Here is a 255,283-nt window from a genome sequence, read left to right as displayed (position 1 = left end):
GTTATACACCACGACCAAATGGGGTTTTCTCCAGAGATGCAAGACTGGTTCAACATTTGAAAATCATATAATGTAATTCACCGTATTAATAGGCTAAAGAAGAAAAATCATATGATCATAGATGCAATCGCATGTCAATAGGTGCAAAAATTTTTTGAAAATTTTAACATTTTTGATTTAAAAAAAAAACCTCTCAGAAAAACAGGACTAGTGGGGAATTTCCTCAACTTGATAAAGTGAATCTATAAAAATCCTAAACCTAACATCAAACTTAATGGTGAAAGACTGTACGCTTTCCCCCTAAAGCTGGGAACAAGGCAAGGATGTCAGCTCTCACCACTCTTATTTAGTATAGTTTTGTAAATTCTAGTCAGTGTAACAAAGCAAGAAAAGGAAATAAATGGCATACAGATTGGAAATGAAGAAATTTATCTGTCCTTATATGCAGATGACATAATTGTCTCTGTAGAAAATCCCAAGGAATCAACAAAAAGGAATCCCTCCCAAAAACAAATGAACAAATCTCAACTCCTAGAACAATTAAGTGAATCCAGCATAAAATTGAATTATTTTTCTGTATATGAGTAATGAACATGTGGACACTGAAATTAAAAGTACAATACCATTTACAATTGCTCAACTAAAAATTAGGTAGAAATCTAACAAAACATAAATAAAACTTGTATTCCACAGACTACAACATACTGAATAAAAAAGTCAGAGATCTAAATAAATAAAGATACATATCATGTTCATGGAAGACTCAGCATAGTAAAGATGTCAGTTCTCTCTGAATGAAATGTTTAATGCCATTCCTATTAAAATTCTAGCAAAAGTTTTATAGATATAGATACAATTATCCTAAAATTTATATGGAAAAGCAAGGGAACTATTTTGAAAGAGAGGAATAAAGTGGGAGGAATCATTACCCAGTATCAAGACTAATTATAAAACAATAGTAATCAAGATTGTTTGGTATTCATGGAGAGTTAGACACATAGATCAATGGAGTAGAATAGAGAACTCAATAAGAGACCTATACAAATACTTGCAACTGATTTTGACCCAAGTACAAAAGCAATTCAATACAGGAAGGGTAGGCTTTATAAAAAATGGTCCTGGAGCAATTGGACATCCAGAAACAACAAAATAAATCTTGCCTAAACCTCATAACTTATACAAAATTTAACTCAAAATTGATCACGGACTTAAATGTAAAATGCAAAATTATAAACCTCTTAGGAAAAACATAGGAGAAAAGTCAATTTGGGATCTAGGGCTAGGCAAAGAGTTCTTAAGGGGGACACCAAAGGCACAATTCATAAAAGGAAACTTGATAAATCAGACTGGATAAAAATTTTAAACTTTTGCTTTGTGGAAGATCTTGTTAAGAGGATAAAAGAAAAGCTACAGATTAGGAGAATATACTTGCAAACCACATATCTGACAAAGAACTAGTACCTAGAATATATTAAAAACTCTCAAAAGTCAACAGTAAAAGAACAAATAATCCAATCATTTAGTCAAAAGACATAAAGAGACATTTTAAAACCAAAGAGGATATACGTATGCAAATGAACACATGAAAAGATGTTCAACATCATTACCCATTAGGGAAATGCAAATTAAAAGTAGAATGAGATATATCACACCTGTAAGAACGGCTGGAAAAAATACGTAGGATAATACCGAATGCTGATGAGAACGCAAAGCAACTAGATCGCTGGTACATTGCTGCTAAGAATGTAAAATGGCACAGCCTCTCTGGAAAACAGTTTGGCAGTGTCTGTCCATGCAATTATTAAGTTATTTTTTATAACATCAATAGCTAGTGCCTATAAGAGCTTCCACAGCTGACTCATCCTTCTTTTGATTGACTTGTTCTTTTTAAAAATAGCAGTTACTTTCAATGAAGCTATGGTCAAATCCACAAGCCTGGGAGCCATCTTGTCTCCGATGCATTTGGGTATCTTTTACTCTTGTGCATTGATTTTAAGCCATGCTATTGCCCATTATTTCTAAGTTCTTGGATGAACATCATTACAACTTTGAAATTTTGACGACTTTTAAAAAATAGCTGTCACTGTTAACTTTTTCTCCAGGACATTGACTTTGAACCCATTTAGGACTCCTGTTGAGGTTTCCCATGACTTTCCCCGAGTAATACTGGGAAAAAGCCAAAGTTGCTTCTCCGTTTCTCACCTCTGCATCCTGTGCTCCAGCTGTGAAGCCAAAGGGAATGCATTGTTGGGCAAGAATGCACCTGTAACGTGAAGTATTTCTGGACCCCACTGTGTTCTCCGCCTCACACCCAGTGCACTGAACTTGCTCCATGTGATTAGACAAGTGGAGTGTGGCACGGAGAGAACTGAAGTTCCTCTGTGGTGTATTAGAGCGTCTGGGTCCAGAGGGTCCTTCAGGTTTTGCCTGGTCGGCAGACTCCAAATCCAGTAGCGGTTCCAGGGGTTTCTTTGTCCATTGAAGTGACGACGGAGTGACTTCCTCATGGAACCCACAGTGTCACCTTCATGGGGCAGACTTCCTTGGGATTTAACCAGATTGATCAAAACCAAGCCCATAGCATCCAAAGCCCCACATGAGGCTGCCCTGCCCATTAACAGTGCATTTCCAGCAGGAGGAAAGTGGTTTTGAGGCAAGGGAAGGTATTTAGTATGTGCTTTTGCTGCCTGACTGCTTTTCAGCCATGGCGGTCTGGGCTCTCGCTAATTTGTCTGACTGTCCTCATGTCTTAAGTTAGAGGAGTGAGAAGTACTGTGTTCTGGGTTGGAAAGGTCAGCCTTGCCAGAAAGAGGTCCTATCCTTGTTAACATCTTGGTTTCCTTAATCTCTGCTGTTTCTCTTTCTCTGCAATTTTTGTTCACTGGATCTTTGGTTCAGTAATTCTTTTGTTTACTGACATTTGGAAGGTAGAAACAGAAAAAGAGATTTTAAACTTTGAATTCCCACTGTTTGGGGTCCAGCACATGATTTTTTTCCCCCCTTCAGATTGGAAGTATTTGGATAAGACTAAATTTTATTTTTCTCTTTAGTAGGTTATCCTTGATATTTTATGTTATCATTATTCAAATCCACTATAAGTTTGTATGTATCAAGATTATTTTGTTTTACAGGATTCTTCAGGCACAAGTGGAGCTTACGTAGCCAATTGTATTCAGCGTTCACTATGCACACATACACAGTCCATCATTTTTGATGATAAAAGCTCCTTAGGATGTGGAGTGGCATAGCTGTTCATAACAGAAAGTTTCAATTGGTGGAGAATAAACTTCATTTTTGAGGCAATAAAACATCAATGACAAAACCACTAGCAATGCCACAATCCCTTGTAGGATTTATATTTGAACAATAATGAAAAGAAAAACAGAAATGAGAACTTGCCCCTCCCGAGAGCTTACTTGTTTTCTCTCTACATTCCCTGGCCGGAAGCCTCAATTTTTCAATGGTGAGTTTTTAGAAGAGCATCGTTCTGCATTTCCTGGACAATCTATCACACAGTGACTCACAGCTGGGGTGTGCAGGGCGGGCACATCGGGTTGCTCTGACTGAGAACAAGATGACATGATGTCATAGTCAGCTCCGTGTAATGTGTCATCCACACAAGATCACCAAGCAGCTCTTGCCTCGATTCTGAATCTCAGAAGATACTGCAAAATGCTGGAGGGAAAAATCTGTCTTATGGGATTGTCTGCCGCAGGCATAAAATAAAAATCAATTTGATCCTTTGGAGGTACCTCTACTCCCAAAGGATCCCAGTGTACCCAGCTCCTGCTCCAGGAGTATTAGTCACACATCTCTGAAACATCTCCTCTGTGCTAGAAAAGGCCGTTCCCTCGGAGGCAGCCCTCTCTGCAACAGGTTTTATTTTGAGTGGGATGTTAAATAGTACTTCTAATTAAAATGACAGGGGAAATTGTAGGGAGGCAAAATGTAATTTCCTATGTTGGAATCTGACCAAGACATAGTGGTTAATAATCCTTCTTTTTTAAAGGACTGTATGACTTAAGGGGAAAAGAACCCTCTTCATTGCAGAAGACACAGTGTGAGTTCACAGGGACTTGGATAGGGTGAAAGGGTCAGAGGAAACAGGTCAGAACAGCTGGAGGACGGGTGGACAGTGCCCAATAACTAGGAGATCAAATCAGCCAGTAGGTTTAAGTGGATGAGAAAGCTCTCTCAGGTCATCATCTGTATGAAAATACGTGTCTGGTGTTTTAGAAATGTTGTTAGAATTGAACTGGCCATCAAATGACAAGGTACGATTTCCTCCGGAAACTCTTGAGTGTCCAACATCTTGAAGAGGGAGAGTGCTTGAGATACCACCTGCTCCGTCTTCTGCATTCAGGTTGAATTGTTTAAAAGCATCTCAGAAAGTTGAGAAGCTACCCTACTTTTAAAAAAAATTCTGGGGAAGGAATATCAGAAAACCAAAGGTAACATATCTAAGCTAGAAACCTCAAGTTTCACCTAAAAGTGGGCTCTTCTTGTTCCTCCTTTAGAGGAAATGAAAAGTAGCTCTTCACTGTGTGAAAGCCATTCCCACACTTGAAAGACAGTGTTACAGAGCTCTTTTTGCTAAACTCAATAATCCTATTTCCTTAAAAGTTTTTCTAAGTTTTATTTCCCAATTCTGATTCTTTGATGGTTAGAGGGTCTGATACTGAATGGGAGAGCCCTCGAAACCTGCCAGAAGTTCACTTATTTAAAGCATTTTAACTATTATTATTTTATATTCATTCGGAAGAATCTACAGAGCCCTTCACTGAGCAGATGTAAGAGAGCTGACGAGCTGAGAGGAAAGGAGAGAGCCATGGAAATCTTTGAACTGTCTGTATAGCCCACGAACTGGTGACACGCTGTGAACTAATGATGGAAGCCAATGGTGTTGTAAAGCAACTTTGATTGAATTGAGCTTCCAGGTGGCGCCTGGCAGACGGGCCTCAGAGCAAGGCATGACGGGAGACTCGTGGGCGCCGTGATTGTCTCGTCGTCAGCGCCGTGATCGTCTCGTCGTCGGCTGGGAGGTTTCAATGCGCTGCTCCTGTTTTCCTTCCAGTCCTGGTACCAAATGGCTGACTCACAGGTACACTTCCTGGGAGTGGTTAGGGTCCAGTGCCTTCATTCCACTGATTTGGTTGACAAGGGTGGTGTTCCAGGGGCCATTTCCTCCTTTGCAGCCTGTCTGTGATCCACGTAAGTTGCACTAGGTGGATGGGGCTGTTTGGCTTCAGCTTCTTTCTCTTATGTGTGTGAACCACTGTGTTAAAGGTAACACCACATGTGAATTTGGCCAGTTCTTTTTTTTTTTTTTTTTTTTTTTTTTTTTTTTTGCGGTACGCGGGCCTCTCACTGTTGTGGCCCCTCCCGTTGCGGAGCGCAAGCTCCAGACGCGCAGGCGCAGCGGCCATGGCTCACGGGCCCAGTCGCTCCGCGGCACGTGGGATACTCCCGGACCGGGGCACGAACCCGTGTCCCCTGCATCGGCAGGCGGATTCTCAACCACTGCGCCACCAGGGAGTTCTTAAACTAATTAAAATAGTAAAGTTATTTGTCTAAATATCATAGAGTCATAGCAAATTAAAAGCCAAATACCACAATATGATAAAATATAATTTTCAGTAACCTTGAACCCACTTCAGTTTCTTCTTAGGCTAACCCTGATTCTAAGAAAATATTTTAAAAGCATTCATTCAACAAATACGCTTTGAGACACCCTTTAATACCAAGTACTGTGCTAGGCATCGGATTCGCAAAAATAAATAAGACAAAGTTGATTCCTTTCCACAGAGAGATGATAGTCTGCAGGAATACAATCTTCTAATGGATTAAAAACGTCTCCTGGAATTGCAGTTCTTTCAGGATATATAAGGTGCCTGGTGTCTGGCTCTAGTTCCTGAGAGTTTCAGAGCAGGAAATGTCAAAATTAAAAATGCACCAGGTGAAGGCAGGCTTTCAATGTACTGCTTCAAGTTCTCAGAAGAAAAGTGTCGTTTGATCCTTTGTTTGCCTGTGGTAGAGCAGAAGGGAGAAAGGAGAAATGCAGGGTCATGTCCACAACATAAGTCCCATGATTTTTTTCCCAGAGGGATTCCAGGAGCTCCTCAGTCTCTTCAGCTTTCTCTCATCTTCCATCAGATGAACAGCTTCTAACCTGCTTCAGTTTCCCCTCAATTTCCTTCAGATGCACAGGTTAGTTTCATATATTAATTCTCTTGCCTACATCTTCTGATTCCCTGTGATTTTTATAGTGCGGCGTCCGAGGCAGTTTACTTGTATTTTCAAATAAGTATTTATAATCAAATAGGTTCATTAAAAATTGTACATGCTCATTAAATTTGGAAAACATAGGTATGTGGAAAGAAAAAGTCTATAATCCCACCACCTAAACACATTCACCATTTATATTTTGGTGAACTGTCTCCCAGGCTATATTTTTTCTTTGTATAACTGTTATTTTAAAATGTGAAATCATAACATATGCACACTTTGTTCCCTTAGACTTCTGACTTAGCATTACATCCCAAGCATTTTCCACAGTATAACATTCCTTCAGAATCCTTGTTTATTTATGTCCTGATATTCCACTGAGTGGAGTCATCTTATTTTATTTAACTATGTGGTCTCCTACATAGACTTCTAGTTTTTCACAGTTATAAACAATGCTAAGATGAATTGCTGTGCAGATTATTTTCATCTAAAACTGGGAAGATATCAGTTTATATCAAAAGTAACTCATCAAAATCTCTTGAGTTAGACATGGGGCTGTAAAACAGAACTCTAAACTTTCCAAACACCCACTGTGAGGAGGGGAGTCTTGCTGCTCCTGTTGGTTTCCCCTTTCTCCTGTCAACCGTGTCATTTTCCCCATCCAACCTTGCTTGAATGGAGCCTTCATCAGTCAGGTTTACGAATGACTAGAGCGTCTTTCTGGAAATGGTTCAATCAGCCCTTGCGTTGCTGCTTCTAAGTAAAGCACAGACTTTGGCAACTGTCTGATAAATTTGCCTCAAGCTTTCTAGAAACAGTTTAGGTCTGAATGATGGAGTTTGGCTGGAGTCAGGGATGTTGTCACTTGCTGATAACTGGGTGTGTTTTTCAGGAGAAGGGGCCAGGCCCTCTCCTTAGCCGACGTATGGAGGAGTGGCGTGGGCCAGCTGCCAGGAGAGTGGGCATGGAAGCTCCAGAGATGTGGCTTGGAAGTGGGGTCACAGAGTCCAGCAGAAGATCAGTGAGGGATGGCCAGTAATGGCTCGTGTGAAGTCAGCTTGCGGCGTGGCCACCAGTGATGGATTTAGACACGCTCGTGGCTTGGTCAAATGTCTGGGTGAGCGTGTGAGTTGGAAAGGGAGTCTCATGCAGCACATTATTTCTATTTTGGTTGGTAATTCCTAAGATGGACAGTTGGAACATAAGGATTGTGTGGGCCAATTGCATGCTTTTGAGCTATATAATGCCACATAATTCATATGATACATGACATGGAAAGTAAGATATACGTGATTGCTTTAGCTAATTTTGCCATTTGATTACGATATTGTAAGTTTTGAGCTTGAGAGTTTAGGCAACACCCAAGACCATTAAGCAAGAGGACATGAAACATCACTGCCGTGCCGCCCGCTTGCGAGCGTCCAGGGCTTCTTTGTACGACAGCGCCACACGCGGGAGCTGCTCCAGGTCGGGGCGGCAAAGAGCAGGGTGTGTGTGCGTGTGTGTGTGTGTGGTGGCGTGTGCTACTCTGGGGTGAGCACCCGGCAGCAGGCCCTCCCGACAAATTCCTAGAACGAGTCACTGTTACTGCTCTGTGGGCCCAGCGTGCTGACGGGTGTGACTCTGCAGACCTGTGCACACCTGTCCCTGGAGCTGCCCTGGAGGTGTCTGGATTTGGTCAAGGGTGAGGGAGTATTGCTTGGCCCTGTGTAAACCATAACGTTACCAGTCAGGGCCTCCTAGGGGAGATGTCTTCTCTTGCCATCTGCATGATTCCTCTCACCCAGGAAGCAGTGGGCAGTGGGCAGCTGTCGGGCACCAGAGTAGCTGATTCTCAAATGCCAACCCATTTCAACTCTCTGATTTCTCGGGGATGGTGCTAGGGCCCTGGGAAGGGATGTGGGATTACACCGTGCCAGCCAGGCTGGGCTCCCCCCGGCAGCCTCTGCTGCAGGCAGGGGGGGTCACACCACTCACCTGCTCTCAGATCCTGTGGGAAGAAGCTCTCCCAGTCCTAATCGTTTTCCACATGCACAGCTGTCATGCCTCAGAGGGACCAAGAAATAAAAGGGCTTTGAAGAGAGGTGCAGGCAGCTACACATGTGGATAATTGACATTTTCTTTGCGGTACTTCTCCCCATAAGGGGTTAATTACTCACAGATAATTAAACCATATAGAGGTCTTGAGAGCCTTACAAGAGGAGACTAGATAACCCCCAGCAACACATCCACTGTCATTCCTGAGGCATCTTCCTATCCTGGCTCTGCACAGTGGGATAAATGGGTGATGTTGTTCTGTCCTGGCGCTGAAGGAATATAAAGAATCTGGGGTATTATTCACGGTGCAAAGTAAGTTCTTGTCTTAGAGAAGTGCCCAAAGCTGGAGTGTCCACTCAGTTCCATTTTAGTGGGGAACTGAGGCACCCTACCAGGTCAAAGGGAGAAGAGCCCTTTCTCCAAGCTGACTTTTCTAGTTTAGCTGCTGACATGAGCCAAACGCACCAGGATTGACTCAACCCCCCTCTTTATTTAGCATATTATCTAAACCATGTATGCTCGACCTGACATTTTAGTTCTCACTAGACCATTCCCAAATTCACCCTGAAATGCATTCTGTGAAACCCCGAGGAGAAATTTTTTTGTTTGTTTTTTTACATCTTTATTGGAGTATAATTGCTTTACAATGTTGTGTTAGTTTCTGCTGTATAACAAAGTGAATCAGTATGTCCCCATATCCCCTCCCTCTTGCGTTTCCCTCCCACCTTCCCTATCCCACCCCTCTAGGTGGTCACAAAGCACCGAGCTGATCTCCCTGTGCTATGCGGCCGCTTCCCACTAGCTATCTGTTCTACATTTGGTAGTGTATATATGTCCGTGCCACTCTCTCACCTTGTCCCAGATTCCCCTCCCCACCATGTCCTCAAGTCCATTCTCTGCGTCTGCGTCTTTATTCCTGTCCTGCCCTTAGGTTCATCAGAACCATTTTTTTTTTTTTAGATTCCATATATATGTGTTAGGATATGGTATTTGTTTTTCTCTTTCTGACTGACTTCACTCTGTATGACAGACTGTAGGTCCATCCACCTCACTACAAATAACTCAATTTCGTTTCTTTTTATGGCTGAGTAATATTCCATTGTATATATGTGCCACATCTTCTTTATCCATTCCTCTGTCAATGGGCACTTAGGTTGCTTCCATGTCCTGGCTATTGTAAATAGAGCTGCAGTGAACATTGTGGTACATGACTCTTTTTGAATTATGGTTTTCTCAGGGTATATGCCCAGTACTGGGATTGCTGGGTCATATGGTAGTTCTATTTTTAGTTTTTTAAGGAACCTCCATACTGTTCTCCATAGTGGCTGTGTCAGTCTACATTCCCACCAACAGTGCAAGAGGGTTCCCCTTTCTCCACACCCTCTCCAGCATTTATTGTTTGTAGATTTTTTTGATGATGGCCATTCTGACTGGTGTGAGGTGATACCTCATTGTGGTTTTGATTTGCATTTCTCTAATGACTAGTGATGTTTAGCATTCTTTCATGTGTTTGTTGGCAATCTGTATATCTTCTTTGGAGAAATGTCTGTTTAGGTCTTCTGCCCAGTTTTGGATTGGGTTGTTTGGGTTTTTTTGGTATTGAACTGCATGAGCTGCTTGTATATTATGGAGATTAATCCTTTGTCAGTTGCTTCGTTTGCAAATATTTTCTCCCATTCTGAGGGTTGTCTTTTTGTCTTGTTTGTAGTTTCCTTTGCTGTGCAAAAGGTTTTAAGTTTCATTAGGTCCCATTTGTTTATTTTTGTTTTTATTTCCATTACTCTAGGAGGTGGGTCAAAAAGGGTCTTGCTGTGATGTATGTCATAGAGTGTTCAGCCTATGTTTTCCTCTAAGAGTTTGATAGTATCTGGCCTTATGTTTAGGTCTTTAATCCATTTTGAGTTTATTTTTGTGTATGGTGTTAGGAAGTGTTCTAATTTCATCTTTTACATGTAGATGTCCAGTTTTCCCAGCACCAGTTATTGAAGAGGCTGTCTTTTCTCCACTGTATACTCTTGCCTCCTTTTTCAAAGATAAGGTGACCATATGTGCGTGGGTTTATCTCTGGGCTTTCTATTCTGTTCCATTGATCTATATTTCTGTTTTTGTGCCAGTACCATACTGTCTTGATTACTGTAGATTTGTAGTATACTCTGAAGTCAGGGAGCCTGATTCCTCCAGCTCCATTTTTCTTTTTCAAGATTGCTTTGGCTATTCGGAGTCTTTTGAGTTTCCATACAAATTGTAAAATTTTTTGTTCTAGTTCTGTGAAAAATGCCCTTGGTAGTTTGATAGGGATTGCATTGAACCTGTAGATTGCTTTTGGTAGTATAGTCATTTTCACAATGTTGATTCTTCGTGTCCAAGAACATGGTATATCTCTCCATCTGTTTGTATGATCTTTGATTTCCTTCATCAGTGTCTTATAGTTTTCTGCATACAGGTCTTCTGTCTTGAGAAATTATTGATGGATGGAGTCAGACTATGGGCTGATACGGGCCCATGTTAGGATGGGAGAACTTGCCTTGAGGAATGGGGTGAAAATGGGTAATGACTGTGATGTCACAAATCTCACAGAGGAGTAGTTGTTGTTGGTTTTTTACTTGTGCTTTTGGGTTTATAAAGGAGGAGGAGTGATGTCTATAAGCAGCAGTAGGGAGCAGGAAGAATACCCATGTGTCTTCGTGGTGTGTGGGAAGTGAGTGAATGAGCAACCTCCTCTGAGAGACCTTAAGGGAAGGTGATATCAACTTACTCAGTGCATATGTTTTGTACACATACGGTGCCGTCATGGTCTGGGGAGAGAGGCGTGATGCTGTACTGAGATCAGCTCCCTTCTGAGCCAGGTTTCAACCAAGTCAAGGAGGGTCAGTCAGGTAAAGGCAGAGCTCTGTGGGGTTTGAGGGTGTCCAGTCATCCACTTACAATGGACAGGGCTCCAGGGTTGGAGGGGAGAGTGTTGGAGGGAGGGAGCAGAAAGGGTCTAAATGAGAGACCCAGGAAACCACTCTCTTGTCTCTGTTTCTTCTGCAGCTGCTTCCTGCTCCTTTTCTCTATACTGGCTTTCTCTACTGCTTCGTCCACTTGGCAGGAAATGGCTGTATTCAAAGCCCCTGGGTCTTTATATCTCCTCTGTTTCAGGGGCCAGCCCAGACTGAAACTGGATGCTTTTAGCCCTGACTCCAAAGTTCCAACTCTGGCCCAACTTAGGCCACCTGTAGCCAGGAGGGTGAGTCACAGAGTACAGATATGCCTGGCATGCCTAGCTTGGCAAGGGGGCTTGTTGAGAACTGGGTGAACAGCCTACAGGGTGTCTTCCCCAGGGCACTTTTCAGGGGTCTGAGGGTTGGGGAGGATGTTGAGTGTGAGTCCTTCTGTCTGGAGTTTGTATGGGGGCAAATGCTGCCGTTGGTCTCCCCGGTACGTTGCTGCTATTCCCTGAACTCTCCTTCAGACAACTCCAAAGGCAGAAAAGTGCCAAAATATCCTCAGCCTCATTGGGTTAACCTTAATAATAAGCAGCTCTACACCCCTGCTCTAGTCTCGAAAGGAATCTACATTGGTTTTCCTTCTCCTGAGCAGGTCGACACTAATTGGCAGCATGTTTGTATTCATAAAGAAAATGCAGTATATCTTTGATCCAGATGAAAAATACATTTACACCTAAAATGACAAAGTAACATTTTATTAATTTCCCTCCAGCAGCTAAGCTTCATAGCTGCACAGTCCTCTTCTTACAGCAAAGGAGTCCCCTTTGCCTTTAGACACGCTCTTTGGTCCTCCAAAGGCAATGTCAGAGCTAGTACAGATGCTGGTGTCCCTGAGTTACTGGGCCTGCATCACTCTCCCCATTTCCTGGTGCTGACAGCGAGATCAGCCCTGTTATTGATGATGGCAGGTGTGGCCTTTGGAGTCTGATGAATGGAGCCTGGACCGAGGTTTATGGATTATATTTTTAATGGGATACAGTCAAAACTCAACGAACCCTCGGGTCCTTGGCTTGACACTCCCTGCTTGGACAGACTCTGTCAGCAAGAGGGGTCTATTTTTAGAGAAGATGGAAGAGGGCTCCCAGCGGCAGAGTATTAATCAAGCTTAATACCATGTATTTATTTACTCATTCATTTATAAGTTCAGGTTTTCAACATGATGTCATCCTCTTGATGCACAGTAATGATCCACTGAACCCTACCCTCAGGGAGCTTTCCATCGAGTAACGAGCAGTTTCCATTGGCACAAGTGCTTTGATGGGGAGTAGAGGCATTAGGAGAGAATTTAGGAAACGTACTGACCTGCACCTCTGGGGAGGTGAGATGTCTCCAGGAGGAGGTGGTGAGTAAGCAGTGATGTGAAGATGAGCAGGTGTCGGGGTATTGTTCTAGGCACGGGGCACAGCTTCTTTGGGGACAGGAGAGCAGGGTGTCTAAGAGGATCTCTGGAAGCCAGGAGCACAGGGGTGCAGGTGGGGGGGCTGGAGCAGGAGCCATGCTGTGCTGGCCAAGATGCCTGGACTTGCTCCCAAAGGGAATGGGAGCTGCTGGAAGGCTTTAAGCAGTGGAGGGGGATGAAGGCTCTTCTCCTGCCTTAGCACCTCCAGCTCCTCCTGCAGAGTCAACAATGCTTTAGTTAAATATCACAAGTCAACCTTTGTAAATATTCCCAGAACAACACTCATTTTAACGATAATCAATTAGAAGTGAATGAAAATGAAGAAAATTCACGTTTGGTCCTGTCTCCAGGGTCAGCCAAGGTCCTTTCTCAGCTTCCTCTCTTCCTTTACTCAGTTCCTGCAAACCCTTGTGACTCAAGCCCTGGACTCCTGTCCAGCAGGGCCTCTGGCCTTGGCACAGTGAATGGCCGCTGTAGGAGCCCATTACACGTTTTTGTCTCTGCTCGCCTGATGGAAGCTGAGTTACTTGCCCTGTGAGGCATGCCGGAACCTGTATCATTTCTGCACAGTCTGTAGAAAGTGTGGGGACAGGAATCCAAGGCACAGCTGTTACAGTGAGGCTGCGTGAGGGTGCCCATGGGAGCCAGTCTGCTGGAGCTTTACTGGGGTTCAGGGAGGTTATTTTCATCTCTTTGGTGCTGCTTCATTCTGTGCTTCCACTCAGGTTGCCTTCTTGCCTTGTCCCACTGTTTGTGTCAACTGGGGGGCAGCAGAGGGTGGGGGAGACAATTGAGGAAGATTCCAGTTATGTCAGTAAGATATGACATAAGTGTATGTGCTCTATGCTGGAAGTGCAAGAGGACAAAGTTAAGTTCCGTTCAATCAAAGTTTTATTTCTGGATTTCCCTGGTGGTGCAGTGGTTAAGAATCCACCTGCCGATGCAGGGGACACGAGGTTGATCCCTTGTCCGGGAAGATCCCACATGCTGCAGAGCAACTAAGCCCGTGTGCCACAACTGTTGAGCCTGAGCTCTAGGACCCATGTGCCGCAACTACTGAGCCTGCGTGCCACACCTACTGAAGCCCACGCATCTAGAGCCCCGTGCTCCACAGCAAGAGAAGCCACTGCAATGAGAAGCCCACGCACCACAATGAACAGTAGCCCCTGCTCGCGGCAACTAGAGAAAACCCATGCGCCTCAACGAAGACACAGTGCAGCCAAAAATAAATAATTAATTTTTTAAAAAGATATACAATGTGATGATTTGATGATTACTGCAATGAGATTGATTAACATATCCATCACCTCACATAATTACAATATGCTTATGTGAGGTGAGAACACTTAACATCTTAGCAACTTTCAAGTATGTAATAGTGTTATTAACTATAGTCACCATACTATATATGAGATACCTAGAGCTTATTCATCTTATAACTGGAAGTTATACCCTTGGATCAACATCTCCTCAATTCCCCCACACCCTAGCCCCTGGCAATGCCCATTCTAATCTCTGTTTCTATGAGTTTGGCTTTTTCTTAGATTCCACATATAAGTGATATTGTACAGTATTTGTCTTTCTCTGTCTGACTTATTTCACTTAGCATAATGCCTTCAAAGTCCATCCATTTTGTCACAAATGGCAGGATTTCCGTCTTTTTCATGGCTGAATAATATTCCATTGTGTATGTATGTGTGTATGTGCATAGATGTGTATATATATATATATATGTATATATATATCTTCTTTATCCATTCATGTGTTGGTGGACACTTAGGTTGTTTCCATGTCTTGGCTATTTTGAATAACGTTTTGAATAATGATGTAGCGAACATGGGAAGCGGGGAGCAGATATCCCTTAGAGATAATGATTTTATTTCCTTAGGATATATACCCAGAATTGGGATTGCTGAGTAATATGGTGGCTCTGTTATTAATTTTTTGAGGAACCTCCATATTATTTTCTATAGTAGCTGCACCAATTTATGTTCTCACGAACAGTGCACAAGGGTTCCCTTTCTTCCACATCCTCACCAACACTTGTTATCACTTGTCTTTTTGCTAATAACTATTCTAATACATGTGAGTTGATATGTCATAGAGGTTTTGATTTTTATTGCCCTGATGATTAGTGATGTTGAGCGTCTTTTCAAGTACCTATTGGACATTTGTATGTCTTCTTTGGAAAAATGTCTATTCAGGTTCTTTGCCCATTTCTTAATCAGATTATCTGGGGTTTTTTTGCTGTTGGGTTGTGTGAGTTCCTTATATATTTTGAATATTAACTCCTATGTCATATATGGTTTTCAGATATTTTCTCCCATTCTTAGGTTGTATCTTCATTTTGTCAATTGTTTGTTTGGCTGTGCAGAAGCTTTTTCGCTTCATGTAGTCCCACTTGTTTATTTTTGCTTTTGTTGCTTGTGCTTTTGGTATCATATCCAAAATATTATTGCCACTGCCGATGTAAAGGCAGTTTTCCCTTGTATTTTCTTCTAGGAGTTTTATAGTTTCAGGTCTTTTATTTAAATCTTTAATCCATTTCAAGTGAATTTTTGTGAGTGGTGTAAGATAGAGGTCTTGTTTCATTCTTTTGCAAATGTCCAGTTTTCCCAGCACTGTTCATTGAAAAGACTATCTTTTCCCCAGTGAGTATTCTTGGTTCTCATTTCAAATATCAGTTGACAGTATATGCATGGGTTTATTTCTGGGCTCTTAAATTAATTCTGTTCCATTGGTCTACATATATGTTTTTAATGCCAGTCATGTACTGTTTTGGTTACTATAGCTTTGTAATATAGTTTGAAACAGGAAGTGTAATGCCTCCAGCTTTGTTATTCTTTCTCAAGATTGCTTTGGCTATTCTGGGTCTTTTGTGTATCCATATGAATTTTAGGATTATTTTTTCTATTTTTGTGAAAGATGCCATTGGGCTTATCATAGGGATTGCATTGCATCTCTAGATGGCTTTGGGTAGTATGGACATTTTAACAATATTCTTCTTACCCACTAACATGGGATAGCTTTCCATTTATTTGTGTCTTCTTCAGTTTCTTTTATCAGTGTCATAGCTTTCAGTGAACAGATTTCTAATTCTCCAGGTTACATTTATTCCTACGTATTTTGTTGTTTTTGATGCTATTGTAAATGGAGTTGTTTATTTCTCTTTTAAATATTTCAGTGTCAATATATAGACATGCCACTGATTTTTGTGTGTTAATATTATATCCTGGAGTGTTACTGAATTTGCTTATTAGTTCTAAGAGATTTTCGGTGGAATCTTTCGGTTTCCTATATATAAAATTATATTATCGTCAAACAGAGACAATTTTAGTTCTTTTCCTAAGTAAATGCCTTTTCTTTCTTTTTTTCTTGCCTAAGTGCTCCAGCTAGGACTACTCTGAAGGCTTCATGGTATTTAGCAGGTGCTCAATAAATGATCACAATTATTATTAATGAAATGATACATAATAAAAAGCTAGCCATTATTATCAAAATGACCAGTGGTAGAAAGCAAAGGCTATAAGGATAGGGAAATCATACCCTCAAGAACGTTAAAGAATCTCTGCCGAATGGAAGTGGTGGGATTCTTCCTCAGTGGGCACCTTTCCACCTGTGCTGTGTTGTTCCTCTCAACCTGATTGTGTACTTTGCTTTCATCCTGAAGGACCTTAGCACATCGGAAGGAGGTGTATAAGGCAAATTGGGATTATGCTGCCACAAACGCACCAGAGCACACTGGGAACAAAAGAGTGAATCCACCGCAACATTCATTGACTGGACTCCCTTGGGTGAGCGGCTGCACAGAGATGCCAGCCCTGTTTCACGGTTCTTTAAGTTGGGGATGAAAAGGTCAACACAGGTGTGCCAGTTACTGAAGGACAGTTGTGGCCTTACTTCCAAATGAATCTTCAGCATTATTACCATTGCTGAGGTAGAAGATGGTGGTTTTATTTTAAAACTTGGTTTGAGAAGGCCAGGTGCTACAGACAGTAGCAAAGGGCCTGGCACCAAGCAGTGCTCCTGGCTGCTCCAGCCACAACAGCAGGGTGGAGGGGGCAGCGCCACGTGGCCTTTGACATGCAGGAAGCGCGAGCGTGAAGAAGCAGTGACAGCGCCAGCCTTGAGGCTTCCCACCCACTGGAAGAGAAGTGAGGCTGCTGGTGCTTTTCCACCTCAAGGATCTTCATCTAGAAGAACAGGGTCACAGGGCTCAGAGAAAGTCCAGTTAGGAAAACAACCAGAAAACGAATCCTTCTGCATGTTGGCAACCATTCATGCTCAGAGCTTGAAAGATGACATTCAGGGCAAAGGTTTGGGGGCCCTGAAATGTCACCCCGTGGTGAATTTCACCCCTGCCTTTGCGGAAGTTTCCAGCTGTTGGGACCAGGCTGGTGTGAGACAAATGGACTAAATCTGCCAGCTCACCTAGTTGTCCTTGATGCTAGAGTCTGGACAGAGGTCACTGAAGCCTGCTGACCATGTGTTCCCTGGTAATCCTGCAGTGAAGGCAGGTAATGGGGCCAGCAGCACAGCTTGCAAAATCCACGACCATCTGCGTTCGTTCATCAGCAAACATCTGATGCCCACGACGTTCCCAGCCCTGGGCTGAGAAGGCTCTGGGGCGGCTGTGGAGATGAAACTCTGGATTCCTTCTCTCAGAGTCATGGTCAGGTGGGGGACACAGATGAGTGGACTTGATAATGTGGCGTGACAAGGACACGGCAGGACACCGGAGAAGCGCAGAGGAAAGGGCACCCACCCAGCCCAGCTCAGCCAGGAGGTGACAATCCATTTGTGGCTTTAAGGAGTTGAATGACGTCCCCCCCCAAAAGATATGTGGGAGTCTCGACCTCCAGTACCTCAGAATGTGGCCTTATTTGCATTTAGAGTCTTTACAGAGATAAGTTTAAAATGAGGGTTATCAGTGTGGAGTGGGCCTAACCCAACAAGTGTCCTTATTAAAAGGGGAAGATTTAGGCAGAAAGGCAGACACCCACACAAGGATAACGCCATGAGAAGACTGGAGTTATGCTGCCACAAGCCAAGGAACTACCAAAAGCCCAGAGAGAGGCCTGGAGCGGGTCCTCCCCAGAACCTCCAGAGGGAACTTGGCCCTTCAGACACCTTGATTTTGGACTTCTGGGCTCCACAACTGTGAGACTGTAAACTTCCATTCTGTCGCTGCAGGAACTAGGAAACTAATACAAGGACTCAGGGGTTACACAGGTGCAGAAGGAGGGGAAGGGAGCCCCCAGCGCGGGAGAGTAGGTAGGGACACAGTGCGACGTTTCTTGATACAATCAGGGCACAAGAACAGGCAGGGCAGGGCTGTGGTGGGAGTTCAGAGGGGAGAGGGCTGCCCTGTGTTAGGTCGGGGGGTGGCTTTTGAGGACCCATCTTAGAGATCTGAGCTAGTTTGCCCGTCTGAGCCTAAAAACTCCCAAATCCGAATGCACATTGTTTTCCTGATCTTATTGATTTGTCTGTACTTCCTCACTGTCATTATGAGATGTCAGGGAGAAGGAACCCTGGGTTTCAGGCCTGGAGCCCTCACGTGGGGTCCGCCTTCGCCCCAGACGATCATGCTGTTGGCTTCCTTTTGTTTAGTACCCCCGTCCCTGCCTCGGTTTCCCCACCTCAGTCCCAGCAAATCAGATTGTGGAGGGTTCAGGTGAGACAGGAAAACGCTTTGACCTCTTGGAGGGAAAATACCTCGCAACTGTACATTTTATTATATTATCAGCATTGTTAATACGATCTTCCCTGCTGGAAAGGCCCCATGTTTCGACTCTGCTGGGAAGTCATGGTCGGTATTTGATTTCTCTCCATTCAAAGCTCACCTTTTCCCAGGATGGTTCTCCTTTAAGTCTCACTTTCAGGCCCAGGTTGCTTTAGGCCAGTTTTCCATTGGTGGTTTTCTGTCGCCTTCTTTTCAAGGGACCCTTGTAGCACTTGATATGCTTCCCCTGAAGACCACACTCACTTTCTTCCGCCTGAGCTGAGGCCTGGCCTCTCTCCCAACAGCTTCTGCCACACTCAGGAAGGATGCACTCATCTTCCCGTCTCCTGATGAGGTAAATTACACCATACTCAGCTCAAGACCTGTAAGCCAACCATTCCTAGTGAGAGAGCAGAACTGGATTCCTCGTTTGAAGATACTCAGAAGGGTAAAGGAAAAGGCTTTATTACTATTAATATCAACTAACATTCACCAGATGCCCAACAGGGCACAAGGTTCTGTACAGCACAGAGAGTGGCACAGCCTTGCCATTATCCAGAAATGTGGGGCCATTGACCGAACAAGAGAAAAAAATCACCATCCGGATTCCGATCATCAGGAAGCCTGAAGATTGGATATCATGACTCCCAAACCTGGCTCTGCCTCGGCTCCCCAACCTGGAAGCACAGTCTGCAAGGTGGGGTCCAGGAATCTGTATTTTTCAGAAGCTCCCTGGCTCTGGGGAGAGGACGGCTGTAATGCTCCAAGAGGTACCATCACGGACTGTGCTGTTAGGGATTGGAGGAGTTTGATCTCCCTCACGCATCTTCCCCCAGGCTCACTTTTATTCATTCGTTCATTCATTCATTCATTCAACAAGTCTTTTGTCGAGGGCTGGCTCTGGGCCAGATGCTGTGCCACGTGACCTGGCCGACACACCGCTGCGCAGGAAGGACACAGTCTGCCCTCCCAGGAACCAAGGATTCTGGGCTGGATGAGCGAAGGCCTGAGTTCTGCAGAAGCGAGGTCAGAGGCCTCGTGGCCGGGAACGTGGGGGACCGTGGAAATGGGGGAAGAGCATGCAACTCCTCCCTTTCTCGCTTCCCGCCTTTCTGCCACATGTATTTACGGAGGAGACACTTCAGGATGTGGGGGCAGCTTGCCCTGCGTCGTCCACATGTCGTACACGGGCAGTAAGATGCTGGGCCAGGTCCTTCCGTGACATGGAGCCTCCTATTGTGGAGAGCGTGGCAAGGGGGCCTGGATGTGCGGTGTGAAGTCAACGTCTGGACACGGTGACAGCTTGATGAGGCAATGGGGCAAGGCGCCCTGTCTCACAGAGCTCTCATTCTGGTGGGAGGAGGAAATATAAACAAATAAACAGTGAGGACAATATAAGTTCAGATGGTAATACTGCCATGAGAAAAGAAAATCTGGCAGTGAGATGGTCAGTGACCCCTTGTGGGTTTGGGGTGTTGGGGTGACTCCACTGAGGAGGTGCTGGAGGGCTCAGCTGAGACCTGACAGCCACCTTGCAGAGATCTCGAGTGAGGGGCATCCCAGGCGGAGAGAACAGTGGGGCGCGCTCAGCCCTTTAGGTCATGGGGAGCTCTGTGTGCAGTGAGCAAGGGGAGAGGGTGGGAGGTCAGCTCAAGAGGCAGGCGGGGACCCGTCCCCTGTCGGGCCCGGTGAGGACTTGGGATTTTATTTTAACCGAGATGGGAAACGATGAGAGGGCTTTAGGCAAGGGAGATACGTGATTTAGTTTACGTAGTAAAAATATGCCCCTCCCCTTGTGCAATTTACATGTCGCCAGCACCCACCCAAACCCGAAGTTGGGCTGGTTTCAGACACAATTTGAGGTTTGGCCTGAAACTGGTGACACTGGACCTTGAAAAGCCAGCGAGACTGGAGGTAGACTCTTCCTCCTCATCACTCTGAAACACTGCCTAAGTCTCAGCCCCTGCCATTTCCTGGGGCAGGGCACCGGGTACGACTCCCCTTTCCTGCCCCTCCCTGCCGTGAGGGTTACCTGTGGCTGTCGGGTCACTGATTCTCTCTTCCTGCCCAAGCTGTGCTGTGTCACAAGGTTAGGTCTCTAAGCCCCAGTTTCTTCCCCCACCTGTGTGCAGGACGGCCGGAGCTCATTCACAACTCTGGGACTCGGTGAGGCAGTTTGGTGCCGTGTGGCCGTGGAGGTGCGGAGCTTTCCTGCGTGACTCACCTGGCCCTCCGCCTGGGTCGGGCTGGTATGCTGGGCTTCTGGCAGATGCTGCAGCGCTTCTATCGGGAAAGGAAGGGAAGGGAGCTTTCTCCTCGGTGTTTTCTTGATTTTCCTGGAACATTCAAGCAAAACCCTGAGAAGGAGGCTTGCTGGTTTATCGATGGTACGCCTACCTTATTCCAAACATGCTTTAAGATCTCTAACAGACATACGTAAGATATAGATTAGAGAGAATTAAGAAAGAAAGAGGCAAAACGAGAGTGGAGACACCACAGAGTAGAAATGAGGCCAGTTCAAAATGTAGACTGTAATATCTTTACACTTGCTTGTGGGTGGATGACAATTTTGCTTCTCTCACAAGCCACATAAAGGACAGCCCTGCCCCTTGTGCCATTGGGGCTAACGTCAGTGTCCACGGCTGACGGATTCATGAGGGGCAGAGGTGTGGCAGGGCCCAGCACGTCCCCAGGGGCGATGCAGACAGGCAGGCAGGCAGGTGTTCGTGGGGCCAGCCTTTCGGAAGGGCCAGGACTGAAGCAGAGAAAAGATCCTGTGCTTTGGGGTGAGGTGCATCTCAGTTTTAATCCCAGTGCTCTGCTAGCTAATGCTGTGTGATGTCAAGCAAGTTTCTTAACCTTTCTGAACCTCGGTTTGGTTTCTGCATCATAAAGTGGGGCCAGTAACGCTTTCCTTGTGAGGACAAAATGATCTATGGAAACTCATAGAATGTAGTCTGTGAGTAAAGCCATTAGCACTGTCACTACCAAGATGAGCATGTTGATTGACAATCGGCAAATATTTATTGAAAGCCCACCATGTGAATATCTATGCTGCCTTATTTATACCCACCGTATCCCTGGAAGGAAGGCATTATTGCTCATTATTACTCTTATTTTAAGGTAAGGAAATATAGATGCAGAGAAGACAAGGAATTTGCCTAGGATGCCCAGTACCCATCTACTTGCCTTTTTTTTTTTTTTTTTTTTTTTTTTTTGCGGTATGCGGGCCTCTCACTGTTGTGGCCTCTCCCGTTGTGGAGCACAGGCTCCGGACGCGCAGGCCTAGCGGCCATGGCTCACGGGCTTAGTTGCTCCGCGGCATGTGGGATCTTCCCGGACCAGGGCACGAACCCGTGTCTCCTGCATCGGCAGGCGGATTCTCAACCACTGCGCCACCAGGGAAGCCCCTACTTGCCTTTAAGAGGTTACAAACAGTACTTCAAGAGAACTATAGTAATATTAATTATCAAAATAATAGGTAACGCGTATTGACACCTTTTTGGGTTAGGCGCCGTGCTTATACATTTTACATGAGTTATCTGAGTTAATCTTGAAAACAGTTCTCTGGGGTAGGTATTGTCGCTATGCTTGTTTTATCCGTGAAGACACTGAAGCTTATAGAATTTCCTTAGCAAGGCGGGAATCCAGAACTCCCGAGACAAGCAAGGAGGCTGTTCATCTATTTGTCCTACAAGCGGTCGTCAAATAGCTGCCGTCTCCTCGACACTGTGCTAGGCCCTGAGGGTTCCATGGGGCACAGGACAGACATGATCACTGCCCTCACGGAGCCTGGGAGTCTCACAGGGGAGACAGACAGTCACACGCAGCAGGGCGCAGCTTGGATCTTGGTCTCTTGTCTCTGTTATGGGGTTTCTTCTCCTGCACTGCATTGAACGGGAGCTCCAGGTTACCTCCCGGCCTGCTAGGTCAGTCTTAGGCCATTCTTATTTTTATAAAAGCCAGATGGAATTTCATCAGAGCAACGGCCGCATTTTCTGGACTGGAGTTGTTGTTTGCTTTAATTTTTTTTTTTAAGCTATAGACCTCTTCCTTTAAACAGAATCTTCTGTACGAGCCCAACTTTGAAACAGAACAAAGCTGAGTACTTTCTGGTTGAAGGTCGGGGGTGGGTATCACCTCTCATCTCCGATGCCACTGGGAGGCCACCTCCCCAGGCTGAGGAGAACTTGCTTTGAAACTACTGGTCCAGATCATCGTACTTGACGCTTAGGAGGGGAAAACAGGCATCCAGGCATTTTCACTCAAGGAGAGGTCCAGTTGTGGGAAGATTTTGTTCTTTCGATTCTCTTTCTCCCTTTGGTCTCACTTTCTTTCACATTATTCTTGCTCGCTAGCCTCTTTACCTGAAGGCTGACAGGGAAGGCCAATGTCCTTAGTTGACAGCTGGAACAAGGCTTATTTGGGAGGAAGCTGGAAATGGGAATAAGACACGGAGATTTTCCATAGGTTCGGTTTGTCTGAGCTCTGACAGTGCAGTGACCACAGAGAACCAGGGGCTCTTGCAAAGTTCAGGGCGTTTTTTCCCTCTTCAGTCGTTTGTTGTTCTGTTGCTTTTCCCTATTTGTTTTTTAGTGTTTTTAGTATAAAATCCCCTCACCCCGAGGTCCAGCCACCTGAAAATCACAAAGCTAATAGGAGAATTTTTCCTCCCCTTGCTCTGCAGACATGTGCAATGGTCCATGTGATTATGTGTACATAGTCCCATAAATAGAGATGCACAAATGCAGATGTGTGTGTGTGTAGGTGAGGAAAAACTGTTCCTCTACCCTCTTAGGTTCAGTGTTTTCGGGACTGGAATTAAACTGACAAAAGACAGATGAGCGAGAGAAAAGACAGATTTTTATTCATGTATAGATGTGGGAGTTCACAGAAAAATGTGACTCAAGGGGCTGGTTGGAGCTTGGGGCTTTGTTTACCATCTTAATCAGGGCAGGTAAGAGGGAGAAGGGCACTTACAGAAAAATAAATGACTTCTTAATAGGGAAGGGCCGAGCAACAGGGCACTTAAAAAAACAAATGACCTCAAACAAACAAACAAACACAAACGACTTTTTGGAAAGATAAATGGACCCTTAGGAGAATAGATAAGAGATATGATAGGGTGTTGTTTGGGTTTTTGGTGGTTTTTTTAAAATGATATCTGTTTGGATGTGGTGATAAGAGTCAAGTCTTTCTTGGTTGCCTCTGGAGAGGGGATTTATGACTTGAGTTGTGAGTTCTTTCGGAAGGCTCTGCTTTTAGGCAGATTAAGGATTTCAGGAACTCAAATGCCTTCAGCTCAAAATAATTTTTATGCCACAGTGGCTTATTCTGGGCCCTTTCATGGACTATATGCTCCCATGATCCATGCCTGTGTCCCATTAGGCACGGAGACCACAGCTGAGGAGAGGGCAGCTGCAAATGACGGTGTCATTTCCAGGTTTCTTTTCTTGGTCGGAGATTTGGGCCCCCTCTGAGCAGAGGTCGTCATCTCGGTAAGCGTGGGATTCCCGTGCTTCCAGGGACCTGGGTAAGCTGGAAAATCTGCACTTGTCGCATTTACGTCTATCGCCTTCTGTTCATTCCACGAAGACTTCTTGATTGCTTGCCAGATGCCAGGCATGGTTCTAGCAGCTGGGAATATAAGAATGAAAAAAAAAATAAACAAAAACTCCCCACTTTTAAGGAGCTCACAGCCTAGTGGGGAGACAGTCATGAAACTCATAATTAAATACTGTGGCTAAATATTAGGATAAAGAAGGGCCCACGATGCTTTGGGGAGTAGCGGAGAGAATCCTCAGCTCTGCCGGGGGTGGAGAAGAGCAGTGAGAGATGACTTCACAGGGGAAATGGCATGTGAACTGAGTTCGGAAGACTAGGTGGGAGATCCCCAGGGGAACAAGAACACAGCAGGCAGAGAGGACGTGTGCAAAGGCAAGGGGCACGCAACTCTGTGGCGTGTCCGGGAACTGCTCGCGCTGCCATGATTAGAGCGTAGGACAGTTACCGGGGTTGGGTGTTGAGGGGAGCGCAGATCGTGAACCTAGAGGGCTGTCTGGGGCAGGCGGGGAAGGGCCCCAGAGCACGCTAGGGAGACAGTGGAGAGTAGGTGGGAGCCCGGGGCACTGTGGGCGAGGAGCCCGGCAGCAGAAGCGGAAGTAGAGTTGTGAGAGCAGATTAAGGTGAATCCTGCAAACAGGCGTATCTGCAGAGGCCCCTTCACTACCCACCTGGCTGGGCCACGGCGAGGCTGAAAGTTGAATGGCCTCTGCTGGCAGGTTGGAAGCGGAGCATGCTCTGGAATATCTTCTTGGATAATTGTGACAGCACATGCGTAGCCAGGAAGGAATTATACATATGTATTTCCCAGTGGCTACTGCTAAGCCAAAGGGAAAAGGACATTTGCATCTTTTAAAGAATTGATTGAGATTCTAAAGCTACCCTGCAAAGTTAATAGTAAAAATGCACAGCTTGAAAGACTTGGCTTTTTGGCATGAGAGTGCAGACCAGATTGACTTTAACTGAGACACAGTTTTTAATTAAGTGTTTATAATGAGACATTTATAGCCACTCAAGAGGCCTTTTTGGTCCTTTGGGGAGGAGAGATGAAGGAGGAGACGTCTGTGATTCTAGCAGAAATTAATATATAAACAGACCTCAGTGTGTGTTTGGAAAGAATCAAATAGGAGGAAGCACTTTGTGAGGTGAAACTTGTCACACAAATTAAAACTGAATACGGTGGGGGAAAACTTAGGAAAAATACGTAGATGAGTGTTTTTCACTCCAAAGCATTTGCTACTGGAAACCAGCATTAATACCGATGAGGAAATTAGGTAACACTCTCAAGTTAATTAATTTACATTGGTTTTGATTTAACAAGCATCATGTGAAGTAAATACCAAATGGTTCCTCAAATCAATACAACTGGATATTAACTGCCATGAAATAGATGAATCCCTAGTTCATATGGAAACATTAAGCTCAATCGGTGCCTTGATACTGAGTCCACAATACCAGGCCAGGCCAGTGAGGCAGGGATTTGACTAAAGCTAGCCTCAGTGATGTTATTAATAGCAGGGGTGAACTGTCAAATGATAGCTGAATTTGCTCCTTCTTGCTTCCTGCCTCTAAGCACAGGGTTTCAAGCTCCAAGACTGCTGGGACTTCTGGATATGTCTCTCTGAGAGGAGGCCTTGGCGTCTAATATTTGTGCTTTCTTTTGTATTTGGCGTTAATATCTAACTGTTTAGGAATCCATAGAGTAATTCGGTGTGGGCTCTGTTCTTCCCAACTCGTATTTGGCTGCCTTTATGAAGACCTGACTAATAGTCCTACTTCAGACATAATAGGAATTCTACTGCGTAATTCTGGAATTTCTACTAATACTGCAGAACTGAGCTCAGACATTTATGGAACCTTCCCTGACTTCCCAAAGCAACAGCTGGAGTCTCCCTTTCTCTATGTCCCCCTCATAGTTCTTCACATGTCCCTGCTTTACAGCAGTAATCATATTGCCTTGTAATTATTTATCTCTGTCTCTCCCACTAGACTGTGTTCCTGAGAGACTGTGCCTTTCTCATCTTTGCGTTCCCAGAACTGTGCTTAATGCCCCCCAAATGCCCTTTGATGAATATATGAAGAATGGAAGTCAGTGTTTACCAGGCAAAAATATTTCCACCTTTCAGTTTGTGTTGGAATTGCGTTCCTTCCGTTTCTGATGACACCCACGTGTGCACGCCCACCTCTACCCGTGGCGATATTTCCTTTCCTGCCCACCTCTCTTTTCTTTACATTGGTGCCTGCACTGCAAATTCCTGGATTTCTTGGAAGAAAGGGTTCTGTGTAGAAAAAAAGTGTAGATTTCTTATAGGTGGGAACGAGGGGAAGGGCCCAAATTTGCTGTCTCCCTGAAATAAGAGATATTTATCCAAAATTCAATTTGCTTTATTTTTCATTGTTATGGGATGTCACGTGATATTTACGTTTACTTTAAAATGAACTCCACTGAAGAATGTCCTCCAGAATTAGGATAGGATACACATTGTATTTGGATTCTAAGTGACTGGGTAGCTTATAAAGGTAGAACTCTTCACTGATGAACCTACATTTTCTTTTTTTTTTCCCTCTGGTATTCACTACCAAGGTAGTAGTAATGATCTGAGGAGAGTTCTGGGTGAATTTTTCAGGCAATTTTGCATGAGAATACTTTTTCTTATCAAATGATGTATTTTTACTTTTGTCTCTATACCTTGAAGAATTGAGAACGTATTTTCTTAAAGATTTCAGATGCAGTGACTTCCTTTTCTAGTTTAAACTCTCCCTTTACCTCCTCTGGAGAAGAGCCTGGTCTTTTCTTATGGAAATTTTATATTAAGTCATTTCTTTCCCCAGATTTAAAGAATAGCCTTGAGAGAAAGAGTTTAGGAAAGTCAAATTCACCAGATTTTTTTCCCAGCTAGAACAATTGTGTGATTTGCATCCTGTGTTTCCTTATAGCATTCATTGACCATGCAGCAATTCTGATAAGATAAAGAACTAAACTGAACTCTACATTATTTTATTTTATTTTTATTTTTTTTTAATTTTTATTTTTTTTTGCGGTACACGGGCCTCTCACTGTTGTGGCCTCTCCCATTGCGGAGCACAGGCTCCGGACGCGCAGGCTCAGCGGCCCAGCCGCTCTGCGGCATGTGGGATCCTCCCGGACCGGGGCACGAACCCGCCTCCCCTGCATCGGCAGGCGGACTCTCAACCACTGCGCCACCAGGGAAGCCCCTACATTATTTTAAATAAAAATGTCTGCCATACTCGTGGCAGACAAATTTGGTGACTTATGCAAAATTTAATTATTTATTACATTGGTAATCTGACTGTAAGATTGATGTACTAATAGTTAAATACAAATTTAAAATAAAATACAAAGATATAACAGATATAAATAGATCACGATAGTGTCATTGCTTAATAACCCTGTCTCTATCTTGCCATTCCACCTTGTCATTATAATGATTTGTGATTTTTGTCTTTTCACCTCTACCTAAATTGCATATTATTTGAGAGAGCAACTTTTTAATTCTTTAAAAAATTAGTTCGGTCTAAACACCCAGAGCATTGTGCTAAAAATTATATGTATTATATATATATGTATATGTATATGTATATATACATATATAGTGTTTTTATAGATATACTATATATTTTTATTTTTCTCTACTCTCTTTTATAATGAGTCCTTACATTAAAGAGCTGATGAAAGAATGATGATTTTCTTTTCCTTCCTTCCTTCCTTGCTTCCTTCCATCCTTTCGTCCTTCCCTTCCTCCTTTTGTTCTTCCTTTTTTAAATTATGGGATTGTGTTAGAAAAGAAGCAGTTTATTAAAGGATATGATAAAGGATACAGATGAACAGCCAGATGAAAAGATATGTCAGGCGAGGTCTGGGAGGATCCTTCGCGCAGGCACTTCCTTCTCTGTGGAGTTGGGATGCATCACCTTCCCAATATGTGAACGTGTTCACCGACCTGGAAGCTCTTCTAACCCCACACTATTGGGATTTTTATGCAGGCTTCTTCCCATAGGCGTGCTCAGTTATTAGCTCTATTTCCAGACCCTCTTCCCTATCTGGAGAATGGGGGAGTAGGGCTGAAATTTTCTAGTTTCTAATCACGGCTTAGTCTTTCAGTGACCAGCCCTCATCCAGGAGCTCACTCAGAGTCACCTCATTAGAACAAAAGATACTCCTATCGCCCAGGAAATTACGAGGTTTTCAGGAGCTCTGCGTCAGGAACTGGGGTCAAAGCCCAAATATTAGAACGAAAGATGCTCCTAGTACGCTTATCACTTAGGAATTAACAAGGGTTTAAGAACCCTGCATCAGGGGACTTCCCTGGTGGTCCGATGGTAAAGGATCCGCCTTACAATGCAGGGGACGGGGGTTCGATGCCTGGTCAGGGAATTAAGATCCCACATGCCACGGGGCAACTAAGCCCGCCCGCCGCAACTACTGAGCTCGTGCCCCTCAACTAGAGCCCGTGTGCCGCAAGCTACAGAGCCCACGTGCTCTGGAACTCGTGCGCCACAACTGCAGAGCCCATGTACCCTGGAGTCTGTGCGCCACAACTAGAGAACAGAAAACCCACACAACACAGCTAGCGAGAAGCCTGCACACCACAACGAAGAGCCCGCATGCCAGAGCAAAAGATCCCACATGTCTCAGGGAAGATCCCGCGTGCCATAACTAAGCCCTAACGCAGCGCAAAGTAAAATAAATAAAATAATAAATAAATCTTAAAAAAAAAAAAGAACTCTGCGTCAGGAATGAGGATGAAGACCAAATATATATATTTCTTTTATAAATCATAATATCACAGGTGTATAGTTCACATCATGGTACTTTTGTTTAGTTCAACAAATCTTGTTAACTGTCATTGACTTGGGTGCTATATTTTCAGGCTTTCAGTTTTCATTTTGCTAATTTTTATGTTCTATTATCTTTCACTTAATAATGCAATTGTATTAGCTCAAATAAAATATATGTTCTCTTTATTATTTATAAAAAAGGAGGAGCTAGAATGTGCCATAGCATTTATTATAAGCATTTCCCCAATTAATATTTAGTGACTATTTTATTGAAGTTACAGTGAGATAAACACTCCCATTTTATGACAGTTCTTGTATAAAGATTATTTTGTATTTCCCAAAGTAAGATAAATTTATATTCTTATAAAAAAGAATAATTACTATGAAATCAAAACTTGGATAGGTTTTAAACATGAATTCCTTGTTCGCCTCCCCAAGTCACTACTTTCATCACATTCTCTCCAACTTGAGAATTTACAGTCAGGGTAGAACTCAGTTTTGAAGGGTGTAAAGCTTACAGAATTTTAATATTTCTCATTAAGAAAAAGAATGCAAAATTAAAAATACAAAATTAAGTATAGAATTAGTTGTACCAAGAAATCACAACAAACTACAGATTTTATAAGAGCTGATGAGAACAAATATCACAAAATTAAATGCCTGACACATTGCCGTAGAAGTGTTCCCCTACATTTCTGGCTGTAAGACAACAATTTTGCGATATTTTCTGTAGCGAGAATGGAAAGACAACTCAGTCTTCTCTTTATAGCAGCCGGTTACAACGTGCTATTATTATTACTGATAGTTCAGAAAAGTTTCTTTCAGCTTCGCAACTTAGTGTCATATCCTGTCAATTTTTAGAACTGTTGACAAATAGGACGCCTTTATCAGTTTTCTGTGAGCTGTCACAGATGCGCTTGCTCTTTGTAATACATCTTTCTGCTCTGCACCATAAACTTAGGGGTTTCACGTGCTGTTTTAAGGAAGTTGGATATACATGAGATAGGGGAACTGTTCAAAGCATGGGTGTGGAGTTGGTGACTGTGTTTGAATCCAGCACTACCAGTTTCTGGGTGTTCGCAATGCTTGGTTAGTCAGCTGTTCAGATAAAGATTAGACTGCTCAAGATCTCTCAAGCCGGTTTTTAAACATTTAAATAAACTTTTAATCTTAGAATTGTTTGATTTACAGTCTCAAGACACTTTTCACATGTGTTATCTCATTTAGTTCTCTTAATTTTGCGGGATGAGCATTTTGAGATTTAAAGGGATATGAGGATCTTACCTAAAGTGACAGAACGTGTCTCTTTTGGGCTCCATGCTGAAGACATAACATCTGTGTTAACAGCTTTTATACAACAACATTTACTAGGGGGCAGTAGCAATAGTTATAAGATCATTATGTAATTAACCAAAAGCAAGTATCTTAAAAAAAAATCCTTTTTCTTTTCATCAATCCATTATAGTTGCGTCAACTTCTCTTTATGAGTTTAGTGAGTTTCCTTGGCAATTGACTTCTCTGTCTAGACTATAAAGTGTTTATTAAAGTCCTCATAGGACAACTCATAGGAGAGCCCCAGTTCTCCTAGAATGACTCTCTTTGGGCACAGCAGAGCGTTGAGGGGCTACGTTGACCTCTTGAAGACTGGTTCCATTAAGTGACCACTAAGGACAAGAAGGTACCTTTGCAACTGACCATGGGTTTGATCAACTACTAATGCAATACCTTTCTCCTGATAGACCTACAGTAACTAATTGGTGAAGGCACATTCGTTTGAATGGAGAGAAATATCTTATTAGAATAAATCATCACATACAGAGAATGGCAAATGTCTGTCCTCTCTGTTACCTAAAATGATATTAATACTCTTAGAATAAAGAGTGAGAGGGGAGAGAAGTTAGCAGAACCATTTGTTCTGGTTTTTAAAAATTTCTATCATTAAAAAAAAAAAATCACTGTACTAAGATGTCTTTGCCTTCAGCAGTACAACACATGGAATGAGTAAAGACTTTGGATTAAGATAGAACTTGATTCAAATGCTGGTTCCATTGCAACTCAGTTAGGATATTGGGCGAAGTATTACAACTGTTAGAAACCTCAGTGTTCTCACCAGTGAAGTAGTGAATAGCTGCAAGCTCTCAGGATTGCTGTTATTGTGGAGAATGTGTGCAAAGCACCTCGTATACTACCTGGTACCTTGCACTCATGTGACAAAATTAGCTATTATTATTCACGGTAAGTTGGAGGGCTTCTTCCTTGTTAAAAATAAATAAAAGGGACCTATCAGTGCCTCAATGTAGTTTCAATAGACAGGCAAAATAAAGCAATCTACTGGTTTTTCTGGTGAAATAAGAGGCATATGGGGCGAGAATGCAAAGATATAATAAAAACTGTATTGAGCGAGTGTTTACCTATAACATAGTATGACAGTTAACTTGATGTATCAACTTGGCTAGGCCACAGTACCCAGATACTTGGTCAAACACCAGTCAGGCTATTACTGTGAAAGTATTTTTTTTGAGGAGATTAACATTCAGATCAGTAGACTTTGAATAAAGCAGTTACTTCTATAATGTAGGGAGGCCTCATCTAGTCAGTTGACGGCCTTAAGAGAAAAAGACTGAGGTCCCCAAAGGATGGGGAAATTCTGCCTCCAGACTGAGGTTGGACTCAAGCTGCAATATCAACCTTGGGTCTCCTACTCGATACCAGCCTACCCTGCAGATTTGGACTTACCTTCCTCCACTGCAGATATGGGACTTACCAACCTCCACAACTGCATGAACCAATTCCTTAAAATAAATCTTTCTTCATCTTTCTCACTCATTTTCATTCATCCTCCCCCCCCTCTCTCCACACCCACCGTCTCTCTCTCTTTATCTATTATTGGTTCTGTTTCTCTCTAGAATCCTGACTAATATGCTCAAATGAAATATTGATTTGATTTGTGGTGACATTATGGGTGACAAATTCGGTTGGAGCCCTGCCTCTCTTTGGCTTATTTCTCTTCTCCTTTTTACCCTCAATTTGATTTTCAGGTTTTTAGGGGACAGGTACCTATATAGCTTTGCGCAATAATTGCTCTCTATGTTATGGATGGTCAATAAAAGTCAGAAAATAGCAAGTGTTGGGTAATTTATAACCATTTACAAAGTATATTTGTACACATTGAATACTTACACCAACTCTGTGGTATAAGTAAAAGTATCCCTGTTTTAGAGATGGAAGAATAACAATTAAAACAGTACTGAGTATTTATCAAGTTCTTCTGGGCTAAGCATGTCGCAGATATAATCTCAGGTACACCTCCTGGTGAGCCATGGCATGGGTGCCCTTACTACCCCTAATTTACAGGTGAGCACACTGGCTAGAACTTGAACTCTGATCGGTTGATTCAAAAGGAGCCTGTATTTTTTTTCCCCCATGGAAATGTGCATTTTCAACCTCCCCTATTCCCAGGCACACAAGACACTCTCAGAGCCCTTTCATGGCATGGGTCTCTGTGCTAGTGCCGTATTTCTGGAACTCAGCTAGAAGTCTGGTATTCATTTGACAGAGATCAAATGACAAGGCTGCAGAAACACTGCCTTTCCTCTCCTGAGTTAAAGATTCTCATTTACAGCTATTAATATTGAAAAGGATGAGACATATCTTTAAATCAGTCATCAATTTCCCCTTGTCTTCACAGTGGAACTGCAAGACAATTCTGGGGACAGGTCAAGGCACCTGAGGAAGTAAGAGGAAGCAGAGGACTAGAGGACTTAGGAGCTGTGAGACCCTTAGCTTCTTATCCTTCTCCCTCGTTTGATAGATGAGGAAGCTGAGGGGAGTCACCTGCTCAGGGTACATGAGACTGGAGCAGCTAAAACTTGATGCGTACATGAAATCACTTGGAATCTTTTAAAGTGCAGGTTCTGATTCTGTAAGACTGGGTTGGCGCTGATGCTTCTGGTCCAGGGGCTGTGCCATGAGTCGGAAGGGAGAAGGACGCACTATGATGGCGAGGCGAGTGGAAGTGGAAGGAGGAAACGAGGCTTAATAGGTCCCGTGCCCCGGTCCGGGAAGATCCCACGTGCCGCGGAGCGGCTGGGCCCGTGAGCCGTGGCCGCTGAGCCTGCGCGTCCGGAGCCTGTGCTCCGCAACGGGAGAGGCCACAACAGTGAGAGGCCCGCGTACCGCAAAAAAAAAAAAAAAAAAAAGAGAGAACTACCTTAGGAAGCAGTGAGTTCCCTGTCACTGGAGGTGTGCAAGCCAAGGACAATGAATCTCTCGGGAATTTGGGATGAGAACCTTGCACAGAGGTTTGCTGCCAGACGGGAGGTTGACGTACAACGAACATGATTTATAGCGTCCCTTCCAATTTTAAGAGTCCGGGCAGGCTAGCATCACCACTGTCTTTCCCTGGTTATTAAAAATGCAGGTGGAAAAATTGCTTCATTCAATTGTAATACTATTCACCTCTCAACCCAAGATAGGGAGGCGGAAATGGGCTTTATTTTGAGCATTTCATTTCCTACTCGCAGGCTGAATCATCTTCCTTTGAGTTCTAAAATGGTATTATTTCATTTTTGAGGCTATCAGGGCATATGTACCATACAGAAAAGCTTCCTATGTAGTATGATTTGAGGAGAGCAAAGGAAGACCCAATTGCACCAAATTATTCTTCCCTTGGCCCTGCTGCATATCTTAAAATTACTCTGTTATTGTCATTCCCTCATATAGAGCTATCAAAATGTGAATGTTATCTAGAGTGACTAATGCCTCAAGCCATTATCAGTCATTAACATCTCGGCCAGACTAGCTTGGTCCTTAGTGTGTTACCGTGTGCTCCCGAAAATGCACCATTCAGCTCTGCTGGAGGGAGCGGTGTTGACTGGCAGCGCCAGCCGCCAGCCCCCTCCACCGCGTTTGCACCAGGCCACGACTCGGGGTCTGACCGCAGTGAGGTTAGTAACGCAGGTCTGTTCCTGAGAGATGGCAGGTCTCCTCCAACCAGTGACTTTGACTCCAGCGCTCCCCAGTCAGCCCGGCTGAACTTTTTAGGAACTGTGCTGCAGCCCCGGGCTCTTCCTACCCAATCCCCTCCCTGCCCCTCTCGTTCACAGGCAGCAAACGCAAGTGGTGCTGGGAATGGTCTGAGAAAGCTGGGGGTAAGATGGGGGTGTAAAGCGGGCTTACTCACAGCCTGGAAGGCAAAGAGGGCACCGTCCTGCGTGATATTTGGGGCGTGGGTGATCCCCGGCACAGGGTGGAGGCCCAGGTGCTAAACTTCAGCAGGGGCGACGTGGGAAAACCCCCGGTGAGGGGAACCCCCTTGTGGGGGCGGTGATTTTGCATTTGAGGGAGTTGTCTACAAAGGCAGGGGCGTCAAAAGGTTACTATTTAGTTGTCCCAATGCCCCGCTGAGAATGAGGGGGGAACCACTCGGTGAGAAACTGAGGTCCTCTGACAAGCAGTTAAAGGCTGAGTGAGGGAGCCAGAGGCTCTCTCTGAAAGCTGAAAAAGAGACCCAGCCGGGCCGTGCCTTTAGAGAGACTTGTGCAGAGCTCAGAGAGTTCGAATGATCAGCTGAGGCAGGTCTGTCAGGCTAGGGTCAGGGCCTTGCTTGAGAAAACCTGGGACCCTGAAACATGGCAGGGAGACATCTGGACGAATGTCTCAGAAGACTTCCCTGAACCCTCCAAGTTTCCCTAGTACGAGCTAGCACTTCCCCTGTGCTGGGAGGTGCTGTGCAGAGGTCTCCTCTCCGCAGGACAATAGGAACTGCTCTCCCTTCCTCATCTGGCTGCCAGGTCTCACCGCTGTCTTCTTCTTCCCCGCTACCTAACCTTACCTACCTTCCTGCTTCCTCCTTGAAGTCCTTCTGTCTTGGTCCAGATCACACTAGCACATTCTTTGCTTAATGCCGTTAGAACTTGCATCTCTACCCTCACTGGGCACAGACAGGATTTTGCCTTGGATCCTGCTCTGGGCACATAACTTACCTCACTTGAGGAGAAATGTAAGGCAGTGGAGGTGGTAGGTGTGGCGTGATATGAGGGACCAGGATGACTGGGATTCCATTATTTACTAGCTATATGAGCAAGTGACTTCGTTTTCCTAAGCCCCATTTTGCTTATCTAGAAAACGGGAATCTACAGTTTACCCCATACATTTGTCATGAAGATTTAGAGGTGAATATGCAAAGCACCAGGTACATAGGAAAAAAAAATAGTTTACAATGTATTTATTATCTTATTTATCTTTTTATCTCTCAGAGAACCTAGCAGGAAGGACACAATATTTACTTCATAAATATTTGAAATAAAATTGAATTGTGTATTTGCAATCATTTTTTAAGATAAAGATTGTAATGAAACCGGTGCTTCTCATACTTTCCTGGGCACATGCATCCCTTGGAAAATCTAATTTGGTAGATCTGAAGTAGCGAATTTTAACATGTCCTCAGGGCATTCTGATATTCATACCACTTGGGAAAATTGCTGTAATCTCAAAGGATGTTATAAACCCTCAACTATTATGTCAGGGTATCTGTTTCATAAAAAGAAAGGACTTTTACCAGCCTCTTAATAACTGATTCATATTGCTGCCCAATTGATTTGGGCAAAGTGACCACCATTAACAGGTGGGTAGATGTGGTTAAGTAACATTGCCATTTAGCTACCACTGGGTCAGAGCCATTAGCTGCCCTGAGTGGGTACTGTGTCTCTAAGTGGGCTCCAGATGTATTTTCTTAATTGAATACAATCCAAACTTTCAATTAATTTCAAACTGCATAATGTGGTAATTAGAAGCCTAGTTGCTTCTAATGTAATGGAGACCTGAATGGAGATCCCTGGGTTGTCTCTCAACAGTCCAGGGGCCTGAGCAGATAATTACAAGCACTTCACTGTGATAATTGCCAACCCCAGAGAGCTCCACGGAGAGAGTATCTGTGGAACCAAAGGCTTTGAAAAGCTAAAGCACTGCTCCAACTCAGGCATTGTTATCCATAAGGAGATTTTGTCTTTTATGAAGCTGGGGTTGTTAGAAAAGAGGTTCTTTTACATGGCATTGCTTTCATTTCATTCATCAGTCCACAATGAAATGGTTTTAATGAGGCATAGTCTGGGCTGAGATGAAGATGGAAATAGAGCAAGGGCCAACCGGGAAGAGAAAAGAACATTCTTCCATTGTGCAAGGACAATTTGAAGATTTCCTAGTGGAAGGATTTGCAGTTTTAATAGCAGACTTAAAATTTAAGCTCAATCTATTTCCAGGCAGCAAAGGAAGTATCTTTAGAGATAATGTATCTTAATATTCTGATAGGTTCAAAACGAATAGACAATAACACCTGGAATATTTCCCAGGGTGTAACCCAGGCAAAGTAATTCCAGAAAAGCAAGTAGTACTCTATCTGCTCAAGTCTCAAAATCAAGTCCAGAAATCCAAGAGGTTGGTTTTTGAACCTCCTTGGAATAGGAACTGAAAGATCAGCCCACAAAGCAAGGATATATGTGTATGAGTTGCACACACTAACTCATAGCAGACACTGTTTGACATCACTCCTTACCAAAACCCTTCCTTCATTTCTCAGTCTTAAAGTAAAGGGTGTTGTCTCCAATAGACACTATATTATACTACCTGAAAAAAGGGAGGGCCTCTCCCAAACCATTGAATAAATGTTGGAGAACAAAAACCCCCAGAAATGTCACTGTCTTACTTTATAGAAAGTGCTTTGAAACATTGATGATATTGATGTCACACTCTTCAGATGGTTGTACGTTTGAGATTTGTTGGTACTCAGGTGTCTTGTTTATAATGAGGACAGCCATACAAGTGTGAGTGGAGGTGGCCTGCAAGTTGAGATATTACATCATGAGGACTCAAGTTGGGAGCTAGTTCTGTGATGTGTCACTTTTCCAGACTGACATGTGAGGTCAAGACACTTAGGCAGTGAGTTCACCTAGCCGCCTACCCAGACCGCCACATCTCATGGTGTGTTCGTGAAATAAAAGAATTAGATTTTTCTGTGTTTTTTTTAAAAAAAGATTTGAAAATAAGGGTAACCCAGTGTTGCTGATAGAAGTAAAGAGAAAGTTGAGGTTGAAGACAGTTATAGTTCCTAACTAGAAAACAGAAGTTTGGGGTAAATCAGGCAGTGGAATGTGAAATTCAGCAGTGACCCGGTTCTATGAATATAAGCAATTCACCATATATTCTCCACAAAAAGAAGAAAAAAGTACTTTGTGAAACAGTTTCAGCTGGTGTCTCAGCTAGTACAAAAATTGCTCATCAAGTGAGAGATAAAATTTTAGTGGAAATTGAAAAGACAATTTGTGGTATAATGATATGCACAAGAAGCCTATGTCTAGAGGAAACTGATTTGGGTGAAATCTAGAAATTTCCATAATTAAGATCTTGAGGACTTGTGAAAAACTAAATGGTTATCTTTCAAATGGATTAGGTGTCTGAAGAAATTTACATCTGTCTCTCTATCTAATCTATCTAGCATATCACCCATGTATCCTTGCAATCATTCTCTTCTAAAAACAAGGAGTGCTGTGTGTCAGGCATTGTGCTAGGAGGGTGGTTATAACCTTTAAGGGATACGGACTCCTGAAGGCGGAAGTCTAAGACATCACCATGGAAGAACACTTATTTATGGATTTAGGGCCCACCTGGCATAGGATTAGAAAGATGTAACCCTTACGGTTCACCTCTTCTTATCCATTCTCCACTCACTCTACTTTTCTACATCAAGCAATTTGATGGGTAGGTGAATCCACTCAACCTTATCAGTCTCTAATAATCCTTGATTTTTTTTTTTTTTTGCGGTACGTGGGCCTCTCCCGTTGCAGAGCACAGGCTCCGGATGCACAGGCTCAGCAGCCATGGCTTACGGGCCTAGCAGCTCCCGCGGCATGTGGGATCTTCCCGGACCGGGGCACGAACCCGTGTCCCCTGCATTGGCAGGCGGACTCTCAACCACTGCGCCACCAGGGAAGTCCAATAATCCTTGATTAGTTGGCCCTACAAAGTGTATCTCTTGGTCATCTTGCCAACAAAATGCACAGTACCTGTACAGGTATGAAAGCAAGAGTTCTCCCCTGGGTCTTCTGTGACTTCCCACGGTTTACGGTGATTTGAGAACAAGTATTAAGGGCTGTTTCTTGTTGCTGAATGTGCTTCCCACACGGATGGGAGAACCACCACGGGCACTGACAGTTAAGGTGGTTTCTGAAGGAGGACCCAGGATCTGGCTCTAGCTTTCTCTCTTTCAGGCTCTCAATTGCCTCACTTTATTCCACTCTTTTGTTCCCTTTTCTGCATGAATACAATAATAGCAAACCCATTTTGGCACGGTTATTAAAGGGGCCTTTCCTGTATTAACTCATTTACTGGTTACAACCGCCCAAGGAGGTAGATGCTATTATTATCTCCATCTTACAGATGAGGAAAAGGGACCCAGAGAGATTCAGTAACTGTTCTAAATTGCACAGCTGCTAAACTGCAGCTTGCAGATTCAAACCCACAAGGTCTGGCCCCGAAGACTCTAGACATACTACCTCTCACACCAAAGCTAACTCGATGTGGGAAATATCCCTCATCTATCATATCCTCACTCACTGTTGCCTGTGACAAGAGAGTCAAAGAGGTCTTCCTTCCAGTGGACCATCTGTCAACTGTCCTTCTCCATCTCATTTGATTAGTTCATGTGCAGAAAGGGCAAAAATCAGTAAGTGCTTTAGAGCATATCTAGTGGGAGCTGGGAAAAATTCTAAAACCACTTCCAAGTGTGTTCTGGTTATGGCCCTGGCTTCACATCAGTTGGACGCAATAAAGATAATCGAGATAATAAAAGGTCCTCAAAAGCAGACACTAAGCGTTCTGTTAGAAATATGACTGCCCTCACTCTGCAACCAGTAGGTTACAAGCTGCATCTGGTGAACAGAAGCAGGGAAAGTTTTGGCTTTTTTTAGGGGTCCCAGTTTCCCCATTCCTCCCAGACACCTACTGGGAGGGAGGGAGGGAGGATGCGATGGAGGGTCTGCGGAAATCCTGGGCTTGTGCCAGGCCGCTCCTCCGCTGACCAAACATCCCCAGGTGCCTTTCACGCTCTCCCTTTAAAGCAGTAATAAAATATATCAGAAATAAAAATCAAAGTTCTCATCTTAGCTCGCAAGATGGGTGAGCCAGCACCGTGTAACCTTGACCTTTTTTCTGTGAAACATTTCTTGAAACTGTTTTAGATTGTTGAAGGAGCATTCCACCTGAAGCAAAGGTTAAAACAGTCGTGGCTGGGATGAGGGGACAGCAATCCGTGAGACCGAGCTCAGGTTGCAGGGGCGCCATCGACCTACTTCTGCCGGGTTTGCAAAATAGGGCCGCACCCCTCACCCTTGGAGGGGTTGGATGGCGGTCAGGGCCACCCATGTCGGGCATTCTCCCTGAGTCTGGACTTCGTTTCCCTGCCCATCGGCCCAGGTGACCACTATGAGGGAGCATGGTGGCCAGGCTGCCCTGAGCAGCGTGAGTGCAGAAGGCCTCCTCCCCCCGAACACATTATTTCGGCCTTTCCCCGTTCCTTTGGAACCTCACAGGGTTCATTTGGATTGAGGGGGAAATACAGTCCCAAGGTGGACTCATGTGGATGGGCTCATGACCGGTTCTGTCCCAACTGTGCTGGATCTGATCTCATCACATGCCTTGGGCCGCTGAGAGCATATGGTGCGTAGCATAGATTTGTAGAACCAGGTCACAGCTGAATCTCACATTCCCAAGCTTGATTGATCCCAAACTTCTGTTTTCTAGTTAAGAACTTTTAACTTCCTTTGACTTCAGTGCTCTCTCTGCTTCTGTCAGCAAGGAAAGCCCATTGTTCCCTTTTTCTTGTTTGCTTTATTTTTTCTTATTTTCCCAATTACAACAGTTTCTTTTGAAATAATTCAACTTCGGACTGAGCTAAAAAGAAAAGATATCTACTTCCACGTCTGCATCCTCCATTAGACGGTGCTTTCCCTAATCGACGCAGCGACACGTGGCAGAACCCCAGAAATGTCCGTTAAGTAAGCGAATGAACACTCAGGCCACCGTCCTGCACTGGCAGCTGGTTGCAGTCACCCCCGTTTTTTCCAAGGACGGTAGTAAACTCGATTCTTGGTGCCATCTCCCTAAGTGTGAAGCCTGTGCTTTACCGTGAACTAACTACGTGACTCAGGGCAGGTTGCCTCTGTGCCCTCATTTTTTAACAGGACCCACTTCACTGGGCTGTTGGAAAGATTAAATGAGACCAGAGCCACGTGAAATTTACCAGCATTGCCGGCTTACAGTACCTGTTACTTCGGGTTCAGTACCCGTGCTTCCCATGGGACCACTCCCTGAGTTCGTCTTCTCTGTTGACGGACACTCTGAAGCTCAGCGCGCTTGCAGAGCAGAAATGACTGGCCTGTCCTTTATGTAATGTACGCTGAGGCCTCGGGCTGCCACGTCTAACTGATGACTCCTGCTCCACTTACTATTCGTATGTGACAAAATACTCCAAACCAAATTTTTTTTTTTTTTTTTTTTTTTTTTTGCGGTACGCGGGCCTCTCACTGTTGTGGCCCCTCCCGTTGCGGAGCGCAGGCTCCGGACGCGCAGGCGCAGCGGCCACGGCTCACGGGCCCAGCCGCTCCGCGGCACGTGGGATCCTCCCGGACCGGGGCACGAACCCGTGTCCCCTGCATCGGCAGGCGGACTCTCAACCGCTGCGCCACCAGAGAAGCCCCAAATACTCCAAATTTAGTAGCATAAAATAGCGACCACTTAATTACGGTCACGTATTCTATGGGGCAGGAATTCAGAGTACAGTGGGATGGCTTGTCTATTCTACAACCCCGGGGCCCCAGCTGGGAAGACTCGATTGGCTGGGGGCTGGCACCACCAAAGGCTTTGTCACTCACACGTCTGGTGCCTGAGCTGGTGTGTTAGTTTCCGAGGGTTGCTGTAACAAAGTACTACAAATGGGGTGGTTTAAAATGACAGAAATGTGTTCTCTCACAGTTCTGGAGTCTAGAAGTCTAAAATCAAGGTGTCGGTAGGGCCGTCCTCCCTCTAAAGCCTCCAGGGTAGGATCCTTCTCTGTATCTCTCAGCTTCTGGTAGCCGTTGGCTTGTGGCAGCATAACTCAGTCCCTGCCTCCGTCTGCTGTCTTCCTTGTGTGTCTGTGTCTTTTGCATGGTGTTCTCATCTCTGATAAGGACATGTTAAGGGCCCATCCTACTCCAATAGGACTTCATGTTAACTAATTACATCTGCAATGACTCTTTTCCAAATAAGGTCACATTCTGGGGTACTAGGGGTTAGACTCCAACATATCTTTAGGGGAGACATGGTTCAGCCCCATAGCAGCTGGGATGACGCAAAGGCTGGGCTCCCTGGCACTTGTTGACTAAAGCACCTACTACGTGCCCTCTCCACTTGGCTTGGGCATCTCACAGCATGGTGGCTAGATTCTGAAAGTGGGCATTGCAAGAGCACCAGCTGGGAACCGCATGGCCACTCACAAGAGCCTGTCAGGTGTGAACAGCAAGATCCCGCAGCAGGAAGAATCAAGGCCGTGGTATAAGCTGAATTGTTGCTGCTTGATTTTAGAGAGAACAAAATGCCAAACTGTTGTGGAGAGATGATGTGAATGTCAAATCATGCTTTTTTTTTTCTAGTAGATTCCTAAGTACACCCAGCATATACTTTCTTATTGAGCTTTCTCGCATGGGGCCTGGAAAGATGTAAAAATACATGACCACCTGCTGTGAGGCAAGGTATTACTAAAAACTATGACTTGCTACCTATGTTTCCCACAAACATGTATCAGGATGTTCAGAGAAGCGCTATTGGAAATAGCCACCAACTGGAAGCCAGCAAAATGCCCATCAGCTGCAGAATGGATCCGGTGTGGTGTATTCACAGTGGGTGCTCTCTAGTGATGAGAATGATCTACAGCTACACCCAACAGTGTGGAGGAATCTCCCAAACAGTGGTGAGGGAAATAATACAGATATAAAAAAGAACATACTACCGGGCTTCCCTGGTGGCGCAGTGGTTGAGAATCCGCCTGCCGATGCAGGGACGTGGGTTCGTGCCCCGGTCCGGGAAGATCCCACATGCCGCGGAGCGGCTGGGCCCGTGAGCCATGGCCGCTAAGCCTGCGCGTCCAGAGCCTGCGCCCCGCAATGGGAGAGGCCACAACAGTGAGAGGCCCGCGTACCACAAAAAAAAAAAAAAAAAAAAAAAAAAAAAAAAAGAACATACTGTATGATCTCAGTTGTATAGAGTACAAACCCAGCAAAACTAACCTGTGCTGTCGTAAGGCCAGGTAACAGTTACTCTTGGGAGAAGAGTGACGGGATGCATGAGGCAAAGGGCTTCTGACAGTGAGTCTGTTTCTTGATCTGGGGGCTGGTTGCATCGTGCATTCGTTTTTTGTGAGGGTCTGTGCTTCCGATAAGTGCGCTTTTTTGGATGTACATTTTGTTGCAGTAAAAAATTTAAAATGAAGTGCTGACACTTAAATAATTACCAAGCTATGACAGAAGAGTGAGGAGTGTTTTTAAAATTTTTATTTTATTGTGAGAAGAACATGTAACATAAGATCTACCCTCGATAAATTTTTAAGTGTACAATACAGCATTTTTTTATTGAAGTACAGTTGATTTACAATATTAGTTTCAGGTGAACAGCAGAGTGGTTCAGTATTTCTACAGATTATTCTCCATTAAAAGTTATTACAAGATAATGGCTATATTTCCCTGTGCGATATAATATATCCTTATTGCTTATTTATGTTATACATAGTCGTTTATATCTCTTAATCCCAAACCCCTATCTTGCCCGTCCCCATTTGCCTCTCCCCACTGGTACTAGTTTGTTTTCTGTATCCGTGCATCTCTCTTTTTCTATATACATTCGTTTTATTTTTTTAGATTCTACATATAAGTGATATCACACAGTATTTGTCTTTCCCTGTCTGACTTATTTCACTCAGCATAATATTCTCTAGGCCCATCCATATTGCTGCAAATGGCCATATTTCATTCTTTGTATGGCTGAGTAATATTCCATTGTGTGTGTACATATATATACATCTTCTTTATCCATTTGTCTGTTGATGGACTCTTGGGTTGCTTCCCTATCTGGCCTGTGGTAAATACTGCTGCTATGAGCATTGGGGTTGGATGTATCTTTTCTAATTTTCTTTCTTTTTTTTTCTGGATATGTATACCCAGGAGTGGAATTGCTAGATCATATGGTAGTTCTATTGTTAGTTTTTTAAGGAACTTCTCATACTGTTTTCCATAGTGGCTACACCAATTTACATTCCCATCAACAACAGTGTGCAAGGGTTCCCTTTCCTCCACATCCCTGCCAATATTTGTTATTTGTAGACTTTTTGATGATAGTCATTCTGACAGGTGTGAGGTGATACCTCACTGTTGTTTTGATTTGCATCTTTTCATATGCCTGTTAGCCATATATGTGTCTTCTTTGAGAAAATGTCTGTTCAGGTCTTCTGCCCATTTTTCAGATTAGGTTTTTTTTTTTTTAAATTGAGTTGTATGAGCTGTTTAAATATTTTAGATCTTAACCCCTTGTCAGTTGCATCATTTGCAAATATTTTCTCCCATGCCTTAGGTTGTCTTTTTATTTTTGTCGATGGTTTCCTTTGCTGTGCGAAAGCTTTCAAGTTTAATTAGGTCCAGTTTGTTTTGTTTTTGCTTTAATTTCTTTTGTCTTGGGAGACACGGACCCAAAGAAATATTGCTACAATTTATGTCAAAGAGTATTCTGCCTGTATTCTCTTCTAGGACTTTTATGGTTTCAGGTCTTGCATTTAGGACTTTAACCCATTTTGAGTTTTATTTTTGTATGTGGTTTGAGTATTATTAGAGAAGAGTGAGTATTATCAGAGTATTATTAGGGAACACACAAGAACTCACATTGAGACTTACAGTGGTCATATTTCAAATGCTGACTTTCTTGACCTTTCTGATGACGTTTAAATTCAGCAGTATATTTTCATTTTCATTTCAGTAAAACAGGTACTGTTGCTTAAATCTCCAGAAAGGTTGCTTAACTCTGGTCCTTGTGTAAAGGCACAATCAAGCAATATAAGGTCCATTGGAGGCAGACAATTGCTTACTCGTTCCTTTGAAGGGACCAAAGACCACAGAACAGGAGAACCATTGGCTGCGTCAGGTGGGGAGGGAGGGACTAAGGAGGATGACAGAAATGCCCAGATGAAATACGGGCTTTGCTTGAGCCCCCGTCCACTCCCTTGCCCTTCAGAGCCAGGGCTCTCTCTGACCAGGATCCTCCAGGATTCCAGTTTTCATTCCACCTTCTATCCTTCACTTGATTACCCATGTCCCATGTCTCCAGGATATCCATATGGGATTCTGTGAAAACTTTCTCCTTTGGTTGTCTTTCTTGCTTTGCCTCCTCTGCTGGGACTAATGGCCACCTGTCTGGAGTTCTTGGTCTTCTGTGACAAACCACCCTCAGCTGGTTTCCTTGAGGCTCATTTGCTCAAGGGCTTTCGAGTCTTTTGGGGATGCAGACCAGGCTTCCAGACTCTCTTATCCTGCATACTAGTCGTACGTTTAGGATGCTTTTGGTACACGGTGTGTTTCCCATGCAGGGGCAGGGAAGGAATGGGGTTCTTTGGTTGTTTTGTCAAGTTGGCGGCTGCTCCCTTGGAGAAGACTCTGTCACTTGTGCTGATTAAAAAGAGGAGGGGGAAAGCCTAATGGAGGGGGAAAGCAGTCATGGACCAAGACCTGAGCTGGGCAATTCCATGATGCAGGCTTGGAAGATGCTCTCCAGGGCACCACGTGCACGTCACCAATCAGGAAAGTTTCCCTTTGGTTTAAGAGGTACTCCTCTTCCCTGGTCTTGATGAGGTGAGCAGCACATTTAATTTCAGCTGCTGGGGACTTCTGCAAGCCATCGCAGCTCTACTATTCCTCAGCTGTGTTTGCTCTTCTGCTGTCGGAGAGCAGCATTTTCACTGGGTATAAACCGTGAGACACCGTCTGAGCAAGCAGGTTGGTTACTAAGGAAACTGATGCGGACAGCTTGTGAGTCTCTGATGAGAGAAAAGAGATGTCTTCGCATCAGAACAGTTTAACTCTCAATGTAGCATATCCACTGGTTGGAATTCAGAGAGAAAGAGAGACATTTAATTGTCAGGCGGTGGTGCATAGTGTCAAAGTTACTTAGATTATGAGAAATATGTCTTTTCAACAGTTTAAAGGCCACAGCGCTCATCCTTTCTTTTTCTTTTATGAGAAGCCCAGGCAGGATCCAGAAACCCCAGCCTATAACTCATAGTTCTGTCAAACACTCAGCAGAGAAACAAAAAGTATTTGACTGTAATATTAGCTCTGGGCTGTTCCCTGTGAGTCACATGATTCTGTTAGCTCAGCTCATTCCTGTCAAGGTAATAGATGTATCAGATATTTAGAATTAGAAGGGTGCAGAGAGATAACCCAGTCCCACGTTCTCATTTTTAAAAAGTAAAACTTTTTTTTGTTTAAGGCTGCACTGCGTGGCATGTGAGATCTTAGTTCCCTGACCAGGGATCGAACTTGTGCCCCTGCAGTGGAAGCGTGGCGTCCTAACCACTGGACCGCCAGGGAATTCCAAAACAAAAATTTTAAAATTACAAACAAACAAAGAATCCTAGGCCCAGAGAAATTAAGCAACTTGTCTGAAGTATTCTGTCAGCGACAGAGCTGGGACTGCAATTCAATCCTGCAGCTCCCAGCTTACTAAGGACCCTATTCACTGTACCACTCCGAAGACTCACTTCCTATAGAAATCTTTCAAAGTCAGAATGGCTTCTTGCCTGAGGGGTACATGTCTCTAGGATAAGGGCCATCTGGGAGACAATCAAGGAAAAAGGTGAATCAAATCTCTTTTGCCCCATGCCTTCCTTTCTTCACAAATGTATGAATGTTGAGTCATTTTCAGCCTCCTTTGGGGGACTGAGACTGAACACGGAGAATCACTAAGGAGCCTGCTCCAATCTGTAATAGCCCTGGGGCTGTGTGCTGAGCCTTCCTGGCTTAAGGGTCCCTAGTGGGGTATTAGGGAGATATGTTGATGGAAGCTATTGTGATTTAACCCCGGGCATTCAATTCTTTGTGGGACCCCCAGTTTAACCCCACATCTGTACCATGATTCCGAAATACCCAGGAGAGTAAAAATGCTTCCCTTAAGTCCTTCTGATGTTGGAAGACCTACTACAGAGACGAGGCTTTCAGAGGCTTTCTCCTGAGGTTTAAATTTATGTCTAGCACACTTTGGACATGAGGAAACTGTCGTGTTCACCCAGATAAACTGCCTTCCCCATGGCAGTGTTTATCCTTGGAAGACATTCATGGTAAGTCGCAGAGGAAATTCTGCTGTCTTCTGCTCAGAGTTTTGCCAGGCAAGGTCCGCAGCAAGAGTGGTGGAGGAGAAGGAAGTCATAGGCAACACGATGCAGATCATGGCACAGTTAAATGAGCTGACAGTTCCGAGTTTCTGAGCTGATGTCCATGACTGGTGCAGCTGTCAGAACTAGAGGCGCCGCCATCTCTGGGCATCCTGGGGACGCTTTAAAAAGATGTGAGATCTCAGACATCCAGTCTCTTCTCTTTGCTTATACATATTCCCAGCGTCTATCCCCCATTCATATTCAATAAGTATTTCTACCACGCTTGCTGAAACAGGCTGATGAATAAGCGTTTATTAAGCCCCTGCTCTGTGTCAAGCACTTGCACATACATTGTCTCAGCTGCACTCAAAATACTGTTGTGTGTTAGGTTCTCTTGCTCACAGAGCCTGAAATTGTGGTTCACATAAGTCAGGTGGACTGTTCAAACTACACAGAGACACAGAGCTGCAACTCAACCCTGGGGTTTCTGGTTTGGGATCTGGGTAGTTTCTACTATATCTGCCCATTCTAACAGTGTGCCCTCAGCCACTGAAACTGTTGACAGGAAACCATGTGTGGCTGTTTTACCAAAAAGAACTCACCAAAGTCGGAATCTTTGGTTTGGTCAACATTCTAATTTAACTATCCTCAGCGTGTCAACAATAGCGACTTGACATAATGGATGATAAATGCAGTGCACTGATAATCTACCTAGAAATAGCTCACACATCTTTTTGATAACAGGTTTACCTTCCTTGTTTGGTCCATTTGAAAATTATTTTTTTGTTTACTGGCCTCATATCAGTTTAAAAGAGAAGTCATCTAGATAGCAGATCCAAGCCAGCCTGGACCACCGAGGGTCATAACCCTGAGGGCCCGAATGCAGGCAGCAGTAAGCAAGCACAACAACATCTATGACAAAAGCTGCCGGTGGAATAAAAGCAGAAAGCGCGCACAAGCCACGCTGCAGAAACAAGCACGTTCCTTAAGAGTCATACAGTCCTAAATCTGGGAGCCATCGCAGCTGAGCGGATGAGCTTTGGAATCTGAAAAAGCTGGTTCAAAACTAGGCTATGCCTGTCATGTACAAGCTACCAGCAATTGAGAAATGCGTGAAAGCCGAACTAAATCTCAGGTCCCTTCTCTGCAAAGTGGTGTGTGTGTGTGGAGCACAGTGGAGTGTGATAATTTCTCCCTCAGAGGATCATTGTGGGGCGCAAATGCCCCTTAGCACAAGCGGGGCACATGGGAAGTACACTGTAGGTGGCAGCCATCGTTATTAAATGTGATGCATGGTGATAAGCAGAACAACATAGCTTTCTGCTTTTTCACTCAGTAAATTAAATTTCTATCAGGCAAGCAATGGAGTTTCCTGGATTAAACCTCTGACAAGAGCTTAGCTAACGTTGACCTTTATAGTTCATTCCAAGCCCGAGGGTCTTGATTTTATAAGGCCTTTTAAGGGGGGTTGCATGCTAATTCTAAGCAAGGTCTGGTGTCATGTTATTTTCAACTAGGTGGAATATTAATGAATAGATAAATAAAATATAACTGAGAAAGAAACCCACAGATTGAACACTTGCACTCATCTCCACTCCTGTGTAAAACCTCATAGTAAAGGAATTTAAAATGCATGAACCTATATAGAAGAACAAGAGAAGGGGAAGGGTGATGAGAGAGAAAACATTTTGGCAACTAAAAAGCAAATAGAAGGGCAGTAACGTGCTTAGTGGATTAGGGACAGCTGAAAGCTTCGTGTCTGCGGAGGGGAAAAGCCAACAGAGAGAAAAACCAGTTTTGAAATGGAACCTTGGAAAGGCTTAGAAGAGGAAACTCCTGGAACCACTGAAGGCAGGGATATTGAGAAGAGCTGAAAGCAGGAGGCTTGATTGAAAGTTTGCAGAAGAACTGGGACCCCGGGTCTCCCCCTTGCCATTCAGCCAGGCGGCTACCCGAGTCTCACCCCCCTCCCAGCTTCTCCATGATCACCTCTGGCCATCTCCTAAGAATTTCTCTGAACTTGCTACAGCTTTAAGTTCACTTTACCCCAAAGCATGGAACCTTCTCTTCATTCTCCCGTGCTTATTAACACAACAACATGAGGTAATGATGTTCAACAAGTATTACTACAGAGAAAAGAAGAACCTAAAACAAGATACCATATATGTCTCTTGTTGATTCTGTCGTCATGTCTCTTTGAACATGGTAGACAGTCCCCCACTGGCTCTCTCGCTCCTTTGGCCCTAGCTTCCTGCCACTGAAACAAGACCTACTCTTCTCCATGCTTGGAAGTCTCCTTGATCTTGTCTTCCTACAGTCAAAGTGAAGGAAAATCTGTTGACAACGTAATAAACAATATCATAGTTGACAATACAATTGATGCATCTTTGCCCAACCTGAGTATAGAGTTTGTCATTGTTAGAGGAATGAACATCCTTCATGTGAAGCATCTGTGGTTGGAGCACTCCTTCTGTTCAGGGCTTCTGCAAGACCAACGAGTAGGTACTTCTCTCTAAGCGTGACTAAAGACTCACAAAAATGAACTGCCAAGAACAAATGGAGGAGGACCTGCCCACAAGAATATATTCTAAATTCTACCCAAAAAGCAGAGGCTGCTAACAGCTCTCAAGAGCCGGTTTTTTTTTTTTTTTTTTTTTTCTTCAACCCCAGATACGTCAAGATTGAGACACATCTCTAATCAAAAAGAGATTGCTAGGATTGATCTCTCTCTAAAGTATCATTTGGTTTCCCATTACGTTTCCTTTCTGATTTCCCTCAACAGTATTTGCTGCTCCCTTATAGGTGTTCTCGTTCTTGTATGTTTATACAAATAAATAGCAATGAGATTTATAGCTCTACCACAGCTTACAATTGTTATTTGTTAGTGGGACTGTCTATCCTGGTAAGCTGTGAGCTATTTGAGGGCAAAGACCATTTGATCCATCTTTATATTCCTGGCACATAGTAGGCACTCGGTAATGCTGCTGCTGAATTGAATTGGCTATGGTGAAAGAACAAAATGCTTCTCCTCAGTCAGCATTTGTTTTCTAGGATCCTTTCCAATACACTTCCAACTCAAACATGTGATTTAAGAGATAGGCAGAAAGTGAATTGAACTGAATGTTTTGCAAAAAACCTTGCCTTTAAAGGTGGAAAAAAAAAAAAATCAGCCACCTTCCCAAGATAGCTATTGTGTCCCACATCTTGAAAGCAGTGAAGTGATGAGTGCTGTGAAGAGAGAGGACCCTCAGAAAATAAATAAAAATCCAACTCTAGTAATGCAGCCATAAGCTAGGAGGGAAATGACGAAGGATGTCATTATCACCTTGATATTTTTAGAAGTTCTCTGGTGACAGGTCAGATTTTTGAGAATCAGAAAATGGTAAAAATAATCTCGTTATTCCACAAAGGAGGCTCTATATATACCAGGCCAATTTTGAGCACTGCTCGAGAATGTTGAGAAAATATTTTTAAGTGTTAGTGAAATGATAGGCTTTGGGGGCAGACCCAGCCTTGCTTTATAAAACATTTATTTTGGAGGGGAGTTGAGAGATTTTCATGATGTTGCCATCATAAAATAACCAGCAGTGGATGCAGGTTTTTTTTTTAATTGGGGTATAGTATAGTTGCTTTACAGTTTTTGATTGGGTTATTTGTTTTTTTGATATTGAGCTCTTTACATATTTTGGAGATTAATCCCTTGTCAGTTGCTTCGTTTGCAAATATTTTCTTCCATTCTGAGGGTTGTCTTTTTATCTCATTTATGGTTTTCTTTGCTGTGCAAAAACTTTTAAGTTTCATTAGGTCCCATTTGTTTATTTTTGATTTTATTTTCATTACTCTAGGGGGTGGGTCAAAAAAGATCTTGCTGTGATTTATGTCAGAGAGTGTTCTTCCTATGTTTTCCTCTAAGAGTTTTCTACTCTCCAGTCTTACATTTTGGTCTTTAATCCATTTTGAGTTTATTTTTGTTTATGGTGTTAGGAAGTGTTCTAATTTCATTCTTTTTTTTTTTTTAATCTTTGAATTTTATTTTATTTATTTTTTATACAGCAGGTTCTTATTAGTCATCCACTTTATACATATTAGTATATGTATGTCAATCCCAATCTCCCAATTCATCACCCCCCCCCAATTTCATTATTTTACATGTTTTTATTTTCCAAATTTTCAGGAGGAGGATCCACATGGCAGAATTTCATGAGATACATAGAAAACTGAAAGTAGCTTTTGAAGTTATTAGGTGCCTGGAGAATCCTCCTGGGCTCCGCCAGATGACCTTGCCACCCACATCTTAAGGCACCTTCATTTTTCCTTACGTTGAGGCTCAGGATTCTGGAGGATTCCTTTTGCAGTTTCCATTTGCAGCTATTCCTGAGTTGCCCCATAACCATGTATGTACAAGGGCGCAGGGCTCTGGATTTCAGCAGAAATTACCCGCCGTTTATCTGGGATGTTTGCTTCTTTAAATACTCAGCCATCTGACTCTCTAATTGTTTAGGATTCGTCATAATTAGGACAGAGAAGATGTTATAAATAGTTTATTGCATATCCATTCAAGAAATTTAGGCTAAGTTTACATATCCCAGCCACTAAAAGAGAGAGCCTATGTGTTTATTTAAAACATGTTCCTGTTTCATTTGGAATATACGAGTCTAATGTGACAAACAATTCTTTAAGACTTATGGTGTAAGTTGCTCTTTACCTCATACTTATCTCACTACCTTCTTGTTTCTTGTTTTTCTTAAGTCTTGAATTTGAGCTTTGAATGTATTCCCTTTATGTCTTTTTTGAATGTTTGGAAAAACGAATTAAAAACGTAAGTCCACATATCAAGGGAACTTTTTACACTCATTTCTTTGGAGTGAAGAGGTGATCACTATCAACACTCTGAGTTTATTTTACTGAATCGTGTAATTTCGGTAAATCGGGTCTTACTATGACCAAGGAGACCTGAGTACAAAACTGAAATAATATTAAAAGGTAACACCAAGAAATATGTAGGGGCCAAGAGAGAGACATTCTAATATTACTACAGTAAAGCACCATTGACGATAGGTCTTTTAAGTGGCTGATGTCATTCATAGTGAGCCCAGGACAGCTCTGGCACCGTGCGTGGGCCACATCAGGGGTCACTGCTTTGGGGTGATTTGAGGAGTTCTGAGTTATTCGCTTCCAAGTGACAAGCTCATTCGTATACTTGCCACATGTTCTCCATCTGTCAAGCACTTAGACTTAGGCACCGAAGGCCTCCTGGAGGATGCAGACATGCTATTGGGAGGGAAAGTGCATCAATACATAGCCTCCCGTGTCATTGTTATCAGGTTAACTCGCCCATCTCCTAAGTGTGGCTCGGAGCGAAAGGGTCGAAGGAGGAGGGGCTCTGGAGAGGCAGCGTTGTTTTGGCCCAAATGGAGGGAGCCCTGTGGAGCCTGTCTCTGGGCAGCCAGTGTTGGGGGAGGGGAAAGGAGAGCACCTGGAAAGGAAAGGAGGAGGGGTCAGGTGAGAACCACAGGGACCATAATGAGGTTACAAAGGTGCTGTGAGGCTGCAGTTTCCAGTTTGGCAGAGCCACTTAGGTTAAGTCATATTCTCAGTGGAAACCTGCATCTGCTCCTCCAGTTTCCCGTGGTGTTTCCGTGGGTCAAGGACTCTGTTGTTATATTAACGTGAAATGTACCCTCTTTAGAAGTTCTGCAGCCTTGTGGCACTAAGAAAGAGCCTGACGCAGGTAAATGAGGGGCCCAGCACTCCCTGGGGGTCGGGTGTTGGGAGGTTCTCTGTGGCAAGCCTGAGCAGCGCCCCGGCCAGAATCTTCCTGGAGTTCCCCACTCCTGACAGACACTTGTCCTGGAAGCAGTCTCTTCACTGCAGCATCGGAAGGAAATGCAGGAGGGTCTCACCATGACTTGGGACTTGCAAACAATGTCAAGAGCGAGCGTGGGTCAACCATCAGGAAAAATGCTGCCGTTGGGAGTCCAGAGGATCCTAGCTGGTGCCCTTTGGAGGCTATGTACTGTGTTGGTGGCAATCCCTTAGGGTAGGGGTTTCCAGGTCCTTTGATGAGCCTTGGTGAAGTGTGCTCACAGATCACCTATGTTCACGAGCCCAAATAAAGAAGGAGGCTATAATTTTGGCAGCTTCCTCCTTCAGATTCCCAGAGGAGCTAACCTGTAATCACAGGGCTGTGCATTTATATATAAACAGCTCACTGGAGGATTGGCTCTTGGGCAGAGGAGTTTTCTTACTCTTCTCTTTCTGCACAGTGAGAGGCATACTATGATGGGGAAGAAAAGAACTTGGGGTGACGAGGCCACGCATCCAGTAGCTTTCTACCACTTTAAAGCTCATGTCACTCAGGACAATTAATTTCATCTCATTGAATCTCACGTCCAAAATGCAGATGATTTTACTAATTGCTTCCTAGAGCTGTCAAGCAGATAAAATAAGGTCAGGAGTGAAAATTTGACATTTATCAAAATAATGTTTGTGAGATTCCCAGTGGCGTGGACTGGCTCCTGATCAGATAGTCAGCCTTTCTGTAGGGAAAACTCCCCAGGGCTCCTTCTGAGTAGACTAAGCTTTGGGAGTTTATTCCCTTGGATTTTAGATATAAAAAGAAGCTTAGGAATCATCTTGTTCAGTCATTATACTTTATTTTGTATTTATTATCAGAGAAATGCCTGCCTATAATTTTACAATAAAATATTTACAATGAAAAACAAGTTTCCTACCCCCACGGTGCCTCAGATCCCACTCACTAGAAGATAATATCTTTCCGCGCCATGCGGCATGTGGGATCTTAGTTCCCCTAACCAGGAACCATTTTTTAGGGGGCGGGGGTTTAGATTCCATGTATACGTGTTAGCATACGGTATTTGTTTTTCTCTTTCTGACTTACTTCGCTCTGTATGACAGACTCTAGGTCCATCCACCTCACTACAAATAACTCAATTTCATTTCTTTTTATGGCCAAATAATATTCCACTGTATATATGTACCACATCTTCTTTATCCATTCATCTGTTTATGGACACCTAGGTTGCTGCCATGGCCTGGCTATTGTAAATAGAGCTGCAATGAACATTGTGGTACATGACTTTTTGAATGATGGTTTCCTCAGGGTATACGCCCCATAGTGGGACTGCTGGGTTGTATGGTAGTTCTGTTTGTAGTTTTTTAAGGAACCTCCATACTGTTCTCAAGACTGTTACTACTCACAATGCCTCACAATGCCAAGATCTTGAGAACCTATTTGTATTGAAACAATATAGAGCTATATTTATGCATTAATGTAATACCATTTATTGAATGCTGGTTATATCGCTACTTATGATGCTGTATCATCCACCATGCCACTCATGAATATTGGCTTCCAATGTCTCCCTCAAAGGTTGTTGCTGTATTTCATTGATGGTGACCACAAGTGCAAGTCTTATCCAGAGTATGCAGGAAAATTTGTTTTCTGGTTATGTTGAATTTTCCATTCCACTTGGAATGTTATAACATAAATATAGAATAATACGTCTTCCAACTCTGTCTTCTTTTGAATTCTTTATGCAGTAATCACTACATTCCTAGAGTGTGATTATTTTAATGTTAACTATACCCTGCCTTCCATCCTCTGCCACCAGAGGAGAGGACTGCAGGAGAAATGAGAAGAGTGGCCTCACTGGTATGGGAATGTCTGTCCCTCATCAGGATGGCTTCAGCTGACCTGGCAAAGCATGGTGTCCTCACATCAGTGGAGGCAGGAGAGGACATCATTGGGGGGTCACACAGAATAAAGGATGCCTGATGTCACCCTGGGTTGCTCTTGGGTGCTAAATTCAGAGGCAGCGCCACAAAACAAAGCCAGGCAAGAGCTGAGACATGCAGCTCAGGCCGAGGGTCCTCAATATTGAATCTTCAACTTGTCCTGTGTTTGATGTTTGAGAGTCACTTAAAATCATCACCAGTGCCACTCTGGCAGCCCAATCTCATGTGGTTCTGTGAAAGAAATATGACACCAGGCAGCAGGATTAATCCACTTGCCAGGATGCCCTCCTGGAACCAAGGTCAGCCCAGAACCTCAAGAAACCCCATGGCATGAGTCCCAGAACTCCTTAGGGAATCTAGACAAACTCACGTGCCGGGCAGATGGTATGAGAGCATGAGGGGTGGGGGGGGAACAAGGGGCACTGGGGCACACAGGGATCCTGGGCCAAGCATGGGTGCCCCACCAGGAGTTTATGCCGGCCCTGGAAGGTCTCAGGCACCGGAGGAGGCCATAGGAAATGTCAAAGAAGATGCTCTGGAGACCAGAGCCCATGCAGAATCAGGTCTGAGCTTGGTTTGCCCTGCCCAGCACTGCTAAGTCCCAGGCCCAGGAGGAGACTTAGAACTTCAAGGAAGGCACCCGCAAAGGCCAGGAGTCTCAGGGCAGTATTGCTTGCAAGAGTGAAATGTAATGTTTCTCAGTTTATGCATTTGTAAAGCCACCTTCATCCTTCATTACTGGGTTGAGTATGAATTCAAGCTTGACAGTCATTTTAACACAGGAATTTAAAAGGTTTTGCTCTACTGTCTTCTCAGATCCATCGTAGCTGATGATGAGAGGTCTGATGCTGGTTGGAGTTTTCTTTTTTATGGGTAGCTTTTAACTTTCTCTCTTTCCTGCTGAAGCATCTTAGTATCTTCTCTTTATTACTGATGTACTGAGCTTTTTAAACGCTGGGTCTAGATGTGTATGTGTGCGCGTGTGCGTGCTCCTACGTGACTTGGGTAAAACCCCTTGCCTTGGGCACTTGATTGACATCTTAATTTGTATACTCATGTCCTTTGACCCTTGGAAAATCCTCTGTCATATTTCTTTGATTTCTTTGTTTTCTCTTTGTGTCACTCTACAGGTTAGATGTGGGGACTCTTGTATTGATACTCTCTATATATTTCCTTTTATTTTTTTACATCTCTTTGTTCTACTACCTGGTCATGTATTAGACTTTACATACAATCTATTTGAATTTCAGAGTCACATTTTTATTTTATAATAGTTCTTCTTTGTTAGCTATTTGTATTTTGTTGATGCAATGGCTTTTTTACTTTCTAGTAATATTAATCAGAGAATTTTTTTTTTTTTTTTTTTTTTTGTGGTACGCGGGCCTCTCACCGTTGCGGCCTCTCCCGTTGCGGGGCACAGGCTCGGGACGCGCAGGCTCAGCGGCCATGGCTCACGGGCCCAGCCGCTCCGCGGCATGTGGGATCTTCCCGGACCGGGGCACGAACCCGCGTCCCCTGCATCGGCAGGCGGACTCTCAACCACTGCGCCACCAGGGAAGCCCAATCAGAGAATTTTTAAAGGTTAAATTGTGTTTCTAAATTAAGTCTGTTCCTTTCAGAGTTACATATTCTGCTTGCTTATCTTTGTCTCTCTCTTTTGTGTTGTAGAGTTTCCTCAAAGTCCAGTGCTCTTTGGCTGTTCCATCGTATGTAAGAACCAGATAATAAGCTGATCTTGAGCTGGGGGCAGTTGGGGGGGGGCAGTTGAAGGGGAAGTTGGCAGTGCTTACAGAATGGCAGTTCCTTTTAATGTGATATGAGGAAGTAGGCAACGATCCTAGGGACCCCTAATTGGCAGGTTGGAGGTCTTTTCTGTATGGGCATTCCATTTCTTTGGAAAAGAAACCTCTCATTACTTGTATAGTGGGTTTATTAGTTTTCTAGGGCTGCCATAACAAAATACCACAGACGATGTGGCTTAAGCAGCAACAGAAGCTTATTTTCTTATAGTTCTGGAGGCTGGAAATCCAAGATCAAGGTGTCGGCAGGTTTGGTTTCTCCTGTGCCTCTCTCCTTGGCTAGTATATGGTCAGCTTCTCATAGAATTCTCTCATGGCCTTTTCTGTGTGTGTGTGTGTGTGTGTGTGTGTGTGTGTGTGTGTGTGTGTATCCCTGGTGTCTCTTTTTCTTCTTATAAGGGCAACAGTCCTATTGGATTAGGGCCCACCCTAATGGTCTTATTTTAAGTTAATTAACTCTTCTAGGGTCCTATCTCCAAATATAATCACATGCTGATATACTGGGGATTAGCACTTCAGCATATAAATTTTGGGAGGACACAATTCAATCCATAGATGGATATCTGTCAGTCTGCCAATGAGGATAGTGTTTGAAAGTGTGAGATTAACTCTTGGGTCTAGAGCAGAATTTCTTAACTTTGGCACTTTGACATTTTGGGCTGCGTCATTCTTTGTGTGAGGCCTGTCCTGTGCATTGAAGGACGTTTATCAGCATCTACCCACTAGGTGCCAGTCCTGACAACCAAAAATGTCTTAAACCTTGACAAATGTCCCCTGGGGGTAGGGCAAAAATACCCCACTAGTTGAGAGGCAATCTGTGAATTTCTCCAATCCTTTATTACAACTGATGTTCCAGAATCCCAGGTCTCTCCAAGGTTTAATGTGCAGATGGCTGTATTTCTTTCTTTTTTACTGTATCCTGTGGCTTCCTCTACCTCGTTTTGATTAGTCACCACCCCAACCTGTATTTTCCATCTTCTGGAAATTTGTTGACGTCCTGCATCCACAGTGGGTTCTCATGGTTAAAGAGTTTAATCTTTTTCCTTCTTTAATATTTTAGGAGATCTTAGGACAGAAAGTAGATGAGTATGGATGGACAATGCACTGTATTTAAGTAAAGACTCTCCACCTCTCCCAGATTATAAATGAGAAAACCAAGACTCTGAGGGAAGAAGTAATTTTCACACAGCTGCATCTAATAATAGTAAAAAGACAGGATTGGAATCCAGTTCAATTAGCTCCCTGTCCAGTGCAGTTTCCACTAACCCAACTCTGCTGTTTCAGCATAATTTATTAGTAAACACACTGCCATTCTCTTCAGAGAGGCCTCTCTTTAAAGGAGAAAGTCCTCAACAAATTATTGGATTTTAAAAAATAATAAACTCTAGTAACAGCAAAAGCTTTGGGGAGGAACACTTTACCCCAAAATTTTCTTTAAAAGAAATTAGGGCTTCCCTGGTGGCGCAGTGGTTGAGAGTCCGCCTGCCGATGCGGGGGACGCGGGTTCGTGCCCCGGTCCGGGAAGATCCCACGTGCCGCGGAGCGGCTGGGCCCGTGAGCCGTGGCCGCTGAGCCTGTGCGTCCGGAGCCTGTGCTCCGCAACGGGAGAGGCCACAGCGGTGAGAGGCCCACGTACCGCAAAAAAACCCACAAAATCAAAAAACAACTGGGACGGTTGAGAGTAGATGGCTGCTATGCTGCATCCTCTATTGAATGATTACAGATAAAACATTAGTATCATTCATTCATTCTTCCATTCATTTATTCTTTTAGTTATTTCCCAAAACTCTCTAGCTGAGGACAAGCTTTACAATAGTGTGTGTGTGTGTGTGTGTGTGTGTGTGTGTGTGTGTGACTCAGGTGCCTTACCCGTGTGTGTGTTGTGGGTGTGTGTGATGTCTGTGCATTTCCACGTGGCATGTGTATGTGTGCACACGCGTTGGGTGCACTAAATTTGGGTTTGCTCAAAAAGGAAGAAACTGAATTTGATGGGAATAGTCCAAGGTACACACAGTGCTTTGTCTAAGGACAACACATGCTCGTTCCATGTTGCGGATTTTCATCCTTTGCATCCGTAAAGCAGCCTGAGGTCTCTTCTAACACCTCGACACATGGTGATGTGGCCCCAATCCCGTGTCAGCCCGGTGGGGCCCACAGTACAGGCTGCCTGGAGGGCTGCCCATCGGTGTCAGCTCTTACGAGGCTCTCAAAACACGTACGTGTGTCAGGGGCGCAACAGCTCTACCGCTGGACCCAGACCCTCTAATCCCGCTCCCAGGAGGGGCTGAGAACTCGGCCCTGTGGAACCACGACCTTGACCAGCTGAAGGCAGTGAATCCCGGGCTGCAGAGCAGAAAGGATGCTGTCGACTGTGAGTCTCCAGGGATCCAAGAAAGGGACAGATGACCGGAGACCAATCTGCAGGGGAAAGTACAGCCTGGGAAGAAGGCGGGCAGAGTTCTGTCATTCTTCTGCTACCACGTGGGCTACTTTGTCAATTCTTCAAATGATACAAATTCTATGATAGAATGGATTCCTCCATATTCTTTTTCAGGATCCCCCATGAGGCCCAGCAGACAGTGGCCGAATCCTAGTTGATTGATTTGAGTGTTCTATTCTCTGTTTCAACAGTGCTCGCACGGGGATTTCATTCATTTGTGTATTCAACACATATTTATCAAGTGCCTATTTTGTTTCAAGCATTGTTTTAACCCTGAGTTACAACAGTGAACAAAACAAACACTCCTGCTCTTGTGGAGAGACAACAATAAATCCGGTAATTAAGTAAGATCGATGGAATGTGAGCGCTCAGGAGGACAGGTAGAAAGGGTGGGGAGAACGGGCGAAAAGTTTAGATAGGGGGTTCAGAGAAGGCCTGTGTGAAGACCCACGTGGAGACCCAGAAGATTCCCTCCACTAAGAGATGAGGGCGCTTTCTGTTGGGATTGCCTCACAGTAGACCCAGCACATCACTTACACAGGGTGTGTTTTTTTTGTTTGGTTGGTTTTGGCGAAACATCTTGCTTCACGTCTCAGAGCCATCGACGTGCTCTTGCTTCTGTCTCAGCCAGTCCCCTCACTCTGTGCCAAGGTGCACCTTTTCACCTCCTTCACATGTTTACACTCCCAGCACAGGGCTCTCACCTCTCTGCAAGCTCAGGTTGAAACTTGCTTTCGGGTCTAAGTCCTTCTTTTTTTTTTTTTTTTTTAAATTTTTATTTATTTTTTAAATTAATTTTTATTGGAGGATGGTGGCTTTACAATGTTGTGTTAGCCTCCACTGCACAACAAAATGAATCAGCCGTACACATACAGGTACCCCCTCCCTTTTGGACGTCCCTCCCATTTAGATTACCATGGTGCATTAGGTAGAGTTCCCTGTGCTATACAGTAGGTTCCCCTCAGTTGTCTATTTTATACATAGTCCTTCTTAATAAATAATTAAACACCCGTCCTGAACGTTGCATGTACCTCTTCCTACCACTTCATTCTTTTTTTTTCTCCTTTACAGCACAACGTTTTGGAAAAATGGTCCCGATACACTGTCTTGACTTTGGCTTCGCAACCCATTGCTAGATGACTTTCCTTTAAAACGTTGAATTATACTTGGGAGGGTTACTGGGCAGATTATGAAGCTGGTTGCTTAGCCTCAAATCACCTTTCTAGGCGCCGCTTTGGGGTCCTAGGGCCAGGAGACTGCAAACTCTCTCCCTCCACCTGCTTTCCCCTGGGTCTGGCTGAGAGGGGACACCGGAGTGAGACGGGCACGCGGGGGGACCAGAAGGGCTTGCTCGTTCCCGTTTGCTTGCCGTTTGCCAGCATCGCCCCAGCAACAGCCCCGCATGCTAGATGCGGTAGTTGGTTCCAGTTTCCTGCTTCTACCACCACCCCCAGCGTCACCTTGCGACCCCCTCCTCAGAGGTCCCAGCTCCTGCTCTGCTGGGTCTATCCTCCAGGCTTCTAAGGCATCAGCTCCAGCTGAGTGGGGCCCGCTCCCCTGAGGCCCAGCCCCCTGAGGCCCCTCTCAGAGCTGCAGAGGTGGCAGCTCCCAGCTCCAGGGGCGGGGTCTCTCCTCCCAGGGGATGGATCCCAGGGACTCCCACCTCTGCCCTTGGTTCCCTGGCTCTAGGGGAGGCCATTGCTTCCGTGGTTAAAGTCTGTGCTTTCTCAGCGTCGCCTTTTGCTTTTTCGGCTCTCTAACCCCTGTTTACCCAGTTCTTTATATTAAATTTTCTCTGTTGAAATCACTAGTGTGGTTTCTCTTCTGCTGACTAGACCCTGATGGGTACAGCCACCAAAAGCTTCCAGGTTGTCAAATCCAATGGTTTTCTCTCAACCTTTATATCGTGGCACTTTTGTGTAGCATTTGGCTTTTCTGACTACCTCTCCTTCAAGAGCTCTCCTTCCCCGCTCCCAGCCCCTGGCCTCATGATACCATTTTTTCTTGGTTCTCTTCTTGCTCTGAACTAGCCCTTCTCAGTCTCCCCCGAGGTCTCCAGCCACCCCTTACCCTGGCCTGCCTTCCTCTGCTGGTCTCCTCCTGCCCCAGCTGCGCCATTCTGAGCCATAGCTCCCGCCTCTTGCTGAGGATTCCAGTTCTCCAGCTCTGCCCAGCCTTGCCTGCAAGCTCATACTCCCACGTACGTATTCCCGCCTGAAGACTCCCTGGCTCTTCAGTCTCAATATTTCCCAAATCTGTCTTGTCATCTTCTCATCCCAGACTCTCCTGCTATGTTCACCATCTGCCCCATCGCCCAAGACAAAATGATGAGATTGGCTTGGACTTCCCCCTCTGCTCCGTATCCTGCCTTTTCGCACATTTAACGTTTCTTGAGGCCATGGCTTCCATCTCCAGCCCCTGCCGTAGTTCAGACAATGAGAGTGAACACTTAGCACTTACGATTCCAGAGCCATACTGAGGACTTTGCATACACCTTATTTCATCCCCACGACAATAACTCTATGAGGCGAGTCCTATTAGTAGCCTCATTTTCACAAATGAAGAAACTGAGGCACAAAAGGTTATATGACCTACCCAGTGACACAACTAGTTAAGTCACAGAGCTGGGATCTGAATTCGAGAAGGCCGGCTCTTAACCGTGCCGTTTGACAGCCTCTCAAGCACCTTGGACTGATGCCAGCCTGCCTGAATTGGTTTAAAGGTCTCTCACTGGTGTCTTCTCTCCGGCATTGGGCCTTGCCCACAGCGGGCACCTAAAGTGTTTATTATCATCATCATCTTACATGTTATCCATCAAGTCCAACTAGCCTGAGTGTTTTTTCTAAAATACAGATCTTCCCGTGTCATCTCCCTGTTAAAGCCTCACTGACTCTCCATCAGCCCAGGATCGCATCTCATGTTCAGAGTTCTCCAGGAGCTGGCCCTTCTCGACCTCCCTAGCTTTACCCTCGAGCACTTTCCTCTCTGCACATCTTCACTCAGTATAGGAAACCACCTACCACCTGTCGTTCCTGGAATACCAGAAACATCCTTCCAGCTTTGCTTCTTTCCATCTGAGGCCACCCTTTGACCGTTCCTGTTCTCCCTTCCAGCCTCATCTCAGGTATTGCCCCCTCTGGGGAGCTCTTCACAAACCCTCTCCCCCCGCCCCCATCAGAGTGGACTCCCTTCTCAGCATGCACAGAGCATTCACCAGACATGTCGTTGTTGCTAACACGTCCTCCTCGGCTGGCAGTGGATGCTGCAGGGGCAGCAGGGGTTTTGATTGTTCATTTTTATCTCCAGCACCAACCCCGGGGGTGGGACATAGTAGATGCTTAAGAAATACTTTGGGGACTAGTAAAGAAATGTTTTCAGTAGCCTCTGGCCAGTTGAGTTCAGTGGTTAGAACCTGAATGGGGGCCTCACTCGGGACACAAGTGTATCAGCTGAGGGACACAAGCCCAGGGTAGCCACAGAAACAGAAGTCACCTGTGTCAGGCTGAAGTGGGCTGGGTGGTCTTAACTGCCTGACGGTCCCTAGGGTAATATAAGAAAACTTCGGCAAAACGCTGTGACCTGCTCTTGGCTCTGAGAATTATACCAAATGGTGGGGAAGTAAGAAGCAAGACTCACAGCAAAGGCAGCGTGCTAATCAGCTCCCTGTGTCTTGTCTCGTGGTATAAGAAAAAAGAGTCATGCAAATGTTGTATAATTGTTTGTCTTCATTATGTGAGCTTGTTCCTCACTTCATTATGCATAGAATTTGCAAGTTGCTTTCTGCCTTTCTCCCATTTCAAAAAGCTGATTTGAAATTTCAGGAGAGGTACATATTAATTAGCAGGACTCCATATAGCAAATATTAATTTAGAAATTGGTGTGAAGCATAAACATCAACTTATAACATCCAGTACAGAATGAGAAACCACACAAATGTTTTCAAGGGCCAGAGATACGGGGAGGTTGGAAACTATTTTGAGGACCTGGGTAAGCACGCTTGTTCGTAGATTTTCCAAGTTGCTCTGGGAATGGCTGCAAAGGCTGGACAGGAGGGGTTGTTCAGCATGGTTTATACAGAAGAGGTGTGAGGCTTAAAATTAAGGAGGAAAAACCAAGAGCAAAGAGCAGAATGACTGCGGATAATGCCCGGGTAAGTCTCCAGGGCTGTTTCCACTGAACCGAGGCTTTTTAGTTAAGTGCTCTCGTGGGTGACATGTGCCTTAACACTGTGGCATTCCTCACAATCACCCCTGGTGCTTAGTGCTGAGGGAGGAGACATCGCGGGACATGGCATAAATAGGGCGCCTACTCCTTCAAAACCGCTTGTCAACACCCCACCCCTCCCCAGAGCTCCGGGGAGGCCTGAGGGAGATAGAGGAATGGGAGAGAGAGGAGGAGCTCTTTGCGGACCCCAGAGCCCCTCCACATATCAGCTGGAAGACATCAGCCAAGTTTCCTGCCCATTCTGAGCCTCTGCTTCTTCATCTATAGAGTGTGGATAATAATATCTACTTCCTCCTAGGGTTCCAGTGAGGATTAGAGATAAGGAAGGTCATGCTTCTAGAAGACGTGTAAACAAGGGAGACCGTTATTAGGGACGGAGGTCCCTGTGGCACCACGTTATAGGCTCAGGATCCACCCTCGTGATTAGACACAGAAATGGGACAGGAGGGAAACAGTAGCTCTTTGGGAGAAATCCAGATGACCCGGCTTCAGGGGGTTTGGTGAAGAGGCTACTCTTTCTGCATCTCCTCCACAGAAAACAAGCCCTATGAAAAGTTCAAGTGCCCAGAGAGATGGCTTTTCAGAAAGCACTGAAGGATCCAAATAAATATATTTATGCATTTTCTAAATTTAGACCAGTGGAGAGACATACCATTTGTGCTTGAAAGGTGTAAACGTTAAGAAAAGGTAAAAGGAAGCTGAAGGGCTTCAAAAGAAACTAAGTCTTATAATATCTGGTAGAACAGGATGGAGTCAGCAAGACGAAGTCTGGAAGAGGCCAGTCTACGCTGGCCTCTGGGAAGGCATGGAGGCAGCTGTACCTGTGCTGATCCTGTCTCCTCCCTCTGGGTGGGAAAAGGGGGCAATCCTCCAGGGGTTGGTCAGGGAGAGAGATAAGATGAATAAAAGGGATTTAAAAATGTATTATGAGTGATGATTTCCTGTTGCCTGATCTAATAGCAGAGGCTAAGAAAGGAACAATAGTAAGGTTCCCCAGGAGCAGTTAGGGTGTGGAGAGAAAAATGAATTCTCAGTCAGCTTGATGTGAGCTGTTCTCCAGGTCTCGTTTGGAGACTCTGACAGGTCCGTAGTAACCTGGGGCCATGGAGGCTTCCACCGGCAAGTGAGGGACTTAGTGATCTTGGAATGGAAAAGAGAAGTACATATTCTTGCGTTTTTATCTTACTCATCAATGCTAATTGTTGTTTTTAATCCCTTAAGACGCAAAATTCCCCTTTGAGTGCACCTATTTTCAGTTAAATCAATAAATGATTAGGTGGAAATTAGTAGTTTCAACACAGAAATAATCCTTAAGTGAACAGACATTTATTAAGTGGTAAATAGTAGTAACAGATATTTCTCAAGTCAAATGATGCTATTCCTAAGTTAAAATGTGCCTTTGTTTGAAAAGACAAGGAGGAACCTGAAATGCATATTACTAAGTGAAAGAAGCCTGTCTGAAAAGGCTACAATTTGTATAATTCCAGCCTTAGGTCATTCTGGAAAAGGTAAAACTATAGGAACAGCAAAAAGATCAGTGGTTGCCAGGGGTTGGGAGGAGGGAGGGAAAGAAAGATGAGTAGCTGGAGCCCAGGGGATTTTTAGGACAGTGAAACGATTCTTTGTGATACGGTCCCAGTGGACACATGACATTGTGCATTTGTCAAAACACAGAATGTACAACACAGAGTGAACCCTAATGTAAACTATGGACTTTAGTTAATAACAGTGTATCAATATTGGTTCATCAGTTGTTAACAAATGTACCACACCAGTACAAGATGGTAATAGTAAAAATTCTAACAGAGGAAATCTCAGGCGAGGAGGGTTGAGGGAGAAAGGGTGTAAGAGAATTCCTTGTACTTTCTGCTCAATTTTGCTATAAACCTAAAACTGCTCTTAGGAGATGAAGTGTAATGATTAAAAAAAATTTTTTTTAGATCAGCTGAATGGCGAAAAGCCTCTGGTATTAGAAGAAGAAAACGTAGTGGTTATACTTATTTTATGTCGGTAATAAACGTGTATCAAGCCTAATAAGTACTGGACACAATCCTAGGCTCTGAGGAACTGAGATTGGATGGAAATACTGTCTTCAGCTGAAACAGCAGCCGAATCATTAGCCCAATAACAATGACCAATGTTTTTTGAATGCTTTTTTTTTGCGCGGTACGTGGGCCTCTCACTGTTGTGGCCTCTCCCGTTGCGGAGCACAGGCTCCGGACGCGCAGGCTCAGCGGCCACGGCTCACGGGCCCAGCCGCTCCGCGGCACGTGGGATCTTCCCGGACCGGGGCACGAACCCGCGTCCCCTGCATCGGCAGGCGGACTCTCAACCACTGCGCCACCAGGGAAGGAAGCCCTTGAATGCTTTTTATATTCTATCTCATTTCATCCCACAACCCTAAAGGGACCAAATAAAGAAACTGGCATCTTAGAATGAGATGACAAATAAGGAAATAAGTTTAGAAAATTTAAATAAAGGTCCAAGGTCAGCCAGCTAGGAAGTAATAGAGTAAAAACTGTATTGAGGTAATTCGACAACTGCCATACTCAGAAATCTACTGTATCCCCCCAGGAAGGGAGAGCCAGGTAACATTCTTTATTCTGTTTGCAGTGCTGCTTTCTTAGTGAAATCTTCATGTAAAGATATTAGAACAAATTCTATTATAGAAAGGAATCAGATATGGTATTCTGCCTCAAAAATCTGCATAACTTTTTATATAAGAAATCTAAGGGCTACCCTGGTGGCACAGTGGTTAAGAATCCGCCTGCCAGTGCAGGGGACCACGGGTTCAAGCCCTGGTCCAGGAAGATCCCACATGCCGTGGAGCAGCTAAGCCCGTGCGCCACGACTACTGAGCCTGTGCTCTAGAGCCCACGAGCCACAACTACTGAGCCCACTTGCCACAACTACTGAAGCCCATGCACCTAGAGCCCGTGCTCCGCAGCAAGAGAAGCCACCGCAGCGAGAAGTCCGCACATCGCAACAAAGAGTAGCCCCCGCTCGCGGCAAATAGAAAGAGCCCACGCGCAGCAACGAAGAGCCGATGCAGCCAAAAATAAATAACATAAATAAATGTATTTTTTAAAAAGAAAAGAAATCTATCAGATTATATAATTTTATTTCTCTCTGAAAATTAAAAAAAGTTCCTTCATTGCAATTATTGTTGTTGCTGGGAAGATAAAGGTACGTGAGCACAGTGCGGAACTTTACAGCTATTAAGAATTAAAGTACAAAGAAAACAAGTTGGAAAATGAAGTGAAGCTCAAATATGTATCTATATTTAACTGTATATGAATAGGAACGTTAAACTTCACTGCAGCTTGAGGCTGTTAAATCTTTTCCATTATCCTGAGAACACTTGTTCAGATCACTTCCACATTTTATGCACAAGAGAGCAGTGAATGTGGCAAATCAGACAGATCCTTTCTTTCCCACACTTAGGTTTCATATAACCATCCTTTCAAGGGTTCATTGACTTAGAGTTATGAGACCACCTTGAACCAATGTAGCCTTCCTCTTAAGTAGGACATACATAGTCACTCTCCAACAACCAGCAAACACCACGTGTAAGCAGCGTACTAGGAGTTACAAACTACAAAGAAGCGGGAAATAAGCTCATAACAAGCTGGGAGACAGATCAATAAGCGCGCACACACACACACACACACACACACACACGAAAAATTAACTGAGGATCTCATAATGGAAGCTAACATCACATTTTCCACAGATGGATGACAGAAGCCTCGGGAGATGAAAAGAGCCTGCAGCAAGGTTCACAAAATGTCTGAAACCACAGCGAGTAACAACATCTTTGAAATCCACCGCTCCTGAATATTGGCTATCTGTCTCTGTCCTCCCCTGCCGCTCTCATTACCTACGGCGTCTTGAGTAATCAAATTTTCTATTTGAAAAACTCGACATCACCACCTGCAATCAGCTTTGTCTAGGAAACGTCTGCCTTTTCACACCCAAAGAAGGTCCTCCTTTCCAAGGCAGGCCCACAGATTTCCCTGGGCTAAATTGCTGTAGAGACCAACTCCTTCCCCAGGAAGTGTGCAAACAGTTTCATGGGTAGCAAGGGAGGGCTCAGCAGCTCCTTGCTGTAAGGTGACCCTTCTCCAGGCAGGTGATCCTCAGAAACACTGGAAATAGACAAATATCCATACCCTGGAGCCCTCTCTTCAAGGGTGAAACGTGTCAGTCGAAATTTTTCTCCCACAAGTAGTAAAAAATTACTCAGTGGCTTTAATCATGGACTTAAATATGGATGGCAAAGAAGGTGTAGCTGAACTCCTCATAAGATGCCTTGGCTTATTGCATCTCCCAACCTGTCCCACAACAAACATGCTCTGTGGTCAGATATGTCTGGGAGATGCTAAAATCTTGGGGACCTACACTGCAGAATAAAAATGTTAAAACAGGGCTTCCCTGGTGGCGCAGTGGTTGAGAATCCGCCTGCCGATGCAGGGGACACGGGTTCGTGCCCCGGTCCGGGAAGATCCCACATGCCGCGGAGCGGCTGGGCCCGTGAGCCATGGCCGCTGAGCCTGCGCGTCCGGAGCCTGTGCTCCGCAACGGGAGAGGCCACAACAGTGAGGGGCCCGCGTACCACAAAAAAAAAAAAAAAAAAAAAAAAAAAAAAAAATGTTAAAACACTAGAAAATTCTGCAGTAAAAAAATGTGTTTAACTTTTCGTTAAACATCCCCTCATTTTTCTCCCTCTGTAACACTGATAACATTCCTAGGAGGGCTCTTTGGGAAAACTTTCCTTAGAGGCAGGAAATGATCATGAATATAAACACCTAATTGGGATGCTTGGTCGATGGATTTCCTTCTTATGACAAACTATTGTAAGATGATTCGTTTCTGCAAATTGCCCTTCATGACAGAAAGTTCACACACATCCTCTCACTGCCCTGCATCCATTATCTGGAGCCTAAAACAGAAACTCTGATGGACTATGATGTAAATAGAAAGGTCAGCCATGTCTATCAAGACAAGGGCTTGCTAGAGCAGCAGAAGCCTGACCCCTTTCCAAGGCTCTGAGTCATCTCCCCAGGATCGGTTACTGCCTACCTTCTGGAAAAATAAAGGGACAGGTAACAAAGTCCTTGCCGCTTTCTGAGGAGAGGAGGTAGGGCGCCCAGTGATGAGTTCTGGCTGCTGAACAAAGTACTGACTGATGGGGAACTGAAAGGAAGCCTTGCCATCACCAACCCCTGAACAGGAGTGTGGTTGCCCACAGTTAGTGCCCTGGGCTCCTGGAGCAAATCCACAGGAGACCCCGCCTTTGCCTTGTACGGCTGCCGCCATCACTGGCAAGTGATGCTCGTTCTATAGAGGACCAGCGTAACTGGTCCAGCGTAACTGGACCGTAACTTATCTGTCCACCGTCTCATCCTTCCAGTTTACCCTCCCCACTGCGTTCAGAGAGGCCTTTCCAAAAGGCATGTACGTTTACCTCCCCTCCCTCTGAGACCCCATGGAAATGGTAGCAGAAACCCCAAATGGTGAAGAGAACAGGGTAAGGACTTTAAGCAGGTGAAAGGGATTAATAAACTCCTGAAATAAGGAGAGCAGAAGAGATGAAGTGGTGTCTGAGGAAGCAAGGCAGAGGAAGCAGCTGTAAAGGGTCAGCTGAGGAGGGAGAGCAGAGGACATGCAGTGGTTACTGAGGAGAAAGGTACGGAGGCCGTTGCAAAAGACACACAAAGAGGCAGGCAGCTGAGGAAGGAGCCACCTGCAGAACCCAGGAGAGGCTCAGAGGCTGGAAACTCCAAGTATCACCAAAGGCAGGAATGAAAAACAGGGGTCAGAAACAGGAAGGATGCTTGCAAGTCTGCATATGGAAGAGTCAACCCCTCTACCAGCCTTTCTCGTCCCATGGGAGAATGTTGAATATTCACATGTCTACCTGGGAGGCAAACAGCAAATAAAAAACAAACATTTGCAAAATGTATTGTTATTGGCTGAATTGTGTCACCCCAACATTCATATGTTAGAGTTTCAACCTCCACCACCTCAGAATGTGATTGTATTTAGAGACAGGGCCCTTAAGGAGGTAATTAAGGTAAAATGAGGTCAAATGGGTGGTCCTAATCTAATATGACTGGTGTCTTTAGAAGAGGACACAGACATGCACAGAGGAAACACCATGTGAAGGCGCAGTGAGAAGACACAGTCCTTTGCAAACCAAGGAGAGAGGCCTCAGAAGAAATCAACCTTAATCTTGGACTTCTAGCCTCCAGTGATGTGACAGTATAAATTTTTGTTGTTGAAACCACCCAGTCTGTGGCATTTTGTTATGGTAGCTCTAACACACTAATACATATATTTTCCTTATCTGAAACTGAACAGCACCAGAGAAAAGTTCTCTGTAATGTGACATGTTATGGGTATCTACAAAGAAATGACTGTTTCACTATCAGATAACCCTAAAAGGAAGGCTGCTTGGTAACAAGGTCCTTGTCCCTTACAGAGTTCCCAATCAGCTTTGTATTGCCTAATTCTTAAATATGACAGTGCAGCCCTTTATACATAGGTTTACCTTAAGAGATTTAAGGAGAGTCTCCAACATAAAATAGAGAAACCAAGATAAATGTTTTTAAATGACCATGGATGTACTAGATAGTTTGGGGAAAGAAAGCTTAGAAAATTTCTAGTTAATATATATATTTTTTCTTTTTTAGGGGAAAATGATCCTCTTTATTTATTTTTGAATTTTTGAATTTTGTTTAAGTAAATTTTTGTACTGCAGGTTATTAGTTATCCATTTTATACATATTCGTGTATCCATGTCAATCCCAATCTCCCAGTTCATCCCACCCCCACCCCCACCCCCATCCCCCGCCGCTTTCCTCTCTTGGGTCCATACGTTTGTTCTCTACATCTGTGTCTCTATTTCTGCCCTGCAAACCGGCTCATCTGTACCATTTTTCTAGGTTCCACATATATGGGTTAATATAAAATATTTGTTTTTCTCTTTCTGACTTACTTCACTCTGTATGACAGTCTCTAGGTCCATCCACGTCTCTACAAATGACCCAGTTTCGTTCCTTCTTATGGCTGAGTAATATTCCATTGTATATATGTACCACATCTTCTTTATCCATTTGTCTGCTGATGGGCATTTAGGTTGCTTCCATGACCTGGCTATTGTAAATAGAGCTGCAATGAACACTGGGGTGCATGTGTCTTTTTGAATTATGGTTTTCTCAGGGTATATGCCCAGTAGTGGGATTCCTGGGTCATATAGTAATTCTAGTTTTAGTTTTTTAAGGAACCTCCTTACTGTTCTCCATAGTGGCTGCATCAATTTACATTCCCACCAACAGTGCAAGAGGGTTCCCTTTTCTCCACACTTTCTCCAGCATTTGCTGTTTGTAGAGTTTCGGATGATGCCCATTCTAACTGGTGTGAGGTGATACCTCATTGTAGTTTTGATTTGCATTTCTCTAATGATTAGTGATGTTGAGCATCCTTTCATGTGTTTGTTGGCATCTGTATATCTTCTTTGGAGAAATGTCCATTTAGGTATTTCGCCCATTTTTGGATTGGGCTGTTTGTTTTTTTGATATTGAGCTGCATGAGCTGCTTGTAACTTTTGGAGATTAATCCTTTGTCAGTTGCTTCATTTGCAAATATTTCCCCCCATTCTGAGGGTTGTCTTTTTGTCTTGTTTGTAGTTTCCTTTGCTGTGCAAAAGCTTTTAAGTTTCATTAGGTCCCATTTGTTTATTTTTGTTTTTATTTCCCTTTCTCTAGGAGGTGGGTCAAAAAGGATCTTGCTGTGATGTATGTCATAGAGTGTTCTGCCTATGTTTTCCTCTAAGAGTTTTATAGTGTCCAGTCTTACATTTAGGTCTCTAATCCATTTTGAGTTTATTTTTGTGTATGGTATTAGGGAGTGTTCTAATTTCATTCTTTTACATGTAGCTGTCCAGTTTTCCCAGCACCACTTATTGATGAGACTGTCTTTTCTCCATTGTATATCTTTGCCTCTTTTGTCATAGATTAGTTGACCATAGGTGCATGGGTTTACCTCTGGGCTTTCTATCTTGTTCCATTGATCTATGCTTCTGTTTTTGTGCCAGTACCATATTGTCTTGATTACTGTAGCTTTGTAGTGTAGTCTAAAGTCAGGGAATCTGATTCCTCCAGCCCCGTTTTTTTCCCTCAAGACTGCTTTGGCTATTTGGGGTCTTTTGTGTCTCCATACAAGTTTTAAGATTTTTTGTTCTAGTTCTGTAAAAAATGCCATTGATAATTTGATAGGGATTGCATTGAATCTGTAGAAGCTTTGGGTAGTATAGTCATTTTCACAATATTGATTCTTCCAGCCTAAGACATGGTATATCTCTCCAGCTGTTGGTATCATCTTTAATTTCTTTCATCATTGTCTTATAGTTTTCTGCATACCGGTCTTTTGTCTCCCTAGGTGGGTTTATTCCTCATTATTTTATTCTTTTTGTTGCAGTGGTAAATGGGAGTGCTTCCTTAAATTCTCTTTCAGATTTTTCATCATTAGTGTATAAGAATGCAAGACATTTCTGTGCATTAATTTTGTATCCTGCAACTTTACCAAATTCATTGATTAGCTCTAGTAGTTTTCTGGTGGTGTCTTTAGGATGCTCTATGTAGAGTATCATGTCATCTGCAAACAGTGATAGTTTTACTTCTTTTCCAATTTGTATTCCTTTTATTTCTTTTTCTTCTCTGATTGGCATGGCTAAGACTTCGAAAACTTTGTTGAATAATAGTGTGAGAGTGGACATCCTTGTCTTGTTCCTGATCTTAGAGGAAATGCTTTCAGTTTTTCACCACTGAGAATGATGTTTGCTGTGGGTTTGTCATATATGGCCTTTATTATGTTGAGGTAGGTTCCCTCTATGCCCACTTTCTGGAGAGTTTTTATCATAAATCGTTGTTGAATTTTGTCAAAAGCTTTTTCTGCATCTATTGAGATAATCATATGGTTTTTATTCTTCAGTTTGTTGATATGGTGTATCACATTGATTGATTTTCTTATATTGAAGAGTCCTTGCATCCCTGGGATAAATTCCAGTTGATCATGGTGTATGATCCTTTTAATGTGTTGTTGGATTCTGTTTGCTAGTATTTTGTTGAGGATTTCTTCATCTATATTCATCAGTGATATTGGTCTGTAATTTTCTTTTTTTTTTTTTTTAGTATCTTTGTCTGGTTTTGGTAGCAGGGTGATGGTGGCCTCATCGAATGAGTTTGTGAGTGTTCTTTCCTCTGCAATTTTTTGGAAGAGTTTGAGAAGGATGGGTGTTAGCTCTTCTCTAAATGTTTGATAGAATTCACCTGTGAAGCCGTCTGGTCCTGGACTTTTGTTTGTTGGAAGATTTTAAATTACAGTTTCAATTTCATTACTTGTGATTGGTCTGTTCATATTTTCTGTTTCTTCCTGGTTCAGTCTTGGAAGGTTATACCTTTCTAAGAATTTGTCCATTTCTTCCAGGTTGTCCATTTTATTGGCATAGAGTTGCTTGTAGTAGTCTCTTAGGATGCTTTGTATTTCTGCAGTGTCTGTTGTAACTTCTCCTTTTTCATTTCTAATTTTATTGATTTGAGTCCTCTCCCTCTTTTTCTTGCTGAGTCTGGCTAATGTTTTATCAATTTTGTTTATCTTCTCAAAGAACCAGCTTTTAGTTTTATTGATCTTTGCTATTGTTTTCTTTGTTTCTATTTCATTTATTTCTACTCTGATCTTTATGATTTCTTTCCTTCTGCTAACTTTGGGTTTTGTTTCTTCTTCTTTCTCTAGTTCCTTTAGGTGTAAAGTTAGATTATTTATTTGGGGTTTTTCTTGTTCCTTGAGGTAGGCTTGTATAGCTATAAACTTCCCTCTTAGAACTTCTTTTGCTGCATCCCATAGGTTTTGGATTGTCGTGTTTTCGTTATCATTTGTCTCTAGGTATTTTTTTATTTCCTCTTTGATTTCTGCAGTGATCTCTTGGTTATTTAGTAACGTATTGTTTAGCCTCCATGTGTTTGTGTTTTTTACATTTTATTCCCTGTAATTGATTTCTAATCTCATAGTGTAGTGGTCAGAAAAGATACTTCATATGATTTCAATTTTCTTAAATTTACTGAGGCTTGATTTGTGACCCAAGATGTGATCTATCCTGGACAATGTTCCGTGCACACTTGAGAAAAAGTGTAATCTGCTGTTTTTGGATGTCCTATAAATATCAACTAAATCTGTCTGGTCTATTGTGTCATTTAAAGCTTCTGTTTCCTTATTAATTTTCTGTTTGGATGATCTGTCCATTGGTGTAAGTGAATTGTTAAAGTCCCCTACTATTAGTGTGTTACTGTCGATTTCCTCTTTTATAGCTGTTAGCAGTTGCCTTATGTACTGAGGTTCTCCTATGTTGGGTGCATATATATTTATAATTGTTATATCTTCTTCTTGGATTGATCCCTTGATCATTATGTAGTGTCCTTCCTTGTCTCTTGTAACATTCTTTATTTTAAAGTCTATTTTATCTGATATGAGTTTTGCTACTCCAGCTTTCTTTTGATTTCCATTTGCAAGGGCTATCTTTTTCCATCCCCTCACTTTCTGTCTGTATGTGTCCCTAGGTCTGAAGTGGGTCTCTTGTACACAGCATATATATGTGTCTTGTTTTTGTATCCATTCATCCTGTGTCTTTTGGTTGGAGCATTTAATCCATTCATGTTTAAGGTAATTATCGATATGTCTATTCCTATTACCATTTTCTTAATTGTTTTGGGTTTGTTTTTGTAGGTCCTTTTCTTCTCTGTGTTTCCCACTTAAAGAAGTTCCTTCAGCATTTGTTGTAGAGCTGGTTTGGTGGTGTTGAATTCTCTTAGCTTTTGTTTGTTTGTAAAACTTTTGATTTCTCCATTAAATCTGAATGAGATCCTTGCCAGGTAGAGTAATCTTGGTTGTAAGGTCTTCCCTTTCATCACTTTAAATATGTGATGCCACTGCCTTCTGGCTTGTAGAGTTTCTGCTGAGAAATCAGCTGTTAACCTTATGGGAGTTCCCTTATATGTTTTTTGTTGTTTTTCCCTTGTTGCTTTCAATAATTTTTCTTTGTCTTTAATTTTTGTCAGTTTGATTCCTATGTGTCTCGGGGTGTTTCTCCTTGGGTTTATCCTGCCTGGGACTCTCTGTGCTTCCTGGACTTGGGTGGCTATTTCCTTTCCCATGTTAAGGAATTTTTCTACTATAGTCTCTTCAAATATTTTCTCGGGTCCTTTCTCTCTGTCTTCTCCTTCTGGGACCCCTATAATGCGAATGTTGTTGTGTTTAATATTGTCTCAGAGGTCTCTTAGGCTGTCTTCATTTCTTTTCATTCTTTTTTCTTTATTCTGTTCCGCAGCAGTGAATTCCACCATTCTGTCTTCCAGGTCACTTATCCGTTCTTCTGCCTGTTATTCTGCTATTGATTCCTTCTAGTATATATTTCATTTCAATTGTTGTATTGTTCATCTCTGTTTGCTTATTCTTTAATTCTTCTAGGTGTTTGTTCTTTAATTCTTTTAGGTCTTTGTTAAACATTTCTTGCATCTTCTCGATATTTGCCTCCATTCTTTTTCTGAGGTCTTGGATCATCTTCACTATTATTATTGTGAATTCTTTTTCTGGAAGGTTGCCTACTTCCACTTCATTTAGTTTTTTTTCTGGGGTTTCTTCTTGTTCCTTCATCTGGTACATATCCCTCTGCCTTTTCATCTTGTCTGTCTTTCTGTGAATGTGGTTTTTGTTCCACAGGCTGTAGGATTGTAGTTCTTCTTGCTTCTGCTGTCTGCCCTCTGGTGGATGAAGCTAAGAGGCTTGTGCAAGTTTCCTGATGGGAGGGACTGGTGGTGGGTAGAGCTGGGTGTTGCTGTGGTGGGCAAAGCTCAGTAAAACTTTAATCTGCTTGTCTGCTGATGGGTGGGGCTGAGTTCCCTCCCTGTTGGTTGTTTGGCCTGAGGTGACCCAGCACTGGAGCCTACATAGGCTCTTTGGTGGGCCTAATGGCAGATTCTGGGAGGGCTCATGCCAAGGAGTACTTCCCAGAACTTCTGCTGCCAGTGTCCTGGTCCCCACGGTGAGCCACAGCCACCTCCCACCTCTGCAGGAGACCCTCCTACACTAGCAGGTAGGTCTGGTTCAGTCTCCAATGGGGTCACCGGTCCTTCCCCTGGCTCCGATGCGCACACTACTTTGTGTGTGTCCTCCAAGAGTGGAGTCTCTGTTTCCCCCAGTCCTGTCGAAGTCCTGCAGTCAAATCCCACCAGCCTTCAAAGTCTGATTCCCTAGGAGTTCCTCCTCCCGTTGCCGGACCCCCAGGTTGGGAAGCCTGACATGGGGCTCAGAACCTTTACTCTAGTGGGTGGACTTCTGTGGTATAAGTGTTCTCCAGTTTTTGAGTCACCCACCCAGCATTTATGGGATTTGATTTTATTGTGATTGTGCCCCTCCTGCTGTCTCATTGTGGCTTCTCCTTTGTCTTTGGATGTGGGGTATCTTTTTTGGTGAGTTCCAGTGTCTTCCTGTCGATGACTGTTCAGCAGTTAGTTGTCTACAGTTAATATTCTTAAAGAAATTAAAGAAAATATTACACCACAAAGCAAATATAGGAACTATGAATATAGGATGGGGAAAAAACCCTAAAAGCCTCTAATTGAATATATGGTTATAAAATAAAACTAATTGAAGAGCCAGAGGTTATTTAAGAGCCATTCCAGAACATAGAAGACAAAGCAAATTGTCCTAAAAAGGAGAAAAAATAATAAACATAGAAGGCCAATGGAGGAGGAACATCTTATAATAGAAGTCCCAGAAAGAAAAAAAATAGAGAAAATGTAGGAAGTTATCATAGAGGTGATGCAAGAGTCGGGATTGTGAGGGCAGCAGCCGTACCACAACCAAGCTGGGTGAACATGCTGTGCCCCGCCTTCCCTGCACAGCAGCTGCAGCCCCACCACAGCTGGTGGGCAAGTGCAGCCCACACAAGGGACACTCCTTGAAGTACCTGGCTGCAGGAGATTTTGTGATTCTGGGCCCCACTGGTCATCTCCTAGAGAAGACCACTCCTTCAAGGCTGGGATAGGTAGCTGTTTCACCTAATACATATAGACAAACAGAAAGAGTGAGGCAAAATGAGACAGGGGTATATATTCCAAGCCAAACAACAAGATAAATCCCTAGAAAAAGACCTTAATGAGGTGGATATAAGCAATCTACCACATAAAGAGTTCAAAGTCATGGTCATAAAACTGCTCAACTCAGGAGAAGAATGGATGAACACAGTGAGAACTTCAATAAAGAGGTAGAAAATATAAGAAAGTACCAAACAGAAGTTATAAGTGAACTGAAAAATACACTTGAGAGGGTTCAAGAGAAGACTGGATGAAGTAGAAGTATGAAGCAGCGAGCTGGAAGACCAAGCAATGGAAATCACTCAGACAGAGCAGCAAAATTTAAAAAAAAATTTTTAAGTGAATATACCTTAAGGGCCTCTAGGACAACATCAAGTGAAATAACAGTCACATTATAGGGATCCCTGAAGGAGAAGAGAGAGAGAGAGAGAGAGAGAGAGAGAGAGAGAGAGAGAGAGAGAGAAAAGACCAGAAAAGTTATTTGAATAAATAATGGCTGAAAACTCTCCTCATCTGGGGAAGGAATCAGACATCCAGATCCAGAAAACCCAGAGAATTCCAAATAAAATGAACTCAATGAGAGCCACACCAAGACACATTATAATTAAGGTGGCAAAAGTTAAAGATAAAGAGAGAATCTTAAAAGCAGCAAGAGAAAAACAACTCATTACATACAAAACCCCATAAGGCTATCAGCAAATTTTTCAACAGAAAGTTTACAGGCCAGAAGAGAGTGGCATGACATATATAAAGTGCTGAAAGGAAAAAAATTCCAACCAATATTCTCTACCTGGCAAGGCAGAGAATTCATTCAGAATTGAAGGAGAGATTAAGATTTTTACAGGTAAGCAAAAGGATGTCATTACCACTAAATTGGCTCTATAAGAAATGTTAAAAGGACTTCTCTAATCTAAAAAAAGGCACTAATTAATCATTTTAAAAATATGAAAGTAAAAATTTCACCAGAAAAGGTAGATATATATTGAAAGTAATGGATCAATTGCTTAAAAAGCAAGTGTGAATGTTAAAAGACAAAAGTAGTCAAAGTAACTAAAATTACAATAATTAGTTAAGGGAAGCATAAAATAAAATGTGTAATTAAAAATATAAAACATGGGAGGGTGTAAAAATGTAAAGCTTTGGAATGTGTTCAAAGTTAGTTTGCAAGTAAAAAGAGACTACTATATGCATAAGATGTTGTATGTGAACCTCACAGTAACCACAAAGAAAAAATTTATAGTAAACACACAAAAGAAAATGAGAAAGGAACCTAAACATAACACTAAAGAAATCCAGAAAACCACAAGGACAGAAAGAAAGAGAAAAAGAAAGGAACAGAGAGGAATTTTTTTAAGCCAGAAAACAATGAACAACATGGCAGTAAGTACATACTTACTTTAAAATGATTATTTTAAATGTAAATGCACTAAATTCACCAATCAGAAGACACAGAGTGACTGAATGGATTAAAAAAACAAAACCCATCTAATATGCTGCCTACAAGAGGATCATTTTACAAGTAAGGACACACACAGACTGAATGTGAAGGAATTGAAAACAGATATTCCATGCAATTGGAAATGAAAAGAAAGCTGGTGTAGCTATAATCATATCAGACAAAACAGACTTTAAAAAAGAAGACTGAAATAAAAGAAAAGGGTACTACATTGTGATAAAGTGGTGAATCCATAAAGAAGATATAACATTTATAAATATATATGTACCCAACATAGGTACATCAAAATATATAAAGCAAATATTAATAAACCTAAAGGACAAAAATTGAAAGAAATACAATAATAGTATGGGACTTTTAACACCCCACTTATGGCAATGGATAGATCATCCAGACAGAAAATAAACATCAGCCTTAAATGACACATTAGATCAGATGAACTTAATAGATATATACAGAACACTCAATCCAAAAGCAGCAGAATACACATTTTTTTTCAAGTGCACATGGAATATTCTCCAGGATAGATCACATGTTAGGCCATAAAACAAGTTTCAATAAATTCAAGAAGATTGAAATCATATCAAGCATCTTTTCTAACTACAATGGTATGAAACTAGAAAACACAGAAGAGAAATGGAAAAGCCACCCAAAAAAGTGGAGATTAAACAACATACTACTGAATAACCAATGGGTCATCAAAGAAATCAAAGGAGAATTTTTTTTTTTTTAATCCCACAGAAATACGACATACCAAATCTATGGGATGCAACACAAGTGGTTCTAAGGGAAACTCCTAGCAATACAGGCCTACCTCAAGAAACAAGAAAAAGCAATCTAACTTTACACCTAAAGGAACTAGAAAAAAGAGAGCAATAAAAATCTAAAGTTAGTAGAAAGAAAGATGGAAATGATAAAGATCAGAGTGGAAGTAAATGAAATAGAGACAAAGAAGACAACAGAAAAGATCAATGAAACTAACAGTTGGTTCTTTGAGATGATAAACAAAATCAATAATCCTTTAGCTAGACTAACCAAGAAAAAAAGAGGGCTCAAATAAATAAAATCATAAGTGAAGGAGGAGTAATTATGACTGACACCACAGAAATACAAAGGATCATAAGAGAGTACTACAATTATCATGAACAAATTGGACAACCTAGAAGAAGTGGACAAATTCCTAAAAACATACAATCTGCCTAGACTGCATCATGAAGAAATGGAAAACCTGAATAGATCAATTACTAGTAAGAAGACTAGATCAGTAATCAAAAAAACTCCTAACAAGCAAAAGTCCAGAACCAGACACTTCACTGGTGAATTCTACAAAACATTCAAAGAAGATGAAATACCTCTCCATCTCAAACTGAAAAAATTGAAGAGGAAGGAACACTTCCAAACACATTTTATGAGACCAGAATTCCAAACTCATTTTATGAGGGCAGCATCACCCTGATACCAAAACCAGACAAGGACACTAAAAAAAAGAAAAGTAGAGGCCAGTATCCCTGATGAGCATAGATACAAACATCCTCAACAAAATATTAGCAAAACAAATTCAACAATGCATGAAAAGGATCATACACCAGGATCAAGTGGGATTTATTCCTGGGATGCAAGGATGTTTGAACATTCACAACTCAATCAATGTGATACAGCACATCAGTGAATTGAAAAATAAAATTCATATAATCCTCTCAAAAGATGCAGAGAAACCATTGATAAAATTCAAAATTCATATATGATAAAAACTTTCAATGAAGTGGGTAAAGAGGGAATGTACCTGAACACAATAAAGGCTGTGTTTGACAAACTCTGAGCTAACATTACACTCAAGAGTGAAAGCTGAAAGATTTCCTCTAAGATCAGGAAAAAGACAAGGTTACCAACACTTGCCATATTTATTCAACATAGTATTGAAAGTCCTAGCCACAGCAACTAGGCAAGAAAAAGAAATAAAAGACATCCAATTGGAAAGGAAGAAGTAACACTGTCACTTTTTGCAGATGACATGTAACTATATATAGAAAACTCTAAAGACCCCCCCGCCCAAAAAAACTGTTAAAATTAATAAATGAAGTCGCAGGATTCAAAATCAATATGTAGACTTCTGTGGTGTCTCTATATACTACTAACAAACTATCAGAAAAAGAAATTAAGAAAACAATCCCATGACAATTGCATCAAAAAGAATAAAGTACATTAGAATAAATTTAAGCAAGGAGGTGAAATACCTGTACCTTGAAAACTATAAGACACTGATGAAAGAAATTGAGGAAGACACAAATAGATGGAAAGACATTCTGTGCTTGTGGTTGGAAGAATTATTAAAATGCCCATACTACCCAAAGCAATCTACATATTTAATACAACCCCTTTCAAAATTCCAATGACATATTTTACAAATTATTCTAAAATTTATATGGAATCATGGAAGATTCTGACTAGCTGAAACAGTCTTGAGAGAGAAGAACAAAGCTGAGGTATCATTCTCCCTGATTTCAAACTATAGTTGCAAAGCTACAGTAATCCAAACAGTATGGTACTGGCACAAAAACAGACTCATACATCAATGGAACATAATAGAGAGCCCAGAAACAAACCCACACATATATGGACAATTAATTTATGACAAAGGTGCCAAAAACTTACAATGGAGAAAGGAGAATCTCTTCAATAAATGGTGTTGGGAAAACTGGACAGCCACAAGCAAAGGAATGAAACTAGACCACTATCTTAAACCATACACAAAAATTAACTCAAAATGGATTAAAGACTTGAATGTAAGACCTGAAACCATAGAATTCCTAGCATAAAACTTAGGCAGTAATCTTATTGAGATGCTGGTCTTAGCAGTGTTTTTGTGGATCTAACTCCAAAGGCAAGGGAAACAAGAGCAAAAATAAAAAATGGGGCTACATCAAACTAAAAAGCTTCTGTACAGCAATGTAAACCGTCATCCAAACAAAGAGGCCATCTATTGAATGGGGGAAGATATTTGCAAGTAATATATCTGAAAATGGGTTAATATCCAAAATATATAAAGAATTCATACAACTCAACAACAAAATAACAACCCAATTTTAAAATGGGCAGAAAATCTGAATAGACATTTTTCCAAAGAATCCATTACAGAAGGCCAACAGATACATGAAAAGATGCTCAACATCACTAATTAGTAGAGAAATACAAATCAAGACCATAATGAGATATCACCTCATACCTGTTAAAATGGCTATTATCAAAAAGTCAAGAAATAACAAGTGGTGGAAAGGATGTGGAGAAAAGGGAACCCTCATACATGGTTGGTGAGATTGTAAATTGGTGCAGCCACTATGGAAGGCAATATGGAGATTTCTCAAAAAATTAAGAATAGGACTACCATATGATTCAGCTACTATACTTCTAGGTATTTACCCAAAGAAAACAAAAACGCTAACTTAAAAAGATATATGCACTTCTATGTTTATTGTAACATTATTTACAGTAGCCAAGATATGGAAATAATCTATGTATCTACTGATGGATAAATGGATAAAGAAGATGTGTTATACATACACACACACACACACACACACACACACACACACACCCCAAATACTACTCAGCCATAAAGAAGAATGAAATCTTGCCATTTGTGATAATGTGGATGGTCTTTGAGGGTATTATGCTAAGTGAAATAAGCGAGAAGGAAAAAGACAAATACCATATAATTTCACTCATGGAATGTGAATAAACAAATGAACAAACAAAGTAAAACAGAACTCACAAATATAGAGAACAGATTGGTGGCTATCAGAGTGGAAGGGGGATTGTGGGTGGGCAAAAGTAGTAAAGGAAGTCAACTGTATGGTGAGGGGTGGTAACTAGACTTTTGGGGGTGGTCACTTATAAAGTATATAGATATTGAATTATGTTGTACACCTGAAAGAATAATAACAATAATAATAATAATAATGGTAATAATAATAAAAGAAGGATGAGGAGAGAAGTGGAGAGATGGGAAAAGACAATCCTAACTAAATAACATTAGTAGCTTGATCCAGCCATGGCCATAGCTAGATACATTCCTGAACATCCCAGCTATATAAGCCAATAAATTCTGTTCTTGTTTTAAAAAAAGAAAAGAAATGAGAATCAGAATGACATTGAATTTTTTTATCGGCAGCTCTCAATGATAAAACACAAGGGAACAATACTTTCAAAGTTCTGGAGGAAGATTATGTTCAACCTGGAATTGCATACCTTGCTGAAGTATCACTCAATTATCTTGGTTAAATAAAACCCTTTTCAGAAATTCAAGAACTCGCACTATTTTTTATTGCTGAGGAATATTCCATTGTATGATACCACCAATTGGAAGTGTTTCCAATTTGAGGCCATGATGAATAAAGCAGCTATAAACATTTTTGTACAAAAAAAAAAAAAGCAATTCAAGAACTCAGAAAATTTACCTGCCATACATCTTTTCTTAGAAAGTTATCTGTGGTTGTGCTCTAGCAAAATAAATGCAGAAATCAAGAAGGAATAAATCATATAACTCTGGATAGTGAATTCAATCAATAAACGGAAAAGAGAAGTCCCAGGAAGAGAGCTATGCACCAGACCAGTCTGAAAGCAGCAGGTTAAAGTACTCAAGTAGAGGGGTCTTAAAAATAGGGGAAGGGCTTGATCGATTGCTTGTCATAATTGAAATCTGAAAGAAATTGGGAAGAAAAGTAAGACAGTAATTCTGGGAAAAACCAAACTGGGAATATAAAAAAGGTAATTGGTAATTGTAGAAAAACAAAAACAAGAAAGGAAATATATCAGAGTCTATGACTTTGTTCTGCAGTGAACACTTTTTACATAGTCAATAATTACAAACTATATTGATTTTTAACTTTTAGATCAATCTATAGTCAACACACAGAGTGCTTTAACTATAGCTATGTAAGTATTAACACTGACAATCTAAAAGTACAGTTGAGAGATCCTGGGATATCAAGGTGCAGGAGGGTGTGTGAAAAGCTGAAAGGATACTAACATTCTCATTTTACAATCCAGAGAGTTAAGAGATATTGTTTATATAGGAAGGATCGGGAAATGATTCTATGAATGTATTACTTAAAGGTGCAAAAGGGTAAAAGACGTAGAAGAAAAATTAAAAAGCAGGTCATTAGGATAGTGATCAACAATGAAGAATGAATAGAAGGTGGTACGTTTTGACGGAATGCCATGCAGTCAATAAAACCCATGTCATTTAGAAATAGGAAAATGTTTGAGATATTATTTTAAGTGGAAAAAAGTAGATTATAAATTTTTAGTTATAAAATGTTATCTGGTAATTTCAATATGATAGGTTTGTAGATTTTAAAAAATACTCCATTCATTGTCTACAGTTCATCCATTCAAAAGGTTTATTGGGTATCCACCATGTTGTAGCACTGTGCTAGGGGCTGGAGTAACAAAAATGGCAGTTCATAGAGAAAATCAAGTCTCTGCCACACAGTTGACAGTCCAGCAGGGAAGCTACCTGTTGTACCCGTAAGGATGTAAACATGTGAGCTTTCTGATGGAGGACATTCCTGATGTTAGGAGAACATGGAGCACGGGTCCCAAACCTAATCTAGGAATCTGGGAAAGATTCCTCCGACCAATCGCTTTTCAGTTAAGAGGAGGGGGAGGAGGAGGAGTTGTTGTTAGGCAGAAATTCACAATTAGGAACACAGTCTTATCCCAATTACATAAAATATATGAGCTCAGGAAAAATTCTCAAGGGAAACAACAAAATATTAATGGAGATTATATTCTGGCATGTGAGGAATTTTGTATTCTTCTTTATACTTTTCCAATTTTTCTAAGTTTTCTGTAAGGCAGATGAATGGCTTTGATAATCAGAAGAGATTAATAAAAGTTACTGTTACTAGTGAAGCAGTTAGGTATTTGTGCTGTTTGAGGTCCTCTCCCTAGCGCTACCTATGGAAGTTACAAACAATTGCCAAACCACCTATCCACCCTCGGCACTGTTAAAGGCTGTCATTGGAGATGGTAGATTCATTTCAACAAATGTTTCAGTTAGCAAACCTGGATTATGTCTTCATTTGCCATGAACTTTGCTAGTAGAAGCATATGCTGGGATCTCCTCAAAAGTCAGGGAGGGGCTTCCCTGGTGGCGCAGTGGTTGGGAGGCCGCCTGCCAGTGCAGGGGGTGCGGGTTCGTGCCCCGGTCCGGGAGGATCCCATGTGCCGCGGAGCGGCTGGGCCCGTGAGCCATGGCCGCTGAGCCTGCGCGTCCGGAGCCTGTGCCCCACAATGGGAGAGGCCACAACGGTGAGAGGCCCACGTACAGAAGAAAAAAATACAAAAAAAACCCCAAAAACGTCAGGGAGATGCAGATGGCAGGAATATGCCCAGCAGGTACCTATTGTTTCTAATATTTCTTTATTCATTGGACTGCTGTGCCATCTTTTTAAATTTAACTATACCCTGTATTATGTTCTTATTGAAAAATGCGCTTGACAGCATGAAGTAATCCCTGTTTTGTGCCTGTATTTCTTGGATTGTGTTTTTAGGTTCTAAAAGCATTTAAACTGGTTCTCCAGTGACTCCTTTCAAGAAGTTATTCCTACATATAAGACTGAATCTGTCAGTTGTAATTTTTACAGACTTGGGTATTTAGTTTGCTGTACATATAAGTCCTCTTGCAATATGTTATTTCTTCAATCACACATTTGTATCATTATTTTGAGAACCACATAACTCTATACTTTATCAAAAGATCTCTTTTTTCCAAAGTAAACTAAGGTGGAAAATCAAATTAATGCAACTTAAGTTGGCAATGCATTTAAAAACCTCATGTTATGGGCTTCCCTGGTGGCGCAGGAGTTGAGAATCCGCCTGCCGATGCAGGGCACGCAGGTTCGTGCCTCGGTCCGGGAGGATCCCACGTGCCGCGGAGCGGCTGGGCCCGTGAGCCATGGCCGCTGAGCTTGCGCGTCCGGAGCCTGTGCTCCGCAACGGGAGAGGTCGCAACAGTGAGAGGCTCGCGTATCACAAAAAAAACCAACCCCCCCCCCCCCCCCCAAAACAAAAAAACCCTCATGTTATAATGACGAGATTCAGCTGACAGGTAAATTGCAGTGTGTGCACAGAGATCAGGTGCTAGGGCGTCAGCAAGCACAGAGAATCTCTGTGCTCTCATGCCTTAGGAGATTTATCAATATACGAAAGTTGGAGAAAAGGTAACTCAGGATGGGTGTGTGAACATGTTGCTTTACCTAAATTCATCTTCTCACTTCAATTTGTTTCTGTGTCTCTGCTGGAAAAGGCGGTTCAAAGGGTATTGTTATATTATGGAGATACTACAGCTGGTAGTCAAAAGAACTGGATTCTAATTCTGACTTTTATCACTAACTAGCTGAGAGACTTCAGATAAGTCACTTAACCTCTCTGGTTCTCATTAAAACTAAATGATCTCTTCCAGTCATTTCTAATGTAAATGCTCAGTGATTTGATGAGATCTAACTTTGGGCTAAATTGTGGCGAGTAGGAGCTACTCTGCACAGTTCCCCCTCCGCTGAGATCTAGGCTTTTTGTTCCTCAACCCTACTCAGAGTCATTTTGCCCAACCAACTGCCTACTCTAGGAAAATCTCACAGCAAGGATTCAGCAGTGATGAGGGAGCTCTACTAAAACAACATCCTCCATATGGCCCAAGAGGAGAGAGATCTGAAAAGGTTTGGGGTTAGTCAAAGCCTAGAATAAGTTGTATCTTCTCTGGAGGAAACTCCCAGGTCTCCCCAACTAAACCCATGGTCTTATCCCTTTCCTGGTTCTTCTGTATATGTAAACCTCAACTTCCCCTTTCAAATCTACTTTCACCTCCAGGTTGATATCCAAGCTGAGACATGCCAATGGGGACAGAAGAGGGTTCTTTTCTTACTAACATAAAACACAGTTTTCCTCTAAAATCTCAACCAATTTCATAATTATGATCTTCTATTAACAACTCACATCTTCCCCAGAAGACACATTTCTTTCTCTGTTCTCTTATGTCAAAAGTACATTCCAGGACTTCACTGGTGGCGCAGTGGTTGAGAGTCCGCCTGCCGATGCGGGGGACGCGGGTTCGCGCCCCGGTCCGGGAAGATCCCACATGCCACAGAGTGGCTGGGCCCGTGAGCCACGGCCGCTGAGCCTGTGCGTCCAGAGCCTGTGCTCCACAACGCGAGAGGCCACAACAGTGAGAGGCCTGCATACCGCAAAAAAAAAAAAAAAAAAAAGTACATTCCATAGTGCAATGATCCAACTATGGGCTGACTTCTCTGGAAACTGCCAGAATTTCTCTTTCTACCTTCCTTTTGTTTCTAAGAGCAGTTTTGGATTATTATAGACCCAAAAATAGGAGTTGAAAAAAGCATTGCATCATCTGTCATGCTAGCTACAAAGGAAGTAGCAGAGGTAACCAGGAATGAGGAAAAGGAAATTTCTGATAAACAGCTCTGATGGTTATGTAGAAGCTGAATTGAATCATAGACACCAGAGTTTGGAATTGAATTTTGAATTGCAGAATTAGAGGTAACTGCCTCCCACCTATATGATAGTATCGATTTATTTTGAAATTTGAGTGTGGTTTTATAGGCATTCCATTCTGTGGTACTGCCAGAGAGCATTTATTTATTTACCAGTCTCCCATGCAGCACATTTGAATTTGGAAAAAGAAATAATTAAAACAACAACAACCTGGGTGCTGTTGATGTACATACTATCATGGATATTAATAGTATTGGGAACTAAAACGAATGAGGTTATCTTTTACAGGCTCAATATTCATCAGTGAAAATATGTAACTGACAAATTCAGCCTGTAATCAAGCAGTTTAAGCCTTTCCCAGTGTAGAATAGGAAGTTAGAAGGAATGCTTCTGTCATTGGGCTTGCATTGAGTAAACTAGATAAAGATGGTTTAACTCACCTCTCACTGGTATGTTGTCTAGTTTGGAAACAGAAAAGTCCAAAATTAATTTCAGATTCTGAGAGGGGAGACAAAGGAGGAGCAGTGAGTTTCTGGGAGAACTTCACATCTTTCCTGAGCCTCTTCATCATGGGAGTGGCTCTGGCATCATTTTAAAAACTTGGGCAGTGTTTCAAGAGGCTTATTGGTCTTGCCTCTGCAGACTCGTAATTCCTTCATCTGTTCTCGGGAGGAAAAAGCAGTTAGAGGCTTAAAAGCTGGACGTCTCTGCACTCCTGTCTCCTTGTTCTTCATTCTTACCCCGGCAGGAAGGTAACGGGACACTTTGTCTCTAGCACAGGGCTATTTTCCGATACTGAGGCGTTGCCTGGCACAGCTGGTCAGAGAAGTTCGGTGGGGGAGGGGAGGGGAGAGGGGGATACAGAGTCACCCCCCCCAACTGGTTACTGCTTTCCCCACAGGGCCGCGTGTGGACAGACCTCCCTTCCTTCCCTCTTTCCCTTCCTCTCCCCTCTCAGTCACTGTCTCTTTCCTGACCTTCAGTTTGGCCTTTCCTAGTAAGAGGTCAGTATGTTTTCACACTTGGGAAATCTCATTCAAGAATTTTTGTCAATGGACAAGTCATAAGAAGCCCTTCCATTTTAGGGCTCGTTGACGTCACCCAGGAGGCGATAAATATCTGTTGATATAATTGGATGTGAGATTCAGTGTTGAGAGAGCAAAAAATTCTGCCCCTCGTTCCCCGGCAGGGCCCTGTGATTTATGCAGGAGCAGAGCCAGCACGCAATCGAGCTGTCAAGAGAGCGTCAGCTTATTAGGCAAATGCTGCGTGGTTTCTGAAGAGGGTCGAAGCTATAAAATCCCACTCCGGGCTCTGGTGTGGAGAAACTCGGAGCCCAAGTCCGTTGAGAGACTCAAGAGAAAGAGAAGAGGGAAAGAAGAAGAGAGTGGGGAAAGAAAGGAGAAGGGAAGAAACCCCCTGAGAAAGCCCCGGAGACGTTCCTCTGCAGAGAGGCGCAGCGCTCCGCTCACCTGCAGAAGCGCCTCGGAAGGTAGGGAGCGCCTAGACGGAAACGCGCCTCCAACTTTGCACCGCCCGGGCTGCCACGGTGTGCGCCGCGCAGCCAGCCGTCCCTAGGCGTGCGTGTGTGTGTGTGCGCGCGCGTGTGTGTGTGTGCGCGCGTGTGTGTATGTGCGTGTGTGTGCGCGCGCGTGTGTGTGTGCGTGTGTGCGCGCGTGTGTGTATGTGCGTGTGTGCGTGTGTGCGTGCGTGCGTGTGTGTGTGTGCGCGCGCGTGTGTGTGCGCGCGTGTGTGTGTGTGCGTGTGTGCGTGCGTGCGCGTGTGTGTGTGCGCGCGTGTGTGTGTGCGCGCGTGTTTACCGACTGTGCCTCAAGATTCCGATAGTAGCTAGGATGTGGCTAAAGCGAACTTAGACGGCTGCGCATCGTTGCCCGAACTGGCAGTTATCCCTCGCGGGCTGCGCAAATGAGCCCCCATCCATCCCGGCCGCCGAGAGAAGGATGCAAGGGCAGGGATGGAGAACGCGGAGGAGGAGGCAGCTGTTCTCAATTCGGAGGAAAACGCTGAAACATCCGGAAAGGGTGGGGTGGGGGCTGGGGGGAGCGGTGGAGAACAGGTGAGACCTTAAATCTGTAGGGCTTCTCTAGAGCTCGGGGGATTGGTTTGGGGGGGGCGTTACAGAGGGGACTCAGGGACCGTCCCTTCGTGAGTCTCGTAAGAAGAGTCAGTCCGGGGCTGCGCTTTGGCGCCGAGCCCTGCAGGCGTCCCTTTTCCTGCCCCCCCGTCTCGGCCTCCCTCCAACTCTGGAAGTCCGAGTTTGCGCGCTTCAGCACCGCGGACAGCGCCCGCCCGAGCCCCCGAGCCGGGTCTGTGGGTGTCGTCCTGTAGGAAGCCCCCACCCTCCGCCCCGAGTGCACCTCCCAGTTGAGCTCAACTCTGATCAACTCTTGCTTTCTCTCTTTCTCTCTCTCGTTCCGTCCGCTGCCCACCTCGGTGCCGCACCTAGCGCCCCTAACATGCGGCTGCCGCTGCTCGTGTCCGCGGGCGTCCTGCTGGTGGCCCTCCTGCCCTGCCCGCCATGCAGGGCCCTCCTTAGCCGGGGGCCCGTCCCGGGGGCCCGGCAGGCCTCGCAGCACCCCCAGCCCCTGGATTTCTTCCAGCCTTCGCCGCAGCCTCAGCAGCCGCAGGCTCGGCCCGTCCTGCTCCGCATGGGGGAGGAGTACTTCCTCCGCCTGGGTAGCCTCAATAAGAGCCCCGCTGCTCCGCTCGCGGCCGCCTCCTCGCCTCCTGCCGGCAGCAGCGGCAGCCGCCTTTCGCCGGACCAGGTGGCCGCCAACTTTTTCCGCGCGTTGCTGCAGCAGCTGCCGCTGCCCCGGCGCCCGCTCGACAGCCCTGCGAGTCCGGTGGAACGCGGCGCCGAGAACGCCCTCGGCGGCCGCCAGGAGGCACCGGAGAGGGAGAGGCGAGCCGAGGAACCTCCCATCTCCCTGGATCTCACCTTCCACCTCCTCCGAGAAGTCTTGGAAATGGCCAGGGCTGAGCAGTTAGCGCAGCAAGCTCACAGCAACAGGAAACTGATGGAGATTATTGGGAAATGAAACGGTGCGTCTGGCCAGAAAGAGTCTGCATTTAATACAAAAAGTAAAAATAAAAAATAATGCAGTATTCTGTACCACAGCGTTGCTCTGATACCGTTTGTTTATTTTTATATAGCTTGAGACGTAGAGGATGTACAGCAAGAGCGCCCGTACTCCTCGGTGAGCATGCACAAAGTGTATTCACGTGCAGTAACAGCAACATCCTGTAACTTGTACCGTGTACTTATAGTTTCTATTTCCAGGTGTCTTTAACAGTGTTTTGAAGAGAGTATAGACCCAAGAGGAAATGTTTTGGAGAAGCAGACAGAAGTCACCCAATTGATTTTGTTGTGGTTTGAGCCAAAAAGAATGTCATTCTCTTGGGTGGGTGAGACAAAATCTGTAAGCTCTTTGAACCAACTTTTCCTTGTAAACGTTTCAGTAATAAAACAGCTTTCCAATCCTTGGCCAATTTGGTTGTGTAAGAGAATGTTGAATATTTATATTTCTAATAAAAGCTGCAAAGGTAGTCATGGCTTTATTTTTCCTCTTCAGTGCTCACAGGGGAATATACTCTGGGCTCCTTACTTCCTCCAAATTGACTTCAGCACAAGAGAACACAAAACTCCTTGCATTTCATTTTCTACGAAAAACACAAGCCTATGTCAGTGGCTTACACTGAAGCCACCTTGGACTCATCTCTGCACCCCAGGTTACTCCCCTGAGGTTGAGTTAAGTAATTTGGAAAGTTGTTTCCAGTTCTAAGGCGTGGTAATTCTGTAAATGGAAGATTGATTCATAATGGAAGTAACATCTAACCCTGATTACCTATAAGATGTGAAATAATTGGGGACAGTGGGGAAGGAGGAAAGGAAAAGAGGACAAGGGCTGTGGCGGGCTTTCCTCCAATTAGGGGCCAAAATGCTGCATTGTTTTCCCATGAGAAAGGCTCACTTTATCAAACGATTACTTTGGTACCATTACTTATCTTTTTTCTAAGCTATTTTCCACTGCTGTCTTCTAGTAGGAGAAACTTAACGGCCTCTCCACTTAAAAGAACTAAATGTAGTTGCTGTAAAATGGCCCTTGGGAACATTTTTTTTTTTATAAAGCACGTTTTGACCTTTATAACTTCACAAATACCTCATGTATGTCTATACCAACCCTAATCACGTTAATTCTTAGGAATACAGACTATCTCTGTGCACTTGTAAAATCAAACAGCACACCTAATTAGTTTTACAATGCACTCACCTTGGGTAGTTTAGTTATAACTTTAAAAATTCAATCGAATGTTTAATACTTCAAAACTAATTTGGATGGATGAGGATGCTTCTTCCCTTGAGACCCTTTAAATTCACTTGATTAGTGGATTAATAAGATGATATGAACCATAATAAATCATTGTAAGACTAAGTTGTTAAAAACAGCATTTATTTAAGAGTTCATACAGAGTAAAGTTAAACTTATGTTTCGAAGGAGGCAAAATTATGGTGGAACAAATAAAGCATGATTTAAATACACGTATATATATTTGTACATGTATAATGTATATTGTGTGTGTGTGTATATATATATATTTAAATACATGCAGTTATTCTACAGTTCAGCAGATTGGTGCCTCAGTGGATACATAAGAAAATAGACAGTTCCTGTTGAAAAGTCTTTTTTAGTTAAAGTACCTGATATCTGCATCTCTAAAACTAAGATTGGAAAAATGTCACAAGAAATGTCCTTGGCCTTTAGCCTTCTGGACTATGAAAGTGTCACCAGAGTCAAAGAACATTTCTGGATATCCATTCAGAGACATCTATTGTGGAAAAGAGGAAAGCTTTGTGAAGCATCTCATATCTTTGGTCAGTGATTTGCCTTTTGTCCATATATTGATAAATCAGTCACTTCTGAATTAACACTGAATTTCACTGACCACCTGCACTGTTAAAGAGGAAAGAGAATAAGAGCTACTATGACATCATAACAAAAGACAGTGCCTATTAGAGACGAGAGTGTAGGGCCCACATTTTTCAACACCTGCCCCTTGTTACTGAAACACACACACACATACCACACCTACAAACCCTTCATAATGTTTCCCACACGATAAAACATTTGCATAAGACCAAGTTCCTTTTTTCCCAATGCTTTCTGCAACTGTTTTCTCAAAGCGTTGTATCCCCTCAATGTGTTAGCTAAGTCATCTGGAATTAAAGGGTATTTTTGGTAGAAATCCCGTTCAGAGGTCCCTTTCATCACCTGCATAATATTAGTTTCATCTAGGTTCCCTGCTGCCTCTGTGAATCTCAGCCAGGCAGACAGAGGTGCAGCAGTTAGAATGAACATCATTCGTTCAGGGAGTTCAACCAGGAAAAGGAGAAGACATGGCGAGCTGGCTGAGAATCAGCTCCATTCCCACTCCCTGAAGCTGCAGCCTGTCCCTGGAGGGGAGGGTCCTCAAATCCAGTCTGCAACAGAAGAAAATCTGCATCAGAGGAAGAAGAGGCCAGTCCTTTTTGAGTTGATCCCGTCACTTTTCTATTGAGGAGAAAGGATAATAATAATCATATAGGACATAATTATTATTAGGAGTGGAAAGCAAGCTCAGGTTATCTTGGCTATGGCCAAGAGCCATGAAAGGAATTCACACTCATGATCTGAAAAGGGGCAACAGTAATGCATGCCCCTTGGGAAACAGTACAGGCTCTTCTACTTTTTTTTAAGTCCACTTGTACATGATTTACTGAGATGAAAATAACATTAGAACTAGTAGGAATTTGGGTTTAGAAAAATCTGCAAAATAAATAAAATCCTGATTTAAATGACTCCACTACATCACATGACATATTATAATCTCTCCACTGCTAAAGTAAGAGTTTCTACCAGCATGTGAAGAATATATATATATATATATATATATATATATATATATGTAATTTTTGCAAAACTGCAGGCTTAGTTTTGAGCAAATCATGAATAAAAGGACTTTTTTCTCCAGGCAATAAAATCTAATTACATAGACATTTCTAAAGAGATATCTATCTCTTATAGATACCAGACAGATACAAGTTATGATTTTGAAGTCATTGATCTGTCTAATCTCATAAGTGAAATCTGTTTATGATGCCTTGAGTTTAAAAAACAATCACTCAGTGGAATGAGGGACAATCATAAAGAAGTCTTGCTGAAATGAGACTTGATGTAAACATGCAGACTGCTTCCACTGAAGGTACCATGACAAACAGTTCTTCCTCAGAGAACTACCAAACACAGACTAACATTCTGGTGACTTCACTGGTAAAGTTATCCCATGGGATTAGGATGCCACTGATACCAAAGCAATGAGGTAGGCACATGCATTCAACCCAGAAGCCCTGGGTGATGTTATGAAGCTGCTTTATGAATGGACAATACCTGGCACAGGCAAAGCAGAACTTTGGTGAGTATGTTGTTTTGTTGCCACTCAAACTAGTTTCGAGAGAAAAATGAGTGCTTGTCCTGCGCTTTACCAGCTCTTACCCTAAGCATATACTGGGTGCTGATGTTTCAAGTTCACTAAAATTTTCCCAAGTCCTTACGGCTTTCGGATTATCCTCCCCCCTGCCATGTTGTTCACTGATAGAAAGTTAAGAAGGGCCATGGAACCATATTAGCCACAGTAGAATAAAACTAAAGCAGGTAGATTTCTGTAAAGGAATAGTTGAGACATCAAGTGTGATCGGGCTTTTTTAAAAAAGGCTGTTACTAGATTCTGCTGGCAACGGGTTAGCTACTTCAATGTCCTTGAAGCTGATATGGAATAGACGTCATCCTGACAGAACCCTGTGCCTCTGTGCATGCTGAACTCTTCTCTTCGCCATCATGTCACCTTACTCTCAAGAATCCTGAAAAAACCCAAGTGATCTAGGCATATCATTAAAGTGTAAAGTACTTTTCTCTAGCCATGCTGTATGAGTGAAGAGTGAACTCTGCCTAGATGAACAGACCATCAGGCTTCATTTTGTAGCCTCTTGTCCTTGAAGGCAATTTCTAATCTAGAGGAAACTTCCATGACAGTTGTGCTGAAATATCTGAAGGGTGAAACTAGAGTTGGGTAAGGTATTTTCTGCAGAGGGACAGAATCTTTGTGACACTGCTGGTGGCTTGCAAGCCATTGGGGGCTGCTTTTGGAATCTTGTATATATTTTAGTGCTTTTTTTTTTTTATACCTGAGATTAAAATCTATCTTCCATTTTCAATGTTTTAGCTGTTAATACCCTACAGCCTTCAAAACTTGGTATTAAATAGTTTGGGCTTGCTACTTTTACACTCTCATGTTTTCAGTCGGTTATTAGATTCCAAACAATATGGACCAATGCTATCTTTCAGAGAAGAGAGGCTGGTGCCAGAGCAGGGGGCTAAGAGCGGAGATTATCCTGAGTATCTATAGGTGATTATACCGTCTCGCTGGTCTTATTTATGTGAACTTGAGTACCACCCCTGCCGCGAACCATCTCAGCAAGGAAGTTTTATGCAAAGAGGCTTAGCCTGGTTTTGAATCCCAGACTAACAACTTGAGAGCTGTATGACTCGGGCAAGTCACTTAACCTCTCTGAGCCTTAGTTTTCTCTTTTGTGAAATAGAGGTGACACCCTATCTCACAAGGTTGTTGTAAGGGCTGAAAAAATACAGTAATGCGCCTAGAGCACTTTGCACACGACTCGCTGATATTAACTGCTTCATAAATGTCCATTGCCTCCCTCCCTCCTTTCCTTTTCCTCCCTCCCCTCCTTTCCTTTTCCTCCCTTCCTCCCTTTCTTCCTTCCTTCCCTTCTCATGTTAGCAAAGAGGCTCCTCTGCCACACAGAAACACCTGCGGACTGTTTGCGGGGAACGATATACAACAGCCAAGACACCCCAGTCGAGAAAGACAGTTGCATCTGTGAATCGGACATCATGTATAAGTTGTAGTTCCTTGGGCACGCTGTAATCATGGTTACTCATCACCCAGCCCAGTGTACCTCCACGTGGCCTGACTTACATATGGCTCTCTCATAAAGGAAGAATGAGTTAAACATTTAGAAATCTTTCTATAAGCACAGCCCATTCAATCAGAAGCAGACGTTTTCCCTACCGCCTTCCCCAAGAGGACTGTATATATGTATTCCTTTAGATAGTTTTCCAAATGCTGGCTCTTCTTCATCACAGGGAGTGCTATTTCTTGGGAATAATGATGTCTCTTTGAAGCTGAACAAAGGACAGACAATGATAAGCACTGATCTCCTCTACCTGCTTTTGAGTTTGTCCTGCATTCCAGTTTATTCTGCGATGTATGACAAGGGGAAGAAAGGATTGTTAGTCCGATATTATTTCTAAATCGTACACACTCTCCTCAGGTAACAAATGAACAAACTTACAACCACCATTTAGCACTGCTCTGTCAGCATGGGGCTTCAGATAAGTTGAGAAATGTGAGTTTTAGTCATAAAATAAAACCAGGAAATGGAACAGGGAGGCAGAATTTTCCATCTCAACTGGGAGACCCAGTTCACTCAAGATCCACAGAAGACTAGCCGAGGGGAATGATATACCTTTGCTTAAAGGAAAGACCATTTCTCTCACATGAACTTGACCAGAAATTCTGGGTATCCATGAACCAGACTCCCTCAGAAACACACAATCTTTTATTTTCCTTTGATTTATTTCCTGTTACCATCAAGTGCCGTTTGAAAGGAAACAAAGATAGTGTCCGATTCTGGTGCTAGGCTATCTTTTCCCTGCGCTGAAGCACAGGGAGGTGAGAGCTGCTCCCGTTCGGGATTGAGTGACGTGTAAGCATCATCCTTGTTATGTCATCAAGAACCATTTCTTGATGATGGGGATAAGGTAGCATGAAATCTGCCAGAGGCTTGTGGATATCTTTCTCTGTGTATAGGACAGTTCCAGGTTATGGCCAGTGTTTGCTTGGCCTGAACTGTGCATGGTATTTTGAAAAAGGCTTGAAGTAGTTGCAAACATTAAAAAATTAGGAGCAAGGGTGTGGAGAAATAGAAACTCTTGTGCACTGTTGGTGGGAATGTAAACCAGTGTAAAATAGCATAGCGATTCCTCAAAAACCTAAACATAGCATTACCGTATGATTCTGCAATTCAGTAAGAATTGAAAACAGGAACTCACACAGATATTTGTACAAGCACGTTTACAGTGGCGCTATTCACAATAGGTGAAAGCAACCCAAGTATCCATCAACGGGTAAATAGATCAACAAAATGTGGCATACACATCTAATGGGATATTACTCCATCCGAAAAAGGAAGGAAATTCTGACACATGCTACAACATGGGTGAACCTTGAGGACATTCTGCTAAGTGAAATAAGCCAGTCACTAAAAGACAAATTCAGTACAATCCCACTTACATGAGGTATCTAAAGTTCTCAAATTCATAGAAACAGAAAGTAGAATGGTGGTTGCCAGGGGTTAGGGGGAGGGGCCAATGGGAAGCTATTGCTTAATGGGTATAGAGTTTCAGTTTTGCAAGATGAGAAAGTTCTGGAGATTGGTTGCATAATAGTGGGAATTTACTCGATGCTCCTGAACTGAACACTTAAAAATGGTGGTTCAGATGGTCATTTTTATGTTCTGTGTTTTTAACCACAATTCAAACAATATTTTTAATTAGGAGATTTCCCATTAAAATCTGGATTAGCAGGTCCTCTTGGCAAGGCAGAAATTTAGCAGCCCAGAGCCTACCGGGAGGGCTGAGGGGCCCGGTCACTTGGGCTGGGCTGCACTCTCCCACAGCCGCAAGGCTGTTTTCAGTGGTCCTTTGTCCCTGTGCTGGTACAGGGGCTAGGCTCCAAGTACACTAAGAGGAGAGCAAACAATATCCTGTATGATATTTGTGCTTCTATCAACATTTTTCCTTTCACCTCAGCTGCTTTTGGATTAATCTCACCTTCTTGGTCTCTAGAGGCACACAAGCTTGTTGCTCTTAACAGAAGGTTCGTTTTTAGTAGGAAGGTGTCAAAGGAATGAGAGGATAATACTCAATGGAGTCTTTGGCTTGATTTTTATGCTAAATGGGATGAACATTTTTAAAAAGCCAACATGCTCCTTGTGGCAATATCCTTGACAGTCGAAGCGTGAAACTGCCTTCGGCGTTTCACCGAGGCCAGATGTGTCCCTGGACACTTAGCGCAGGGGATATAACTGGGTGCCGTTTTGGAGGAAATGCTCTTGGTTGGGCTTGGGGGCAACACCCCTAGCCCCCTTTACCTACGTGCGGCTTGGCCCACTTGATTCACTGACTGGACAAAACGCAACAGACGCTGTCCTGATATTCACTCTGGCGTAAGACAGGGTAGCCACATTAATAAAAGGAATTATTTTTTGCTAGCCGGAAATGAAAGAGTGAGCTGTGCCGGGTCTTTCTGATGAGTAACGAGTGACCTCAGGCTGCCTCTAGCAAGGTGCCAGCCTCAGCCCTTCCCCAGATGAGCGTCGCCGCGTACACCACCCACGATTCTGATCCACTGCAATGTAACTGTCCCGCGTCCTGTCCTCAGGCTTATCCAAGTGATAGTAACCGACTGGATAAACTGAATGGCCACTGAGACATGAAGGGATGCTGAGGGCTCCAGGTCCACCCCTGCCACATACCATTTGACCTAGAAATGGTAAACTGCCTCACCCCGAGGGCCGGGCTGTTGTGGACATGTCAGCCACATGCCCAGCACGGAAGGAGGTGCTGGGGGCAGTGAGGAAACTGTGTCCAGCCCCACACCTGGGCCTCGCCCTCCTCTCTGGCGCTGTGAATGCCAACCACAAATTCAACGTGACAGAAGGATCTGGTTACCATGCATGTTAAATGCCAGTCTTTCTAGGTCAATCCAAAAGAAGCCTTGAGCATCTACGGTGAAAGCCATTTGCCTTAAAGCAATGTGGGTGAGAAGGCTAAGGCTAGCCTTGAGGCCACTGAGTGGGCGACCACCAGTGTCTGTCCTGCACCTGCTGGGCTGGGTCAGAGAATCAGAGCCAGGTGCCAGAAACAGGGGTGAGGAAGAATGCCGAGATCAAGGGTAGAACGTTTATTCAGAAGGATTCAGCCCAAGCATTGGCCTGCTCCCTGCCTAGCATTCCTGAACCTCAGGCCCTTGGAGAGCTTAAGCATTGTGGATTCCAGACTGGAAAAGAGAGCACCTCCAAGACCCTGGGCCGGTCAGCAATGCCCGAGAAGTGACTGGGGCGTGGTCTGTGACTCACAGCCAAGGGTCTAAGCCCTGGAAGCTCGGTTGGACAGGTCCATCGTGGGCAGTTCTTTCGCAGGAAGACAGTCATCTCTGCTCAGTGGCAGAGCCATCAAGGCATGTTAGGAGTGCAGCACAGAGCTGTGACAATACAGCCCGCGCTCCACAGACGCTAGAGGAAGGAGAAAAGAGGTACCCCTCGCCCCACCAAATGAGCCCTGCAAGGAGAACATTCACTAAAGAGCGTTTTTTTCCCTTGGGAGAATTTACAGTTCTGCACACTGCGGGATGGAAGGGATGGATGAAGGGAGTTGATCTCGGGGCTTCGTTGCCATTAGCTGTGTCCCTCTTGCTAAGTTAGGGAAGGTCAGAAACCAGCACTATGAAACGAGAAGAAATTAAACTCACTCACTTTCTTCTTAACCTGGAGGAAGATGTGTGGTGTACTCTCTTTGGTCTGTTTCAAACGTGGTGTCTGGGAATTGATGGGGCCGGTGGGGAGCAGGAGGGAGAAGTGAAAATGCTGATGTCACAGTTCTGCAGAAACCTACAGGCAGCCTTCTTCTTAGGCACGGACCTGAGATTGTGTGTCAGGCACAGAGTGTGTGTGTTCTCAGCCTTGCTGAAAGGAGAACTGAATTACAAAGAATGCTAATTAGATCATTCATTCCCCACAAATGGGACTTCTTGGCGCCGTGGGAGGCTGATGGTATTGCTGTGCCCCATTCATGGCCAAGAAAGCATGGGATGGTTGAGCAATTGCTCAGAGGAACCCTGTGGGTTACGCTGAGACCATAAACCCAAGGAGGAAAGAGGCAGCGAGTGCTGCTGAGCATGCGAGACCAGGGCGCAGGCTGACACCTCCCCAGGAAGTCAGAGACAGGGAGGCAGGTGGGTCAGCAGCCTGGGGTGCAGCCGAAGGACCGGTGCACTCATTTGCAATGTAGGCACACATCACTGCAGGCAGTGGAGGCCGAGAACCGACCTCTCTGTGCCCACGTGTCATGAGTGGTGAGTCAATGCAGAGAACCCTCCGTCACACTATTTTTACCTCAATCACATCAACCCAGGTGAAGTGGGGATTCACCCACTTTTCCTAGATGTGGGCACGGCCTCCATTCGAGTGCACGCACACACTCCGTGGTGGTGGGCAAGGGGTCACCGGGCACCAAGCTCCCAGCTGCTCCGTGACCTGCAGCGGGTCCCTCATCCCCTATAATCCTCTCCACTAAACGATGAGGAAGTTTCACAATTCTTACTGTGCAGGGTTGTTGTGAGGTTTAAACGAGAGAATCTCGGTCAAAAACCTTGCCCGTGAGTTACAGCCATTACCACGTGGCACTGGTTTCTCACGATGGTGGATTCCTTCTTTGCTTTGTTGGTTGTAGTGGGGAAAAGGCCTAGAAATCACTGAGATACATAAAGACAGAAAGAAATCCACAGGATGTACAATACTCACAAGAGTCTTAGAATCAGAGTAATAAACATTTAAAAACTACGGGAGGCAAAACCCAACTGGCTATGTCAAAGCAACTCCAGAGAGCGGTCCCCAGTGCCTGCGCTACTGTTCTGAGGAATCGTAGAGCTGTAGGCACAGGTTGCCAGGGGAAACGAATTCATTACGCTGCTCACACACAATGTACATTACATTTCCCTCTTTAAAATAGATACATCCGGGCTTCCCTGGTGGCGCAGTGGTTGAGAGCCCGCCTGCCGATGCAGGGGACGCGGGTTCGTGCCCCGGTCCGGGAGGATCCCACGTGCCGCGGAGCGGCTGGGCCCGTGAGCCGTGGCCGCTGGGTCTGCGCGTCCGGAGCCTGTGCTCCGCAACGAGAGAGGCCGCAACAGTGAGAGGCCCGCGTACCGCAAAAAAAAACCCACAACAAAACAAAAACAGATACATCCATTTCAGCTTCCTATTAAAGTGACTTTTACTAAGGAAGCTATTTGATCCTGAGAAATATAGCTTACAGTTTCAGTATAGAATTTTTTTTTTTTTTTTTTTTTGGCCCTTCTAGAGAAGTCCCTAAATTGACAGTTATTAGGATGTCACTTTCCCAGCAGGAAAAAAAAAAAAAAAACCAGAAAGAGAAAATTGCAGTTACAGGATACAAATGAAAAAGCATTAATAATGTTCATATAATAGTCTCATTAAAACTGACTTCTTTAAATAAAAACCTTACTCCAAAAGTTTGTCTATGTAAAAATGCCTGCATTTCATTATCAGAACTTCTTATAATTTCCGGGACTATTAAGTACTGGACAATGTTATGCAGTAAATGTAGGCTAGTCCTGAGCGCTGATTGTTTGTGTCTATTTTTACCAAGTGAAATTCCAGCACAGTCAGGGTGCCCGGCTTATCAGAGATTCGATTCATAAGCTTGAATCTCCTAATTTGTAAAACACAAGCAATCGCTCTCAGTAGGGGTTTCTATTTGAAAATAATTTGACACCCTGAATCCCTCAATTAGATTTAGAGAACATAGTTAAATTTTCATTCATTTCAGTTTGTTTTGGAAAATTAAATAGATCATTTCAAAGAACACAGGACCTATAGTCACCCTCATGGGAAATCATATTCTTGGTCTCCTGCTTTATTTTTTAAAACGTTCTGTGATGCCCTGTGAAATTAATCTTGCTCAGAAGAGAAGCTTTCTGGACCTATAGCCTCAGGCATCTCTCACCTCTCAGTCCCTAGTGGCAGCTGGAGTCGATATTTGCCCTTAAAATCGGAGTGAATGATTTGGTCTCAAAGGTTATTTGCATGAAAATGATTTTACCTCTTTGTGTGTGACAGCTCGTGGGGACCCAGAGCTCCACACACCTGCTTTTCCTTGGAACGTTCGCTATTGTTCATCCCAGTTTAAGAAAATATTAATATTTTCAAGGGGACTGAATCTTGGATTAATGAGAAATTTGGTAAGGTCTCAGGTCTGGGGACACATGTATTGGTTTCTGAGGCTCTAAGAAAAAAACTCTGGGCTTTAAGAATCTTGGCTAGTGCCATGTGTCTTTCTTTCCTCCTTCCTGCCTGCCTTATTTCTTCTAAGAAATGTTTTTTATTTTCCCCTGGGAGCACCTTTATAACCTCCCCTATAGAACCTGGGCTGGGGACTAAGACGGCCACGGGCTGGTTTTCCTTGGAGATACTTCCCGCACTGGACTCCACATACCCCTTTTGCTACTTTAGAGTGAAGGGCCCAAAGGTGTGGGTAACCCACATTGTCCCTGATGTTCTGTCTCTGAGCTCATGATAGATTCGATAGGAAGCACCTGGGAACACTCAGGACAGGAGGAAGGACCATCTGCACCCTCTTGTCAACACTTGGGTTGGGAGCCTTGGACCTTCTCAGCCGAGAGGACAAGCCCAGGGTTGGAAGTCCCTGTTCCACGACAGGGTGGCCTCTGCAGTTCCGTGGAAAGGGGTGTAGCCAGGACAAGGAGTGAACTGGGGCAGAGGCATGTCATTAAAATGTACAGACATATTAGCTCATAAAGCAATTTACATCTAAACTAAAAATCGGGCCCCACAGACTGGTGAAAACGAATCATCAGACTGTAAAGTTCAGCCTTGTCACTCAAAAGCATGAGGCACCTCAGCCATCGTGGCCCTTGCTATGCTTGGCCCTGTGCGTGGCTGTGAAAGGAAGGGGAGACCTGTGTGTTGGATTTAGGCCGCGAGGTCTTCCGTGGCCAACCGTTTGGAACGTCTTAAGGATCGTCAGCATCTTCCTCCTCCAGGCTCTCCCCATCGGCCCTCTAACTTTTCTACCCGACCTTAAAAAGTAGTATTGATCTAGGAGAGCGAGGACCTCTCTGTATCCATTCAAGCAGGCAGACACAAAAAGAGTCGTTTTTTTAAACACTTATCCTGGGATAAATTCTTCAAGAAAATATAACACTGCTAATATAGGCACCTGAACAGAGTTTCCAAATACATGAGGCAAAGCTGATAGAACTGCAAAGATAAATAGACAAATCCACAATGAGAGTCATAGATCTCCAAATTCCCCTCTCGGCAATTGATAAAACAAGTAAGCAGGAAATCAGTGAGGAGAGAGTGAACTTGACCCGGTGGACATTTATAGAACGCTCCACCCAACAACAACAGAAAATACAAGGTTTTCAACTGCACATGGAACATTCACCAAGTTAGCTCATATTGGGGGCCATAAAACAGATCTTAATACATTTAAAAGGATTGGAATCATATAACAAATATTCTCTCTCCCCAATGGAATCAAACCAGAAATCAAACAGAAAGCAATCTGGAAAATCTCCATACAATGCAATACTACTCAGGAATAAAAAGAAATGAGCTACCGTACATGCATCCGAATAGATGACTCAAGAGCGTTATGCAAAGTGAAAAAAGCCAGTCACAGAAGTCTATATATTGGATGTTTCACTTATACAATCTTCGAGAACCGGGAAAACTATAATGACAAGCAAAATAGCAGCGGGGGATGCAGGAAGGAGATTAACTGCAAAGGCACATGAGGGAACTTTCTGGAGTGACAGAAATACTCTATAGCTTTACTGTGATAGTGGCTACACGATGCTACATACTTGTCAAAACTTATTGACCCGTACGCTTAGAACAGGTAAATTTAAAAATTCACATCATCTGTCATCTCTTCATTCATCTAATATTCCGTGACTACCTTTACTGTGTACATTCTAAGTCTTTGCTCTCCTGGGCAATGAGGCCTAAGTACTTTTAGGTGGACTTCAGACATAGACTTTGTGGAGTTTATGGCATCTGAAAGGGTAATGTTTACACAGCTGAATGTGTAAACATTCAGCTAAATGGGTGCCTAGGAGGAGATTTGGAAACGGTGTGGGAATTAGGGATTTATGCAAGAGCTTCAAGGCAAGAAATACATTTTGAGAAATGCAATGGGTTGTCTATTTCACTGAGAATCGATGATCATTATTGTCGCCCAGAATGATTTGTGTCACGCCTAAGTCCATAACCCCCCCAATGAAAACATCCTGAAACAATTTATAAAATTCTTGGTACTGGATTTTTCACTCTCTAACGTTGTGTAAATAGATGAATCCGTTCATCGAGTAGTTGCTTCCTTTTCCTCATGAGGAAACTAAGGCTCAAAGAAATTAAATGTCCAGAAGGAGCAGGACAGGGACCTAAGTCCTGCCTCTGGATTTCATTGATCTTTCCTGAGCCCCGAGCCTTAGCACAGTTTCTATCCAACTTGTTTGTCTATTTTCAGACTTGAAGAATGGAATGTGGCAAGTGGATATTCTACCCTTGCAACTACAAATAGCTACGATATGGTGAAAGCTTTTAGGGTCTCTGACTACAGCTTCATGCTCTGGTGAACTAGATAAGCTGTGGTTCTTTACAGAGGTAGACATGGCGGAGATTTTAATGTCAACAAACCCCATCTCCAAAGCAACTGGCTTTCTGCAGGGGTGTGTGTGTGTGTGTGTGTGTGTGTGTGTGTTGGAAGCGGGGCTGGGGTCCTCAGAACTTTAGGCAGCTGCCATGGTCCAGAGCAGATGTCAGCCAGAGCAGCTGCCAAGTTAATCTACCAAATAGGGAGACATTTCTCTGGACATCCCTGTGCCCTGGACAGCTCTCATCAAATGGCTGGAATAAATTCTTCCAACCAAAGCCACTAAGCCTCACTGGGAAGGGAGGAAGGGGAACACGGAGGGGCTTTCAATTGTTGCTGCTCCCACTTCTGGAAAAATCTAATCGCCACACATATGCCCAATAAAATACCCAGTTATCCATGAAGGTGGGCGTGGTCCCTGTGTTAACACTTGGCTGTGATTTGCATGTGAGGAGCTAGGAAGAGAACAGTAGAGGAACAGGATGGACAAGGACATCCCCCAGGAGATGGGGCTCACAGAGACTGCTTGCCAAGGGCAGCCAATCGTCACAGTGTGCTCCCATCTTATTATTGCCCTGTCTTCTGAGGTTGACTAGGCCATGGTGCAATTTTTAAAAAAATAAATTTAAAAATTAACACATGAAGTAGATCAAATGCTATTTCCTCCAAACTCTCTTTGCATTGACTGAGCCTACAGCAGGCCTGGTCTAGAAGGGTGGGAACTTAGAGGGCCATTTTGCAGCTAAAGGCCGGTTCATGGGATTTCCCTGGTGGTCCAGTGGTTAAGATTCCACACTTCCACTGCAGGGGGCACGGGTTCGATTCCTAGTCTCCTGATTGGGGGAACTAAGATCTCACACACCTTGCAGTGCAGCAAAAAAAAAAAAAAAACCCAAACAGTTCACGTATATGGGCTTTGCACAGTGTGATATAGGGCTGAATCCAAACGTTGTTGAGAAATTAGTTTTTCTTCGAGAACGACGGTGGGGAAGGCTACAGGTACCTCTGATCTAACAAAAAGCACAATCCCGGTTCACCACCGGTGCAGAGTCAACGTCTGTTTTTCGGCCCTGGCCAATTTCTGACGCATAATCTGCCTACGAAATTAGGTGAAGAGAGAAGGTATGTGATCAAGTAGAGTTAATACAGCATCAGAAATCACAGGCAGCAAAAGCAAGGGCAGGCTGTGTGAATGGCCATGAGGAAAGCACCTGGAAACATTTGCCTTCTTAAAAGGTTTGCAGTTCCACTGATGGGGCTGAAGTGAGTTTACAGATCAGCAAGATCCTTAGATGCTTCTGAAATTCGAAGGCAACCTCGTTTCCCAACAGGGGACCATATGGTCAAGAGAGGTAAGAGTGCCAGTGAATCGAGGAGAACTTTTGTGTCCCATCCTGAATGCTCAGGGAAAGACTAAGGGTGAAGTGTGAAATTCTAACAAGCTATAACATTGCGTTGGGCAAATAATCGAGTGAGCTGGGTTCTGAGCTAGTGAAGGTGAATCAGGCCTGCGAAACCTTCACGGAGGTGGGGAATTTGATGCTGTGGTGACATCTCTGTCCATCTGCCCACACCCTCCCTCAGGCGGGGATCAAAAAGTGGTCCTGCATCATGAATAGGTTTCCTTCGCTACGTGAAAGGCCCTTTCTCAAACACCAGGAATGACACGAGTCAGGTTCTTTGAAATAAGAAGGTCAGTTCACCCTCTCCACCCCCGCCCCACCTGCCTCAGCCTCATGACAGGCATGTGAATGACAGCATCCGTGACGTGGGCTCAGTGGATGGCAGACAAGAAGCAGGACCCTCCCCCTGCAGCCTCCGAGAAGCGTTACACGCGTATATGGCAACAAAGCCCCAAACCTGAATTCTCAGAATGTCAACTGAGCTCTTCAGACAATTATTCAGATCCAGTTATTCAGGATATTCCAATCAGGCATGGAGTTTTCTCTCTCCCCATTTGCCCCACCGAGTCCATGGCCAATACTTCCTCCCCTGCTTTTCACCACAAATAACGACAGGAGGAGGAGTTAAGCACCTGAGCGGACGATAAGGACACTCAGAACATTCTAGGGTACACAGGTTTCTGGCTGACTGCTAGACACTGGGGCAGGTCCTACTCACACAGTTATAGACATGACAGGGACCCACGGAGAGCCTACTGCCATTGCTGAGGAGACAGCTAATGAGGCAGAAAGGAGCTATGATTGGAGCTTCCAGAGGAGTCAATGTCAACCAGGGAAAAGTCAGCAAGCCAGAAATAGCTGAGCCCTTTCAGCACTAGTCACCCCGAATCACTTCTGAGCTACAGACACAGGGAGCTGGGCCTCGGGTCCAGCAAGGTCATTTACTCAAAAGCGCATGGGGTTTGCATCTTTAAATATGATTCATTAAGCTGATCATTTTCAAAAGGCTGCAAAAGGAGTACGATGTCAGTCCCTCAAGAAAAGCCTTGACCATGAGAAAGTATCTCAAAAATAATATGCTGTTTGCTGGCTTTATGACTTTTCTTTGGTTCCGATTCTTTATGGCCAGTAGATGAACATTGGCCTTCTGGCTCCTTAAGCATTCAGATGTCACCTGGCTGGAATGTCCCTGATGTTGCTGTCCCCATGGCACCCGTCTCTCAGGGCTCCCCTCTCCCAGGAGAGACACGGTAGAGCCTGAGGGTTCAGAAAGAACTAGAAGTCACCTGGTCCACCTGCACGTCCATGCAGTTACCTGGCCACCTCCTGGGCACCTCTCTGGCGAGGCAGATGAAATGCTGCTACATAATCGATGGAAAGCCTGAATCAGGCCTTTGCTGGTCCTCCATCTACTTTAAGAGCAGTGAGGCCTCACAGCATCCTGGACATCTTTTGAAACTGGCCCCCCCTCATGCCTATTCTGGAGGGTCCACTCCCACCGGATTGCTGAATAATTGCCCACGGAGTCTCTGTTCTGAGTCGGGGTCCCCCCTCCATGCAGGATTAGAGGATGGAGTGATTCTCCTCAGGGAGGTGCCTTAAGGCCACGAGTACTGTCTAAGAACTTGGTTCTTTTTAGGTGGCTGAGCCTCAGAGCTGGGGAGAAATCCACCCCTGGGCCGACAGAAGGGGAACATTATCGAAGAGCTACACGAGATGTTAGTCAAGGGAAAAGAAAACATTTCCTACCCATGAAAGTAAAAATCAAGCACTGAATCTGACGCCAGATGTAGTGAAGTACAAGAAAAGCCAAAAGTGCTATAGGCAGATTGCTAACCCCTGTGAGAGAACAAGAAGAAAGCTTCACTGACATTATCACAAATAATATTTTTCAACATCATTTAGATCGATTTTTCGTTCTCGTTTGGAGCGTCCTCCTATTTCGGGTTATTATTGGAGTGCTGTTGTCAGAAAACAGCTCCCCCTGACTCTACTTCCACGAAATATGTAAGGAATCCCATAAACTTTCTAGAAATAAAGTTCCCATCAATTTTCTAGAAAACTTTCTACTCCATTTTTTTTTTTAACCTAAAAACAACCACAAAGGGTTTCCTTACACCACACATTGATTTTTGTCATTTTTCATCTGTGAAAATAAATAACACGACACAAAAGCATGTTCATCTTTGAATTTTACGAACATCATTTCCGTCTGTTACCTCATGGAAATCGAGGTTCGCCTGAGCAGATACAGTCAAGAGAGTAATTTTATGATTTCTGAAAAAAAATGCTATTTGTTGTTCATAATCACCTGATGACCCAGGAGCACAGAACTCGAGCGTATTTCTCTGCCAGCCCCGGGTCCGGGCAACGCTCCCACGCACACGTCATGTAAGAATAGTCATGGGTACGGAGTAACCATGAACATTCTTCCGTGCGAAGAAATCGTGCAAGATTTCTTCTATGGGATCTTTGAGCCATGCAAACATCCAACCCAGTGTTAGGGAGAAGACGCGGACTTCAAACTTGCATTATAAAAAGAAAAGAAGAGGTGTTTAATGACCCTTTAAAAAATTCCAACGGAAGACAACCTGTGCTTTTCTGCTCCCAGGAGCGCATGCTCAGGAAGCACCAGTTTAATTAAGCCAAGACTGTCTTTGCCCAGCTGTCACCGGCGCGCTCCCAGAACCCATGGATCAGGTTATTTTTCCAGAGTGGACACAGAACTCAGTTCAAACGTGTTCCTTGGGGGTTGTTGGGAACGACACAGAAGCAGGTGATTAGTCTTTGGAAGCTCAAGGAGGATGCAGAAAAGGCCGAGCAAGGTCAAGTGGCCTCTGCAGAGGGGAGCTAGGGACACCAGCCAGTCACAGCAGACGGAGCAGCTTTCACCTGCGGGCCTAAGGGCCAGGCTCGCTTGCACCCCTCCCCTGGGAAGCCAGGTGTGAGGTCGCCACGCATGGGCAAAGTGAAGTCAAATTTGTGTTTGCTGTGTTTCATGTAGGGCTTAGAGAAACAAGCCAACACGGGGGGATGAGTTGTTTCTGTTGTTCCCAAGACCCTGGGTTCTCTCTGCCCCTTTGGAAGTCCTTTCTTCTTGCCGCCATCCCGGCTGGACCCCGGGCGGCACGGGGTTAGCATTCAGACACCAGAGCATCGACACTAACCTGAGAAGTAGCCACAGGTGAGCTAGTTTCCTTACCACTCACTGCCGCCCTCTCACTGGCTGCGGCTTCCGCCCCGTCTGCCTTCTGCACATTCGGATCCTCAGAACCTGAAGGCCCTACGTGCCCCAGACCTTCGCTCTCTGGGGTGGAAGGTGGGTTTGTGGTGGTTTTCCGCGTTTGGCCTTTATACCAACTAGGGTAAAACAAGGGATCCGCAGTGTCCGTTGCTGCAGGGACTGGAGTTTCAGACTCTGTGGTCTGCTGAGAGCCAGTGGGTACAAGCTCCCCCTTCATAGGACAGATACATTCAAAAGTTAAAAAAAAAAAAAAAAAAAAAAGAAGAAGAAGAAGAAGAAGAAAAAAAGGCAGTCGATTTTAGTTCCCTTGCGGTTTGAAAACTGACAGGTCTCTGTGCAGTGTCCCATCTAGTGCAGGTTTCATCTCACCCCACCCTCCGCAAGCACTAAGGGCAAGAATGCAGCCAGCGGCCCTCTGTCTTGGCATCTGCACGTGCCCCCTCTTCTTTTCTGGGCCTGTCTTTCACTAGATGGTGGTCTGGGCAGGCAGACAGCAGAAGCCTAAAACAAAGGTTGCTTATAAAATATCAGGTATGGGAGAAGGGGCAAATTATTGACCAGCATTAATTTTTTTTTGTTATATGTGGGCCCCCAAAACCTCTTTTCTAAAACCAAAAATTGATCTGATTGATCAAACCCAACTCTCATTTAGTGACCATACCCCTTTCGATTTCAGTGTAATTGGTAGACCCAGAATTTCAAGATTCTAGGAACTATAAATAGTATTTTAGCCCAGTTTCCTATGGAGACAGAGCATAGGATATAATTCCATCTCTGAGTTTCCTCTCTGAGGTTTTATTGCTATAGATAATTCCAATCCACTTTGAAACCAGGTCTTTTTTTTTTTTTTAAATGTGTCTTCATTGTCCACAAACTCCACAGGTTGGGATCTGTGTGCTAAAGGTGTCATGCAGTCTGTACAGAGGCTTGGACACCAAACAGTGACATCTTAGAAACAAAGTCAGTCAATCGAGTACAGTATCTGGGATGAGCTAATTTCCTAAGACATTTTTTAAAACAATTCTGTCAACACATAATCTCATCAAATGACAGATACACTAAGCTTCACCTATTTGCCCATGGAACAGAAGCTATAGTTCTGTTTCAGGGTAAGCAACAGGGACATAAACTAGCATGGGTTCTCTGTTTAGTTCCTTTATTACCTACAGAAAATTCAAAGTTCCGAAAGTATAACCATTTTTATTTCTCAACCTATATCCTACATCTGTACTCAATCCTCGTGATATCAGCTCTCTATCAACTAACACGTTACACACACACACACACAATTTCCAAAGAGTGCCTCAGATTTGAGGGTGTCATTGGTGAGAAAATCATGTGAAACTAAGTCTTGCCAACAGGTTATAACCACAAAGAGCCTGCGGAATCACCGAGAGGACTTTCTCCCTGACACTGCGGCTGCCCTGAAATCTTTTGTCTTCCACATGCAAGTGCCTGGCATAGAGTTTCCTTTCCTGTTCAGCAAAGAAGCACGCGCGCATGGCCCGTGAGAAGGAGCTCAGGAACGGTTACCTGTGTCACCAGGGCATCCGCAGCGGGTGGCAGGGCCGGGGGAGCCTCTGGGGCAGCCTGGAGCTCTGAGGTGGGCGGACAGGGCTCCAGGCCTTTCTCTGGACTTTCGTCTCCTCCTGATGACTCTGTTTGAACATTTTCCGCCTCTTCCACTTCTACGACCTCTCCTCCTTCTCCGTCTCCGTCGCCCTCATCTCCTTCTTCTTCATCTTCATCTTCTGGTAAGGCAATGCATTTCCATATCGTTATGATGACCACTGCAGCCACGAAAAACACTACCGGCCAGTAGTCATAGCTCAGATTAAGGTCAGGGCTGGGGAAATCCTGTCCATCAGACGCTTAACTGTGGCCCGAGTACACCGTGGGGGCGGGGCTTGCGCTTCTAATTAAACGTGGGCAGCCGTGAGACGGGTCCCAGCCATCACCATCCTCCCCGTTCCCCTCGCCAGTACAGAGCGCTGTCCTCGCCGCCGTGCGCCATACGCCTGACCCCCGCAGGCTGTCCCCATGTTTTCATGCTCTGTCACATTTGCAAGCTCCCGGGGGTCTGGGACTGTCACTTATTTATCTCTGTCAAATTAAATGGAAACGCAGCTCTCTTCCCTATGTCAGAAAACACCGGCCCTGTTTAATTTTTCACATTCTTTGTTCAGTGAATGCTGACTTTTGCCGCAGTTAACGCCACCACTCTTTTCTTAACCCACTGATCTTTTTTTTTTTTTTTTTTTTTTTTTTTCTCGGTAAGCGGGCCTCTCACTGCTGTGGCCTCTCCCATTGCGGAGCACAGGCTCCGGACGCGCAGGCTCAGCGGCCATGGCTCACGGGCCCAGCCGCTCCGCGGCACGTGGGACCTTCCCGGACCGGGGCACGAACCCGCGTCCCCTGCATCGGCAGGCGGATTCTCAACCACTGCGCCACCAGGGAAGCCCTAACCCACTGATCTTAATATTTCCTCAGGCAATATTAATGAGAGACGATATTAAGGATTTTTTTTAAAAGATTCATCCTGAAGATTTGCTTCTCCAGTTCTATCTGTGGGCACTGATACAAGTTTATGGCATCAGGGTGGTCTAGCCAAGGAATCTCATCATCTAAATGGGCTCCTCTTTTCAGCTCTTTCATCAGGATCAATTTCCAAGTGTGGCATTTCTAGGCCAAATGATAGGGATGTGTTTAGAGCTCATTGAGTGCATCTGATCACGTAGCCTCAGTTTTATTTCCAGGTGTGACTGACTCTATGACCCATTGCTTTTCTTGCCCTCTAAAGTTTAACTGAAAGTGCTACAATGTCTAATCCAGGCGTCTACCACGTTTTATTTTTATCTCATCCTTAACCTTGCACCTGATGACACTTCACATTATTATCATGTGGCTCACACCTTGTGTAGGGTTGAAGTTGAGATATTATCATCACCATCGATTATTAACTATTTGACAACCCAGAGTTAAATGCCTAATACCAGAATTATAATAAGCACTGTGATATGGAGAGCTAAATAAACACCGTCAACAAACTATATGATTGTGTCATGAAATAGAGCCTCACGTTGGATTATGATCCTTGTAAAGTTGTCGACATCCATGGAGGAGATGATCCTGAACCCCCTTTCCTCCCACTCAACCCATCTAACGCTTTCACACACCTGCAATTTTGGCCAAATGGTCACAAGAATAAACAAACCTCTGTAAAAATCAATTTCGCGTATTATTTTTTCTTCTCTACTGAGGTTGACTGCAAAGTGGTTCATGTTCTCATAACCATGTTCTATTTTCTCCATCTGAAATGCCTTCGATGCTTCAGAAATTCTGCAACAAAGACAAGTTGCCACTTTCTGTCACTGTGTAAAGTTTGGTAGCCTTGGGTAAAAATGAAAAGTATACTTTTTTTCATGAAATGAAAACCACTTACTTTTGTAACAGGGTTTTGGCATTCTGTGGAAGCAAACAAAAGACAAGCCTACTTAAATTCTTTTCATCAAAGACGGTGTTGAGATTTAATTCTTTCCTTTGCAGACTACTCTGAACATCTCATAGCTTAGTTTCTAAATGCTGTAAAGAACTGCTGTTTTAGACCAGAACCCTTTCATATTTAAGCAATGCCATGGTCCCTTAAATATGTGCTTATGAAATAGTTTAAACAGATGGAGATATAAGCACATGTATTTTGGTTGAGAAGATAGATCAAGATGAGATGTACAGAAAATAATGAAAATGTGACGACAGCTCTTCAGGATCATCTCCCCACCATCTTGGTTTGTTTCCTCAGGGGCCAAAGGGATACTTACCTGCAGAAACACTGCCATTTCCGGCTCATCCATGAACTGTATTCCTGACTCAACCAACTTTGACACGTTCTCCAAATGGTCAGAATACTTTCTGATGAGGGCACGGACATGTTCCAGCTTCTCCTCTTGGGTTCGGGTGATGATTTGGGTCATTTCGTTCTTCCTCTCCTCCAAGATGCCATACAGGTAATCAAACTTCTCACAAAGTTCCTGTTTCTGTCTTCTGCAGCATTCCTGTTAGTTGGGTTAGCTAATGTTAGAAAGTGTTCAAAGGAGTGTCTATCTGGAGAAATCAGCTGGACTTTTTGGGAGAAAAGAAAATTTACTTACGTAGAATATTTTTTTTCTTTTCCCTTAGCCTGTCCCTTAGGTATACATACCCACTGTGTTGATGTGTTGAAAATCCCATTTTTATCATATTTGATACTTAGACCATCCCAAATCAATCACATTGGCTAAATGGTTGGATGATTTTTCATGTTTTTGGCTGCATCACGTGGTTTGTGGGATCTTAGTTCCCCGACCGGGGATTGAACCCGGGCCACGGCAGTGAAAGCGCTGAGTCCTAACCACTAAACCACCAGGGAATTTCCTGGATGATTTTTCAGTCTTCTGTTCTTTATAAGTGGAGAATTTCACAGAAATTAGGACAGATTTGGTTTTAAATTATGTATTTTCTGTTTTCTTTGGAATGAGTATATGTGTGTGTTTGGAAAAAACCAGGGTACTTCCTGATTAGTACCTTTCAGACTCTCTCTGCTGCATCTACATTGCTATTGTCCTAGTTTCAGTCCTCCCATGTAGCTTCTGAAGCTTCCCAATGGCCTCTGTATCTGGGATTCCCTCCTTCAAGTCAGCTCACACACTGTAGCCCAATTCGTTTTCCTGGCGTACAGTGCTTCTTCTCTACTACGACTCCCCACTGCTCAAAGAATAACATTTAACTTCATAACTAGCTTTCAAGCCTGTCCATGACCTGTTTCCAGCTTTCCTTCATAATATTCTACTCTCCTCCATCACATACCCTGTGTCCAGCAAAAAATGAACCACTCGCTTGCTTTGCTTGTGCTCTCCCCTCTGTTTAGAATGTTTTTCCCCAATTCACAGTTGCAAACTCTAAGCAATCTTACAAGACACTGTTGACATACCGATTCTTCCATAAAGAATCTCTGTGACTGAATGTCATCTTTTAATCCTCTGAAATCCTATAATGGTTACTATGTATGGCCTATACCTGTATCCACCAGGTCCTCTATTTATCCAGTACTGTCCACGAGAGGGAAATACTGGATCTAGTCTTTGATTCCTGGAGAGAAGGATTGCATGTGAGGTCAGGCTTGTGCCCTTGCATTGTGTGGCTGGAGCATCTCCCATTCCATCCAGCTCCCTTTACTCTGAATCCATGTTTTAGCCCTAATTAACTTTCCAGTTGGCCTTGTCATTGGCCTTTTGGTTTTCCAAGTTCCAGTAAGCTTGGTTTGTGTGTGTGTAGGCCAATTTCCTTGGACCCGACCATCTCTGGGTCCAAGACCTTTACAACTTAGAGCAGGTTTTGAGCCATGATGATCCAACCTAGGTCTCCTGCCTGGTAGGGGCTTCTTGTGAAACCAGCCATTTATCTCTGACATCTCTGACCTTTGTATGACCCTTATTACATGTTTTTTCATTTTAGTAAACATTGGTCTCTTTGATGTCATGTGTCACTTTCTTCCTTTCTTAAATATCTAAACTATGGTCTCCTTGAGGATAGAATCTGGGTCTGCCTAGGACACATACCACTTTGGATAGTAGATGCTCAGTAAATCTCCATTGAATAGATCTTTTTAAATGATGTTTTATCTTCCCACAATTTATCTACCATTCTCAGAGTAAGCGGGGGAGGATGAACCAAACCAAATTGCTGATTATGAAGATACTCCTCAAATGCGCAAGAAATACACCCCTCACCCTACTGCCTCCTTTGGTCACGGTCAGTTCTCGTCACAGTTTCCAACCAATTATAATTATAACGCACAAAGGAGAGCCAGTGGTTCAAATTATTTTATTAGTGAATAATAGCTATTGCTGTCATCCACCCATCCATTCGTTCATTTAACAAACAATTCTTAAGTGGGACATTTGTGTCAACCACTATCCAAGGCTCTGGTGATCCAACAATGAATTAAACATAGTTCTTGTTCTCAAGGAGCTCACAGTTTACTTAATGAGAAGGATTACGGGCCAATAGTGTGATACGACCTAGTAGCCTGAATAAGCAAACTGTGTTAGAGATTCATACCAGGTTTTATAGAAGCACAGAGGTGGGGCCTTAATCAACCCTCTGTGTGGGCGGGGGCCGTTGGAGGGCAGCAGGGAGGAGTTGCCTCAGGAAAAGCTTCTTAGAGGAGGTGGTGCCCGGGTTTGGCCATGAAGGATGAGTAAGAGAAGGGGAAGCACAGGGAGGTGATGAAAATGCTCGGGGTCTCGGCAGTTGTCAAAGTAGTAGGACAAGGGCCCACGCAGCACGTCCAGACATGGAAATTGCTGGACTTGCCAAATTTCCATCCATTTTTAGCCATTTAGCTTGAGATGTGGACCATTATGAGGCCTAGGAACTGTAGCCTGTTAGTATCTTCCCAGTCAACATTTCTTCCATTGTGTTACTTACTGTTCTAAGCTTACAGGCAACCATGTGCCCACTGCATTTCTCAAATATGCCTTTGATGTCCAGAAGCTCTGCTGTTTTCTGTGATCAAACATTGGTTTCTAGCTTATTTTTCTAAAACATATTGTGCACTTGAAACATTTATAATGAATACTATATTGAGAGGTATTATTGGTAGAATATCTTTGTTTCATAAAAGTTTTCTTCTATGTGATTTAATATGTGTGAACATTCAAGCCTATGAGAGCCAAACGATTTGCATTGAGAGCGATGTGAAGTCAAGTGTCACAGCTAGTGTATTCTCTTAAGTCAAATAAAACTTAGATCACTGGGCTTCCCTAGTGGCGCAGTGGTTGAGAATCCGCCTGCCGATGCAGGGGACACGGGTGCGTGCCCTGGTCCGGGAGGATCCCACATGCCGCGGAGCAGCTGGGCCGGTGAGCCATGGCCGCTGAGCCTGCGCGTCTGGAGCCTGTGCCCCGCAATGGGAGAGGCCACAATAGTGAGAGGCCCGCGTACCGCAAAAAAAAAAAAAAAAAAAAAACCTTAGATCACTTATTTCTGCCATCTAAAGTTTACTTAGTGGTTTAAACGGGATAACTACTTTATTCTTATATTATTTTGAATTCCAAGTATTATTTTATATCTACTCTGCTTTTTTAATGATTTGTACTATATTGAACTTTAATAAAAGTACTGTCATTTTAATAGCAACTATCATTTGGTTATACTTCACAGTGTAGGAAATACTAACTACCCCATGCATAGTATATGCTTAATTATTATTATTATATGACTACATAGTGTGTAAAGCACTTATAATAGTACCTGGCGCATAGTAGGTACTATGTCAGTGTTTGTTAAATTTAGATTCAATTTTCCTTAATTTGAGCCATTCAGTTGTAGAATTTTGAAGCTGCACGGACTGCGAGACGTAACCTGCTCCAAACTAACCATTTCACCTATGTGGAAACTGACACTTGGCAGAGTTAAGTCACTTTTTCAAGCCATTTCCTGTTGGTGCCTGGTATGGAGCCAAGGTCTCTGAACACCTGGGCCATTGCCATTCCCACCACACAGCTGTGATATACTCTAAAGTGACTTGGAAAAAAAATGTGTGACCTGCTTATGTCCTGAATATATACCTTTTAACACATCTACCATGCTGAAAGTAGGCTTTTAAAGGCAAGAGTCCTCAAATTGTTTCAGAATTATATTCATTATAATTCTTTCAACAAAATTCACTAAGTGCTTACTATGTATCAGGCGTTATAAGATCTAAAAACTGGCCATACTTTCCCGGTGTTCAGGGGGAAGGTAGAAAAATTATCGTATTTTATAATTTCTAACAGAAAAAAAACGCACTTCTTTTTTTTTCTCTTGCTGAACTTGCCTTTAATATAACTCTAGTCAAAATATGTAAGAGTTGGACAACTGTTTCTAAAAGAGGAAAAATGCATGCTTCTTTTTTGGAATTATGAAATTGGTGCTTTGGTACTTACAAACTTTTAGAAATTCACTTAAGATGTTCAGGTTAACCCAATGTCAGATTACAATGAAAAATAGAAATACTCCATGAAATTGAAATTCTTCTATTTTTCACGCATACTCTTTGAGGTAGAAGCAATACACGAGATACTAACGTGGTCACCCTTCAATCTTTCTCGGCTACGAGACCTTCAAAGTGCGGTGAAAGTCAGTGAACATCAAACAGCTCAGTTTATCAACTTGTCCTCTGAGGTAATTAGGGAACAGGTGTATATGCTATAAGAAAAAAACAAAAACAAAAAAACACACTCTCAGAGGCCACCTTGCTACTGACAGTGATTGATTACTCTGGTATCAGTACCTACTGTGCCTTTGTAAGTGTGGACCTGAAATGCTTTTAACAGAGTCTTTCTAGCAACATAAAAATGGAATGGAAAAAACGTGGACCTCTGCATCATCAAAACGTCTTCAGAGAGTACACTTTAGAGGATGATTGTTACCTGCAAAAGCATGATAGCAACCATGTTTATCTCTTCTGCACAAAAACCTCCTCACCTCAAAGATTTCTCCTTGCTTTTATCATACCTTTTCATTCATTTGAGTAAAAAGGCATGTATCTTTAGGCTCAGTTCCAGGCTGTGTACCTCCCCCCATTTCTCTGTATACTAACTGAATCAACATCTATACATCCTGAACTTTCAAGTTTATTTTTTCAAATATTGTCCATTTTATTCCTTTTGATGCCTGTAGTTCCTATGTCCCCTCTATGTGGGGTGTGGTGTTGGATGTGTGTGTGCGTGTATGCACACACGTGTTTCTGCACGAGTGTGTTTAGCAATCGAAGTAACTTCCATCATAAATGCACTGGTGTTGGCCTCCAAGTATACTGTGATGCAAAGCCTCTGACTGCAACATGACCTTCCTCCTGGGGCTGCCCAGACACTTATGTTTATATTTATTTATGTAGAAGGACAAATTGAACTTGTCTGTAATACTTTAATGGAAATAAAATCCATCCCATCTCTAGGGAGAACCCAGTAGGGGGGCAATATACCAATAGGGGTGATTTTATAAAAGGAAGACTAGTTTGCCCACATTGAGATGGTAAAATAATGACAGGTAGAATATTTGTTTCTAACCAATGCCATAGTATCTGGATGAAAAGAAAAAAATTGAGTAGTCATTTGGTTGTTTCCTTAGAAGTGAGTAGATAACCTTCAATATTTATCTTAAAAACATTCTTTAGATGTTGCCTTTATAGAAATGTTAAAATGGACAGATTCTAATTTTTAGCCATCCTTATATTTTAGTGGCAATAAGAAAAAATAAGATACATGACTGCAAAGAGAAGTTTTCATGGAAAAAAATCAGCAGTAGACGATCATATACTAAAGAGTAGATAGCCTGCCAAGCAAAGCACCATTATGAGGTTTTATCATTAGATTTTCAGTGGCTCACCCCTTCCCCAGACACTTGGTACTCTTTGAAAACAATCTTGTTATCTGTTTATCTTATTGTCTAACTCCTCGACTGGAATAAAACCTTCTTAAGGGCAGGAACATTTTCTGTTTATCTCATCTTTATCTCTTTCCCAGCAATACATGTGCAGAGTATGGCATATAACGTTGGAACGACTGGATGAATGAATGATGTGTGACTTGTATTTAGGAATAGTCAGCCCTCACTCGCAAGTTCCTACTTCGTTCTGTTCCCAAGACATAGGTATTTAAGTGGATACTCCAAACCTCTTCTTCTTTCAACACTCAAAAGAAAAACAGCAAAAAATAGCTAGGCAACTTTAGGGAAGACATTTAACTCAGGACAGCTTTTTTAATATGTACAAGATGGGATGGGATTGGATGATTGCTAAGGTCCCTTCCCACTCTACAGTTTCAAGGCTCTACCACTGCAGGTAAATGTGGAGTTATTTGGAGTCTTTAGACTGTAAAGTGCCTCTGTATATGTAACATGCCTTTTTCCACTCATGGCAAGTTTCACAGTGGTCGTCACAGCCCTGAGACGTGAATTACACATCCTAGCCCAGCAACGTCAGTCTCAGCTTTGGAATGTGCCAAGGCCACGACGGGAAACCTAAGACTATTGTGGCCACTGCTCTTACCATGTAAGGAGCATAGCTCTGTGACCAAAATAGAGCTGAAGATAAGCTCTGAGCACCGTCACTTGTCACTGAGCAACTGTGGCTCTACTCGGCCCATTCATATCTACACCACATTCCTCAACTTTCGAGACACCCTTGTTCAAAAGAGCAGCTCTGGGTCTGGAAGGGCCCACTCAGCTTCATTTGACATATGGTATTTCAAAATTCCCTTCATTAAACCAAACAGGGTTTCCTTCCCTTCCCCCTCAACACCCCTCTCCCCCCCAAAAAAAATCAGACAGCAGATTAATCATATTAAAAAAGAACTATATTAAGGTAGGAAGATTCTCCTGAGGAATTCAAGTCCAACCCTTCATTGGTAAAGCCCAATTCCAATTACGAGCACATGACAGAAGCCCCATGAGCGCAGACTAGGATGAGAACCCAGGTCTCTGACAGGCTGCCCTAGAAAAGGGGCAGACAAATTAGAAAAATATCATCCCTCAAGGCACACAGACTGGAGTTCAGCCCCTCCCCCATCCGCTCAGTGTCTCTGTGCAGGGCTTAGTTGGAAGAACTCTATTCGATGGCCATGGATCTCAGGACTCCCAAACTTACGCTCTTTTCCACCGTGTTGCATTACCACCCACTTCGTGTTAGAAGAATAATTATGTTATAACTTATGGCATTTCAATTCTTATTCCTGGGTTTCTTGGTATTAGGGGTTTTCTGGACTAGTCCAGATCATTTAGAAGATCCTTGAGAAATCCTCTGAAGGCTGAGGGTCAGGTGAGCCTGCCCTGACTTGAGCCCCGTGATTCAGTGAAAGCATGAGACCGGACCAAGGCAAGCTGAGCAGCTGTTTCATTCACTCCCGTCTGCTGTCGGATAATCAGCACGTTTCCTGGAAGGGGCTCAGCCTCGCTTTGTTGCCAGGATTTCAAGTTATCACAAAGCCTCCAAGAATAGAGCTAATATCTACTTCCGTTCATTTTCAATTTCTCCCACTGCAGGGAGTTGATTCACCTGCCATCATAATTGATCAATTGATCATAAATGAGGTCTTATTCCGACACCATTTAAAAGATGCTCCAGACGCTCCAGGGTTCAAACAATTATTAGCATCATTAGATTAAGTGTACTCTTTCCAAGCTGAGTGTGACAGCAATACAAGGTGACACTTACGGAGCCCCCAGCGTGTGTCTCTCAGTCATCACAGCAACACTGTGAAGGTTTATTAACCCCCCGGTACCACTGAGGGAGTTGAGGGACAGGGAGAGGAAGTAACTTGACCAAGGTCATATCATTAAGTGGCAGAGCCAAAATTCACAAACTCTGAAATCTGTTCTTTAAGCATATGTCATAATTCTGGCATGCTTAGTAGAATGATTCTTACTACATTCATACTTCCTGTTTGTAACTGCATGGACAGTGTCTCAAAGCTGTTTGGTTAAAATCACTGATTTGGAAACATAATGGATTTGCTGTCATTGCAAAATCATTGGAGGATTTTATTAAAGGTGCCGTTGTTCAGATACTGGAAATGCTCAAGATCAAGTATTTATGACTCGGCTTGCAGCTGTTTCCCCTAGACGGACATCCACGCGGCACAACATGATTTCTAGGCCGATCTACCTCGGGTCGGCTAGTGGGAGTAGCCTTCTCTCGTGGGTTTCCAGTGACCTAGGATAAGCGCCGTTTGGAAAAACTACAGAGGGAGGTTGCGTTTTCTAGGGGTGGGGAATGAAAGTTAAGCACGTTTTTCTGCAAGCAGAGAGCTCCCGAGGCAGTGCAATTCTCCGCCCCCCACCAGCAGCGCCCCCTACTCTGTCCCAACCCATCCCAGGACAGCTCCAGGCCTGGAGAGGCAAGTGTAGCTTTAGATCATGCTGGGCTCGTCTAGAACAGCCCAGAAGGCCCTCCAACAACCTGCAATCTCAAGCTCTGAGAAGGCTTCAGGCTGAGCCACCTCGGTCAGGAGCGCTAAGGAGACTGCAAGTTCCTCCATCCACCATCGGCCCACAGCAGAGACGGAATGCCACGCCTCCTCGACTCAGTTCAGACTCCCTTTTGTGACTGGGGTCTGTCTCAAAAGCCACTCTCATCGTCGCCGCAAACTCACATCAACTGCATACATTGTGTTTAAAGGATTACAAGGAGTCCTCAGTGTGATTTATCCTAAGCTCAGCAGCTCTCCAGGGCTGATCCTGGGCCGGCGGCCTGGCCAGGCCAGCCCTGCAAGACATTACATGATTAGGGACGAAATGAGACATTTGCAAGGAACGGCCACTACTACCAAAGGGCAGGTGTCAGGGCCCCGAGTGGGAGGCCATGTAATTGGGGAAGGATAGTGGCCACTCCAGGGCCTGCTCCATTTCCTGTCCCTACGGAGCTCTTCACCAATCACAAAAGAGAATTCTTCAAAAACAGCTCCCCACCCCCTGGCTGGGAGCCGCCAATGGCTTCTCGGAAAATGTTTCCAGGCAGGTGATGAGCAGAGCCACACAGGGAAACAACCACCCCAGGCAGGACAGGAGACACAGAAGCTCTGTGACCTTGACCCCTGGTACAGAATTCACCCGCTTGGCAAGGTAGACCCCAGTGCACTCCACTGCGCGCTGCCCTGCTGCTTGGCCTGCTGATAGGGCCCTGTCTCTGCCGGAGGCCGCCCGAGTGATTCCAGGTGCACGATGGGGCCATTTATAGCTGTGTCTCTGTCCTCAGGGCCCCTTCAAATGGAGGGTATTTGCATCAAGTAGGAATCATAAAATCAGAGACCTCTGTGGGGCCCTGAGCCAATCCCTATGTTTCCAGGTGGGCCACTTAAACTGATCTGAAAGAACTGTGCTTATCTGAGCCCTATTCCTTCATGTATCCTTTCTTTCTTTCTTTTATTGGTTATTTTAAAAATCTCAGGCTCGCTTTAGAAAAATGTGAAATACAGGCATATATAAGGAAGGCCTTGAGAATCACCTGTCATCCCACAATTCCTTGCTCTTACACTTTTGGTTTCTGGCATGTTTTCCCCCTATGAATACAGACATTCTGTCCTGTTTATATACCACGTCTTCGTCTTATTTCCTTAAGTTAAAATCCCCGGGGGTGAATCCTCCTGACAATTTGCTGACCCATCTTGAAGCCTCCTGGGGGAAAAGTACACAGCTTCCTCTGGGGAACTGTGAAAATACTCGTAAAGTGCGTACATTCCACCAATGTTTTTATCAGTAACAGTAGGGGTTATAATCCTGACCTTCACTCTCAGGAAGTTCTTTCTGACATCTACACTTAATCCCTTCTGCGGGCTTAACTTCAAACCTGTTCCTTCTTGTCTTGTTCTCAATGAAAGAACAAACAGCTGCTTCCCGCTGTGCCCCTGACAGGCCTCCAGGAAGAAAACCTGTTGTTGAGTCTCCCCTTGCCCTCTCATTGTCCTCCCAGGCTGCCTAAACGGAGCAGAGCCCTTTGCATTTGCTCAGGGCCCAGCGTGCCGCACAGGACTTTTGTCGTTTGTGTCCTCCAGCCTCAATGTCCCCGACAGAAAGCCCGTTCCCCTGACAGAGGACTCTGATGAAGGCCCGAGCAGAGCCCAGCATAGAGATGACCTCACTTGCCCACAAGCAACACATTCCTATTTATACACTCGAGACTCAGTGTGGTACCACACTGAGTGCTGATTCATGGCCTAATGATTAAGTTGTATTTGGCCTTTACTGTGAATAAGTAAAAAGAAAAAAAGTTTATATTGTCCATTTCAGAATCTCTCTGAGCTCTTCAAGAGGAAACTGTCCTTCTATAAATGGATCCCAGATCCCTCATGAATCTTTTCAGCAATGGGAGTATAGGGAAGAGAGGAGACTGACTTTAATAATGTGAAAATCTAAAAGGAGATGATTTTGGCCAACATCCTGAAGTCATTCATCTAGGAACTGGCCTTTGGCTTTTGATAGAATTTGCCTTTCAATGGATAAAATGGTAAGATTAGAGCATTTATCAGGCACTCACCATATGCCAGGCACTGGGCTAAGCATTATGTTTATGCTTTCTTAAGTTCTCACGGTTAACTCTATAAAATGGGTACTTTGCCCTATTTTTCCAGGAGAAAACGGAAGGAATGAATGTACATGTGAATGGGTCTTAAAACATAATGTTTAGTTTAAAAAAAGTAAGAAGCAGAATGAGAAAGAACCCGGGAAGGGAAGCCCTGAGGTAAATATTTTAGAGACGCATCAGGAAGGAGGTCATCCTATACGGAAAGACTGAAATGTTGGAACGGGGCTTTCTAGGGTGGTGTTGAGGAAGCCACAAAACCCCAGGGGTTCAGGCACGGTTTACACTCCCTTGAGGCCACCTGACTCACCTCGATCGTTTTGCAGGTGTCCTCCAGCTGGCTGATCACTCCCTGGACCCGATCATTGCTTCCCACAAGGACAGCAATGCCGTCGCTGAGCTCAGACTAATGGAGAGAAAACGGGGATGCAAGATTTTAGGGGCTTTCTAGTCAGCACTGACTGTGAGTTCATCTTAGTAGTGTCCTCATGGTTTTTTTTTTTTTTTTTTTTTTTTTTTTTTTTTTTTTTTTTTTTTGCGGTACGCGGGCCTCTCACTGCTGTGGCCTCTCCCGTTGCGGGGCACAGGCTCCGGACGCGCAGGCTCCGCGGCCACGGCTCATGGGCCCAGCCGCTCCGCGGCATGTGGGATCCCCCAGGACCGGGGCACGAACCCGTGTCCCCTGCATCGGCAGGCGGACTCTCAACCACTGTGCCACCAGGGAAGCCCCTCGTGGGTTCTTAATTTAGGGTCCATGGCACCCCCAAGGGAGAAACAGTGAGGCTGGGAGGCCTGAGAACCTCCTGATCTTGTAAATAAAATTCTGAATGGATGTGTGTGTAAATGCATTTATCTGGGAAGAAGTTTCATAGTTTTCATCAAATTCTTAATAGAGACTGTGACCCCGCTAAAAACATTAAGAACACCGAATTCTAGGCCATAGAGAATAGCACATTCAGGGTAAAGAATTCTAAGAATTGTTTATTGAATGAAGACCAAAATGTGACATCAGGGGCCCAAAATGAATTATTTGTCTAGTGCAGCTCAGGATCAGTTTTACTAGAGAAATATTCATTTATTCAACATATACCTATTACCCATCCTCTACATGTTAGATGCGAACAAATACTCATATTCTAGACTAAGTCGTTACAAACTTAAAACTGTAACATTCAGGGCTTCCCTGGTGGCGCAGTGGTTGAGAGTCCGCCTGCCGATGCAGGGAACACGGGTTCGTGCCCGGGTCTGGGAGGATCCCACGTGCCGCGGAGCGGCTGGGCCCGTGAGCCATGGCCGCTGCGCCTGCGCGTCCGGAGCCTGTGCTCCGCCAGCGGGGAGAGGCCACAGCAGTGAGAGGCCCGCGTACCGCAAACAAACAAACAAACAAAAACTGTAACGTTCAACTGTTCCCAGGAAAAAAATTTCAACTTGAAATTCCTCCCAGGACTCTTTGGACCCCGAAGCGATTCCGTTGTTCTGACTTACCCCCCCGCAAGGCTGGCCTCTGGAACGCAAGAAACGCTGAATGAGCGGGACTCAGGAAACCTACATGCTTGGTCCAGCTCTGCCTGCAGCTTCTCTATGATGTTGCGCAAAACATGTAATCGATTTGGACCTTCATTGTCTCACATATAAAGTGAGAAGACTGGACCAGAAGAGTGGTTGTAAAACATTTTAAAGCTGCAGAACCCTTTCTTCAAATGGAAGCTAATAAATAATCCCAATGGGTAGAAAGTGAGGCTGCTTTGGCCAAACCGGAGCGGGATGGAAGCTCTGCCAGCCCGCCTCTGTCCATCCCACATGGGCCTCAGGGCTCTGAGGTGTGACACAGGCACCATTCAGTTCTAACAGGTGTGACTTGGGGGGGGGAGGGCAGGTAAAAGGGAAATGGGGGATAAGTCTTAAGTGGATTGAAAAATAAATAAATGTTATGGTTATCTTGCTAAATCCTGCTTCTTTAGCAGTTAGTACTCACTGGTTGCAACTGGTGTTGCCCAAAGTTTGGTTTCCAAATTTAATTCCAACTCTATATTGTATTTGGTGTAAAACACTGACCAAATGTGGGATCTCTGATTCTTACAGGAAGAAGCTGAGATGTGGAGGTTCTCAACTTCTAGATGCCGAGACTTGGTTGCAGCTCTCTGAGCACACAACCCCACAGTTTATTTGCATCAAATGGATAAGCTTCCACTTGCCGGTGGGTGAAACCAGGTTGGCAGGTGGGTGATAAGCTGGGACACCCTGTATTTGGTCAGGATGAGGGGGCTGAGGCCCTGGGGTGAGGGCGTGGACGGTGCCCTCAGTGCTGGCCTAGGCTGAAAGGCTAGGAGGCCAGTTTAACCCAGGCTTGAGGGCCAGCCCAAGGGAACGTTTAACGCAATGTCATTCATTGTAATTCTACCAACTAGGAGTGCACGAGAAAAGGCCTTGAGGAAGGCCAAAGGAATCTTTGGTTGGTGAATGAAGAAAAATATTCTGAGTGGAGTAAAAAGTTATCGTTTTATCACCTGTAGTCTGAACCTCAAATAATGTTTGAGCAACCTCCCACGGGCGCAAACGCAGGGACCCTTCCCCTCCCGACCCCTTCCTGACCCTCTGCATCTCTTCCCTCCCCCACCTTCCCCAGCGGCCGCCAGGGCATCAAGCGCACCCCATCCGGCCCCACCCTCCTCGCCCGCCCCGCTTCAGGGCCCTGTGGCCCTGGGCACGGGGCATCTCTCCTTCGGGGGGCAGTGAGTCAATGACGCAGGCACTTGGAAGGGGCTTGGGAGGAGGGGCGGAAAGGCCTCTGTTACCTTCTGCCTCTGGAACACGTGAGTGAGGGGAGCCACCTGGCAGTCCTTGTGCGCCCCAAAGACCTTGCACAGAGAGCAGGTGGGCACCTCGCAGTTCAGACAGTAGATGTTGATGCGCTCATCTTCGTGCTCCTCACACAGGGGCTGGTCGGACTTCTTTTCTGGTCTGGGAGGAGATACGTGGATAAGCGTAGGCTCCGGTTGCGGCAGAGCTGAGCCGGGTGGCCCGACGGGGTGATGAGCATCGCATCCTACCCCGCAAGACCCTGTACCCCCAGCAACCCTACCCCAGCGGACTTCCAGAGCCCCTTTCATGCGCTCAGAGCCCTCCAAATTCTCTACGGGTTGACCAGCAGTGTCCTGACAAATTTCCAACCCGCCTGGGGGCGAGGACATGGAGACTGTGACCTGTAGCATTTGCCAATTTCTGTGGTGTGAGTATTCCATTCCCCCCATTGGCCGACTTCAAGGTTTAAAAACGGGCTAGTGCAATTCCTGAAGGCCCAACACCGGATTCTTTCCTTAGGAGCTGCTTCGGCACCATCTCTACGTGCTCACAAGTCTCTCAAGAGAGACTTGACAATCACGGGTGAAGAGGAGCAGGTTCCCGATAAACTAAATCTCAAGTTTGCACCAGCTTTGGGGAGGCCCAGTGACCCCACCGCTGCAGCCTCTGGCCCCAGCAAAAGGAGTGGGCGTGGAGGTGGGCTGGGGGAGCCCAAATCTCTAATTATTCATCTCGGTGCTGGTTGGAAGTAGTTGTGTGTAAAGAGGAAGAATATCAGCGAGTGCTTTATTAATTTGTTTGGGTCTCCTCCTGCCATTAGCACAGAAAATTAAATGTACGTAACTTCCTGAGGACTCAGCAGTGGTTAAGAGTGGGTAGTATGTGCTCAGTGAATGTGAACAACTTCACTGGATACTTTAGGTAATAAGAAAAGTGCAAAATGTTGTTCTGGGACATGGTGGTAGCCCGGAAGCCCAAATCTCGCAGATAACCTGCAAGTTTCAGTTTTCCCAAATCAAAGCAATCAAAACTTTTCAAAGCTGCCCGGGTCATAATGGAGCATTGGGTTTGTATGTGCTAGTTGAGATTTGCACTTCCGGGGTACCACCATGTCCAAGCAATGAAAAAGCATGAGAGGTAGTGACAAATTATTGCTGCTTAAGGATAACCTGTTAGCTGCGAAATCACCTGGAGAGCCCAGGTTCACATCACGTGGTAGGACCTGGCGTATTTCCCTAACCATCATCGTGATTTAGGTGTTAGAATACATCAAGATACATAATACAAATTATGTCAGCTTGTGATGCTATAGGCTCTCCCTCTGGAGATCACGGGGGGAAGGGTGCTTTTAGCCTACTTATACGAAATCTGGAATTTTGATATGTCCTATCCAAAGACCGAGGCTGTTCATAGTTTTCAGAATTGTTTGGAAAATTTAAATACAAATCCAAAATCTTTCCTCATTTTCCCAAACATGTGATTATTTAGAAGCATCTCAGATTTGGAACTGAATTTTTATTTTATTGAAGTATAGTTGATTTACAATATTGTGTTAGTTTTAGGTGTACAGCAAAGTGATTCAGCTATACATATATCTATTTCCAGATTATTTTCCATTATAGGTTTTTACAAGATATTGAATATAATTCCCTGCTCTATGCAGGAAATCCTTGTAGCTTATCTATTTTTTTTTAATATAGTAGTTTGTTTAATCCCATACTCCTAATTTATCCCTCTCCCCCTTCCCTCTCCCCTTTAGTAACCATAAATTTGTTTTCTATGTCTGGTGTGAGTCTTTTTACGTTTTGTATATAGATTCACTTGTATTATTTTTTAGATTCCACATATAAGTGTTATCATATAATATTTGTCTTTGTCTGACTTACTTCACTAAGTATAATATTCTCTAGGTCCATCCATGTTGCTGCAAATGGCCATATTTCATTCTTTTGTATGGCTGAAAAATATTCCATTATAAATATATCATATATATATCATTATATATATATATATATTCCATTATATATATTATGGTCTATTTTCTCCACTGGAACGTGAGCTCTATGAGGGCAGGGGCCATGGTCTGTCTCCTTTTTTGCTGGGTTCCTAGCTGTTCCTAGAACAGTGCCTTGCATAGAGTAGGTGCTCAGTACATATTTGTTGAATGAATGAGAAGTAAAAGGGAATTGGCCAGATTCATGGACAGTGTTCCCCGCCCTCGAACATAAAATCGCTCACCTGGAGAAGGCGTGTGAAATATGGGGAAAGCTGAGTCACTTGGCTCTCCTGAGTGGCAAAGGAAGAGACCAGACAACATCCTGAAGACTCCACTTATAAATGACAAAGGCCTCCAGGGGTTATCTAGAGACTAGGAGTGGTGATTCAGTCTTTGCTTGGCCGAAGGCTTCTCTACCTCTAAAACCTTCCCTCCCCTGTACCTCCACCTCGTAATAAATGTCAAGCAAGAGTCCAGAGCACATTAACTGGGAGATGGCACAGCTGATGCTACTGCGGCCCCTCTCCCTGAGGCATTTCCCCAGGGCAGCCAGCGTCCCACGTGCTGCTCTGATGTTAGCAGCTCTGAGCAGAGACGATATTGTAGAGCTCAGATATTTGCAGGGTATGCAATACTGAAAATGTGGACACAGCCATGGGCTCTTCATTTAGTTGTCGATTGTGATTACTTTTTCATTATGCCATACAGACCAAGGGCTGCCTGCAATATTCCTTATTAGGTTGTTCTTGTCCAGGTGGCAACACAGGCCGAGAGGCATCCCCCACTTACAAATGGGTGTAGAATGAAAACCTTCAGACACCTTACGCCACATGACAGACTTGGGACAAGTGTGGCGTGTAGAATGAAGATGCAAAGGCAACTTCACGAGGGGAGGGGTGTCCGAGCTCTCCGTTGTGGTTCGCGTCTCAGTGCCAAATGCTGGCTGTGGCCCCCAGCCGTTCCGTGCAGCAGTCTCAGGGAGTCTGTGGCCTGTTTCCTCTGCTCTCTGGGGTTTTGGGGACCATCCTCAAGTTTCCTGAAGGATGGGCCTCTGGTGCTCATGGGGCATTTCAGGCTGTACTTTTGGTTTTTCTTAAACATCTTTATCGGAGTAGCGTTGCTTTACAGTGGTGTGTTAGTTTCCGCTTTACAACAAAGTGCATCAGCTATACGTATACATACATCCCCATATCTCCTCCCTCTTGCGTCTCCCTCCCACCCCTCTAGGTGGTCACGAAGCACCGAGCTGATCTCCCTGTGCTCTGTGGCTGCTTCCCACTAGCTATCTATTTTACATGTGGTAGTGTATCTATGTCCATGCCACTCTCTCACTTCGTCCCAGCTTACCCTTCCCCTCCCCATGTCCTCAAGTCCATTCTCTACGTCTGCGTCTTTATTCCTGTCCTGCCCCTAGGTTCTTCAGAGCCATTTTTTTTTTTTTTAGATTCCATATATATGTGTTAGCATACGGTATTTGTTTTTCTCTTTCTGACTTACTTCACTCTGTATGACAGTCTCTAGGACCATCCACCTCACTACAAATAATGCAATTTCGTTTCTTTTTATGGCTGAGTAATATTCCACTGTATATATGTGCCACATCTTCTGTGCGAGGCACTGTCGCGGGCACTGAATCAGTTGTTATATAAACAGCCTTAATAATTAGTTGGTAATTAATTGGCTGGTGAACTTTTTTAAGAGACAGTGTATCTATTTGCATCTTAAAATAATGAAATAAAATGAGATCAGATCTTAATTACAACAGCGGTACTTTCCTTCTTCTCAAGAGATTTTGGAAGTGAGGGAAATAGCCCACTCTGTATCTCTGCAATATGTCATCAGCAATTCTTCTTCCCAGTGCCATCTATATCCTGGCGCTATCTAATTTAGTTTTGAATCTTAAGCAGAAATGAATAGCCATAGCAATTATAATAATTATATGTTCGATTTATAGAACAGCTTTCCTTCTAAGAGCACAGGCTCTTTGAGCCCTGCAGATGTTCCGTGAATCCGTGTCTCCTACTAGGAAGCACAGTGAGATCATTTCTAGATGGTCTCAGTATTGCTGTCAAGCGCTATGGACTTGACTGCCTTGTGTACAGTTGAACAAGGGCTGCTCAACACCAGCACTTCTAGGAATGAACTCTCCCTGTGTTGTCTCTAGGAAAGGAATTCTATAGCCAGTGTGATTCGATGAATAAGAAGGCCTTTTCAAAAAAATTAAAAATGACTGATGTATATGCTGCGTGTCAATCAGCAGGTGAATGCCAAGAAGAATATTGGCATATTATTCAGGAAGAATAACCTAGAGAATAGGGAAACATAACCTGAGCTCCATCATTTTTTTTCCTCCCCTGTCTCTAAACTCTAAGTTGCTAAATCCCAGGAGTCTACCTTGCTTTGCTACTTCCCAGAGTCACTACCATGACTAACTATGTCAGGGGATTTTGTTTTTATTATTAGCCTCTAGATAATTTTAAAGTGAGACTGTCTGAACTAAGAACAGGCCGATTTGGAGAGATGCCATTTCTGTTCATTTTCTGTAGAGTTTTGCACTCTAATTTTTCTGCTGTGTAGAATCTGGAGCTATAAAGTAGCTGTGTGGTGCAGAAACATCTTCAAGGGGTGTAGTACAAGGCTGGGGGTAGGGCAGCATTATGCCTCTTTCAATATTACCATCTGGACTGGATTAGTGTTAATGAGTTACTTCATTCTGAAATTGATACAAAAGCATGGGCCCCAGCTTCCTTCTCTCCTCCCAAGAGCAACTCTCACTCCCATTGGGAAGGACTGACTTGGAAAAACATTTTCCTATAAAACAATTAGCCCCTGATTGGTAAACAAGCATTCAGTATAGCGACCCACTGAAACAAACAGACAAATAATGAAGGCCAGCTTCAGATGTGTCTGACACACAGGAGAACCCTACCTGGTGGACTCCTGCTTGTAGATGTCAATGATATTTTCCACCAGCAGGTTCCTCTGAAGGCCGTAGATCCCATGTCTGTCCAAAACCACTTCGTGTCTGCAGGACGGGCAGCGGAATCGGCCCCCCGAGGCCACAGTGCTACCTCCTCTTGTGGGCAAGTAGGGGTTAGAGGCCTGTTCTCGCCAAGCAAGAAAAGAGGAATTGAGTGACGCCACAGGTAGCTTTGCAGAGGCTTCCCTTCCCTTCCCTTCTCTCTGTTCCACTATCAGCAACATCAACTCCTGCTTTCAGCTGGCTGTGAGATCGTCCCTTAGGGCATTATCAGCAAGTGGGTCCTGAAATGCAGGGCTAACACTTATCCACAGTCAAGTGCCGTGTACCATTTTCAGCATGAGGTGCTTTTCCACCCAGCATTTTCATAACCGAAAGTTCCAGCCAGAAACTCCAACATTAATGTCTTGGGCAGTAATTCATTTTCAATTCTGAGACAGATTCCATTTTTTTTTTAAACAAGTATGATTCTTAGTACTGAAATAAAATTAGATTTGAGAATAAGAAGGAGGCTGACAGCAAAGTACAAAGCAAATCACTTTAGAAACTTTTTTTTTTTTTTTTCAACAAATGCAACCTTACACAGCTTTCTAAAGAAATTGCCTCAAAGTTAAGCTCTTGATTCGGAGAAGAGGGCATCGTTTCCACCCCCTACATCCCAAACAAACGTACCTGGAAAATGTCACTGGCACACTTCCTACACAGGTTATGCTGGCAGGGGAGAATGACCACGGGTTTCGTGAACATCTCTAAACAGATGGGACAGATGAGTTGCTTCTCCAAGTTATCCATGGTCTGCTGCTCTTTGGAGAAAGACTTGTAATTCAAAGATGCGCTCATCTCCTGGCCGTCCCTGTGTGCTCTGCCAGGGAAAGGGTGCTTCGAATGGTTTCTGCAAGTGATTCCCGGAAATAATTCCAAGGACTGTGCGATCAAGTGTCCTTTACGTTTCTTTCCGTGGAGGACATTGTTTCAGGCCCAGGTTCAGAGTGGGGCTGGAGCTGTTTTTAGCAGCCGAGGGTCACGTGACAGCCGACAGACTTGTCCGTATAAGCCAGTGACAGGAGGATGGATTTAGACAGGTGACAGAGAACAGGGGCCAACATTTCCACCCCAGGGAGCGAAAAGAGTGGGCGGAAAGGAGGACTACGAACCCCATTTAGACTGAGTCGTGAGGAGAGGGAGGTGAAGCTGACAGTTGTCAACAACAAATGCACACGTTGGTGCCGAGTCCCTGAGCTCTGCCCACTGCGAGCAGTCGGTGAGGGCTTGGTGACGGGCTTCTCCAGCACCAGGGAGAACGTAATCCAAGAGCCTCGCTGTGTAACGGATGCCATTTCTGTCTTGAGAACTTAGGAAGCGAGTCACCAAAAGTAACATGATCATACTATCCTAGGTGAAAATAAAGCATGTCTTGAATATCATTATCCTGGCTTCCCAAGGGTAATCGACTAAAAAGACTTGCCTCGTGTTAAATATTTCATCTTGGTGAGGGTTGTGAAACGGGGAAAATCTCAACTTAAAAACTGATTTCAAATCGTTTTTTTTTGTTGTTTGTTTGCTTTTTAAAGAGGATGTTGGGGGTAGGAGTTTATAATTAATTTATTTATTTCTGCTCTGTTGGGTCTTCGTTTCTGTGCGAGGGCTTTCTCCAGTTGTGGCCAGCGGGGGCCATTCTTCATCGCGGTGCGCGGGCCTCTCACTATCACGGCCTCTCTTGTTGCGGGGCACGGGCTCCAGACGCGCAGGCTCAGTAGTTGTGGCTCACGGGCCCAGTTGCTCCGCGGCATGTGGGATCCTCCCAGGCCAGGGCTCGAACCTGCGTCCCCTGCACTAGCAAGTAGATTCTCAACCACTGCGCCACCAGGGAAGCCCCTGATTTCAAATCTTTTCACCATAAAAGTATCCACAAAATGTTTTAAAAATCCAAACTCCAGTTGATCCATTTTTTTTAAGTTGTATAATAAAGCTCTAGTATGTTCTTTTCTCTCTCTTTTTCCTAATCCTCCTTCATCCTATACACCACCACCCCTACACACACCTAGAAACACAAAGAAAATTTTGCACCAACAATCAGTAATGAGGTAGTAACTGGCACATGGGGTGGCAAAGCCATTATTTTATTTTGCCACATAGTAGGGGACAAATATCAGTGCCATTTTCAGTGGAAGTGAAAATGGAATCCTGCTTCCACGCCTGGGTTTTATCTGGTCTGAAATATCTGTACCCCTCTGCATTTGTCTCATTTACCAAGTTGATTTTTTAAACGATAGTTTCCCTGGTCATTTCTGAGAATTCTTGGTCTGCTCCTGAGTCATCAGTTTCAATCCTGATATTCGCCAGGATTTTGTGAAACAACTGTTTCATCTATATGTTTTATTTAAAAATTTAAAATCAGATCGATCTAAAATGAAATAAGAAACACATGTCTGCTTTTTTTATGTGATGAACTTACAGCTTTATTTCTCCTTGATTTCGAAAACCCCATACAATGAACATCGTTGTTAACTGGTTATGTGTGCCCTTAGTGCTGTGTGCACTGAGAGTTCATTGAGAATCTAATAGGCTCTATTAACTAATAATAAGTTATACATATTCATAAACACTTCAGGGATCTTTGGAGAATTTTGTTATTCCTTTCAATGTCTGTTTAGCAACTACAGTGAAGAAGGGAATTGGTGACATTGTTTTCCTGAGTTAATTCAGTTCACCTAGCCTAGACAGTTAACTGTGTCTATTGTTACATGGGCTATGGAGGTCTGAGCAAAATATGAGAGCTATTTTCTAAGAAAGATGAAGTTTCTACTGTAAAAGACCTTGCAACCTAAGGAAAAGCACTTAAACTAATACTATACACTATAGCCAAGCCTATCCTTTTAAGAGGAATTCATTCTTTCAAAAAATATTTGTTGAGTGTTTATCAGGTGTCTTGAAAGACGAACAAGATACAGGCCATTGTCCTCAAGGAGCTCAGTCTAATAAATAGGAGAGATAAGACACGCATATACAGAACTACAGTACAAAACAAAATGTGATAAAGAACTTCAGGGACTTCCCTTGTGGTCCAGTGGTTAAGACTCTGCGCTTCCAGTGGGCGTGGGTTTGAGCCCTGGTCGGGAAACTAAGATCCCCATTCCATGCGGCACGGCCAAAAAAAAAACCAGAAAAAAAGAAAAAGAAAACCCAGAGAATTCCAGAGTTGGAGGAATCAGGAGGGCTTCATGGGTGGGGTGGCATTTGCACTGATCCACTGAGGAACCGAGACACCAATGGGCATGTCGTTCTGTGGGCAGTGGGGCGTAGGTGGGGCTTCCAAGGGAAGGCACAGAAGCAGACAGGAGTGCCGGGAACGCTCAGAGCGTGTGGTGCTTTGGGCTGGAGTGCAGAGCATGCTTCTGGCACATTGGCAGCCCATGAATACTGGGCTGCAGAGTTTTTACCACTTAATAAATTAGGCAACAGGAAGTCGTTGAGAGTGTCTCACAGGGACATTTCTCTGAGAGCTGTGCATTGGTGAAATTAATCTCAGTGCTGGTTGGGATAGGTCAGTGTGAAGGTGACCTGGCTAAAGACCAGATGGGAGGTCGTTGCCTAGGTGAGAGGTCATGACGCCCTGGCACTGGGTGACAAATGGCAGTGGGGAAGGAGAGGAGGAAATGGACTCTGGTGGCTACGCGAGTAGAATCCTCAGGGGTGACTCAGATGCCTGAGCCAGAGCAACCAAGATGATGCCGTGAGAGGCTGCACAGGGTGTCAGGAGGTCCAGCTCCCATGTCCGACACCTCACCTGGTGACCCTGGGAAAAGTGACCTCACCTAGTTGGATTTCAGTTCTTTTATCTGTGAGTGGGGTTCATAACCTAACTTAGCAGTATTTGTAGAAAAAAACACTCTGAAACTGCAGGAACATTGAGAATCCCCGGTTGAATGACTTGATGGAGAGTTGAACCCTACCCTCTCCTTGTACTCCCTGCTCCTTCTTGCTCCCTGCCTTTCATTTTGTCTTAGAACTGCCCCTGGAAGCTACAGAGGAAGCTAGCAAGAAGCCCACAGGAAGAAGAGCCAGGTTGAGGGATAAGAACCACCTTCCCTTCCTCATCCTCTTCCCTCCGTTCCTGCTCCTCTCCCTCTCAGAGAGCAGCCATCTATGCGGTGGGCATGGTTGTTGAGAGTGGGACACGGGGGTAGCACTCTGGTCCCTAGGGAGGAGCCAGAAAATTTTAGTCTGCTCCCAAATCATTCAGAGTCTGAGAGATGGCAGCAATTCTGGAAATGAATCAGAATTGAAGTCAGCTTCAAGGCTCTGGAATTTGCAATGGACCTGGGCCTCCACAGAGATGCGAAAAACAGCTGAGTCTCCTGAAGGTACCCTGGACTCTATAGGGGTGGTGCATGACTTCCTCCCCTCTCCTACCCACACCCTAGCACAGGGGGTTGAAACCAACCAGGGGTAATTACACACTATGGTAATTGCCATAGGCTGAAGCACCAATTTCCCCCCCATTCTTGAGTCCTACCACACTGCGGTACGGGTGTGTTTAGACACATTGAGAAGCTGAAGCAAAACCACCCTGGCTCTCACCTCCTCCAGAAGTTTCCCAAATCCCCCAGATAAGTCAGAGGAAGCAAGATGGGTCCCTAAGAACCTGAGTTTACACGCACGGTGGACTTGGCACTGAGGGGTGACAACAGAAAGAGAAGACTCTCGACCTCTTTCAACCTCTAGCTACCAGGCCAAATGAACCCAGACTTCAGGGTCCAGCGAAATGTAGATCTCAGTGTGTTCTTAATCTCAGGGAGGGAGAAAATGAGGTTCTAAAATCCCTTACTTTAGTACTACACCACCACAACAAACGTAATAAATACTTGCAGAGTACCAATCATTTCTTAGGATAGCTCTCTAGAGTAGATATTATTATCTCCATTGAGCCAGCTGTGGCTCAGTGAAGTTAAGTAGTTGCTCAGAATGGTACCTTTTGACTCATCCACTAAGCTACCCAACCCCATACTCTACAGCACATCGTCCGTTAGAATTTTCTGCAATGATGTAAATGTTCTAAATCTGTGTGGCCAACCTCTAGCCACAGGTAGCTATTGAGTACTTGAAATGTGTAGAGTGCAACTCAGGAACTGAATTTTTTTTTCATTATTTATTTATTTATTTTTGGCAGCATTGGGTCTTCATTGCTGCACATGGGCTCCCTCTGGTTGCAGCGAGTGGGGGCTACTCTTTGTCGTGGTACACGGGTTTCTCATTGTGGCGGCCCCTCCTGTTGCAGAGCATGGGCTCCAGGTGCAGTAGTTGTGGCACTTGGGCTCAGCGGTTGCGGCTCATGGGCTCCAGAGTGCAGGCTCAGCAGTTATGGCGCACGGGCTCAGCCGCTCGGTGGCAAGTGGGATCTTCCTGGACCAGGGCTCGAATCTGTGTCCACTGCACCGGCAGGCAGATTCCCAACCACTGTACCACCAGGGAAGTCCGTGAATTTTTAAGTTTATTCAATTTAAACATATGTTTAAATAACCATATGGGGCTGGAGGTCACCATATTGGACACAAGTCCTAGAATATAAGATATTAAAATACCTTTGGGGAAAATTGAAATGTATATGAAGGGTTCTCTAGCAGAAGCAGGGTTCCTCTCTTTTGGTGGATTTTGTACTTTCTGGTTAGGGTGATATGAAACTCCTCTAACCCCAGAATAGTTAGAAAAGCAACATCGGCATTTCTTTCATTAGATAGTTTGCAAACTTCTGGCTGAATGCTTTTTTTCTTCTTGATAATTAATCCTTCTCCAAATCTGTTGTTTATAAATTTTACTTCATCATACATACCTCTAAGGAAATGTTAGAAAACTAGCATATTGTACTTTCATCTGAACATTTCTTGGCATAGTTCACATGCCAGAAATAAACAGGGACAGTCCCTAAAAGTAGCAAATACTTTAGCGTAAGGCCTTCCCAATGGCCATGTCTGAACTCCTTACCTTGGCTCCAAGATCAAGGACACTTGGCTCTACCCTCAATGCACACAATCTAGTCTTACCTCCCCTCCACCCCAGCCTGCTAACTGATGTCTCGGAATTTGCTCTCGCCTTCTGCAATCTGCTTCGCATGTGTCACACTCTATTTAAATCCCATTAATGGTCATATTACCGCTAGGGAGAAAGACATTAATCCTCACTGTGATGCCTAAGGCCTGGCATGATTTGGCCCCTACCTACCCCTCTGACTTAACTGTACAATAGAAATAAGATGTGAGTGATAGGGCTTCCCTGGTGGTGCAGTGGTTGAGAGTCAGCCTGCCGATACAGGAGACACGGGTTCGTGCCCCGGTCCGGGAGGATCCCACATGCCGCGGAGTGGCTGGGCCCGTGAGCCACGGCCGCTGAGCCTACGCATCTGGAGTCTGTGCTCCGCAACGGGAGAGGCCACGACAGTGAGAGGCCCACATACCGAAAAAAAAAAAAAAACAACCCAGAAACCAATGAAATTAATTTTATTAATATATTTTATTTAACCCCGAACCATATAAACTATTATCATTTTAACATATAATCAGTATTTTAAATAATGAGGTCGTTTTATTTCTTCCCTTCCAATCTGGAAATCTTTTACTTCATTTTTCTTGCCGTGCTGCACGGGCTAGAGACCCCAGAATGGTTTTCCTTGCTTCTTTCCTGATCTTAAGAGGAAAGCATTCATATTGCTAAGTGTAATGTTAGCTGTGTGTTTTTCATTGATGCCCTTTATCAGGTTGGGGAAGTTCCCTTCTCCCTACCTTCCAAGTTTGCTGACAGTTTGAAAAATGAGGACTGGATGCTGAATTTTGTCAAATGCTTTTTCTGCATCTACTGAAATGATCGTGTAGTTCTTCTTCTTTAGTACTATGATGAATTACCTTGAGTTTTGAATGTTGAACTAGTCTTGTATTCTTGGAAAAGACCCATTTGGTCATGATGTATTTTCCTTTTCATATATTGTTGGATTTAACTGGCTAAAATTTTGTTGAAAAATTTTGCATCTATGTTCATGAAGGATATTGGTCTGTAGTTCTCTTGTAATGTCTTTGCTTGGTTTGGGGATCAAGATGATGAGGGCTTCATGGGATAAGTTAGACAATACTCCCTCCTCTTCAACTTTCTGGAAGTTTGTGTACAATTGGTGTGATTTCTTCCTTAAATGTTTGGTAGAATCACCACTGAAGGCATCTGGGCCTGGTGTTTTCTTTATGAGAGAAATAAATGAGTTAACACATGCGACGTAACTAGAACTGTGCTTGGCTTGTCAGAGGTGCTGAATAAATGTTAGCTTTTAATTTTTTAGAATTCATCTATATTTTCAATTAAAGTAATAAATGGTTATTACAGAACTTAGAAAATATTTTTAAATTTTAAGGAAGAAGAAATCACAGTAATCCTACTAGCCAAAGATCACTAGTATTAACATTTTAATGCATTCGTCAGTGTTTCCTACAGGTAATTCATGCTTGTTTATATTGTTATTGTTTATATTGCTCTGTGCCTACTTTATTCACTTACTACTCAATTATTAACATTTCCCAAGTCAGTAGAAGTTCTTAATAAATAAAATTTCAAAGGCTATGCTATTATATGGTCATACCATAATTCACTTCACCATCATTTTGCATTTTTAGAATTGTTCTACTTTCCCTGCAGAGGAGATCCCAGCACCTCTTTCCTGCACTTTCATATATATTTATATAAACACTCGTATAAACTCTAGAATATTCCCTCCAGGCCTTCCCTCTATGGTGTGCTAATAATATACACTGATAACAGCTAATGTTCATTGTATGTTTACTATGTGCCAGGCACTGTAAGAAGGGCTTTACATTAAAAGTAGGTACCATTATTATCATCCCGATTTTACAGATGAGGAAACTGAAGTACCAAGATGTCAAGCAACTTGCCCAAGGTCACCCAGATGGGGAATGGCAAAGACAAGAAAGTCTATCAGGTTTCGCAGCCCACATGACTAACCATTAGGCAATAGTGCCTCTCAGCTTATATCTATAGACCTTCTATATGAATTCCATTCCACACCTGAGTTGCTGATCCTGAGATATTGTTTGAGTTCTTGCCCAGCTCACTTGTCCCAAACATGTGTTCTCTCCACCTAGACTTGGGGTGCAGTTGCTAACAATTCCTTTACTTATCACCCGTTTCTTGCTCTTGTAGTTATTATAGTTTCACTGCCAGCTCCTCCAGCCCGCCAGCTAGGACACCCATCATCCCAACCAGAAATTGGGACATATCATCTGATAAAAGGATTCTTTTTCCTACTTTGTAACTTTGTTTCCACGGGAAAAAATGAATTATTTTAAGTTAATCATTATACACTCATTAAAGAGACTTTCTTGAAAAGAAGTTAAAATGGAAGCTGCCCTAGAAAACGAAAGACACGCCAAAGAAACCCAGCAGGTTGTACATATTGGTAACAAAAATATACAGGTTGTCTAGAATCCTAAAATGGAAATAAGATAAAAGTATTTTCACTTCTCAACTGTAATCCTCATAAAAGGTGTTATCTCTGCCTTTGTCTAGGTTTATATTTTGTGTTGACAACTGCAGTATCGTTTCAACAGCTTTTTCATGGCTATATTCTAGAAAATTAGGATAGAGAGACTTCATTACCAGAAAAGACTTTGTGCGTGTTTTGCTAAATTGAATTTTTCAATGAGTGTGTGTATTTGTGTGTGTTTTTGTCATGTCTTTGTTTAACTAAACAGACCACACTCAAGGGCAGACCGAGCTAGAACTTTTCTCCAGTTGATTCCCTCTCTGTGGTGGTCTCTAATTAACTCTCCAAAGTTACTTCCCAGGAGGAAAATGGCGTTAGAATGCTCCTCCAACAAGAAGCCTCTGGGTTCAGGGTCTTTTCCACGTCCTCACCTGTCCTCAGGTACCCGCCTTGCTTTATCATATCCGTCTTGGATCTGCCACGAGCCAGGCACCCCACTGTATGCAGATGAGATGGACCAGAATAGTCCCCGCCTCCTCAGCTCAACGTAAGTTTAAAGTAGCAGCGTCCTTTTCCAAGTTCTGTTTTTTATTTTGTTTTTCTGTCAGGTCCCCTTAATTATGCGCAGTTTAGACTCAGATGGGTCCCTGTACGTGCAGCCATCAATCATAAATCACAAAAGACTCAAGACTGCCGACAGACGTGATTGCAATCTGTCTCCATTTTTGGAGAGAAAAAGAACCAATTTCGTGAACTTCACAAAGTAAATGGGTCTAAAATTTTAAAATTAGAAAAATTATCCCCTCGAGTACCCTTGTCTGGGAAGTTTTAATAGCGGTCACCTCAAGCTCGCCCAACTACTTTCAACTCTTGTTCGAGTTGAATGAGAATCAAAAGAAAAAGGACCGCTGGAGAAAAGTTGGAGGATGCGGGCATCGATCCCGCTACCTCTCGCATGCTAAGCGAGCGCTCTACCATTTGAGCTAATCCCCCACCGCTGGCCACGGCTGCTTATCTCTTCCTCTAGAGAGAGAACAGAGCGTTTAGCGGCAAAGATAAATATTCTTGACCACATTCTTGTCCCTGTTTCATGGTTAAGACCAAAGTAACCAAAAAAAACAAAAAGAAGCCCCTCTCCTTCGAGCCGGAATCGAACCAGCGACCTAAGGATAGCTATGAACACCACTCTACAGTCCTCCGCTCTACCAGCTGAGCTATCGAAGGGAGTGAGGGAATCATTTCTCAACTCATCTTTATTAACTGTTAGTCATTTTTCTAGGCTTCATGTGCCTCCTACCGCGTTGCCTTCGTGATTCCCAGGTTCCCTGGGCACGAGATCCTCCTTGCGGACCTCCCAGTTCCTCACGGCAGCCGCCCCGGGCGCTCGCATCGCCGACTTGCTCGGGCTCTGAGGACTTAGGTCAGGGGCCTGGCCCCGGGGAGCCGGCCGTTGGCCCGGGACGCGGCTTTGCCGCGTTGGCACTCAGGGTCTCGGGAAACGCCAAAGACGCTTTAGAAACAAGCGAAGGACGTGACTCGGCAGCCTCCCCGCTGAGCGCAGGCTCAGTGCCCCGCTAGCTCAGAACTCGGACCGCATGTTCCCGTTTCCGGGATTCGCAAAAGATTCACACCGAGGAAGCTAAGGGTTTGGACCTGTTATTTGGAAAGTAATGTATTATCAGAGAAATTCTTATGCAGAAAGGACAACAAGTCATAGGAAGCTCAACAAAAGCAACCCTGTCTCCTTCGAGCCGGAATCGAACCAGCGACCTAAGGATGTCTCCTAGGGATATTAGCTACAGTCCTCCGCTCTACCAGCTGAGCTATCGAAGGGACATGTGAGGTTTGTGCCCCCGTCCCCTGAGATTCAATACCTAGGAACCAGAGTGCGCTCAACCCTTAACCGGAGATGAAATTGAGCATGCGTAATGGAGGGACTGGAGCGCGAAGGGAATACGTGCCCGAATGTTGTTTTACGCGTGCGCAGAAAGACTACCCGGCTGTGGCTCGCGGAGCGTGACTGCGGCGGCAGCAGCGAGTTTCGAACTCTCGTGTCACGACTCAAGAGTCCTCCGCGTGTCTGTCGCACTTTTTCTTTGCTCCCGGTGTTAGGGGAGTTACTGTTGGGTGTGGCTTCCCTATTCCGTAACTTTTATGTCGCCTCACCCCTCGTGTGAGGGGTCCGTGGTGCAGGGTGATGCGTCCGACTACGAATCAGAGGACTGTAGGTACGATTCTTTCCAGTCTTGGCGTTTTTGTCCCCTTAGTTTTCAAAATCAGAGATTTTGACTACTTTGGGGTTCTCCCAAGCACAAATACCGAGAGTTTACCACACCTTGAGGGCGGAGAGCCACCGGGCTTGGTTTCCGATGCCGCTTATCGAACTTTCGAGATGTTGAGAGGTTCGCGAACACTAATAACGGGACGCCGGTGGCCGGGCGAGGAGGACGGCGCGGGGCAAAGCCGAGGAAAGGAGGGGCGGTTCCCGCGGGCTCCAGGTAGGAAGCGGGGAGGGAGCCCCAAGGTCAAGCCCGCAGTTCCCAGGACCAAGCTGGTTAATGTCGCGGGGCTGCGTCTACCGCGGCTCAGCTCGTCGGGTCTTGGAAGGTATTTGAAGACGTTGAAGTCACCCAGTTACTAAACCACGCCAGCCATGCCCGACAACGCAGAGGGAACAAAGTTATTTACAAGGTTCTTTGGAGCCCGCTCCCATTTTACATTTCATTTAACAAACCCCTTCTCGGTTGTCAGCAGAGCAGAAAAAACATCGAATGATTTGGGTTCTGCCCTCAAGGGCCTTTCAACCAAGAGAGCATAATGTTGGTTTGAGCAAACTGAGTTTTTATTTTGAAGTTAGAGATCTTATTTGTGGAAAGGGGTTTAGAATTAGTTCTTAAGTCTCCCCAAGTAAGGTAACAGCTCCCCAAAGTAAAAGTTTTAATAAAATGTGAGGATGAGTTAAGGAAGAGGAAATGCGAGGTTAGGGAAAAGGGCTAGTCATTCAGTGGGAAAGCGGCTTCCTTGAGGCCACACAAACATGGTTAAAAGGAGTTAAAAATTTAGAGGGTGGGGCAAGCAAAGCACAGACTATTTGAACGAAAAGATGGGCTTTATTTTTGTTTCCCAGTGCACATTTTGCCATTTTTCGCACGTAACAAGCCGGTAGCTCTTTAAAGTTATATAGTGTCTCCGAGAGTTAAAAAAATACTATCTCTGTGAGAGGTGGGGGAGATGTGTTGCACCCCTCCACCCAAGTTTATGGAAAGAACCTTGTAAATTAGGCTAAGAGGAAAGGGCCTTCATTTTATTCATACTGTCTCAGGGTGGCAAGTCAGGCGTTGATTTTCTGCAGAGGTCACTGTCGTGGCCATCACTGCACTGTGGCGGAATCCTGGCCCCTTGGTGTAACCCCTTCCTGATGCACCCTCTTCCAATACAGCCAGCCAGATCAGAGTGACGTGTTCCAGGAGGGCCAAGATGTTTCTTGATTTCTGGCCCTCTTACTTGTGATAGAAATCCACACAGAGCTTATGTAAGCAAGTGGCATATATTACGGTGATACAGGAGTGTCCCAGGGAAAACATGGAGGAGTGGTAACTAAGCGTCCTTGTGGTTTTCCTCAGTGCCTCTCAGCTTCTCTCGCTGCTTCTGTAGTGCACACAGTTGGAAACATGGTGCTGCACCTCTCCATCCCCACTACCCTAAAAGTTCCTGACCTTTATCCCTTAGTCTATTGCTGAAGATTGAACATTTAGTCCCTCCGCCTGGCCCCAAATTGATACGTTGAAAACCTAATGCCCAATTGATAGTATTAGGAGATGGAGCCTATGGGAAGTGATTAAGTTGTGAGGTCACGGCCCTTATGAATGGGATTAGCGCCCTTATAAAAGAGGCCTCAGAGAGATGCCTCCTCTCTTCCAGTCATGTGAGCATACAGTGAGAAGGGTTGGACACATATGATTGCATCCCTGTTTCCTAGGATGCCAGTGAAAGATAATAAAGATATACAAGAAGAAAAAGTCTCCTGCCACATGGAAAACAAAGTAGGTACAATCAGCAAAAGTCCGAGATGAACAAACAAAATAACTGATCCAGGAGGAAACAGATGATGCAAGGAATAATACAAAACCACTTTTAAAAATGCTAACTGATATTCTCAGGGACATCCAAGAGGATACTGCAGCAATAAAAACCAGAACAAGGTGGTATTAAAAGGAGCAAGGAGAGAAAAATTGACTTCTTGAAAACTAAAAGAGTGATTGCTAAGGTGAAAAATAACACTGATTATGGCAAAAGATCAAATTTCGAGTTATAGAAGATAGAATGGAAAATATCTCCCAGGACACCAGAATAGAGAGAGCAGAAAATATACACCTAAAAGCATGGCAGATAGACCCAGAGGACACGATGGCTATCTAGTCAGAGTTCCAGAACGTGAAAACAGAGACAATGTAAGGAAAGGAACGGAAAAAAGACAGTAGTTATTGAAAGGGCCATCCAAGTAGGATGAATGAAAAACAGCTGTCTGGACACAGCCTAGTGGAATTTTAAAGCATTGAGGATAAAGATGAAACCCCTAAAGCTTTCATAGATGGAGAAAAAACAAACAAAAAAACAGGCTAGCTACAAAGGAATGAGAATCAGATTATGATCAGATTTCTTATCAGAAATACTGGATGCTAGAAGACAGTAGAGCAAGGCCTTCAAAGTTCTGTGGGGAAATAATTTTGAACCTAGAATTGTATAACCAATCAAAGTAGCGATCACATATGAGGACAAATAGGTAATTCACACAAAGTCTCAAAGTTTAAATCCCGTGATTCCTTTCTGAAACAAATTTTTTAAAAAAATATTACTTGAGGTTCTTATAATGATTGGTTTCTCCAGGAAGCAGAAGCTGACACAGAATTAGAGTACAAAGTTTTACTAGACGGTAACATCCATGAACAGAAAAGGGGAAGACACAGTATTGGGTGGGGGTAGCCATCAGACAGTGACGCAGACCTGACAAAGTCTCTGCCAGCCCCCTTGGTAGCTGCAGAGCAGATTTCCCTTTAGTGGAGTCCTGAGTGGGGCAGAAATGGCTAGGCCCATATACAGCCTCCTTGTCAAAAACTGACAACCGTAGCCAGGAAACTGAGGTGAATCCTGAAGAAGTTAACACCAGGAGGCTCTCAGTTAACCATCCTCCTTGCAGCTGGGCAGTGAGTCCTTTCTGGAAAGGCAGTCTAGGAGCAAATACTCTGTCTGCCACAGATGTACTTCATCAAAACAAGAATCCAAGAAAGAGGAGTACCCAGGATTTAAAAAGAAGAACCAACTCAGGAACTCAACGTAAATCCCAGGTTAACAGTGTGATGCAGCAAGCCAAGAAAGCAATCAGGACAAAGTAGGAAAAAAACAGAAGAGGTCAGAGGGCTCTAGGAAGATGATCTTTGAAGAAGAAAATGGATTCTTTCACAGTAAACGTGATTAAGGACCAGGAAGAGCTTAGAGATACGATAAAGGCATGTTGCTTTTCTCAAAAAGCAAACCAAAACTAATTAGGAATTTCTAAAAAAGTACATAGAGCTTTATAAAGAACTCATGGTCCAAATATAAGGCAAACTGAAACCTGGCATGATTTTGAGAAACTGATGACCTGTGTTGCGGGCTAACTTATGCCCCCCCCCCACTTATATTGAACCTCGAACTTTCAGAATGTGACTATATTTGGAGATAGGGCCTTTAAAGAGACAATTAAAATGGGGTTGTTAGCATGGGTCCTCATCCACTTTGACTAGTGTCCTTATAAGATGAGGATATAGGGAGAGGGAGAGACACCAGACACACAGACGACCATGTGAACACACAGCAAGAAGGCACGCACCTGCCAGCCCGGGAGAGAGGCCTCAAAAGAAGCCAAGCCTGCTGACATCTTGATCTTGGACCTCTTTCCTCCACAACGGCGAGAAAACAAACTGTTGTTTAAGCCACCCAGTCTGTGGTATTTTGTTATGGTAACCCTAGCAAACTAATACAGGCATGGTGAGGAAAGAGAAGTGTGCTTTCTTTTCTGCATCCATTGGTATGCTTTGTTTGACCACATGCAAACACGTGTGGGGCAGACAGTCCCGTAGTTGTCATCTAATACAGCATTTAATAACAGTTGCATTTATTTATTTGGTAGTGTTTGTAAATGCTTGGCATTCTTGTTATTAGCAATACAGTGTTTCTGCATTTTTTTTGAATTTTTGAAGTTATTTTATTATTTTTTATACAGCAGGTTGTTATTGGTTATCTATTTTATACATATTAGTGAATAAATGTCAATCCCACTCTCCCAATTCATCCTACCACCACCACCCCCAACACTTGCCCCCGCTTTCCCTCCTTGGTGTCCATACGTTTGTTCTCTACATCTGTGTCTCTATTTCTGCCATGCAAACCAGTTCATCTGTACCATTTTTCTAGGTTCTACGTACATGCGTTAATATACGATATTTGTTTTTCTATTTCTGACTTTACTTCACTCTGTATGACAGTCTCTAGATCCATCCACGTCTCTGCAAATGACCCAATTTCGTTCCTTTTTATGGCTGAGTAATATGCCATTGAATATATGTACCACATCTTTATCTGTTCATCTGTCAATGGGCATTTAGGTTGCTTGCATGACCTGGCTATTGTAAATAGTGCTGCAGTGAACACTGGGGTGCATGTGTCATTTTGAATTATGGTTTTCTCTGGGTATATGCCCAGTAGTGGGATTGCTGGGTCATATGGTAATTCTATTTTTAGATTTTTAAGGAACCTCCATACTGTTCTCCACAGTGTCTGTATCAATTTACATTCCCACCAACAGTGCAACAGGGGTCCCTTTTCTCCACACCCTCTCCAGTATTTGTTGTTTGTAGATTTTCTGATGATACCCATTCTAACTGGTGCAAGGTGATACCTCATTGTAGTTTTGATTTTCATTTCTCTAATAATTAGTGATGTTGAGCAGCTTTTCATGTGCCTCTTGGCCATCTGTATGTCTTCTTTGGAGAAATGTCTATTGAGGTCTTCTGCCCATTTTTTGATTGGGTTGTTTGTTTTTTTAATATTGAGCTGCATGAGCTTTTTATATATTTTGGAGATTAATCCTTTGTTGACTCATTTGCAAATATTTTCTCCCATTCTGAGGGTTGTCTTTTCGTCTTGTTTATAGTTTCCTTTGCTGTACAAAAGCTTTTAAGTTGCATTAGGTCCCATTTGTTTATTTTTTTCCCCATTACTCTAGGAGGTGGGTCAAGAAAGATCTTGCTGTGATTTATGTCCAAGAGTGTTCTTCTTATGTTTTCCTCTAAAAGTTTTATAGTGTCTGATCTTACATTTAAGTCTTTAAAATCCATTTTGAGTTTATTTTTGTGTATGGTGTTAGGGAGTGTTTTAATTTCACTCTTTTACATGTAGCTGTCCAGTTTTCCCAGCACCACTTATTGAAGAGACTGTCTTTTCTCCATTGTATACCCTTGCCTCTTTTGTCATAGATTAGTTGACCATAGGTGTGTGGGTTTATGTCTGGGCTTTCTATCCTGTTCCATTGATCTATATTTCTGTTTTTGTGCCAGTACCATACTGTCTTGATTACTGTAGCTTTGTAGTATAGTCTGAAGTCAGAGAGTCTGTCTTCTCCAGCTCCGTTTTTCTTCCTCAAGACTGCTTTTGCTATTCGGGGTCTTTTGTGTCTCCATACAAATTCTAAGATTTTCTGTTTTAGTTCTGTAAAAATCGCCACTGATAATTTGATAGGGATTGCATTGAATCTGTAGTTTGCTTTGGGTACTATAGTCATTTTCACAATATTGATTCTTCCAATCCAAGTACATGGTATATCTCTCCATCTGTTTATGTCATCTTTGATTTCTTTCATCAGTGTCTTATAGGGTTTTTTTTAAATTTTATTTTTATTTATTTATTTTGGCTGTGTTGGGTCTTTGTTGCTGTGCGTGGGCCCTCTCCCATTGTGGCGAGCAGTGGCCACTCTTTGCTGTGGTGCGCGGGCTTCTCATCATGGTGGCCTCTCTTGTTGCGGAGTACGGCTCTAGGCACACGGGCTTCAGTAGCTGTGGCGCCTGGGCCTGGTTGCTCCGTGGCATCCTCCCGGACCAAGGCTCAAACCCGTGTCCCCTGCATTGGCAGGCAGACTCTTAACTACTGTGCCACCAGGGAAGCCTGTCTTATAGTTTTCTGAATACAGGTCTTTTACCTCCTTAGGTAGGTTTATTCTTAGGAATTTTATTCTTTTTGTTGCAATGGTAATGGGATTGTTTCCTTAATTTCTCTTTCTGATCTTTTGTTGTTAGTGTATAGGAATGCAGGAGATTTCTGTGCATTTATTTTGTATCCTGCAACTTTACCAGATTCATTGATTAGCTCTAGTTGTTTTCTGATGGCATCTTTAGTATTCTCTATGTATAGTATCTGTCATCTGCAGACAGTGACAGTTTTACTTCTTTTCCAATTTATATTCCTTTTATTTCTTTTTCTTCTCTAATTGCCGTAGCTCGGGCTTCCAAAACTATGTTGAATAATAGTGTTGAAAGTGGACATCCTTGTCTTGTTCCTGATCTTAGAGGAAATGCTTTCAGTTTTCCACCATTGAGAATGATGTTTGCTGTGCGTTTGTCATATATGGCCTTTATTATGTTGAGGTAGGTTCCCTCTGTGCCCACTTTCTAGAGAGTTTTTATCATAAATGGGTGTTGAATTTTGTCAAAAGGTTTTTCTGCATCTGCTGAGATGATCATATTGTTTTTATTCTTCAGTTTGTTAATATGGTGTATCACAATGATTGATTTGCATATATTGAAGAATACTTGCATCCCTGGGATAAATCCCACTTGATCATGGTATATAATCCTTTTAATGTGTTGTTGGATTCTGTTTGCTAGTATTTTGTTGAGGATTCTTACATCTGTATTAATCAGTGATATTGGTCTGTAATTTTCTTTTTTTGTAGTATCTTTGGTTTTGGTGTCAGGTTGATGGTGGCCTCATAGAATGAGTTTGGGAGTGTTCCTCCCTCTGCTATCTTTTGAAAGAGTTTGAAAAGGATGAGTGTTAGCTCTTCTCCGAATGTTTGATAGAATTCACCTGTGAAGCCATCTGGTCCTGGGCTTTTGTTTGTTGGAAGATTTTTTATCACAGTTTCAATTTCAGTGCTTGTGATTGGTCTGTTCATATTTTCTATTTCTTCCTGGTTCAGTCTTGAAAGGTTATACCTTTCTAAGAATTTGTCCATTTCTTCCAGGTTGTCCATTTTACTGACATGGAGTTGCTTGTAGTAGTCTCTTAGGATGCTTTGTATTTCTGCAGTGTCGTAACTTCTCCTTTTTCATTTCTAATTTTATTGATTTGAGTCCTCTCCCCCTTTTTCTTGCTGAGTCTGGCTAAAGGTTTATCAATTTTGTTTATCTTCTCAAAGAACCAGCTTTTAGTTTTATTGATCTTTGCTATCATTTCCTTCATTTCTTTTTCATTTATTTCTGATCTGATCTTTATGATTTCTTTCCTTCTGCTCACTTTGGGGTTTTTGTGTTCTTCTTTCTCTAATTGCTTTAGGTGCAAGGTTAGGTTGTTTATTCGAGATGTTTCCTGTTTCTTAAGGTAGGATTGTATTGCTATAAACTTCCCTCTTAGAACTGCTTTTGCTGCATCCCATAGGTTTTGGGTCGTCATGTCTCCATTGTCATTTGTTTCTAAGTATTTTTTGATTTCCTCTGATTTCTTCAGTGATCACTTCGTTATTAAGTAGTGTATTGTTTAGCCTCTATGTGTTTGTATTTTTTACAGATCTTTTCCTGTAATTGATATCTAGTCTCGTAGCATTGTTGTCGGAAAAGATACTTGATACAATTTCAATTTTCTTAAATTTACCAAGGCTAGATTTGTGACCCAAGATATGACCTATCCTGGAGAAAGTTCCATGAGCACTTGAGAAAAATGTGTATTCTGTTGTTTTTGGATGGAATGTCCTATAAATATCAATTAAGTCCATCTTGTTTAATGTATCATTTAAAACTTGTGTTTATTTATTTTCATTTTGGATGATCTGTCCATTGGTGAAAGTGGGGTGTTAAAGTCCCCTACTATGATTGTGTTACTGTTGATTTCCCCTTTTATGGCTGTTAGTATTTGCCTTATGTACTGAGGTGCTCCTATGTTGGGTGCATAAATATTTACAATTGTTATATCTTCTTCATGGATCGATCCCTTGATCATTATGTAGTGTCCTTCTTTGTCTCTTATAATAGTCTTTATTTTAAAGTCTGTTTTGTCTGATATGAGAATTGCTACTCCAGCTTTCTTTTGTTTTCCATTTGCATGGAATATCTTTTTCCATCCCCTCACTTTCAGTCTGTATGTGTCCCTAGGTCTGAAGTGGGTCTCTTGTAGACAGCATATATATGGGTCTTGTTTTTGTATGCATTCAGCCAGTCTGTGTCTTTTGGTGGGAGCATTTAATCCATTTAAATTTAAGGTAATTATTGATATGTATGTTCCTATTACCATTTACTTAATTGTTTCGGGTTTGTTCTTGTAGGTCTTTTCCTTCTCTTGTTTTTCTTGCCTAGAGAAATTCCTTTAGCATTTCTTGTAAAGCTGGTTTGGTGGTGCTGAACTCTCTCAGCTTTTGCTTGTCTGTAAAGGTTTTAATTTCTCCATCAAATCTGAATGAGTTCCTTGCTGAGTAGAGTAATCTTGGTTGTAGGTTTTTCTCCTTCATCACTTTAAATATGTCCTGCCACTCTCTTCTGGTTTGCAGAGTTTCTGCTGAAAGATCAGCTGTTAACCTTATGGGGATTCCCTTGTGTGTTATTTGTTGTTTTTCCCTTGCTGCTTTTAATATGTTTTCTTTGTATTTACTTTTTGATAATTTGATTAATATGTGTCTTGGCATGTTTCTCCTTCGATTTATCCTGTATGGGACTCTCTGTGCTTCCTGGACTTGATTAACTATTTCCTTTCCCATATTAGGGAAGTTTTCAACTATAATCTCTTCAAATATTTTCTAAGTCCCTTACTTTTTCTCTTCTTCTGGGACCCCTATAATTCGAATGCTGGTGCATTTAATGTTGTCCCAGAGGTCTCTGAGACTGCCCTCAGTTCTTTTCATTCTTTTGTCTTTATTCTGCTCTGCAGTAGTTAGTTCCATTATTTTATCTTCCAGGTCACTTATCCGTTCTTCTGCCTCAGTTATTCTGCTATTGATCCCATCTAGAGTATTTTTAATTTCATTTATTGTGTTGTTCATCGTTGCTTGCTTCCTCTTTAGTTCTTCTAGGTCCTTTTTGAATGTTTCTTGCATTTTGTCTATTCTGTTTCCAAGATTTTGGATCATCTTTACTACTATTATTCTGAATTCTTTTTCAGGTAGACTGCCTATTTCCTCTTCAATTGTTAGGTCTGGTGGGCTTTTACCTTGCTCCTTCATCTGCTGTGTTTTTTTCTGTCTTTTCATTTTGCTTATCTTACTGTGTTTGGGGTCTCCTTTTTGCAGGCTGCAGGTTCGTAATTCCCGTTGTTTATGGCGTCTGTCCCCAGTGGCTAAGGTTGGTTCAGTGGGTTGAGTAGGTTTCCTGGTTGAGGGGACTAGTACCTGTGTTCTGGTGGATGAGGCTGGATCTTGTCTTTCTGGTGGGCAGGTCCATGTCTGGTGGTGTGTTTTGGGTTGTCTGTAGCCTTATCATGATTTTAGGCAGCCTCTCTGCTAATGGATGGGGCTGTGGTCCTGTCTTGCTAGTTGTTGGGCATAGGGTGTCCAGCACTGTAGCTTGCTGGTCATTGAGTGAAGCTGGGTCTTGGTGTTGAGATGGAGATCTCTGGGAGATTTTCGCCGTTTGATCTTATGTGGAGCTGGGAGGTCTCTTGTGGACCAGTGTCCTCAAGTTGGTTCTCCCACCTCAGAGACACAGCACTGACGCCTGCCTGGAGCATGCAGAGCCTTTCATCCACATGGCTCAGAATAAAAGAGAGAAAAAATAGAAAGGAAGGAAGGAAGGAAGGAAGAAAGAAAGAAAAAGGATAAACTAAAGTTATTAAAATAAAAAATTATTAAGAAGAAAAAATTTAAAAAGTAGAAAAGAACAAACAAAAAAACGGGACGGTCAGAACCCTCCTCAATTTGGGATGATCCGTTGTCTATTCAGGTTTTCCACATTGCAGCGTACATCAAGTTGACTGTGGAGATTTAATCCGCTGCTCCTGAGGCCGCTGGGAGAGATTTCCCTTTCTCTTCTTTGTTCGCACAGCTCCCGGGGTTCAGCTTTGGATTTGGCCCCGCCTCTGCGTGTAGGTCGCCTGAGGGCATCTGTTCTTCGCTCAGACAGGACGGGGTTAAAGGAGCAGCTGATTCGGGGGCTCTGGCTCACTCAGGCCGGGGGGAGGGAGGGGCACGGAGGCGGGGCGAGCGTGCGGCGGCAGAGGCCGGCGTGACGTTGCACGAGCCTGAGGCGCGCCGTGCGTTCTCCCGGGGAAGCTGTCCCTGGATCCCGGGACCCTGGCGGTGGCGGGCTGCACAGGCTCCCGGGAGGGGAGGTGTGGAGAGTGACCTGCGCTCGCACACAGGCGTCTTGGTGGCGGCGGCAGTGGCCTTAGCGTCTCACGCCCGTCTCTGGGGGCTGCGCTGCTCACCCCCGTCTCTGGAGCTCGTTTAAGCAGCGTGCTTAATCCCCTCTCCTCGCGCCCCAGGAAACAAAGAGGGAAAGAAGAGTCTCTTGCCTCTTCGGCAGCTCCAGACTTTCCCCGGACTCCCTCCCGGCCAGCCGTGGCGCACTAACGCCTTCAGGCTGTATTCACGCAGCGAACCGCAGTCCTCTTCCTGGGATCCGACCGAAGCCCGAGGCTCAGCTCCCGGCCCCCGCCCGCCCCGGCAGGTGAGCAGACAAGCCCCTCGGACTGGTGAGCGCTGGTTGGCACCGGTCCTCCGTGCGGGAATCTCTCCGCTTTGCCCTCCGCACCCTTGTGGCTGCGCTCTCCTCCGCGGCTCCGAAGCTTCCCCCTCCGCCACCCGCAGTCTCCGCCCGCGAAGGGGCTCCTAGTGTGTGGGAACCTTTCCTCCTTCACGGCTCCCTCCCACTGGTGCAGGTCCCGTCCCTATTCTTTTGTCTCTGTTTTTTCTTTTTTCTCTTGCCCTACCCAGGTACGTGGGGAGTTTCTAGCCTTTTGGGAGGTCTGAGGTCTTCTGCCAGCGTTCAGTGGGTGTTCTGTAGGAGGAGTTCCACGTGTGGATGTATTTCTGATGTATCTGTGGGGAGGAAGGTGATCCCCGCGTCTTACTCTTCCGCCATCTTCTCTCCTCCCTCTCGAAAGATCTTAATGAGACTAACCCCCAGCTCCCCACCTCCATTAAGCAGGTTAACAGGAGCCATTTGTACTGCAGGGAGATGGCAAGACTGACCCATCCACTTCCCAGGGCTCCATAAGCCTCTGCAAACTCACTTGCAGTCTTTCACACTCAGGGGAAGTAGAGCTCTCATCTTGTTCACACAGTGTCTTCCCCAAAGGTACGATTTGGGGGGTGGGGGAGGGAGGGCGAGGATGTTGCAGGGAGATTTTCTTCAGAGATTCATATTCCTTTAACAGCCTTTTATTTACTCTCTACTATGTGTTAGGCATTGTTCTAGTGCTGGAGACATAGCCGTAAACAAAACAAACAAATCCCTACTCTGATGGAGCACACGTTCTGAAGGGGCAGACAATGAATTGACCGTAAATAACATATAGAGTAGTTTCAACAGTGGTGAGTACCAGAGGGAGAAATAAAGCACAGGTAGATCCAGAGTGTGGAGGGCACTGTGCTTCTCACAGTGGGAAACTGACGTAGGAAAAAAGCAAAATAAAGTGCTACAGTATAAATACATATACATACACACACATTTATTTTAAATGTTCGCAGATAAAATTCCTTTAGAAAAAGTTAAAGTTTGCTAAGTTGTATTTCCTTTGTACTATGAAGAAATAATAAAAGATTGCTAATTTAATAGTCTGACGTAAGTAATGGTATATTTTTACTAATAGAAATTTCACAATTTGTACCTTGTTTTGTACAATGGAGAAATTGAGTGTAGTTGCACTTTTATTATGAATAGATAACATTTAAAGTCAGGAAAAGAGTGTACATCTCATTGTATGAGTGGTATTGAAATGCCTTACTTTTATATATAATAGCAAAGGTTCTCATTCCAATCTTATGCAATCAGAATAATGGAACAGGATATATTAACTTGGATTTATAGACCTATATATTCACTTTTAGTGGGGAGGGGACAAGTTAGAATATACTGAGGGTAAACTCTGTTTTGACATTAAATAAGTATTGTTTCTGACTTTACAGAGTTCACATATGTCTTAGGGCACCAGGGTGGTATAGTATTTACGCAGATAGATGGGAGAGCTAGACTACCTGAGTCCAAATGCTGGTTCTTCTGTTGTTAACGGCATGAGTTAATGTCTCCAATTTTCCCATCTGTGAAATGGGAAATGATAGTACCTACCTCATAGGGTTGCTGTGAGGATTAAATGAGTCAATCTCTATTAAGCACTATACTAAGAATAGGGTCTGGCACATAGTAAGCACCATACATATGTTTGTTTGTTATTTTAAAACATATTAAGTTTTCTTAACACTATCTACACATCCTAGAAAATTGTGGCAGGAACTTTATAAGAATTTAAAAGTCACAGCTGTTTACCAATACCAACTACTCCAGAATCACTTTTTTTTTTTTTTTTTTTTTTCGGTACGCGGGCCTCTCCCTGTTGCGGCCTCTCCCGTTGCGGAGCACAGGCTCCGGACACGCAGGCCCAGCGGCCATGGCTCACAGGCCCAGCCGCTCCGCGGCATGTGGGATCTTCCCGGACCGGGGCACGAACCCGCGTCCCCTGCATCAGCAGGCGGACCCTCAACCACTGCGCCACCAGGGAAGCCCTAGAATCACTTTTTAAATTAAAAAAAAAAAAAATCCACCTTGAGGCGGAGGCCGGGGAGAAGTGAGAGGCGGCCTGGCGGGGTGTCGGCGCTGGGCGGGGGGAGCGCGGGAGTGAGCCCCCGGCTGAGTGAGTTGATCCCTACAGGCGGTGAGAGGCCCAGGGCCCACCTCGGAGAAGCGGCGTCGCGGCGCCAGCTAGCAGCGGGCCCCCTCGCGGTCCCCGGGCCCGGCGGTGCAGCAGCAGAAACGCCATCCTGCTTACTGCTCTTTTGCGTTCTTGGTACACAGCGGCTCCCCATTCGCTCTGGGAGCGGTGCTGCTGTGCTGCGTATATGCGTGTGCTGCGTGCACGCACACACGGGTGTTGGTGCAGCTCACCAGCAAGTGTGCGGCAGGCGAATGTGAAGGCGTCCCCTGCTTCTCTGTTGTCACACAACTCCCTTCCCTGTGTTTCCCTCCAGTTTTCCTTTGTGGTGTTTTCGCAGCCTGTTAGGGGAGGCTGAGCTGTTAAGATATGAAAATGGAGCCCCGGATGGGGAATTTGCCGTGGGGAAGGGCCACACTTACTGATTGCGTCATCTTGGAGAGCACATTTTGCTGGGAATGAAAGGACCCCTCCCTGAGCAGGATGCTTAGTTATTGGGAGGTGGCAGGCAAGGCACAGCCCAGCCGGAGCACAGGTTGATTGGCTGGCTGCTCCCTGGGACAGGTGGCCCCGCTGGCATCCTGTGGGTTCCGAGCAGGTGGAGATGTGGATATCTCCACGGGAAGCTCACACCAGGCCACAACAGCTGTCTGCCAAAGGTACAGGAGTGTGCAAAGTCTCTCTTCTCTTCTCACCCCCTCCTTCCCTCGAGTCTTGGTTCCTTTGGTAGCCGGGGATATGGATCTAGGGCGCCGTTGCTGGGTCCCCTGCCTGTTGCCACACGCCCATCCCCCCGGGGCTGTGAGACAGCAGGGAGTCCAGCTCGATGATCGGCCGCACGGGGTCATGTAGGCTGGGTGTGGGTGAGGGTCCGCCTGCCTGTCTGGCGCTGTCTGCGTGTCTGACTTACGAAAACGCCTGTTGGTTGTTCTTCCTCGTCCTCTTCCGAGACGCTTGTTTTTTTCAAGCTTGACTGTGGGGGAAAAGCTTGTATGAAATTCTCCCTTTGCCTCCCCACCTCCCCCCAAATAAAAGGGGGCGTCAACATTGGTCGACTGGAGAAGCCCCGGGGGAGGGGGGAGGGGGGAGCCTGCCTGCTGGAAGGGCAGTGCCGCTGGGGCTGGGGCCGGACTGGAGCTCACGCTGGAGCGTCTACTTTCTATGCACACCCCGAGCACCCCATTCCCAGCAGAGCAGAGGTGAGTCCCTGCCAGGTGCCCAGGCCACCACAGGTCCAAGCCAGGGGCTCACGGTGGCTTTTTGTTTGAGGGCCCTGTTGGGCGCAAACTGGTGCCACTGTTGCTGCCAACCTCCGGGGACACCGCCACCCTGGAGCCCACACACGCCCAGCCGTTCTGCTCACTGGATAGCCCTCAAAGCACCCCATCTCCAGCTGCCCCTGCAGGCTCATGGGAGGCTTCACACCGCCTGGTCTCCGGGCTTCCTCATCTCCCCCACCTAGGTGCCCCTTCCCCTTTTCCCAGGAGGGGCTGCCAGCCGTTATTCAGCAGTGGCTTCATAGGTCACCACCAGTGGGTCTGGGTCTGGGCCTGCGGGAAGGATCCTGCTCCTCCTCTGGCTTTTAGGTAGTCTCACCTGGCAAGGTAATTGTCCCAAGCACGTTGCCTTCCCTCCCAAGAGCAGACCCTTTCTGTGCACATCTTTGGAGGGGTGAGCTCCTTGCAGAGGCCAGAGCCAGCGCAAGCCGCGGAGCAGGGGCGGGAGGGGTCCGTGGTCCTCCCAGGGCCTGGCGGCTCTTCTTACCGTTCGTCCTGCCTCTTCTCGCTGCTTTGGGCTCTGAGCAAGTCCTTAGAGCCCCTCTTTTCCACTGCCTGGTGGGGCGGCAGAGGCTACCCTCTCAGCCCCAGTAGTGTCAGTTCCTCTTGGACTCTTTACCAAGTGGCAGGCTGCCTCTGGGTAGGACCACCAGTGTCTGGCACCGCGAGGTGAGGCAGGCAGCATCCTTAAGGACCTGAGGCCAGCGGGGGAGGCAGAGGGGCTCAGGCTTGGGAGGAACCTGTCTGTCTGCACGCAGTGAGGTGTGCGTGGATGTGTGTGCACGCGTGCCTGCTTTTTTTTTTTTTCCCCCCCCATGGGGACAGTTGCATTTGGGGCATTTTTCTACAAGAAACAGCCTTCTCTTCCCCCCGCAAGGACTGGCTGTTACCTAACTTCCAGCCAGCAGAGAACCTCACCAGGACAGCTGGTGTGGCCCAAGGGTGGCCCAGGCGGGAAGTGGGCATAAGGATAAACCCCTCCCCAGATTCAGTGTGAGCCCCAGCGGGAGGGGGTGGTGGCGCTGCTGGGGCCCAGAACTGCGAGCTGACGCCCCGCCCCGCCCTGCCTCGCCTTTTCTCTGTCCCCTTGAGTGACTGCTGGGGCAGCAGTAGCTGCCCTCTCTGTCTGGACAGTGGTGTGCGGCCAGCAAGCTGGCTGGGTGTTTGTGGCGGGGCCTCCCGGTGCCCGGGAGGCGACGAGGATGAGGCAGTTTTTCCTGACTGTATACGTGAATATTTGTGTGATTAACACAGACTAAAAAAACCCTGAAGAAAAAAAAAAAATCCAACTTTTCACTCACTTGATTAACGTTGCAGTTATTGGTCAGGCAAGAGAAGTGGCGGGTAGCCCTACGAAAGGCACACGGGCTTCCCAAGAAAGCAGGTGCTGCAGGTAGCTGGAGGAGGAGGAGGAGGAGGACACAGAGGAAGTCTTTAGGAATTTGCTCTTGAGGAATTTGAGGATTTTGAGTCTTCGAGGATTTACTTGAGGAAGTCACTGGGAATTAAGTAAGGGCCATTCTCTAGAGGAATCTTCTTGAGCGGCAAAGGGCAGTTGAAGAGAAAGGTAGATAATAAATGCAGTGACAGGAGTGACAGTTCTTTTGAAAATAAAAGAACCCTGGGAAGGATCTGGGCAGGGAGGTGTAGAAGGTTCCTTTTCAAGAAGGACAAATGTAGTTGGAAATATAAGATCATTGTGGAGAGGCAATATAGTGCAGCTGTTAATATCATGGACTTGAGGACCAGCCTGCGCTACCCCTCACTAACTGGGTGATCATGGCCAAGTTACTTCACCTTTCTGTTTTAGTTTGTCTGAAAAATGGAGACTAATAATGCTGACAGTACTTGTCCCACAGGTTGTGGTGAGCATTAAGTGAATATGTAAATGTTAAATATATAAAGCTAATATAAAGCTCTTAGGACAGTGTCAGGTCCTGAGCACGGTGACCGTTGGTTATTATTGTTCGTTCAGCAGATTTTTAATTTATGAAAAATGAATCATGTTTTTTCAAATACAAATGCACCTGTGATCCTAAAACCCAACACTTTCCACCTCCTTTCAAATCCTTTAGCTTGGCAGATGGGATGTGCTGAGAAGAGGTAAGAGAGACAACTAAGAAAAGCAGGAGATAAGCAGGGAAGTGAATCATTTTAAAATCTATTAAAACTTTACCCTTTTATTTAGAATAACATATATCTTTCAGGTTTTGGTAGCTGAAAATTAAATTTCCTAGTATGCTATATGTTGAGTTAAAAAAAATAAATTCCATGCTAAATACGATAAACTTTTGAAATGAAGGCATCTTGTAGAAAATTGTTATGCTAATAAGTTAATCAGTAGATAGGCAATACTTTTCATTGCTTGGTGGCTTTCATTTTTTACTTTTATAAAGCTAATCTAGGTTAGCTTTAAAATATTGCTTTTTGCAATTATAATAATTCTGAAAATATCAGTTTAGTAAATAGTTAATGTGTATACATGCCAAAATAGATCATTCTAAAAAACTTAAAGAAAATTTTGGAATTTCATTCCCAAAGTGACTATCTGTACTAAAAAATTTCCCCCAATTATTCTTCACCAGAAAAGAAAGTGTGTCGTAGATGAAACTTTGAGAGGAGATGAATCTGGACATCTCAGGAGTGGAGATATTTGGGTACCAGAGCAGATTACTCAGAAGTAAGAAGAAAAATCCCTCCCAGGTAAGATCCTTCTTCCTGGCCCTGGGAACAGGGATGTGCCTGGGGGTTCTCAGCCACTGGAGAAGCTGATAATCAGATTTTCAGCTCTGAGAAAGCTCAGGTGGCAGCCCAGCTGTGAGTAGAATGTGTTAACCGCTGCCCTGTAAGTGCTGATATGATTCTGGGAATTTAGTTTTGCTTCTTGGGGACAGCCCTGGAATAGCATGAAAATTCCAGAAAATTGTATCACATTTTGGCACCGAGCATGTTTAAGTCCCCTTTTGGAGTAAGACTTTTCTCAGAAATGGTATATGTTGTGAGAATTAATCAACAGGTATTTTATTAGTCTCTTCATTTTTAGCACTGTGCAAAGCACAGATGTAAATGCTGACTCTTAAGATGTAGTTCCAGAAATCACTGCTAGCTTGAGCCACCTACAACTTGGAAATGACTTTGTTTTACAGAAACTGGTTATACATGACTGAATCTAAATTTCTGGCCCTTTGTGGTCTAGACCTGCTCAGGAATAATATGAAGATGACTGTTACTTATGTGCTTAGGAGGGCTGCAGGCTGGAAGAAGAGGGGTTTGGGAGAGGAAGACTTGTGTTTCTTGAATAAAGGTCTTTCTCTGTTTGGAGAAGGACTGTTGCCTGGAAATGGACATTTGCCTTCTTATCAGTGAGGAGTAAGGGATGGCTGGCTGCTGAAATTTAAAAAAAAGAGAACTCTGAAATTGGGTCAGAGGTTTGATTGGGTGCCAAGCTAATGTATTAATTTTTCTATTAATTAAATTAATTAATTTTGCTATTCATATGCTAAGCCTTCCTAAAAACCTAAGGATTCTAGCAGCTTCTGCATTTCTAGGAGGTAGGAATTTCTGTATTCTATGACACAGGTTAAAAATTTACTCATTTAACAAATATTCCCCAACTGCCTACCATGTGTCAGGCACTCTTTTAAGCAATGGGAATTCAGGGCACAAAACAGACAAAAATCTTAGGCCTTGTGGTGTGGGAGAAAGATAAAAAGGTACTAAGGAGAAAAAGCAGAGAAGGAAAATAGGAAGCATGAGGTGGAGGGTGTTAACAGTCCTAGGCAGGGGGGTCCAGAAAGCCTGCAAAGAAGGACATTTGGGAAAAGATCTGGGGGAAGTCTCTTGATGGTGTGTTCTAAATTGAACTTTGGCTTAGAGCTGCAGTTTAACAGGATAGCAAGAAATTTCACTTCAGCCGGGTTTTGAGAGTCCTTCCCCTTCTTCAGATTATAAGGGGTCTGCAAGGGTTTATGTCTTTGTCCCCTAAGTCAGTTTTGAGCCCCTCATCTTGCTCCAGCCTGGTTGCTCCTGAGGTCTCCGTGTCCGACCCGGTGTGGTTACTTTGAGGAGCCAGATGTGAGCCCAGGAGTCTTAATGTGTATAAAGTCCTGACTTAATTTCGTCACCCAGGCATCCCAGTGCTATCTCACCAGAGCCTCTCCCCTGTGGGGACACAAGTCTGGGCTACTCTTGGAACTCCCCCCAGAACTCTCCAACCTGTCTTTAGTCTAGAGGCTCCTCATGATGGGGGTTCTCTTCCTAAAATTTCAGCACACATCTTTTTTTCTTTCTTTTTTTTTTTTTTCTGGCCACGCTGCATGGCTTGTGGGGTCTTATTTCCTCGACCAGGGATTGAACCTGGGCATAAGAGCGTGGAGTCCTAACCACTGGACCACCAGGGAGTTCCCAGCACGCACCTTTCCAACAGCCCAAACAAAAGCATACATAGGTGGTTGTTTGCCATGTGGCTGACTACCTTTGTTTTTAACCTCTGAGGCTAGGGCAGCAAGGGAGTGACCTTTTAAAGATAAATCAGGAGAGCACTCATTCCTTCGAGTGAGATTCCTAAAGTACTAAGGACAAACCAAAGTTAATGTCTAATAGATTACCCTGCCATTCATTCAAATAATTTGGTCTCTGCAAATTATTTCTATTTGTCAGTATACTCAGAGAACTGAATGAAAAATAATTTTGTTCCCCCTTTGCCTATTAGCGTTATGATTATTTGTGCTTGAAGTTGGAGTCGGGGAGGACATCCCTTTACTAATATCCTGTGACCCGGGCTATTTCCTGTCTCTCCCTTCTGCACCCTACACCAGTTGGGGTTATTTCCTGTCTCTCCCTTCTGCACCCTACACCAGTTGGGGTAGATTGCCAAAAGTTCAGTTTGTCTAAAAATTCCAGTAAATGTGAACGCAGAGAGTTGACAATGGTGAGCAGAGAGATTAGGAGACTAAAACAGAGAAATGAAGGTCAAATGTAAGAAAGGTGGAAGTGGGAGGAGGAGGACAGGGAAGGAGACGGAGTGTTGAGAAATGGAAGAGAAGGGGCAAAGCGGAAAATAAAATTAAAGAGACGGGATGAGGGAGTGAAACAAAAGAGGAATATAGAATAAGGAGTCAGAAGGACAAGGAAGAAACAAGTGAGGAGCACTGATTCAGTGTTAAACTCATACAGTTCTGGAGGTCAGAAGTTTACCACGGCTGTCAGTGGGCTGAAATCAATGTTTTGCTCGGCTGTGTTTCTTTCTGGAGGCTCTAGAGGAGAATCCATTTCCTTGAGTTTTCCAGCTATCGGAGGCTGCCTGCACACCTCGGCTCATGGCCCTCTTCCTCTTCCATCTGTAAAGCATCTCTCTACTCATTCTCTGATCTCCAATTGTATCTCTCTTACCGTTCTTCTGTAGTCACATCTCTCTCTCCATAGTCAGGAAAGGCTCTCCATTTGTAAGGACCAGAGTGACTAGACTGGGCCCAACTTGGATAATCCAGTATAATCTCCCTATCTTAAGGTCGTTAATAATCACATCCATAAAATCTGTTTTGCCATGAAAGTCCTGAGAATTAGGATGTGCACATCTTGGGGGGCCATTATTGTGCATGTCACAGAGATCAGGTAGCCTCAATAGGAACCCTTTCTATAGGTCAGAAGATCAGCCAGTACATTGCCAGGTAAGTGTATTTCCAGACCAGGCCATGTCAAATGTGTTTTAGTCTACATGCCATTTGAAATGTAGAAATAGAATGTCACTTATGCTCAAAGGAATAAAATGTGTGTATTTTGGGAAATAAAAATGCATATATATTTTTATGTTCTGATGTAAGACAGCAAAAAGATAAATAAATGGTTGACCTGTGAAACCTTATATGAAATCCCCTTCTCTGATAGCCTGGAGACCAGGATTAGGTAGTGAGCCACCGAAGTGGCATTTTATTTAACCCTGCATGAACCGGAGCCATGCAACCATTGCTGAGGATCATGGTCAGCATGTCCTTTCTTTCCTCGATGCTTCTCTGCTAAGATGCTTGTGGATTCAGAATAATAGCAGGTGATTCCAGATGGCAACTCCACAAGATGCTTACGTGGCCCCTCCTCAGATGGAGAGTTGATCTTTGTTTCTATGTAGCTAAGGGGCATTCTGTAGAATTCATTCCCTCACTCAGAGACATCCATGAGCATGCATTTGCCACAACCGTGGTAACTAGAAACTAGCCCTCTGTGGGAAACATTGGCCAGAATGCCTCCAGGAATTCCACCATCTGATTCGGATTCTAATTCCTGCCCTCTTCTCATCGCAACCACTCTTGTACCAGCTCTCTGGGAAAGCTGGGAGTGGAAGTAAAAAATTCCGTGTGAGAAAGAAAAAAAGAGGTCTGGGAGAGAAAGAGAAGATGAGCTTTGTGACTTGTAAGTTCCTATTCAAAAACAGGACTGATGTTTTGCTTAGAGTCCTCAGGAAGGAAATGTAGTGGCTCAAATTATCCCCAGATGGGGCTGTTTATCTCCTTGTTTCCTTCAAATGGAACGTAGCACTCAATTGTTGAGTATTGAGGTTTCTGAGCACTTACTGGTCACTGGCACTGTGTTAGTATTGGGTATTTTCATGGGTCTTGTTGGACGGGAGAGTTTATATACATAAGAGGTCACATTACATTTGTCTATGTGAATCAACATATACAAACTCAGGTAAAACCATCTTATACTTGTTAAATACTTGACTTTTCAGAGTTCTTTCACTTCAACTATTTCACCTGGTCTTGCAGCAATTAGGAATCTGAACAGACAAGAGATGAAAACAGAGTCAGAGATTAGCCATATTATTCTCATCTCACTTGGTCACAGGGCTAGTTTGTGAGCCCTTAGATTTGAACCAGGTTCTTAATTTTCAAACCAGGGCTCTTTCTACTTAATTACGTCGATTTAAAAAAAAAAAATTCCAGTAACTCAAGAGTTAGAGCAGAGTTTTAGTTATGTCAGAACTATCAGCTATAACACCATTTCCCACTTACAATGTACATTTAACTTTAATTAACGATAATTTGGTGGTGAGGCAGAATAAGAAACAAAGAAAACAGGAAATGGCATTTCATGCAGTGTTACATAAAAACATAACAAGATCTTGAAAAATGCAATATTACATAAAGAACTAAGGAAGACCTGGAAAAAAACGAACACTTGCTGCTCACTTAGTATTTTAGAAATAGCGTATGGTTTCTACCACATGATGAATATAAGGATCAAACAAGTAGACGCAGAGATGACCTCTGAGCATAAATGTTCAACATGTACAGAGCAGAGCATTTTCTGGTCAGTGTTATTAATCCCACTGAAAATGGGGTGAGTGATATGCCTTTAAATTTAAATTTAGGCTGTAGAATTTAGAATTCTGTCCTTTACCTCATGTGTTTCTTTCTCTTAGTCTGGCTAATCTAAGCCTGTTGGACAAAAATTATTTTAACTTAAAATTGTTAAACACATTGTTTGGGGCTGGTTTGGGCCCAGAATGATTTTCTGGATCATTTATAACATTTAACCAGGCTGAAGTTTTGTTTTTGTTTTTATGCCAATCTACAAGTACACACAAAACTTCTTCCTTCCTGGTTTTGTCAGTTTTCAGTAAGTGACAATTTGTAATCTTTCAAAAATATACTTTAAAATAATACTATTTGTCTTTACCTAATAATTTCTTCCTGCCTTTGAAATATTTCTGTAGCCATATTGAATATCATGGGAAAAATCTCCACACACACACACACACAAAATTCCTCCTAAATTCTCATGTATGTTTTGCTGCTGATATAGGCAGATATGAATACTACATTTAGTTAAATAGATGAAAAGTGGCTTCGGTTTTGAAATACTACTTTAGTCCATAAGGAATGAGGTCTGGCTCACATAAAGGGCAGGCTCATAAGCCTGTCCAATGCCACTGTCTTACCTCATGCAAGGAGCATAAAACAGCTCTTCAGGCCTTTATTCATTAAAATGGAATGTGTGGGCTTCCCTGGTGGCGCACTGGTTGAGAGTCCGCCCGCCGATGCAGGGGACACGGGTTCGTGCCCCGGTCCGGGTAGATCCCACATGCCGCGGAGCGGCTGGGCCCGTGAGCCATGGCCGCTGAGCCTGCGCGTCCGGAGCCTGTGCTCCGCAGTGGGAGAGGCCACAACAGTGAGAGGCCCGCGTACCGAAAACACAAACAAACAAACAAAAAAAAAATGGAATGTGTGTTTCCATTAGGAGTTCTACTCAAAGAGTGAATCTGCATACTGAGAAAATTATGTAGCAATCATCTTTCCTTAACCTAAAAATAAAATACAAATGTGGAAAAGTTCACAGCATTTCATGTCCCCTACACTCCCCCATCAAGACCACCTGGAGACATGACTGAACAAAGAGGAGGTACTGTGGACCCTCAATGGGCTCAGTATTAAGAGTCTGTACAATAACTTCGAGGTTCTTCTCTGATTAGCAGTGTTTTCTCATTTGCATTTGTAGGCTGGAGGACAACTGGAAAGTCCGTATCTAAAAATAAACAAAGAAAACCAGTAAACACCCTCTTATGTTACATTTCATTTAATGGGGCAAGTGGTAGATATTTTTGTTGAAATGATGATCAGCAAATCAGTTCAATTCCTAAGATACTAAGGATCCTACCCTTTAAAGGACTTCAAAAGGGAGGATACACTGTCTTCATTCTTCATTTAAGTTCTATTAGTTACAGAATTATAAAACCAAAGCACTAAGCCCAGATTTCACTTTGAGGCAATTTCTAAAGCTGATAAACTTGAGCTTTAGGTTTCACCATTTTGTGGGGATGAGGACAGGGCTGCCACCCATGGTCATATAGACTACAGTGTATATCTATATGAAAAATACCTCTAGAATCATGCAGTGGACAATTGCATATATGGCTCTGGTTGGGAGAGAGGTCAAAACCTAGAGTTTGCTTAGGTGAAGGGTCTAATAGGAAGCTCTCCACATAAAGCTAGTACCCCAAATGGTTATGTGCTATTTAAATCACCATACCCTTAAGTCTTCCAGGAAATTTGCTAGTCTTGAGTTTTGATGAGGAAGTGAAGAGCTCCCTTAAAAATGTCTGTTAGCAAGCTAATGAGCACACAATTTGGCAGGTCAAATTTACAATACCTGTGTGTTCTAAGAAACCTCAGGCTGATAATTTAGTTTAAAATGGTCCAGTGCAAAAGCACAGAGCAGAAGAGAATTGCCCCAACCTTCAACCCAGGCCTCAAAGAATCCCCCCCCCCCCAGATTTCAAGAAACATAAACTCATAGTAAAAAACAGAGAGATGGGAGAGACAGGGAGAAATAGAGAGAGAGGGAGAGAGATGGGGAGAGGGGGAACATTACACATAGAAGCAATGCACACTGAGTGAGAGCCAGTAGAAACAACAGAAAGCCAGTCAGACCCAGAAAGACTTCAGATCCTGCACTTACCAGACACAGAATAAGAAAGAATTAGATGTGTTTCTCAAATAATCAGATGGATTTTGAAATTAATAATAATAAAAAATCTCTTTTAGACATTAACACATCTGAAATTTTAAAAACTTGATGAATGGGTTTAACAGCTAAAGAGAGAATTAATGGAATAGAAGACAGATTTGAGGAGATTAATCAGAATGTGACACAGGGAAACAAAGATATAAAATAGGAAAGAGGCTAAAGGACATGAAGAATAGAGTGATATTCTGACTTATATTTAATAAAACTTGTAAAGAAATGAAAAGAAAAGAAGAGTAGAGGTAATATTTGACGATTTAATGGCTGAGAATTTCCTGGGATTGATAAAAGACACCAATCCACAGATTCAAGAACCAACTAGGATAAATTAAAGAGAAATTCATACTTAAACATCTTAGTGATATTGAAGAACACCAAGGATACCGGTTTTAAAGCAATCTCACTTTCCAATAGCAGATATGGAAGCCAGAAAACTATGAAATTATATTTGCAATATACTATAAGAAGATATCAACCTAAATTTGTTGATAAACCCTCTTATTGCTACATTTATTTTTTTAAGCATGATTTACAGGTATTTTCAGACAATAAAAACAGAAGTTATGCCACCAGCAGACCTAATTGAAAAGTTATAATTCAGACAGAAGTGTTATCATATGGAAAAAATTGTGCTGTATATAGAAATGATTAGTAGATATGTAAGTAAAACTAAACAATTATGTATTATATAAAGCAATAATAATTTATGAGGCTTAAAATTGAGATAAAATTATGACAATAGTATGTAAATCAGAAAGGAGATGATCAGAATTAAAGAGGTATAAAGTTCTTGTATTGTTCAGGAGAGGGTAAAGATAAGAATTAACTTTCAACTTTGGTAACTTAAGTATGCTTGATAAATTTTTAAGGCAACCCTAAAAAAAATAGAACAGAGAATATAATTTAATTTAATATATTTAATATTAAATATTTAATATTAAATATTAATATTTAATAATTTAATATAATTTCCAAACTGGAGGAGAGAAAGAAATGGAATGTGAAAAAAAAATTCTATCAGTACAGAAGAAAGAAAAAAAGGAAAGAAAATAGAAACAGAAAAAATATGCCGACTTAAAGTGATAATTACAAAATATTAACAGAAAGCATGTATATAGTACTTGTTATGTGTCTATCACTGTTCTCAGTGCTTCATGTATATTAACTCAATAATAGCACTACAAGGTAGGATAATTATGATAGCTATTTTACAGATAAACTGAGGGACAGAATGTTTTAAGTAACTAGCCTGCATTACACAGGTAGTAAGGAATAGAGCTAGTATTAAAACCTGGGCAGTATTTCTCAGAATCTGTTTTCTTAAAGACTGTGCTACACTGTCTCTCACAAAGAGTAAGTTCATAGAAGAAAACATATATCATTAGTTATAAAAAATACAAACGGACTCTATTTAAAAGAAAAAACATGGCCAGACTGAATAAATCCCCCCAGCAATATGCTGTTTACAAAGGACACATCAAAAAGCTTTTTTTAATACTGAGGTTATAATATACAATATGATGATTACAGTTAACACTGCTCTGTGGCATATTTGAAAGTTGCTAACAGAGTAGATCCTAAAACTTCTCATCACAAGGAACAGAACATTTTTTTCTTTTTTTTTTGTCTATATGAGATGATAGATAGTAACTAAACTTATTGTGGTGATCATTTCACAATATATGTAAGGCAAGTCATTATGCTGTACACTTTAGACTTATACAGTGCTGTATGTCAATTAAATGTCTCAATAAAACAGAAATTTTAAAAAGGAAAATGATTACAGATGATTTAGGATAACAGTTACCTCGAAATAGAGAACAGCAAGCAAAGAACTTAAAGGTAATGGCACATAATGTTCGTTTGTATGTTCCTGATGAGTAAAAACAATAAGGGATAAAGTAGTTAAGGGAATTACCCCCAGAATCTCTACCCATAACTAATAGAGTTTGGGCTTGAAATGGGACTGACTTCAAAGCGCTTTTCTGTCTTAGCTACTACTAGTGTACTGCTCTCAAAGTAGCTGCATAAAAGACTGATAATCAACTTTCCCATTTCCTCACACTTTGTGAATACTGGTGCTTTGTGGTATCTTTTACTTCCTGCCATGGGTGAATTTTCAGGAAACAAAGAACCTTCTCCTTCTCTGAAGAAAGGGTGTTTAGTTTCTTTCTGTAGTCAAATCCCCTCTCTCCTCTACTACAGATATTTTTTAATTGAAGTGAGATTCACATAACATAAAAGTAACCATTTAAAGTGAACAATTTGGGACTTCTCTTGTGGTGCAGTGGTTAAGAATGCCCCTGCCAATGCAGGGGACATGGGTTCGAGCCCTGGTCCAGGAAGATCCCACATGCCACGGAGCAACTAAGCCCACACGCCACAACTACTGAGCCTGCGCACCACAACTACTGAGCCCACGTGCCACAGCTACTGAAGCTCGCTCACATAGAGCCCGTGTTCCGCAACAAGAGAAGCCACTGCAATGAGAAGCCCACACACCACAGCAAAGAGTAGCCCCCACTCTCCATACTAGAGAAAGCCCATGTGCAGCAACGAAGACCCAACACAGCCAAAAATAAATAAAATTAAATTTAAATAAATAAATTTAAATAAATTTAAATAAATAAATAAAGTGAACAATTTAGTACATTCACAGTGTACTAAATATATAATGTTGCAGAACATTTCTCCAAAAGGAGACACATTAGGCAGTTGTTCCCTGTTCCTCTTTTCCCCCCAGGCCCTGGCAACCACCAGTCTGCTTTCTGCCTCTATGAATGTACCTAATCTGGATATTTCATGTAAATGGAATCATGCGGTGTTTGTCCTTTTGTGTCTGGCTTCTTTCACTTAGCATAATGTTTCCAGGTTCATCCACCCTTAGTATGTATCAGTACTTCATTCCTTTTCATGGCTGAATAATATTTCACCTCTCCCTTTTTTCATTTTCTTCCTCAGAGCCTCCCGGGTTCCTCTCAACTCTCTCCCCGCTCTTCCTAGCTAAAGTCCTCCTGCTTTTGCTCTTATCTAGCAAACCGTCCAGGACTCCAGCTGCTTTCCGTCTATCACATTTCACTTTGATGGTCTGAGCCCTTGTCTGGGTATATCCCAGTTTGGGGTTATTTGCAAATATGCTTTCTGTGTAACTTCCTCTTCGTTCAGTTCCTTGATCAAACTGTGCACTGGAACAGCCTAATGTGACTATCCCTGCCTTGCCTGGCATCTAGAGCTCCGTCCACCATTATCCACAGGATGCTGGGAGGTGCTGTGCCAGATGCTGTGCTGGCGTCAAGATTCCTCCCTTCTAGGGTTCTCCTTCCCCATAATCTCCCACCCCTCAGTCCTCCTCATTCTTTACGTTTTCAGCTTTAAATGTCACCTCCTCTGGGAGGCTGTCCTCACCTGCATCCGGGTCAGGCCCGCCTAGTGTTCACTGTCACAGCCCCTGTGCTTCTCTTTTGGCAGACTTGTCATACCTGTAAGTTTAGCTAGCTCGTTGTGTGACTATTTGTTGAGCACTTGTCTTCCCATCTCCTCTGCGATACTGTAAGGTCCAAGACAGCAGGGACAGCGTCTTTCTTTTCTCTAGCCCCTAGCGTAGTGTCGGGTAGATATTAAGTGCTCAATAAATGTTTTCTGTGAAAAGACTGTCTTTTTTTTTTTTTTTTTTTTTTTTTTTTTTGCGGTGCGCGGGCCTCTCACTGTTGTGGCCTCTCCCGTTGCGGAGCACGGGCTCCGGACGCACAGCCTCAGCGGCCATGGCTCACGGGCCCAGCCGCTCCGCGGTATGTGGGATCTTCCCGGACCGGGGCACGAACCCGTGACCCCTGCATCAGCAGGCGGATTCTCAACCACTGCGCCACCAGGGAAGACCGAAAAGACTGTCTTGATAAACCCGTCTAGTAAATTTGCTCACTGAACCTTAGCAGGCAAAATCTGAAGAAACCTTGGGTCCACTTTGAGCAGCTTCTGGGGTAGCGTTCTGAGCTGACTCACTTGTCCTGCTCTCCCGGCCCGGGGCCTTGACGGTGCTTACTTGCTGTTCTCATATAAAGAGGCAGCAAAGGGCTTTGGACTAGTTGCAAGAATTATTTTCCATGAATTATTTTTAGAAATCAGTTCCTTTTGACTGGGGGGAAGGGAATAGGAAAGAGATTGAGTGGGGTTGGTGAAAAGAGGAAGGATGAATTTCATCTCTTCCTTGGTGCCCTTTTCCTGAGCAATAAAGTTTGATGAATGCTGAACGGCAAATGTAATAAATGTCTCAATATCTTGGCTGAGAGCGAGTCTAATTACAAGCCATATGGCCTCTTCAGCTCAGTGGCTGTGAATTTATTTGGGTTTCATCCAGGTGAGTAGCAAGAACAGTTAAGCAGTCAACAGATTTTTCTGTGCTCTGAATTTCACATTTTTAGATCCAAGGTCAACCCACTATAAAATCTCCCTTAAACACTTTATTTCCTCTCCTTCAAAAAAGTGGGGAAATCATGACTCTGCAAGAAAATTTTTGAGTTTAACTGGGAGTTTTCAGTCCACTGCTTGCAGCTTGGAAAATAATTGAACTTATCTCTTGTATTTTTGGTTTGCTTTGCCAGGGTATTTAGAGATAACAGGTTTCCATTTATGCTCATTTCGATACCTTCTTCCTTCCTTTCTTTTCTTTTTTCTTCATTTTTCCCTTTCTTTTCCTTCCTTCCTTCCTTCCTTCCCTCCCTCGTTCCCTCCCTCCCTCCCTTCCTTCCTTCCTCTCTTTCTCTCTCTCTCTCTCTCTCTCTCTCTCTCTCTCTCTCTCTCTCTCTCTCTCTCTCTCTCTCTCACACACACACACACACACACACACACACACAGGGTCCCAGGAGGGAATGGTGTTCTATCTCAAGATGGTCTCTAAAGCCCTCTTGACTGGTGGAATTCTGACTTCATTGTGGCCTTTATCTAACAGAGGAGTGTAAGGTCTAAATGAGCTTGTTTTAAATATAACACTCAAAATTTCACAAAGTGGAACTTCTAATTTGTGAACATTTGAAAGGAAGGGCAATAACCTGGTATCTGTCACCTTTATCTTTCAAGCTTCAAATTTTCCAAGACAAATAAGGGGGTATGGACAACCCCCCAAGACACTGTCTCTCTTCTATTTGCTCCTAATTGATTCATAAGAATAATAGAGGGCTTCCCTGGTGGCGCAGCGGTTGAGAGTCCGCCTGCCGATGCAGGGTACGCGGGTTCGTGCCCCGGTCCGGGAAGATCCCACGTGCCGCGGAGCGGCTGGGCCCGTGAGCCGTGGCCGCTGCGCCTGCGCGTCCAGAGCCTGTGCTCCGCAACGGGAGACGCCACAGCAGTGAGAGGCCCACGTAACACACACACACACACACACACACACACACACACACACACACAAAAAAAATAATAATAATAGAATTCCCCTGTGTTCCTAGAATGCCACTGGGATTATATTTTTATTCCGAGAAAGAGATGGGAATCAGTTTGCAAGTTCTAAAATTTCCAGGGAATATTGAAGATGCCACTGTTTTGAACTTCCCTCCTTTATTTCTTAAGGGTAGAAGTTAGATTACACTCTTTCACATACTTGAAGGAGACACAATAACCCAAGCAAATCTCTCCTCTCTACTAGCAAATCTAACCCTGTACCACTACTCTTGAACAGAAACTATGTTTCTGTGGCTTGCAGCAACTCTGTGTATAATTATCGCTAGCCATACTGGCGTAACAATGGCTTTAGCGATAAGCCCTATCACTCACTATCCCAATTTGATTGCTTAGGGGACATGAAGATCCGTGCCAGACATGGTGTCACACACTATGAATGTGTCCAGTGGGCTCTGATCCTGGAAGTATTGGGTGATGGAGGGGCAACAAGGTTTGAAATGTGTAGTCAGAATGGGTCTGTGGAAAAATTCTTCCAGATTTACATCTTATATATGAAATAAACTAGATAGGAGTTTTCTTAAATCTGACAACAATCCCTAAAAAGTTAGACAACATTATCAGTAATGAGTTGTAAAACTGAAACTTTTCTAATCTACCAATAATAAAAAACAAATTTTGAAGAAACATGCTAGAGGAAGGACAATTATTTTTCTGTTCTCCCTAAGGAAATGATATTAATGAAATTATTATTAAATGAAGAGGCAGTCAAAGAATGTGCACCGAGAAAGCATAGGGGGAAAGTATTATAAGGGTGTGTCAGGCAGTTAATTAAACTATTGCTATTTTTCAAATTTTATGATATTTAAGATATTTATCAGTTTTTAAGCTTTGCAATTTTTTTGTAATTTCTTTTTTCATTATAAATAAGTATTCACTTTCAGATCTAATTTTGTATTTGTAATTTTATATTCTTTTTCTCTAAAAGGACTGTCCAAATTGTGTAAGTTTCTGGCCCTTGAAAACCTTGATTAACTCTGCATAGGAGCTTTTAAATATTTAGGAATAGGATAGAGCTTTTCCTTTTGGTTAAGACTAATAGTAACACGGTCAAATGGGTTCGTGACTTACTAAGTCTGGAATCTGACCTCTGCAATGGAATTGGTAGCTCTGGGGTGTCAGAACTGAGAACAGTTAGCGGCACGTAGATTTATCACCAAAAACTCTGCAGGAAGGAAACCTGGGTGGAATTTGGCACTGAGTATGAATTTCTGTTCCAGAAAAGAAATCTTCTGCATAGAAGGTCTGCTGAAATGCCCTGGTGGAGCTTTTATCTAATTTAAAAAGGAAAGACTTTGAGGCTTTTCAGAAAAGTGTGGAACACTGGACTTGAGGTATCTAGGCTCAGTTCATCTAGTTTTGGTTCCCGCACTATAAAGGAAAAGTTGAGATAAGCTTGACCCAGTGGATGACGATGACAGTACTGTCCTGTCTAAACGCCCCTTCCTATCCTCTGTCAGTGACTGGACTGGGTGGATGGATATTATGGGAGATCTGTGAACAATGGGCCCAGCGACCCCTGACATGATCTAGTAACAGTTTATCTCCCTCAGAAGAGCAGGTGAGATTAATGCACTGAGCTTATCATTCTTAAGCAATTTATGCCGGTGTCACTGGCTGTTCCCTGAAGAAGAGTTTATACTTCTTCTTATGTGTATCTTAAGAGATACACATAAGAGATACACTTATGTGTATCTCTGTTTAACCCATTTACGAGTAATACAGCTTGCTTGCTCTTTTTTTTTGGTGTGTATGCCCTGTTAGAAGATTTGTCATTTTATATCCCCAATAAAGCAAAAGAAAGTTGTAATTATATTCCACCATGGGCCTACGATTTGGCTCCAGGGGCAGTAATAAAAAATGGTGAGAGCAAACCCCCTGTTGGCCAGACTGGCCACCCAGTGGTCCCCATGGGAAGGAATCACAGCTTGCAGGGAAATCCCTTCTGTCCTCTCTGATCTCCCAATCCTAACATGGTCTGAGACTAAGTACAATTCACATGATTGAAGGCTCCTTTCTTTAAGCTGGACTCAGGGTGGGTAATAACTGGGTATTACTTAGCATCACATTTGATAGGGAATTGAAAGCATCCGGAAGCCTTTAAACAGTCTCTCCTCTGTCTGATGTCATGGAATTTCTACTTCATTGTGATCAAAAGAATCAGAGTACAGTACACAGAAGTGCACCATGCCTAATTTCCGCAGTTCTGACAGCAGTGGGTCACTGTCTGAATTGTTTATTTGGCTGTCCAGGCTTCTTTGTGACTTCGCGATAAAGTCTGTTATCCAGAATAACGCTGCATTCTGCAGGAGAAAATAACAGTAGGGTTATGGCTGCAAGGCACAAAGGATGATGGCAGGTTTGCCTCCAGTTTGTTTAAACAAAGGCGTTTCCCGGAGAGTGTGAAGTATTCCTGATGATGTGAATTCTGTGAGACTGTTGTCTTCCTTGACGTTTTTTCTTTATCATTGCTGGGTCTGGTGAACTTGAAGAATCAAGTAACCTCTCATGGCCATGCACACGCATTGACAGACATGTGCAGGTGGCTTAACAAAGCAGACAGTCCCGTTTCTACGGGACAGTATTCTTGATGCTGGCTTGAGGCGATCTCTGAATGTGTGGTTTTGGAAGGAAGCTGCATTTCTGGGGAAGAAAGGCTACCCTCCCCCGGTTTTACCCAAAACTCATTATCAAGTAATCAAAAAGAAGAAAAGCCAAGGGTTGTTGACTTCTCCTGATGTCCACTCCCTTCTATCTAAATAGAGATCCTAAAGTAACAGGCTGAAATGCGTCTCCTGGGAGAAAATTTCTGCCTTGGTTCTCCTACGCCTGGGCACTCCCACCCAAACCTCCCTGAACCCACAGTTCACTCTTTAGTAATGTGACTGAGACTTGTACTGGCTTTGCTTTGTGATCAGCATAGTTCATGACTTCTTTCTGACAGTGTCAGCTTCTGCTTTTCTCTGTGGCTGGTAAAGGTAACTGTCCTTTCGTCCTCTCCAAAAGAGGTTCCGAAGGTGAAAGTCTACGGCTTTCCGCCCATTTGGTGGTTGTATCTCCCTCACTTTAGTGGTAGCCGTCACCATGGGGCCTGGTGCTTGGCCAGGCCTATGAAGAGACACCCCCTGCTCTGTTCTCATCTTTTACTGTACCTTTTTCTATGTCAGTCTTGATCTGTTCCTCAAGATCCTCTGGGGACACATAGAAGTCCTCTTCTGGCATCGATGATTTAGGCCGGCAGCGTCCACAGCAGCAGTTGCAACAGCAGCACAGACAGCAGCAAAAATAGCAGCCAGTCAAGAGGCCAATGATGACAAACAAAGTCTAGGGGAAACAGAGGCAAAGCAAAACAGGGGTGAGGGGGAGTGGGGTGTAGGAGACCCCAGAAATCGAGTGTGTACCCATGTGCCTCCAGAGACCTGAAGGTATCACAGTTCACCCCAGAGACCACATGTTCACCCTCACCCTTATTCCATGGAGGACCATCTTTTTAGTTTCCTTGGCAACAAATTCCTCATGAAGTTTTACCTAACAAGTTAAGCCAGGAGCAAGTGACTTGCAGCCAGAGTGATGAAGTGTGACATCTTCTTCTTTATTCTCAAGCCATGGTGATCATAACCTCTACAGGTCACCTGAGCTAACCCAGGGCATGAATCCTTCTCACCAGGAAGAGCAAGGGATAGCTAGTCCTGACACCACCGCATTCCCCTCAGTCACCTGGCCCTGCAGGCTCTCTCCTCACCATCTCCGCCGCCTCCCCATTGCCTCTCTCCTGATTGGTAGGGCTTTAGAATGGATCCCCTTATCTCTGCTCTGGACCCTTCAGTAGCCTCCTAACCGACCTACCTGCTTCCACTCTTGCCTCCAGCCCACTCTGCACATTGCTGCTGGAGCTTTCTGACATGTCCCCTTGAACCCATGCAGCGACTCTCCTGCCTCTTAGAAAAGGCAGCAGCTCCTTATTAATGGTCATCTGGCTTCTTCTAGTGCCTTCCCTGCACCAGCATGGCCCTGTTCCTGCCATCCTTGCAGAGCTTTGCTCTCCCTATGGATTCATCTGCTTAGACACCCACTGTCCCATTCCCTAGTCATCTAGAAAATACCCACTCTGTGTTTCAGATTATCTCAGAGACCCTCTGGCTGACATCTTTCCTGATCCCCATCTCCTCCAGAACAATGACTCCCTCCTTTGTGCCCCAGCTGTATATGCCATACAAATGTCTACCACAGTCCTGTTTTGTTGACACTTTAAGACAGTGATCAGTTTATAATTCTGTCTCAGACTGTGAGCTTCTTCAAGGCTAAACTATATGTTAGTTGTCTTTCAGTCCCTCCTCTACCTAAGGAATCTAGTACCTGGAGTGTGGTAGACAGTAAATGCCTACTGAATTAGTGAATGTATTAATTGATTCGTAGATAAACAAATGATTTGTTCCCCGTGGTGAACAGCGCCAGGATTTCCCCACGAGCATTTCCCTCACTAAGTTTGCCATAGCTAAAGGTTAAAGGCTTAAACTCTCCCAACCCAATCTGAAGTGAAAACAAGCCCATTTTTGTGAATTGAGCAAGATAAGTTTATGATTTTATTAAAAATATGTTATTTGAAGTAGAAAGTGATTTTATACACCCTCACACCTATGGTCCTTTTGCTATGGATTCTCTACATTTTCAGAGTCATAAATTTCTTAAATTATTGTGCAAAGTATAAAAAAACTTCTCCTCACCCACTGCCTCTAAGACCCTCCTGTGCAGTGTTCCTGAGCCAGTGCCCCAACAAGCACCCCCCCCTTTTTTTTTTTACCTACTTTTGACCTTTTTTGCTTTCACTTCCCATTCCCATATTTTTTCTCCTCTCTGAAAATTTCCTTTAATACATGCATTGTTTTGTTCTTTAATTGTTCCAACTAGATTATTTGCCTGTTGCAGAAATAACCTTTTGCCTTATCCTTGCAGTGCTTAGTGCCATACAAGGCATAAGTAGGTGTCCATTGTTTTTGAAATATTTTCAAATTGGTACACTGATTCATACATGTAATGCATACTTAATACATGATCACTAGGTGCCAGGCCCCTCTAAAGGGCACTGGGCAGTTAGGCTTTGGCACAAGCAGAAGGGAAGGTCGATTTCTTTGTAGCCTTAGTTTTAAAGAGCCACATCAGGAATTATTTGATGTATATCTCTTATACTACTGAACAGCTTCTGCTTGTCTATATGAATTTTGATCAGTTTTGTCAACTTCCTGGGCGAGGAAATCTATTCTCCTTTTTATGCAGGTAGGCCCCAATATGCAGTCAGGTGCTAGTGTGTAAATTATCTAGAACTCCAGATGTACCTTCCCATGGAAATAGTGTCATACCTGGGGGTTAGGTTCCCACAGAAACCTGTATCTTACATAAACATTGAAACTATCATCGTAAATGACATTGACAATATGTACACTCTCATTCTAAGTTCCAGATCCTCTAGGCAGAAACTTGTCTCCCTCCCAAGTCTTCAATGATAAAGAAAGGATGTTTCAGTGGGAATCCCAGTTATCCCCAAGAAAAGGAATTCTGAGGACTGCAGAAGGCAAATGAGGCTTTAGGCTGCAGACTCTGTCTCCCCACGCCTATGAACAAAAACATATTCTCTCTCATGCTGCATATATAAAACTATTCAATTTAGCAAGATATATTTTAGGGGAAGAAAGTAGCAATCAGAGTACTACTGAACGTGACATCTGCCTCTGGAGATCTGCTGTTTCTTTATTAATTACAACTCATATGAATGTGAGTTCATCTGATTTCACAAAATGTGTGAGCTGTGAACTTACTACATGTATGTGAACTGTCCAAAAAAGATGCAGATGGACTATATGTATGATTCATATGTAAATATACTTTTATCAGATGATAAGGATATTAATACTCATAAATATAAAACTATCACCAAGCATGCATATACTAGGGATTCTTAGGAAATCAAGCAAAATTTACTGTCAAAAGTCAATGCCGGTTGCACTAAGTCCTTAAAAATGTTGCCTTTTTCTTGACTAGATATCCTTTTTCTCTCTCTCTCTCTCTTCCTCTCTCTCTCCAACTCGGTGTGCTCCCCTGTTTAATTCTTACCTTTTTCCCCTCATTTCCTTCTCCACTACTTCACAGCAGGCTCCATGTGAACCTATGACCTAATTACCATGTATTCTCCGCAGTACTGTGTTTGCTGATGTAGCCTATGCTATAGATAGGAAAGTACATGGCTAAATTTGTCCCATAATAATTTTTAAACAGTTGTCACACTAATAAATTATTTTAGGTTTTCACCAATGAGTCAGTTCTTAATTTGTCATTATGGGGGTAGGGAGGGCAGTCAGAATTAACCCGAAGCTTCAAATTCGAATATAATTAATGTCTAGAAGTATTTTAAGTCATGCTGTATTTTATAATTATTTGGGGAGCTAAAGCAAAAACGATCCTTAAGTAACAGCTCCTTTTATCTGTAGGAGTTTAGTAATGTAGTAAGGTTAGACCTTCTTTGAGATGGAGTCTAAAAGAGTGAATAATATCATGATCTTCTAAGAAAATGTTTTCAAGAGAAACAAAAAAATCCAATTCACCTTTGCCCACCAGCTTGACAGCATGAAGTAGGTATTAACATTTTCCTCTCCAAACTGCTCGGCCACGTAGAGTCCCAGTGATCCGTACTTGTCGTATATGTTTCTTTTTGACATGTCAGTAAGTATTGCGTGGGCATTGTTGATTTCTTTAAACTTCTCAGCAGCACCTGGATCATCTGGATTCTTGTCTGGATGGTGTTTCAAGGCCAGTTTTCTTTGAAAATTTTTTTTTAAAGTGAGGAAAAGTGTTACTTGACAGGTATTACAAGGACATTTTAGAAGGGCATTATTCATTTGTACATCTTTTATACATGTAAATACCGTGAAATGTTACATTTCATAATACTGTTGATTTAACTAAGCAAGTTTCCATTAAATGTTGCCTCGTGTTTCTAATATGCAGGCACGATAGTATTGTTTCTCCCCTCACATCCTCAAAGGAATTCTCAATAGCTGCGTAGCTGTTGAGTCTTAGACATTTTGCTATTGGCAAATATGTGAAGTTTATTTTTACCTGGAAGCTCATCAGGAGCCCACCTCAACATGCAGAGGCCTTTAAGAGTTCCAGCAACAGGACCAGTTTATACCACAATTTCATTTAGAACTGGAAGACTTTTCCAGAATTAACAAAACTTCACACCACATATTCTAAAAGTTAAACTCAACTGTCAAAAAAAATCTCTACACCCTTGAATAAATATTATGACCTTTTCACAATTTTTTCACAAATCCTAACTCCCTTTTGTTTTTATGGACAAATACCATGACTTACCTTGTATTCAAATGTGTATTTGACCTCTTTTCAAATAGTCCTCCCACTTCAAATAATCTGTAGAAATTTACTTGTGAGTACAAGGCCCTCTCTCCTCTGTGGCTCATAAAGCAGTTCCAGAAGGGTATGAGTGTGTGTTGTGTTGCAGTGTGTGTGTATTGGGGGCAGAGGGGTGATTTGTGAGTATTCTTTATTCTTCAGTTATAATCAAGTATTAAAAATGTAAAATGGATGTAAGAAACGAGCTATGATAATCAGGCTCTTTCCCTCACTTCCCTCCACAGACGGATTTAAATTGATGAAAGCCATGTTCAATATTGAGTCTAGTAATTTTTCCTCTACAAAGTCAACTAATTTTAAAACTCTCTACTGGAAATTCCACATGACTTATTCTCCCTACTGTGCCTATTATAGGCATATGTAGGAATGCACCTTAAGCTTTTGTTTATTTTATCGGTTTAGGTTAAATTGCTTCATTTTAAAGCAATAATAAAAGGCCATAAGTAGAGCAAAAAAATAAAGTATATCTTATAAGCCAATCTATACAATAAACTGAAAAAAATCACACCTATTTTAGGAATTAAAGCATTGCTGGTTAGGAAGTAGGTGAATAATTAAGCGGTTTAACATCAGGATGCTTCAAAAGTACCCAAATATTTAAAAGCATAAATCATGGTGTATAATACATTCTAACTCTGAACTCAGAATAAACAAAAAGAATAAAACAATAATAGTTCATTTTAAATTTGTTTAATCAAACATTTTTCATCCTTATTTTTTGAGAGATGTTTGGGGTATCTATAAATTCTTATTGGAGACATTTTACATGCAGAATTTATGATAAAATCTTCTAATAGCACAAAATGCCAATTTTGTCATTTTAAAAAACTTTTATAATGTTTACTACATACCAGCACTATTGTAAGCCTGTTATAAATATTAATTCATTAATCTTCACTGCAGCTCTATGAGACTGGTATTATAATGATCCCATTTTACAGTTAGGAAATTTAGCCACTGAGAGGTTAAGTAACTTGTCCAACATCACACAGCTAATAATTAGAACCAGGCTTTGAACACAGGCAATCTGACCCTGAGCATTATGCTGCCTCCTACATATTTTTAAATTAAAAAAGTAAGACATTGGGGCTTCCCTGGTGGTGCAGTGGTTGAGAATTTGCCTGCCAATGCGGGGGACACGGGTTCGAGCCCTGGTCAGGGAAGATCCCACGTGCCGCGGAGCAACTGGGCCCGTGAGCCACAATTACTGAGCCTGCGTGTCTGGAGCCTGTGCTCCGCAACAAGAGAGGCCGCGATAGTGAGAGGCCCGCGCACCGTGATGAAGAGTGGCCCCCGCTTGCCACAACTAGAGAAAGCCCTCGCACAGAAACGAAGACCCAACGCAGCCAAAAATAAATAAATAAATTTAAATCATATGGACTTCTAAGAAGACCGCTGCTTAAAAAAAAAAAAAAAAAAAAAAAAAAGGAAGACATTGCAAGGACTTTGGCTTTTGGTCTAGGTGATGTGGGAAGCTCCTGGAGTGTTTTGAGAAGAAAAGTGGTATGATATGACTTTAGTTTAGAAGGATCACTCAGTCTTGGAGAGGACAAAGGCAAAAGCAGGAGACTCTTTGAGGGGAAGTTCCTGGTGGTTTGGACCAGTGTGGTAGTGGATAACTGGTTGGAAGTGGTTGGATTCTGGTACACGTTGAGGACTCGCTGATGGATTGGGTGTGGGATGTGAAAGAAAAAGAGGAATGAGGGATGGCACCGAAGTTTTGGCTTGAGCAACTGGAATTTTGGAGTTACTATTTAAAGAGTTGGCAAGAGATTTTTTTTGGTAGTAGGAAATGATTTGCTAGGCTTCACAGTTCTATTTTGAACACCTGTGAGATGCATATTAGACTTACAAGTGTGATGGAGGTAGAGAGATATATGAGCCTGAGTTCAAATGAGAGTTACTCTGGGAGATGTACATTTGGGAGTTCTCAGCAGGTAGATGGTATTTAGAGCCATGGAACTGGAAAAGATTCATTCCCAAGTGAGTTGGATCCAACGTAAGTCCAAGGGCTGAGCTTTGGGAAGGAAGAACTACAGAGGAGATGAAGAAAGGAAGACCAACGATGCAGAAGGAAAAATCCGGAGAATCTGGGGTGATGGGATCCAAGGAAACAAAGTATTTCAAGGAAGAGGGTGGGCACCTGTGTCAAGTACTATTGACGACAGGTCATGTACAATGACAACTAAGAAGTGATCGCTGGGTTTAGTGTTACAGAAATCTTTGGTGACCTCGACACGTGCACACACATACATACATACATAACATGTAGACACATGCATATATGCACATGCAAACACAGACAATTGTATATATGTCTTTATATAGGGAAAATAAAGCAGAAAAATAAGTAGAAATAAAGAGAAAAATGAAAGGTTATAACCATGCTTAACGGTGATTATAGCTGTGGGATTATAGGTGATTCTTTGTTTATGCTTGTTATAAAAAAATATACATACTACTTGTGCAGTTTCCTTCCCTATGTATTTTTAAGCTCCAGTTAAAAATTTTATGCTCCTTTAATAACTGAAAGTTTAGAGTTTGTTCCCTTAAATGACCCACTACCAAATTAGAGGGGGGGAGGAAGGAAGAAAGAAGTCCTCAAACTTTAATAATACAACAGTCATTATCAGAAAGTCTCAAGTGGATTCTTTAAGCACATTAATTTTAATGGCTCAATATTCCTGGAATTCTCACTCTGTGCCCTGGAATACAATTGCCTTTTCCCCTACCAGTTCCAGAGATCATGTCCAGGCCAACCAAATGCAAAGGCCCTTACTTCTTCCCTGAAAGAAAAAAATCCCTGGAAAATGCCTCTTTACATATATTTCTTTATTTCTAGGGTTCAGTTGTAGACCAATGCACACTACCCAAGACTTATCTGGAGAAACGTGTTATTTTAAGCTGCTTGGATCTTTGTCAGCTTTCAAGGGCAGAGGCACTCAACTATTTATCACATTCCTCTAACAATGGAGCTGGCAAATTCAGAGGGCTGGAGCACCTCCCTTTGTAACAAATCCAATTCCTGGTAATCAGCAGCATTCTGACTCCTCTTGGCAGATGCTCTCGTCCCTGAGGAATCCTCAGGAAATATGGCTAGCAGAGGCAACTGCCAAAGTTACACAACTGCTCAAGGAGGTAGTTGATCAATGACTCACCCCCTTGGTGTTGTCTGTACAGCAGGAAAACATGGAATTTAGGGTGAAAGAGTTGCTTGGAGTACGTTTAAATATAACATTGCCTATTATTCACTTTAAAGATCTTTCTTATGATTTCTCATTTTATACTTAAAAGTGATGTAATGTTCAACCAGAACATGAGCCTTGAATTCCAAATGTCCCTATACTCTTAGTCACTGTTAATCTGGTATGGCTATAACTAATACTAGAAATAGCATCAATACCTGTAATTTCCACTTCAAAATCCCATAACAGCTTTCAACTGAGTGGCAGATAGGATCAACGTGGGTTTATAGTTGTAATTACCAAAGCCTCCTAAGATCTACCTATTTTGAGGCTGTGGAGTAATTCTAAGAATTGTAATGCCCAGTTCTCTTCCTCACACCATCTAACACCCAGGTGAGATCCACCTACTATTCTCTACCAGTCGAATCACCTAAGACCCAGTTCAGACCATGATGCCCCAGCTCAAGACCAAATCCATCTCCATGGGGTTGGAATGTCAGAGGAGACCTTCTTGTTTGGAGCCTCAGGGAACTAAGTTCCCCCATGACATAGCTGTATCTGTAGCTGCCTTTCCCCACTCAGCACATTTTTAGCTGCCTTCTCCAATTACCTTTTGTTGCTTCCTATTTCAAAGATTTCCCCATTGCTGTGTGGCTTTCTGCTAAACTCCCTCAGGCAAAAAGTTTGTTGCCCCTCCCATGTCCCAGAAGAAAGCTACCTGCTACCTAAAATGAAAGAGTAGAAGGCGGGGGGTGAGGCACTGGTTTCTTCCTGTATCCCAGAGCCGTTAAAAGTGCCCTCGCAGCAGAGGCAGCAGCAGCAGCAGCAAAGGTAGCAAAAAGAAAGAAAAAAATCTGAGCTCATGTTAGATGTGGACTCTTATTAATAGGAAAAAAACCTGACTATAATGGGAAGAAGACTGGTGGCAGATAGGAAAATGAACTGCTATAGACCAGAGTTTTCAGGTGAAAACAAACCCTAGAGCAGTAACCCTACGTGTTTGGCGAGTATTGCAACTATGGAACTTAATAGTATGTCTTCATAGTAGAAGTTCAGTGGAACTCTTGTGCCCTCTTGGACTCAGGCAACACCCAAGTGAAAGTATAAGAAACCAGTATAGGAGTTCCAATGCACATCTCCCTGACATTTGCTATTGACAGACATTTTAATGTTTGACGGTCTGGTAGCGTGTGTGTGTGTGTGTGTGTGTGTGTGTGTGTGTGTGTGTGTGTATTGTCCCTTTGCGGTTTAATTTGCATTCTCCTAATTACTAATGAGGCTGATATATATGTCATTTGGATATCCTCTATTTAAGTGTATGTTGGTCTTTCACCAGTTTTTAGTTTCATGTTTAAAATGAATTTGTAGGATTTAAAATATATCTATAGTATTCTATATATGAATTCTTTGTCAGTTTATGTATTGCATATGTATTCTCTGTTTCTAAGGCTTTTTTGTTGTTGTTAGTTTCCATATGGAATCTTTTGGAGAACAGAAGTTCTTTTTTTTAACTGTTTTTTTTTTAATTTATTGGAATATAGTTGATTTACAAAGTTGTGTTAGTTTCAGGTGTACAGCAAAGTGATTCAGTTATACATATACATATATTCATTCTTTTTCAGATTATTTTCTCATATAGGTTATCACAGAATACTGAGTAGAGTTCCTTGTGCTATACAGTAGGTCCTTGCTGGTTATCTACCTTATATGCAGTAGTGTGTGTATGTTAATCCCAAGCTCCTGATTTATCCCTTCCCCTTCTGTTTCCCCTTTGGTAACCGTAATTTTATTTTCAATATTGGTGGGTCTGTTTCTGTTTTGTAAATAAGTTCATTTGTATCATTTTTTTAAATAAGATTCCACATATGAGTGATACCTTATATTTGTCTTTTTCTGTCTAACTTCACTTAGCATGATAATCTCAAGGTCCATCCATGTTGCTGCAAATGGCATTATTTCTTTCTTTTTTATGGCTGAGTAATATTCCATTGTATATATATGTACCACATCTTCTTTATCCAGTCCTCTGTCGATGGACATTTAGGTTGCTTCAATGTCCTGGCTATTTCAGTTAGAGCTGCAATGAACATTGGGGTGCATGTATCTTTTCAAATTATGGTTTTCTCCTGATATATGCCCAGAAGTGGGATTGCTGGATCATAGGTGGCCCTATTTTTAGTTTTTTAAGCAACCTCTATACTGTTCTCCATAATGGTTGTACCAATTTATGTTCCCGCCAGCAGTGTAGGGGGGTTCCCTTTTCTCCACACCTTTTCCAGCATTTATTTGTAGACTTTTTGATGATGGCCATTCTGACCAGTGTGAGGTGATACTTCATTGTAGTTTTGATTTGCATTTCTCTGATAATTAGCGATGTCGAGCATTTTTTATGTGCTTTTTGGCCATCTGTTATGTCCAGAAATTCTTAATTTTAATTAGTTTAATTAATCAATCTTTTCCTGAATTAGGGAAGATATTGTCTTATAAACTCTTTAAAATTTTTATAGATTTGCCTTTCACATAGAAGTCAATGACCCATTTGTAGTTGATTTTTTAATGCAGTAGAAAGTAAGCATACAATTTCGTTTTTAAAATATGGATATCCAATTATCCTAGCATCTTTTTTTTTTTTTTTTGCGTGGTACCCGGGCCTCTCACTGTTGTGGCCTCTCCCGTCGCGGAGCACAGGCTCCGGATGCACAGGCTCAGCAGCCATGGCTCACGGGCCCAGCCGCTCCACGGCATGTGGGATCCTCCCGGACCGGGGCACGAACCCGTGTCCCCTGCATCGGCAGGCAGACTCGCAACCACTGCGCCACCAGGGAAGCCAGTCATATTTCTTAAATGTTGTCAAAAGTAGATTGCAAAAGTAGAAGCTTCTAGGCCTTTTTAAGATTTAGGTAAATCATCACTTCTGTCATATTCTATTAGTTAAATCAGGTCGGAAAGCCAGCCCAAATTCTAGAAGACTACACAGGATATGAATACCAGGAGATATGGTTTATGGAGGGCTACCAAAGTAATTGTTAACCACAGATGGTTTACATCCATTTTTGCCCTTTCTCCTGGGGTGCAGCACTTTGGAGTCTAAATAGAATTGCAGGATTTCCATTCTTATAGGGCCAGGGTCCTGGTTTTTTTCCCCCTTCTCTGAAGACTGAGTCCTGCTCAGCCTCTCAGCTTCTCTTCTCCCATATCATGACCTAGTAAGCAGCAATTCTTTACTTTCAAATGTTTTTAAGATGTACATATATAAATATAATTTTCCTTTCAGTTTTTCTAGTTTTTAGCAGAAGGGAGAACTGGTACTTTACCTAGCCAGTGATAACCAGAAACTCTTGATTCAGAAATTCCTGGTTATCTTTCATGTTTATATTCTCTTCTTTCAACTATATGTTAATTTCGCAAAGGCCGTTTTACCACTGTTATATGAATGAGCCAAAGAGTGCCTCTGTGTATCGACCCCTGCATTGTTTATTTCTTTACTGCAGACTGAAACCCATTAGCTCGAAAGCCCACCAGTGTCAAACTCAAATTTTCACACATTCAGTTATTTTTATTTTTATTTTTAAAATTTTTTTGACCACGCCATGTGGCTTGTGGGATCTTTGTTCCCTGGCCAGGAGTTGAAATCAGGCCGTTGGGGGTGAAAGAGCAGAGTCCTAACCGCTGGACCGCCAGGGAGCTCCCTCAGTTATTTTTCAAAAAACCCAAACAAGCAGATTGTTAGCCATTCAGAGCCTGTCTGCTTTACATATCTGCAAGACTCACCCCACATCTGCTGGCCGTGGGTAAGACAGAGCCTTACGGTTATAGGACTCCAAGCTGCCATGGCCCTTTGGAGCTCTCTGACTCAGAGGCTGTGCACTGAGCTCCTGAGTGACCTCTCCTAGGTACATAAGCCCCCTTTCCAACCTTCCTCTCACCTGGGTGTTCCCTTGACCTCCTGCCTTTCTGATGATAACCCCCATGCCATAAGCCTCTGGATGGTCTCATGCTGTGAGGAGCTTCCCCTCTCATGCAACCCTGCTCAAGCAGCATCCAGTAAAGCCTGTTGTGTTGCTGGCTCTTATGGTCATGTCTTTTCCGTCGACCAGCCGCCAAATCTCTCAACCTCCCACAGCCATTTGGTACATTTGTACTGAGTACGGTTTCCCTCCTCATTAGACACTTTAATACAGTAAGGGGCTGAGAAAAGGCTGGAATGAGAATGTAAGTGGGACTCAAGGAAGCAGGAGCCACTGGGCCAGGATCAGTGTAGAGTCAAGGGACAGAATAGCAAGGTCAGGGCACCATTTGACTTCACATTGCAGGTAATGATGCCAATATGACCCCTACTGTGTAATTATTTCTGAAACACCTGCTGCCATAATGTATGATTCACGGACTTTGACTCCCAAGGCTTCACCCAGGACCCTCTGAAGGCCACATTACTCAGTCCTGTGATTGCCTCACACTTACAGATGGAATGTCTGAGCAGCTCACCCCAGAAACTGTTAGCGTTTTCTCTAGTTTTCTGGGATCCACAGTCACATTCAAGTACAAGACAGATTGCATGAGATAACGATGGGAACCATAACTGATGATCTGTTTCAGAGAACAGTCCTTTCTCTCATATAGAATGACATGGAGAGTCCAGTGCTGACCTCTAGTGGCAGCTGAGACGGTGATTCCCATCGTGCTTCAATGATCCCTTGCCAGATTTTTACTAGAATTTTTACTTCATGAGGCGTTGTGCTTGTTTGTTTGTTTGTTTGTTTGTTTTAATCTGACTTAAAAATACTTAAACTTTTGGGGGCTTCCCTGGTGGCGCAGTGGTTGAGAATCCGCCTGCCGATGCAGGAGACACGGGTTCGTGCCCTGGTCCGGGAAGATCCCACGTGCCGCGGAGCGGCTGGGCCCGTGAGCCATGGCCGCTGAGCCTGCGCGTCCGGAGCCTGTGCTCCGCAACGGGAGAGGCCACAACAGTGAGAGGCCCGCGTACCGCAAAAAAAAAAAAAAAAAAAAAAAAAAAATACTTAAACTTTTGAAAAGTTCAAATGCCAATTGATAGAACTTTGTTTTAGGTCATTTTCTGATCACTACAATTCTTTTCTATGCTATTTTAAGAGCAGCTCTTTACCCTCCCTAATAAAATAGGATAGACTATAATATTTGTGCAAACACAGTAGATAAAATGTGGCCAATATTAGAAGTATTTGTCTATACCAGTCATAAGAGTACTACTTTAGGGGAGGGGGACCTGAAGTTCGGACACCAGTAGGCCTCTGACAGCCTTCAGCAGGCCACTAAGATTGTGTGCTCTATTTAATCCTTTTCCCTCACCCAGAATCTGAGAGCTGCATACAGCACAAGATCTCGGTATCTGGCCCAGGTTCCCATCAAAAGCTTCTGTGCCTCTAACCTGATTACATTTCCTGGGGAAATGTTTGCGTTCTTGTTTTTTCAAAGCCGGCAATCTCTGTTGAACTCTGAACATCAGGGGATCGTAAGACCGGGATGTAGGAGAAATGGCTACACAAGCCTTGTCTCCTTCTTGCAACAGCAGCTCCAGCCACTGGTTCTTGTCAAAGCCCTCAGCAGGCACTTGCTCTCTGTAAGCCTTCCTCCTGCTGGCTCCTAGCTCAAGCTCAGTAATACAGTCTCATGTCAAAGCTACACGCAGGTCCTGGTAATTCCTGTAGCAGGCCCGGCCACTGGCTCTTGTAGGGCTCCCAGCGCTCACTTTCTTGTCCTCCCTAAACCCATTTTTCCCCCCCTAAACCAGTATTTTTTTTTTTTTTTTTTACGGTACGCGGGCCTCTCACTGCTGTGGCCTCTCCCGTCGCGGAGCACAGGCTCCGGATGCGCAGGCTCAGCGGCCACGGCTCACGGGCCCAGCCGCTCCGCGGCACGTGGGATCTTCCCGGACCGGGGCACGAACCCGTATCCCCTGCATCGTCAGGCGGATTCTCAACCACTGCGCCACCAGGGAAGCCCATACGTAGTATGTATCTTTTAAACCTTACTAAATCTAACCTTTTATAAGGTCATCTCTTTAAATGGTACAAAGTTTGTGGTTACAGATGGGTATATTCGTCTTTCATAGTATAATGTATTGATAATAAGTATCTAGTAGTAAATAGGTATTGCTTGAATGAGTGAGTGGGAAAAAAAAAGTCATTGATCGCGATGATTCTAGTGCTCAGGAGTAACTGAAGGAGAAGCTGAGTGAAGAACTAAGCGGGTCAAGTGGAAGATTTGCCATAGGAGACGGGAGGTGACGCGCTGACCTGGAAGATATAACTCTGACGTAGCCTCATACGCTCTTCTTTTCAGTGGAAGGTTTCAGGACTCGGGCAACAAATTAGTGCTTGATAGAGATTAATTTCTATTTATTTTGTGAGCTTGAATCATCACTTTGCCTTGTAAATATTTACAATTCTTATTAGCTATGCATTCCCCTGACATTTAAACTTTATTCATAAGCAGCCTCTGTTATGACCTGTAATTGCTAATAAAGATGGGTAGAAGCACCACAGATTGGGGTTGCCACAGATCACTATGGAAATGACACTCTTTCCTGCTCCTTGTGAAAACAGCATTGCCACACTTTGGTCTACTGTGAGGCAACTCACCTCTTCAGAGGTGGAAGATAATTTCCAGAAAGTTCTGTGTGAAATTGAATGAAATAGAAAAATCCGTTGAGTCCCTGCTACCCTGTGAACCAAGATATTTGGTACCTTGTCAACAAGGAGAAATTAAGCTCATCCATGGGCACAGAGACCCAGGTGGTAATATACAGAACAGTTCACTTTGATTTTGTGGTTCTCTGAGGACCTAAGGAAGAGCTCGATCTGTATCTGATTTCTTATCCAGCTGGCCAGTGTTAAGTTAGGCTCCTGCACCACGTACACCAGGGGAACCAGTCAGCTTTCCTTTCAGCCATCTTAAATTTGTTTTTATCTAACTTCAAAAATGTACACATCAGGGCTTCCCTGGTGGCGCAGTGGTTGAGAATCCGCCTGCCGATGCAGGAGACACGGGTTCGTGCCCTGGTCCGGGAAGATCCCACATGCCGCGGAGCAACTAAGCCCGTGAGCCATGGCCGCAGAGCCTGTGCGTCCGGAGCCTGTGCTCCACAACGGGAGAGGCCACAACAGTGAGAGGCCCGCATACCGCAAAAAAAAAAAAAAAAAAAAAAAAATGTACACATCAGTGTAAATAAAAACTAACATGTAGGTTGCATATGAGATTTTGAATACTCAAGACTTAGATTCTCTAAATTGCATAACCGGCTCTATTTTCTACAGTTTTCCCTTCCTTATCCCCTAACTACTTCTCACTTGAAGGCTCCACAGCCATGTAAAATGTACTGTGTCCCTACTGAAACTATGGTCTTTGCTTGCTGATCTGGCCCTCTCTATGTACTGGGTCAGTATATGACTCCCTCTTCAGCTAGGGGACCAAATATTTGAGTAATGGTCCTAAAGAAGCTGAGAATATAATCAAGGAGAAAACCCACAGGCAAAAATCTATCTGCTGACCACTTCATTCTTGCATTTGGTAAATATAGGCTTGGTGCTAGGACTGGAAGTGCAACGGAAGACAAAGCGTACTGCCTGCCCTCTAGGAGTTGATGGAGTGGGAAAGGCAAGAAAGAGGGAATTACAGCCTGTGAGGACTTCCTGCTCTGATGGGACCGCACAGTAGGCCATGGAGCGTGTAGAGGGCTTCCGGGAAGGTCCCAGCAGGCCCCTCTCCTCCAACCCACCTCAGTGGTTCCTTGGTTCCTTGTAGTCACTTTGGGCGTGATGTTTGGGTTTCTTCTTTTTTTGTTCTCTTCTCTCTTGCCTCTCTCCTTCCCTCCCCTTCTCTCTCTCTCTCTCTCTCTCTCTCTCTCTCTCTCTCTCAGTTAGATTCTAACTTTCTGCTTATATGCTCCTTAAAATAATTTTGAGAAATTGTTCCTTCCACAATCTTAACTTGGTATCTAAAATTTTTTTGAGAAAAGTGAATAGATGTGGGAATTCCCTGGCAGCCCACTGGTTAGGACTTTTCACTCCACTGCAGGGCACATGGGTTCGTTCGATCCCTGGTCGGGGAGCTAAGTTCCTGCGTGCTGCGGGGAGCAGCCAAAAATAAAAAAGTGAACAGATGCAAAGGGTGCAATTTTCAGCATATTACAAACGTTGACATGTTAAAATATAAGTTGTAACACTCGTTTAAACGTGTTCAGTGGAATTTAAGTGTCACAGAATCTAACTACCCCCCATACACACACTCTTGTACACACACATACACACGGACACGCCCTCTCACATACATGCGCACACACACAGACATTCCTTAGAGAGTCTTTGCACCCATGCCCCAGCCAGGTTTGAAGAATGCCATTCTTTAAGGCCGTTTTTCTCACTCCTTATGTATCCTTTGTGGCAGCCGGTACCCATGTGCCAGACCTTGGCTAAACACTTCACATGTATCATCTCATTTAATCCTCAGCAACCCTCTGAGGTCAGTACCATTATCTGCATTTTACTGTGAGAAAAATGAGGCTGAGACTCCATATCCTGCACTCTTGACTGTTACTTTATACTTAGAGTTCACTGCAGTAAAGGGATTTTAGTGTTAAAATCTGTGTGGAACACCTCAAAGAGAATTTGTAACGTCCAGCACCATTCCCAGCACTGCTTGGCTTTTCTCCACATCATTTACCAGCATCCGGTAGCCTGTATATTTTACTTCTCTGTTTATTATTAAGCCTCCCTCATTTCCCCAGCCTAGAATATAGGCTACAGGAGTGCTGGGATTTTGTCTGTTTTGTTCACTGCTATTTTCTCAGTGCCTAAAACCATGCCCAACATACGGTAGATGCTCAATAAATATCTGTTGGGTAATAAACAAGAGTTGCTGCTATAAAACCATTATGATGGTAGGAGGCTCTAAACATACCAGTGGTTGCTAAGTGATCTGAGCAGCCTTCCTGGCTTCTGCAATAATTAGATAGCAGTATGAGGTATAGATCAACAATCTACTGATTTGGGAGTGAAGGATTTTTATGTGCCAGTCACTATCAAGAAAAGAAGGCTGTAATCACACACCTAAAGTGCTTGCTGAGCATCAGATTAATGACAAACTGCATTGACGTAATTCGGGTTTTTAAGGAAAACACAGTCAGGTGGCCTTGCTGTAGGGCTATGGTAGAGATGCATCTTGTAGCCATCACAGCCTGCCCTGCACGGCCGGGAGTTTGAACAAATCGGGGCATGCTTGAGAGCATGGTGATGGCAGCCTCCCAGAAATCCCCCAGGACTAGAGAGCCTTCCAGAAGGAGTCTAAGCCATATACCCTGCTGGAGCAGTCACAGTTGGGTGAGTCTGACAAACTGGTAGGGCAGCCTGACAGAAGCCTCTCTGGGGGTGGGCCGGGAACTGCAGAGTGTTCTGGGAAAGGATGCTGTCTTAGGGAAGAAAGAGCCAGACATGATAAACATGACCCTTTATCAAGGGAGCAAATGTTCATCTGTCAGAGGGGGTGGAGATTCTAGGTATAGCATCATCACTGCTAGTCTCTGACTCACCCTTGAGCATGTATCTGGGTCCTATAGAAAAAGAGACCTACAAGAAAAGCTGGAAGCTTTTCTACCAAACTTTGACATTCACTGGGGGCTCTAAGAGAGTATCACAAAAACGAGGGAGCCATTCCCTACATCCACGCCCACCCCCCCACCTCCCAAGGGCACAGCCCAGCAGGCATTTATGACTCCTTTGAGTCTCAAGACAAATAGCAGAGTCAGCTTCTTGGCCTGGAGGAGTCGTCAGAAGACTTGAGCACTGAGTAGTTAGCAAGGAGCACCTGCTTTGCCTGCCAGGCCTGGGAGGGTGGCACAGAACAACAGCAGAGCAGCTGTAGCCAGCTGAGAGCCAGGGGCCTGCAGCAGCAGAACCTAGCATGCCCAAGTTGTACCCAGCAGTGGCCGTGCACATGCTCACTGAGTGAATGGCAAAGCAGATATCATCAACAGGGTGGAAACTTGGTTTGGTGGAGCAATCCTGCTACATGGGAATGAACTGATTCCTGGCTCCTGGGAGACTCCCCCAGGGGAGCCTCCTAGAAGGACTTGGGTGGTGGAGACTTTACAGGGAAACTAAGCTCTTGAGTCGCTTGAAAGGGGCCAAAGACTGGTATTGGGGGCTATGTAGAAAATAATCTTTGAGTGTCTTATTTCAGCAACCTACCACGTCCCCACTTGTCCCACCGTTCACTAGTATTGCTCTCTTCCTCTCCTCCTCTGCCAGCTTCCTAACTCAAAATTTCTGTTGGCTCAGAGAGACTGCTTTAATTAGGTGAGAGGGGAAAGCATGCCTGTTTAAAGCTACAGCAAATATGCGAAAGGTGGGTAACCTCTTAGCCATTCCAGGTGTATCTGCGCTTTAAAAGCTTAACTCAAGTGAGTCTCCTTCAGACAGCATGAAAAGGGGGGAGTAAAGACTCTTGGGCAGTGGGAGAATAGGGGAAAGATATTTGTTCATCTTGTGAAGAAACGTTGGTAGGGTTAAGGGACATGACCCAGCTATGAGAGAACTGAATTAAATAAGGCTTAGACTTCAAACTCCTTGGAATTATTATGCTCTGTAATATGGAAGGCAGATTTATTCCATAATGAAGGCCCTGGATAAGACTCATACCACAAGTCTCACTCTGTGCTATGGCACTTTTGACATGGAGCAAAAACTCACTTTATGCTAGATAAATGGTTTTTGAACAGTAGCACCAAATGGCAGGATAATTTTAGACTTTTAAGGATGAGAGTATCTGTCCATTCATAATAGTACCTGGTATTTTCACTGTAATTTTCCACAAAGGGCTCCAAGCGCTTTGAAAAAGTGATCTCATTTCTCTTTACAAAATCTCAGTGAGGCAAGTGCCTCAGTGCATTATGGATTGACACAGTAGAAACCTTCCTCTAGCCATCCCCCCTGCTGCCCTTTGAAATAGCTGGGGACTCCAGGTTATCAGCTGACTAATGAAGTATGGTTGTGCTTGTAATGTAGGAAAAACAATGATATAGGAAGCCAAGATGGTTTATTGACAGAAAGGTTCTATGATAAGGGTTTATAAATAGACATAGGAAGGCACTGAGATAGGTCTGTGAGGCTGTTTATGGTATTCTCTTAAAAAAATAAAGAACTAGAGATACTGACAATTTCCTTCCCAGCTCTGTACCCCTCTTAGAGAACATAGCCACTTTTCCTTCCCATAGGGTCGGATCCTACAGTCCTTGCTAAGTGGTAGTGGGGATTTGCGATTCCAGATTTCTAGTTAGAGCCAGGTAGACGTTGGCGAGCATCTGACCCAGCTGGGTCCACTAGATACTTGCTCAGTAATTTAGAATTGGTACATAACAAAACTGGAAAGTGTACAGGAACACCAAGATAGTGTCTTCTTCCCACCTCTATCTACCTTTCTGGGACCATGGGAAGCTTTCTGTTTGCCTCTCTGAGAAGCTCTAAGTTGGTTTAAAAAGGAAGCCTTGATGGAAAACAACATAACTATCAATAGAGAAATGATTAAATCATGAGACGACTCTGCCATAGAAAGCTATACAGCAATGTGAAAAAACCAGAAACTTTTTATGAATTGATCATTTCCTAGAATGATCTCCAAGATATATTAAGAGAAGAATGCAACTCACAATGTAGGAGTGATAGTACACCACCATTTGTACAACAGGAAAGGAAAAATATAACACATACTTGGACCATTTACATTTAATGTAATTATTAATATGCTAGGGCTTAAGTCTGTCATTTATTTGTTTTCTGCTTATTTCCTTTGTTTCTCATTTCTCCATTTCCCTTTTCTTGTCTTCCTGGAGGTTATTTGAGCATTTTCAAGGATTCCATCTTCATTTACTTCTAGTTTTTTGGAGTGTATTACTTTGTATATTCTTTTTAGTGGTTATCATAGTCTACTGATAACAGTGTTTGACCAATTTGAGTCAAGTGCAGAAAGCTCACTCCCATTTAGTTCCCATTATTCTCTCCACTTTTAAATATCATTGTCTTGAGTATCAGATGATACTGTAATTTTTATACCAGTCATCATATATTATTTAGAAAATTCATGAGGAGAAGGACAGTCAATTGTATTTACCCATATTTCTGTGTTCTTCATTGTTCTTTCTTCCTTTCTGATGATCCAAGATTGCTTCCTTCATCATTTTCTTTCTTTTGAAGAACATCCTTTAGCCATTCTTTGAATAGATCTGCTAGTGATTAATTCTTTCAGTTTTCCTTAATCTGAGAATGTCTTTCTTTCCCCATAATTCCTGAAGTATAGTTTCACCAGATATAGAATTCACAGTTCTTTTAGCACTTGAAAAATGTTGTATCACTTCTTTCTGGCCACTATTATTTCAGATGAGAAATCTGCTGTCATTTGAATTACTGTCCCCATATAAGCATTGTGTTGTTTCTCCATCTGCTTTTATTTTCTTTGTCTTTAGTTTTCAGAGGTTTAATTATGATGTGTCTTAGCATGGACTTGTTTAGATTTATACTATTTGAGATTCACTCGGCTTCTTTTTTTAAAATTAATTAATTTATTTATTTATTTATTTTTGGCTGCATTGCGTCTTCATTGCCGCACATGGGCTTTCTCTAGTTGTGGCAAGAGGGGGCTAGTCTTCGTTGCAGTGCATGGGCTTCTCATTGTGGTGGCTTCTTTTGTTGTGGAGTGCGGGCTCTAGGCATGCGGACTTCAGTAGTTGTGGCTTGCAGGCTCCAGAGCATAGGCTCAGTAGTTGCTGTGTGTGGGCTTAGTTGCTCCTCAGCATGTGGGACCTTCCCGGACCAGGGTTCGAACCCGTGTCCCCTGCATTGGCAGGTGGATTCTTAACCACTGCATCAGTGGTTAAGTGAGGGAAGCCCTCACTCAGCTTCTTGATTTGTAGGTTTACATGTTTTGCCAAATTGGGGGAATTTTTGGTGGTTATTTCTTTGAATACTCTTCAGTGTCTCTCTCTTTCTTCTCCCCTTCTAGGACGTGAATGCTGTAAATGTTAGATCTTTCCTTATGGCCTCACAGTTCCCTGTGACTGTTTGTTTTCAGTTTGTGTTCTCTTGTTGTTCAGACTGCATACATTGTATTGATCTGTCCTGAGGAGGACACTGATTCTTTCCTCTGTCATCTCTACTCTACTAGCGAGCTCTTCCAGTTGGTTATATTATTTCTGTTATTTTTCAGTTCTTTAATTTCCATTTGGCTCTTCTTTACAACTTCTAATTCTTTGCTGAAATTTCCATTTTTTTCACTTGGTTCAAGAGAATTTGTAATTGCTTGTTGAATCTTTTTTATGATGGTTACTTTAAAATACTTAGATAATTCCAATAACTGGTTCATCTCTGTGTGGGAGTCAGATGATTATCTCTTCTCATGCAAGTTGGGATTTCCTTCGTTCTTTGTATAAAATGTGTGATTTTAATCTGGACATTTTGGCTATTATGTTAGGAGGCTCTGGGTCCTATTTAAATTTTTCATTTTAATAGACAGTTTGTTTGGGTTTAGCATGCAGGTCCTAGCCTACTTTTGTGGTCAGTGGTTCCAGTGACAATCTAGTTTTCAGAACCTCCATGGTGCTATTTTGGTCTGCTTGGTTTGTCTCCTGCCTGTGGGGCCGCTACTGGTGCTTGTTGGTACTAGTTGAGGAAGTGAAAGGAGCCTTCCCAGGCTGGATGTCTGGTGCCTTTAGGTGGGGGAAGGGAATCTCCAGGCTGCAGGGACAAAAACATTTCCTGGGCTGGGTGTTTGTTGTGGCAGAATCCCCCTTGTTAATTTCCCCTGTAAAGTGGGATCTCTGGGTGGGAGGGGGGAGTCTCAGGCTGGTGGGAAAGTCCTCTGGTTGGCTCTTGTTAGGCGGACATTCAGTTGGTCCTCTTTGCTGTACCTGCTGGGATTACCTAGAGTTGTTGGCAGGACTTCAGTTCAATTTAGAGGGAGAATAGGACTACCTGGCTGCCTTCCATTGCTAGAGCGGGTGTTGGGAAAGGCCAGGCCTGGATTACCTTTTCTTGGGTGTGGAGTTGTAAGATGCCTTGTCACTGGGTTGCTCCTTTGGTCCTGTGATCCCTAACCAATTCATCTCTTCTTCTTCCATATACCTTTCGAAGGTTCTCTTTTTTTGTCTCTTGTGTTATTTCCAAGGGTTTTTGTCATGCTTATTAGCAGGGAGGATCTGTGAGAGACAAGCCTATACCATCTTGCCCAGGCCAGAAGGTCTCTTTGTATGTTTATATAGCACTCTCTAGAAGGGTACACAGGAATTTCTTTCCCTGGGGAGGGAACCTGGGGGATATGAGGTAGGAGGGAGAATTTTTTTGTATACCTGTTTATGTGTTCTCATTTTAATCAGGTGAATATATTATCTATTCAAAAATAAAATAAAATATAAAAAAGAAAGAGGTCTTCTAACTCAGCCTTGTTTTCAAGAGCACAACCAAGGATTACCACAGAGGTCAAGCACCGTATGGATTCAACAGTTGGTAATTTTATTAAACTTCACAGACTTTTTTTTTTTTTTTTGCGGTATGCGGGCCTCTCACTGCTGTGGCCTCCCCCATTGCGGAGCACAGGCTCCAAACGCGCAGGCCCAGTGGCCATGGCTCACGGGCCCAGCCGCTCCGCGGCATGTGGGATCTTCCCGGACCGGGGCACGAACCCGTGTCCCCTGCATCGGCAGGCGGACTCTCAACCACTGCGCCACCAGGGAAGCCCTCACTGACTTTTAATTTCACTATATTGTCACTGCTTTGATCCAGATCCCTGAATATAAGAATAATATTCTCAGTGGATTTTCAGCCTGCTCATACATTTTGAATAACTTGCAGAATACAAATGTGTAATTTAGTTAGAAGTAGATGCTTTTGGCAGCATACTAGTACCCTAATCAGCTGAAAAAATAATATTTGTATGACATTAAAACAAAATTAATAGGAAGACACTGGTTACATGAAAAGACTTTAGGTTGTAATTATGAAACTTGCAAACTACTCAGCATAATTAGTGTCTTAATTAGGATATGACTTGAAATTTTAGCTTACAAAACAAATAAAGGCAATTAAAAGTCACGTTTGTAAAGTAAAGCGGGCTTTAGAACTTATAATTAGACATCACTTTTTTTCTCATTTTGGGGATCATCTTTGTAGGGTATTATGCTTACAGTGCATATACTTTGATTCCCAGTCCCACCCCAGCACAGTATCTCAGCCCAAAGCCTTAAAGGTCAAGTTTAGTGACCCTTCACCAAGGACATCTAACCACAGGGGGCTGAACAGCTTCCAGCCACACTCCTGGGTAGCTCTAGGGCACAACAAAACAGCAAAGACTTTTTCTTCTCCAGCACCTTAAGTGAAATATAAGCTAGAAGATTGATATTGACTTTGATCAAAATCTACCATTTTCACAGAACTATTTGGATTCAAATGGAAATTTTCACCACTGTCATTTATTGTTCAGCACATGCTTCTTGAAGACGTTTCAGGTCCCATAGTTTACCACACGGTAAAAGTTCCAATTCAAAGCCAAAGAATTTTCCATCAGTAGATAAAAATGGAGAATTCAATAAATTTTGGTGGGCTAGTGATTTGGGAAAAAAATTAATCTGGAATCCTACCTTCATTCCTCATGTCAAAATAAACTCCAAATGGATCAAAGATTTAATATAAAAGCAAAAAATTTTAATGAAAAAACACAACAAACTAGTGAATGTAACATAAAAGAAGCAGACTCACAGGTATAGAGAGCAAACTAGTGGTTACCAGTGGCGAGGGAGGGACAAACTACTGGGTGTAAGACAGGCTCAAGGGCATACTGTACAACACAGGGAACCGAGCCAGTATTTTGTAGTAACTGTACATGGAAAGTAACCTTTAAAAATTGTATAAAAATAAATAAATAAAATTGGGACAAGACAAAAAAAACAGCTAGTTAGAGAATATAGATAAATCCAATTCGAGTGTAAATGTCTTCTCTAGATTTTTTTAAAAGACTGGAAGAAAAAATATCAATGATAATTACCACTAGAGGTAGAATTATGGATAAATATTATTATCTTCATTTTTAGTGATTTCCAAATTTTGCACAATAAGTAAATTATTTTTTTACTTAATCCTTTTTAAAATTCCTTGGTGCTTTGAAGAAAAAGATATTTCAACTTTTCCCAAAAGTAGCTAACTTGGAATTAGATCAGATATCAAAGATCAAAACTGAAGACTTGAAAAGCATAGCACAATACAGCAATTACAAAGAAGCTCCCCTTTATTTATTTTTTTAAATCCCTCTACCAGATTTGGTGATGCTGTCTCATGTGGGTTAAATCACAACTCCTGGTCATTTGCAGTGTTTGTCTGTATGTCTGTCTCTCTAACAATGCAGACCTAGAACACAGGCTACCCTTTCCTAAGGCCCAGCATCACAAGAGAGTTCTTTCATAAAAACAGTGTGATGCCTGTCCATTCCCAACTGCTTGTGCTGTAGGATAAGGAATGGAACATGAGTTCCAAAACTCTTGATTACCAGGTCTCAGCGGGAAGCTTATGTCTTTAATTGGAGGCACTCGCCAATCACAAAATAACTATCACTAGCAGTACAGGAAATATCATCATTGAACTTCCTCTGTACCTGTAGGTTTTCTTAATTTCTTCATTTGATGCTCCCTTATGCAGACCAAGAATTTCATATAGAGCTTCTCCAGATGTTGACATAGTCCGCTGTCTTTGGTTAGGTATGTTACATGCCATTTTCTCAAGCTGCAAAACCAGAGAGGAAATAGCCGTGAGGGTTATGCATACTGGATCCCACTCTCTCAAGGGAAGAGAGTTCATTCCTGACCTTTTGTAAAATGACAATCTGAAGTACATCTTTGTGTTAGCTGCAAAAGGAGGGGAGAAAAAGGTTAGGAAAGCCAACACTAGAGCTTCAAGTCAAGTCAGGGTTTTAAAGGCTACAGGAAGCCATGCAAATGGAATATGGCTTTGTCCACATGGGTAAGTAAAAGCAAAATATTATCTAAATATCCAGCTAACTCATAATTGTTAAAAATCAGTCCTCCCAAGTCAGGCATATATAGATGTTTTTGGTCAGAATTTGCATAACTCCTTTTTTGTATCTTTTCCAAATTTAGCCAGAAATGGAAATAATCATCTATTTTACTTTGACTCTATTGTCCTAGCCACTGTTAGAGTATGAGTTTTTAAAAACAAAACAAAACAAAACACAAAAAACCAACTTTCTGTAAGTATCCAAAAAAAAAAAAAAAATCCTGGTCTCATCTAGGAGCCTGGTTAGAACTTCTCTGGAGCTGTGGGATGCCAAGGCCCCCAATAGTTCTCATGGGTTTTGCACACGAGATAGCACAGCACAGAAAGGGCTGTGCTGTCCCAAGTCCCAAGGCGCCATCTTCCTGCTGTGTTCTGGCTCTAGGGGGGAAGCACGGAGAAGCAAGCACACTGGGGGCATTTCTGCATCCACACTCAGCCTCGCCAAGCCTTGTAATGTCTTCACTTGTAATCTGAGGATAATAAAGCCACATCATAAGGATACCTTAAGGATTTAGAAATAACGCGTATAATGTACCCAGGACATAGTAACTTCAAAGAACTATTTTTATTAAAGGAGGCAGAGTGTGGAAGTCAGAGAGTGCACTGTCGTCAGACCCTCTGGGTTGGACTGTTGGCCTTGCCATGACCAGCTGCATGACCATCCCTATCTATAAATTGGAGACAAAAAAGTGCCTAAACTCATAGAGCTGTTGAAGAATTAAATAAGTTAATATATTAAAAAAACAGAAACAAATACCAATGTTCATAGCAGCATTATTCATAAAAGCCAGATAAATGAAAATGTGGTGTGTACATACAATGAAATATTACTCAGCTATAAAAAGAAATGGAATTCTGATACATGCTACAATAAGATGAACCTTGAAAACCTTATCTAAGTGAAATAAACCGGTCACAAAAGGATAAATATTGATCCCTGTTATATGAGTACCTTGAATAGGCATATTCATAGAGACAGAAAGTAGAACACAGACTACACCAGAGGTGGGGGGATGAGGGGGAAGTGGGGAGTTATTGCTTCACGGGTACAAATTTCTGTTGGGGATGATGAAAAAGTTCTGGAAGTGGATAGTGGTGACGGTTAAATATCACTGTGATTTTCCTTCATGTCATTGAATTGTACAGTTAAAAAAGTAAACTTTATGTTGTGTTTTATCACAAAAACAAAACGAGAAAAAATGAATAAATAAAATTACTTAGATTGCAAGCTCCACTGACCAGAAGTTCCTTGAAAATTACTGTCTGTCTCTGGGCTTTGGGCATTGTGCTGTAAGAGTGAATGAATGTATACACCAGGGCTCAGGAGATGGCATCAGGGCTGTGGCGATACTCGTGTTCAACACCAGGAATCCCTGGTGACAACAGTGGCAGCAGCAGACCCAAATGGGCACATCCCCGTGGTAGTTGAGCTTGGCTGAAGCCAACCCTTGAGCTCTGCTTCCACCAGACTAATGACTGAACCAACACAGGCAAGAGCAGAGCCTCCTGGCTGTCATTTGGTGGGGCAGGGTGGCCTTAGAGGCCCCTGAGACCACAGCATGGCACAGTGGATGCTTGTGGTCCTGAGTAATTCGATTAAGAAGGACAACGTGAAGAACGTCAAAATGTTTTTGTGAGCGTTTAGCTTCTTGAGGGGAGAAAAGGAAGCCAGTGCTGGAGAAAGTCAGACCCCAAGCAAAACTCCTGCAGCCCTGAAGACACTGGGGAAAAAAACTGACTTAACAGAGGACAACAGCACAAGGACAAAGCCTCCTCTTTTGGCCTGGCTGTGTTGCCCCCTCCTCAGTTAGCCTTCCACGAAAGTGGAGCTTCTGGAGGCCAGAGGGGCCCTAGTCCCAAACGTCTGGTTCATTCATCCCTGGGTTGGTCCAGTTCTGCAGCTCAGCCCTATCTTGGAACCACAGCCCAACTGGATATTCACAATTGAAAGAAAAATTGCCCAAGTAACTGACACCCTCCCTACTTCTTCTCTGTCCCCTCTCTCCCGCCGCCACCACACACACACACGCTCGGGACACTGATGCTCTGCCCTACACTTCCCCCTAACCCCCCGGGAGTGGAGGCGACTGGTAGGTCGGTTTCTCGCTAGTCACACCAAGTGCCACGAGGGAATGGAAAGTAGGGGTTTCTGTGTGGCTCGGTAGACAAGGAATCGGATCGCAGTCATCATACTCGGCTCGGAGATTTTAAGATCTCGCTGGGTAGCAAGATCCACAGAGTCAACTAACTAAGAATATGTCAACATAATGATTCAAATCCTAGGACCGCAGAATACGGAGGTAGAGGTCATCTAAGCCAACTCAACAAATGCCTTTTGGGGCATTCCGACCAGAGATCACTGTAGCAGACAACTTTACTGTTAGCCTATTAGCTCTCCTTTCTCCTCCTTCTGCACTGCGACATAGGCACCTCGTGAGACCTGCCTCAGTCTTACGCGATCTCAGCTGAATAGAACAGGAGTGGGTACCTTACCCAAGCCAAGTCAGCCAGGCCAACCAGAGAGCTTCCCGAAGACTGTTGTTTTGTTTTGGGTGTAGAACAATCTCTCAGATGGTAAAACTTGTAAAATGTAAAATTTGGGTATTGTTGGCTGGCTTGAAATGAGAGAGATTGAAACAGACCTGCAGAAGAGGAGCGGTGGCAGGAGATGGAGAGAGAGCCTCAGTGGGGTTCAGTCCCCTGGTTTCAGTTGTTTTCAGGTACACTTGCAACTCAACCCCTCCCACAGTTTGTCCATCAACCCTTCCTTGGGTTGGGCCAGTAAAATGCCTACCTGTACACAAACGTATATACATTGTTTTCTTTTGAGCATGTCTTAGCTATAAATAGATTCTGGTCACTGTCAACCAATACTCCTTAGTGTCCTGTGCCTCAATTAAACATCAGTAATGGTTCCCTGAGCACCTTTAAGCCAGGCTTATCCACTGTGGATTTTTCTCAAATCACTGCAACCTACTCTACCTTTAAATTGAAAGTGGCTTGCAGGTACTTGAGAATGAATACTTCAGGGACATAACAATGGTGTGTATATATATATATATATATATATATATATATGTGTGTGTGTGTGTGTGTGTGTATACACACACACACATATATATACACACACACATACACACATATATATGTGTGTGTATATATATATATATATATATATATACACACATACACTAAGGTATTTAAACCAAACAGATTCAGATATAGTGTATAGACATTACTAGTATGGATAAAAGAAGCAGTGATAAATCTGGATCAAGACATTTTCAGAAAGAAAGTTTGTAGAGAGCTAGTCAAGAGAACTAAGAAGAAATAAAAGTATGAAAAATAGTTACCTTTACTTTTCTCTATGTTCAAAAGAAACAGTTTCACTTTGAGGGAATAAAATGTATTCACTCTTCATCATCTACCTCATGAAATAAGAGAGAGGCCATAGCTTGCATAAATCAACAGATTGTCCTAAAATCAATTTCAACAAGGCACAAACATGCACAGTTTCCCAATTTTGACTGAGACTTTATTTTCCCAAGACTGCCCCCTAAAGTTATTCCAGGTGAGGAACGAGAGAGGGAGGTCACTTGGGGGCTGAGTTGTCCTGGAAACAATCTGGGATTCACCCTTCCCCGCCCCACAGCGATCCCTTTACATACTCCTCTCCCCAATGGAAAAAGAAGGCAGATTCCATCTCTCAAATAGTTCTGTACATAGAAACTCACTCCCAAGAAGAGATGGTAACTGGCTATTCCTTTCTTTGGTTTATGTATTTTTTCATATCATCCTTTATTTAGAAATCTAATCACACTGTAATCTATTCCTGCTAAGTGAAATCCAGTAGCTGACTTTCTTTATGTTGTGGATTGAATCATATTCAGAATGGGTTGTTACAGAGTTCAGAATTTGTTTATTTTCTGTTTCATCTTCTTTGCCCTATTCCCAAGAGATCAAAATATTTCTTTTTAGACGACAACATCAATGTCTCTTAATTGAGGTACTTTAAAAAATTGGCTCAATATTGGAGCACAAGAAAAAGATAGTTGGTCAATAGCTGGTCAGTGTTGTTAGTAGTTGGCTGACTCTATAAACGGAAACATAAAGGAACCCAAAGACTGCAGGCTTGCTTTCTGTGTGTCAAGCAACAACCTGCTATTTTTCTGTGCCCTTGCTGAGCTGGAAACCAGACTCTCCATGTATTATTAATGCAGATGACATTTAGTGTCAAATTCAATAGAGTAATACACTGAAACCCTTAGTTGTTTATTGTGTGAAAATAAAGACATTATGCCAAGAACATACTAACTACAGAGCAATAGTCAAAACATCTCCTAAAAACTCTCCTTAAACTTAAATAATGGAGTCATACCCTTGTTTAATTCCTTATATAAAATATAATCTTTAAGAGTTCTTTCTCTGTAGCCTTTTGAATGCTAATATTCCTATACAGAACTCATCTTTATTATTTATTCATAGTCTCTCATCTATACTATCCTATCGAGAAAAAACTTATGCAAAGTTATTAACTAATTTAATTTTGATCATGATAAGTACATGACACTTAATCATCTGAACTTAAATTACTTTCTAGCTGCATTACAATCCATCAATATCATAATTTCTTAAACCACTGACCACTAAAGTCACTACCAAACCACATTCAGCTTACCTGTCTCTTGATAAAGATATAATTGAAAGAACATTCAGCACTCCAATGGTGACAGACATCCAATTCAAAATAAACACATATTTTAAAGATTCTAATTCCAGGAGCCCTACAAATGCTGTTCTAAATTTTTCATGTTGACATGAAATGTTTCCTTCAGAGTAAAAGAAGCTTCACCTCTGTCTATTACGTGAATTCTGAAAATGGAAAAAAAATCAAACTGTGCCTTCCTTGGCAGGGTCCCTTCACGACTGAGAAAATGAATGTGAGCAGGGGAGATTAGATCATTAAACAGCAAAAACACTTCTGATGGCTGTGATTGGAGGAACCAACATGTTTTACCATTTTTTAATTACTTCTATAATTCCTCTATAGAAATCTGTTTATTGGAGCAAGATCTCCTTATTCAAAGGGCGTTGTATCTTAAAGCTAAACACACATCCAAAATGCTGACCTATGTTTTAAAGTAATAATTCTCCCTAGTGTGATTACAGCTTGCTATTGAAAAATAATTACCTCTTGACTGCACTGGTACTTCTATAAACAGCAACCTGAAGATGAGACAACTTGGGAATGTTACAAATAACCCACCGTACCTGTTCCCATAACTCCGATTCTGTGTTTTCAAACGGGAATAACTTGCTGTTTTCAACTGGTCTGGAAATAGATGTGCAAAGAAATAAAGAAAGGCAACAACAAGGAATTGTTTCATACCTGTTCCGCTCTTTCAGAGTAAACGGCTGCTCCTTTCCTTCGTTCCCACGCGAGCTTAAGCGGGTCAGTGGCGTCGAGTTACTTTTGATTTGTTACTCTATCAGCCAATTGGTTATCCCTCTGGAAAACATAACAAAGAGAGAATAAAACATGCATGACCACAAAGGTTGCCATTACAAGGCATCCGGCGATACCAAAATACATGTTACCTCTAATTTGATCATGAGTCAACTGTTGCCTGGCTTAGCCAGATGCTGCTATGGAATTGCTTCCGGGTTTCCACCAGAACTTTCAGTCAAGAATATGTGCTATCTCCTGACATGCAAAGTGGGTTCTTTTACTTTTTTTTATTGAGATAGAGTTGACATACTTAATTCGTTTCAGGTGTACAATGTAATGATTCAATATTTGTATATATTGCTGAAAGATCACCACTGTAAGTCTAGGTAACATCCAGCACCATACATAGTTACAAATTTGTTTTCTTGTGATGAAAACTTTTAAGATCTACTCTCTTAGCAACTTTCAAATATGCCATGCGGTATTATTAACTCTAGTCACCATGCTGTGCATGACATCTCCATGACTTAGTTTATAGCTAGAAGTTTGTACCTTTTGACCCCCTTCGCCCATTTCACCCACCCATTACCACGACCACGCCCCCCCCACCCCCCTCTGCTTATGGCAGCCACCAATCTGTTCTCTGTATCTGTGAGCTCAGGTTTGTTTGTTTGTTTCTAATTCCACACATAAGTGAGATTATATAGTGTTTGAATTATTTCACTTAGCATGATACCCTCAAGGTCCATCCATGTTGTCATAAATGGCAAGATTTCCTTCTTTTTCATGGCTAAGTGATATATATACCGCATTTTCTTTGTCCATTCATCCATTGATATACACTTAGGTTGTTTCCATATCTTGGCTATTGAAAATAATGCTGCAATGAACATGGGGGTGCAGGTATCTATTCAAGTTAATGTTTTCTTTGGGTAAATCCCCAGAAGAGAAATTGCTGAAATATATGGTAGTTCTGTTTTCAGTTTTTTGAGGAAGCTCAGTACTGTTTGCCATAGTTGATGCACCAATTTACATTCTTACAAACAGTGCGCAAGAGGCTCCATTTTCTCCACATTTTTGCCAGCACTTGTTATTTGTAGACTTTTTGATGATAGCCATTTGGACAGGTGTGAAGTGATAGCCTACTGTGGTTGTGACTTGCATTTCCCTGATGATTAGTGTTATTGAGCACCTTTTCATGTACCTGTTGGCCATCTGCATGTCTTCTTTGGAAAAATACCTATCCAGATCCTCTATCCATTTTTTATTTGGGTTGCTTGCTTTTTTGCTATTTATTTGTATGAATTCTTTATATATTTTAGTTATTAACCCGTTATTGGATATATGATTTGCAAATACTTTCCCCCATTTGGTAGGTTGCCTTTTCACTTTGTTGATGGTGTCCTTTGTTGTGCAGAAGGTTTTTAGTTTGGCATATTCCCACTTGTCTATTTGTGCTTTAGTTGCCTTTGCTTTTTTTTTTTTTTAAGACTCAACAATAAATATTTTATTGGATAACTTTGGAATAAATTCAGAGGAAAACATATTAGTTCAGTATGCTTTGATGTTCTGCCTCTGAGTGACAGAACAATGGTCTGTTTAGGGGTGAATTATGCAAACATTGAAAGCCGTGTCTTTTCAGCAGAATTATTTTAGGTCAGTTCTTTTTTTTTTTTTTTAACATCTTTATTGGAGTATAACTGTTTTACAATGGTGTGTTAGTTTTTGCTTTACAACAAAGTGAATCATTTATACATATACATATGTTCCCATATCTCTTCCCTCTTGCGTCTCCCTCCCTCCCACCCTCCCTATCCCACTGCCTTTGCTTTTAATGTCAAATCCAAAATAACACCAACACTGATGTCAAGGTGCTTACCACCTACATTTTCTTCTAGGACTTTTATGATTTCGGGTCTTACCTTCAAGTTTTTGATCCATTTTGAGTTGATTTTTGTGTACAGTGTAAGATAACGGTCCAGTTTCATTCTTTTGCATATGGTTGTCCAGTTTTCCCAACACATTTATTGAAGAGACTGTCCTTTCCCCAGTGTATATTCTTGGCTCCTTTGTCATAGATCAATTGACCATACAAGCATGGCTTTATTTCTGGGCTCTGTGTTCCGTTCCATTGATCTGTGTGTCTGTTTTTATGGCAATACCATACTGTTTTGATTACTATAGCATTTATATTAATAATATAGTTTGAAATCAGGGAGTGTGATGCATCCAGCTTTGTTGTTCTTTCTCAAGGTTGCATTAGCTATTCAGAGCCAAAGTGGGTTTTTTTTAATTTTATTTTCCTTTGGTCTAAGGCTAGTACTAATCAGTTGTTTTAAAATTACTGGAAGGACCATATAACATTAATAAGGGTGAAACTGTGATTTCTCACTACATTAATTCACCTGTTCTCATATCTGAACATTTTACCCTAATCTTAGTTAAGAGGCACTGAGTCACAGTGGTGACTGAGGTGGTTTTAAGAATTAGGGATTTCTTGGGACTTCCCTGGTGGTCCAGTGGTTAAGACTCCACGCTTCCATTGCACGGGGCATGGGTTCAATCCCTGGTCAGGGAACTAAGATCCTGCATGCCAAATGGCACAAGATCCATCTTACAAGGGACTCACTTCAGAAATAAAGACACACACAGACTGAAAGTGAGAGGATGGAAAAAGATATTTCATACAAATGGAAATGACAAGAAAGCAGAGGTAGCAAGGAGAAACTGACAAAAATACAGTAATAGTAGGGGACTTTAACACCCCGCTTGCATCATTGCACAGATCATCCAGGCAGAAAATCAGTAAGGAAACAGTGGTCTTAAATGATATTAGACCAGTTGGATTTAATAGATATCTATAAAACATTCCATCTAAAAACAACAGAATACACATTCTTTTCAAGTGCATGTGGAACACTCTCCATGATGGATCACATGCTAGGCCACCAAATAAGTCTCAACAGATTTTAGAGGATAGAAATTATATTGAGCAGTTTTTCTGACCACAACAGTATAAAATTAGCAATCAATTGCAAGGTGAAAAATGGGAAAAGCATGGAGACTAAACAACATGCTACTAAAAAAACAAGTGAGTCATTGAAGACAGCAAAGAGGAAATAAATCAGAAAATACCTTGAGACAAATGAAAATGGAAACACAACTTTCCAAAATCTATGGGATGCAGCAAAAGCAGTTCTAAGCAGGAAGTTTATAACAATACAGGCCTACCTCAAGAAACAAGAAAAATCTCAAACAACCTAACTTACCATCTAAAGGAATTAGAAAAAGAAAAACAAAGCCCAAAGTCAGCAGAAGGAAGAAAATACTAAAGATCAGAGAGGAAATAATATAGAGACCAGGAAAACAATAGAGGGCTTCCCTGGTGGCGCAGTGGTTGAGAGTCTGCCTGCCGATGCAGGGGACACGGGTTCGTGCCCCAGTCCAGGAAGATCCCACATGCCGTGGAGCAGCTAGGCCCGTGAGCCGTGGCTGCTGAGCCTGCATGTGAGAGGCCCACGTACTGCAAAAAAAAAAAAAAGAGAAAGAAACAAACAAACAAAAAAAAAAACAAAAAAAACAAACAATAGAAAAGATCAGTGAAACCAAGTTGTTGGTTTTTTTTTTTTGAAAAGATAAACAAAATTGATAAACCTTTAGCCAGGCTCATCAAGAAAAGAGAGAGGACCCAAATAAACAAAATAAGAAATGAAAGAGGAAAAATAGCAACAGATATAGGGATGCAAAATATCATAGGAGAATACTGTGAACAGTTATATTTCAACAAATTGGAAAACCTAGAAGAAATAGACAAATTCTAGAAACATACAACTCTCTAAGACGGAATCAGAAAGAAATAGACAATCTGAACAGACTGATCACTAGTAGCGAAATTGAATTTGTAATTTGAAAACTCCTGGGAAACAAAAGTCCAGGACCAGAGAGCTTCACAGGGGAATTTTACAAAACATATAAAGAAGAGCTAATACCTATCCTGCTCTAAGTATTCCAAAAAAATGAAGAGGATGAAGAGCACTCCCAAATTCATTCTACTAGGCCACCATTACCCTGATACCAAAACCAGACAGACACTACAAAAAAAGAAAATTACAAGCCAATATCTCTGATGAATGTAGATGCAAAAATTCTCAACAAATTATTAGTAATCTGAATTCAGCAATTAATAAAAAGGATCATACACCAAGACCAAGTGGGATTTATTCCAGGGATGCAAGGATGGTCCAATATTCACAAACCAGTCAGTGTGATACACTACATTAAGAAAAGGAAGGGTAAAAAAATCATGCAATCATCTCAATAGATGCAGAAAGAGCATTTGACAAAATTCAACATCCATTCATGATAAAAACTCTCATCAAAGTGGGTATAGAGGGAACGTATCTCAACATAATAAAGACCATTTATGACAAACCCATGGCTGACATCATACTCAGCAGTGAAAAGCCGAAAGCCTTTCTTCTAAAGTCAGGAACAAGGCAAGGATGCCCACTCTCACCATTTCTGTTTATCATATTATTGGAAATGCTAACCACAGCCATCAGACAAGAAAAAGAAATAAAAGGCATCCAAATTGGAAGGGAAGAACTAAAATTGTGACTATTTGCAGATGACATGATACTATTTCTAGAAAACCCTAAAGTCTCCACCAAAAACTCTTAAAACTAATAAATGAATTAGTAAAGTTGCAGGATACAAGATTGATATACATAAATTTGTTGCTTTTCTAAACATTAATAATGAACTATCAGAAAGAGAAAGCAGGAAAACAATCCTGTTTAAAATCACATCAAAAAGAATAAAATACCTAGGGATAAACTTAACCAAGTAGATGAAAGATCTATACTCTGAAAACTGTAAAACACTGCTGAAGGAAATTGAAGATGATACAAAGAAAATGTAAAGATATCCTCCCATGTTCTTAGGTTGGAAGAATTAATATTGTTAAAATGGCCATACTACCTAAAGCAATCTACAGATACAATGCAATCTCTATCAAAATACCAATAACATTTTTCACAGAAGTAGAACAAATAATCCTAAGAGTTATATGAAACTACAAATGACCCTGAATTGCCAAAGCAATCTTGAGAAAAAAGAACAAAGCTGGAGGTATCAAGCTCCCTGACTTCAGACTGTACGATAAAGCTACAGTAAGCAAAACAGCATGGTACTGGCACAAAAACAAATATATTGATCAATGGGACAGAATAGAGAGCCAAGAAATAAACTCACGAACTTATGGTCTATGACAAAGGAGGCAAGAATATACAGTGGAGAAAAGACAGTCTCTTCAATAAGTGGTGTTGGGAAAACTGGACAGCTACATATAAAAGAATGAAATTAGAACATTCTCTGACATCATACACAAAAATAAACTCAAAATGGATTAAAGACCTAAATGTAAGACCAAATACTATAAAACTCCTAGTGGAAAATATAGGCAGAACACTCCTTGACATAAATCACAGCAATATCTTTTTGGATCTGTCTCTTAAGGCAAAAGAAACAGAAGCAAAAATAAACAAATGGGACCTAAGTAAACTTAAAATCTTTTGCACAGCAAAGAAAATCATTGACAAAACAAAAAGACAGCCTACAGAATGGGAGAAAATATTTGCAAATGGTGTGACTGACAAGGGGTTAATATCCAAACAAACAAATAACCCAATGAAAAATATGGGTAGAAGAACTGAATAGACATTTTTCCAAAGAAGATATACAGATGGCCAACAGACACTTGAAAAAATGCTCAACATCTCTAATCATCAGATAAATGGAAATTAAAACCACAGTGAGATATCACCTCACTCTTGTGCAACTGGCTATCATCAAAAAGTCTACAAATAAGAAATTTTGGCAAGGATGTGGAGAAAAGGGAACCCTCCTACATTGTTGGTGGGAATGTAAATTGGTACAGCCACTATGGAAAACAGTACAGAGGTTCCTCAAAAAACTAAGAATAGAACTGCCATATGATCTAGCAATTCCACTGCTAGGTATATATCTAAAGGAAAAAAGAAACACTAATTCTAAAAAAATACATGCACCGCAATGTCAGAGCAGCATTATTCATAATAGCCAAGATACACACATACACACACACACACACACACAATGGAATATTACTCAGCTGTAAAAAAAAAGAATGAAATTCTGCCATTTGCAGCAACATGGATGGACCTAGAGGGTGTTATGCTTAGTGAAATAAGTCAGACAGAGAAAGACAAGTTTTATCACTTGTATGTGGAATCTAAAAAAACAAAACAAATGAATGAATATAACAAAACAGGAACAGACTCACAGATATAGAGAACAAACTAGTGGTTACCAGTAGGGAGAGGAAAGGGAAGATGGGGCAAGATAGGGGTATGGAATTAAGAGATACAAACTACTATGTATAAAATAAATAAGCAACAAGGACATTGTACAGTACAAGGAAATATGGCCATTATTTATAATAACTTTAAATGGAGTATAATCTATAAAAACACTGAATTACTATGCTATATACCTGAAATTAATATAATATTGTAAATCAACTATACTTCAGTTTGAAAAAGAATCATAGAAGACTAAGGGGGAAGAACTAGATAGGAGCTCTTTCTAGAATCACTTGGAAAGGTTTTAAGAATTCTGATGTCTAGACCCCACCCATGTTGTCCAAAAGCAACATCTCTCAGATTTATCCCAAAGCAAAATCTTGCAGAGTGGGCCTGGCTCAGGCACTTTTAGGGCTCCAGGTGGTTCTATAGAGCTGCCCACATTAAGAGCCAGTGCTGACTAGTTTCATTATTCTCTGGACCTGACAGCTTTAGTTAAGTAACATGGAAGGCACTTGTCGACCAAGCAGCTCTCTAGAGGAATTTTCCATTGCCTGGATTTGCTAAGAAAACACTTAGCAGAGATAATGGCATCTGTGTGATTCAACAGAAAATAAAATTTGGCTTTGCATAGTTTAAGTCAAGAAGGAGTATCCAAAAACAACATTCCTGTAGACTCTGGGCAAGTCACTTTAAACCTGTGTCTTCTCTGTAAAAGAGTAATAAAATATGAACGCTTTTTATCTCTCAGACCTTTTATCAAATATCTAGTATAGGTGTGCCAAGAACAATACTAGGTGCTTTTATAAACACAAATCTAATGATTATTTTCTAGGGTTGGACTTGAGCAATTGTTAAGATGGTGCTCTCTCTCTCTGCCCCCTAAAATTGAAACAGAGTATTTTAATAATTTGAATGGGCGATCCTGGTAGATTTCATCCCAAATCTGTAATTCATCAGTAGGTAGAATGAGCTATGCAATGAATATAGTGCAAGGCATTATCCTGGGGGTGGTGAGGGTTTCAGAGGTGGTGATGATAGTAACTAGCATGTTAACTAGATTCTCTCAGTGGAACCCTACAGAATTATATGGTGGGTACTTTCATATCCTTATTTTACAGAGGAGGAATATAAGATTGGAGAGGCTGAATGAATTGCCCAAGGGCACCAGCTAGTAAGCCACGGACCCAGGCTTTGGAACCAGGCTGACTGATTTCACAGCCCAAGCTGTAACTCACCAGAGAGCTTTGCTTCAGGAGTTCACAGTCTAATTCCAGGGGGTTGTCGCCTGCTATATTCCCTTGCTTATCAATCTGTGAGTGAGCCAGATGGAGTATATTTTAAAGCTCAAGAAAAGTATTGTAGTAATGGCTTTAAACAAGGAACTACCAATAAGCACGTTCATTAATGAGGTCCAGTATGTAGTTCGGTGTCAAGGACAGTGTTTATTTGGTTAAGTAAAGCTCTGAATCTGAGACCTGTATTACTGAAAAAATATTGACTGTGTCTTGTCTGCTGCTAGAAAACATAACATGCACTTCACAGGTGAAATTTAAACACCTTGTAGCTTACTTGCAGTAAGCAATTGCTGTGATAAACCAAGGAGACTTTAAGTCCAACAGAAGTGTTTATTTGACAAAATGTCTGTAAGCAGAACGTTGCTCCTTGATTTTGCCGATGCTTGTTCCCCATTCACCTTAGCTCAAGATGTCTCGCATGTTAATTAGCTTAAAAAGATAGAAGATAAAAACAAAGACATGAACTTTTGCTCAAGGCAAAATTTCTTTTCAATAAGGTTTCCAACACAGTGACTGTTCGACAAATTGTCATCTAAATGTGGCTAAACAGACCACAAAACCAGCAGAGTACCTAGGAACCAAAATGGTTGGTATTCCTATTTTGGGGGGCATTTAAGCGGTAGTTTAATAGGACTGGCCTAAAGGCATATCTTTAACTCTAATAAAGCCCACTTTCAAGTGAAGCCTCACCCAGCCCAGGTAACAGACATGTGTTTGAAAGTGAAGGAAATACTAAAGGATTCCCTCTAGAGATTAATAACTGCACTTAAACCACCCTTGGTAATTTCCTAACAAGCTTTTTTCCACAAGTGAAATACGTTATCTGATACTCAGTGTCCATTTTAAGAAAGAGATAACTGACTACCTGTGGTCGTATCCCTTCCCCCAAGCACGAACATCAATAATGAGGGGCAGATAGCTGGAACTGGGGTCCAGTCGAAGTGCTCTGCTTCCAAATCTGTTCCTTTAGATCCTTGTTCATTTAAAAGGCTGAATTGAGACATAGAGTCACAAATGGCGGAGAATCCTGCCTCGTTAGTGCACGTGGCCAGGCCCCTGCAACAAGCACAGGACTGGGAAGCAGCGCAGTGCCCTGCTGTGCGCCAAACAGATCACGCCTTGCACCAATTTCTAGCGTCCACACTGGATTTTCCAGTGGTACATTTCAACTTACTCATTGGGGTAATGGCAATGACTTTGTGCCCTCTATTGTAGATACACATTTTCCCCTCATCTTGCTGAAGTTTTCTCTTTCAGATGAGCAACTAGAGCCCACTACATGGTAATCAACCCATTAGCACAGCTTTCTGGTCTGCAAAGCCTTCTTCTATATTGTGTAGTTAAGTGGTGCTTTATTATCGACAACATATCATTGCTAAGAACAGTCTCTGTCTCGGCTGAATGCTTTTGGAAGGTGCCCAGAACTGAACAGCTAAAGCTGAGCCGCCTCTCCCAGTGGGTGAAGGTAGACAGGCTCCTTTCTGAATGAGTTACATAGTCAGGTGCAGATTTTTCCACAACCGCGCGCACACACACACACACACACACCCGTGGTTTCTAGGCCTGCAGAATTAGACGGGCCCTGATGCTGGTCTCCCTGCTGCCCACCTAGATGGGCACTTGTGCAGCTTAAGCTCTCCTCACAGGCCTCAGACTCCAAAGCTGAGCTCAGTTGCCCCTTGCCAGGGCCCTCACCACCACCGTCAGGCCCCCCATGGGCACCCCCACCTGCTCTACTGCTGCTGCCCCCGGACTCCTCCGTGAGGCACACACAGCTTTCCGTAATGCACCAGAAACCGTCAACATTCTGCCAGACTGTCCTCACCATCAGACGTCACTGGCGGGAGCTCGTCCAAGACCACAGACGCGCAGACTGCTCAGCTGGCCGCCGTCGCCCAAGCCCCGCGAACGGCCCGGGGAGATAACCCTTAGGACCTCTGCAATCCCTCATCCCTCCCCAGGGGGTCTCCTAGCTCAGGCTTCTCAGTTCTCTCAGGGCCAGATACTAAGTAGAACTCATGAAACCAGTTTTAAATGAATGGCCCTGGAAGTAACAAGCTGGGTCCCTGCACAAGTTAGCTCTTACCTGGGACACAGTCCAAACCCTCCCAAAGAGCTGACCGGAACTAGACAGTCTCAGGATGGGGTGGGAGGGTGAGTGACAAGTGCTTCCCCGCAAAGGAAGCTGCAGCCCTACCCGGCACCCTTCAGTGGGCATACCAGCCCCAGGGCTTGGACATCCGGAAAAGGGTCTCAAGAGCCTTCTCTGTAACTTTCTTAGAGACCTGAGCAAAAGAGTCAAATGCGCAATATTCAGCATTCGGTCTCACATTAAAAAAAGCAAGGCAGAGCAACTATATCTGTGTGCCTGTATCGCCCTCTGGTGCTCAAAAAGTAATGAACTGTAAATAGGAGTTTCAACTTCAAGAGATTCCTCACCCCAGATCACCCTCTCTTTTCAGTGTCCCTGACGCCTCTCCCTCAGCCACCTGAGACTGTGAGAGTCACCAAGCAAAACACTCGTGGAAACATCGGGGGTGGGGGGGCAAGCCGTGTCTAGAGGGGACGCCCCCCTTCTGCCACATTCTTCTGAAGCTGAAGCTTTGCAGTGGTGTGGACTAGCCAGTCAGCTAGGGAATTTCAATCATAACCCTGTAAAAATCTGTTTTGAAGTTTCTGTCTGAAGGGGGGACAGTTTAGGGCAGTTGTTGAAATTCTGAGGTCTCAGACCCACTTGCTGAGCCAGGATAGAAGACCCAAGAGATCCAGGCGGCAAATTCACAAACAGTGAATCAATGCCTGCTGGCTGCTGCCGGGACACGCAAAGGCCAAGTAGACGTTCCCTCTCTCTCTCTGGCACATTGCATAGGTTCCCAGGTGGCAGGTCTTAGGTTTTGCGTGGCCAACAGGGTGGGGTAAGTGTTTTATTTAAAGGCAGACGCATGTCCCAGTCCGCAATGGCTCCCTCAGCGTCACACTCAGCAACCTGGACCCACGCACGAGGCGTGTCCGAGTTTACAACTTCTGGTTACCACCTAGAAGAGGAGGCAACGCGTCTATACTTACAGGCATGACCCGCAATACAAGGCGGCTAACAAGGCGTAGCAGATGACTGCACGGAAGATACGTCCGCAGGACGTAGGAGAGAAGGTTCCCTGGGAGCCAGAGCACGGGGGGTGGAGCCTTCCCTTCACAGCTCACACTGGGGAGATTCCACTTGCCTTGTGCCCAGACCCGACGGCGTGGCAGGTGTATAGTTTTCTAGCAATGCTGAACAAGGTAGCACAAACGGTGTCACTCACAACGACGGAAGCCTATTAGCTCACAGCCCTGGAGGCCGGAAGTCTGAAATCAAGGTGGTGTTGGCTAGGTGGGCTCCTTCTGGTGGCTCTGAGGGAACATATTTCACGACACCCTCTTAGCTTCTGGTGTTGCTGGCGGCCCCTGGCATACCTCAGTCTCTGCCTCTGTCACCGTGGCGGTCCTCCTGTGTCTGCCTTCACACGGTGTTTTCCTGTGTGTGTGTGTGTGTCTGTCTGTCTGTCTCTGCAGCTCCTCTTATAGACTACAGTCATATTGGATTGAGGACCCACCCTACTCCAGGATGCCCTCATCTTAACTTACGTCTTAATTACATATGCAGAAACCCTACTTTCAGTAAGGTCACGTTCACAGGTACTGGGGATTAGGACATATCTCTTGTAGTGTCACAGTCAAACTCACAACAGGACCGTTAGAGTGGGGCAGATTTGGAGGTTATATTTAGGCCTATTCAGTGGTATGCTGGAAGATGTTTAACAACCAGATTTCCAGGGGAGAAAAAGCCCTCGTATGTAGTGTTTGCAGATTTCCATGGTGTAACTATTCCCTCCTGGGCCTACTTCAATCTACCAACATAATACCTGGCTTGCAAAACTTCCCGAAAATTTAGCAATGCGTGGCCCTCATCCACTGGTACTCACCGGCTCCCGCATGCTGTTGAGCCTATTATATTTTAAAATGTCAATGACGGAAAGGAGTTATCCATTATAATTTGTTTTATATGTTTACATATCGAGGCCAAGGTGCCCCTACAACTTTTTATTATCTGTACATAAAATGACTGATTTGTATATACTGCATATCAAATTTTAAATCTGAGCGCGCCCTTAGCCACTCTGTTTCCCGGGCCTCCCCTACCCCAAAGCAGCATCAGCATTCTCCTCCCAGCCCTTCCAGACACTCTGCCCCCGACCTCTGGTGTTCCTACGATCATCCACGGGTCCTGTTCTCCCCGTGGCCGTCCCCGCGTCTGTCAACTCACCCATATTCTCCCAGGACCCTGGCACTCAGCTCTCCCTCTCTCCACCCCAAGTCCTGTCACTGACTTGGGGCCCTTCAGCTCCCATGTGGTCCTCCCAGACAGCACCCGCTCCCTTATGGCTCCTCGCCCTATTCAGATACCTGGATGTCCTCCAGCTCGCAAACCTTTAACTCCAGCCTCACCCACCACTGCCTGCCTCGCCAGCTAACGCCCCTGTGTTCACGTGCTTACATCTCACTAATATTTCCCAGCTCCCCAGATCTATCAGCCTCGTTCCTTTCTTCAACCCTTTCCCTGTTCAGCTTAGACTCCGACATCACCACTGTAATTATAGTGTTCCCATGTCCATACTCCTAACTCCTTCCACCACTGCAGCCAGCTTTCAATTGTACAGCCACCGGTAAGGCAGGTGTTGCCACCACAGACCCGTGGTCTCCAGTCCCAGCTGCAGCCCTGCCCCATACCCTCTGCGTGCCCCAGAGGAGCCCTAATCCTTTCACCATTCTCCGCCACTCTCCTCCTAAACTCCGACCTCACTTCCATCCAAAGACATTATGTCCTACACAGGAAAGACTGTAGAGTTCTCTGTCGTTAACCAAGTATTTTCACATAGGTTCCTTTGACCTACACAGCAACTGGGACAGGTAGGCAGGGAAAGTGTTCTTATTCCCATTTTACAAAGCAAGAAACTCCTCTGAGCCTCAGCGGAGTTTCCTGTGAACGTCAGAGCGTTATGAAGAGAGCCTGAGTAGGAGCAAGGTCTCCCAGTTCCAAGAATCCCAAGCCAAGCAGTGAAGTGGCGCTTTGCGCAAGGGCACCAAGGGGTCCTTGGCGGCCAGGACGAGCGCCCGTGTCTCTGAGTGCCTTCCACGTTCCGTCTCCACCTCTAGAGTGTGCTGCCTTCTCAACGGTGGCTCTGTTGCTCTCAAAGCCTCTGAAGTTCATTTACCCTTTATGTTTAAAATTTTTTTAAGTAAAGTGATCTTGACAGCAATAAGCAGTTTTATTTTACTTTATTTTGAGAGTTGTTCCCACCAGTGATTGTTTCTCCGTGTAAGTACGTATCTGATGGTGTTCTCCGAGCCTTGGCCGACACAAGCCCAGTTGCCCTCAGCTCCCGTCCTCAGGTTCACAGGCTCTGGAAACAACAGCAGCAATGAGATGTAGGGAGCCAGACCAGGGAGCTAATCTAGAAGCATCATCCCGTGGAGCCCGAAGGCATGCCCGTTGACCTGCCATGGAGAATCCTCTGCTCAGATCCACGCAGATTTACGGTCGAGCCGAGTTTCTGCGAACACGTGATATAACCCGAAGCCACTTCGATTGGGAATGGGGGCCGGAGTGAGTCATTGACTGCAATTCCAGGCAGATAGGAGTCTCAGCTCTTTCCGGGGCCTTCCGGTGAAGCGTGAGGCCAAAGGGAATCTGCTTCTGTTAATAAGAAGGGTGCCCCCCATCCCAGTTGCTCTAGCAATACCGTGCTCTGTTTATGCTGCACCGACATCATTGTGCATTATTGTATACGGAGGCAGACGTGCAAAAGGGGTGCCGATGCCCCTTGTCGTCTGGTGCAGCCTGCGTATCTGGCCCTCAGACACCGCCTTGGAGATACGCTGTTCCTCAGCCTGCCTCCGCTGGCTGGGCGTGGCAGGCTGCCCTGCCCCCAGCCCATCAGAACTGGTGTCTGTGGCGAACACCAGCAGCACTGGACTCGGAGACGGATGGCTTTGGCTCGTCACTGTGGACTTGGGAAAGACACACGCCCCCGGGTCTCCAGTCCCTCCTCTCCGGGGCAAGAGGTTTGCCGTGGCCTCGCTGACTCCGCAGCACTGGCAGGGCTGCCGACGTTGTCCCGGCAAAGGGGGTTCCCAGGAAGCAGGCCCGGCAGTGCGACCGGGAGAGGGCACAGAGGAGTCTCCTTTAAGCGAGATCGATTTAGGGGCTCCCGGTAAGTTGACCACTGGGCAGCGTCTCCTGGAAGTGCTGGCGAAGGTAGAAAGTGAGGGGCCGCAACACGTCAGGCCGTGAGGGGCAAAGCAGGTGAAGGGAACGCCCGGGCCTGTTGCGCAGGTGAGTCAGCACGCGGCTCACACCTGTAGCATCATTGATTCACGCGTGCTTTGTGCCGGCTTCGTGGGCAGATTTCGGGGGGGGGGGCGTGGAACGGGATTGGATTGGCCCACGGGGCCATTGAAGGCGATGGAGGGTACTCTTGGTGGTTCTGAGGACAGTGGTTTCAGAGAGACATGTCTCAGTCCCGGCCCTCGGCAGCCCATGGTGACCTGGCCGCCCTCTCCCTGCCACAGCAGAGGCGGGTGGTGGGGAGAACACAGCACAGGGTCGTCGCGAACGTCAAGTAAGATTGTCCGTGCAAAGCGCAAGCGTGAAACTTCCAGTGAAGAGTAGCATCTGTTAACGTTCTGTGGAGGAGCTCAAAGGGCAAGGAAGGCGGAGCCCTCCTAGCGGCTCCACGTGGCACTCAAGTCTGACATGCTCAGACCTGTGAGGACAAAAACGGGGCCCCTCCCCGCTGCCGCCCAGAGCTTCGACCACGAGCCAATACCTTCAGAGCTGTGCCGCCCCAAGCCTCAGGGCCAGGGGGAACGCAGCACCAGCACTGGGAGGCAGTGGCCACCCAGGTTAAGCATTCAGACGCAGTCCCTTAGACCTGGGTTAGCATGCTGGCTCCGCCACTTAGCAGCTGTGCCACCTTAGACGAGTTACTTCAGCTCTCTGAACCTCAGGCTCCTCATCTCTAAAATGTACAAACATCTGTTGAATAAACATCTATTGAGCAAATGGGAATAAGACTACTTTCCACACGGGTCTTCGTGGCAGTTAAATGAGAAAATTCCTGAGCCTATTGGTGACATGATAGGTATGATGGTTAATTTTAGGTGTCAACTTGACTGGGCCATGGGTTGTCTAGATATTTGGTCAAACATTATTCTGAATGTGTCTGTGAGGGTGTTTTCGGATGAGATTAACATTTGAATCAATAGACTGAGGAAAACAGATTGCCCTCCCTATGTGGGTGGGCCAGTCCAATCGGTTGAAGACCTGAATAAAACAAAAGGGTAAGTAAGAGGAAATTTCCTCCTGCCAGACTGCCTTGGGCTGGGACATCAGTTTTTTTTTCCTGCCTTCAGACTTTAACTGAAACTTTGGCATTTCCTGGGTCTCTAGCCTGCCGGTGTTTGGACGCCCGGGTCTCCGAAATGCCGAATGCGGGTCTTGGGACTTGTCAGCCTCTGTAATTGCATGAGCCAAGTCCTTATAATAAATAATATACAGATATATAGACAGAGGTCTTTCCTGTTGGTTCTGTTTAACTGGATAACCCTAATACAGCAGGTGCCCCCCCAAAAAAAACCAAAAAAGGTTGTTTTTATGATTTCTATTTCTGTTATTTCAGAATTTGGCAAGAAATGTTGCCTGTACATAAAGCTGAGTAAATTTATGTTGTTTAAGAGACAGGGGAAATGCCAGTAGGGTTTAAATAGCACTTGTTATTCATGTGCTATTCAGAAGATGTAATTTGATCATCTAAAACAAGCATTTATAACAACATGTGTGTATGTGTATATCAAGATACTACACACACATTATGTATTATAGTATATATTATATATGTGTATATATTTTATGTTCATTATTTATTAAATTATATGTGTAATTTTGACAGTATTATTACCTTAAACTCTGGGAAAGACATTTTAGATTTGTATTGATAATTATTTTCTGTTTGTATGGCTTTCTAAAATTAAAAAATTATATAATTTATACTAATATAGTATTGGTACTGAGGAATCTTAACTAAGATGAAATCATTGAAATGCAAACTTGACTTTCATCTAAAGAGGGTAAAGAAAGCCCTCAATGGCTTCCTCTCTCTGCAGCTTGCAGAGGTAGTGAAGGACCCCAGCACAAAGACAAGCAGGGACCCAGAGAAAACTGTCACAGCGAGATTCGAGGCGCGGGGGAGAGGACAGTGGGGGCCAAGGAAGATGGACCAAGTCCACTTTGGCTAGTCAGGCTGGACATGTGCTGCTTCCTGATGACATGAGGGGCCTTAAAATGATTCATAAGGAGAGGAAAGACGCAGTCAGAGGAAACTCACTGTTCAGTGACTTTGTTCCAGGTGGTAATAAAGTTCACAGGGCTCCAGGGGGTCTTTTAATCTCCTCTTGTACAGGCTGTGGCTGAGAAAGGAAAATGTAGGAAGCAGACAGCTAGTTCGGGATGGTGTCAAAGGACATTTTTTTGGTCTTCTGGTGATGACCAGACAATAGACACCCTGTAAGGAATGCCAGGAAGCCTTTGAGGGCCATCAATGACCTGGCAGGCAGGAGACCTGTCTCCTAATTAAGATTTTCCCCTGAAATCCAAGTTGGGGAGGAAGAGAGGGTCCGATTACAGTTTACACTATGAAGGGCAATAGAGGATAAAATGCCCAACAATCCTTTGAAAAAAAATGGGAAGGAAGCGTATCAGGAACAACACTTATAGGCACAGATGTCTATTCATCAAGATTTATTGAATATCTGTGTGCCCTGGGGACTCTAGCAAATGAATGAGATCCAAGGCCTGTATCAACCGCAGTGTCCTCTAAAAGCAAAGTGTCTGAAGAGCTCTTGACCAGCCTTGTTGAAAATGTCATCTCTGAGAAGAAAAATGCCTGTGACTCCGAGCTTAACTCTGATTGGCAATGGGGCTCTGACATTTTAGAGTTTATGATCCCCTTGGTGCGGCTGTATAAACACAGGATTTTCAAAGTACATTTCACAGATTTAGAGAGGATTGTTTGATCTTTTGCTCAAGGAATATGAATCTGATCAGCCAAGCTGATGCTACCGTCACAGATGACTCCATGATGACAGAAAATTAAGGGTGCGCTAAATTCCTGCGGCTGCAGAGGGAGTTCTCTTACTTCAGATTTGAAAAGAGCTGTGTGAAAAGGTGGAAGGGGAGAGTGCCCCGGTGTGGGACCATGAGTGGTTTAAAGCAGCCAGCACATCACGAGCTGAGCGTGGTGGGCAAGGAAAAGGACAGGCAAGAGCACTTTCAAACCAAGTTTGACTCCAGTATTAATCAGTAGCGGGTTTGTGAGATCACTGTAGGAGCATAGCCATTGTAGACATTGAAGAGAATGAAGCAGAGTGCCACAAGCTGATATAAAAATGGTTTAACAATCTACAGTTTCCCGGTTTAAAAAAAGTAGTGCATATGTATAGTAATCTCATTTTTTTAACATCTTTTTTGGAGTATAATTGCTTTACAATGGTGTGTTAGTTTCTGCTTTACAACAAAGCGAATCAGTTATACATATACCTATGTTCCCATATCTCTTCCCTCTTGCGTCTCCCTCCCTCTCACCCTCCGTATCCCCCCCGCCTCTAGGTGGTCACAGAGCACCAAGCAGATCTCCCTGTGCCATGCGGCTGCTTCCCACTAGCTATACACCCTACGTTTGGTAGTGTATATATGTCCATGCCACTGTCTCACTTCGTCCCAGCTTACCCTTTCCCCCTCCCCGTGTCCGCAAGTCCATGTACGTCTGTGTTTTATTCCCGTCCTACCCCTAGGCTCTTCATGACATTTTTTTCTTAGATTCCATATATATGTGTTAGCACACGGTATTTGTTTTTCTCCTTCTGACTTACTTCACTCTGTATGACAGACTCCAGGTCCATCCACCTCACTACAAATAACTCAGTTTCATTTCTTTTCATGGCTGAGTAATATTCCATTGTATATATGTGCCACATCTTCTTTATCCATTCATCTGTTGATGGACACTTAGGTTGCTTCCATGTCCTGGCTATAGTAAATAGAGCTGCAATGAACATTTTGGTACATGACTCTTTTTGAATTATGGTTTTCTCAGGGTATATGCCCAGTAGTGGGATTGCTGGGTCATATGGTAGTTCTATTTGTAGTTTTTTAAGGCACCTCCATACTGTTCTCCGTAGTGGCTGTATCAATTTACATTCCCACCAGCAGTGCAAGAGGGTTCCCTTTTCTCCACACCCTCTCCAGCATTTATTGTTTCTAGATTTTTGGATGATGGCCATTCTGACTGGTGTGAGATGATATCTCATTGTAGTTTTGATTTGCATTTCTCTAATGATTAATGATGTTGAGCATTCTTTCATGTGTTTGTTGGCAATCTGTATATCTTCTTTGGAGAAATGTCTATTTAGATCTTCTGCCCATTTTTGGATTGGGTTGTTTGTTTTTTTGTTATTGAGCTGCATGAGTTGCTTATAAATTTTGGAGATTAATCCTTTGTCAGTTGCTTCATTTGCAACTATTTTCTCCCATTCTGAGGGTTGTCTTTTGGTCTTGTTTATGGTATCCTTTGCTGTGCAAAAGCTTTTAAGTTTCATTAGGTCCCATGTGTTTATTTTTGTTTTTATTTCCATTTCTTTAGGAGGTGGGTCAAAAAGGATCTCGCTGTGATTTATGTCATTGGAGTGTTCTGCTTATGTTTTCCTCTAAGAGTTTGATAGTGTCTGGTCTTACATTTAGGTCTTTAACCCATTTTGAGTTTATTTTTGTGTATGGTGTTAGCTGGAGTAGCAATTCTCATATCAGACAAAATAGACTTTTAAATAAAGACTATTACAAGAGACAAAGAAGGACACTACATAATGGTCAAGGGGTCGATCCATGAAGAAGATATAACAGTTGTAAATATTTATGCACCCAACATAGGAGCACCTCAATACATAAGACAAATACTAACAGCCATAAAAGGGGAAATCGACAGTAACACAATCATAGTAGGGGACTTTAACACCCCACTTTCACCAAGGGACAGATCATCCAAAATGAAAATAAATTAGGAAACACAAGTTTTAAATGATACATTAAACAAGATGGACTTAATTGATATTTATAGGACATTCCATCCAAAAACAACAGAGTACACATTTTTCTCAAGTGCTCATGGAACATTCTCCAGGATAGATCATATCTTGGGTCACAAACCTAGCCTTGGTAAATTTAAGAAAATTGAAATCGTATCAAGTATCTTTTCCGACCACAACACTATGAGACTAGATATCAATTACAGGAAAAGATCTGTAAAAAATACAAACACGTGGAGGCTAAACAATACACTACTTAATAACGAAGTGATCACTGAAGAAATCAAAGAGGAAATCAAAAAATACTTAGAAACAAATGACAATGGAGACATGACGACCCAAAACCTATGGGATGCAGCAAAAGCAGTTCTAAGAGGGAAGTTTATAGCAATACAATCCTACCTTAAGAAACAGGAAACATCTCGAATAAACAACCTAACCTTGCACCTAAAGCAATTAGAGAAAGAAGAACAAAAAAACCCCAAAGTGAGCAGAAGGAAAGAAATCATAAAGATCAGATCAGAAAGAAATGAAAAAGAAATGAAGGAAACGATAACAAAGATCAATAAAACTAAAAGCTGGTTCTTTGAGAAGTAATCTCATTTTAAAAAGTGGATCTATGTGTGTGGATATATGCATACATACACAGAAAGCATGTGCATAATACATACTCAGACACATTTGTGTATGCAGGGAACATTTCTGGAGAGACGTAAAACTTGCAGAAGCTCCATGGAGGAAAAGTACTAGGGACTGAGGTGGGAGGGAGAATCGTTTTTCATAGCATAACATTTTACACTGTTTAATATAACTTTTTGATTAAAACACTCTTTTTTAAAATTTTATTTTATTAAACTATGTTTGGGGCAGAATCCCCAGTGCTGAGAGGGGCCCACTGCTTTGAGCAGCTGTGCGCTGTCAGCATTTAACACCCCACGTCAGTGGCGTTGCCTTCTAGTCTGTCTGCGATCGGTGTTCCCCTTTCTGGCCATCCTCCACACCATTTTCAGTTTTCTCTTTCAGAGATATCGGTTTACCTAAGCCAAGAAATCCATGTTGCCTCCTGTTTCCTACAGGATAAAGTCCAGTCTCCTTCATGTGAGGCATTATCGTTAAGTGATACTGCAACTAGTACAGTATCATTTCTGGGCCTTTCTGGCTGTCTTTCTTCACTTCTCCTCCTCCATTTGATCCATGTCTGGTCAATCAGCCAGGCCTCATCAGTTCTCCTTTCTAAAGCTCCCTGAAGTCTACTGCCTTCCTCTCTTCCCACTGTCACTAATCTAGACCAAGTTCATCACCTCCTTGGTTTACCTGGCCAGCCTCCTAACTGATAGCCCTGTCTCCAGTCTCTCTCCACTCCCATCTGTTCTCTGGACACTACATTCTTTTAAAATGCAAGTAGTGTCCTATCACTGCCCTGCTTATAACCCTTTAAAGTGGCCCACTGATCGTAAGCGAAAATCCCATCTCCTTGTCAGGGCCAGCCTCTGCATCTTTCCCCAGTGCCATGTCCTCTCAACTCAGACTCTATTTCCGCCAACTACTGTGCACTGGTCGGTTCCTTGAACACCATGTTCTGTTTCCTCTGAGTCTTTGACATGCTAGTCCCTGTCTTAAAACATTCTTCTATTCCCTTCTCACTGGTCTTTCAAAAGCACACCTGGTTCACTCCTTCAGCATAAAGGGTCATAAGCAATACGAGTGTCATGAGAAGATCATAAATGATGGAGGAAGAAAGTGGTCACCCCTTTGAGGAGGAATATCCTGCAGGAGTTCAACTGTCGGAAGAGACCTGCGTGAAAGAGACCATAGCAGCAGGAAAGTGCTGGGCAAGCTGGAGAATGGCAAGTGGAGGGAGGCGTCTGGTGCGCCTGGCGGGGAGGACTGGGAGGACTGGGTGAACGGGTGGCAGAGGAGAGGAGTGGCCAAACGAGGCTAGAGAATGTGAGGGACCTTGAAAGCCAAGATAAGGAGTTCAGTCCTCATGTTTTTTTAACAATGGGGAAACTTGAACTGTTTTAAAACTGGCAAGTGACAAACTAGTATTTATTTTAGAAAGATGTGACCAACAGAGTGCAGAGGAATGAAGTTGCGGAGATGAGTGACCCCAGGGAAACATGATGAGAGCCTGGCCCAGGGCAGCAGCGAGCAGAACTGGCAGGAAAGTGACGGATTTGAAAGAGATGTGGCGCTGTAACCTCCTGAAGACCAGAAGCCAGGGAGGAGAGATCTGGGAATCACGGAGGACTCGAGATTCGAGCCGGGATAGCTGGGAGTACGGTGAGGTCATTGGCGGAGACAGGAATCACAAAAGGAGATCAGATTTGGAGGAAGATAATGAATTAGATTTAGAACACGTTGACTTAGGGTGTACGGTCAGGAAGCCCACACATCCATAATTCAAATCAGACACAACCCTGGTTATAGCACGGAGGGCCCTTCACAGAAACCACCTGTCAGGGTGGGCTTCCTGGCAGCATGTTTCTATGACTCCAGTTTTCGCGGTCCCAAAGAAGCCACGTGAATCGTTGGCGTTGTATGCAAAGAAGGAGTTGTAAAAGCACCGGGAGAAATGAGATAAGGTCTGCGAGTGGGACGAGACCCATTGTGCTGGGGCCAAAATTTGCACCAGAAAATTGCTTTCCTCCTCAAGCTTGCATCAGTCACTCTTCTGTTTCTCTTCAAGATTCCCCTCCGGTCCTAATTCTGCCATGATGAGCCACCACAACACTGGAGACAGCTTTGCCTCTGCCCTGCGCTGAGCCCCTGGGACGCTTTGAAGTCCACGAGAACATTTTTCACATAGTTACGCAGTTCCTTCTTTGCATCTGAACGCTTCACACGTGTATATCTTGTCTCCCCACCTAAATCCTTAATTCTTAAAGAGCCCAATTTATGCCAGACGTTTTATTTTGTTATTGCCACAGTGCCTGGTACATCTTAAGTTTTCAAAAACTACAAATTCAATTGAAACTGACACTGAATTCATCTGGGGCTGAAAGGAGAAAAATAATCACCCTCTTGAAAGGACAGGATACAAGAGGTAATATGTTGGTTACACGAGTCAGTTCCTAACATACAAAGAACATTCTAACATGAAAGGAGTGCTTTCCTCTCTCCTAAGAAAAATGACTTTGCCTTCTAAGTGCGCTTGAAAGCGGCAGAAGAAGACTGGTGTTGCAAGTGTCAAGGGATCTTCTCATCGGGCTAAAAAGTCTCTTTTCCTTGGACCGCCTTTTGTTTATAAGCGGTGTTGGTAAAATAAGTATAGAACTTGTCTTTTACAGTCAGTTATACTAAGTTGTACTAGACAGTGCTCAAATGGCAAGACTGGGAACTAAGTCTTTCACTTCCTTTTAGTTCTTTCTAGTTAGAGGTCCACTTGTGTGGCCATCACGATGTTGAGCGAATTAAAAGAAGGGTATTCATGGCTCAGCCCGTGACCTAATTCCCTGGGCAGAAGAGGTGAGGCAACAACCCCCAGAATTGCCAGTGGCCAGCTTGTGCACGTGTCATGATGCAGGATGATGTTTGTCGGGGAGGTGGAGAGAAGACATAGGGAGCTGGTTCTGTTTTATCACTTGATGAGTTCCAATAGGCCTCTGATCACAGCACCCTCTCCAGCTGACCTGCCACCAGCGCCTGACACTCTACTATCAGCACCACGATTTAGTGGAACCTCCATTACGCTCACCCTTCACCCTACACGGGAGCACTGGAACAATGGGACCTGACACTCACAGCTTTCAGTAGGGGGCACAGTTATGAGCAGGAAAGGAAATGGCTCAGAAGCGGATCCGAGTCTTGGGAGCAGCACAGAGCATGCCTCTGGAGGCCTGCAGGGGCAAGGGCGAGAGGCCCTGGGGTGCTTCTTCACTCTCCTGCCAAGGGCTAGATCCCCTCTCCTTTTCGAGCATACCCTTCCCCTTCTGAGGTTCCCCCACGTGTGAGGTAAACAGCAGGAGAGCTCCTACTTGGCCCTGGTGGCAGCAACGCCTGTTGGCTCTGGGCCACATTCCTTTCCAGACTTCACAGACCTCCGGTCACAAAGGGCTCGTTGCACAATTCTTAGGAAAGTGGGCATGGGGGCCGGGCCGAGATGAAGGGGCGTGTCCGGCATGTGTCAGAGATCCAGGTGTAGCTGTTTGCCAAGGCACCCCAGGTGGTGGCAGCAAGAGAGGGGATCAAATGTCTCAGGATCTCTGGCGAGGTGGCTTTTACTTTTTTTTTTTTCCTCCCACGGCTGTTAATAAGCCTTGTCAGGATGCATCTTCTCAGGTGGAAAACATTTCAGAAGTACACTTGGCCTACCTGTGTTTCAGCTCACTGGAGAGAGTTGAGAATTCAAAACCCACAGTGAAGAATCTGAAACTAAAGATCCTTTTATCCCTCCGTTCTGCATCGTCAGCCTTCCCGTGCGGTTTTATGTGGTAGTACGTGCGAGATTGCTCAATATGTTACACAACTTTGGAAATTAATATGGAAGCTGAAAGATATTACCGCAGCTTTGTTTAAGCCCTGTGCCATGATGGAATGTTCTTTCCTGTTGGTAATCATTTCATAATTCTCTTTTATTAAAGACAGTCTGTTTGGAAAACCAGAAACATGGAAGATCCTTATAGGATATACACATTTCAGTGGATTAAGAAACAATCTAGTGTCCTAGAAAATATTAATCAGACCTTTGGAGCTGATGGCTATGCAAATGAGGTCTATGCTTATAGCCAACAATTCTTCATTTTCTTTCAGATTTGGGGACTTCAGGCTGATGTTAATACATTTGCAATGAATTCAATTGGAAAAAGCTCTGAGTATCTGTATCCAGGGGGTGCCTGGGCTCAAACTTACAGATGAATTAGAGATGCAAGACATAGACAGCTCTACATAAAACAAACCCTGGACAAACTTAAGACTGCTCCTAAATTATTGACAACTCTAAATAAAATGTTAATTCGTGGTTTAAGTCGGGAAAGGCTCATACAGGAGACAAATTATGTAATAAAGATAGGTCAGTTACCACAGATGGTGTAAAGCCTCACACCTGCCAGATGAAGTGTTGACTCATATGTGCATTTACAGAGTGCACACACGCAAACACATAAACAAAGTGATCTACCTAAACTAGAAAAGGCCACAGGAAGTCTGTATATTTATTATAAAGCAAAAAGCTCATTAACTGTATAAATGCCTTGTTTTTTTTTAATGGAGTACTACTAATCAGGCGTCAAGGCAGAGTCGCCTGTCAGTTTCCCTGGATTCATTTTCATCGTATTCTCAGCCTTTTGGATGGGGTCTTGGGTGCTTTTTCTTGACCTTGATCAAAGCTTGTTTTGTTTGGAGCTGTGAAGGCTGAGAAAGCTTTGGTGAATAGCGTCACCTACCTAGAGTCCCTGAATTTACCAGTAACCACACCAAGGTGATAAAATGAGATTTCCTTATCTTAGAATATTCTGACCTGGAAATTAAAATAGTTCAAGTATGAACCAATAAATTCCTTCAGGGTGAATTAGAGGCAGGGAGGACTGAAGAGGTCACCGGGCTAAGAGTGAGAGGACTTAAGCTGTAGTCTCGAGCTAGCATTAACTAGCACAATGTCCTAAGTCAAGACACTTAACCTCTCTGTGCTGGTTTCCTCCTCTGGAAATGAGGACGTTGGAATGGTGCATCTCTTAGTTCTCCAACTCTAAACACCTGTGGTATGTGACCAACACAATGGTCAGAAAACATTATAGTCAATAAATATAAATGTAGACAAGTTAGGACATTCTGTGTTTTGTGGATATTATTTTAGGTTAAACCTAAACGTAGTTTTCAATGACTATAAAGTGAATAAAGTCTAAAAACTGGACCGATGAGCTTTTAATTTCCAAGGACTTCAGAGGTTGGGTCATAATCTAATTGTGAAAATCATAGCAGCTTCTCCAGGCGGAAGCTGAATATGTGCTAGAGTCAATGTGCGGGTGCATTTTGTTTTCATCTGAACCTCTGAATTTATTTACATGCTTTGGATTATTACTACTTCTATAGAGTGAGTTTTGGCCTTGAGGCTGAGATATGTTTATTCCCAGTGGGTTGGAGGCCAAAGAGTGTTAAAACTGTGTCTTGTGGATAGACACTGGGTCTCCCCCACCTTGTCTGTTGCTCTTGGGGTCCTCTGTGGGCAGCTGATCTACCGCGTCCACTGGGGAGCCCGGCAGTAAACTTGGATCTTGCAGGCGAATCTCCGCGTGCCTCTGCCTAAGCAGTCCCGTGCTCGGCCCTGGGGTCGCCGTGTGCTCAGGGAGGCCAGTGCCGATGAGTCAGGGCCTGGCACCCACCCCCGCGCTCCGCCCTGCTGGTAAACAGAACAGCTATTTGCCGTCATCCAGAGCCTCTCAGGGCCTTGAGACTCCAGCAAGAAACAAATAGTTTAGAAGCCAAAACCCTAAGGCAAGGTAAAGAAAACAGAACTGTCTGCATCCCCAGCGATGATTTCACTGGTGTGAGTTCTTTAGGGGGAGGAGCTGTGGGTGGTTTCGACTGAACTGTTTTACTTATTCTCAACCAGAAGGCCCTTCTCTTTCACTGTTTATAGGGGGTGGCCTTTTGCCTTTTAAGCCTTGAACTTTCAAAACCAGACTTTAGAATCAGTATCGGTGGCTAACCCATTAATAAGTTTTTTTTCTCTTCGTTTTATTATATTTTGTTTGCATTTTTATACTGTCTTCTATTAAAATACTTCTTTCAGTTAACTTATTTTCTATTTAGCTTACTCTCCCCTATCGTTCTGGGGAGAAGCTATTAAAAGAAAAACACCTAGATAAAAGAATAAACATCCTCAGGCAACGAGTGTAGACTATTTTAGAAAGTCATTTTACGCTGACCTCTTGAGGCGCCCTCCTGTGCCTCTTTTGTGCTCCCGGGTGGCTGGGGGAGGACAGGGAGGAGTAACCATCTTGGAAACGCCCTGCGGTCCGGCTTCCTGGCAGTAAGTCTGGCTGTCGGCAGCATGTGCCCCAGCTCTGCTTCTGGTGGGACCGCCTGTGGCCTTCTGTCTGCTCACTTGGATTCTCTGCATTACCCTAAAGTCTCTGTGCTTATGCTGTTATCCCTAAGCCTGGAGACACGCCCATCTCGTGGTCCTCTCCTCTGGTTCCTTCAGACACAGTCATTTCTGTTCTGAGCTCAGCAGACGTCACGTACCTGAACCGGAGTCATGGCTGGCTGGTTCCTTCTAGCTCCATCGGGTAGCATCCACCTCTAATACCTCAGTAGCCGAACCTCCTGTCACCTCCTCCTTCTCAGCCAGGGTTGATTGAGCCTGGGCTGGATATTGTGATGTCACAGAGTAGAATCCTTGCTCCTCCCAAAGGCCCAGCTAAGACCCTCCAGCTGCAACACTTCCTCTCCTACCCGTGGCAGGAGGTTGGGAAGGTCCACCCCCAATTTCTAAACTGGCCCACGGAATTATAGAATCTTACTGGCGGGCAGAGACATGGGAGACCTCGTGACTAAATTCCGGTCTGACTCCCTTATTTTGCAGCTGGGAAACTGAGGCTGGGGGGGTGGGGTTGAGTGGCAGAGTTAAATCTCAAGCCCAGGCGCCTTCGGTGTCGGCCCTCGCCCTTCTGCACACACTGTGTTCACCCCGGGCTCCACTCTCTGGAGTTTGTCAGCATCTCATAAGCAGCTCATGGGATGATTCTTACCTGAATCCACCCACAAAAAGAGACCATTCGAATAACTTGCATTATGGAAAGAGAACAGCGTCTCATGAAAATCATTAGCTTTTCCAACAATCTATAGGTGCCAGAAATAGCAAATTCTCGTCCTAGTCTGAACTCAGAAATCCTGAGCTACCAGACCAATCCTAGATTAACAAGTAATGTGACTTCTGGGTAACTGATGTTTTCAATGAGATTTGATGGTAAGGAACAAAGCTCAAAAGCCCAAGATTAGTGTTGCTGCAGTGCCAGATCAGGTTCTAGTGTTTGCTGAGGAGGGAACGGGAAGGGACAAGCAGTAAAGAAATAGATTCTCACTGGAATTTAGTTCTTTCCTCTTTCATATCCTTCACTTTTTCTAGATGCTGTCCCCATGTGGTATTTTAAAATTATCTGCATTGCATGAGACAACTTGTATCTGTGAAGCCAGAGAATTGTGCTTTTGGAATCTCTCAAGAAGGGAATATATATTGCACTTATATAATACCAGCAACTAACATTTTCTATCGTGCTTTAGCATTTACAGGCTACTTTCACATATATCATTTCACTTAATCTTCACAGCTCAGTGAGGTAAATAGTGTTTTATTTTTAGGACAGTTTTATGGGTAAGAAAACTATAGCTTACAGAGGTTGTGACTTGCACAAGATCACAAAGCTAATTAAATGGAAAGGGTAACATGAACTACAAACCAGATCTTCCAACCAAGCGTTTTGCCCACCACCCGCTTCCCCAAAGGGTGGGGAGAATCGTGCTTTGGTCCCTGAACACACCTGAAGGCAGCTGCATTAAGCAGTCCTTTGAGTAACAAGGAAGAAAGTATTCCCGTGGGTCATAAATACCACTTTGCTAACCTCCTAAATGTCTTCATAAAAATTGTTGAAATTGTTAATTTCAAACTTTAAAATAATATAATCACTGCCCTTCCACCAGACAGTTTCACTTCTGTGAATTCTCCTAAGGGAATCATCACGGATATGAGCAATATTTAGCTACAAGAGGTTCTTTGAGGGAGTTCCCTGGCGGTCCAGCGGTTCGGACTCTGTGCTTTCGCTGCCGAGGGTGCGGGTTCAGTCCCTGGTCAGGGAGCGAAGAATCCCACAAGCCGCTCAGCCTGGCCAAAAAGAAGGAGGTTCTTTGAAGCATTGTTTATAACAGAAAACAAATGAAAAGCTCAACACTAGCAAAGTGGTAAAAAAGGATTATGTTTAACTCATGAAAATAGTGTTGTAGGTGAGGTTCTCCCAATCTTTAATCATTCATGTGCTATCTTTGGAATATTGCCATCTGCACTAATATCTACTTAACATCTTCCTTTAAATTAACTCACATATTTTACTGAGATAAGAATATCTAAAGGTAACTTTTTATCACTACATAAGTGGAAGTACAGTATAATTACCTTCAGTATCAGATAGTTATAAAAACAAATATAAAGAAAACATAGTAAGGCTATTAATGCATTGATTTGGTCCTAAAACCTAGCAAAAAAAACAAAACAAAACAAAAACCAACTGATTTAACCAAATCACAATTAATACCCTTTATTTCTGTCACACACCTAACCTTTCTGCGCTAAACATCTCTCTTCTCACTGGTGTACGGCAGGCCCAGTGAGAAACACGAAGGACAGGTCTGATTCCAAACCGCAGTTATGCGTATGTATACATACCTTGCATGCTAAATAACCGTTAACTTCCCAAAGTGGCCTTGGCTGTACCTCAGAAAAGAGCACAGCTGTCGCATCGACAGTCAGCTGTCACAGTAGTCAGAGGGCCAGGGCTAGTAATGGCACTAGCTCTCTGTGCAGTTTTCACTCACAGTTCTCAGAAACTGTGCCTGGAGGGCATTTCAGAAATCTAAAATTGTTTGGTTGTTGCTGTTAATTGGGGGTTGGAAGTACTACTGCCTTTGCTGGGGAGGAGCCGGAGGTGTTAGACAGCTGCGAAGCCAGGCATGTGCTCACCAGGAACTGTGACCAGGAATTGACTGGTAATTCCAAGGGACTTCAAGTGTCTTTCAGAAAATCCAAGCTGGTGAAAAGTCTACTGAGCCAGACCTAAAGGGTACTATATTCATAAGTACCCAATCCAGACCGAAATCCATTTCACATGTAAATGCAAAATTTTTGCCCAGCTTTAGTATATGCTAATATATATATATATATATATATATATATATATATATATGCTGATTTTTTTCCAGAAATGCAGCTACTTTGTACATCAGGGAAGACCGTTGTTTATTGTGTTCAGAATTTTACCAGAAGTTGTTCACAGTTTTGGAAAATCAGTATCGCCAATGGCCATGCTGCTCACGGTGGGAGTCGCCATGAAACTCACCTGTATCTGTCTGCGCTCCCAGCTTCACGTTCTCAGTGAATCTCCCATTATGTCCATCATGGTAGTACATCCATCATTAAGAGCCACCACTTAATTCACTGAAAGGTATATTCTGTTATACAAATTATCCTCTCTTGTTTCTCCTTTTTATCTAGGGTAGGGCATTATATTGATTTTTATTATGTAGATAGGTAGGCTATCTCTGACTGTCATTTTGGGATTGGACAAGGTGAGTTAAAACTCTGTCGCTGAAAGGGACCGCTGGAACCGATAGGGTGACCTCCTCACTCCCACACTCATCAAGTCCAGGAGGTTATCTGAAACATTCATGGGCATGACCGAGGGTCACACATTACGAAGGTAATCCACACATTCTTCGTAAAGTCGAGTATCAAGTTCTACCTTCGTTAACCTTATTACAAGCAACGGTATCTGCAAAATTACAGGCTCAACCTACTAGTTGTATTTTTCAGTTACAAACCAAAAAACGTAACCATTAAAAATGTTTCAAATGTGTTCATGCAGCACCAAAAAAATCATTTCACGCATCAACTGTGGCACATATTACATATCATGCTTTAGGAAATACAAGATTCTCCATTTTAATGATATAGAAGAATGCCCACAAGATAAAAAGTAGGGACCATTTTTAATAAATACACATATTGGGAAAATTGAAAGAGCTACACCAAAATATTCACAGTGGTCATATCAGAATGGGAGACTGTGTGTGATTCACTTCTTTTGCTTGGCTACCTTTTCTAAATGTTTTAGAATGGACATGTATTGTTCTTAAATTAAAAAAAGAGTAAAAGGCTATTTGAAATACAAATACTTAGGAGTTAAATTTGGAGGGAGATATGGGACATTTATGTTCATATATACATCTCTGTAGTGTTTGACTTCTTTAACAAGCATTATTACTTTTGCTATTAAAAAAATCTAATACAGTAGAAAATAAAACATAAAAATGTTGAAAGGAATACATTTGTAAATATAATGAATGAGTATCAATTTTTTTCTCAGTTGAACCAGAAATGTTATAATAGATTTTTATACCACAACTAGCTAAATAAGCTAATGGGGCCAGTATACAATGTGCATCTTTCTTTTTCTTTTTCTTTTTTGGTAGCAAAAATATTCATTACCGTATTCTTCCTACCACACAAAGTGGAAAGACCTATAGAGCAAGCAGGGATACATTAGAAGGAACATAAAATGAACCAACAATTTTCCTAATTTCATTACTATTTTTAGTAGTGTCTGTGGATTAAATAAAAATTCCCCAAATTTCTTTTAAAGGTCACCTTGCTTAGAACAGACTGTTCTTGTGGCAGGATATGCAAAGATGCGGCTCCTTTTCCCAAAGTGATCTTTCTCCAGCTATCATCTCCGAAAAAAAAATAATAATAATAATTTTAAAAATTAGGTCCTCACTTGTGTTTTATCTCGGCTGAGCATATACTTAATACTTTACGTTCTGCAGATGTATGGGTTACATCCCTTCTCGTGTAGCATAGGCTTCTGTGATGAAACATCACACCCGTGGAAGGGGTGGGCAAAGCCTCACAGCGGGACCCAGAGCGGCTTCCGTCCCTCTAACAGTGGGATGAGGGGATACCTTCATGAGCAGGCATTTTCAGGCTAAATGAATGTTATAGACGCTTGGAAGTCAGAGTTCAAAGGTTTTTGCTCAGTTGTGGAGGGGAATTTTGTGGAAAAAAAATATTAATTTTGTCAACACTTAAATCCACTTCAAGCCAGAATTTCTCAAATTGTGCTCTATAGATCACCTATACCAGAACCTTAAAAAAAAATTAATGCAGGTTCCCATACAACTCCCAGAATTTCGTGCTACTGAATCTCAGGGACTGGGTTAGGGACCTCTGTTTGGGCAAACCCTCCAAGGGCTTCTGCTGCACAGAAATATTTAAGAAGAACTGCTGTAGGTCAAAGGCTCCCACATTTTAGAGCAGAGCATCAGAGGGTCTTGAGGGCTTACAAAAACACAGATCACTGGCCCTACCCTAAAGATTCTGGTTTTGGGGCCTGAAGGAGGCCCAAGACTGCATATTTTTAACGAGTTCCCAGATGATGAAGGGGCCGACGGTCAGGACTACACTTTGAGAATCCCTGCACTCTGCCCAAGAAAGTAGGAAATTCTAAAGGCACTTTCAAAGACCTAGGAATTGCGGTTTGGGGCCTTGAGTCTTTACCTCTTTATTTATTTTTTTTTTTTTTGCGGTACGCGGGCCTCTCACCGTCGTGGCCTCTCCCGTTGCGGAGCACAGGCTCCGGATGATCTTCCCAGACCAGGGCACGAACCCGTGTCCCCTGCATCGGCAGGTGGACTCTCAACCACTGCGCCACCAGGGAAGCCCGAGTCTCTTACCTCTTAAAGACTCAGAAAAGGATTTGTATACCAAGGAATTTTGTTCTTTGTTTATTTTATTTTGTTTAATTAGAATTTTTTTCCACAAATAATTTTTATTTTCCCACTAAAATGCTTGCGGTTTTCGTCCATCCATTCAGGATTCTCCAAGGTTAAACAAAATCACTTTTTCCTTTATTTTGTGCCTGTTATATGTGAAAATGTTGTCGATGAACACAGCTGATCTCTGACTTCAAAGATGCCTGCATTAATTTGATTTCGATGACCTGTTGAACCCCAGAGTTATCATACAACAGTTACCAGGAGCCTAAAGCTACAAAAATAGGTAAGGGATGTGACCAGACTCTGTGCTAGAGATTTTAATTAAGCCTTAGTGACTCTGAAGCTGGACTTTTCTTTAAAGGCTGTTATGAGAATTCAACATAATCTTGAAAAAGTAAATCTAAATCCAGGCCTTTTTCCAAGCCAAAGTGCTTATTATACTTACGAGCAATGGAAGCCTGCCTGGAGGATGAGAAAGATACATGTTGTTAGTGTGTACCGCCAGGAGACCCACCTCCTGTGCTCATAAACATCATGATATTTTCTCTATAAACAAAGATAGTACTGTACACCTCAACATAATTCATTTTTATGTAGTGCTGATGACATTAGTAAAAGAAAATGTCAGCCAAACTGCAATAAAACATTTCCACACTAATAAAAGTACTGTAGTTGAGTCGAACGCTTTAAAATTACTGGCTTTGAAAGCTTAAAATAATAAGTGATCACAGATCCAAGCAATACAATGCTCAAGTCATTAGCAGAGACATTTTCTACCATATCATAATTAAGGTCTCAGGGACTCCTCAGTTTAGATCCTGTAAGGTGATCCTTATAGGACCACCTTTGCTAGGTGGCTCCTCTCTGGAGAACAGAAAGTTATATACAGGACCAATAACGTACCCATCTTAGGAAATTTTTAAAATTTTATATTTTGCTTTGTAATGTATTTGTTACATTACATGTACACATGTATGTCCAAATTATTCCATTTGGACATAGCGACCTGGTCTTTTTGTTTTTCTTAAATATTTATTTATTTGGTTGCACTGGGTCTTAGTTGTGGCATGCAAACTCTTAGTTGCAGCATGCATGTGGGATCTAGCTCCCTGAGCAGGGATCGAACCCAGGCCCGCTGCATTGGGAGCGTAGAGTCTTATCCACTGCACCACCACGGAAGTCCCACGACCTGGTCTTTTGGAAATGCTTTAAACCAAACATAAGACACACTGTGAAGAGCTACATTTCCAAAGACTGGAGCTGATATTGGTCTAATTTTCCCAGCAAGCTACCTTTTCAGAAAATTTTTCTACTTCTTACACCCATAACAGAAGCAGACACAATCATGTCTCAGGAGTAAGGGAACATATATATCATTTATTGAGCTTTGTGAGTAGGTACTTGACATACATTATATTTTGTCCTCACCACTCTCTTGTGAGGTAGGTATATTATTATCTCCATTTAATCTGTAAGGACATAGTTCAGAGAAGCAAAATTTTCCTTGAGCTTCGTAGTAGTGAGTGGAGACAAGACTGAGCCTGACGAACATCTGACCCCAGAGGTTGTGTGCTCTCTCCCCCATGGATCATCCTAACATGAGTTATATTGCTTACACTTGCTTCTACATTGGAGAAGGTAGTATGTTTGGGCTTAAAAGCTGAGCTAGAGTTCCCAGGAGAAGCACAAATAAACAAGAGGCAGTAAAAGTTCTGAACAAAGACCTTTGGTATCAACTCTTTCTGTTAACAAAAACACGAGAGCAAGATTTGCTTCAAATAATCCAAAGTTAGTGGTTACACACGTGTACTTTGTGCCAAGAAATTGTTCCTAGGTCAGTTAAAATTTTGGAACCGAACTGTTTCTAGTTCACTTGAAATTTTGTAAATTATATATTAAATGCATTAAGGGAACAAATTATTTAGCAAAAACATGAAGTCAATCCCTTTCTTGAAAGAAAGAATATTTACATCATAGTTTACCTCCTTCGTAAAGTTGGGATTTCCACGTCATAATTCATCCACTTCCACAAATGTTAATTTCAGACCTGTGGTACACAAGGCACCGTGCCAGGTGCTACAGGGGATGAGTTGAACAAAGGCATGGTCCTCAGAGCTTAGAGCCTAACAGTGCATAAGTTAAGTAGCAAAAACAATTCTACCAGAAAGCAATGTATAAGTATCGTAAGAGAATTATTTTCAAAGTGCCATGAGATATTAAAGGAGAGAGAACCAACATCTAGGTCTGGCAGTCAGGGAAAGCTTCGTGAAGTGGAAGACATATGAAATGACTGAAAGGATGGGTACTTTTTTGATAAGTAAGATGAGAGAGGCGAGAAGGAATTTCTGAGTACAGCTGGGTTAGAGCTTATCTATTATCAATAATTCTAATCAAGTCAAATTTTTAGTGCTATAAAATGCAATCAGGATATGCATTTATTAGTAATCCACTCCAAAGGCTTTGAGAGAACATATGATTAAAGCACACATATAACGGGAGAGTTAAAGATTCTATGGGAAATGCCTATACTTTCTGCCCAATTTTTCTATAAACCTAACACTGATCAAAACATTTAAAGTCTATTATTTTTAAAAATAAAGGTAGATTCCGTTCTACTACAGTTAAATTTTCGTTTTGTTTTAAGGAAAAATCCTCAACACTTGCATGCTTGACGTTGTCACAGGTGGCTTCCATTATCTTACGGATGATCCAATGCAACACTCCGTCCTCCTCAACTTCAGGGCTCTTCAGCTCAACTTTGTTGGCTCCACTCACACCCGTGGAGTCCCCCAGATCTTGTTATCACCCAGTTCTAAATTTTTTAATTCCAGTCTCTCTCAGATCATCTCCTCCTGTCCTTCCAAACCGACCACCTCCTATTAAACTGCTCTTTGAAACTCACAGAAGCCTACATTCCACTGACCATACCAGTTTTCCCAGTTTACCCTGTTTAGCTGAGGATGCCATCATCCCATCAGCCACCCTCTTGTGCACACCTCAGATGCTTTGCTCCAGTGTCCTGTTGAACTCTTCCAGCAACAGCCCAACCCTTGGTAAATCTGCCTCTTCTCCCCTTTCTTTACCCCCAATAGTTATCCCAGCTGAAGAAACTCATAACACCATGCAGACTGCTCCCACTACAAATGGTCTGCAACCTCAGTCATGCCCTCAACACAAGGCAGCTCTTCCACTGTCCACTGAACAGTCATTGTCAACCTTCTTCAATCTCCTGAAGCCCTCTGTCTGACCTATTCCCCTCTCATTCTTAGCAGTGAGACTTATCTCCTCTGCAAAGAACTGAGACGTCATCGTGTTATTTTCTCCCAACTCGAGCCCCACACCAGTCTGAACGCATCCCTACTCCAGACCAATGCTAATACCTCTCTTTGTGCCCTGAGCCCTATTCAGGCTCTCAGGGCTCAGGGGCTACTTTAAGGAACTTGCTCCTTTAATTATCCCCTTTAGCTAATTTTTACCTCTCTCTCTCTCTCTGCTGACTCTCTCTTCTCAGCGTAAAAACATTCTCAAGTCTCTTCTATTTATAAAAACACAAACCCTCCCTTAAACCTAGACCCCTTTCCCCAACACAGCTACTTTCAGTTCTCTTTCCTCCTTTTCCAAACCAAGCTAATGGAAAGAATAATCTACTGTGTTACCTTTCAAGCCACAGTACCAATGTCCAAAGCAAGACGGGGAGGATACAAAAGTACCCAGGCTTGATATTGTGTTATACATAATGACTCCCTTCATGACGTCACTCCCAAACTCTCCTAGGACTTCCTTCAAGCTAGTAGACAAGCTACTCATGTCCCTGCCTGAAAGACTGTTTACAGTATTTTCACATGATTTTTCTCATTCTAATGCCATTGCCAGGACATCTGGTAGGAGAGTATGTGCAGTCAGAGACAGATGGACATGAACTCCTGGTTACCCCCCATCTGTGTTTCTGTCTTACCTCAGTTTGGGCATCACAGAGACATAAACGTTCAGAAGTTTCGCCCTCCTCATGAGATCTTAGTATAATCTGCGTGCTCCCTTGAAACCCACTGAACTCACAACGTTTTAGTTCTAATGAGCTACCTCTGATTACCTTCCCCTTCACTTTCAGATGGAGTCCCCTCTGAATTTCTGCTCTGCTTAGTACTCAGGTGGCATTCAGAAATCTAAAGGAACTTACCTCCACAGTGACCTAATCTTTTCTCTGGTAGTTAAACTTCTATCCAAGTTTAACTACTACTTGATCCTAAGATTACATCGGTAGGAAACACCTAAGGGCTAATAACAGCTTTTTAGGAGAAGAAAGAAGGAAAAGACTACCATGTGAATCAAGACACCAATTGAACGTGTGTTCCAATTTAAGAGACATTTAAATGTGGAAAGAGTAGCTGCTTTTTGGAATATAGAAAATCCAGTATTTGTTTTTCCTTCTTACTATGCAAGACACTATGAAGGGATATAAAGTGATACAGAGCCGGTCACATATGGTACCTGCCCAAAGAACTCCCCGACTGAATAGGGAGACAGAAATCACATACAATTCAAATGCAAACCAAGTATGCCAGCTGAGTTGTTAAAATCACCATTTTTGCAGTTAAATCCCGTTCTTGAAGCTACTATGTTCCAGAAGGGGAAGGTGCATAACACCATCAGGATTCTGGGGAGTGATAAAGAGTGTTACCACTTCAGTACCAGGAAGTGAAAATCTTACTCTTATTCAACAGGACGTGGATGCTTTTGGAAGAACTGAGCAGGCAGCTTTTTCTGGAAATGGCTGATCTCTATGCTACCAAGGAGAGAATAGAATACTCCAAAACTCTCAAGGGGAAATATTTTAATTTTCTGGGTTACTTTTTCTCTATTTACTGTGTTTGAAAAATGTTCATGGCAACCATTAATATCATTTTTGACCGAGTTGGGAAAAGTGATCCAGTCACAAGAGGCATTGAGATCACTGTGAATTATCTGGGGATCCAATTTGATGTGAAGTTCTGGTCGCAACACATTTCCTTCATTCTGATTGGAATAATCATTGTCACGTCTATTAGAGGAGTGCTGATCACTCTTACCAAGCTCTTCTATGCCATATTCAGCAGTAAGTCCTCCAGTGTCATCGTCCTTCCATTAGCACAGATAATGGGCATGTACTTCGTCTCCTCTGTGCTGCTGATCCGAATGAGCTTGCCTCTGGAGTACCCCACCATAGTCACCGACGTTCTTGGAGAGCTGCAGTTCAACTTCTATCACCATTGGTTTGATGTCATCTTCCTGGTCAGTGCTCTCTCCAGCACACTCTTTCTCTATTTGGCCCATAGACAGGCACCAGAGAAGCATATGGCACCTTGAACTCATGCCTCTTACAGACTGCTACAAGCCAGTGGTGTCAGAATTTGGATATAAGAGGGAAAAAATGGAGGGGGCCGGGGCCTAACATTATTTTAAACCAACAAAATGCTGTGGTAGCATATTCTACCTCCAGCTTACACCTTCCTCCTCAGATGATACTGTGATCATGAGAAGCATCAGCTAGAAATGAGAGAGAGAAGGAACTCAAGCTAGTACTCAGCCAAGAGCACCCTGTTTGGGTTTGAGGCTGGTACAGTATGCTGGGGGGTGGGGCTGAAAAGAGCCAAGAAACTAAGGGAAGAAAATACACTGGAATTCTGGGGTAAGAGAGACCTAAGGTAGCTGGGCCAAACACATGAGATTCTGTTTAAGTCAAGAATCACATGGAGCGGGTTATGACGTTCCCTTGAGATTGACTATCGTTAAAATCAGAGATTGTTAACAACAAGAACAACAGGAGACTCAGTTAAAGCCTGAGGTCAAATCTTTGCCCAGTTTCCTCATCTATAAAGTGGGAATGGTGATACCTGCTTTGTAGGAGTGCTGCAGAGAAGGAATGAGCTGGGTGGCGAACGTAGAGTTTAGCATGGATGTGAAGCATATTGGAAGTTCTCAAGGATAAGTCAGTGGGATGGGGGTTATTATTAGCTTTATCATTATTATGGAGGGATAAACCAGATACGGTATGGATTTAAAGGAAGGAAAGCTCACATACACTCGGGAGACTCAAGAAAAACTTCATTCAGTAGGTTGGCTTTGAAGAGCCTTGCAGAACGTGTGATATTTCTTTAGGGCAATATGGAGGAGCTGTATCTCTCTGCAATCCTGGCGTAGGGACCCAGAGCCTGCCCGTGTAACCACCTTAAGAGTCATGGGCAGAGATGAAACTTTGTATCTGTTAACATTTATAATACTTGTTTATGATTGTACCTGGTGTATTCATTTATTTAATTAATTCCTACTTATATCTTTGATTTGAAACAGGAGAGACTTGTTAAAGTGCTATAATATCCGTAGTAGTCCAAAAATCAAGTAAAGGGTATTCTGAATAAGTGCTATTGTAAAATAATTTCAGAAGAGCATACTTGTTATTAACGACAGGCAGTGTATTATGTACCTCTTGGCTTGTCATCCTGTCTATAGAGTACATGTTGTAAAGGAAGAAAAGTGGGTAATTATATTTCACATGAACATCAAATTGAGTGTTCCTTCCTTGTAGTTTTGTAAAGTAGAATTGTGGCAAGATTGTCCCTAGTTAATGCCAGAAGAAGTGAAAAATAAATGTCTTTTTAAAAACGTCTCTTATGTAAACAAGTAAAACCTGTTAAAGTGATTTGCAGTCATTAAACATAGGTCAGTTCCCATTAAAACAAACTCCATGGATAAATCTGAATTATTAGCATGAAATTAAACATATAAAGTTTGCATTGGAGCAAAATAAATGTCAAAATTATTATTAATTTATCCATTGTTGGCAGACTCAAATAATTTTGCAACAAAAGAGTTTTAATTCTTCCTATATTCATCTTAATGGGTGCAAGTTTATGGCTCAAAAAATGAACAAGTGAATTTTTAATGTTTTTATATAAATAGAGAAGTTAATTTTTATCTCAGATGTCTATTTTAATGATTGCCTTCAAGATACTTACTAGAAAAATGCAGTTGAGATTTTGTTATAAAGATTTGTGTGTTCTTCATAAAAATTATCTAACAGGTTCTAAAAATATCAATAAATAGATACATAAATAAAAAACAAAAACAAAAAAATCATCTGAGAGGTTCTAAGATTCATTAGCATCCTATATCTCAGTCTCATTCCCAAGGAATTTCTTTGTAATAGGACCTTGTTTGGAACTATAGTTATTGTCTGAGTTTTAATAGTATCACTAATTATTAAAGTTTGATATACAATGCTGGACTCTAGTCATTGGAGGACATTTCTGATACATGTGGATGTGACATTTGGAATACTCTAAGCTGATTTTGGAAATAGAGCTGATCATTGTCTGGAGAAACACTACAAGTTTCCCCTCCACCTACTCTCTCAGCGTTAGTAGCTCAAATCCCATCTAGAGGCATTCCTCAGTCCTTTGGGAACCTTTGCCAGATGTATTAATCAAGTTTTGCCGTGTACCAAAAAATTCTCAGTGGTTTATGGTAACAAAACTTGTACATCTTGCCTACAGGTTGGCTGGGCAGCTGTGGCAGCCGTACTCTGAGCTGTGAGTCAGGTTCAGGTATGTTCTGTGGGTCTTTCATTCTGGGGTACCATAATCCTAGATTATTTGGGACACCACATACCATAGTGGAACAGAGACAGGCTTCCAAAAATAAACAGCCCATTGCAGAAGGGGAAGCAGTCACACATCTGTAGCAATTCTAAAATCTCACTGGGCAAACGTTGCCAAGTTCCCAACCTGGAGGCAGGGAGCGTGCCTTGCTCAGGCTCCAGTTCTCTCCCCTGGGAATAGCTCTTCTCTCCATTGTTCTCGGGGCTCTTGGCCCCACCCTGGGGGAGGTAGTTTCCCATTAACCCCTTTTGGTCACGTCGGAAGAAGTATATGTCCTCCCTGGCAGCTGAGCAGCTTCCTCATCCTGCTCTCTGCCTGTAGAATGTTGGGGACCCTAAGGTCTTTTTAAAAAAAATAAAATCTTAATTGAGAATAGTTTTAGATTTACACAAAAGTTGCTGAGAGAGTACAGAGAGTTCCCACGTACCCAACACCATGTTTCTCTTATTAGTAACGTCTTACAGTAATATGGTGCATTTGTCACAATTAATGAACCAATATTGATACATTATTATTATCCTAAGATCTTTCATTATAGCTCAAAGAATCACAATCTCATTTAGGAAAAAAAACAAAAAAATCACAGTCTTTTTTAATCCCGGCAAGGCTGCTTTGGGACTTAAACATCTCTCAGAAACTATTAAAATTTTGTGTGTGTGGATTCATGTTAGCTCCGTGAGACAACAGCCGTATCCACATCATTTTCAAGTCATGCCTCCCTCTCTCTAGACTTAATTACAGATAGTTTGAGTTTATCAAGTTTTGTGAAACCTAGTCCTTATTTCTTTTCTACAAGTTCTTTTGTCCAGATGAAAGAATTTATTGGGTGCCAGCTTAATCCATTCAAAGGTTTTACAAAGAGTACGATGGTGACTTTTATTTGCTCTTTGTCCTGAGACTGGGTCTTATTAGTATCTTGATCAGCCTTTGTGGCTTTAAACATTTCTCAATTTATCTTGTTCTATTTGAAGATGAAAAACAGTTCTATTTTAAAATTTGCAAGTCTTGGAATTTATGGAGTCACTCTTCACTCTCTCATTCCTGCTTGCAAGCAGGTCAGTTCCTTCTGGAAAGACCTTATGAAAAGCAGAAACCAACTCATGCTAGTAACAGTGTATCTTGAAATCTCTTCACCCAAAACCACGCAGTCATGAGTTATATTTTCTGCCTTCGGGTGATCTCAGGTGACAGTTTTACCAAATATTTACTGCTTCATAAGATGGATCGTCATTTTTCCAGTTTCCAACACTTTCTTGCTGTCTGCTGTTTAGTCCCAAGACCAAAGACACATATTTTATGCGTTTATCTCAGCAGCATCACATTTTCAAGGACTAATTTCTATGTTAGTCGGCTTTCACTGCAATAATGCCGTGTAATAAACAGCCCCCAGATCTCCGTGACTTATAAAACAAAGGCATCTGGCTCATGGATCTTCGGTTGCCTGCAGCGGTTCTGCTCCGACCTGCAGGTGGTTCCGGCCTGCTTCTCTGCCCCCACGCTAGGGCCTAAGCAGAAGGAAAGGCTCTTTTTATGGCAAAGGGCAGGTAGGCAAAAGGCTTAGCTAAACCACACAAGCTCAGTTTAAGTCTCTGCTCACATTTTATTGACCAAAGCAAGTCACACCGTCAGACCTAATGTCAATGGAGGGAGGAGAGGGGAGAGCAAATAGTTACATGACAATAATATACTCTACCTCACTGGCCAAAAGTCTGGCCTCCAGTATTCATGGTTCAGGTGGCCCCTAAAATGGAGGGGGGTTGGAAGGCGAGGGGTAAAAATATGGTTAGGAAAAGATTTTTTAACATCTACCGCCACTCAAAGCTTTAATCCCCGTTTTCCTCCCTCTTAAATAGCTCCTTTCTCTCAAAGACCAGCCAGAGCTGGGCTGCGTCAGTATCTAATTTCTGAGGGGAGTACAGAGACTTTGCAGCTCCACACCTAAATGGCCCTCTGCACTCCCCAGGGGCTGCTGTCTTGCCCTTGGCCAGTTGTGCCCATGTCCAAACGACCCAGAGACGTCTCTTCCCAGCCCTGCTGCCTCTGCTGCATACGAGAGTCCTCATCTACCCCTCTCTTCTCAATGGGATGATCCTTTTGCCTTTTTAAGGAATTTACAATGTGCTGCCAGGTCTCTAAGTTCTTTCCTAGCCTTTGGCAGAGAGGAGGACTGAGGGCAGAGTGGCTCTGCCTTGGTCCTGGCCGTGGCATCCAGTTCCTCAACACCAAAGCCAAGGATCCTGGCCCCGCAGATGTACCTTTGCACACGTCCCTCCTGGGGTATTGGACAGGAGGCCTAGCCACACTTGTAACCCCTACATTTTTCTCAGTGCCCTCCTCTCTTCATCCCCACTGGCTCCAGTTCTTCTAGGCCATCGTCACCTCTAGCCTGGCTTCCTATGGCAGCCTTTACCTCCAGCCTGTCCGTCTCCAAACGCTCTCCATTCAAAGTGATCCAGAGTCACCTCTCCAGGGTGAAAACTTGATCTTGCGGCTCTCTCAGCTTAAATCTTCCGAGGTTTTTACGTTTTGTCTCTAGTAAATAAGAGATGGCTTTCCACGCGAGCCACGCCCCCCAACCTGTCCCAAAATATGCAGCTTTGGTAAAGGATCAAGTTTCTCCCATGCACTCAGACTCCCACACCTGCAGGCCCCTGGATGCCGGGGAGATGGGCCTGGTCACCCTGCTGGATGGCCCCCCTGGGCAGGAGGAGGCCTGAGAGCCTCAGGGCCCCACAAGCTTCCCCTCACGTCAGCCCAGCTGCCACGCACCACTCCTGACCTCCCCCAAGGGGGAGATGACTGCTGACGGGAATGGGATCCCACTGCTGGATACATGGTGTCAGGACCACAAATTGTGACACTTACGTCTGTGCCCGTTGGCTTCTGTTTCCGTGGTATCAGGAAGTAAGTAAGGAAAGAGCTGTTGGGAAGTCAGTGGAGAAGGGGAGAGAGTTAACATTTCAGGAAATTTGAAAAAAATTCTCTTCTTTAGGGTTCCAGAAACTAGAAGAAAACAATTCCTGTCTGAGGTGGGAGTAGGTGACCCCACGAGGCACCGTCTTAAGATTCTCTGGCAGCATTACTGGGAGGTGGAAGACATCCTGTAGTGTTCCTTCCATTTCTGTACGTGAGGAAGTGGGGAGATCAAAGCCTAGTCAGAAAGTTGGTCGCACTGTCAGGAACAATCCGTAAAAGTCATGTCTGCTCATTAACGGATCCCGCTTTCCCTGGACAGAATGACTGTCCTCTGCGGAGATTATTTTAATCAAGGCTTCTCTTGTTTCCAAGTAATAAACACATCAAACGAGGTCAAGCAAAGCAGTGTGGTTATTGTAAGGATTCTAGGGTATCTTATAAAAACTCAAGGTCGAGAAAGTGGGTCTCGTGAGTAACTCAAATGAGAAGCTGGCTACTACAGTAAAGGTTGAAGCCGAATGTGAGCAGTAGGTGTTGGTATGCATGTCTTCCTGTAATTGTGGACGCCGGTAGCCCGGGAGACCAAATGCTGGACTTGTCAGATGCCAGCTGTATCCAGCTTCTCTTCCTCCCTGAAACTGACCCTCCCACCACTTTCTACGCAGGGAGCCAGCATGTACTTGCCCCCTACACGTGGCGGCCACCGGTGGAACCAGATGAAGGCATGTGATCCACAAGCAGTTTAGCCAGTGCTGGCCAGCAACCCAAGAGGGGGGTCAGGTGAAAGGTCTCGCTCCAGTAGTATCAGTGGCAGTTAGCCAAGCCGATTAGTTGAGGTTCCTTTGGATTGTGGGGAACATGGAAAGGTTGGCCAGTGAGTAATACAGATAAATGGAACCAATTTACAGAGGGACACGGATAACTTAGCTGAGAGACCATGTTGGCTCAGAGAGCTGGAGAGAGTCACTGGCCTCTAGAAATGTCCTTCCCGGTCGTAGTTCGGAGGTGTCAGTGTTAGGTTGCTAGGGCTGCTGTAACGAAGTACCACGGGCTAAGTGGCTTAAACCGCAGGTATTTATTTGTCACAATTCTGGAGGCTAGAAGTCTGATATCAAGGTGTTGGCAGGGCTGGCTTCTCCTCGGCTCATAGACAGCTGTCTTCTCCCTGTGTCTTCACAGTGTTTTCCTTCTGTGTGCGTCCGTGTTCTAATCTCCTCTTTTTATAAGGATACCAGTCAGATTGGGCTAGGGCCCATGTAATGGCTTCATTTTAACCTAATTACCTCTTTAAAGGCCCCATCTCCAAATACAATCACATTCTGAGGTACTGGGGGTTAGGACTTCCACATATAAGTTTGAGGGGGCCCAATTCAGTCCGTAACAGTGCCACCTCCCCTTTTTTAAGAGTCTTGTGTAAGTCTATGCAATCAAAAGAACCTAACAAACTGTCTGAGGACCCTCTGTTGTAAGCAGCAGAAAACTCAGTTCAAACAGCCTTGAGGAAAAAGGGAATTTATTGGCTCAAGTAACTGAGAAGTCAGGAGTGTCGTTATCTTTGAGTGTGTCTGAATCCAGGACTCAAATAATGTCATTTGATTTGTCAGGCTCCTGGCAGGGATGGATGGCTCCATCGAATCAGGGTTTTTTGGTTTTTTGGTTTTTTTCAGGCAGGGCTTTACCAGGGCCCCTGCCGCAGCGGGGGGAGACAGAAGAAACCACAGGTTCCCCTGCTGGCTCGCTCCCTGAGCCGGGGGCAAGCTTGTTCCTTACGTGGGGTGAGGGTAGGGGTGTGTCCAGGGCTCGGGCCAGAAGGGTGGCTTAGGTGTTTTGCCCACCCCTTGGTGGTGTTGTGTGCAGATTTTGAAAAGAGGACTACTTACAAAGATGAGAGCAGGATTTAGGGAAATTACAAGGGGTACTGAAGTACCAGAGCAAGTAACAGTTAATAGTGGGACATCGTTACCATCTCTTGGCCTAAAGGAGTAAAGCAAGTATGGATCCTGGAACCTGAAGACAGTGAGCTCTAGGAACAGGTCCCCTGACAGAAGCCATAGCCTTCAGCAGAGAGACAGCTAAGCTGAGGGGACCCCACGGAAAGGGACTGGGAAATAAATGATCGAATGTCTCTGATCTCCTGACAGCATTCCCACCTCGAAGCCAAAGGGGAAGAGAGGTAGATCGAGTCCATTTAGTCAGCTGGTAGAGAGCAGGAGAGAGATCTGGTGGCAAGTGGAAAATACCCAACAGCACTTGGTCTCCCTCTTCATCTTCTGTGTTGGTGTCTTTCTAGGCAGGGTCTTAGCTCATCACCCTTACAGCTTGCAACCTGCGGGAAGAAAGCTTCTCTTGTACAAGTTTTTCCAACGGAAGCCCAGAATTTAGTCTTGATAGCCTGGCTTATATCACCAAACTCATCTCTATTTCAGTCTGTATTTATGCCCATCTCTCAATCAATTACTGTGGCCAAAGGACAACTGAGCAGGTCATGATCACCTTAACACCCTTGGAGCTGGGGGGATGGGATCAATCCCGTAGAAACACATAGTGTGGGATGGGGGAGGGCGGTTGCCCACAGGAAGCTTCAGGTGTTGCTGACAGAAGAGGGGGGCGCACACAGAGGCTGGACGGGCAAGAGCATCGTGTGGACCCTGCGCTACCCGGCCGACTCATAGCCCAGCCCTGGGTAGAAATGGAGTGACCGGCTGCCTGGACTGGTGCAGTACGTTCTGAGAACTATTCATTGCACATAGTTGGAGGTCAGTAAACATTTGCAAAAATCTGTTGGATTATAAATGTTAATAGCCTATGTACAGAATTATTTTTGCAACAGATTAGGAGACATTTCTGAATCCAGAGGACATTTTTTCTACTTCCAATCTTTATAGCAATCCTTATATGAATATTGACCTATGATCGTTAACATCTTGTTTGTAAAAATCTATATTTACACCCCAAACACTGCCTCTTTCAGTACTCTGAATTATTTTGTAAACCCTGTTTATTTGCTTTCTTTAGACCACAGTCTTGTGAATTTCTGGCTTGTTTACACACATCACCAAGTATTTTTTAGACTCCTTTAGCAAAAGATCATCATGAAAGAGGCAAAAACTAAAGTAAGATTAGTGAACAATTTAACTTTAACTGTTAATAAGGCTTCTCTGGTTCTGTCCATTAAAGATAACTGTCAGTGTTGCTAAGAGCTATTTATTAAACTGATAAAAAATGAGTATTGTCTTTAAAAAGTCAAGCTGCTGTTATCTGATCTCAAAGGTGAGCTTGTAAAATTAACTCTTCTAGTGTTTGCTTGTCATTCAAGCATAACGTTAATTCTATCCACACCCACTGGTTTTTGTGTTCAGCTCCAGCAAGTTTTTGGCAGTAGTTCTGTCAATGGCTCTTTGGATAAGAAGCCCTGCCAGTAGGGTTTAAGCAACAGTTTGCAGGCAGTAGGAGCAGGGATTCAGATTGGGCTGACATTGAAAATCAGAGAATTTCCAAAGTCTAAGAATCACTGTTTTTAGAGTTTTAATGCCATTGAAAGTTTCAGATAGGAAACCTTTCCTTTATGTCTCCTGTATTCTGGAGAGCAGTGATTTTAGTGATTTAGTCCATAAATATTTATGCAGTAGACAAGAGAAGCATGGACCCCACCTTAATGGGACTTAATCTCCCGTAGGGGGTTCCCCAAATGCATGGATGATGGGGGTTGCCATGGTGTCTGCAGGTAAATTCATGCAGGGTGGTACACCTGCTGCCCATTCATCCTGGCACAGGACATGCCAGAGGGAACAGGAGAGAAAGCCTGAAGTTATGAAGCAGCCACCTTTCTATCATCTGCGGCAACAAAGGCAAGCAACAATATAAAGAGCTCCCCAAATCTCACACTTCCAATTTTGGAATACATGACATGAACAGCAAGAGCTGAAGATTTAACTTCTTTCTCATCTCTTACATAGACATTCCATCTATCTAAATCCCTGCCTCTTTGACTAAGCCTTTCTTATCATTCCAGCTCCGAGTGATCTTATTGTCCCCTTTCTCTCAAAGCCTGTGGTTCTTAGACTTGATTATATACTCCTTCATAGTAGTAGTGGAGTTTTAGATGTCCCCCTATGCTCCTTGAGGGCAGGGACCAGATTGAATGCTTTTTTACACCCCATATGGCCTGTATTCTGGGGTAGAACAAGAGCTGTATAATCACTGACTAAAATAACAGAAATGCTTTGCTCAGGTTAATGTTAAACTTAGTTTGCATTCTCAGGCCATAAACCACCCAGTAATTAGAGGGTCATTTGTATAGAAACAGCCTTGAATGTAACAGTAATGAAAAAGATCTTGTCTGGTGGCTGGAAGAAGTAGAGCGACCTAATAAAAATCTAATAAATTGGGTCAAAACTAACCCAGAGAACATCAAAGCTGAAAGAGTTTGTACAAAACTCATTTGGTTCACAGTCCCTCATTTTACAGAAAGGAAACTAGGGCCCTTAGAGGCTGTGGCTTGCTCAAGGTTACAATGAATTAGTGATAGAGGCCAGACCAGTAACTACAGTTCTTGCCCAAGTTACTGGGTGAAGAGTCAGGTTGGGAGTCAGCTAGACTTAACTTTGTGTTTTCCAAGCCATCATGATAGTAACTGGCATTTTGCAACTCCATTTTGTTGTTCCTGGCACCGTGTCACGTGCTTTTTATACAGTAACACACTACTTCCTTTAATCTTCACAACCCATCTGAAGGACATACTGTATCAGCCAGGGTTCCTCTTGAGAAACAAAACCAGTAGGAGACAGATGTCAAGAAATATGTTTATTAGAGAAATGCACATCAAAACTACAATGAGCTATCACCCCACACCTGTCAGAATGGCCATCATCAAAAAGTCTACAAACAACAAGTGTTGGTGAGGATGTGGAGGAAAGGGAGCCCTCGTCCACTGTTGGTGGGAACGTAAATTAGTGCAGCCACTGTGGAGAACAGTATGGAGGTTCCTCAAAAAACGAAAACTAGAACTACCGTATGATCCAGCAATTCCACTCCTGGGTGTATATCCAAAGAAAATGAAAACACGAGTTCGAAAAGATACATGCACCTCAGTATTCAGAGCAGCATTATTTACAGTAGCCAAGATATGGAAGCAAATCAAATGCCCATCAGCAGATGAATGGATAAAGAAGATGTGGCACATATATATATATATATATATATATATATATATATATATATATATATATATATATATATGGAACTCAGCCATAAAAAAGAATGAATTTCTGCCATTTGCAGCAGTGCAGATTGACCTAGAGAAGATTATGCTCAGTGAAATAAGTCAGACAGAGAAAGACAAATACTCTGTGATATCACTTATATGTGGAATCTAAAAAATAATGCAAATGAAAAAAAAATGCAAATGAATGTATACACAAAACAGAAACAGACTCACAGATAGAGAGAACAAACTAGTTACCAAAGGGGAGAGGGAAGGGTGGAGGGGCACATTAGGGGTATGGGATTAAGAGATATAAACTACTATGTATAAAATAGATAAGCAACAAGGATATGTTGTATAGAACAGAGAATTATAGCCACTATCTTGTAATAAATTTTAATGGAGTATAATCTGTAAAAATACTGAACCACTATGCTATACACCTGAAACTATACTTCAATTTAAAAGAGAGAGATTTGTTGCAATTGGTTTACAGGATTTTGGGAGCTGACTAGGAGAATCCGAAATCCATAAGGAAGGGTAGCCTGGGGTTTGGGGCACAGACTGAAGCTGCTCTCCACAGGTAGAATTTCTTCTTCTTCAAGGAAGCCTCAGCCCTACTTTTAAGTCCTTTCAGTACCTTCGGGGGGGGGTGTGTGTCTGATTCACCCCCTTGTCCCTCTCCTGCTTTGACTTGTATCTGCTGGAAGTTCGGTTCACTTTCTTAGCCAGGCAAAAGAGGACAAATTGGTTGATTCTGGCTCTTGCTCTGTTACATTTAGCCTGCCTCATCTGAATTCAAATCTCTTTTCTAAAAAAGAAATATTTCTGCCTTCATGAAATAATTGTAAGAAATGGCCTTGTATGTGGACACTTTGTGAGCATATTCCCCAAAAGTCACTGTCCTACTGCTTCCTAGAGTGTTGAAGGTTGTCTACAAGGGCAATAGAATTGGACTTGTTGGGATTCTTTTGTCTCCCATGACTTGCGTAGGGCAAAAAGGGAGTTGATTACCCCTCTTGTGTTCTCAGGACAAGAGCAGTCACAACCCCAGGTCCAATTACCAAGTGGCACCACCTGATATTACAGTTTATCTATCCAAACTTGAAACCAACCATCTTAGAAGACCTTCATGGCCTTGACATGAACATCACCAAGTGAAAACGTTTTTTTCCCATTGGGAAGTCACAGCTGCATGTTTTGCTGTACTACCAACCAGTACTTCGTAGTAGGGGAGCAGATATTTATCGAGGGCCTCACCTGTCTCAACCTGCGGTCCCTGAACACATCTCATGATAACATCTCTGCACCTCATCCGTGTGCAGCTGGGGAAAAATATACTGTAAGTCTCAAATGTACTAGGTGTCTCTAACGTGTGGTCCCCCACACTCGAGCCCTTTGCCATGTATCTTCTCTCCCCTATCCCATCCTCTACTGTCACTGTCCCACACCTCTCACTCTGTCCCTGTACCCAGCTCCTGCCGCCACACCTTACTCTCAGCAGATGGCCTTGCCAACTGCCTTGCAGAGGACTTGAAGGCTAGCAGACAGAACCCCCCTCGACTTCCTGGCTGATCACCTCCTGCTTTCCCACTGAAACCTTCCTGTATCTGCCACTTTCCTTCCTTCCTCCACTCTCAGAGGAAGGGGTGTAGCTTCTTCTCCGTCAAGGTGAATCGCTCCATCTATCCTCCCCCTCACCCACCCTCCTTCTCTATCATTTCCTTTCTGGACTTTAGACTCTTTTTCATAAGATCCTACCCAAGAGCCTTTAAAGAGGTCCAAGTCTTGCCCGTCAGGAAGGAAGGGAGGGAGGGAGAGGGGAGGAAGAGAGGAGAGGACAAACTCCTCCTGCTGCTGTCTTTCCTCCCGTCCTCAGACAGGCTTCCCAGGACGGATGTCCTCGTGTCTCAAGTTTCTCTTCTTTGCCCCTCTATGAACTCACTGCAGTTTGCCTTGTGCTTCCACCATTTCACTAAAGATGCTTTTGCTAAGGTTACCAGTGACCTCCCAAGGCCAAAGCCAATGGATACTTTCCATTCCTTATCAAACTTGATGATTATGGGACACACACTTGACACTGTCTCCTTAAAAAAATGCTTCCTAATTTCCAGGACACCACACACTCCTGGTTCTCTTCCACCTCCTGACAGATTCTCAGCAGAGCACTTCATTGACTTTCTCCTACAATCTGCTCCCTAAGCTTCTGTCCTGACTCTTATTTTCTTCTCATTCTTTACCTCTTCCAGTGATGTCCAGGCCTCACCAGGACCTTTAATGGCTCCTTTCTCCCGGTGTCAGAGATCACTAGAACCTGTACAAGTTGCTGCAGCAATTCCCTGCAGCCTAGGGAATTTCTCTAGACAACACCATTCATCCACTGCTTAGAACCCTCTTCTCTTGTTTGGTTTCCATCCCACTTCCTGGAACAGGATCCTTGCTCTCTGCTAAGCCTCTTTGCACGCATGACTTATTTAGATGATCAGCCTGGTTTTTGAGTCTACTGTAACAAGAACAAAATTATTAATGCATGAGTCCTTCCAACCTTTCCCCTCTTCCTGGCCTCTAAAAGGATCCTGACTTTGCAGGTTTTATTTCTTCTCCTCCCTCACCCCCCAGAGAAGCCTCTCTTGCCTTACCAGACTCATCTTTGGGGAAGTGGGAGGGAGATAGGAACAGGAGATGTGGTGACTGGAGTGGGGGACGGCTTTTCAGGACATATGAGGGTTGGAGGAGCAGTCTGTGATGAGAGGGACGTACGTGGGCAAGACACAGGGCTTTTAAGAGGAATTGCTATGGTCTGTGTTCATTCAAAATGTTAAAGAAATGAAAGCGAATAATGAATAATGTTGACGGTACTTGTGGGTTTTGGCAGATTATTACAGCAGTTTTGCTCTAAAAATGGACCACGGGGTTTCTCAAGCTTACAACTCCTCCCCCCAAGACTGCAAACTGAAGCACGGATTCCCCCTTGGGCAGCAGCCCCACACCCCAGACTTGCTCATTTTCCTTGAGGCCAGCCTGTGTGGGAGGAAAGATCCAAGTACCCCTCTGGCCTTACATATGAGGCTCTGGCCTCCAGACCTGAATTTCCGGGTCACTTCTCTCTTCTGAGCTCCAGACCAGTACATTAAACTGCTTACAAGACATTTCGCCTAGACATTTCACAGAACCCTCACAGTCACCTCGTCCCAAAGTTGCCTCTTTATCTTCATCATCCCTTCTTCTTCATGTCCCTCCTCTTAGGTCCCTCAGTAAGACATCAACCTCAACTTAGTCACCCACTACAGAAACCTGGGTGTCATCCTTCCTTGGCTAAGCCCCCTCATCCGATGGTCACCAGTCCTCTCCTGATACTTAAATGTGTCGCCACGCTGAGGCACTTGATGCGTCCTAAACTCTTGAAGTTTCAAAGTTTCTCACATCATGCCATCGAGCATTCCGTTGTGTGTGCATTCAATGTCTTTCTATTCCCTACCTCGGCTCTTCTGTTAAACCTCAGAGGATACTTAAACTCCGTCTCTTTTTCGAAGCCTTCTTGATTGCCCTACATGGACTGATCATTTTCTCCTTCATACTACCTTGAACTTACGGTATTAAGGCAGGTATCACAATGTATTGCAATTATTTTATTTATTCTACTGTCTCTGCTCTTAGACAATGAAATCCTTGAGAGGAAACATTGTATCTTATTACTGAATCTCTAGCACCCAGCCTGGTGTCTGGTTTCTAGTAATAGCTCAATAAATAATCACTTAATAATTGCACAAATGAATTAACAATAAGTTTATGAGGCATTCAGGAATCCAAATTAAAGATAGAAAAGATAAGCTTCATGGAGTTAAGTAATTTGCCCAAAGTTATGCAGCTACTAAGTGAGGGAACAGAATTTGATCTTGGTCTGTTACTACAGCCCATACCTTTTGTTTCCAATAATTACACCACCTCTTAGCTGGTCAAAGGCCTTTTTATACTTTAGAAAATTTTGTGTAAATTTTCTTTGCTGATAGTGGTAATGTTTATCTCTTTATGGTGACATTTTTAGGGCATTCTCTTTTTCTTTTTTTTTTTTTGATAAATGCATTTATTCATTTATTTATTTTTGGCTGCGTTGAGTCTGTTGCTGCACGTGGGCTTTCTCTACTTGCGACGAGCGGGGGCTAGTCTGTTGCGGTGTGCGGGCTTCTCATTGCAGTGGCTTCTCTTGTAACGGAGCACAGGCTCTAGGCGCGCGGGCTTCAGTAGTTGTGGCACGTGGGCTCAGTAGTTGTGGCTCACAGGCTCTAGAGCACAGGCTCAGCAGTTATGGTGCATGGGCTTTGTTGCTCCGTGGCATGTGGGATCTTCCCAGACCAGGGCTCGAACCCGTGTCCCCTGCACTAACAGGAGGATTCTTAACCACTGCGCCACCAGGGAAGTCCTAGGGCATTTTCTTGGAAGTATCCCGGGGATACAAGAATTATTTCAACCATTCTGTTTCCATTGCATATTTTTATGCTCATCTTTGAAGCTTTCCTTAAAAATTCAAGCTTTTAAAGCCATTTTTTCTACATTTATTTCACAAATTCTAGGTGGTGATATTGTTGGAAAGTAGGTTGGAGTTGGAGTCTCCCAGTTCTACCCGTTGTCACTCATGAAACGACAGCCATCAGTACCAAGGGCACCCTGAAGCAAAGGTAGGTGGAAGAGTTTATTTTGAAGAAAATTAAAGGATACAATAGTGCTAATTATTTGCGGGGAAGTGTTTTGTGTTCAATAAATCCTCACTATTACTCAGCCAAGGACAACAGCCACTGATACCCTGCGAATGTTCTTCTTTGGGATTCATTTCTGTAACTGCTGCCTATGGCAATGTAGCATGTGATGTCTGGACATATTATCTCAGGAAAGAAAAAAGAAACATTTGGAAGTCCACACTATTTAAAAAAAACTAACAAACAGTTGTTTCTCCCCAACTGGAGGCTGGAGAGTATGTGAATCAAATCAGTGGTTGTTTTGTTTTGTTTGCTCATTCACAATATCTCTTTTATTTCATCTGATGAGAATGTAGGGTAATACAGGGTCATTTCTAGTCGTTAAAAAAAATGGTACCACTTTCCTAAGTAGTTCAGAGCCCCTGAGTTCTTTATCAGTGGAATCCAGGAGAGAAGCAGCAGTAACCACGGATCAGAGTCAGCACTGAATTTTCAAACATGCATCATCCCTTTCCTCCAAGGCTTCGTACAGAACTCTCGTTGCCAAATGGACATCCATCTTTCCAGTACTCAAGGAGTTGGGTGAGAGTGTACACTTTATCAGCATAAATTTATTGAACTATTTAGGGAGAACAGACAGCAGCTCACTTGCACTTGGAGTATGTAGGGAGAAACGTAATGGAGATTCGAATTAATTTGTTCCACCGTCATTTTCTAAGGACTTTCTGAGCATCGGACACTGTGCTGTGTTAGGGACGCAGAGATTAAACAAACAAGCCTGGTCTCTCCTCTCAAAGCACCTCCAGAAGAGTAGGCAGTCGTGACAGCCACACACTCACTGCTGAGGACCACGACGGCTACAAGCACTGAAACCCCCGGGGCGCACAGAGGAGCCCCTTGGTGTAGGATGGGCATGAAGGAAGACTGCCCAGAGGTGGCACCTGGGCTGAGTCTTGAAGACAAATAGGAGCTGGGCCAAGAAGAATATTAAAGGCAGAGGAAGCAGCCCTGCCTGTAATAAATGGAGAAGACAAGGCTCTTTCAGGCAGTTATAAACATGTCAGAGTGGATGAAGTAGAAATGTGAAGGTTGGGAGTGCTAGTCCTGTGAAGGGTGTGGCAAGGGGTGGGGAGCAGATCAGGCAGAACAGAAGCGTGAGCAGGAAAAGAGCAGAGGGGGCTTCCATGAAACTGCTTCGGCAGCTCGCTGTCCAGCTAGACTGGAGCCGAATGTCTCTGGTTCGCAAAGCCTGTTTCTAGATAGGCCCACTTCTCAGAAACAGCCTTGAGAGAGTCATTGCCCCAGAGTTCACAGAGCCTGTTCTCCGGAGCTCAGGGACTCTAGGAGGCAGAGAAAGGAGCCCCCTCCCACCCCCCATCCCAGGAAACACTTACCGAGGAGCCTCTGGCTCCCAAATGGGAAAGGGCTTTCTAAGAATCCAAACACTGCAGGTCTTTGCTCTGTCAAGGTTAGCCATCATCAGCAGTTCAACAGCAATGTTGCCCCAAGCTATGGAAGAACAACCCGCCTGCATGCTGTGTGATTGTGTACCCACAGGGCAGGGACCAAGTACACAGTCTCTCCCAGCTCGTTGCTTCCGATAATTGCTTAGTAAATCCTCACAAATGTATTGACTCTTCTTTTGTTTAATGGTAATTGATTGCTGCTCAATAAATACTTGCAAATAATTACAGTTGGGCTCTGTGGTAAGGGAAAAACAAAGGAAAAGGAAAAGAGAGGAAAAAGTTAATGTACGAAAAGAATGTGGAAGAAGTAATCAATATTAATTCATTGAGTGCGTACTAAATCACAAGTCTTCATCGTGGCACTTTTGTGTATTATGTCATTTAATATTGACAATGACCTATGATATACATATTATTATTATCTCTATTTAAAAGGTGAGAAGACT

At 43.3% G+C, this 255,283-nt stretch overlaps 3 protein-coding genes, 3 non-coding genes and 1 pseudogene across 13 annotated transcripts; 2 read left to right on the top strand and 5 right to left on the bottom strand.

Moving 5' to 3' along the window:
* The first annotated feature begins 86,182 nt into the window (after positions 1-86,182).
* On the top strand, positions 86,183-89,030 carry CRH (corticotropin releasing hormone). 2 transcript variants are annotated; one of them, XM_067017406.1, is made up of 3 exons: positions 86,183-86,272; positions 86,710-87,012; positions 87,988-89,030. In XM_067017406.1, exon 3 carries the CDS (start codon positions 87,998-88,000, stop codon positions 88,577-88,579), a length of 582 nt encoding a protein of 193 aa, XP_066873507.1. In that variant the 5' UTR covers positions 86,183-86,272; positions 86,710-87,012; positions 87,988-87,997; the 3' UTR covers positions 88,580-89,030. The 2 variants fall into 2 exon arrangements, with proteins under 2 accessions (XP_066873507.1, XP_058898621.1); XM_059042638.2 differs by lacking the exon at positions 86,183-86,272 and having other exon boundaries at positions 86,661-87,012.
* Positions 89,031-89,960: 930 nt separating this feature from the next.
* On the bottom strand, positions 89,961-129,684 carry TRIM55 (tripartite motif containing 55). 7 transcript variants are annotated; one of them, XM_067017405.1, is made up of 11 exons: positions 129,332-129,675; positions 128,609-128,781; positions 123,677-123,842; positions 121,192-121,287; positions 110,605-110,838; positions 110,229-110,251; positions 110,001-110,125; positions 108,320-108,537; positions 106,706-106,997; positions 105,292-105,381; positions 89,974-91,020 (listed from the first exon to the last, which is right to left on the bottom strand). In XM_067017405.1, exons 1-11 carry the CDS (start codon positions 129,497-129,499, stop codon positions 91,010-91,012), a joined length of 1,596 nt encoding a protein of 531 aa, XP_066873506.1. In that variant the 5' UTR covers positions 129,500-129,675; the 3' UTR covers positions 89,974-91,009. The 7 variants fall into 7 exon arrangements, with proteins under 7 accessions (XP_066873504.1, XP_058898589.1, XP_058898591.1 ...); XM_067017401.1 differs by having other exon boundaries at positions 106,745-106,997; XM_067017403.1 differs by lacking the exon at positions 105,292-105,381 and having other exon boundaries at positions 89,961-91,020; positions 106,745-106,997.
* An 8,374-nt stretch (positions 129,685-138,058) lies between these two features.
* Positions 138,059-138,131, bottom strand: TRNAA-AGC (transfer RNA alanine (anticodon AGC)). The gene has a single exon. It is a non-coding gene; the product is annotated as a tRNA-Ala (tRNA).
* Positions 138,132-138,273: 142 nt separating this feature from the next.
* TRNAY-GUA (transfer RNA tyrosine (anticodon GUA)) lies at positions 138,274-138,362 on the bottom strand. The gene is given in 2 exon segments: positions 138,274-138,309; positions 138,326-138,362. It is a non-coding gene; the product is annotated as a tRNA-Tyr (tRNA).
* A 518-nt stretch (positions 138,363-138,880) lies between these two features.
* On the bottom strand, positions 138,881-138,971 carry TRNAY-GUA (transfer RNA tyrosine (anticodon GUA)). Its single transcript is given in 2 exon segments — positions 138,881-138,916; positions 138,935-138,971. It is a non-coding gene; the product is annotated as a tRNA-Tyr (tRNA).
* A 22,904-nt stretch (positions 138,972-161,875) lies between these two features.
* DNAJC5B (DnaJ heat shock protein family (Hsp40) member C5 beta) lies at positions 161,876-195,878 on the bottom strand. The gene is made up of 4 exons (XM_059042636.2): positions 195,760-195,878; positions 175,081-175,294; positions 171,637-171,808; positions 161,876-162,037 (listed from the first exon to the last, which is right to left on the bottom strand). Exons 1-4 carry the CDS (start codon positions 195,876-195,878, stop codon positions 161,943-161,945), a joined length of 600 nt encoding a protein of 199 aa, XP_058898619.2. The 3' UTR covers positions 161,876-161,942.
* A 41,601-nt stretch (positions 195,879-237,479) lies between these two features.
* LOC131743712 (Golgi pH regulator pseudogene) lies at positions 237,480-238,267 on the top strand (annotated as a pseudogene).
* The last annotated feature ends 17,016 nt before the right edge of the window (positions 238,268-255,283 follow it).

The sequence above is a fragment of the Kogia breviceps genome, chromosome 17 (assembly GCF_026419965.1).
Source record: "Kogia breviceps isolate mKogBre1 chromosome 17, mKogBre1 haplotype 1, whole genome shotgun sequence".
Taxonomy (NCBI): Eukaryota; Metazoa; Chordata; class Mammalia; order Artiodactyla; family Physeteridae; genus Kogia; species Kogia breviceps.
The sequence above is the reverse complement of the archived record's forward strand: the minus strand, read 5'-3'. Positions and strand labels throughout refer to the sequence as shown.

Excerpts from the sequence above, each read along its gene's own strand:
- DNAJC5B (XM_059042636.2), bottom strand. The coding sequence starts at position 195,878 with ATGGCATGTAACATACCTAACCAAAGACAGCGGACTATGTCAACATCT. Across the intron at positions 171,809-175,080 it reads TGTCAAGCTGGTGGGCAAAG|ACTTTGTTTGTCATCATTGG; the intron begins GTGAATTGGATT and ends TGTTTCCCCTAG. Across the intron at positions 162,038-171,636 it reads CAAGACTGACATAGAAAAAG|ATACGGACTTTCCAGTTGTC; the intron begins GTACAGTAAAAG and ends GTTTATTTTTAG.
- TRIM55 (XM_059042606.2), bottom strand. The coding sequence starts at position 129,499 with ATGAGCGCATCTTTGAATTACAAGTCTTTCTCCAAAGAGCAGCAGACC. Across the intron at positions 110,252-110,604 it reads AAATGGCAGTGTTTCTGCAG|AATGCCAAAACCCTGTTACA; the intron begins GTAAGTATCCCT and ends TTGCTTCCACAG. Across the intron at positions 106,998-108,319 it reads CGGATGCCCTGGTGACACAG|GGGGAGCTTGTACCCACTGG; the intron begins GTAACCGTTCCT and ends TGTCCTATGAAG.
- CRH (XM_067017406.1), top strand. The coding sequence starts at position 87,998 with ATGCGGCTGCCGCTGCTCGTGTCCGCGGGCGTCCTGCTGGTGGCCCTC.